The following is a 288,358-nucleotide window of genomic DNA, read 5'->3' on the forward strand; positions in this document are numbered from 1 at the left end:
GTGAAATGGTGTGGAATTGTGTAAGGAACAACACTTCACCACAAATCCGGCCACAAACAAAGAAATGTTTACTTTTATTTATATAGATTGTACTAAATTGTAAATTAATAGAGGGTATGGTGTTGTTTGATTTTAACTTTGTGTAAGATTTATTTGATCGAAACCAATATCACAATGAATAAAGAAATGCATGTGTTTTTGCGCTAGGCAATTTTTTGACTTAGTTCTATCACTCTTGCACTGGTTTAAAGTTTTGGTATTGCCGACCCGTAGTCGGTTGTCGAGAGAGCAATAAACAGAAGAAGGGCTCCCCATCTGACCTTTTATGGTTTATAGCATCATGCCCATTGTGCTTACAATGATGCTGGTTGGTCTATGGTAGAACACCTTAGAAGAAAATGTTGCATAAATAAAACCAAAGAGCCCTAGACATCTCAGTAACCCCAGGAAAACTGAACTATATGAAAGCTCAAGTCCTGTGACATTTGTAGTCATTCATTCGTTTATTGTACGTCCCACAGTAAACTATGATAAAACAGGAACAAGATATCCCTATAGTCAGTACAGACATGGGCGTAATTCTAAGGGGGTTACAGGGGTGTTTGGCCCCCCAACTTAAATGGCACACCATTTTGTCCCCATTCATTTGGCTTGGGCACTTTTTCTTCAGATGTCATGTCCCCCCCAACATTTTCAGCAAAGTTACTCCACTGACTACAGAGACTTAGCATGAGCAGTGTAACTTTGTGCATATTAGTACAAGGGCAAAATTACGTGCAAAATTGCCATACGCCAAAACATATTGTTTGAATGTCCCTGGGCAATGCGTACCCTAGGGCTAATACAGGTTTGTGTTAGCACAAGGGAAAACAATACAATGGGGAAAATAAAGCATCTAAATAACATGTTTTTGCACCCGTTCAAAAACAATGGAACATTTTACTTGCACCAGTGTCAATGGTAATGTTTATTTGTATAGCGCCTATACATAGGCAAATGTTTCACAGCGCTCATGGAGGAAAGGAACATGGGGAAAAACAACAGTCGCTCAGAGCCCTTGAATTTCTGAGACGATAACGGTCTGCACAGGCAGATTAAGTGAATATTGTACATTTAACAGTTTAGATACAGCAAATAGGCCTGCTGGCCATTCTGCGGTCTATTCAATTGCACATTAAGGGGTGAAGACAAGGGAGAACAGACAGAATGATCTTCAGGCAGTGCTGTATACAGATTGTGCAAGTGCGTCAGGGCAAGGGAGGGGCAGGCGACCAAGTGCGTCCAGTCAGTGGAGACTGTTGAAGTGTGGAGAGAGAAGCTCTCAAGGTTTTATTACAAGTGCAGTGGGGTGTAGTCACTACAATGCACAGTTTCTGTAATACAACCGTTGATTTCAAAACAGAACATTAAGAGAGATTCAAACCAATAATACATATTACTTAATTTCTGCTAAATGGTGTAGATGAACAAGTAAATACCAACAATACAAGTGAAAAATAAAAAAAAATAGTTATGCTGTAAATACCATTCACATAAACACAGCCACCTCAGCAGCATCCAAGAAGTCTAGCATATTCATGACATCCCAGCCTAGGAGGCAGATTGCACAGCAGCATCCAAGAGGTTTAACATGTTCCTACTATCCCAGCTACATATCATGATAACTGAAGGGGCTAATGTGGTGTTTCTGACAGGTGAACTGTTGTTGCCACATTGTCTTCATTCATTTTGTGCCTGTATCATATGACAAGTGTTATCATTTTCTGACTGGCCACTGTTAATACAAGTAGGCGTTCTTAATGGGGCAGAATATTAAAGCTACCCATTTTATTTGCCAGCATCTGAACATTTCAAATTCATCTCCCCAACTCCGAGAATGCTAAATTGACTGCATACAGCAGACGCTTCATCTTTAAAGCAGTTTAATGCATACAAGCTTGCTTTGTCAACTCAAGACCCTCTTTCCTAGCTGAGAAGTTCCCCATCTAATAAAGCCAGCGAATTACCAGAAGCAACTACATTCTGGCAACAAAAAAATGCCTGAGGAAAACCCAGGAAACAGACCATCTCCTATTCCGTGCATGCACTGTGCAATAACAACCCACCAAATATCTGTTCCGCTCAAACGCTCTTGCAGTTCAGGAAAGAATTGATTGAGGACCTTATTGTAGCAGCCAGCGATGGCAGTCTGACTGAGCACCAGCCCTGTTATTTAAAACAAAAGAACTGTGAGTGGTGAGCCGACGTGTGCGGCCGAGTGTGCCACTCTGTCGTTTGGTATGGGAACCAGTGCTGGACTGGCCTATAGGGAACTCTGGAAATTTCCCGATAGGAATCTGCAGCCTGGGCATTTATAGTGTGGCATTTAAAAAAAAAATCCCATAAGAAAATGGTTGGGCATGCTGAAAATGTGTAACATGGGGCCACTTTGTAAACTATTTCTAGGGCCTCTTTTGGTTCAAAGTCCAACCATGATGGTAAGCACATTGGCCTTGCTGCACGCACAGGGGGCCGGCACACCCTGGAGATTCAAGACCTTCTGGGGTATTCTGGCACAGCATAACACTCCTGAATTCTTCTAGGTCACTGCATGGCCATGCCTGTGCCCCTGTGAAGTGTGTTTTTTGTGATTGTGTTGTTTATGTATGCATGCTTCCATGAGTGTTTAAATGTAATGCAACGCTTGTGTGTGTGTGAGTGTGTGTAAGACTGGTTGAGTGAGTCTGTAGCTGCAGTGCATGCCATGCATGTGTATGTTAGGATCAGAGTGTGCCAGCACATGTGCCTGTGAATGAGTGTGTGCACATGTGTGTGCATGTGTTTTTATGGTTGGTAAATCCTTCGCAGAGAGTGCTGCCATAGAAAGGTTGAACGCCAGCAGCTTCATGCATGTTATTTACAGTGACCATTTCTGCCACAGATAGGTTGTGGCTGCAGCTTCATGCATGTGATTGAAAGTGACCATTACTGGACAATCTATCTATGCATGTCTTTGCTTATGGATTATATTATATTCCCAGGATGATTGATGTCTTGATTGTCTAGGAATAGGCACACACCTCAGATATCTGCCTGAGCTGCACAGCTTGTGATCCTTGGAATCGGAGCTAGCTAGCCATGTTTCTATCCCCTTGCTTTATCTCGGGTGTTCCATACCACAGAACCTCTGCTGTTGTAGACGGCTTGAGAAAGGAGTTCATAAATATCCACTGATGGTTTTATATATGTCAAGTGACCCACCATTCTTTAAAGTGTGGTGTTTCAGGATGCCTCCATTCTGGAAAGGATCCAGGATTGGTGTTAGGAAAGATTTCATAATTGTATGTAATTTTGCCTCCATGTGTCAACCCCCAAACTTGTTGCTGCTGTTTAGACACAATTGACTGACTTTGCCAGAGAAGCACAGCCTTCAGCTGCACTCCTCTGGGCTTTCGCTCACTTTTTATGGGGAAACTGACATGCCCTTAAGACAGTCAGTACTGGGAGACTTTGTTTCCCTTAGTCCTTTCCTCATGTTGCGACTTTTGTGCAACATGTAACAAGTGTGCAGTGTATCTTACCATACAGCACACTTGGGTCTATAGTCATTTCCAAAGGCCCTAGATACTCTCACTGGACATTTTATGAACTGTGCAGATGTGTCATGGACAGGACTGGTGGCAGCTATCTTTTCGCATTATTTTGAAACCTTTCCTGCCATGTTAACTGCGTTAACTGCGCTTGGCACGAATAGGTGGCCTGGCTCCAAAATGGCCATGCCACGAGGTTCTTTGTCCTGTCCTTTGGCCATCTTGCCCTTTCACCTTCCCCAGGTCGAGTCAACCCGGGTCATTCCTTATTTGGTCCTGCACTTTCACTTTCCCACAAATCCCAATGCTTTTGCGGGCTTCTGCATGCCTTGTGTGTGTGCCTCCAGGATGTGGGCTGGAACGTCTGGTTCCAATACACATCCTGGGTGCCAGAGAGTCTGGAATGCCATGAATACCTAGGACCACCTTGGTCTGTGATTGGTCCACATATGGAGTGTGTGTTTGTGAACAGATCTCCCATTGGGTCCTCTCCGTTTTGGCGCGAAGGGAACTTTGGATAAGAGGAGGCTGAAAACACCATTACCATGTCGATCTCCTGAATTCTCACAGAACAAAGGAAAGATGCTTCGACCCATTGGAATAGTGGGAACAACTATTCTCTGCACCTTCACCAAACCCTACAAGTAAGCTTTCTCGGAGGTGTCCCTGGGCCAACCAGTGGACTGACCAGCTTACCCAGTTGCTTTGCTCTGTCACCGCCGCCATTTCGAGGAGGCTCTCAAAACTTGGTATACTGCTAGCTCTCTGTCCCCAGCACCTTCACACCAGATTTCGTACACTTGGCATTCCCAGGTCTGAAGTGAGATGAGTGCGCCAGGACCAGAGTGAACGCGGTTATCGTGTTGCCCTGCCAAAGCAACGTCCTTTGCAAGTCCACTGCATTTGTGACCCTCTTGCCCCTGAAGACTGCTGCAGTGAAACTGGGTCGATTCATCCACCCAGAGTGGAGAAATCGCCACTGTTTGGGAATCATCGCTGTATCTCAGGAACTGAAAGGTGCAAGACGTCCTTTTTGCCGCATTCAAACCTGCAAGCGAAGTGGACTGAACTGGCGAAGTTAGGGTCTGCTTGCATCGGGGACCGGTGAGTACTCCATACCCCAACTGGTGGCCCCTAGCGCAAGGGCCTATTTCTAGGCACAAGTGGCCCCTGGGGGTCCCTCTCCTTTCGACAGCTATTGCGAAATAGCGACTCCATCCCAAACTCTCAAACTGCCTCTGTCTTCAAGTGGAGGTCCTTCTTGAATAGTGGGAACTTGTTCTGCATCGCCTCATCCACCTTCCCAAGCTGCTAGAGACCCCTGAAGAGACCCTATTCTGCCCATTGGCACAACCGCGTGCACTGGCATTGCATGTACTATTGAGCGCAAGTCTCCTCTCTTCGTAGGGCTTGGACTGCCTCTTAGTTAGGTGTATTTATGATGTTCAACTGGGCCTAATGACTTTCTGGCTGCCTGTTTTCTTCTCCTCTAGGTTGTCGACATATTTTGTGCATTTAACCCTTTAGACCCCAATGGTCTTGTATATACATTGTATTGATAGTGATGTGTTGGTTTACTTGGTGTTAGTGTGATTCTTTTGCTATGGTCTATGTTACAAAGACCTTGCAATAAATGTGTATATTTTATTTCATGTATATTTTATTTGATGTAAATTAATGTATTGAAGTGTAAATGAAATTGTTGTACATATTGAAAAAGTTGAGTTTTCCCAGCTATATTCAATAAAGAAAAAAAAAAGAAATTTGTCTATATTTTTGATATAACACCTGTCTGGAGTAATTTGTGAGTGCCCTTGCTTTGTGTGCTCATTGAGGTCCTTCAATCCCCCTCACCCCTCCTGAGACTTTGGGCCTCATTACACAGATGGCGGTAAGGGTTAACGGTCACAGTTAATGGTGCCGTTGACCGTTAACCCTTACCGCCTTACTACGAGGTCCCTTTGCGGGTTGGAGAATTTAACGCCTGCTTTTTGCAGGTGTTAAAAACCAACCCACAAAGGGACCAGGGAGCTAATTACGGTACCGCAATTTGCGGTGCTGTAATTAGCACCTTCCCCATTCCCATTATGCCCTATGGGGCAAAAATGGGAATGGGGAAGGGCAATGGGGGAAGGGGGAATTACCGCCCCACCAACCTTGGAATAGGGCGGTAATTCCCATTTCCACCAAGGTGGTGCCGTATTTTACCGGCATGGACCAAGGTGCTAGTAGCTAGTAGCACCTTGGTCCACCGCCGTCCGTGTAATGAGGCCCTCAGTCTTGACCGCCTGCCATAGCTACCCTGATTGATGTGACTTGTCCAGAGGTTACCCTGTTCCAAGAAACTAGGCTGGCCTTTTGAACCTCTGCCCACCAGGTCAGAGTTCAGAAATCCATCTTAACAAATTGGTGTACAGCGGTGGGATAGGACTGAAGGTATCCAGTGTTGCATACTAGTGAAGGCATTTTGAGTTATTCCTACCAGGACACATAGTGAATTGTTGTAGTATAACTGTAAAAGGCCATAGTCCTATCTAACAATATGGAAACAAGTACCTTGTAAACTTTAAATGCTTCTAAATATGAAACATTGAGAAAGATTTGTGCTGAGAGAGGTATCTCTGCTCAAGGCACAAAAATGGAAATGATCCAAAGAATCATAGACTGGAAAGAAACTCAGCTTAGTGCCATACCTTCTGATGACAGTGCACAAGGAGGTGGGGCTGCTCCCACTGGCAGAACTGGTAGTTCTGCCGCTGCACTGATTCACAGAGACCATGAGGATTTGGAGGATGTAATGTCTAATGTTTCCTCTGCCAGTGCAGAAGGTGAGGCCATACTTGAATTCAAGAAGCAAGAACTGCTGTTTAGGCAGAAGGAGCTTGAATTTAACATGGCCAAGCTAAAGATAGAGCAGGCAGAAAAACAGAAAGACGGGGATCGGGGTTCTAGAATGGATGGCAGCGGAGTAGCAGCTTAACTCAACTGCTCTGGACCTCTCCCTGAAGATATTTATAGAGAAATTGTAAATGAGTTCTAAGAAAAAGATTGGTGAAGCTGATAACCCTGCTTCAAAGAAACCCAAGCAGGTTCCTGGGATGGAGGAAACCCCAAGCCTTGGAGATGTTTACAAGACCATTCTTCTGGTGGCTCAAGATGTTACTGAGATTAAGCTGACTATGGCTGAGCTCAATTTGAAAACCGGACAACTAGATGGCAGGGTCACAGAGCTGGAGAAATCTTCCACATCAATGAGCTCTGAGATTGCTGGCAGCTTCCAAGCCTACAAGAGCCTGAAGTCTGATTTTAAAAAAGAAAGAGACCAACGTCTGGATTTGGAGCTGAGGATTAGAGCAAGAAATATCAGATTGGTCGGTTTGGAAGACTCTGGAGATGATGAGGACTTGCCTTCCCTGGTGTTTCAGGTTTTTAGAGACTGTTTTCATTGTGATACCATCAAGATTGAAGACATTGACAATATCTTCAGGATTGGTAAACATCTGGGGGGCAAGGCTAGGCATATTTTGGTTTCTTTTGTGAACCTAAGATCAAAAGAAAGCTTGATGAGAGCTGCAAGATTGATTGGAAATGCCTCCTACAAAGGTAAATCCGTCTTTGTTTATCCTGACTATCCTAAGGAAGTCTTACTCATGAGGAGATCATTTAAGGGTGCCAAAGACTTGGCTAAACAGCTCTCTCTGAAGTCCTTTCTCAGCAGAAATTGTGTCCTGACTATTGTGTTTCCTGATGGGGAGAAGTCTACATCTGATCCTGCTCAGGCACTGGAATGGTTGGATACATTTAAAAGGGGTCATCCTATGCCTGCGGTAGTCAGTGCATGATTTGGTTGCTTTCCACCCCCCACCATGACTTAACTTTATTTTTCACTGTTTTAATTACTTTTATTACTACATATGGATTTTCACAAGATGGCGCGGACTGGACATGGCAGTTTACGTTTTTTGAAAAGGCTTGGAATTTGGAGCATACTTTGGTGTTCTGAGTGACTTACTTCGGATTCCATTGCTATGATCCGCGCTTCGTGCTGTGTTTATGGAGCTGTGGTCTTATTAGAGGAAGGCACCTAGCGGCGTGTGTGCGCGACGTGCTGTCAGCTGACTAGTCTGCGTTCAGTTACTGGAAGGGGGCGGTTTCGCTCGATTAATGATGCGGTGGCCTGCGGTGGGATGCGACGTCTGTTCAGAGCTGATCATCTGCTTCTATGGAACTGAGCGGTATCTGGTGGACTGGGGGGAATGCTGGATAATGGAGAGAGCGGGATTTCATTTGAGTAACCCTCCCCTTGCTCTCATTGCCTTCGTGGGATGTCGTCTTCCTGCAGGTAGAGAGTGATGTTGGGGTGCCTGACACCGAGGCGGGTGACATGGCGGGGCTACTGTAATGCGTGCGACATTCAGGTTGAGCTAGCATAACCTATCCTGACTAATGGAGAAACATATAAGTGTTGCACATGCCCATACTCTATCTTGGTTGCATCCGTGGTTCCTTCAGTACTTTACCACCTAAATGCAGATACATTGGTTATCCATCTACGGATCGTATTAATACATTTGGCTATGTGCTTGTTTCTACCCTCACGCCAGGACTATTGAAAGGTTCATACTAGGTGGTTCCGCATGAAACTTATGAGTGTACATACATCATGGCTCATATAAACCATTTTGTTGTCTCATCCTAACTATTAAGTTAGATTGTGTGTAATCGCTGACCTGCAAGATCTGCTTCCTCTGCACATTGGAACGAACCGATATTATTATCTGTGTGCAAAATATGACATTACATGTTTTAATATTTTTTTTTAATGCAGAAAGACTTGTTACCTTGGCCATTTAGCACACAGTTTTGGCCTCTTTTGATATGGTTCTACGCATGGTTGAAATGTATTTACAATGCATATATATAAGAGTGTATTCTGTTATGAAGGCAGGTAGGCGTAAACGTTTTCTTCATGACAGGTAATTTCATGCTGGTCTTCTTGTTCACTCTGGTTATGTGGTTGATTAGTTCCCAGACATGACACCATACACCTTGGCCTTTATTTACTCATTTCGCAGTTCTGAGTTCTGTTTTCGAAGGTGACATTATGGTGGTTGCTGGGGGGTGGGTTGTTTGATTATGGCTTCTGGTTTTTGTCTGGCGCTATAATTCTCTTAACACATTTGTGTTTTGTCATTGGTGGCTGGGTTTGGGGGTGCATTAATGTTAGTTTTCTGGATTTCACTTATGCACTGTTTTGTTTTATTATTGTTAGTTGACTTATTTTTAATATTTAAGAAGGTTTTATTGGATATTGGGAGGGGTCCTGGGATTGGTTCCGAATGTGGATTCATTTGTTTTTTGAGTTGAACAGACTTCACAGTCTTATCTGTTCTTTTGGTTTGTTATTTTGTGTTTTTGGCTCATTTTCATGTTTGTATTCTTTTTCTGGTTTCTTTTCATTTTCTTTTTACTTTCTTTTTGCTCTGGATGTTCCTGACTTTCAGGTTATAATGACTTCTTGCACAGGTGGGACCTCAAATGACCTGTGTGTTGTCTCTTGGAATGTGAAAGGGGTCAATAATATGTTAAAGAAGAAGAAGGTTTTTCAAATGTTACAAGACATGCATGCTGACATATGTTTTTTACAGGAGACTCATATTTTGGAGGATGAGATTTCTAAGTTGGAAAAGGAGTGGGTGGGATCAGCTTATGGATCCTCCTTCTCGTCAAGGTCGAGGGGAGTAGCCATTTTATTGCGTAAGAAACTGCCTGTTAAAGTTTTGAAGGAATGTGCGGATAAGGATGGCAGGATGATTGCATTGCTGGTTGAGATTCAAGGGGAGTTGTTGACCCTCTGCAATGTGTATGCTCCCACAGTGGACGATGGCTCCTTCTTTAGAATGGTGGCACAGACCCTGTTAGATTTGAATAATCCTAATATTCTGCTTGGGGGTGACTTCAATACGGTAGTTGATCCTGATCTGGACAGAAGTCAGGTCAGGCGTGTGTTACGTTGTGATTATCATCATCAGGCGCTTCATTCACTTTTGGAAGAATACGATTTGAAAGATACATGGCGTCTGGAGAACCTAGACAAGCGACAATACAGTTTCTTTTCTAGTGCGCATGGTGTGTTCTCTAGATTGGATATGATGTTTACTGGTGGGAATGTTTCGGAGAGTGTTGTCTCAAGTGGTATTGGTAATATTTTATTGAGTGATCATGCCCCTGTTGAGATGAAGTTGAGACATAAGTTTCAGTGTAAAAGAAGTTTCTCATGGAAGATGAACACGTCTATCCTGTTAGATGATGACATTTTAGAACGGATTGTTTCAGAGGCGAATTACTTTGTTATGGAGGATCGCGCGGAGGAGATCAGTGTTGAGAACACGTGGGAAGCCTTTAAATGCTGTATGCGTGGTGTCTGTTTAGGGCTGTCGTGTGGTAAACGGAAAAAGGAGGAGTGTAAGAGGCGTGATCTAGATCTATGTATTAGTGGGATCTCGAGGGATCTGATGTTTGATCCGACTAATTTCCGTTTCTTTGGCAACTTTGAAGAAACTTAAAAAAGAAATGGAGGACTTTTTGACGATGAGGGCTGAACGAGGCTTGTTCTATTCTAAATGTACATATTTTGAGAAGGGGGAGCGTTGTGACAGATGGTTGGCATACAGGTTGAAGAAAAGGATTTCGGAGTCTGCAATTACGTCTATTATTGACAAGGATGGTAGAATTACATTTGATCCAAATAAACTTAACTTGACATTTCGTGACTTCTATGAGAATCTGTATAGCAATGAGGCGGGTATTACCGGTGAGGGTGAGAACTTCTTTGGTAATTTGCCGATGCAGAAGGTTTTAGATAACGATCGTGATCTACTTGGTGTTGAGATTACGGTGGATGAGATCAAAGGGGTGATTTCTGCGCTGAATACAGGCAAATCCCCGGGTCCTGATGGCCTCCCTTGTGAGGAGTTTTATAGGATTCTTCCAAACTCAGCCTTGGAGCTCTTGAGAGATGTGTTTGTTTCTAGCAAACAGACTGGGACGCTGCCTAAAAGTACTAATCATGCGTCTATTTCGGTATTTTTGAAAAAAGGTAGAGATTGTAATCTCCCGGCCAGTTACCGTCCGATTAGCCTAATCAATACAGATAATAAGATTCTTGCTAAGGTCCTAGCTATGCCCCTGGTGCAATTATTGCCTACTTTGATTGGAGAGGAACAATCAGGTTTCATGAAAAATAGGCATACATCTAGTAACATCATTGCTTACTATGGAAATGGCGAATAGGACGAACTGTGATGCCGCTGTCCTGTCGCTTGATGCAGAAAAAGCGTTCGACAGAGTGAGTTGGGATTATTTATATTCTGTACTGAGGAGGATGAATTTGGGTGAGGAGTTCATCTCTTGGGTTGCTCTTCTATATTCCAGACCGACTGCTGCCGTTAGGACTAATGGAGTAATTTCAGAACCTTTCAGTTTGGAGCGCGGCACGCGTCAAGGTTGTCCTTTCTCGCCTCTGTTGTTCATTCTGGCAATTGAGCCTCTAGCTGTTAGCATCAAACATGACCCAGATTTGCGCGGAGTGAGTTGTTGGGGTGTGACTCAAAAGGCTTGGCTTTATGCGGACGACCTTTTATTGGTACTGGAGAATTTGCAAGTGTCCATACCCAGTTTGATGAGGCTTTTGTCTGAATTTCATGATTGTTCAGGCTATAAAATTAACCGTTTGAAATCTGAAGTGTTGCCTCTGACGAACAGATGTGATAAGACCCTGGTTACGGGGCAGGGGTTTACGTGGTGTGAGGTTCGCTTGCGTTATTTGAGGGTATGGCTGACGTATCCTCTTTCCAAGATGGTAGATGAGAATATGAGTGTGGTTATTCGAGAATGTAAATCGGAATTAGAAAGGTGGTCTTTGCTTAATCTTTCTTTGTGGGGTAAAGTTAATGCCCTGAAGATGAATACAACTCCTAAGATCAACTTTATATCTAGTATGCTTCCTCTGAAAATTAAGAGCTGTTACTGGAATGATTTGGACCGCCTAGTTCAGGAATTTTTGTGGGACAAAAAGCCACCAAGACTTAGTCTATGGAAGTTGCAGCTTCCAGTTCATTTAGGTGGACTGGGGGTACCGAATTTTCGGGCCTACCATTTGGCCTTTTCTGCTCATTCTTTTGTTCCATTTTTAACTAGTGAATTGGACAACTGGGCGGTGGCAGAATCGAGTGCCTATGGGCCGCTGGGACCGACAGCCTTGTTGACCACTAATACCAAGATTCAGGGTGGTGATTTGTTGGCAACGTCATTTTTGCGCAAGTCTTGGATTGCAGTTTTATCATGGCTTGGTCGGGATGCATTCAAGTGTAAGAGTGCCTCTATTTGGTTGAATCCTAAGATTAGGGACAATTTGAGGACAGTTTTTTGGCCTGAATGGTTTTTGATGGATATTAAACAGGTTTCTGATTTGGGGAATGATGATCGATGGTTGACTGCAGCGGAGCTGAGAGAGAGATGGAACTTTGAGGGTTTATCGGACTCTGCATATAGACGGCTTAAGAGGGCGGTTGGTGAGGTCGACTGGTCTGACTCTTTGGATGTGTGCGCTTTGCTGACAGATTCTAGTGGGAAGTGTGGCGGTCTGGCCAGTCGGCTTTACAAGCTAATGGTGTCAAATTTTCGGAGTAATGACAATTTGCGGAGAGTATGGAGTGAGAAAATAGGATCAGAGATTGATTTGGATGATTGGCAGAATATGTGTAGTAATGTATCTTTGTGCTCTCTGAATCTAGGTGAACGGTCTCGACAGATCAAGATCCTGAACCGGGTATATTGGTGCCCTGAAACATTTCATAAAAGAGGCATGTCTAACAATTCTAACTGTTGGGGGTGCGTCCAGGCAGTCGGGTCATTGGAACACATGTGGTGGGATTGTGTGAGAGTCAGAGATTTTTGGAGTGAAGTTTGTAATGTGTGTGACAGGATTCCATGAGGTGGGCTGGTCCTTGATTTTAGGACGGTAATCCTAGGTGATGTTTCCGGGTTGGGTGATGTCAGCTCAGCTCACAAGAAGTGGATTTTTCGTGCATTCATTGTGGCCAAGAGGCTGATTCTCCGTGGGTGGAAAGGGCAGGTCTCACCTTCCTATGAGGAGTGGATACAGGAAATGCATAACCTGTCACGGACGGAGAAATTGATTTACAAATTGAAATGTAAATGTTCTACATATGAGAAGATCTGGAATGTGTTTAATGTTTTCTTTTAGGTTATTTCTTGATAGTTTATATTTTTTTATTAACTCTTTTTGTGTACTTCCTGTTTTTGGTTTTTGTTAATATTGCTGTTGCTGATATGTTGTATATATTGTATATAATATAAATAAATAATAAAAAAAAAAAAGAAAAAAAAAAAAGAAAGACGGGGATCACCAGTTGGAACTGGCCAAGCTTCAGGTTGCCAATGGATCCAAGGGTCCTGGACATAGGTCTGGGTCCTCCTCTCATCCAAGGGTTCCTAAGGATCTGCTCTGTGTGTATGAGTAAAATAATGACATTATGCGCTGGCTGAATATATTTGAGCATGCATGTGAAGTTCAAAAAGTTGAAAATGCAGATAAAATTGCCTGGTTACTTAGCAGACTGCCCCGTTCTGGCTGCAGTGCCATTATGGAAATGTCAAAAGCTGAGAGAGCAGATTTTGCAATGTTTAAGCAAACTCTCATCTTAAAGTTTGGAAATACTCCTGGCCAATACTTAAAAAAGATTCAAAGAGTACAAGAAGACAGAAGGTGGCACTTGGGTATCATATGTAACTGAATCCTTAAAAATCTTGACTGGCTGGGTTGAAGGTTATAAGGTCTCTACTTTTGAAAGTATGATATGTCTTGTCATGCTTGAACATCTTTTTGCATCTTCTTCCTCTGAACCTAAGCAGCACTTGGCAGATTCAAAGGAGATAGATCCTAAGAAACTTGCCATAGCAGCAGATTTGTGGGTGTCACATAGTGTCCCATAAGGACAAGACTGATCCTGGTAAGCAGGAGGAGGGGAACAAGTCCAAAGATAAGGAGGGTGGAGAATCTGATAAAACGTCCTCCCATAAGGGCCACAAAAGGAAAAATAAGGGTAAGACACAAGAGAACTCACAGGGTAGTGGAGGTCAGCCTCCAAAACAGGACTCTGGTTATAGTAAGCTTCCCTATGTAAACAGACCCAGTGGATCTTGTTTTGCTTGTGGAGCAACTGACTATGTGAAGGGGGACCCGAGATGTAAGATCAAAACCTTGGGAGTCTACTCTGCTAATCTGGCCTTCTCCTCCTATGAGGAGGAAGAGATTACAGGGGCATCCTTCTCCTCAGACTCCTTCCCCAGTGGGATAGAAGCTGAGGTAGTTTTAGTTTCCCTGGGTTTCTGGGAGCCCAAAGTCTCAGAGGCTTATGCTAGGATTCCAGATAATACCAAGCACTACTTTAAAGACAGTGTGCTGATCAATGGAGTAGATACTCAAGCTCTTAGGGATAGTGGGTGTAGTCGAACTGTAGTGGATTCTACCTTGGTAGACCCAGAGGAAGTTGCAAGAGCTCCCCTGGTACCCACTAAGTTGGCTGATGGCCCACCTCTCATGTTCCCAGTAATACTGTTAACTCTTACTTTTTTATTTCTATTTATTTGTTTGGATGAATTGCTTTAACCTTTCAAATTTAATCCATCATTACAAAAATCATATATATTCAACTATTTCATGTCTTCCTATTTACATAAAAACACAAAACTTTACATATGTTTACACTTAGAACTTATTAAATGACAAACTTACATACAGTTCATTTCATATTTTCCTATCTCATACTTTCATAAAACTTAAAACTAACCTGGCAGTACCTGATTTAAAAAATTAACAATTGCTTTCCGCATGGCAAACTTTGTGCTACAAAAGACACGCCGCCAAATGCCCTTATGATCAGTTGGTATGAATATGCATAATATATTTGAGAAAAACAAATTTCGCTGTACTTCTAAATTAGGACAAGAGATAATAATGTACTCTGACGTCTCTTTGTGGATAAGATTCTTACAGAAACGACAGAAATTTTAACTCTTTGGAATTTGTTTCCTCCTGGCCAAGATGTCATTGGTAGGCCATAAGTTTAATCTAAATCTTAAATAGTTATTTCGTATATATACAGAGGGACATTTAACCAACTAATCTGACATCTGGTGGTACTCTTGTGTCCAAATAATGCAATTGAAAAGTCCTTATAAGCAATGCACCTTTCTGTATTCATGATCCAATTAAACTGGTATAATTTTCTTTTTGCTAAGATTGGGTTTTCTAGTAAGAGTTGAAGAGTGATACTAGCATCTGACATGATCTTGAATACCTCTTGTTGCCACTTTTGCGGAAATACATGCATTGAAGAAGTTAAATAATGTGCCACTACCCCCAAGATGTTATCTAGTTGTAAACTCAGCAAACATTTGTGAAAAAAGGCACATTTCTTCCACATTACATGGGCTGCTAAAGGAACTAAGCCCAATTCATGCCGCAGAATGGGCATAGGTGTACACGAGGGTAATCTCAAAACCTTCCTCCAAAATCTAGCTCAAGAACATGCCACACAGGTTGTTGATTATTCGTCAATATCTCCATGCCATAAGCCAAAACAGACACAACTTTCTGCTCGTAAAAAAACATATGTTTGTATGAAAATGTGCCAAATTTGTGTGCCAAGATTTTCGCTTGAGAAATCAACGTGGTTGTTTTGTTATCGAAATTATGCAGATGTGTCGCGTATGATAAAGAATTTTGAACATATATACCCAAATATTTGTACTCAGGAACAGAACGTAGAACATCATGTTGAAAATGCCAGATGTACTTAGTGAATCTATTTGAAGTCCTTCTTTTGAATACCAGTATCTGCGTTTTTTTCTTGATTTACAGATAGATGATTTGACTCAGTATACTGTGCTAAACCATCTAATAGTTTTTGTAGACCTGTCGGAGTGCGAGACAACAACACCAGGTCATCCACGTACAGCAACCATGGTATTCGCTGAATTCCTAATTTTGGTGGATCTGCTGCAAAAGAAAGAAAAACTTCACCAATATCTAATATGAAGAAAATAAGAAGTGTGGACGCCGAAATGCAGCCTTGTTTTAGACCACGGTTCGTTTTGATCGGAGATGTTAATTGACCCTTCGTATTCACTCGACCTTGCAGTTGTGTGTTAGTGTGTAGATGCTTTATGAGCGCAATTAAAGAGGGAGGGCATCCATAACAGTGCAATTTTGAGTATAGCAAATTCCGATCTATGGAATCGAAGGCCATCTTGAAGTCAACAAAGGCCATATATAACGACTGATATTCTGTTGCACTTTGGGATTTGAGCATGTTTAAAGCCATCATATTTGGGGTGGTGCCTATACCTGCCACAAAACCAGACTGCAAAGGATCACAATTAAAGGTCTTTAGGGACCAGTTGTTAAATTCACGTAAGACAATCCGCGCAAATATTTTACCAGGAGCATCCAACAAAGATATCGGATGATAATTTGCTGGATTGTTTTGGTCCCCTTTTTTATAAATCGGAATAATGTGAGCACATTTCCATGACTCAGGTATCCTTTGCGTTTGATTGATGTTATCGAACATGTCAAATAAGATATTAGACCATACCTCTGGATTTTGTTTCAACATGAAATTTGAAAGCCGATCTGGCCCATGGGCTTTGGATTTAGTGGCATTGTGTATGAAGTATAAAATATTCCCAGTCAAAATGTAAATTAAAGGACCCAATCAAAGTGGGACTAGAATCAATATTTAAGTCTGCTTGTTGTGTATAGATCTTAGAAAAATATTCAACTCACGTTTGTTCACTAATACAGTTTGACTGTATGGCCACTTGATTTCCCGCTGATGAGTGGTTTAACAAAGACCAAATTTGTTTGGTATTTTTACTGCTTAGAGTTCGTAACATGGTAGCACCATCAGTTTGAAATAGGTTGTGCTTCCTCGTCCTCAACCAATTTTTATATTTGGTTTTAATCTGTGTTAAGGCCTTAGTTTGTGAAGCTAATGATAGTTGTAATGACTGACGTTTTTCATGTCTGAATTGAATTTTCCTATCTTTTACTTCCTCACTAAACTTGTGAAAGTGTGGGACTTACTTCTGCGTGTGTGATCTTGAACTGGGTTGGAACTTCTGTATGGCATCAGCATAAGTTACTACCTCCAACTTTTGATTTAAATTTTCTTGGCCAAGTAACCATGCATAGTATTCCCCAAACGCTTTGAGCGAGTTGTTGTTCCACGAAAGTCTATTTCGGCCCGTATTCACAATTACATTGCCTTGCATATATTCAGCAGGAACTTTATTTGCCAGATTTTTGACTACCCATTCCATACACAACATGTTATGATCACTCAGAATATGTTGGCACACTTGAAAAGACCTAATTTGTGACATGATGTTCTCGTCCACATAAATATAGTCCCGGGAGGATAGCATAGCAGCAACGTGTGCTCCTTGGAAGCAAGATGACAGGAAGCAACACAGGTTCGATGCCCGGGTCCGCGCTTAGAAACCTCTTGGTGTTTAAGCGTGTTATAAATAAGCAACTAAGACGAAAAAAAAAAAACAAAAACAATTACATGACAAAAAAAAAAAGAACAATTCCTGTAACAGCGCCTCGATGCCCACGGGCTGTGTGAGCGCTTTAAAAATGCAAAATAAAAAAAATAGTCAATTATACCGGCGCTATTTCCTCGCTGCCAGGTTGCTTTAGGAGGATTGTTAGAAGGAAAGGAGCCATTCCAAACTAATCGATTTCTTGATCTTGCCAAATACAGCCATTTCGACAGCCGCCTGCTATGATGAATTTGTTGCTGAGAGAAACAGTGTAGATTGAAGTCACCTGCAATAATGGTGTAGCATATGCAGGATCGAGCAAAGTCATGTCCAGTACACCCATAAAGTACTCCAAGAATTGATCATCTGACATAGCCTCAGGGTTCCAGTACAAGTTGATCAGAGCAAAGAATTTTGAATTGTGTTGAGCTCTGACCAACTGAATGTATGGATTTGGTGAAACCCAAAGCTCAATTTGTATGAGTGAGCTCTGTTTAACAGCAACCAGCAAGCCTGACGTAGGCCTGCCCCGCATTGACTTGTTAGCTGGAATTACTTGGAGGTCAAAGCCATTCCACACAGGAGGCTCTACGAGCCATGTCTCTTGGAGCATTATTATGTCATGTGTGGATAGCTCTGTGGGTTTATTCAAAAGATGTCTGAAACCTCTCGAATTCCAGCTAACCAATGACAGGAGTTTATCTTTCTGGGGTAAGCTCTAATGAGAATTGCCTTGCTGCTTGCAAACACAGGCTACGTTCTTTCCTTGATTTTTTCCCATGTCCGAGTGGAAGTTGTTAAAGATTGGAGAGACCGAGTCCCCCTTCAACTGTTGTGGAGAGTGCACTTCTTTCAAGAGTATAAACCCCAGATTAAACAAGTGAGCTTTTTCTGCCCAAATCATGATCCAGATTACTTTGGAATTTATCCATAGTTTTACCTCTGTCCCGTCTCCCCTCAAAAGAAATTCCACCTGTTCGATTTCAACTGATTTTATGTCATCCAAAGCTGGAATTTCCGAGAGAATCTCTAAAACAGATTTTCGATTAAGTATGTATTGGGGGGCCAGACGAGGACAGCATTTTAATTTTAAGCAAAAGGAAGCTGGTTGCTTCATTTTCAAAGCACTTTTATTGGGATCTCTATCCGGTACCACCTGTGAGTTGAGTACTTGTCGTGACTCCACTGGTCTATTTTGTAAAACCTCTGAGATGGTAGAGGTAATTATCTGTTTAATTTCAGAGTGAGATAATCCGAGGCCTACCTTTGGCAATGATACAGTCTGTAAATGTTCTTTATTAGATAATTTTAGGTTGTCAGCCGCGCACAGTGTTGCGGAAACAACGCCCATAGTGGCCATCAGATTTTCACTCTCCGGTAAGGAATCTTGTTCTAAGTTTCCTTTACTTGAATTTGAGTTTCGTTCAGAAACGTGTTTTAGAGGTAATGCTTGGTGTGATTGTGCACCCATGTATTCATCAACTGCACGCTGAATTTCCTGTAAGTGGATGTCACTTTCCAAAATGGATTTAGACTTCTGTGGGGTTTGGGGTTTCAGCATCTTCTTAGATTTACTTTTATTCCTTTGAGGTGCGTCCTTACATGGGATGGGGGCTGAAACCGCATCAATTAGATCATCCAGCGGTTTATACGAGGGAATGGAAATCGTCCTCTTTAAAAGTCAAATCATTTGTTCTGCGCTAGTTGGGCATGGGCTTGATACTTCTTTGTGATTTCTTTAATCTTTTTATTAGTTTCTGGACAAGGTTAGCAAATTAGCATTAGCAAATTGCTTTGTCCGAGATATAGAATTGGACTTTGCATTTTTTTGATTTTTGTCTTTTTTCTGGGTCAAAAGTTACCTTTTTGTCCGTTTTAGGGACTTGAATTTGTAGACTAGCTACTACGAACATGGGGTATAGTGGTTTAGGTAAAGCTGGAGATTTACTAATCGCAGATTTAATGTTACCACTACCTCCCACCATTCCATTTTCATTTCCGGATCCCAACTCATTTTCCCCCTGTGGGACATCAGTTTTCTCGGTTATAACTTCTGCAAAGTGAGGAAGAACAGATTTACTCAAAACCCGTCCTGACTCCTCACATGCTGAGCCAGAGGTTTGATTAAATGTGTTTATTTGAGATTTCAGATCTACCTTAACCACAGCCTTTGTCAACCTCTCCCTGTTTCCCTCCAGATTTAAAGTTACAGAATCTTGCCACAACAATAGCTGTTCAATTTGTTTATGTTGAGCAGCAATTTTAAGTTCCATAGTTTCAAAGAGTTTGGCCATTGATTGGATGGCCAAATTCATTGAATTTAAAGTAATCTCCAACAGCCTATTTGGAGATTGCACCTGACTTGAGTTTTCCCTAGGAACATGTTGGGAGATTTTCCCTGGGGTTGGCATAGTAAACGATATATTTGAAACAACAGACTGAGAGGTGCTTGAGTATAACACCGGGGAAGCTGACAGATTATTGTTCAATGTTTGTGATGAGAAACTAGACTCATTTAAATCAATATTGAGTATCGCTGGATCTTTTAACTGGTGACCATGGGATTCTTTTGTCTGACTGAGTATGGAAGTTGGTGCAGTCATAACATGGCACTGCTGGAATTCATCAGCAACAATTCGTACTTTAGATACAAAGATAATTACTACCTACAGGTGGCTGGCACAGCTATGGGGGCCACCATGGCCCCTTCGTACGCAAACTCATTCAAGCACAAATTTGAATCTGAATATGTTTTACTTAACCAACGGTAGCAACAACATCTAGGTATCTGGATAAGATACATTGATGATATTTTTGGGGTATGGAAAGGCAGTGAACCAGAACTACTTGAATTCTTTGATTACCTGAACAGTAAAGACACAAGAATACAGTTTACACATGAATACTCTCATGAAAGTATACACTTCCTAGATGTACAAATCAGAATAACCAACACAGGATACCAGACCACCATCTTCCGAAAGCCTACAGATAGGAATAATCTACTCCAATGACTAAGCTTTCACCAACCAAGCCTCATCAAAAATGTACCATATAGCCAGATGCTTTGTGTGAAAAGACTAGTGAGTGACCCTGTAGAGTACGAAAAAGAAGTCAAAGAAATGGGCAAGAAATTTCTGGACCGTGGATACATGAAAGAAGAAGTGACAGCAGCAGAAATACGCATAGCAACTCAGAAAAGGAAAGATCTATTGAGAACTAAAACCAAGAAGGATGATGAACCCCCCCTAGTATTCGTATCCAAGTACTCAAGACTTAGTAACTGCATTAAAACTATCATTAAAAAACACTGGAACACAGTCACCTGCGACCAACGGGTAGAACATTTATTCAAAGAGGTCCCTACATTCACTTATCTGCGGAGCCATAATCTGAAAGATAAACTTGTAAAGACCAGACCAGCACAAAGGAAGAAAGCCACTCAGAGAATAGGTACTTTTCCTTGCCTAAATTGTAGCAATTGCGGCTACATCATGAAAGGTGATTATTTGAAACATCTGTATACAGGAGAAAATATAAAACTAAAAAGCTTTGGAACATGTGACTCCCAAAACGTGATATACACCATAAAATGTCCCTGTGGCTTGCATTATGTCGGACAAACTGTAAGGACGGCTAAAACAAGATGGAATGAACACAGATCCTGTATACGTAACAACAACAAAACCTCAGCTGTGGCAAGACATTGGCATGACAAAAAACATAACTTGGCACAGATTCAATTCGCTATCCTAGAAATAGTGGAAAAGAGAGATCCACATGAAAACTTTCAGAAAACAATGGATCAATGAGAAACTTTCTGGATAGATCGTTTGAGTTCCCTGATTCCTAAAGGAATGAACGAGGAGATTAACTTCATGTGTTTTTTGTAATCAAGCATTCCTGATTCTGTATGAACACCCACAGCAGCCACCATAATGGACAACCTGGTCTGGAGTCCAGACATTAACAGATGAGACAGACGTAATTTGACACTTGGAATGGCATTTATTTCTAATTTAACTAACACCATGTGCTAGATTGTCTAAGACATTGTTTGGGTGAAGGTTTTCTGCTTGTCTTTTTTAGACGAAAAAATCTTACGTGAATTTTTATTGTAAACGTTACATTTTTTAAACTTGTGCCTGTTGAATCAAGACCTATCATTTGAAACCCGTAAATGAAGAATATAAATACAACACATATAGTAAGCTAATGATAGTTAGCTTTGTACATAACCAGTATGCATTTGCTAGTAGACGCCAAAGAGGTAGGTATACCTTGTTATCCGCGATAATGAGAAATTTAGAACAGCACAAATAATACAACACTTATAACACTAATTTTACAGATCCCTGCAATCACGCTACAATGCACTCGCATTCACAGTAACAGACCGAAACTAATGTTAATCACACGAGAACGGCACTGACAGCTTGGCTACACATAGCGTTTCAGGAGTTGTCATGTAGACATTCCCGCCCCAGGGTAAACACCCGGGGGTGGGGCACGAGACGTACGTGCTCCGGCATTCCTGTCGGACCACGGCGCCTCACTGCCGTCTCCAAGGCAACATTTAAATAGAACTAAGAGGAATGCGCGAGCATGTCTCTCTGCAGAAGGCAGAACAACGCAGGAACTGAAGGTAAGCGTCAGAGAACATTCGCCGCTTTGATCTATACAATCGCAAAAGACATGTTAGAACGGCTGTCTAATAGCCTGTTTCTTCCACAGAGACACGATTGACATATGCGTTTCGCCACGCATCTGCAACACACGTGTCTGTAGCCGTGAGTGTTGCAAAACGAATTAGATGAATAAAAGCCTTTGGGGCTTATTATATTTGACAGAAATAGCACATTGAAAGCGATCAGGTAGGACACTTTTCTGTCCTTAAACTGTGTACATAGAGTTTGTAATGCTGATACTAAATGGCAATTTCTGTTTTTCATTCATTTTTTCTGGCGTACCAATTGAATACTCGTGGGACGAACAAAATGGTATGTGTGAATTTGTTTATGTATTGTATATAAACCATTTAACGTACTTGTATTGACAAATGTATTACTATGCTCAGCTTGATGATGTAATCAAGAGCCTTTATACAGCCCTGATGAAGGTTCTCACCGAAATGCATTGGCTAAATGTATATTGATGGCAAAATATGATCGCCCAACAGATTACATTAAGAATAAATCTTATTACATAAACAGGAATGTGAATAAAACATTCCTGGCCAAAACTGCACGGATTTAACTGATGCTTTGATTTTATTAGAACATTGGACATAAATATTCTGGGAACTTGCAGCCCTCTCTAGGGGCCAACTGAGAAGCGCCAGTTATAATAAGGCAAAGTTGCCTTGTTTTCATTTTTTTATAACATTGCACAATAACACCCTGTCAGACAATGAAACATTCTGTTCAGATGCAGACAACGGAGCATGAGTACATTGACTTAACCGAGACAAAAATTTCGGGCCCCCCAACCCCAAAACAGTACTTCCTGGTAGTTCTGTTGACATCATTGCCGCTATGTCAGATTTACCATGGTCAATAATTGTCCGTGGTGCCAAGCAAATAGCTCTTTGTAACGTAGGTGTCCTTTTGCTAAATACAGGTGAGGAAACCTGCGGCAAGCTGGCGTAAAATGAACGAATGTCCATGTGTCTCACGGGGGTCTCCATTTGTTTTGAATATAATTTAGCAGTCTTGGGGAAGGGAGTGGACACACTCCATGAACGCTCCTTTCTCTGCAGAGGCTTTGTAAGTCCAGCAGTGGGTTCCCATATTCCGGCTATAAGGGACCCAGGGGGCATGCCTGAATTTAGCGTAAGCATGGTCAGATGTAAGAACCCTTTCTAAATTTCCCAGACACCCGGACAAAGCAATTATCAGAAAGTTAAGATACCTAGTAAGTACAGCAGGCCGCTTCACCCGTGAGAAACACAGCAAAGCGGCCAAGCGGTACTTAGAAAGGTACACGCGCGTTCAGGATTATATGCACGCCTTCCACTGGGCATGTCAGCAAGGCAACAGCAAGGAGCCTATCAATGAGAAAAACACAGAAAAATAGCATAAGCTGAAGCTGAAAGCTGAAAGCAATCAAAAGCAATGGAAGTTTCCTCCTGTTGCTGAGTGAAACCCAGTTCACCTGCTGGTTTTTGAAGTCCTACACGGCTGCAAGTCCAAAAAGTGGCTAAGATAACAGAATCCAAACTGAAGAGCAGAGTAGAGCGGCCAAGCGGCACTTAGAAAGGTACTTGCAATGGTGCGTGCACGTGGTGTGCGCGCGTTCAGGATTATATGCACGCCTTCCACTTGGCGTGTCAGCAAGGCAACAGCACAGAGCCTGCTGGTTATTGAAGCCCTGCACGGCTGCAAGTCCAAAAAGTGGCAAAGTTAACAGAATCCAAACTGGAGAGCAGAGTAGAGCGGCCAAGCGGTACTTAGAAAGGTACTTGCAACGGTGCGCACGTTAACTCTTACTATCAATAGTACAGCAGTCAGAATTCCAGTGAGCATACAGAGGAGTGTCCCAGGAAAGGTCATGCTGGGAAATGATCTCAGAGCTCTAAGGCTTGCGGGAGATACAGCTGAAAGACCCTGCACAAGGTCTCAAACAAAGGCAGCACGGGCCAAGACCAATGCAATGCTCCAGCCAAAGGGGAAACCCAAGGCTAAAGGAGTAAGAAAATCCAAAAGAGGGAAAGAAAACATTCCCCCTAACTCACCTACCACTGAGGTGGAGGTAGTTGGTCAATCACCAGGACCTGATGAGGACCTGAAGTAATTGACCCCCATGACATCCTAAACTAAATGATTTGTTAGTAGACGGTGGTCCCGACAGTGAAGAATTTAGTAAGGGCCAACATGAGTGCCCATCTCTGGAAGGCCTAAGGAGGCAGGCTTGCTCCCAGCTTGAGGGTGAACCTCCTGTGAAGCACAGGATTTATTGGGAAGGTGGGCTCCTGTATAGTGAGCCTACAGAGTCTACAGAAGGAGACCATAGGAGGTTGGTGGTTACCCTTGCTGTAAGACCCTTCCTCCTGCAGCTGGCGCATGAAGTGTCCCTTGCTGGTCACCTTGGAATCAAGAGAACCAAGCAAAGGTTATTCATGCACGTCTACTGTCCCAAGATGGGGGTGCAAGTAGAAAGTCACTGCAGGAGTTGTGCCTCCTGCCAGTTATCTGGTAAGAGTGGCTCAACAATCCAAGCTCCATTGGTACCACTCCCAGTCATGGGGGTACCATTTGAGAGGGTAGGGTTCGATATTGTTGGTCCACTTGACTCCCAAACATCCTCAGGCAATAGGTTTATCCTAGCACTGGTCAACCATGCCACCAGGTATCCTGAGGCCATCCCATTGAAAACTTTGACTGCCAAGTCAGTTGCAAAAGCTTTGCTTGGCATATTTACTAGGATTGGCTTCCCTAAAGAAGTTGTGTCTGATAGGGGCAGCAAATGTATGTCAAAGTATATGCAGGCCATGTGGACGGAATGTGGTGTCACCTATAGGTTTTCGTCCGCATACCACCCACAGAGCAATGGTCGGGTTGAAAGGTTTAACAGGACCTTGAAGAGCATGATTGGGGCTCTGGAAGAACTTCAAAGAAGAAAATGGGATCTTCTGTTACCATGCTTACTGCTTGCCTACAGAGAAGTACCACAAGAGGGTGTTGGCTTCAGTGCCTTTGAACTTCTGTCTGGTCACCTTTTAAGGGGACTCTTAGCCATAGTCAAGGAGGGATGGGAGATTCCCACTCCCCCAATTACTAACAATGTAGTGGACTATGTGCTAGGGCTCAGAAAAATAACGGTATTCCTGATGAGTCTGGCTAGTGAAAAGTTGAAGGCAGGGCAAACTCTGGTGAAACATTGGTATGACCAGAAGGCTTCCCTCATCAATTTCACACCTGGTCAGCAAGTCCTGATCATGAATCCTATAAGGCCTAGAGCTTTTCAGGCCCTTACACAGTGGTGGAGTCACTGGGTGAGGTCAACTATTTAGTGGGGGGGCGTGGCTTGGTAGCCATGTGAAAGGACGTGCCTGAACGGGAGCTCCCGTTGATCCGTACATAATCCGACTGATACCGCGCAAGGACCGCTGTGATTTGACGAAAATTGGAAGACTGTGTACATGAAGTCCGGCTGCACGCGAGGACACATTTTTATATGGGTTCGTAGTGCGCACGGATACTTAAGAGCCGAATGAAGCACTGGCGGCCAGACCTCGACGGATGACAAAATGGCCGCCGCCGCTTGACGAGGAGACAAAGGAGCGGTAGATTGGGACCACAACATACGTGCGCCCTCTCAGCGGCACGAAGGGGGCAGCGCGACCCTGCCCATCTGGGGGGAGCGCCGGACAACAGCGGTGCCTGAGACTGCTGGGCGAACTGAGACTCTTATCAGAGTCGTGGCGTATGGGCATAGTGCCTCCCTGGCTTGGACCGGAGCGCGACCGGAGGGACGCTTCTGACTGGAAATATGTCGAACAAGCCTCTGAGGGCGAAGAATAAACAGCCCACGCTCGACGAATACGCCAAGACGTCGCCCGGCCTGGAGGGTGCCAGGAGCAAGGATAAGGCTCAGACCAAGGAGATGGCCGCCGGTGGTGCGAACCAGGAGGTTCTCGCTGCGATCGCGGATCTGAAGGCGACGTGGGAGACCAGGCTCCAACTTGCCGTGGCCGAATTGAAAACCGCGTTGGAACTACAGGTTGGGGCGGTGCAGGAGGACGTAAACCTCCTGAGGCAGGATGTGCGGGCCCTGGCTGAGCGCGCGGAAACTTTGGAAAAGGAGATGGGCCCTACTGTGGCGGACTGCACTGCACATAAGCGCGATATCCATGCCCTGGTGCAGCGGGTGGGCAACTTGGAAAGTAGGGCTGAAGAGGCGGAAGGACGTGCCCGGAGAAACAACGTTCGCATCATGGGCCTGCCGGAGGGGGCTGAGGGCCAGAATCCCACGGAGTTTATTGAGAACTTGCTGCTGCAGGAGATCACTGGGGGAGCCCTGTCGCAGGGGTTTGCGGTGGAGAGGGCGCATAGGGCCTTGAGTAGAAGACCACCGCCGGGGAACCCACCTAGGCCTGTGATCGCCAAGATCCTCAATTATCGGGATCGGGAAAGGATCCTTGAGCACCTTCGTAAAGGGGGCACCATACGGCGAGGAGAGGCGACCATTACTGCTTACCCCGATTACACCTTGCAAGTGCAGCGCAGTCGCATGAACTTTGGGGCGGTCAAGAGGCGATTGCGGGCAGCAGGGTACAAGTATATGTTGCTCTACCCGGCCAGATTGAAGGTTTTCTTCAAGACTAAGATGCTGTTCTTTGACACTCCGGAGGAGGCCATGGGATGGCTCGATGCACAAAACTGTCCTCAGGAGCCAGATGAGCGGACGGCGGATGGAACGGGAAGAGATAAGTGATGCTGCGGGCCCGGTTGGGCGATGAACATTGGGACTGGAATATAGTCGGTATGACTCTGTTTGGTAGTGTATGCGTTAGGACTTTGAAACATGGTCCGTGTGCGCGGATACGGAAGTGCGGGAGGGGAGCCTCCGGGGGCTGGTCTTTGTACCCCAGTTTGAGTTTAGTTTAGTCACTGTGTGTAGGGTGACACCCTGTCGGGTTCTCTACTTGGGTTCCAGAGAGAACCGAACACAGGGATGCCTGAGATCTAGGGATGGAGCTGGGCAGTTGGTTGGGTTAAGGGGGTTAGGGGGGTGGGGCGGGTCAGTTTTTATATGAGCCTGGGGGAGAAACTGGGGATGGGGGCCCTGGCGGTAGGAGGGAGGCGAGGGGTCCTGGGAGAGGGATGGGAGCTACTGATGCGTCATGGGGGACCTTAGGATACTAACGTGGAACGTTAGAGGTCTTAACAGTTACCTTAAGCGCAACAAGGTCATGTTGTACCTAAAAAGACAAAGGATAGACATCGCCCTGTTACAGGAGACACATCTGACACGGGATAAGCTGGAACTGGTGGGGAGAAAGTGGAGAGGGACTGTAGTTGGATCCACATATTCTGCCTATGCTAGAGGTGTGCTGATTTGGGTTGCACCACATGTCCCGTTTAAGCTACTTGGGGAGGTTGTGGAGTCTGATGGGAGGCTGGTCATGGTAAGGGGGCTTGTGGAAAATAAAGTAGTGTGCGTTATAAATACCTATGCCCCCAACCGTGACACGGCGACATACTTCAGGACACTGACCACTAGACTGGGTGAGGGGATGGGGGGTCCTGTGATTTGGGGAGGGGACTTTAATTGTGTACTAGACCCCAAGGAGGACAGGTCAGACGACAGGGTGGACAGGCCCAGCCCGGCGGCTAGGGTACTGCAGGCGTTGCTGGTAGACCTTGGCCTGGCAGACGTGTGGAGGACGAGACACCCTGGCGTGAGGCAATATTCACACTACTCGGCCCCACACCAGTTACACACAAGGCTGGATTACTTTTTCGCCACTCCGGACATTGTCGCGGAGTGTGACCAGATAGACTACAGGGCGAGAGTCCTGTCGGACCACTCGCCCCTGGTCATGCGTTGGCAGCTTTGTCCCCCACGTGCGCGTATTCCAACATGGCGCCTCAGGGCGGAAGCGCTCAGGGATCCAGTCTTCAGAGAAGAAGTGAGGGAGGAGATTGTTGCTTATTTTGAAACGAACACAGGCAGCGTCAAGTCGGCTGGTACTTTGTGGGAGGCCTTTAAGGTTGTAATGAGGGGGGTTGCCATTGCTAAATCCAAAGGATTAATGGGAGGAGTCCTGGCAGATCTGCGTAGAGCCGAGACTGAGTTGGAGAGAGAGCTGGGGGAGGGGGGGACGGACATGGAGGAGGTCATTAAACTGCAACAGAGGTGCGCAGAACATTGGGACAGGCTTTGTAACCTGAATTACAGGAAGTACATTGAGAGGTTGCATGCCGGGGGAGACAAGACGGGCAGACTTCTTGCTTGGCTGTATAAGAGCGAGACCCCAAGATCCCCGATCCGATCAGTTATCACTGAAAAGGGAGTGGAGCAGAACACCCAGGAAGGGGTGAATGGAGCATTCGCAGAATATTATCAAGCATTATATGAGGATCGAGAGGGGGGAAGCCGGGAGGATATAGAGGTAGTACTTGAAGACATAGGCCTGCCCAAGATAAGTGACGAAGAGCGAGAGGAAATGGATGCTAAGATCACTTTGGATGAGCTGCAGGAGATTGTGCGGCAGCTGCCCACTTGTAAGGCCCCAGGTGCAGACGGGTTCCCCAGTGAATTTTATAAAGCGTATGGGGAGGAGGTGCTCCCGCCCATGCTGGAGATGTTTAACGAAGCGTTCGAGGTGGGGCGGCTACCAGAGTCGCTCAGGGAGGCGATTATAGTACCGCTCCCCAAACCCAACAAACCGGGGCACGACTGTGGCTCCTACCGGCCCCTGTCGATGTTGAACCAGGACAGTAAGATCCTGACAGCGGTCCTGGCGGCCAGAATGCGGAGGGTAATAGGCAAGCTGATCCATCCTGACCAGACGGGCTATGTCCCGAACAGGAATATTACCCACAATCATAGACGCCTTCACAGGGTGGTGGAAAAGGGGGGCAGTGATGACAGCGAAATGGCAATAGTGGTGCTGGACGCGGTTAAAGCGTTCGACTCCGTCCGATGGCCATGGCTCCTGGCGGCTTTGGGGCAGTTCGGACTGGGACCATGCTACATGAGGTGGGCCAAGCTATTATATAGTGCGCCTCTGGCTAGGGTCCGTACGGGTGCAGTAGTGTCAGACAGATGGCAGTTAGGCAGAGGTACCAGGCAGGGATGTCCTTGGTCCCCAATGTTGTACATACTGGCCCTCGAACCTTTAGCAGTTTACCTCCGGCAGCAGTATGATCCGGTGGGCATAGAGGTGGGAGGAGAGTGCCATCTTATATCCCTGTATGCAGACGATATGCTGTTATACCTGAAACACCCGGAAGAGAACTTGCAGCATATCTTGGAGGTATTGGAGAGGTATGCCTGGTTGTCCGGCATAGCGGTTAACCCTCAGAAATCCGTATTATTCCCGCTGGGCAGTTATGTGGGGATACCGGCGGAGAGGTTGCCGGTGCTGCGGATTCCGTTGGCAACAAGCTCCTTCCGGTACTTGGGCATTGACGTGTATCACACGACTGAGGAAGAACACAAGTATAATACTGAACTAGCGGTGGGAAAGATTGAGAGGTGTATGAGGTTCTGGGAAAGATTGCCTTTAGCAATGATGGGTCGCGGAGCCATGCTTAAAATGGTGGTGTTGCCCAGGCTCCTGCATTACTTTAATAACATCCCGTATATGATACCTAGGAGGTTTTTCGCCAGGTTGCATAGCGTGTGTAGGAATTTCCTGTGGCACGGCACGCGCAACAGGGTCGCATTATGGAAATTGCAGAACTCTTACGAGAAAGGTGGCGTGAAGCTGCCGAACTTTGAGGCCTATTATATCGCGGCGCAACTGCAATATGTGGCCAGGTGGCTTTCAGATGAGGAGACCCCCGAACATAGGCTGCTAGGGGAAGACTGTTCCCCCTTCTATCTGCGGGAGGTGATTTGGGTGACTGGCTCATGGATGAGAGAGCGTCCTAAGATGCTGGCCCTTGGCAGGAACATATGGCGGCGTGCCTGTCGGATGATGGGTGACCCCGCGCCGTGTATGTCGCAGTTCCCTCTGATCGCCCTGGCAAAGGAGGACGTGCAGCTGAGAACTATTATCCGGACGTATTGGGAGTCAGTGGGATTGATTACAATGGGCGACATCTGGCAGGAGGGGACCCTGATGGAGTTCGATGAACTGGAGGTAGGGTCGGGACTACACAGGGGTCAATATGTAACATATCACAGGGTGGTCCGGGAGGTCCGGAGCACGTGGCCCGAAACTACTTTGGCCGATGAACCGGATGCCACGCTGGAGACGATGTATGACGCATCAGAGGGCGGACACGAGGTCTCTAGGTTGTACGAGATGTTGATGACAAAGGTTGGGAAGGATTTAGGGCACCTGAGACTGGAGTGGGATGCAGAGGTGGGGGCCCCGATGTCGGATGGGATGTGGGAGCGCGCCCTGGGGTACCATAAAAAGGTATCGAGGAACGCCAGGTTCAAGCAGATACAGCTCTATATTACGCACAGGGCATATATGACCCCCCTTAGAATTTCCAAATTCCTAGGTAGTGGGCGCCAGGCGTGCCCCAAGTGTAACGAAGAGAAAGCGGACATGATACATATGTTCTGGGCGTGCCCAGTGATTGCAACTTACTGGGGTGAAGTGGCGCAGAGGCTGGCAGAAAGGGGTATCACACTTAAGGTGGATTCGGCGTGGGCTTGTCTGCTGGGAGGGTATCCCAGGGCGCGTAAGCTTCGACCTGTGGATAAACTTAAAGATCTGGCCTATGTGCTTGCCAAACGTAGGATAGCCATGGAGTGGAAGAAATGTCACAAGCCGCGAGTGGAGGTCTGGTGGCGGGATCTCCAAAAATGGGCGGATGCTGAAACGACAGTGTGGCAAGATGGCAGTATGGCAGGCGATGGGGAAGAAATAGGCTCTCTCATGGCATGGAAGTTGTTGGTAGCTGAGCTGTTTTGTGCGGGATCGGCCTCGGCTGGACTTGAGAGCGATGAGGCCCCACCGCACGGAACGGACACTGATGGCGAACACTCTACAGGCTCATAGGGGGGAGGGATGGGGATTGCAGTGCCTTACCTTTTGTTCGTTTGGTTTTGTTGTTTGAAGTGTTTTATTTATGTTTCGTTGTAATGTTGTTTGGTTGAGATAAAATAAAAATATATTTAAAAAAAAAAAACTATTTAGTGGACCTTGGAAGGGCTGGACAGGCTCCAGAGGAGTTCCATGTAAATAGACTGAAGGCTTTCATCCCAAGAGTTGAAATCGCTGCACTGCTGCTGGCTTCAGAGATTGAGGAAGAGGAGTCAGAACCTCTCTCTGACCTGCTCCAAAGCAGTCCTTCAGACAGGTCCATTGAGGGTTTCCAAGTAGCCTCTCACCTGACTTCTGATCAACAGGCTGAGGTGAAATGTTTGCTTAGGCAATTTTCCCCCTTGTTTTCACAGTCCCCTGTTTGACACCTTGGTGCAAACATAACATTGACACAGGAGACAGTGTACCTACCACAAGTAGGGGACACAGAATGTCAGACAAAGTAAGGTCTTACATTAAGACAGAGGTCAACAAAATGTTGGATATAGGGGTGATTGAACCCCCCAGTAGTCTTTGGTCCAGCCCAGTGGTTTTGGTTCCAAAGGCAGGTACTTCTGAATTGAGGTTCTGTGTGGATTACAGGGCTCTGAATCCTGTCACCAAGACAGATGCACAACCCTTGCCTAGAACAGATGAGCTGGTGGATACTTTGAGTCCCTCCAAGTACCTCAGCACGTTTGACCTCACTGCAGGCTATTGGAAATAGCCATTGCAGAACATGACAAGGAGAAGACAGCTTTCTCAACACCAGAGGGTCTTAACCAGTTTAGGGTAATGCCTTTTGAGTTGAAGAATGCCCTGCCACTTTCCAGAGGCTTGTGACTCATGTGTGGAATGGGTTGGATGAATTCTGTCTTGCTTATCTGGATGATACAGCAGTTTTCACTGTCACCTGGGAAGACCACATGACACACCGTGGGATTGTGTTACAGGCTCTCCAGAAGGCCCTCTTGACCATAAAGGCCATTAAGTGCCAGATTGGACAAGGAGCAGTGGTCTACCTTGGACATGAAGTAGGTGGAGGGAGGATACAGCCTCTACCAAGAAAGTACAAGCAGTACAAGACTGGCCTACCCCCACTACACAGACCCAAGTGCAAGCCTTTTTGGGACTCACTGGGTACTACAGAAATTTAATAGCAGACTATGGTACCATAGCTGCCCCTCTGACTGCTCTCACTACTCCAAAAAAAACCAAGAAGGTAACTTGGTCTGAAGAGTGTGGGAAGGCCTTCAATGCCTTAAAAGACTCCTTATGCCAGGCCCCTGTTCTCAGACCTTTTATTGTGCAGACTGATGCCTCTGACACTGGGATAGGAGCTGTATTATCACAACTAGATAAGAAGGGTAAGGAACACCCTTGGCTTCATTAGTCACCAGCTTAAGGACAGAGAGCTCAGATGGTCCACAGTAGAGAAAGAATGTTTCTCTGTTGTGTGGGCCCTAAGGAAGTTGGGGCCCTACCTCTATGGGGCCCACTTCACTGTGCAAACTGACCATAAGCCCTTAAAGTGGCTACTGAACATGAAGGGAGAGAATCCAAAGTTGCTTAGGTGGTCCATACGTCTGCAAGGCTTTGACTTCACTATTGAGCATAGACCAGATGTCCAACATAGCAATGCTGATGGGTTGTGCAGAATGTTTAACCGACCTGATCAAGAAACTCATCCAGGGGTGGATTAGTTCCCACCTGTCCTTAGCCTGGGAGGGGTGAGTGTTAGGAAAGATTTCATAACTGTATGTAATTTTCCCTCCATGTGTTAACCCCCAAAGTTTTTGCTGCTGTTTAGAGACCATTGCCTGACTTTGCCAGAGAAGCACAGCCTTCAGCTGCACATCTCTGGGCTTTTGCTCACTTTTTTATGGGGAAACTGACATGCCCTTAAGACAGTTAGTACTGGGAGACTTTGTTTCCCTTAGTCCCTTCCTCATGTTGCGACTTTTGTGCAACATACAACAAATGTGCAATGTATTTTACCAGACAGAGCACTTGGGTCTATAGTCATTTCGAAAGGTCCTAGATACTCTCGATGGACTTTTTATGAACTGTGCAGATGTGTCATGGACAGGACTGGTGGCAGCTATCTTTTCTCATTATTTTTAACCCTTTCCTGCCATGTTAACTGTGTTAACCGCGTTTGGCACAAATAGGTGGCCTAGCTCCAAAATGGCCATGCCACAAGGTTCTTTGTCCTGTCCTTTGGCCATCTTGCCCCTTCACCTTCCCCAGGTCAAGTCGACCCAGGTCAGTCCTTATTTGGTCATGCACTTTCCCGCAAATTCCAATGCTTTCGCGGGCTTCTGCATGCCTTGTGTGTGTGCCTCCAGGGTGTGGGCTGGAACGTCTGGTTCCAATACACATCCTGGGTGCCAGAGAGTCTGGAGTGCCATGAATGCCTGGGACCACTGTGGTCAATGATTGGTCCACGTATGGAGTGTGTGTTTGTGAGCAGATCTCCCATTGGGTCCTTTCCGTTTTGGCACGAAGGGAACTTTGGATAAGAGGAGGCTGAAAACACCATTACCATGTCGATCTCCTGAGTTCTCACTGAACAAAGTATAGGATCCAAGTATCCTGCAACGCGAAGCTGAGTTGAGGAACCGCTGGTGACCCGCTGGAAGGTTTGGCACCCTGAGCCCGCTGTCGTCCCGTGGGACCCCTCTGCATCTGGTCGTCCTAGAAGGTCTGCGAAGATGCTTCAACCCATTGGAATAGTGTGACCAACTACACTCGGCACCTTCACCAAACCCTGCAAGTAAGCTTTCTCGGAAGTGTCCCTGGGCCAACCAGTGGACTGACCACCTTACCCAGTTGTTTTGCACTGTCACCGCTACTGTTTCGAGGAGGCCCTCGAAACTTTGTATATTGCTAGCTCTCTGTCTCCGGCACCCTCACACCAGATTTCGTACACTTTGTATTCCTAGGTCTGAAGTGAGACGAGTGCGCCACGACTGAAGTGAATGCGGTTACCGTGTTGCCCTGCCGTGGCAACGTCCTTTGCAAGACCACTGCATTTGTGACTCTCTTGCCCCTGAAGCCTGCTGCAGTGAAATTGGGTCGATTCATCCACCCGGAGCGCAGAAATCACCACTGTCCCGTTTGGGAATCATCGCTGTATCTCTGGAACTGAAAGGTGCCGAGACGTCCTTTTTGCTGCATTCAAACCTGCAAGCGAAATAGCGACTCCATCCCAACTCTCAAACTGCCTCTACCTTCAATGAATAGTGGGAACTTGTTCTGCATCGACTCATCCACCTTCCCGAGCTGCTAAAGACCCCTGAAGAGACCCTATTCTGCCCATTGGCACAACCGCATGCACTGGCATTGCATGTACTATTGAGCACAAGGCTCCTCTCTTCTTTGGACTTGGACTGCCTCTTAGTTAGGTGTATTTTCGATGTTGAACTGGGCCTAAAGACTATCTGCACTGCCTGTTTTCTTCCCCTCTAGGTTGTTGACATATTTTGTGCATTTAACCATTTAGACCTCAATGGTCTTGTATATACATTGTATTGATAGTGATGTGTTGGTTTACTTGGTGATACTGTGATTCTTTTGCTATGGTCTATGTTACAAAGGCCTTGTAATAAATGTGTCTATATTTTTTATATAACACCTGTCTGGAGTAATTTGTAAGTGCCCTTGCTTTGTGTGCTTATTGTGGTCCTTCAGTCACCCTCATCCCTCCTGAGACTTAGGGCCTCATTCTGACCCTGGCGGTAGGGGGGTTAACAGCACCGGTAAGGATGCCAGTGTCGTTAACCCCCTACCACCACATTCCGAGGTCCCTTAGCGGGTCCCTCTAAGAGCGGCTGGTTTTACCGGGGTCCTCCTAGTTTGGAATGACCCGGTAAGTCCCCATTCAAGGAACCCAGAATAGTACCATGGCTACCTCCAAACTCGGAATGACCCCCTTAGTCTTCACCGCCTGCCATAGATACCCTGATTGGTCTGGCTTGTCCAGAGGTTACACTGTTCCAAGAAACTAGGCTGGCCTTCCGAACCTTTGCCCACCAGGTCAGAATTCAGAAATCCTTCTTAACAAGAGGTTCTTCACTACACCCAAAAACGTGTCCCCCTTTGATCCAAAAAACGGGCTCACACTAATATTTTGTGTTTTGATTCAGGCATTGCCCTATTGCCCTAAAAGCCAGTCCGAGCCTGGGTAGGGGTGAGGCAGTGTGATCTTTTATTCAACTGCTGGAGTGTCACTGACATCATTGCGGCATTGTGGGATAACGCATGAGGGGCGTGTTACTGACATATATTGCTGCAGACAGCATTGCGTTGTTCTCATGGCATTGTGGCACTTGGGGTTTGATTCTGAGCTCGTAAAGCGGGAATAGTGTCATTACATGATGGAACAACTCTTTTCGTATTTGTTCTTTATTATGTGACATTATTTATATAGATTTGGAATATGGAGCAATTTAGAAAAGTTTCAATCCATCGCACAATAATACTTTTTATTTTATTTTAGACAGTGTTTAGAATCAGGCCTTGAGCACATCCTGGGACTACTGGGATATATTAGCCTAGGCAGCCTGTGCATGTTTAGTTACAGGTGTATGATGGGCAAAACTTATGCGAGATTGATGGCATATGTTGACACAGTTCGCCTGTTTCATTGCACTGGTATAAGCACGTATTTTCTTATCTCAAGGGGTGGTTCCCCCTAATACTCTTCCCTTCGTTGATTTTCTCCCCCTCGCTAATTTCGGTCACTCACCCACATCCCTGCACGATATTTAGGCCAACCCTCCCATTGAAATAATGCTCACTCTTCCACTGCACCATTCCAAGTAAATCATATTAGCAGTGTGTTGCTTAATCTTAGAAACGGCTGTGCTCTGTGTGTGGCAGGCTTAGGGACAGTGATGTGTGTGTATCATTTGTGTGCAAAGTGGTCAGACGCATTTATTGAGAGTCAGGGTTTGCACAACAAAAGAGGCCCAGCAATTCTTGTTGGTAACATACTCAAGCATGTCCTGCTGTTATGTAACTAGGTGATTTAAGAAAGTTTGATGACAAACCATGTCAAATGAATGGGTTGGTGTAGACTGTTGGTAATATGAGAATATGTCTAAATATCAACCCTTTACTGTTTTATGTCAATAGCTTTGCCCTGCCAATTGAAGAATACTTCACATCCAAACCTCCCAACATCATCAACCGTCCTAGCAAGTTATTCTAAATCATCTCCGAGATACTAAAACCTACCACTTGAAACGCACAATTGAAGATATACACACAAGTCTGCAACAAACTACCATACCCATTTTTGTCGTTGCACACCATGCAAATGAATAGCAATGACCTTACCTAAAATACACCTAAAGCAAGGCATTTAAAAACCAGCAAAAAAATCCCATGTCTTTCATATGCATCCCCATAACTACAAACAAATACATATTGCCCACTAGAATCCCTGAAGAGGGCACAGACAGTATACCCACGATCATAGGTCATTGGGCCTCATTAGGACCCTGGCGGAGAGGGTTTTACGCCAGCGTAGTGCATGGCGTACCTCTCCGCCATACTACGAGTTCCCGTAGCGCCATGGAGGTTTTCTCCGCCTGGTTTTACCAGGCGGAGAAAACCATGGCGCTACGGGACCTCGTTGTTAATTACGCCACCGTATTTTACGGTGGCGTAATTAACTCCTTCCCCACTCCCATTATACCCTATGGGGCAAGAATGGGAATGGGGAAGGGCAGAATGGGGATTGGGGATTTACCGCTCCGCCGAGGTCGGAATGGGGCGGTAAATCCGCCAACCCCATGGCGCTATCGACGGCTTTCCGCCGTGCTTCGCGGTGCATTTAGCACCGCGAAATCCGCCTGGGTCCTAATGAGGCCCATTGTGTTTACCAGTCCTTTAAAGATGGAACAGTTCCAAATATCCTCTGAGCAATGCACGCCTGGTGAGGAAAGTCATACTAATCCAGCACAAAAAAATGCTGGCCCATCACTACCATCCACACAGAATGCAAGGCCCTTAAGAGCAAAGGTGTTGCGCAACTCCGCTGTGCACTGCAATAAATGCAGCGTTTTGGGCCCATCACAGTGGGATTGCACAGAAACGGCTTCATGCAGGACTAGAAGACACACATGTCTGGCATCCCTGCCTCTATTTATAGAGGTACGCATGGCTCTCAGCACAGGACATTGCTCAGACATAACAGGAGCCTCTGAGTCCTGACTTCCCTGGGCATCACCCTTCTTCTCCAAACAACGCTAATGACTCAATCTTGGCCCATTTCTATGCATGTGCAGTTAGGTCTTGTGGTGTCAGGTTCCTGCAACCTCCTCTGCTACTAGTACACTGAAAACTCATCTCTACTCACTCATCACCAGCAACCAAAATCAGTACCAGGCCCTAGAAATATTCCTAACTTACCGAACTATCATACCCAAAATGAACCTTTGATCTCTGATCTGTCCTGGGTTTGATTACCAAACATCAAGAGTTTATGTTGATTTATGATAGACAGTTGTAGCTATACCTCCCCCCAGGGCTTCAGTGTGAGATCAAGAAAATCGACCTTCGACTTACTGAAATTGAAATTCATGGATACGGCTTACAGGAAAGAGAATACGCATAGTCTTTAGTTCAAATGCTTTGAGCGTATCTTGAGCGCTGCTTTAGCAGGTGCCATATGCAGAATGCTGAATTAAGAGAGCTCAATATCTCGAATAACTCATTCCACCAAATCGACAGTAAATGCACCAATCCCTGACTGAAATATGACAGGCACCATGAAGGAGGTGTGTTGCATCTAAAGGAGACTGGTCAATACAGAAGTGCTAGTGGTCTGAAGCATAGCATGTATATGAAGCCCTATACTTGAGAACCATTCCAAGACGCAAACACCCACATGATCCCCAGTGATAGATTTGGAATACAAGATGGATACTTTATATGAGAGAGAGTCACACAGGCTACTGTGTAGCAGCCCCAGTAAATGGATCATGTGCCAGATGCGTCTCAGATACTGAAAGAAGAAAGGTAAGGCTATACATGAGCGAATTTGCTGTAATGCAATTATAGAAAAAACGAAGTTTTAAATGTCTCCATTCAACTATTAGCAGTAAATTAATAGCTATATACATTCATTATATCATAGAAAGACGACGATACTGCACAGTGAGCCAGCGGTATAGGGACAAAGACATCCCACCCCTGTAGCCTACCTCAAGAGGGTTGTACCGTGCTATAGGTGGGTACAACCTGTAGCATTTTTATGGATTTAGTAGAAATATTGTAGTATAGCAACCATGGCATTGAAACAAGACTATGGCCCTTATTACGAGTTTGCCGACCGGAAACAATGGTGCCGGTAAACTTACCAGCACCGTTGGTTCCAGACCAGCAAATTATGAGTCTGTGGGGCAGATTGCCTTCCCAGCTGCCAGGTCTGCCCCGTTGGGCGGAACAGCACCCGCCCTCAGACTTTCACTGTAACACCGGCACCGTCATTGATGTTGCCGGTGTTACAGTGGTCCCCATTCCCATAGAATCCCATGGGACTCTATGGGAATGGGGAACAACACAGTTACCGGCGCCTGACTTACCGACAACCGGGGTTGTAGTACCCGGGTGTTACCGGCAAGCCAGGTGCTGGTAACTGTTTTCGACTCGTAATGAGCCCCTATAATGTGCCACCATTTATTCTAGGGCAATCAGATGGTGGCGAAACTCAGTGCAGCTGCCTATTGCATTCAAGCAAATACCAACAACCGGATGGTGAGTTACCACCTTTTGTCAGTACCAGTGTCCAGTAAGAGTGACACACACACACACATTTGAGTGTGTGACTAGATCTCCACTCTTTCCCCTTCCCTGCAGGCCTTCCACATGTGACCTTGGATACACACTTGACCGTATACATGTCTGGTCAAGTGTGTCTGGCATGATTGTGACTCTTGGCACAAGAAGGTATTTCACATGCTTGGGTCCTGAGGAAAGTGGGATAGAAGCAATTGAGACCCCACTGAAACCGGTCAACCTTTTAAGTTTTGGAATGTCTGACTGGTAATCAGATATCCATGGAGAATTTCTTTTGGTGTTTTTAACGATGTTACAAGTGAACAGATGAGTTGGGGGTATTAAAGTAGCCCAAGCCCCCTCCCACACCTATGCTCCTTGTTCTGGCATGTCCAGATTTTATAAATCTCGTTAAAAATCCCCAATGCTTCTGTTGTTGCACTTTCATGAAGATTTTGGTCCAGAACAGTTGGGGGCTAGTCTTCTCTATCTATCTCCTACCCATATATAGGCGGCACAGCAGCTCCCACTAGGGCTGGTCACTTCATGGGGCATAGTTACTTGTGTTGGAGGGAAGATTTTTGCTTAATTAGATGGCTCTCAGATGGAATCTTTATCAAAACATTGATATCTGGACTCCTCTGTGTATTCAGCCTACAGGCTTTTGGTCCATATAGAATGGCCAATGTGGTCCTATTTTGGATTGTGTACCCTTGTTCCAGATCCTCGGATAGTCAAACCTATCAAGACCAGGTAGAAGAGCCTCGCAAAGGCACAGGCCACATGTACTCTAGAGATGCTGCCACTCTTCATGATCACCAAGTACGTTTTGGGAAATGTTAACATTAACTTAAAAATCTGTTCATCAGATGCTAAAGTCAGAGCTTGTTGTGCCACAGTAGTAATGCAACACCTGCATACAGCATTATGGAGTTGTCTATGCCCCTCAATAGCCATGTGCAGGCCGAAGATATTCATCAACATCATTCGAAAACATAGCTTGAATATAATGGAGGAAAGAAACCTCTTTGTCAGGCACCACTGTTCCCGCCAATAGGTGATGTCATTTCTTCACAGTAACCCAATCCAACCATTGCCCCTTTCACTAGGTGGGGCCTCTTTTGCAGTGGTATTACCCCACAATCAATCCCTGCAGACTTTGCAGTTTGGAACAGTTGATTGAGCCAAATGCCAGAAGCACATTTAAAACTGCCAAGGAAAGGCTGCCCTTTTTAGTGTGACATATTTGCTCATGAACAATTGTAACCTAAATGATTGTTCAATGTTGCTTACTTATTTCCACAAACTAGTCTGGGCTGGGAAATTAATGAGATTGAATTCACCATTTGCATTTGGATTTGTGCACTGTGCAAGCATTAGATAGAGCAAGATGGGTACACTTACACGCCATTCCCAGATAGGTAGTAATTCAGGCACACTGGATCCTAAGCCACAACTAGGAATTCCCTTAACAGCCGGTGTTAAGTTTGCATCTGAACTGCAAGAGCATTGGAGCAGCCCTAATCACACTGATATGGTATTCCAGTGTGCTGGTGCATAGCAAGAGAAGGACTGTTTCCTGGCCTCTGTGCCAGTTTCATTTCAAGCCATACCGTGGTCTGGTCCTTGGAGAGGTGTGTTCACCAGAAGGTGTAAGTTTTGGCAGCAAAGTAGGCAGGTGTTGAGGTGGATTTTCCCTTGTATGTGATCAAATTGATTTTGAAGAGAACCCTGGTGGGAATAGGTAGCCAGTGTAGATTACGAAAAATGGGGTTGAGGTGGTCGAATTCCATGAAACCATTTATGAGGATGCCTATGGATCCTGGACTGCCTTGAGGAGCCCGGGTGTATGTCAGGGAGCACAGCATAGAGAGTGCTTCCCCATCAATCTGAGCACTCACAAAGTCCAATGGTGGTAGGAATGAAGAGCATTCCGAGCTGATACCAATCATTCAGGCCCCTTTTGTTGATATGCTGCTGGTAAGAGATGTTACTGTCTATGTTGAACTTGAGGGATTTAGCAGAGTGGATGAGTTGAGGAGTGAACCCATCCAAGTGCATGTCATTCAGCCATCCGTGGATGGTTTCCTGTTGGATGGGTGACTGAGGAGAACCCATTCCGTTTTGGTTGTGTTGATCTTTAGGTTTGTGCTTGTTATCGGCAGGACATTTCTGGAGGTGTTTGATGTTTTGAGTGCAATTTACTCTGAGGTACTTCTGGGAATTGGCCCTCTATTGTTGCTGGAAACTGTTTGGATCATTGTGGAGTGATTGTAGCAGTTCCATATACAGGTTGGTAAGCACTTAGGTGAGTATTGATCCCTATGAAACTCTGCCAGTGACAGGGCGGCAGTGGGATCCAAAGGTGCCCATCTGAACAGCTTGTGCCTGAGATGCCCATTCTTTGTGCAGATAGGCTGGTCCGAGTGCAGTGGTTGACCATATCGAAGATACTTATAGATACAGAAGAACCAGGAGGCAAGAGTCCCCGTCATCCATGATCTGGAGAGCATCATCAATCACCTGGATAGTAGCTGTTTCTGTGCTGCATTTAGCGTGGATCCCAGATTAATAAACCTAGAGCAGGACATGGCAGCTTCTCTGCTCATGGGGCTGATTGACTACTGCCTTCGCAATGATTTTACCGATAAATGGGAGCCTGGAGACTGGCCGGTAGTTGGCATGGTTCTCTGCATTCACGGTGGGTATTTTAAGTAGTGAGCAGATCAGTACTGTTTTTAGGCTTGGGTAAGAGGCCCTGACTGTGCAATTCAATAACTATTTGGAGGGGTGCGTTGCAGGGCGCTTCCCTATCATCTTAGTTAGTATGGCACACGATAGGCTGTTCTCACTGTAAGAGGTTGGCTTTAGTGAGGCGAGAGATTGTGGGGTGAGGCAGTGCATGGTTGGGATATGGGAGGTGGGATTGTTATCTATGGTGTAACTGATGCAGATGAATCAATGTGATGTCTAATTGTGTTGATTTTAGTGATTATGACATTTTTAATGGAGTTGCATGTCTCCACAGAATCTGGTGTTTCTAGGTCTGGTAGAGGGTTGGAGCAGTGTTTGAAGCAGGAAAGAGGGCTTTGGCCCTGTTAGAGGCTGCCATATTTGTTGTGGAGTAATTAGATTCTCTGGCTTCTGTGATGTGTGCCGGATATGTAGTACATTGTGACTTAAAGGTGAGGAAGTAATTAGGCTGATGAGAATTGGGTCAGCATTGTTCATGTGCTCAGTTGGTGCGTTTGTTGGCGGACTGGTCCTGGGTGTACCAGGTGATGGAGGGTGTAACTCTGGCATGATGTAGTTTTAAGGGGGCTGTGCATTCATAGTAAACTTTTACCACAGTGTTTGTATGACATGCATTATTTCAGTTTATAGTTGGCAGGTTGGTTCTTACCTCTTTTGGACAATATGGCATTAGAAAAACAAGGATAGGACAAAAACCCTCTTTTCTGTTGACGGGGGGCCTGGCTCTAGAGGGTAATTATATGTAGAACAGAAAAAAGCAGAGTGCAGGCTTCCCCTCCCTTAATGCACAGGGGGTGCTTGGAAAGACCTGCTATAAGATAGTAATTATTTGGACTAGCTCTGGATGTTCACACTGACAACATAGAAACATACTGATTAAACAAAGTTTAATTAAGAAAAATACAGCATGTTAAAAAATAAAAGGGCACAGGTACACTTTTGTCAAGCAATATCAACATCTGTGTGCTTAAAGCATTGTGGGTACCAAATACAAAGTTAGTAAATGTGCTGTAACAAATTCCAACCACATTTTTACTGCTGTATATTTCTTAATTAAACTTTGTTTTACCTGTATGTTTCTATGTTGTGAGTGTGAAAGTAGATCTTTTCAAGCACCCCCTGTGAGTTTAAGAGAGGGGGAGCCTGCACTCTGCACTTTCTGTTCTACAATATGGCATTAGACCACGTGGCGGGAATTACTCATGTTAATGCAACTGAACTGATAGTCTTGAGCAAGAAAGGGGTCCAGAGCCTTAAGTCAGACTTGAAATAGTCCAGGGGGGATTAAATCACTGCCCGATGATTTTTTGCTTTCTAGGCTCTGATGGCTATCAATAACTCTTGGAGGTCATTATAGGTTTGCTGGTATCCCACCAGTAATTATGGCGGGATACTGGCAAACTGTATAACCGTTTCCACCGCCTGATATCCCAGTATTACCGGGATACTACAGGCGGTAGGAATACAAGTAATTCCCCATTTCATGGAGTCCCACAGAACTGCATGGGGGAAATTGATGCCATTTCCGGTACCGGTCAAACCGCTGCTGGAAATACCAGCTTCTTTTTTACAGTGGGGGCCTGATTTACCGCTAGCTCTTGGCTCAAGATAGGTCAGTTAACCCACACCAGCAAACTTGTAGTTTACCGTTCTGCAAAAGTGCCAGTAAATGTTACTGCCAGCACTTTCTTTCCGGCCCGACAAACCTATAATGAGCTTATTTGAGTGTGAAAACTATCAAATTGCTCCTCGTAAAAGGGGAGCAATTTCTGGGGTTGTATGCCCTTTATACACACTTGAATGTTGGTACACCGGTGTAAAGTGTGCAACCTCATGTCTTTCCAGTTACAGTTGTGTCAATGGAAAGCGCATAGCATCATACCCCTCCAAAGCCACGAATCTCCAAAATGGCGCTGTAACCCCATGCTCTATTCAGTGTTTTCTTTCTTTGCCTCTGCACCATGATCAAAATTTGGCCTTCAGCGATTGCATTTTCTAGGAATTGTCCTTACAATTTACCTCTTAAAGATCTATTGATGATAGTGTGTATCTCCCTGCACTCGGTATTGAACCCAGGATACCTCTCTTAGCTTTGCAATCCTTCACACTGGTACTGAGGTGAGAGGTGCCGTCACTTCTGAAAACAGGATCCCTAATAGACCTTCAAACACAGTCAGGTTAGCGAGGTGGTTCCGTCCAAGAGGATTTCAATCTGCGATTGACTATATTGAATAACAGGGTTGATAGACTCAAATGAAAACACAAAGAATAGAAAAATAAAATTGTAAAAGAAATGGCAGATCTCTGATAGAACATCCACTTGATCCTCTTTGCCATCGAAGAATGAAATATTGAAGTAAAAAGTGAGCTTTTCCTCCAAATAGGCAAACATCACTTTTTACTTCAAAATCATGAAACTGGACAAATATAATACCATAGACTCTGAACATCTTGGACCTTTTCCAGAATGTAGCACCCATGCCTAATGCCTTGTGCGCACATACTGTTATTAGACAGTGAGCATGAATTTATTGTTCTCAAAAACCCACGTGTGATTCTCTTTTTTTCATGGCAACATGAGATATGATATGAGAGGTTATTTATAACGCACTTAATACGCAGAGGTTTTTAAGCACAGACATGGGGATCAAACCTGTGGTGCTCCTTGTTGTTTTGATTCCAGGGCGTGTGTGATGCCCCTAAGCTAGCCTCTAGATCCCACAACCATCTGACATGCATCCAACTGATCCAATGCAAACCAAAAGGATACGTGGAGACCCCTTCCAGTTGCCCATTAACCACCCCCTCGGCCACCCTCAGACATTTGTAACCTCATACATTCCCTGTGTCGTTGTAAGCAGGATGCTATCATCTCCAAACACTAGCACCGACTCAAATGAAATCATTGAAACATTGAGAGGGAAAAGACAATAATATGGGCAAGAACATATGATCAGAGTCACGTGGCCCCCAATGAAGGGTGGCGCGTCCACACACCTACCTGGGCCTGCTGGTCTCAGGTTCCCAGCGCCCTTGGCGTGTTGTGACTTCTATGGTTGTGCATGTTTGCGTAGCTCGCACTTCAAAATGAATTACATCTTGAGGTGACAAGCATTAAGACCTTATTCATATGCAAGGTTTACCTTTATCTGTACTTCGTGCCACTGCAATGTCTAGACGACTGGAATAACAGAGGCACTTGTGATCTTAGCGTTGTGTTTTCAAGATGTGTTAGAAAAAGTGTGTTATCAGTTTCCCTCTAAAGTGCATATGTTCGATGGAGTTGCACATCTCCTGCAGCAGCGCACTCCTTATTCTTGGGCCATTGCTAAGAATCTCCAGTCTCCATTGTGTTTGCATTGTGTCCTCAGAACTACCAGCTGGTTGTATTATTATTATTATTATTATTTTAGGTCATGTATTGAGAGCAGGCTTGCTTCGGTAAGCTACAGAGAGCTGTGTATGTGAAAGGTGTAAGGACACGGCGAGGAAAGCAGATATACAAGGGCGTGGGAAGCTAACAATTGAAGAGGGGCGGTTACTTGACAGAAAGGGATCTACAAGCAACAAGGGGAGGAAACAAGGGGACCAGATCACCCAGTCTGAGGTTATGCTGTTGTTCTGCTGATGTTCACAGTGGGTGAGGTGTGTGAATGCCATATTGTAGACAGCTCCGAGCAGATGCATGGAGCCATTTGTGCTCTATGCATAAGAAGCCAAATGTATTCCCTGCTCCACTGTGAGCCAGTGCAACTGCAAGGTTGGCCGGAGAGGGCTGTCTTTCTAAGAATCCAAAAATCAGTGGACCCGGCAACTTCAGTACTTTTGTGTCTGTGTCACCTCGCATACAGTGTGTTGGATTAGTGCAGGTATAAGGCGACCAACACCCCCACTGTCATTTCATCTTTTTTTGCTTAAAATGAATGTATGGATGTTTACATCAATTTTCTCTCTAGGAATGAAGACTGTACTCCCCGCGCCCTGTGTTTGCCTTTAAAAAATGAGCCTGAGCGCCAGGGTGTTTGACTGGATCGGCGTTACAGGCAACAAACAGTGGCACAGTCACATGTACTGACTTGTAACAGTGCTGCGTCCTCAGTAATGGCCCTTACTTTGATTGCCACTGTGCCCTTGGACTAGCGAGCCATTACTGGAGGGTACAGCCCACCAGCTTTGGCTTGACCACAAGACTACAACATTGACATGTTGGCAATGCATTCGGAGGGCCCATTTTAATTCACCAAACCTTCTGCATCAAATAGGGAGAAAGCCTGTGTTCGGCTGGCTGAAAAGGGTGCTAACGGCCCACCACCTTGGAGAAAAGGCGCTGACAAAGCGGGGAACTCTCAGCGCTAAAGCGCAGGTCTGTGCGTGGCTTTAATGATTCCTTATGTAAATCGGTCCTGAATTTTATGCCCACCTCACAAAGGGTCAATGAAGGCGATGGATTTTGCCACATGGCAGTCCCTGCCAAATGGGCGTATTGCCATGAGAACCTTCTGGGTGTGAAAATCTAATCCTGGGATGGAAGGGGTCAGAGCACTTTGGAGGAAGAAGTGGTGGAAAAGAAGTGAAGGGCAGGGACACCATGAAAATGAGGACCTGTAGAAGAAGGGCGCATAGAACATTGAGGAAAATGGAGGACTGTTGGGGGTGGGGTGAAAACTCACTGGGCGAGAATGGGTGGAAAGGCAGGCAGATGGGGAATGACACAACATGGTGGAGAACTTGGGGGGGGGGGAAGGGAGACTATAAAGACTACAAGGCATACAATAATAAATAGGTTGATAGGTATTTATAACGCGCTTAATACCCAAAAGTTTCTAAGCGCGGACCAGTGAATCGAACCTGTGTCGCTCTTCCTCGTCTTGCTTTCAAGGTGAGAACTTTGCCACTGAGCTATCCTCCAGAGATGAGGGGGAAATTGAGAAGAAAGAGAGAGTGGCAGGAAGAACCTACGTTGGATTTCGAGGAAAGGTGGAGGGGTAGAGTGTGAGACCAGTGGTGAGAGGAGGATGCATGGGTAGAGAGCTGGCAGAGGGCGGCCCCTGCAACAGAGCACGGCTCGGATGACTACAGCAGGCACAAAGAGGAGCAGCGGTGAGTTAGTTGCGGCCAACTCAGCTGGACTTTCATCAATGGATAATGCCTGCGTTCTGTGCAACATGATTGGCTGAGGAGCGAAACGAGGGTGTCTCTTTTCAGCCAACTTTCATTATTGACAATGCTCTCTCCGAGGTGTCAATCACCCGTGCCAATGGTTTTCTTTCTCTTAACCATTGTGTGTTCTTTTGTCATGTTTTTATGGGATTAATGCCCAGTGGTGAGGGCTGTAACTAATATTAACAACCATTTCAATCGTTATGCTCTGCCACGGGCCAATAGGTTAAGTGTGGAAAGATAAGCACAGGTTACAGGCCTCTCTTTGGGGCTGTAAGGCTATGGGCATTCAGGCCACCTCTCGCAGAGCTCTCAGATTCCCCTTATAAAAATGGTATAGTCATACATGCCCCTTCTAATAAACATGTGTAGTGCAGCTGCTGAGTAGCTAAACACATGTACTGCCTTACAGTGAATTCTCTACAGCAAGCTGTGCTCTGTTGTAGATAAACTAATTGCTTAAGAAAATGCACACCCAATCCTACTTGGGCGTAGTGCTTTAAAAGTAGCAGACATGGTACGTATCCCCTCTCACAGTCCTCGGTGACCTCTGTGAAACTGCTCGACCTTCCCCATAGACCCCAACTATAGTAATTTGAGAAAGTTCTCTGAAATGATGCTTCAGGAAGAAGCAAAACACTGCGTGAGATCTGCTCACTGCTTTGTATCTTTGCATGAACCCCTCGCGAGTGGCCATCAAACAAGCGCCTTTGTGTGGCAGGGATGGATTGGCCCCCACTGGCAGCGATGAAGTCGGAGCCGGCTCTCCAATGGGGGAGCGGCGCTGCCAGCGAGGGGGGCTGGGACTGGGAGGTGGCTCCGCGGGGGCCGTCTCTTTAAGGGCTTTGCCTATCCGGCACAGGGCTCTTTTCTTGGCTGCAGAAGAGGAGGGCGACGTGCAGGCAGGAAAAGTGGAGGACTCCAGGCGAGAGCAGGCGGCGGAGGAGAGCGCAGCGCGGATTGTGGCCGAGGAGCAGACGCACAGGAAAAGCCAGCCAGGTTTGACAGCCAGAGCCAGAGCCATGGGTGAGTTGGAAAAAAGACAAAATATGTTGAAGACAACTACAATCATATTTATCTCAAACATAGGATAAAACGGAGCGCCGGGTTCAGGGAACTGTTAGCTCGGTGCAAAGTGATTTTTCACTGGTGCACAGTGGTGCACTGCCAGCAAACACCCTGATTCATGGAGCAGTGCAACGTGTATTTTTGCAGTGAAATGTCACTTTGCACCAGTGAAAAGCACTTTGCACCGTGCTAAAAATTCCATGAATCAGATGTTTTACTTACACTGAAAAACCTTTAGAGTATGCCATTTGTAAAACGTGTCTACTTAAGATCCAAGCAGGTCATATCAAATAAAAACAGAAATGGAACTTTGGTGAAGCTGGGCCCCTGATCCAGTGTATCCAGCACATGTTACACATGATTCATGTGACAGTGTGCTCACCAAACGCAAGCTACACAAGGCTGGGATTGAAAGAACCCTGCCTGGCAACTGAGAGGTTTTGAAAAGTTGAGGTTTAAGTCCACAGCAGGCGCAGAATGGTTTGGGGTTCGTGCCACAGTCTGTTTATTTGTTTAGGCATTGCGGGACATTGTGAGCAAGCCACATGTCATGCATTGGTTGCTTTGGGGGTTCTTGTAAAATGAGATGGGAAAACAGAGGCCATCCGCATAGAAAATGCACAGGCGAGCAGGAGGCTCCTGCCAAACGAGGCTGACACTTAGTAGATTGGGATGGAGATCTGAGGAAGACAGGGGAACAGGGACCGGGGAGCCTCCTATGCCGCATCACACTCCATCACACCACATAGCACCCCATCCTCCTTCATTTGGAGGTCTCGGGGATGCTGTAGTGAAAAGACGCCGATGCATTTTGCTTGGACCATCGCAAACCACATACATGTGATGGAGTCAGTTTCATGGCATTTGAAGGTCCTTTATCATGTGGGATAAAAGAACTGAAGCAGTGTTCACCTTATCAGAGGTGCACTATGTACCGCTGAATCGAAAGAGTGGGCTATGTGTTCTCATACAATATCTACAAAGAGCAAACCTTTCTCCCTGATCTTAAAGCAATGTACACAAGGACAGTAAAACACGATCTGCCACAAAGTATGACAGCAAAACCAGGATATTATCTGGTTGCAATTAAAAAACATGACCACCCCAAGCAAGTCCCTTCATACTCCATGAACAACTCAGTCATATGTTTGCTGAATTTGGATACAAAACATGTGCCTATTATCACCAGTTGAAGAAACTATCATTCCAATGTTCAGTGTGAGTGGCGGTTGTATGGGCAGTTTAGTGATGGACTAACAGCATCCTTTTGGCAACACGTCATTGCTGTTTGTGGAGTGGCCACCTGACATACTGACACTTGGGGCCTGACTCACAAAGATTTAGATGGCAGAAATGTGTAGAAGTCCGAGAACACCTCAGTTGTGCACTTTCTACCTGATTTGCAAGCCTAGGGCTCAAGCACATCTGGAGACACCTGGAGCACCTCTCATATGGCCCACAGCAAATCTCTGCGGGTCGCATTTGCGCATGCGCATCTCAGCGATGCTACTGGCGATTTCATGTATGCACCCGCGTCAATCATCGTGAGCCAGGCAAAGGGGGCAGAGGTCCATACGAAGGTGCCCCATGCCACCTCCTCATTTTCTCCCGGGCAAAGCTTTGTGGGTGAGTCCCATGCTTTAGGCTCTTCTCAGGGTACAGGGTCCGCCGTGTCAGGGCTGAGAGTGGAAGAACCCGTCTGAGTGGTGAGGTTGCTGTTCACTAGTATGTCTTGTCACAATGGCCCAATTGTCCTGTTTTTTTGCATTTCTTTTAGACTGCCTTAGATTTAATCTTTGAGTTGGTGTAAGTACGCTCTGAGATGATAGACTGCCTATTGTACCCCCACCCAACACACTGTGCAGACACAAAAGCTTTGTTAGAGTAAAATAAAGTATTTGTCTATTTCTCTGTTCATGTTCAGTTTTAATGAAGGCAAATAGACAGTCAAGGGTCACTCATGTGTAGGTTGCAGACTCAATAGATTCGTGTTGTGAATTTCTTATGCTAATGATATCGTGGTCATGTGAGCTAGAGATTGGACGTTGGGAATCTCGCTGCAGCTGAGTGATGCTTACTAACTGGGTACAAAGCTCCAGTCTCTAAGACCATTGCATTGTGGCCTGCACCCTGCCCAGGACAGCATCTCCTGGCATGCAACAGCAGCTTGCGGGATGTAACATTTACGCATGTTTGTATGATTGCTATGCGGTATATGCAGCAGCAGTTTGACCTCATTCATAGAAGTAGGGGAAAAATATAAACAAGTGGGAGACCTAAACAAATGAATAATGCCACAGAACGCATCAAGACTAGAAGTGTTGTAAACAACTAAATATCTTCTCTCCATTTGCCCCCTAGAGATCTTATTATAAACTAACGCGTTTATTCTTGCTTCATAATGAGGCCACCACCACTATAGTTGCAATATGTTAGTTTATAAATGGGTCATGAAATAAACACAGAAGTGCACAAAATGACTGTTGACTCTTTTCCCCAAACCGAACATAGCTATTCAAATTTTTGTTCCACTGTTACTCCAAATTCTCCAGAGTGGCACGTGTTTGCCACAAGCAAAGCCATCCAGTGTTTATAGCACATGGGAAATAGAATTGGGGCACAAATCTAATAACATTTCTAAACATCCCGTACAAATGTGAGTGTTCCACCCTTCTTTTATCAGCAATGTAACAACTGAGATTTTCCCAAAAACAACAAATGCAAGACTGCCCCCTCCACTTCATGGACCTTACAAAGAAGTCCCACTTCAGGCCCCACCTCCTCAGAGGCATTCCTCCTTTCCTCACCTTCCCCCAGAAGCTCAATGTCTCCAGAGCTCTAGTCCGCTCCAGGCTGGACTACTGCAACAGCCAATTTCTCAATCTCCCTCTTTCCTCCCTGTGCCCCCTCCTACTAATACAGACTAGGACTGCAAAATGTATCATTGGCCTCAAACCCAGGGACAGTATTTCTCCAGCCCTAACATCTCTCCACTGGCTCCTTGTGGCTGCAAGGATTACATTTAAGACCCTCTGAATCATCTGCAAGGCCTTCTGGGGCCTCGGACCATGCTATCTCCAACTTTCCCCTCTTTAAATACTCCCCTGCTAGAGCCCTATGCTCCTCGAACTCCAACTCTTTGACTTTCAAACGCGTCTCCAAGCAGAGAGTGGGAGGCAGGTCTCTCTTGTCGGCTGGTGCCTCCCTTTGGAACAGCCTCCCTGCCCATCTCAGACTTGTGCTTTCCATTCCCTGTTAATCACCCCACTGCTGCTGTTAGTGGTGGTCTGATCCTCATAAATCTCATAGGATGCCAGGCCCTTCCTCAATGTCGATACCAGCACCCTCCCCCCATTGCAATTCCCTTGCGGGCCCTTGCTTGGCAACTCTGCATCCCAACTTTGGGAGTCACCTGCACCAGCACTTAGCCTGAGGTTCTCCTCCTTGGCTCCCCATAGCACTTCACTCCTGGGCCCTGTACTAGCACTTTTCCACTTCTGTGTCCCTTCCGCCCCCCCGCTTCCTTCCTTATCTCCTGTACTTTTCCTCACTGCACTTGCATGCCCGAATGCCACAACGCCTAGTAGGACCACATCTGTATATCTACTGTTTTTGCCAATGGTATTATGTCCTCTGTTCCCTTCACATTTAGCCTTGTGGCGCTTTGAAACACAATTCTGTTTTATAAGCACCTAACAAATTCTCAATAAAATAAACAATTCAAATTGGGCAAAGGTTATAATTTCTGCAGAAGGGGATTAAAGTACAAATGCATGAGCTCTGTCAGTTTATTCATGAGCATAATACAGCACCTCTAGGCACCGTCTATAACAGAATGAACTTGAAACATTGTTTGATGTTGAAGATCAATTTCGATTTTTTTGAAATATCTAAAAAACCTGAACATATTGCTTCTTTTGGACCATATTAAAAGAAATGGCCCAGGATGTGTAAATATGACTGGCGCTTATGGAGTTCTTGGCTAAACATGCAAACATAGTCTATGCAAATGCAATACATTTGTAGTGCTTGGTGAAAACAATAGTATAAGACATCAGAGTCAGTTGACATATTGAGTGCCCACCCCTCCCTCTCTCTCTCTCTCTCTCTCTCTCTCTCTCTCTCTCTCTCTCTCTCACTCTGTCTCTAAATAATACACGTATATTTGTATATGTATATGGAAAGTGTGATCCAGGCCCTGAAGGTTCTTTTAAACATTGTACAAGTACATGTTTAGGTGTGTTTGACCAAAACAAATTGAACCTTTCCATTTTGGCCTAATTTATTTTGGTTGTTTTTTTGTTCGAAATTGCACAGGGAGACCGCCCGCACCCTCCCACTTCTCCTCAATTTAACCTATTCCCTTACCCCACCCCACATATATATTTATTTTGTTTTGACCGAATTGCAAACAAAAAAAAGATCAAAAAATGTGGTCAAATAGGAAAGGTCAATTTGACTTTCGATCAAGTATGCTAATACCGAAGTACACGTCCCGGGTGGATCAGAATCATTGCTTTATGATAATAAGATTAGCGAATCTATCAAACAGGGTTTGGTCTTCAAATGAGTAAAAACCAGAGATGTCCGGTGTGATGATGAGTTGGAACCACAGGGCAGTATGTAAAGTTAATGGCCTGCAATACAATCCTGTCACACTGAAATGTGCCTAGGCAGAAGAAAGACTTAGCATGACCTATCAAGTCTTGACATTTGAATGTTGAGAAGCAAAATGTTCTAATACTTCTCACCAAACTAGATTGTACCCATGGCTGAATTCATACAATTCAGGATTATCCAACAATGGAGAGGGACACATGGTGAATGAGTGGTTCTGTGGTAATGGGGTTCCTTTTAGGGGTTACAGAGTAATGAAAGATGATCATGGCAGGGCTTGAGAGTATAGCAAGACCGCATCCCGCTAGAGGAGGCGTTTGCGTGATCACTGGCATAGATGTGAAGAATTTCTTAAATTGAAGGGTTATGAGTTCTTTCCAGGTCATATTAACAGAGAGAATTGGCATGCTTTGCAAGGAGATCGCACAATAGCTTTGATCCGTAGTGCACACGCAATGGATGGTGGCTTAGCCTGGCACAGAGTGTTCATGAACAATTGTATATTCTTTAGAGAGGGGGCACACACCCCTCAACACCCTCCAACCTAAGAATACTCACTGTATGATTTTAAATGAATATAAGAGTTACCCATCGTCGAAACATTGATTCCACTTTTTGGGCACTAACGCCAGCCTGGCATCCACACCTGAGCCCTACGCTGAATCCCATCCATCTACACAGGATAGAGAGCAGGTCTGTGCTTATGTCAAGGCATCAAGATGCAATACAAAGCATGATCTAGAGAATTAATATGCGCAACCGGGGCAACTCCTCCCTCAACGACCAGAGACTTGAAGGGCAGGAGGGTTACTTCACTGTCCTTTTGTAAGTCTCTTTATGTGATTAGGGAGTAATCTGACCTCCTTTTATTACAGCTGTGATGTTGCCTTGAGTCTCTACGTCATCGTTGCCATTGGTTAAGCAGACACTTAAAACATATATTCACAGAATACCAGGATATGGGTGATCTATCACGAAGGCTACTTTCATGTGCCAAGATGTGGTCACCGGTAGCTAGATATAGATATGAAAAAGGTATTTGGTTCTTTCAAGTGTGACCATACAAGATCATACTAAATATTCTAACATGGTAACGCTGCATTGAAATAAGAGGCATGCAATTATGGTGATTAGTGTCCAGAGTGGAATGTTGAGTTGCAGATAGTCAATCACGAAGAATGTGTAAAATGCAAAGGATCCTTTTAGCTATGTGGAGCCAAGCAGCCCCTCTGAGATCCTGTCTGTCTTACCCCAGCTCGAGTACCTGTCTCGTTTTCTGTAACTTTGGCTGCCTCTTGTGACTATCTTTGACTATCTGGTCCTAAATGCTAGGGTCCAAGCCCTCCTCCTTCTTCTCATGTATCAGCCACTGAGATTCCATCATACTAATTCTCTGGCCAGGGCCCCAATAGTGCTAAAACCTTCAGTGTTGGACAATGAAGGCATGTATAGTACCTTAGGCCCCCTCAGCCACTCTGGCCTCATTCGTGCCAATATGTTCATCCTGCAATGCCCTACGTGCTGGTATTTACTGCCTTTTGGAGCATTAGGATTTTAAAAGAATGTTGACAATCATTTTTTAAAGGAATTATACAGGGACTGCACGTGAGTTTGCCATATCTGAAAGGGTTGTAAAGTGAGGTTCAGATGATCACTTTGCCAATGCAGGTCTGGGTCTGAGGAGAAAAGGGTGATTTCCCACATCTCAGAAAGGTGTAGATTTGCATTCTTGGACTCAAATGCAATAAACTTGACAAATATATACAAATATGACAGACCTTGTTTTGTAATTGTAATAATGTGATGGAGATGTGTCACCAGCTGGCAGCCTCTGAATTCCAGACGCTGTCACTAAATATCAGCAGATTACAATGATGCAATGTAGGGCGACACCAGTTGCTTGAAAGCACTTATCTGGCTATTACTGCAAACCGAGTGAGGCAGGCCTAGTCATCTGATGCCTGCCTGAAGACCAATGTCTGCAGTGGGGAAGGGCACCTAGTGGGTACCCCAATACACTGTAAATGCATCAGGTCACATGGGATGCCATCACAATATTTATTTAGTGCTTTTCCATGAACAATGACTTGCTATGGAAATATATTTACATTCTATATATAATTCTGTAAAGATGTCTGTGTGCTGGGAATTGAATACATGCATAGTGGTTTTTATTCTGAAACTGGGCCAGGTAGCCATGCGCCCCCAATGAAAGACTGATGTCACAGCCATGGTATCATTATATCCATGTATTGAAGCTTCTGAATCAGTATATGTGCTTCAATGTTACAGACATGTTAATGTGAGTGTTGTGAAATGTTAACTGAAGGCCAAGCTAAGTCTGCCAAATATACTTAGACATGCAAACATACAACTCATTTACCACAGACATACTTTTCAAATGCAGGAATCTGTGGTCTTTTTTGTGTTCACAAAATACTCTTGGATTGTGTGCAAAGCAGGCTGGAGCCCTCACTGTTGTTGTTTGTCCCCTTTCCCTGTCACATAGGGGTACACTAGGAGGCTAGAAGACTGTCCATCTTGTAAAGATAGCCTTCTATCAGGAAATACATTTGAAGGGTATTCTAGGTTTAAGAAAGTAGTTTTGGTCAGTAAGACAAGCGTAGTGTTCTTATTATATCTAGGGCACACACCAAAAGTGATTATTCGAAATAAATAATGTACCATTTTAACAAGATCCAGTTTACAATGTTTGTGTAATGACATGCCACTATTGCGAAACATCCCAGCCACCGACCCCATCTCACCATATCTGTTTTTGCCAGTAACAGCTGTTGTGGCTCTTACCTGACTACTTGACTGTCTCCCACATAGACAAGGAAAATGATGTGGAGTGAGACTGAAAGACAGACTGAGCTAGAAGGAGAGAGAGAGAGAGAGCGGGAAAGAGAGAGAGAGAGAGAGAGCAGTAGAGTGAGTTATGATACACCGGGTACAGCTAGTATAGCCTAGATTTCGCAGGACAATATTTCCGTGGTTTTTACATGTCGTATGATTTCTGTGTATTCTCAATGTTCATGCTTATTTAGCCTGCAGCTTGTATTCCTCAAGTTTGCACCTCAGTATCAGGAGTGCAGCTCTTATACACTGAGGGCTCTGCTGGTGTACCTGAGCATTCCACCCACACCTTTGGTGACTGTGCCAGGAGCCGTTAGCCAGGGGTGGTCTCTTGTTATGAACTAAAAACAATGGAGGGTGGATTCTGCAAGGTGGGTAGATCGGCCCATGATGCACTAACTCGCAGGCAACAGACCAAGCTCAGGCTCCTGACCTGCGTCACAGGAACGTCAGAGGGGCTGATTGAAAAACATCTGATCCTGATGCTCGTCCACACTGGTCTTTGCGTATTTTGTGTTGTCTTCTCCCTTGTTAAGGAGAGCGGATTGTTGTTGTCCACAAAGATAACATTCAAACCTTCATCCATTGCCTTATTTTAAGAAAACGGCACAAATGAGCAGTTTTTAATTGTGATTTGGTTTTAATTAATCCTTACACAAATGAGCAAGATAAAAACATAGCATTTTTCAAATTTCGAGACAACAGACTTAAAATACACTCAATACCATTCAACTAACAACAAAACATTAATGAGCAGTTAGGTGTATGCTGCTCACTCCATGAAATCATGAACTTTTGATTTTGTTTTACCTAGGGACGTCATTTGAATGTGGCCAGGGGTCACAACTGCGACCCCTGAGGTTTCCCTTGCTACCCCTCAAAAAATGTAAAGATGTTTTCTTTTTTTCTTTTTTTTCCATTGAAGCTCCTAGGCTGTGGCCTTGTAGATCTTTGTTTCTGGAGTGGCTAAAATGTGTTGAGGCCTCTTAAAAAAGACAGAGGGTTTCACAAGTGTAACACTTTGAGCAGTGACCCTAAATAAGAAAGAAGAGGAATGACAAGCAATTTATCTTTCTGGAATTCTATACAATAATTGCTAGACTCATTATAGGGGTGAACAGTCATGATCTATAGCTTCCCATGCTGCCACTTCAGGGTCGGGTCAAATGACATCACTTTCTGTGATGTCATCAGAGGTCAAGGGTCATGTGATCTCACTACCGCTACCGGTGGCATTTTGGTGAAATGACATCCCTGGTTTTACCCTAGTGTAAATCCAGTCCTGAAATCAATGCAGACTCGGGTTTCCATGCTTCTTTACACCCCACCACAAATAGCATCAGTAATGCCACCCGCAACGTCCATGCATTGCAGGTGTTATTTGCATAAATCCAACTATTCCATCTGGTTTTTGGAGGTGCAACAACCAGCTGGAATTCCTTGTAGATTCCAGCCTCTTGACCCGCATTAAAATCACTGTAGGCGGAGATTCCTGTGTATTTTCTGCATGAGTAGGTCGTGGAGGTAGATGCCAGCCTTGTGTGTGCTCTGCCATCCAGCTATGTGCAGAAAATGCACAGACATGACTCAGATCCGCATTTACAGGTGGAGACCACGTCCCCACCAGTACATTACAATCCATGTGGCCTCTTATTGTCATACCCTAGTATACCCAACTCTAGTGGCTTCATATGGGCCATACAGCCAGATGTCTCTTTTCTTATGTTCGTCTTTAATGCTCAGTTATGTTAGTTATGTTCTATTAGGCGCATTATTACAAGATGTTCTATATAGAAATGTGTATTATTTAGATAAGTGCACAAACTTTCCATCAAAGCTACTCTGTTCACCTCATCAACCACATACATGATGTATTTAGAATTGTGTTAATTTGCTGTTAGATAAGAAGCACATTTGAAGAAAACAAAGGATTAAAATAGCAATAAGATTTATACACTGTTTACCAGACTGATCTACTGTTTGCCAGACTGACTTGCAGGGTAGGCAAAACTCACCCAAACAATCAGAAACTTTGTTAAAAAAAAGAATCTATAAAACCACACAAAATCTGAGCAAAGCATGGAAAGGCATGCTCACTCACAGGTGCTCCCCTGAGGAGCTGTACACCTCCTCCTGCATCCGTTAGCCTGGCAGCTCTGCTTTCGCGTGTTACACTGCCCAGCCATGCCAGCACATCCCATTTGGATTCTCTTGCTATTGCCTTTGACATAGAAACACTAAGAGGAGATACGTGCAGCTGGCTATTCAGCGCAGACAGTTAAGTGCTCACCTCTGATCTGTGTTTGTGAACTGCAGAAACAGGTTTCAACCTGGATGTGCCGACTCAGCCCTTTGTTCTTCTGAGCTCAATACATTGACCTGCAGACACGTTTCAACCAAGCAGGGCTGACTCCGCCTTTTATCCTTCTGACGTCAGTACACTGAGTGCTATTAAATTGGGTGAGTCTACTGGAACATGGATCATCGGTGTCCGCAGGCAATCACTTTGCTATTAGGCATGCCCCTCTTGTTTTTAGAGAGGGAATTAAGACCATGCGTGTCCTTTGTGGGTAGCTAGTGATATCAGTTGTGTGCAGGCCATCGTTTGTCTTGCTTGCAGCTCATGTGAAGTGCCCAATATTAAAATAAGAATGGGCCTGTTCGCAACCTTGTTGATTTACATGCTTCAGCTGCGAATTTGCAAAATAGATTATTAAAAACTTGCAATGACATGTAATAGGGGTCAAAGATCAAGTTATGTCAGTTGAAGTTGACTTTTTTTCCCTTCCACGAACCCCAAACTTTAGGATAACTTCAGAACAGAGGTGAAACCCCAGCCAGTTCCTCCGTGTTTCCTCCCTCTCTCTCTCTCTATCCTAAACGACTGGCTTGCTCATTCTATTTGATCTCATCTGTCCTTATTTTGTACCGTTTTATTGTAAATTGTTTTCAGCGCATTGGCAAAAACGTTATATGGGGCTCATATGAGCAACACAAAAGTACAAAGCATGATTACGTACAGTAAGCACAGTTTATACTTAGATGCTGCTATAATATAACATGTGCTGCTACATACAACCTTCAAATAGATTTAAAACAAATATTTTTATTAGAACATAATACATTAAATGCAGCACATTCAAGGATGTCATATGGAATTAGTATAGTATAAACAAGTATAAACATATAACCTTAACAGCTGGGCAAATATGTATCTCAAATATACCTTTATGCGTAGTAGCCATCACATCATTGGGACACATGCATGAAATGAAGCAGAGCAGGGGAGGGCACATGAGGAACACACACCATATAACACAATGTAGTCATCTCAAACACTCCAGTAGGACAGCACTGCTTACTGATCCGCACATCATGACACAACAATATATAGCCATTGCCTTTGCCTCAGGGGAGTCTATCATCAGACCAACAGAACATCGCCTGCAAAAGGGCTTCCCATGCTTCCAAATTCGTTGAAGGTTCTCTAAGACCTCCTTTTAAGGACCTGTACCATTCCACTGATTCAGCCGTGAACCAATTCTCCATGTCATCCCGCCACACTTTATAAAGTTGGCCAGTGTCTGAATTCCTCGACTTAGCAATCCTCCTTTTAACTAGTATGCAAACTAGGTCCATGAGGCTCACCACATGTCTAACCTTCTCCGGGCGGGGATAAATGCCAAGCAAGCACTCACTAGGAGTCCAACTGTATCTACTAACGCCTTTCTCCTCCATTGTCTGTTACCAAAATGTTTGGACAACCGGACACAGCCAAAACATATGAAGGGTATCTGCAGGTTAATTGGCCAGTTCAAAATGCCCTCCCTTAAAAGTTTGCGATTCTATACAGGGTCATCTAAGTTCTATACAGTGCTTTTAATTGCAATAGTCGAAAGCTTGCATTTCTAGAAACCCGCTTCAGGAACACCAGTGCACTATCCCATTGTTTCTCTTCTAATTGATAACCCGGGTCCACTTCCCATGCTAACTTGACCCACAAAGCTCTGACGTTAGTTCCTGACAACAGATATTAATATATCCTGGACAATGGTTTCCAACCGGTTTGCTAATCATACAAGAGGGGCAGTGTGTCATTGCTCCTGGGTACTGTTGTATTGTTTATCCCTACGTGTGTGTATCTCCATCTCTGCGGGCTGGGGGTTCTGGAACCTGGGAGTGGAATGTTTAAGTTGGAACCGGAGTATGCTGAAGGCTGGGAGCTTAGCTTACTGGAGCTGGAGGTAGCTGTTTGGATATCTTGTCTCAAATAAACTGGCAAGAAAATCCTTACCTGAACCTCATTATTTCAGGTTCCTTAGGCCATACTGGCCATTTCTCCTTAGCAGTTTTAGTAAGCCCCATCTATCTAAAAAAATGCCACTTGTGTATCTCAAAATCGTCAACTATTTCTGAGAACTGCCAAAACACTCCATCTCTGAAGACATCTCCCCATGTAAGCAAGACCAAATTCTTCCCACTTTCTATACCCTTTCTATACCCTTTCTATACGCTTGAACATCCTGTGTGTCCAAACTCATACTCACAGACAAGGGGTTATGTAGGGAATATGCATCTCTTAACCAGAGAATCTTCAATAATCTGTCTCATATTTCTCTCCCTAGATTCAAAAAGTAGGGGCTATCCGGAAAGCACCTCATAAATACACAGGGTCTCCTTGAGTACAACCCGTTTTATAGCGTTGTGCATCATAGCAGAAACTAGCATCACATTATCTGCTGGCCGCCATGCTAGTTACTTAACTGGGCAGCTAAGTGATATATTTTGAACCATGGTAACTGTAATCCCCCATCTTCATATCTCAGGCACAGCACTGCCCGTGCAACTCTGTGGGCCTCATTACAACTTTGGAGGTAGCCATGGCTCTATTAGCGCCATGGCTGCCTCCAAAATCGTGTCTGGTTTCCCTGAATGGGGAATTACCGGGCCATTCCGAGTTCGGAGGGCCCGGTAATTCCTCCTTCAGGGAACCTGGGCCTGGTCCTTCCCCATTCCCATTCGAGCCCTCATAGGGTTCGATGGGAATGGGGAGGGGGCTAACAACGGGCCTGTCAATTACGGGCCTGTTGTTAGCTCCCTGGTTCCTCGAGGAACCCGCTATGGACGTCTGGAAGAACCAGACGTCCAGAGCGGGTCCCGCGAGGGGACCTTGTAAAAGTGCAGAGTGGGGTTAACGACGCCGGCACCATTACCGGCGCTGTTAAACCCATTCTGCACTACTGTCTCCTATGGCCCCAGAGAAACCCCTTAATAAGAGAATCCAGGGTCTTAAAAAAGGAACACAGAATAAGGAACATAAAATAGGTGAAATAAAATAATAGGCGAGGCAGTACCACCATTTTAATCAGTGCTGTCTCCCCATCACTGAGAGTGATAGCCGTAATATGGGTGTGCATGCACCCAGCTTGGTGCCATATGTTTACACCCAAGTATCTAAACGAATGGGCATTCCACCGAATGCCGAGGAGGTTATTGGTATGATACGTACGCGTCATTGCTAATGGGAAAAGACAACATTTGTCCCTACTAAAAGAGATGCCTGAGAGTCCAGTGAAGTTATCTAGTACTTCAAGGACCAAAGGAAGATTATACTCCGACTCCTGAGCATATAAGACACAGTCATCAGTGTAGAGGTAAACAAGATGGCACACCTCATCAACCATTATTCCTGCCCCTTCAAATGCCTTCCATAGGAATATGGTGAATGGTTCCAACGCTAAAAAGAACAACATCGCCAACAGTGGACATGCCTGTCTGGTGCCTCTCTGCATGTTTCATGGAGTGGAAACATGCCTACCAGCGCGGAATCTTGCCACTGGCTCATTCTAAATCCATTTCACCCACTTGGAAAACCCTTCACCAATGTCATCTGGGTGAACTTTGTTTGTGGCAGACACCCTCTTAGCAGGAAACTAAACACAGCGGTCAGACCTGAATTGTTCCATACAAGGTGAGAACAGAATCTGATACATACATGTGGAGCAATACAAGGCAATATTAGGTCCACACATTTGATATACATTTGTTTTAAATTATCAGGTTGGGCTGAACTTATAAAATACAGCCTTATGCAACAGTGTTTCTGAATACAACACACAGCTTGGACTGTGATAGTCAGACTGGCACCAGGTGAATATTGATGAAAAATAACATGATAGACATTAATTCTGAATGTTAATATTGAGAATTGATTTTGAATAGACTATCATACTAAATAGGTATTCTCTTTATCTTCTAGGTTTTATATATCAGTGTGCATCTGAGACACGAAAAACACAGAGAATTGCTCCTTATGAAGGGAATTGAATTCCCGAAACACGTAGAGCACATGATTCATGTTGATCTAGATGATTGTACAGTTGAAAAATTATTGGTGAAAATATAATTGTGGACAATCTAGTGTTTTTACTATAAAAAAACTCTACATAAAAAATTGAGATTGTTGATATAAAAACCATTGAGTAAAATAATTTTTTGAAGCGAAAACTTGGAACTATAACTAACTACATAGATGGTCTTAAAATGTTGATTGGATCTCAATAGAATTTGGTTTGCAGGTGACGGGCGTGTTCCATAAGCCCGTGGACACCCATTTGTATTCCTTCCGGTGTTTGGGGACACAATCACCCCTCGCAATTATTCTACAGTTATGGGTGCATCCACAATGGCTGCATGTTCGTCCGTCACTCTAGGTAATCCTACTTGGGACAATGTGAAATCAACTTCATTGATATCAACTGGCTCATGTGCCCCATATAGCAACTGATAGGCTGAAATTAATGAAAGCTGATACAGAGACCTCCAAATATCCCTGGACTCATCCCTTATCTCAGTTATCACACACCTGGGTCTCTCATTTTTGCATAACCACGCCAGCAGTCTGCCTGACTTATCCCCCTCCCTGTGTAGTCTAGAAATATACACTTCACAATCGAACTTCGTGAGTTGCTCCCATGTGGCAATGCTTTGCACTCAAAGCAACATCAAAAATAAATAAAATAAGGGTAGGATGGTGGGGGGTACTAAAGCCCTGTTGCTCCTAATCAGGATCTCCTCTGAATGGCGATCACTGGGAGCTCTTTCCCCTAATCCAGGAGCTTCCACCAATCATTCAGTCCCCTTTCAGCAAGTATAAATACAGCCCTCCCCCGGGGCTAGGAGTGATCACACTCTGCAGCACAAGAAATTCAGTGCACTCCAGGACCATCAAAGCCTCTCTCCACGGGCACTCAGCAAGAGTCCACGGATGAGCAGGAAACCACTGAGGATCAGCGGTCACATGACTCAGCAGGATACAAGGCAGTGCACCACTAGGTCCTACTACTGCACTCAGCCGGTTTCACAGCGGCTCCCTGAGCCCCGTGTTCTGGTGTCTTCAAAATACCACAAACAGTGCCGTGCAACACAAGTTACAGGCAATCTGTAGGTAGGCCTTCTGATACCGTTTATGTGAAAATCAGAGTTCTGATGTACCGCAAAGGATCGATATCAAGTTCTTGCTGTGGAGTTCCAGCAGCTCGCGTCTTCACGACATCGCAGCAGGCCACACCCTAAAAAAACCTTCAAATAGATAAGCACATGCGTAAGTTATGCAGGGAATCCTTGAGTAAACTGTGATCACACTAGTAATCTTGTCAAGGGAAATCAAGCGATGCACTTTATCCTGACAGTATCTTCACTTCAATTAACAACGCAATTTACTTTTTAAACCTTCCTTTTTCATAAAATAATATATTTTAACCTGGTTAGCCAAATGACAAACACATCTCCTTATTACCCACTGACCTACTAACTAAATTGCAAGTGTGTATTTGATGATCTTTTCACACAAAAGCAGCGGGTTCATACATATGTACCACGATGCAAGGAAAGTGGGGCGCTGAGTAGAAAGGAATAGAGGGGAAGGAGGGTGGAATATAGTGGAACTCACAGGGTGTTGGCACTTTCGTTATGTAGAGGGGGAGAGAGAGTATCACAGTGCACTAATGACACTTTTTTGATAGTTATTCGGGAGATGTTCAAAATACAAATGTAAGCAACTGCATCTAGGAGAAACCATCAGGAAATTATCAACTGGAATCTATAAAGGGGCATTGTTCCTTCATGCGAATAGCATGAGATATTTATAAATACAGCAACTCTGGGAAATCTTAAGTAGGTCTATTTCAGCTACCAAGAAACGCTTTTATGGCAGTTGGAGTTTGAGTCAGTAGATGTGTTGTCATATCACTTCTTTCTCAGGATCAAAGTGAGGAAGTGTGTTCTGGAGGAGAGGAAATCGCTGACGGGTCCATTGGTCAGCACTCACCCTCTAGAACTTGTAAGACAAGATAGCTGCACCATGTGAGGATAGGGGGTGCAGGATTCACTTACTCCGACATGACTCAATAACAAGGACTCAGTAATTTGGCAAAGGGAAGTCTGTTTAATGATACATACATCAAACAGGGAAAAAAATGGGAATCAGCTGTAGTGCGATCACCTGTCTCGCTCCGACTTCCTCGAAATTCAGTCGGACAGCACTTCTTATAGGCAGAAATCGTCATTACTGACGTCTAACTTTACAAAAATCACAATGCAATATAATTGGTTAGGAAAGGTAACTTAAGTATAGGTGCCATATCTGTATATAGAAATAAAGCATGTGGATTGGATAATTCTTGTCGGCTAGGCATCTACACCCATCCCTCTATATCACACGTGATTGACTTCACTACAAGTACAACGTATCATTGGCTACAGTGTCTATAGGACCCTAGATTACATGGTCCATTGTGATTGGGCAAGTTGCACCCCTAAACATAAATCTCCACTTTAATTAGCAGCATGCAGAATGGACACCCCTGTGCCTGGTGCCCCAATTTTCACCCTGCCTCCCTTCCATCAATCAGTGTTTTAGGGCGACGTGTCAATTAGTTGGCTAAGGATGGCCTCGAAAACTGTAGTCTCTTATCGGGAAAAGTTATGGCATCCTGGGGTCCTGGATGACATCAGGTGATGGTAATTCTTCGCGCCTGGCTGGTCACGTGTCGGCCTAGCCACCTGCATGGGCCCCCCTTATCTTGACCTTCATGAGACAGGCTGGTATGCTCTGAAGTTGGAGTCTTGTGAGCTGACGCTCTCCTCCCCTTCTCTGGTTGACCTCGATTTCCTAGGCATGAGCCGCTCTTTGTTGAGTTTCGATTCGGCTCCTTCTCTTGCCTTTGGCTGGGTTTTGAAACTTGGCCCATCAGGCCTCTGGCCGCCTGGGTACCTTTCTGCTTTTACAAAATGGAGTTGCACTTATATAATGTGCCTTATTGAGGTAGATATACGGTTGGCGCTTGCCGCTCTATCTTCTGCTAAGCATTGCAAGCAGTATCGATTTCTTAGCATCTTGCGTTTCAAGCCTATTTACACACGTTTAACAAGGCAGTTGCTTCCATCTTGTCTCGTAACACTATTTCCTCACGTTGCAACATTGTCTCTTCTCTGCGTACATTCCATGCAATTTCGTAGTTACTCGCACTGGTGTGTTATCTTCGATAGCTGCTCTTGTTCATTCTCGAATCTGTTCAGGCCCTTGTGTCATTTCCACTGGCCTTCCAATAAGGCTTTTGGGGTCTCTTCGTAGACCGTGTGTAGGTACTCCTCATTTCATATCAGCAGCTGGTATGGCTGTCTGATAGGGAACCGTGCTGCCCAGGGTTGTCTGGTTATGGGTGCTTCAACCAGTATGGATCTTCTGATGTATGCTGGGCAGAGTCCCACTGCAGCTCTTTGTAGGTTCATTTGCTCTTCATACGTCACATACCTTGGCGAGTACGCTCCTGGTACCTCGAGATGTGGGGAAGGGGTGCAGGCCGTGTCTGGGACCTCCTCTACACTCCCCCCTCTGGGCGGTTCATCGACCACTTCTCAATCTCCTCTGCATTCATTTCTTTTGTTTCTTCAGTGTCATGCTCATCGTCCTCTGCGTTGGTACATGATGGTGTGAATGTGTGAGTCTTTGGAGTCCATATTTTTATCACTCCCTTCAAACTCCCTGCTGTCTTCACATGTTCATCTTTGTTCCACGTCATTAGCTGACATTGTCTATTTGGGCTGCAGTAGATCCATTTTCCCTCATACCGTCTTCGTTTCTTAGGGTATGTGAACTTTGTTCCTTCTGGCGCAAATTTGCTGCTTTCACAAAGTCTCTTATTTCTCCATCTGTTAGGTCTCTGGGCTTCCATCCTGGTTCGACATCAAACATTATTTTCATCTTTATGGCCTTTTTCACAGTTTTCTGGCATTGTATAATGATTATCTTGATTACTCAGAATCCTAGCAATACCATTGCTAGTAGAGCTCCCAGGAACTTGAATATATCTGCCATCTATTGCGGGACCCACGAGAATAGGTCTCCAAACCAGCTGTCATCGTCTACTTTGTCACTTTCATCAATCATCTGTTTTTTTAGGCTTGTCAGCATGCTTATGGCCTCTGTTAGGGTTCCGTTTTCTTCATCGTGTGATGGTACAAATGTGCAACATGATTCTTCGATTTTTGCACAAACACCTCCATCCATCGCAGTGATCATGTCAAGCACATATCTGTTTTGGAGGGTCATCAGTCTGATTGCTCTCAGTTCTTCTTTGATCGCGTTGAATCCTTTTATAGTGGTATTGATGCTCTGCGATAACTCCCATCTGTTTATCTGTAACCATTTAGCATTCACTCCAACTTGGATGTGGGGCAGGAGTAGTGTTGTGAATACTGTTGAGGTGAGGCTGAACAGCCTATGTTCGTATGGGATTGCATGGAATGCCTCTTCTGATTTGGGAGAAAAGTAATTTTCCCTCTTCATCCTGGATACCAGTTCCACAGATCTTCTTCTTCTTAGATGAGCATCTGCTTTCAGAAAATTGTCCAACTTAAGTCATTCTTAGGGATCACTAGTGAGGGAATGTGGACGTTCACTAGTGTGCATATGCCTCCCCAGTTTTTCGGCAGCCTTATGTATGCTTTGGATCCACATGCCAAGTAATGGTCCATAATAACTGCGGTTCCTTGTGTCATTCCTGGAGCTTCAAAGATTCGTCCGTCCGCAGTTTTGATTCTCTCCCATCTTCCTTGTGCCATTGTTTCTGAAGCATAGTTTCGGGCTCTCCAGTGGCACTATCTGCAGGGGTCCCCCTCTATCTTCGACCCATGTTAGTAACTTTACTAGCTTTGGCCACAGAGGTTTGCATAACCTCTGTGAATTCTCTATTGCTTCCTTGCAGGCTCCAAGGACCATCCACGCTCGGCAGATTACTACTCCGTCTTCCCATTCATCTGGGGAGACCACTGAACCCCAGATCTGCATTTGGCCTCTGTTATTCCAGATTTGAGCCTCTTCTGTAGTCTTCCCTTGAACGTTCAGTCTCGGGTTAACTTCCCATCTTATCCCCGATCCTTTGACGCCAGGGTTCTCGTACCTGATCACATGATTTCTGGTGTGCGCTCGGTTTCTTGTTTTAATGTCTTGGACGTAGCCAGCTTCATCTGGGTAATCCTTTTCGTTGGCCCTTGTCAACGAGGCGTCTCTTCCCATAAATTGTCCTCTGGTGTTGCACATAGCTACATGTGACATACAGTGTGCTGTAGGGACATCAATTTCTACAGCCACGAAGATCTTGGACTTTCCCATGCTGTATGGTAGGAGTGCACAGACGAAGCATTCTCCTTCTGACTGCCTTCGTCCTACGTCCTTCATGTGCTGGTACCATATGTTGTTTCCCAGATGGGCTGTGCTGTCCAGGTAGTCATTAAGCTCATTCATATCTTCATGAGGGCTTTTCTTGATTCTCAGCGTCCTTCTGTAGTTTGCTATGACTACGTCTCTGAATGCATCTGTGCTGCTTTTCCACTTCGGGTATCTCGATGGAGCAGGCTGCCTTGACTGCATCGCTGTGGTAGGAGGAGGATTTGTGCTTCCTTTCCTTCCCTTTTGCAGTCTGCCATAAACTTCCCGTAACCACCATTGGTTCATCAACCTCCCAACTTGTAGCTGTGCTGTATACTGCGTTGCACTCTCAGGCAAGGTTTTGGTTACAGTCTATCAGGGTCTTGATTCTTGTATCACTTTGGGCATTTCGTGCTTTCAACAGTTCATCTTATCAATGTTGTTGTGGCTTTTATTGTGCTTCCCTTTAACCTGCAACTGGGATGTACAGAGTGTTCATTATGTCCTTATCCCCCTTTGCTTGGGGAACCTGTACAATTTTATGCCACACTTGCATTCGGGTTTTTTGTCTTGGTTTTCTGCTCATGCATCCTTCTTCCTCACCATGGATCTTGTCTGCATGTGCTGAGGTTCTTCCCTGTTGTCTGTTGCTTCTTTGCAGTTGGATGCAGCAGGAGGGGTCTCTCCTATGAAGGGTTTAATGTCATTTAGGAAGATCCATGCCCTTCTGCCCTGGAGCTTGACGGCGGAGGAGGTGCAGTCTTCTACAATGAAAGGGCCATTAAATCTTGGCTCGTCCCACCTTTTCCTGGTAAAGTTCTTCACCAAAACGCTGTCACCAGGGAAGACGAGGGACGCATGTACACCTTGTTCGGTGTCTGCTTCAGCACTTCCTGCTGCGTTTTGTGCTGCGCCACCCCCTTTTCGCCATCGCTGCAGTTAGCCTGAAATGACAGAGGTACTGGATGTCAAACAGTTCAGGTACTTTTGCATCTCGGTTCCCAGAACCTCCCTAGTCGGCTTGGCATCACAACTAGCTCTATCTCTGGGGGTAAGAGGGGCACTCATCCTTCTGCCTGTAACTATCTTGTGCGGCGTGAGGTGATGGTCGGAGCCTGGTTGGTTCCGAAGTGCATACAATGCCAGTGGTAGGCAGTGCAGCCATCTCTTTTTTAATGTGAGCTTCAACTTGGCTATCCTCTCTTTAAGCAAGCCGTTGATCCGTTCACATATCCCATTCCCCTCTGGATGATACACCGACGAGAACTTGTGCTTTATACCAAGCAATTAACTAATCTGTTCGAACACTGAATTTACAAAGTGGGCCCCATTATCTGATCTCATTACCTCGCACAACCCCCATCTAGGGAACACTTCCCTCACCAGGAACTTAGCAGCACAGGCAGCGTCAGGGTGTGTACAGGGGCCTGCTTCTATCCATCTAGAGAAGGGACACACCACCACAATTAAATACATGTACCCGTTACACACTTGAATCATGTCGACATAGTCGATATGTAAGTGCTGGAATGGTCCGTTCGGTCTGGGAATGATTCTTCTCACTACTTTTAATGTGTGCCCAGCGGTGAATTGCTGGCAAAAGTTCACCATAAAAAATGCAACATTCTCCGCTAAATTTGGCGTGAACCAGTCTTCTGCGAGCGTTGCAGCAAGATTTTCTTTTGTCATGTGGATGGGGTAGTGCAGTTGTTCTAATGCTACCTTCAGGAGGGTGACAGGCATTACTGGTTTACCAGTGCTGTCTTGCCTCCACAGCCCGTCAGAGCGGTTTAAAGAACACCCTTGACGCTTCCACAAGTTCTTCTACTCATGAGGTGTCTCCCCTTGGAGCTCCATTAGCTTTGTCTGCCCCATGTTACTATAGGCCATTGGATTGGCTTGTGCTACCATCATTCTTTCGTGGGTACATGCCACCTCAACGTCCATGACTGTTTCATTCTTGGATGCCATGCTTTTGGCTTCCGTGTCCGCTTCATGGTTTCCACGTGACACGAAATCTGTCCGCTTGGTATGAGCGGTGCATTTCACGACCGCTATGCCCACTGGGAGCTGCAGTGCTTTAATCAGCCTGTCCAATAAGGCTGCGTGTTGCACTGGCGTGCCGTTTGCTCGGAGGTAGCCCCTCCTTTTCCAGCGCGCTAGTCCTGCGTGAACTGTAGACGTCACATAGGCGGAGTCACTGTACACCGTTACTTCCTGGTCTGCATGATTCTCAATGGCGATTATCAATGCCAATAGTTCTGCAGCTTGTGCTGAATAGTGAGATGGTATTCGCGCACTAACAAGTACTTGAAACTCTCCATTCGCTATGTGTTTTACCACGGCCACGCCTGTATACCTTTGTCCGTCTTCTTTGTCAATTCTCGAAGACCGTCAATAAAGACGATCTCCCCACTTGCCAGGGCATTTTCCTTTATCCTGGGGATCTCATCATAGAATTGCTCATAGTTCGCACAGTCGTGCACAGGTTCTCCCTCAGTGACTGGCTCTGCTATGAACGTAGCAGGGTTCACAGTTTTACATCGCACTATTTTGATCAATGGGTTGGCGATAATCACCTCATCGGCAGATGCAGTCTGTGACGTCAATGTGCCCTTTGGTTTTTCTAGTATGGCGAATAGTGAGTGCTCAACATACAATGTCATGGAGCACCCCATCACAATGGATGACGCCTTCTCGATGGCGAACGCAGTGGCAGCTAGATTTTGTTCGCATGGGAAGTGGCCCTTCATGACCGGGTTCAGACTCCCGCTGTAATATGCTAGGGGCTTGTGCCCCAGTGAGGTTCGTTGTATGAGCACTGCCGTCATAAAATTACCAACAGTATGAGAGAACAGATAGAATTCTTCTGCATAATTAGGAATCCCAAGAACTGGGGCCTTACAAATTGCCCCCTTGAGTTCTGTAAACCCCTTCTCCATTGCTTTGTTCCATTCAATTTCTTCTCTTTTTGCCTGGGCCTTTTTAAGGGCCTTTAGAAAGGGCTTTCTATACGAGCTGTAGTCAAAGACCCATGCTCGGACATAATTGCACAGGCCTAAGAAGCTTTGCATTTGTTTTATCATGCGCGGCTTGGCCGTGTTCATGATGACTTCAGCTCTTTCTAGGGATACCTTCTTTCCCTCATGTGAGATCAGTTGCCCTATGTACAACACCTCCTGTTGGCAGTACTGCAACTTTTCCTTATCAACCTTGTATCCCTTCTCAGCCAGTATAGTCAATAGTTGGACAGAATCGCGCCTGCATTGCTCTCCAGTAGTGCAGCAGATCAGAATGTCTTCTACATACTGCAAAACAACACTGTCCACCGCAATATTGCTTAAGTCCATCTGCAGGACTCTGTTGAAAATGGATGGAGACTCACAGTACCCCTGTGGCAACCTCGTACTTTTCAGGCACATTTGTCTGAAAGTAAATAACGTCAGGTCTTGGGAGTGACGGTGCAACTGGATTGAGAAGAATGGATTTTTCAGATCGATCACCGTGAAATATATTGCCTCGGTGGGTATGTTGCACAGAATTGTGGAGGGGTTCGGGACTAGAGGGATCTCGGCTTCAACTATATCGTTTAGTGCTCGCAAATCTTGGATTAAACGCCAAGACCGTCCCTTTGATTTTTTGACAGGGTAAATCACTGTGTTGCAAGGTGATTCTGACGTTACTAGGATGCCCTGCTCCATCATGGCGGAGATTGTTTTCGTGATTCCTTCATCTGCCTCTCTGGACATGGGATATTGTTGAGCTCGTGGTTAAATTGCTCCTGGTTTCAATTTGATTTTCACTTCACCCGCCCCTTTCAGGAGACCTACATCATAGGGCCCTGTAGTCCATACTATGGCAGGCACTTGGGCCATGTCATCAACAAAGTATTCTGGACGTATTAGTGCCAACATCATTCTCTGTGGTACCTCCCTTCTGATCATTTTGACCCAAAATATGAGACTCACTTCCACTCTTCTAGGTCAGGGTGTTCTTCGAACAGATCGTCATTGGTGACGTCAGTCACTCGATACCCTTCTTCAATGGCAATAATCGTACACCATTGTTTGCCTTCATCGTCATATCCTTCAACCAATACCACTTTTCCTCGCACTGCGACAGATTGTATTACCAAGGAAAATATTTGTCCCTCCTCTTCGCGCATGGGTATTCTAGGTCTGAATAGAAGGGGTTCTCATAGTTTTGTCTGCAAGGCCTGGCAATCCCGCCATGACACCCGTATGCCATATGCAAAGACTTCTGGTTCCAACGGTATAGCTCTCATAGCTATACGTCCTGAGTATGCTCTGATCATTTCACACACGTTTGAATACTGCATTCCTGGGGTGGAGCATACTATACCATCCTCGGTGAACGAGATGGTCATGTTTAGTTTAGTCATCAGGTCCCGACCCAGAATATTTACTGGGGTCTGGCGTGAATATAATAGAGGTACATTCATTTCGCGCTCTCCCACTGAGACTGGGAGTACATCTGTAAAGGGAACTCTACTATGAGCTCCAGTGAAACTCTGGGTATCTATGGCCTCGCCGGACAAGGAAAATTTGCCTTCTCATATGCACGAACGCGTTGCACCCGTGTCAACTCGGAAGGAATATTCTTTACCCTCTATGGTGACATTCACCCTAGGTTCCCTATTAGGGTCTGGTGTCACTGATAGGATAGAACACATAAGGGTCTCCCGTGAGCTGTCCTATTTTATAAATAGGTTCGACCACTGTACACTTGAGAGTTTCCCCCATTTCCAGGGTTAATTCCCCCTCCAGGATTATTGCCCTGAGCCATCTGCGGCGGTGCCTGCTGGAGTTGTCCTTGTGGCATATTCTCCATGTTCGGTGGTTGACCTCAGACCCTCTGACCGCAGGGTGTTTCTTCATGTCGGCTGGATTGTCCAGCGGACTTCGGTGTCCTACTTGCGGACCCGTTATCATCTGACCATCATACCTCTCGGTCCCTTGGCGAGTATGCTCCTGGTACCTCGAGATGAGGGGAAGGGGTGCAGGCCATGTCTGGGACCGCCTCTACAAGTGTATCACGTGACAATGATTAAACGAGCAGCATGGCCAAATAAACTAGCCATTATTATGCATTGCATTACTCAGTGTGCATTCATTGTTCTATACAAAAGTCCCTGAAATAAATACAATCTTCACAAGGATTTACCAAACAAAATCAACACCTGTTGGTGACGGATTTCACATTTTAAGCTTCCCACGCTTCCCTATGATGTAACTGATCAAAACCTGATTCTAGTCTTTTTAATGAACTACTTTCACAATCAATAATAGTATTGTGCAATCATTTCATATTAACACCGGGGGCTCTCAAACACTTTTCAAGTTCATTGTGTAATTGTCAATAAACACCTAATGCTGTCTCCATAAGCATGTTTGTCTACTAACTGCTAGCAGATGTCACACAGGGCGATGCTTATAAGCAATGAAAACACGTATGTATTATGTCTCTGTGGCATCAAAGTCAACGAGCAAAATTTCTCTGGCCGATTAGTGTGACAAACATTATAATAAGACAGGTCTGTTATGCAAACAAAACACATTTCAGAAACAATGCTGCCTTCAAACCCCCACCTTTTGTTAATCTGAAGGACAGCATAACAGATGGTCTGGCATGTCCTGCATTGATAGGGGCCACCAATGCCTGCATCAGGGTGGAGTATGTGGGAACATGGCTAAACCACTGGGGTTTAAGCACCCCTCAGAGAAGGCCAACCTTCTCTTTAGCCACGAGGTTTAAGCTACACTAGTTGTAGGTACAACCTAGTTAGAAACCGTGTCCTAGCAACCGAGCAGCTTTAATTCGCGGATGTTGTTCATTGTTTTGCAGTCAGGGGGAAAGCAGATGTTTGTGTCACTCTGAGTGATGTTTTTCACTCAGAAGTTAGCTAGAGTAATAATAAAATCGTATTTTACAACACTTGATGTAACGTGCTAATTATTATTATTGGTTATTTATAATGTGAGGTTTCTGAGCACGGAGCCGGAATTCGAACCTGTGCTGCGTTGCGTCGTCTTGGTTGAAAGACTAGCACGTTGCCACTGCGCTATAGTACCGCGACAGAAGACGCTTTATGAAATCCAACTGCAATATATTGAATGCATTGCTTCAGGGCCTATATACAAGCTTTGTGATTGTGTTTGTTTGTTGTCCCAAACACATGGCTTCTAAGCACTTTACATAACATGTGCTAACATTGCCACCTCAATGCTATGGCATGAAGGGGTGATGGGATGGTGTGTCAGCCCTGACAGCAAAGTATCCTAACGTATGATTGCAAATGCGGTGAAGTGCCAAACCACTGTATCTCACCACTCCTTGACCATTTAGCCTAATAGTGCATTAGAATCTTGCAGCACCGGGCCACACTCACTGTCAAGATACGGTTAACAATAGAGCGTGCTTCTAGTGGATGGAAGCCGTGCACCATGCGTTCTTGCCACTGCTCTGGAATCCTCACACTGGTGGATTATGGGCTGGGGATAGACAGATGTATTATCTGCCCCTGTCCACAACAGTGCTATTGTTTATGCCCTGTACCAGCATGGCTGATTCTGACATAGAGGCCTTGTTTAATGGTTAAGAACCACTATTGTGCTTGATCATGTGTCCAGCTCAGGACGAGAGATGGAGTGAGAAGGCACGGACTGGCACTGGGAGGAAGTTGCAAATGGCATGGGGATGTCACCGCTCTCGCCTCACAGCTACACAACCGTTTGTTGCATTGTTTAGTCGTGTGTTCATTTGTTCTCTCCGGCCTCCCCTCACTGGCCAAGCTGAAATACAAAGTCAAGAACTGTACTCCTACAAGATGCCTCTTATTCAAATCTCCCCGCCCCCCCACCTTTGCTGGCAATTGCCTGCCAGATGCCAGCTGTATTATCATGTCCACACCATTCTGTTACTGGCACACTCTTGCCAATCAGAGGCAGGGTGCAAATTCCTTCAGGGACAGGGGCAAAGAGGCTGCCTCACACAAAGAGCAGACTCATTCAAGAGAATGAGCATTCATGCGTTCACAGATTCCTAAATTAAAAAAAGCACAAAAACAATCATTTGAAATCTTACAAATTCTCTCTGTTCTTCCAGCTTTCCTTAGCAACCAAGGTGGGCAATACAGCCCTATATAAACTAAGAGCTAACCCATACCTTTTATTTCAAGTTTGTATATGTATATATGTATGTATGTATATATCAGAAGAAAATCTTTTTCATGGTGCACTGAGATCGCATTTATTGAAGATTCATTAATGGCATGCTTGTTTCATTTTACCATTTGCAGTCTGCAGAAAGTATCTTGTACTTATAGAGTTGTGCCTTAACTGTGTTTTTGGTCAAACGCCATTGTAGTCCAATAACACATTATTCCTTATAATTCAGCCTAAACACTGCTAAATATCCTTCTGCTCTTGACTCACAGCTGACCTACAAGCCCAGTGTGTCTTCAGAAGGCTTTGTCATCCAGACCTGATAAAAAACACCAAAGGAACCCCGAGCTGTGCTGTGACTGTGCTCTCTGACAATATATTACAATGCATTTTCAGAATATTACACTATTTTTCCCACTGCACCCATCACTCAATGTGTGGCCAGGCTAGAATCATCCTCTCAGGTACGGCCCACACACCTGAATTCTGTCCCACTGTGTGGCCACCTCATTCACTCTGGGCTCTGTCACTCCTGCCGACTGTCAAGAGAACCTGTCGGGTCTGTCCAATTATCTGTATGGAGTCTGTCTGATTATGGTAACCCCTAATGGAAATAAAAGCCACCACGCTTCAAGGGTACACTGAACCACATTGCATGCCCATCACAACACTGCTTACTGAGTATTTTCAGTACGTCCCTCTAAGTACTAGAAATCGACCACACAGGTGTCCCTCGTTTGCTGGAGCATTAAGCATTTGCCCTTTTCTGATAAACACTATCCTTTTGATCCTTCTACACTGACTCTGTAGTCATGCAAACCCTCAAAAACTCCATTCTGAGTTCTCATTCACTTTCCTCTCTATACACATCTTTCTGTGCATTTGTAACTTTCTTCCCCTTTACATTTTACTCTCCTTTTCTTCCCTTTTCTAGTGTCTTCCAGGCCAAAGTTTGGATACTCCTGGCAGGGGTGCAATACGCCACTGTCCAGAAAAGCTGCAGTTCTGGTAGACCATTACAACCATATGACCATACTTCCCTATGCATTCTATATTCAACTTAATGTATTGCAGTCCAGAAGACCCACTCAATTTGATGGCATAAAACACTTCATACTAATAGGGTGCCAAGGCTTACATAGTTTTCTGAGTGTTGGACCTCTTTTCACCCATCTCCTCCAAGTTTCCATTCACATTCATATATCACATATATCTCCCCCACTTGGTAATCCCAGTATTATTATGCTGGTGTTTTTTGTTTGCTGGATACACTGTTTGCATTCTCAGACAACGTAAGGCGCTACGCTTCAAGGGGTCTTTTGAGGAATTTTCAAATCCATCACACAGCCATAAGCTACAATTTATAATAGCTCATGTTAAACTGCTCTCAAGTAAACTCTGCCCTAACAACAGACACCTTAGAATTATCTTTCAATACAATTTGTTTGCATCCCATGCTTATTGGACTTTCACGCATCCAAGCTTCCACAATCAGTATTTCACTCCCGCTCCTCTTTACCGCATTAGTTTGTCTTACCCTATTCCTCATTTATTTGGTACCAATTTCTCCCTAGCATTTCCCTTTATTCCTAGACCATGATCTGGATATCCCTGGCGGGGCTCTTTTTGTACACGTCTAGGAGCATTGATACTACTCCGAGGGTGATTTGAAGTATCAGGTGGCTGAAACAGCGTGCAAGAATACACATTCTCAGCCCGCTGCTTCCAGCCAGCCGAGGCCCTTGCATGGGTGGCCCAATTTTTTAAAAAGTGATTGTGAGGAGGCAACACGGAACCCCTCCCAGTTGCCTCCCCACTCCCTCCCGCTTACCTGCTGGACCTGAGCCTTGTCCTCCTCTCCTGTCTCTCCTCCCTTCTCACTGCCGCTGTAGACATGGAAAAGGGACTGAATCCCTTTTCCATATGGCGGTGGCCATCATTTTTTCTTCTTTTTTTAACATCCCTCTGGAGATTGGCAGCGCAAGCAGCGAATCTCCTGAGGGAAGAAAAAATAAACATTTGCACTCGGGGTGTGAATGACTTTCACGACCGAGTCCGGCAGGGCCGGACATAGCCACAGTCTAAGCTGAGGCTCTCACTTCGCTTGGGCCTACCTTAACTCAGGATGGTGGCCCGTTACCGGCCATGTCCACCGCCCTGGGGTGTCATAAAGACATATTAAAAAAACCGTGGCAGCATAGTATCAGAAACATGCCTGATGTTATATATGCAAGTGCAAGATAATGGATGTTGGCGCCAATGAGGATGTCTGCAAATGAGAAGGGGGGATTTCGTATTGTCTGTGTGGTCATATGTTGATGGCATCACAGTGATACTTCTTCCCATGTAAATGGGCAAGAGGCAGTCTATATTTTCTTCTATCATCACTGATCTACATCTTTTGTCAACATTGGATGTTTTCTCAAGCCACACATGTTTTGTATACCTGAAAAACACAAAAAGGGAAAGCAGATTGAAAGCTGCTGATAAGTATTTATATTTGTAATTATTGACATTTACTAAGCACTTTCACCAAAGGGCTGACAGTATTAGTAATGAAAAGAAAATGGTACAATTCAAAATGCAAAAGTCGTTAAGTTAGATCAACAGAGATGTTCAAGATTAGTAAGAGTAGAGAGAAGATGAGCTTTAGGCCGAGTTTGGAAAATGTGGTAAGAAGAAGAGGAGCGGACATACAGAGGATTGGCGTTCCAGAATTTGGGTGCTAGAAGAGAGATGGACCTCAACCGGGTGGAGGCAAATAGAGGCTTTGATACAGTGAGTAAGAAGATTGTGGGAGGGTCAATAGAATTAAAGTAAGCATGAGAGATAGGTGGGAGCAAGACCATGAAGACATATTTAGACTATGCAGAGGATATGGAAGTCAGGCTTGAATCGAGGGGAAGAAGAGTAATAGAGAGATGAGAAGGTAGCACAAAAGAGTGAGGGGCGAGTTGGGAAAAGGGACAATCGAAAAGGGGTAAGAATGGAGTGTGGAAGACCAACTAGGAGTGAAAAACAATAATCAAGCTGGGAGAAAATAAGGGAAAATATGAGGGGTGTGTGGCATGAAAAGAAAGGAATAGACAAATAGAAGATTAAAGAGCTAGAAGTGGCTAGCAAAGGAGCGAGATGAGACAAAGATAACTCCAAGTTTGCGAGCTGACAGAGAGAAGGGAAGAAGAGTAATGGGAAACAGAAGGCCAGTGGGAGGAGAAGGGGAGGAGATGTGGAAAGGAAGTACACAACAAGGGCCCTCAGTTGTAGAGGGATTCAAGTGAAGAAAGTGAGAGCTCATATATGATTGTATGGTGGTAAGGTAGAGAATAATTTGCATAGAACTGGTGTGAGAGGTTAAAGGAGTTAATTAAAGATGAAAGTGGGAGACTATAGAAATTAAAAAGTAAAAGGCTGAGGACCAATCCCTAAGGTACTCCAAAGAGAAGGAGCAGAGGAGAAAAGTGATCAGCCCGTGAAATAGAATAGGGACGGCTGGAAAGATAAGAACAGAACCCAAGAACCGGAGAGGGGCCAGAGAAGGCCAGAGAGGATAGAAGAGAAGGGTGATCCCACTGTGTGCAAAGCAGTGGAGAGATTAACGCGTATGAGGATAGAGATTGTGTCATGCAGTGAGGACTGAGTTTGAAACATGTATTAGAGCAGTTTCTGTAGAATGCGATTGCCCAAAATCAGAGAATGAGACGGTCCAAAATCACATTGAAAAATGGGAACAATAGAACGCTGAGTGCACTATCCTAGATTTTACTTCCTAAGGCGTGCCACATATTTAACAGGGGCAATCTTTCCAAATAGTTTGATTGCATTTTGGAGGTGACTGAGATGGGGACCTGCTAACATAACATATATGTTTATATTTTTCAAAATGAGGGTTCTTCATACATTTTGCTACATAAACAGGAAATGATTTGACATACACTTGACTATCTTTTAATAGACAACATAAAGGAGTGTGCATTTTGAAGGCAACCTGGCAGAATTTGGTTTAGCAAAATAGGCTTTTGCCAAAACATGTTTATCGAATTGTTTTCTTTTTTCATCACACAAACAAACTTTAACCGAAAAAATGTTACTCGGGAGGATAGCTCAGGGGCAATGTGCTTGCCTTGGAAGCAAGATGACACAGAGCAACACAGACTCGATCCCCAGGTCCGTGCTTAGAAACCTCAGGGTATGGGCCGGGTCATTCTTTGGCCAGTGTGAGATAACATGCACACCAGACGCCAGTTCTAGGGCACATAAATAACCTATCATATCATACTACGGCATCAGGAATATACAGGTAGGGGTCCTAAAAAAGGTGGGGCAACACATTAGCATACCAATTGAATGTGGCATCACCAGAAATTAGCAAGCCACGGTGCCCTCTGAAAAAGGTGGGGAGACCTGCGTGTAGCTCATATAGATTCCAGTTTCCAGTACATATCACCTATTTATTATGCCCCAAGCAGCCATATTTTCCTGCAAGCACAGTATGGATCGTGTCGTGTCATTGTGCTATAATACGCTATTGTGCTTGCTGGCAACATTGACTTCCCTTTGGGTGTTTATATACTTCAGAGGAAGAGGGAGAGAGAGAGGGAGATAGAGGAAGGCAGAGAGAGAGTCTGCTGCACTCACACCGAGAAAGCCACCTGTATATATTGAATATTTTCGGATGAGCTGAGTGTCTGGTTCCTTAACTCATGTTTAAATATTGTTACTATAGGGTTATGCATATGCAAATTTAAGCTACTTAGCAGGACATGTTCAGCTGTGAAGGCGTGGAAATGCATGGTGACACGCTCTGCCCCATCGCTTATTGCAGACGTGCAAGTTTACATGGATCTTAGAATAAGGATTGTCACTACTAATGCATGGATGTAAAGTGATTGAGGTATCCCCCGTTCGGCCGCTAGACCACATCTTCAAACCAGGTGCCTGTGGGCACTTCAATAATGGGAACAAGGCAATTCCGATGGCGGGCTGTTGAGAACCACTGTAGCGCAGGAGACAACTAGGTGGCAACAGTGGTTGCAGGATTGACCCTCAAAAATGGCAATGATTACCCTGATATTAGGGTGGATACAGAAGGTGTGAGTGACAAAAAATCACTTCAAACGTAGACACATTCTGCGCAATAGCCATTGAGTGTACCTCGTTTCGAAGTGTGCATGACTTCAACAATGAGCTGGCCACAACCATGATCTATCCTGCACTATTCATGAGATCTTCTGCACCCATCTGAAACCAATTTACCTTAGTCAATGAGCTCCAGGCATTGAAGTACATTTGCCCCCTCCTCTTGCTCATTAACAGACAAAGCCGTCCCAGATCTTCTTAATCCCATGACCCAGATCGAGGTTCACATTTAATGGTCTACCAAAGGCTCTTATATCCCATTATCTCAGGTTCCAGTCTGATCGCAGAGAAAAAAGAAAAGAATATGATGCATTGATGGTTCATTCCCATGCTGCCTTTTCCTACACAAGCATTCCATTCTCTTAATCTAGGAACGGATGTATAAGGAACAAGCCAGCTGATTGCAAATGTGAAATCCACTGAATCAGCCCCCCTGATTTTCTGCAGGCCAGCTGATTGCAAATGTGAAATCCACTGAATCAGTACCACTGATTTTCTGCAGGCCAGCTGATTGCAAATGTGAAATCCACTGAATCAGTACCACTGATTTTCACATAGTTTTCAGAAAACTCTCTGTATCTGTGCACATGTTCAAGCTCTCAAATAATTAGATATTGCTGGGTTTTAAAGTAAAATAACATCCCCTAGCATGTGTGCTTTCTTGATATTCAGTAATGAAGGGATGTTTTGTTTTTGCTCATATGTGGTACCACCTTTGCCAAAACTATTGATGTTAACCGTAGAGAGGAAAAGCTGGGATTCTATATGCCATTCCACAGTCTTTGCATTGTCAGTACTTGCTAACTGTGTCTGTGGGACTGTATTTTTTGTCTTTCTTTGCAATAACCCTACTAGAAGGAGCTAATTTAGCCTTTTTGGAGGATTTTGTTAAAGCTTCACAAGAGTGTTATCTCATTCCTTGTCACAGAACGATTTGTGGCAAACTTTGATAAGAAATACCTTCGTCCAAAACAATCAGACAAATATGTACATATTTATTAACTTTCTCAGTGCAGTTGCAGCATGTTGCAAATTGCACTTCCAGAGACCTAAGTCTAGTCACTCACTGCTGGAGTCGGGGAGTTTAAAATATAAAGTCTTTCTTCTATTAAATATAAAAAAAATTGTGATCCCAAATTCTGTGGGCCAGAGAGTCCGGCAGCTTCACGCGTTTCACTGCGATCCAGTAGCTTGTTCACAATATCCACCCACACGTGAATGCCATGAACTTATACACACATGATAATGGAGAGTGAAAAGGGATTCTGAAGTACAACAAACTTGGCAGCCATTTTACATTGGGAAATGAGTAATGCAACAAGGCTCCCTGTTCATCAGTTATATATGGAACTGCCGGGATGTATTGCTATCTCAAACTCTGTGCATATTGTGTCATTTATGATTGTAGACATAATTATAGACTTGGACGCAAATGCAGTGCCCACTAGAATTCTAGCAGTGCAATTATAGCATATAGGTATCTTTAAATAAAGTGCCTGGTGCAATTATAGCAGCACAATTATAGCAGCGTATTTAATAAATACAGATTATTATAAAAATGGGCAAAACACCCAGTGCCGGGTAGGAAAACATCAGTCACAATGTTCCAACCTTAGCACTATGTATATCCATGGGTATAAGTGCAGTTTTGACTAAATAAAGTCTCTAGTGCTAAAGAAAATGATGGCTGTTCTGGCCACACAATTACAGCAGCAATAGATACAGTGTCTAGTGCAATGTGTAAAGTGCCCAGTGCAATTCCAGCAGCAAAGTTATAACAGCATCGATGTTAATAAATAAATTACCCAATGCAGATATAGCAGCACATTTGTCGCGGCCGAGATGGTAATGGGCAAAATACCCAATGCTCGGTAGATGACAATAAATACCAGCATATATATAACACCTATGTTTCCATACTCAGCTGATGCAATTTATCAGTGTTAGGTTGCCCTCAGCTGTCCAAATAGCAAACGGCACCTCTGTGTGCCCTTCCGCTTCAACAACAGCTCAGATATGTTTCCGTACTCAGCTGATTTATTTATTTATTTGAATTTGTAAAGCGCACAACTGCCCTCAGGCATCGCAGCACTGTTAGGGTTGCCCACTGCTGTTCAAATGGGAAACTGCACCTCTGGCTGCCCTTCCATTTCAACTTACAGCTATCATTTTAACAAACAGAATGAGCACTGTTCTACACGGTCACATTCACCTTCCACTAATGCAAACATTCAGAATAATTTCAAGTTCATTCTTTCCAACCCCACTTCACTTCGCATAGGGCACGGCAGTTCCAGTGTCAATTAACAGTTAATTGCTGGCTCAACATTTCAGTCTCTAAAGAGCAAAACAATGTAAGACGAATGCCTCTTCACAAGCTAAAAGTGAAAGTAGGTGCTGTAATTATGCAACTATATGATCTTAAGCCATCACGGGGACTCTACAATGGAACAAGGTTGACGATTATGCACCTGCAAAGACACGTTATAGAGGCCGCTGTAACCAATGGATTAAAATTAGATACTGTTCTTATACTGTGCATACCCCTCTGTCCATCTGATACAAATATGCCTTTCAAATTCAAAAGAAGACACTTTCTATATGTTTAGCCTTTTCAATTAACATTAATAAGTCACAGGTATAGACTTTTGAAAGAATCTGCCTATACCTTCCGAAATCTGATCGTTCGGATCATTAAGTGTTGTATCTGAGAATAACGAGATTGTTAATTGTGTTTACAATGAAATATATGAGTGAACACATAAATAAAAGTGCAATGATATTTAATTAGTAATATTTAAGATTTGCTAGAATGGTGTATGTTGCACCGGGTACAGCTAATACAGGATACATGCTTATTGTGGAATGGAAAATAAGCATTGACAAACAAACAATTCTACCTTTAGTATAGACACATGTGGCTGTATTTCTGTTAAGAATAGTCAATGGTTAATTATGTTTTAATTAAGAAAACCTCTTGCTGTAAAACATGTGACAAAGGATATTAGCAATCACAGTTTAACTATGGTACAAAGGCAACACATTTTAGATAGAAAAACTTAATGTATATTAATTTATGGGAATGACTGGCAAAATGAATCAGACCAAGGACGCCAGAAATACATGAATACATTAAAACTGGCAATCCCCCATTCCTCTTCACACCAAAATTCATCTCCTATGCACATTACTTGGATTTATTGCATTTTGTTTACCACTTGTTTTAACTTGGATGTACTTCTCTATCACTTCAATTAATTTTCCTTATGTACAGGAGATGTTAACAGAAAGGTTCTGGGTTGGCCATCTCTTCACGCTCTTCCGTATGTATCATATTTTATTAATTCACCCCTTAACTTCCTTTTCAAATCCTGATCTGGTCTGCCTCAGACTTTCCCAAAACCTGTTTCTTTTTAGTCTAAAATAATGTTTCTTTTGGAAGCATGTCTATAAAAACTCATTAATAAAAACAATCAAAAGATTCTATCAGAAGGCTATAGAGATATTGTTTAGAAATGCTACAAAGTCATTCTACGAATACACATCTCTCACTTTTTCCTCACACTACAACAGCTCTAGTGATGCTGCCCATAATTCTACCCCTTTAGTTATCTTCAGTAGGATTTCTTAACATGCAGTACAACACCATTAAAGTAATAGGCAAAAGTAAAAATGAGTACCATACAAAAATATAATTAAAACAGAATATAAAATCTAATATGAACCACATTAACAGGAAATCAGTTGTCTTTAGCTCAAATTCTTAGCTTCCGTATGAAAAGGCAATAACTCGCCCATACTGTTGCTTCCGCAGGGACTCACATAGGGTACATAATAGCCGTTAGGTTGTCCAACTCCTAGCCTCGATGGTTGGATACATTATTGGTTTTCAGGATATATCTCATTAATATTGATGAGATAAATTTGCATACATTTCTAAATTTATGACACATTTTTCCTCATGAATATTATTGAGAGATATCCTGAAAACCTGTCAGTATCCCCGCCCTCGAGGCCCAGCTGGACAGCCGTACGTAGTGGGATACAAACAATTTTTGTGCAGGGCCTAACTTGAAGACAGAACTGCTTATATTATATATTAAAATCTTTCTACATGGCTTCATGCTAATTCTACATGGCTTCATGCCACATGCTAATTTATTTCATAGTAATTTACGTAGTTTGTTTCTTTATGTTCTAATGGAGGTTCCACCCAAACACTACCACTCCCTAAACACCCCCACCTTTACAATTTGACCACCCCTCCAGGGCTCTCTATTCCCCGTACATATACCTATCTATTTGACATGCCAGAGGTAAATTATGACATAGAAATTCCCCCTAAGAAGGCCAGCCCCCCAGTTTGTAGACTACTGGTGTTAACTCTCGCGATTTTAGCAATGTCATCAATGTCAAAGCAACACATATTTTGGAGAGAATAACATAAAGGGCATAATCATCTCCCCTGTGTTCGAACCGTGGGGACATACACTCAATGCTCTGCCAATAGGCAGTGCATACATTCTAATTCGTGCTCCAACACCTTCTCTCCCATAACTCTGTAGTGTATAACAGTTTATTTTGCAGAGTCCCAGAACATTTTATGATGTGGTGCTATCTATTTTTCTTTTTCTTAAGCTTAAACTGTTCTCTTAAATTCCTAATCTCAATTAATACAAAGTAAACACACTCATACTGTATACTGCCTAGTTATAGTTGCAGGGTGGGCTCTGTATATTCAGATATTCAGACGTGTTATCAGTCAGCAGCCTACTGCATGGACATTATGTCACCTCCATAATCTTCCCCTCAATTTGGATGATCACTTTCTTGAGGCAGGCCTCTATGTTGTTAGTGTCCAACAGCCTTTTTGTGTTACCATTTTGCTCAAATGAACTGATCATTTTGCATTTGGCCATTAGAGTAGATAAAATGTAGGCCTCCTTGTTCAAGCAGTACTTTGTTGTGTTCTTGAAATCGTGTGAGTAATGTAAAAATAAGGAGAATATTACAAGCTCCCACAGACAAGTGGTAGTTAAGTAGAATCAATCCTGAAGGCTTAGGGTTTAAATTAACTGGGCAATATCAAAAGAGTAACAAATGTATAGGGTCCGAGGCCCACAGTCACATCTGTACTGTAGGACAGTGTGCTGGCTGATGAACATCAATGGAAAACATTCTAGCATCCTGATGTCCACTAGGCGCGTTGTGCATATATCCAGAGTAAAAACATCAGGGGCCCCACGTCACCTCTGATATATGCAGTACCAGCTGGTGACTTTGAAAGGTGGTGGGGCGTAACCCACATCCAGCCCACATCAAGGTGAGTGCGAGGGTCCCCCTCCCACGTGAAAATATTTCAAAAATGGCTTCCAAAATGTGCAATTTACTGTCCAAACGCACAGAAATATAACATAAAAAGCATTAGGATTTACATACTAATGGTGGTATATTATTCTTACGTGTGCAAGTGTGATGGTGTATTTTAAAGCAGCTGGTATTGAGAATAGCTGGTACTATGGTCTATGCATATCCAGTAATGATAGAAAAATATCATGTTGTCACTTTGTTACTGGCATTCATATGCAGCAAAAGACATTCTTAAGAAGTCAATGCACTGCGCATGAATAGAAAACTCCATGTGTCTACAGCACCCATTCCAAACATAAAGCCTGCAATCCACAGCCTTAAATATAAATACGGTATTTGTATTTAAGGCTGTGGATTGCTAGTTATTTGAAATACCTAACCCTAGATTAAGTCTTAATGGATGCCACCTAAGCAATGGGTCTGAGATAAACGCACACAATCAGCGTAAAATAATGTTACAATTACTTTAGCCCACTGTAAAACCATTGTCAATATGGTGTTGAGCCTGACAAATACGCGCATCCCACATTGTGTCATACAATACCGGAAAGCGTCACCAAGTGAGGATGATGTGACAGGGGGGCAATTCAATATATGCTTGCCATGTTAGGCTCCTTCACACATGTTCTATTCCACCTCTGCATACGATGGAGACAGATTCATGAAGAGACTGCATGCTGCAGTGAAAGGCGTGGGAACCTAAAACACGGACAGGTTTCTGTGCCGTTCACAGAGCGTGCAATGAGTCTGATGGTATCTCTGTCATTCTCCCATTTGCACAGCAGAAATGTGCAATGGTAGCCATCAGTGCACTGCTGATTTCAATGGAATGTGTCTGCTTTTATCTTGTGCAGGAAAAACATGCCCAATCTGCTGAAATGAAGCTGGTAGGCAGGGATCAGAATGCTGCACCCCGACAAGGGATGCCAGCCACCTGTTAGGCCTGCAATGTGCCTCACTCATGCACATACCACAGTAAAGAGACAGAGCCTAATATGCTACGAACTTGCTTTATTCCATCTCTCACACTTACTGCCTTCCTTCTCTCTGTCCCCTCCCCTTCCGCTTTCCTCCCGCTCCTTCTGCCTTGGTCCTCTTAAAGGGGCCATGTCCTTTTCCATGTACAACACCTCCCCCGTGCTTAACATGAAAGTCCAGTTACATCTGTTCGATGAGTCTCATTGGCTTCTTTATTGTCCAAGGGGGTCTCCCTGGTGATTCGCGGCTCTCGCCGGTTGATTCCACTGGGGGCTCTGTTTCTTCTTCCTCACTAATGTTCTCATTAGGTGTTTCTTGTGTTTCGGGTTCCTCTAGATACAATTTCTTAAAGAATGAGGAGTTGCGGGTGGTGTCTCCTAGGTCTCCGGTCGCTGTGACCATGGGTCCCTTAATGGCCGTGATGATTCACGGTTCGGGACTGTACCGGGTGTCTGTTTTCTTGCGCTGCGTTTGCCGCACTAGGACAGTTTGTCCGATCTCTAGCTGTTGTTCTTTCGCTCTCCTTCTCGTATCGGCCCATTGCTTTGCTTTCCTCTTCTTTTCGGAGTCTCGTTCTCTGATGGCTAGGTCTTCTTCAGTTGTATAATCATCCCATCGGGGAATGCACGTTCTGGGTTGGTATCTCACCATGAGTTCGGCTGGTGGCTTTCCTGTCGTGTCATGTTGGGTATTCCGATAGCTCCGGAGCATGCTGCAGATGGCCTTCGGAAGGGGCGTCTGCTCCGCCACTGCCTTTTGTCTTGTCAGTTTGATGGTAGCCATAAATCGTTCCACCATCCCGTTGGCTTGGGGCCACAGTGGTGTGATCTTTTGGTGGTGGAATCCTAGGTGGCTTGCAAAGTTTGCGAATTCCCTTCCTTGGAATGGAGATCCGTTGTCGGTTTTGGCAACGTTGGGGATGCCCCATTCGCTGAACAGTTCGTCCACTATGGGTGCGGTCTCCTCGAATGATGTTGACATTGTTTGTTTGACAAAGGGGAATCTCGAATACTCATCTATTATTACTAATAGATAACCCCCTTCTTCTAGAGGTCCATAGAAGTCCATTGTGACTTTTTGCCAAGGTCTTGTCGGGAGCGTTGTTAGCTGCAGAGGGTTTGGGTTCGGTCCTTGCGCTGCTAGTTGGCAGGGTCTGCAGTGTTTGAGCATGTCCTCCACTATCACGTCCATATACGGGAACCAGGCGTAGTTCCTGAGGAATCGTTTCTTGTTGTCTATGCCTCTGTGGCCTTCATGAGCTAGCGTTGCCAGGGTCTTTCTCAGGTCTCTTGGTGCTACTAATCTCTTCCCCCGTAGTAGGAGTCCTTGGTCTGTGGCTATGAGTTTGTCGTGTATCTTGGTCAGCCGGTCAAGTTCTTCTGGTCTACCTCCTCCATTTCCATTTCTCTTGTGCGACGCTCTCTCCATTTGTTGGAGCGGGTGAGAGAGACAGCGGCTCTGATTGTCGGGTCCGCTTTGCTTCTTTCCTCAAATGTTGTTATGGAGATGGTGGGTGGCGTGGCATTGCTGACAGGTATGAGATATATTCAGTGGCTTCATGTTCTAGTGTGTCATTTTTGTCCCTTAGGGGGTGCCTGGATAGGTAGTCCGCTGGGTTGGCGTCACCCCCTGGTTTGTGGATAATGGAGTAATCGTACTCTTGCAGTCTTATTCCCCACCGTTCAATGCGGGGTGGCATTTTCGTCCTGGGGTTTCCAAAGATTGATAGCAGGGCTTGGTGGTCCGTGACCAGGGTAAATTTCCGACCGATGATGAAATGGTGGTATTTTTCGCATGCCCAAACAGCGGCTAGGCTTTCTCTCTCCGCTTGAGAGTAAGCTTTTTCAGTGTGTGACAGGGCACGGCTAGCGTATGCAACTATTGCGTGATGAGTACTGTCCGAGGGGTCGGTCTGGGCTAGGATGGCTCCTAGTCCTACCAGGCTTGCATCGACTGTAATAATGGTATGCCAGTCTGGACGAAAGTAGGCTAGTTGCTGGTTGTTGGAGAGGCCTTCCTTTATTGCCATGAACGCTTCCTGGCAAGGTGCGTCCCAAGTGAATGGTGTATTTTTCTTCAGGATGTTGCGGAGCGGGTCAGTTATTGAGGCATAGTTTGGGAGGTAACGCGCACAGTATCCGGCCATTCCTAACAGGGAGCGTAGTTCTGCAGTGGTCGTAGGTGCTTGGAGTTCGGTTATTGCCTTAATTTTGTCTGGGTCGGCTGTTATGCCCCTGTTCGAGAATGTGTGTCCGAAGAAATTTAAGCTTGTCTTGTTGATGTCGCACTTGGGCTCTTTGAGGGTCAGTCCCGCATCTTGAAGGATGGAGCAGATGGTTCTTAGGGCTCTGTCGTGTTGGTCCTGGTCTCTCCCGAATATCAAGATGTCGTCACTATAGTTTAATGCATTCATCTCCGATGCTATGAGCCGTCTGATGGTCTCTTGAAAGATCTCTGCGGCGGACGATATGCCGAAATATAACCTTTTATATCGGAATAGACCATCGTGCGTTGCAAATGTGGTGATGGGCCGTGATTCTGGGTCCAGGACAAGTTGATGGTATCCTTGGTTGAGGTCAAGCTTTGAAAAGAACCTGGCTTGGTTTAACCTGATCAGCATGTCTTCCAAGCATGTCAACGCATATGCGGAGACTACCATTGTCTTTGGGGACGATGACTATTGGCGATACCCACGGTGTTGGTCCATCTGCTTTCTCTATGATATCATTGAGGAGAAGAAGTTGTATTTCCTTTGATACTTGTTCCTGAAGGTGAAAACCCACTTTGCGCGGGTGTTGTGGGACCGGCCTGATGTTGTTGTCAATGTGCAGCTTGATGCATGAGTCTTTTAACATGCCCATCCCTTCAAATAGCCTGGGGAATTGGCGCTTGAGATCTTCTTTCGATAGGGGCCTGTCTGTTATTGACCCGATGAGTCCGTGTGGCAGTGGTAGCCATTCTATTTCCTCTGACTGGTCGTAGTGTAGGTCAATTAGGGCAAGGGCCTTTGCTGTTCGGTAGCTGAGGAGGCAGCGGCCGACGGACGGGCTCCTTATGACATGTATCGTGGCTGGTATTGTGATATTTCTATGCCGTAGATTACATTGAAACTTTCCTTTGGAAGACATGGGTTGGGTCGCTCCCCATTGAAAAATGTGTGTTTTGGATTCTTGCAGGGGGTATAAGGAGGCTATGTTACGGTAGATGTCTTCATTCATGACATTTACTGTCGCTCCTGTGTCAATGATGAATCTGTTTCTGATGTTGCCCATCTGGACCGTCACTCTGGGGGCCGAAGTGTCTTCATCTTCAACACTGAGGAGACATACGTACTCTCTGTCGTAGCCATCTTGCAAGTATTGAGTGTGGTCATTCCCTCCTGGGTGATGTTGGGGTGGGAAGCTGAGGTATGGGTCTCTGTCCTGCTCACACGAGCTTGTGGTTTCTCCCTTGTAGGTCACTTCATACTCCACGTTTTGCATGACGTTACTCCTGTGCGTGTCATATAGTTCATGATATTTTTTATCTGGCTCGATCTGGAGACCTTCAAGGGCTCTTACAGTGTTCGGGCATTGATAAGCATTCGCGGAGGTTGAAGTGTTTCTATCCGTCTGGCGAGGTTGGTCTGTGTGAGTTTCCATCATGCGAGTGGCAGGTCGCGGGCGTGATGATCCTCCTTCCGGTAGCAGTTCTTTACACATCACTTGGAAGTGATTTTCCATGCCGCATCTCATGCAGCGTTGGCCGATGGCAGGACACGGACCTCTGTGTGGATATTCAAATCCACAGCGATAGCATTGGCGGTCACTTTGTGTCCGTTGTGACGGGTACCTCGTGTTCATCCTTGTTTGTTGTGCTGTGTTTCGGGCATAGGGATGTACTACTGCTATTACCTCTCCCTTCTTGGGGATCTCAATGGCCGCTGCTTGGATGTCCACTCTCTCGTAAACTCTGGCTAGGTCTAATACTTCCTTTAGGGATAGGGGCTTCTTTAGGAGGTGTTTCCGGAACATCGACGATACGCAGCCTTCTATTATACGTAGCCTGATGGCTTCCTCATCATTAAAGTTGGCGAAGTCGCACTTCGATATTTTTCTTTGAAGGCGAATGACAAATTCCCCTATCGATTCGTGGGGTAGTTGACTACATTGGTTTAACGTGTATCTCTCGTAGTCGCGACTGGGTGAGATGACAATTTTTTCATTGATGGCTTGTCGGAGTTTTGCATACGTGGAACGGTCCTGTAGTGGGATCGTGCGTATGATGTTCTTAATTTCTCTTCCTGCTACGTTTGCGAAGATGCTTAGTATGTTGGGAGGTTGTTGTGTGCCTATGGCACCTACAAAGTCCTCAAATTCTTCCATCCACTCTTCCCATCGTTGGCCCTGGTCATGGTGTGGGTTTAGAGTGAACGGGGCGGGTCTCCTCATTAGGCTGGCGTATGAGGATGGTATCTCTAGTGGTGCTGGCTGTGCATTGGGGTCTGCGGCGTCTGGAGCCGACATAATGGTGCCACTGGAGTTCCTTTTGTTGGCTAGGTGGCACTTAGGTGCATATAGTGGTTAGCTATGGTGTTATGGTCCCTTGTGCAGCTTTCACGTGGGGCGCAGACTTTCCTTTCTCCAGTGTGGTGTGGTGATAGTGTTTTTCTTTTTGTTCACATGTGTGGAGGCACAGGGTTTCCCTCCTGTATCGTTATTCTCCCTTAGTGATTGCAAATGTCACGTGGGAAGACACGGGGATTCCTTTTCTGTGTTAGCTTTCTCGTATAAATTGCAAATGTCACGTGGGGAGACACGGGGTTACTTTTGTGTTAGCTTTCTTGTATAAATTGCAAATGTCACGTGGTGAGACACGGGGTTTCTTTTGTGTTAGCTTTCTCGTATGAATTGCAAATGTCACGTGAGGAGACACAGGGATTTCTTTTCTGTGTTAGCTTTCTCCTGTAAATCGTAAATGTCATGTGGGGAGACACGGGGGTTCTTATTCTCCCGTAATATTTGCAAGTGTCAAGTGGGGGGACACGGGGATTCCTTTCCGTGTTATGGTTCTTCCAGATTGTTTTAAACTGTCACAATCGGGAGACGCGAGGTTTCCTTTTCCCCCCCACCTTACTTGAAGCGGTCGTTGTGGCGTGCCGTTCTCCTCGTTGGTGTCGATACTTCTTTTCTGGGCGCACGGGCTCTGGTCCTCCGGTGCTCTCTCTCGGCTCGCCGAGGCACACGAGCCTCGCTTCTCCAGGCACACGGGCCTCCGATAATCTATGGGCGCAGGGGCCCTCTAGCGGGATGCAGGGCGCACGGGCCACTGCTGGGCTACAGGGTCTCCAAGCCCACCTCTGATCCCCGGGCGTACGGGCCCCTCTTGTGGGTCTGCTGACGCACACAGACCTCTCCCTCTTGAGGTACACGGACCTCACCTTCACGCACTCAGCCACACCTTCCTGAGGCACACGGTCCTCTGATCAGCTGCGGGCCTTCGGGCCTTCTTAAACTGCTGGGCACACCGCCCTCCTGCTGTTGCTGCCGGCGCGCGGGATTCCGCATCGGCTTCGTCGCCAGTGTTAGGCCTGCAATGTGCCTCACTCATGCACATACCACAGTAAAGAGACGGAGCCTAATATTCTACGAACTTGCTTTATTCAATCTCTCACACTTACTGCCTTCCTTCCCTCTGTCCCCTCCCCTTCCGCTTTCCTCCCGCTCCTTCTACCTTGGTCCTCTTAAAGGAGCCATGTCCTTTTCCATGTACAACACCACCTTTGTCAACAAATGTCTCCCTAACACACACACGCCAAAATATCGCTTTGCCTTTTCCATCACAACTCCAGAACTACATGTCCCAGAATGCAAAGAGAACAGCCACGGAGGAACGTCTCTTGAACAACATGTGGCATCCTGGCATCATGTATGGGTGTATGTTTTCTCCCATTCCATTTTCATACACCGTAATGAGATTTTCGTCAGTGCAAGCAGTGAACACAGATTGCTAGCTTGCACGATGCACCAGGCCCACACACGCCCTCTCCCCACAAATTTAACCCACCACCATTTGCACGACCTCATCTGAAAGAGAGGGGGACTCCTATCCCCTCTCTTTCAGATCAGGCTGGAGGTGGTGCAAACGGCAGCAGTGTGCCTTAAATACATATAACAGCCCACTTAAAAGAAAGACAACACTTTGGACATGGGAGGAAAGGTGCCAGACCCTCGATGGCATCTACAGGACTCCAGGACCAGGACGGTCTGGGAGTGGTAGCACTGTCCTAGGGAATGGCAGGCCGCCCACAAGCAGAAACATTTGTAACTTAAACTAGCCCCGGGCCCTTCATTCCCCAGGGCTCCAGAGGAAGACCAGGATGGTCCTGGGCTGGGACCACTGTCTGGGGGAATGAAGGTTGGGTGGGCAGCAAGTTAAGTTCTCTGTCATTTTCACTTACCCGAGGCAGGCCGCAGGCCGTGTGACGTGGACCCTGCTCTTCTTTTCTCTGGTCTCGGTGGGCTGCCTTCAAGCCTTGTCGGATGGCGTCACCACACCCAGCCACACAATCATGAGCATTCCACGATTGCCAAGGAGTTCCTGACAGGTGCGCTGTTTGCGCACAGAATAATACTGCCGGGGCCATCCCTCTAGCGCCCCGCCAGCATCTTCATTGACATGGTGTTACGTCGAGTGCATGAAGCTATGAGCTCCACGCACTCTACAGTGGAAAAAGATGTGTAAAAGGGGACGCGCCCCTCTGCAGCAGGCCCAGTCAGCCATGAAGACGGCAAAGCTGGGCCTGCAGCAGCAGATTGTTTATTTATTTATTGCTTGGAAAATCCACAATAAGATAAATTATCACCTGCGCCAGTCTGACCACTTGAAGATGTCCTTGTATAATTAGATGTTCAATATAAAGACTGGTTGCTCAGTGAAAGACCTACACACATTTAAAATGAATTTGTTAATTCCATTTACAAATCCCACAGGCTAACAAGACGAGCAGCCACAGTCGTCTGCCTGCTTTTGCCACCTCGTGTCACTTCCCATGTACTCACCGTTTTCCTACTCCTTCCAAAATTATCTGTCACTGACCAGGCACACTTCAGCCACCAACCTCACATCTTGCCACAGCTGTCCAATGAGAAAACCCAGAGCAACTGCAGAAATAAGGGGGGGCAGGTATTGCGACAGAGAAACACTCATCACAAGAGAGAACCAGAACAAAACCCCAAGTCACATTCAAGGCTGAGTAAATCCAAGCCATTCAACCACCACCATTTCGAACAGAAGCCACATGCCAGAGCATACCAAGCATACCTGCACAATTATAGATCTTCTTGAGTTTATGGTAGCCCTAGCTTTCAAATAGGATTAGTACATGATAATGTGATGCCAATGTATGACAAATGGCTATAAAATTAATGCCTATTCAAAAGCCAACATTATTGCCTGTGTCAATCAGTGTTTTGTTCAGGCCAGCAGTCAAGTGCACGGTATCACTGCTGTGTATGTTCTCTCAAATGTATTTTCCCAGACCTTATTTTTACATTGGAATTTATTCAATCAGGGATTGATTTGATCAGTTTTTAGTCTTGCCTAAAGAGTATGTTTTGTCTCCACTCGGTGTGTACCAAAAACTAATGAAGAGGAGAGGATGGGATGCATGGATGGATAGAAATTCTCTGGTGCTTTTCCCATGTCCATGTCCTCTTCATTGGGTCTAAACAACTCCCCAAAGATGAACCCACTGTAACTGAAAAATCGTTTAGGGAAGATTTGTCGCTAGAGTGAGAATGGGAAGCGTTTATGGCAGCGACAAATTCCTGAAGAACTTTTAGCAGGCTTCTAGTACTCTCGCAATGATTCATCATCCAATCAGGAGCTGTGGAGTATTTGTCAGGTTGATCTAGCCAATCAAAGTAATCTTGGGTGATTTTTCGAGTTTGATCAGCCAAGCAGAGCACACACATCTCTTAAAGTAAGTTTGATTCCCTATACAAGGCCCAGATAACTTCCTGTTCCTTAGTGTGTTTAGGCTCTGAGAGGAGGTGGGCACAGGGCAGGCTCATCCTTGGAGGTTGTGTGGAGGGATTTTAGATATTTGGAGCAGTGTTTCAAGAAGGTTTGAGGAGCTTTCTCCGTTTGGCATTGGTGTTTTGTGTAGTTTCTTGGTGTTCAGTGTGTTTTTGTATCCATGTTTTGTATTCCTTTATTTTAGTGTCTGTTCAATGTGTGATAGATAGCCTGTTGGGTTAGAAAAAAGAACATTGTGTTTTCTATGTGTGGTTTATAATGTGCACCTGGCAGACACAACAGCATTTGGGCACTGATCTTAAAATAGCTTTCAAGGTAAAATCTGAACAATATGATATTGGGTAACTTATTTAAATATATTAGTTTTTAATGCTTGGGAAATAAAAATAATGAAGAGATTTCCCTTAGCTAAAAAGGCAAAGAGTTCAAAAGCCGCAGGCCATATACTGAGAAGCATATATCTCTGTAGCTCTTCTTCGGGCCTAACGGGATGGCGGTGGTACCGTTACAGATTTTTTGTCTTTTGTTCTGAGTGATCTTATGGCACATAGGCAGAGATCTTATTGCCAAGGTACAGTGGGACTAGTCCATGCACACATGTAAACACCGACAGAGGACCTTAAAATCAATCAGTTGACCGAATGCCAGCCAGCGTAAGGAGGTTCGGTTATGAGTCACAGGAGTACATTTTGATATTTTATAGATCAGTCTAACAGGTGCATTGTGAGCAAGCTGCAATCTCTGAAGATAATTCTTATGGATGCATATTAACATAGAGTTACATAGTCCAGCTTCGAGTTAGGCAGTGATCCCACAACTAACGGGACATCTTTGTTATCCAAAAATGGGACAGCTACCCAAAGTAGCCGTAGATTGTCAGCATGTGCCTTTCCTATTTTTTTTGTCCCCAAACATTTCACAATTGCTCAGTTCCGCTTTGTGTGCCTGTGTGTTTCTTGTGTACTGTTTTGTATAGTATTGTAGTAGTATTTTATTAGTATAGTATTGTAGGAGAGTATTGTTGTAGATGTAAAAGTAGTATAAGAAGTAGGATGGTTTGTTCACTTGTTTTTTTACTTGTTTGTTCACTTGGGGTTGTGCTCTGGCTCTCTCGGGTTCTCTTAGGGATACGTTTGATGCACTGTTTTGGTGTCTCAGGTTATACACATTGTTTTCAGCATTGTCATTTGTGCCACTTGTCATGGCGCTCCTTTGACGCTAGGGGGATGGAAGGGAAGCATGGGTGGGGGAAGGAAGAGAAGAAGCTGCATTTCTCTTTGCAGGATTGGGCTTCCCCATGATGGATGAGAAGAGGGGAACCTGTGGTGGTGGAGGAGTCTGAGGTATTGGGTGTTGGCTTGGGAGTGGGAGAGGTTAGCAGGACCATTGAAGGAGTCCCCCAGCTGCCACAAACAGCACAGATGTAGAAGAGGAAGGGCCCCATGGGGCCACCCCCATAGAGGCAGGGAAGGATGTGGAAATGGAGGTAGGGCCAGCTGTCAATGGCCCACAAAGGCAAATCCAGTGGAGAAGCAGGAGGGCATGTTCCTCTTAAGGGAGGTGATATACACAGCAAGCACCCTGTAGGAGGAGTTTGGGTTAACACGTGTTTGAGTGAGGGCATAGAGTAGGAAGTGCTCTCTAGTCAGCAGGGCTAGAGAACACTTCCTGTTGGTGCTGCAGATAGGTGGGGTTTTGATCAGGGGGAGGATCGAGGTGTGGGCCAGCCTGTGAAAATGATGCAGCAGACCTGTTGAGCTAATGCAGAAGGTGGTGGATCAATGTGTAGGGGAAGAGGATGAGGTGGCAGAGGAGGAAGTGGTGGGGGAAGAGTCTCTTACTCTTCCTGCCATGGTGGAAGGGGTAATTCAAACACAAGAGGAGCCCCAGGGAGCAGCAACCTCAACCTCCCCATGCAAAGCACACAGAGTAATCTTGGGTGTGGGGCTATTTTACCCTGATACATGGGAAAACGTTCAGCAGGGAAGAATGTAACATTTTCTGAATGGTGGATTTTCGTGGGCAGGGTGCAGAAGGGGCAGAAAGGAAGAGGCAAGGGCCACACTGCAGGGACAAAAGTCATGAGGAACTATGTGTGCAGATGGCCCACATATGTTTACCAGATGTATGCATCCTCTGCTTCCCAGGAGGCCACTCGTGACAATGCAGCCACCACTGCCCACTCCAGTCATGGTCAGAAGTGAGAGGGCCATAACACGACCCAGGGCCAGGGTGTAAGGTTGTGGAGTCATCGATCCTATCATGCCAACCCCTTCCAGCCTGCCCAATTTACCAGTGTCAGTTGCACAGACAGCTGTGCCTAGATAGTGGCAGGCTCTTTTTGCTGGTCTCACACAAACAAGTGTTTGAGGTTGATGGACTAAAGGCAGTACCCATCTTTTTGCAGGACCCCTTGTACTTCATATTTGGCATGAATGGGCTTATTGCTTTCCTTACCAGCAGTCTATTAGTCAGGGGAGCTGGACCATGTAGTGGTGGCAGCTAACTTGAAGGGGCATATGAGGCACCACCACACTTCCCTCCTCTAGGGCATTATGCATAGTAGACAAAATTAGTCAGTCATGCTGATGGCAATGGCCGCACAGCGAGACTCACTACGATGAGAGTAGAATCAGTCTGTGCAGAACCTTAAATACTCTCTCTGGGAGAGCTTGCAAATTTTAATGGGCCTTTGTCCCCTGCACCCTGTCAAAGAGCTCAAGAACCTGGGTGAGTGGCTATACCTTTTGGGAGAACATGAGAAGCATACTGGGTGGCTGTACGCTGTGCGAGAACCTGAATGCCTTGGATGAGATGTTCTGGCACCCTTTGAGCCTGAGAATGTTGGTGACTTCCCCCTATGGGAGAACCTTAGTGGGTTGCTGTGCCATGTGCAATATCCCAAGAAGCTTGATGGGTTACTGCACCCTCTGAAAGAGCATGAGTGCCTTGGTGGGTGGTGTGTTCTCTGGGAGAATCTGAGAGTCTTACTAGATGGCCGTGCTTGGTGAAAGAGGCTGAGAAACCTGTTGGGTAGCTGTACACAGCGTAGAACCTAAGAATCTTGGTGGGTTGCTGTGCCTTGCAGGAGAACCCAAAAATCGTTGTGGGTGGGACCAACGAGAAAACCTTAGAACATTGGTGAACCACAATGCACCACTCAACAACCCTGCTTCACGTTTCCGTGTCTGTCATGCACAAGGAAGACATCATAATCATCAACTGAGCTGGTTTGTTGGCTATGGAGAGATGTCTTTCCATAGTCTTGCTCAATATATTTATAGTTCCCTTTTACACATGTCAAAATTGTTCAACATGCGCAAGTGTGAGGCTTCTGCTGTGGTTGGAAACAATGGGGGTCATTACGAGTTTGGAGGCAGCCATGGTGCTATTAGCACTCCAAACTCGTGTCCGGATCCAGGTTCTCTGAATGGGGACTTACCAGGTCATTCCAACCTTGGAGGACCCGGTAAGTCCCCATTCAGAAAACCATTACCCATTCCCATTCGAGCTTCCATAGGGCTCAATGGGAATGGGGAGGGAGCTAATAACGGGCCCGTGAATAGCGGGCCCATTATTAGCTCCCTTGTCCCTTAGTGGGTCCCGCTAAGGCTGGCTGGTTTTACCAGCCAGCCTTAGCGGGACCCACTAAGGGACCTCGGAATGCAGAGCCCTTACCGGTGCCGTTAACCTCTCACTGCCACACTCGTAATTAGGCCCTCTCTGGCTGTACTAAAATATCTTTCATACTGGTAACTGGCGAGGAGGAGAGTTTAGAGATTCTTCAACAATCATCAAACAGACCGTTTAATGGATCATGTGGCGGGTCAGAGGAAGGACGAGGACACGTTATAGGCATGGTTCATTAGGTTTTTTATTAAAGACAGATAATGCTTAACTTTCTATATCTTTATGGGTGGCACCTACTTATATTTATAACTAAGGTGCTTGTCTATCAGTTGTGAATGTCCAAAAGGAAAAGCCTGCTGTCCAAAATGACCCTAACTGACCCTACTATTATGAAAACTAACTTATAGATCGAGAATGACTCCCTTCTCATTGGGTACTTCTAGTACCAGTCTGTAGGGTTCTTCACTAATAATAATCCTCAAATAGTTTCTTTTGATGTCTCGCATCAGTCTCAGTTGCTCTGAAATGGCAGTTTGGAGTTTTCACTTCTCCTTCAGAGTCCCTTTAGGGGCTCTTATGTCAGCTATACATTTCTGGTTATTGTCTCCAGTGTATCTGGGAAAGATATTCCTGTTTGAACAGTCTTTCTCTCTTGGGCAATTAATCCTCAGCTTAGTTTGGCCTACTTGATTCTTGAGTGGCTTCACTTGCCTAGTTTCTCGAAACTCTGGTTCAGCATAATCTCTACATTTGATATTATCTTCTTTTTGTACAAGTTGTCATGGGACTATCTCCTTTTCCTAGGGTATTGCTGGCCACAATTCCTGTCTCTGTATATTATCACTTTCTCTTATATCCCCATGGTTTAAGCTAATTAACTTCAAGGGGAACTGTATCTTGTGATGCCCGTTCTCCCTGTTATCTTCTATTATGTGGGGGAATATTCTGTGGAGACTTTTTCTTTGGTAACTCTCTTTCAGGTCTCTGACTGCCGTAAACTGTATTTTGTTGCAATACTCTTGAGTGCAGACACTCTCCTCTCTTCGGTGTCCTTGTCTTTGGATGAGGTATCGAACACCCGGCATCCTTCGATGTGTGATAGTGTCAATGAAGTTGGAGGGACCTGCTGACCGACCACAAGACCACCACCTTTCTCCTTTGAGCTTCAGCCCTGCAAACGTCTCATGCGGGGGTCACTCCATGGCTCTGGCATCCCATCTCTTCCTTCAGGCTTTCATCCTTGGTTTCTCATGCTAGGTGGGTGCTCTGACTCTGGTGTTCCATCCTCTCTCTTTGGGGGTCTTCTCTGTGGGTTTCTCATGTCAGGTGGGCACTGTGATTCGGGCGTTCCCATCTCTCTCTCTCTCTCTCTCTCTCTCTCTCTGGGATCTTTTTCTCTGGGTTTCTCTTGTCGGATTGATGCTGTGATTGATGTTGTGTCTCTGGCATCCCAGCATCCCTCTCTGAGTTCCTTCTTGGCCTTCCCGCCTGATGCTTCAGGCGAGATTTAAACTCGCAGGTATGTTAGCATGTGCAGACTCTGCCTCTCTCGTCTTGGTATGTCAAGTTCCGTTATTTGATCTACCGGTCCCAGTGGATTGGTGACTGGGATTTAAAGGGACATGTTCTTTCTCTATAAGATTTTGGTATCCACCAAGAGTTTCTTCCTCCCAGTCATGATATTCAAAAGCTTCTTATATTGTGCAACATTTCATTTAAGTCAAATATTGGAAGTCTCTAGGGAGTTCCTCACAGGAATGGTAGTCCTTGTCCCAGAAGGGAAAGTCTCTCCTGTTGAGGTCCCACTTGCCTCGACCCCTAGGGAGGTTGTTGAATAGAGAGGGCTCACCTCCCTAGCCTCAAAGGGGGGGGGGGGCTCTCCATTGGGGAGAAGAGGAAAATTTCCTCATTTTCATCACAGTCATCATTTCTTCCCATCGGTAAGTAGCCCATAGATAGGCATCAGGCAATTTTGTGGCTGATGGGCCACTGTCTGTTCTTGTTGATGGCAAGTCTGTATTCTAGATGCCCAAGTCACTAAAAAGAGCGTCCCACAGATGTTTTTCACTGTAGGCTGTGGCTGCACTGCTCACAAAACATTCAACAGGTGTTAGTCATTTACTACCCATTGATGCTGTGATTTGGGAGCTTGACAAGCTTGATATTCTTGGCAAAGTTTGTGCTGGTTTGAGATCATCCTCCTGCCTGCCTTCTGTCTCCAGTAAAGCATCCTTGCAAATGTGCACAGTGTTTCCTCTTTGTGAAGCTTGGTGTAACTCCTTCTCCGCTAAGACATGCAGATCAAGAGCATACACTCTTAATTTAAAATGAAGGTCCAAAAGGAAACCAGCAGTTACTCAATGTAATCTTTAAATGCATCTATGCATCAAGTACATCAGCTTAAACCATGAGGATAGCCGGTCAAATAGCACAGCGAGTAGAGTGCTTGCTTTGACATCTGTGCAGAGCCTTTTGATGCAGAGCCAAACTCAGCCTTTCATCCTTCCGACATCGATAAATGATCACATGAGCAGCGCTCAGATGCCTGAGGGTTCGTAGCACTATATAAATGTGAATTATTATTATCTAGCTATGTCTCGTAAGCGTGAAAGATGTTCCCTTACTAGCTGAGCTGTATAAAGTGTTAACACCAGAGGGGAACCTCCCTCAGTATTGTATTGTGACAATGAAAACCCTCTGTGGCCTCCTTGAAAGGCTGTGGCACAGAGCCACTGACAGAGTATTATTATACATGCCCCACCTAATGTTCTGCATTGAGTTTATAATAGTCTGTGATGACGTTCAAGAGATATGACAGGTGGACCCAAGGTGTTTAGGTTATACTGTGGCAACATGTGGCACACTAGCAATTGGAGCAGTACCTTTTTGGCATGACAAACCCCAATGAAATTGGTTCCGATGTTCTGGGCCACAGCAACAATTTCTTTCACAGGCTCACACATTTTATTTTTATATTTGCATTTTTAAATCGCTCACACAGCCCCGGGGCATCGAGGCGATGTTACAAGAATATGTCTTAGTCGCGTATTTATAACACGCTTCATACCCAGAGATTTCCAAGCACGGACCCGGGGATCAAACCTGTGTTGCTTTGTGTTGTTTTGTTTCCAAGGCGAGCACGTTGCTGCTGATTTGCAAAAAGCAGGACAAATGCATTGCATTGACAATTCGTAAGTCAGCAAAGACATTTAATTCATTGTTTTCTGCAATAAAGTCCAAGTGCAAATTAGGCACTGTGGCTACACCTCTTATCCTAAATGGAAACTACCCAGTGCCGTTATCTTCTGAAACCCCTGCATGCACATTGTTCCCCGTTGCCCAGTCGGAGTCATGCAAATTCTGTTCCATTGAATACCTCTGGGACCCCTTTTGGCTGGTAGAGGAAGGAAATTACGTCATATGTACTGTTATCGTACCACTGGTCCACTAATCCATGGTAATGTGGACTTTTCATCCCATAGACTGCTATGGTACCCTCTATACTTTAGCTATACCCTTATTGTACAATCCTGGGTTTATGAGAAAAAAAACATTGGTTGTGAACTTTCCATCTGTAATTGACTTTTCGAATAAGGTGCTGGAATACAGGGATTTCCACAAAAGAAAAGGACAAGGGATCTATTGCCAAAATTATGGTCAGATTAGCATCGAGCAGGGTCTGTCTATCATGGGACCTGGGCTATTTTTAGCCATGCCCAAGTGCCTTCATATCACTGCCTTGACCCAATGGGGGATCAAAGCTATGCACAGCTGGGTTAGAAGGGGTACAACTTTGTGTCCCATTATCAAGCACTGGCACACCTCCAGTGTCTTCAGGCATAATTGTGCAGACTGGTCAAAGTAAGCTGCTTCTCTAATGGTATGGGTCGGGATGCTGAGAGGAACCTGCGGGCTTACTTGCTTCTTTTCCCCCAGTATTCTCTTCTCAGGTGGCCAGGGAAAAGCTGTCACTTTTGGATCCCGAACCCTGGGGGGGGGGATATGTGAGGAAGGATCACCTGGGTGGGAAAGAAGTGGGGATAGGATATCCTTAGGTTAGACTTGGTATCCCCCATTGGGCTTTTACCATGAACCCTCCATTCCTCAAGCCTTTATGGGCTTTTGTCAGCCTTATTTATGTGACTCTAAAATATTTCCCAAATTGCATCAGTATGGACTTGGAAAAAGAAGAGGACACCAAGAGAAACACATCCTCACTTTGTGAACATGAACTATAAACCCCAGCCAAGTAATGGGAGGCGGAGGACAATAGCAACACAGGACTACTGCTTTGATGGTGAACGTTCTAGTACTTTTTGGCATTAAAATGGAGGTGTGATCTTTAAAAACTGCAAGCATGAAAGAAATGGTGTCAGCTGTGGAGATTGGGTGTCAGCTGTGGGAGAACGCCCACTACCTGCCGTGTGCAGACAGACCTCTACGGCGTGGCAGTGTAGCAGGTGAATTGCTTGAGACCCGTGGAAGTGTGCAGAGCGTATGCAGTGGGAAGCTAGGGCACATGAAGATGGAGGCTGGTGGCAAGCCGTAAGAAGGAGGCCGGCAGGACCAAGGGAACGGATGTGTGAGTCCTGCTTCACTACGGAAGCACTGCTAGGTGTGCGAGAGCCTCAAGAAGACCGCTGGGAGAAGACACAAGCGACCACGCAGAGAGAATGATATTTGTGACAGCAGAGGACCTCGCAAGAAGCCGTAAGACTGACTAGTGGGTTCAACCAGAAAGGGGCAACACCTGGCTGGCAGGCAGTGATCAAAATAAAGCCACGGACAATAGAACGATATGAAAGCAAAGCATTTTGAATGCCAAATTAAATTAAAATAAGACAAAACATATTTAGAAGCATTTTGAATACCAAACGAAATGAAAGCAAGGCCCTTTGAATGAAAGCCAAGCATGTTGAATGCCGAACTAAATGAAAGCAAGATAAAACATATTTAAAGACATTCTTGAATACCAAACAAAATGGAAGCACGTTGGGAACACTCTTGCATCTTAAGAGGAGTTGTGAATCTTACTGAAAGGAAGTTTTTAAAATGAAAAGAAATTATGAACTTCATTAAATGAAACGAGTGCCAGCAAAGCCAATGGAGCACAGAGAGTTTGATGCATGATAGTGTCAGGAGAGTGTCACAGAGGTGACTGGGTCAAACCTCACTGCTAAGGAGACGCAGTGCAATGGTGTTAAAGGAAAAGCACTAAAGGAATGGTATTGGTTGCATGACCTGTAATGGGTGACTCCATGTGGTCTGACAATTGAGCCTAGACCGATTGCCCCTGAATGTAACTACTGAAAACACCTATAAATAAGCTTGTGTTGTACATAGAACTGTTTGTGCCTTTGAGGTCAAGTGTTGTTTTGTTAGAAAGCTGAAAGATTTAGACTCCTAGGGAAGGTAACCCCTGTGTTTGATAAACTACTTTGAACTTGGGCAAAGGGGGCTGATTATAAGCAAAGCAGCTAGAAGACACTCTGAACTTTACTTTGAGCACTATTCATTTTTTATGCCTACATCTCTACACATTGTATGCAGTTTGTTGTGAGGGCAAGTATAGGTTTTTTGGACACAGACAGATGTTACTTTGGACTTTCTGACACAGACTATCCTTAGTTTTCTTTAGGTTGGGAAATCCCACATTAGATTAGGGCAAGTTAGGCCTTATTCCACCGTGCTTTCTAAGTTAATAAAACCTGGTTTGAAGAACTTGTACCTGCTGTCTGTGTCTGACTCATAATGCACATCAGATCTTTTGACTTCATCCCAGGTGTGGGCATGGTGTTGCAGTATAAGGGGACCCAGTGATGTGTTAACAAAGTTGGTTCATTCATTTCCCCCGCACGCTGTCTTCTGGCAGCGTGTGCATGTGGACACATTTGGATGCTGTTTAATCATTGTGAAATCTGCCACAGCTTTGTTTTTTGCAGTTGGCAATCGCACATGTTGGGATAATGCAGGCATGATAGTGCCGGTGGGGCTTGTGCTGGTGGTGTTCTGTATGTCAGGTAAAGCTGTTACATGATTTCTGATCTCTGACAGAAAGGATGTTTCTCCAAGAAGATGTACATTGGGGCAAGTTTCTACTAAAACTACTGTCTCTGCATATGTGCTGTCATTCTAATATTCCTCCTCAGTGTCACTGCTTTGCAGCAGCAATGATCCTTCCTGTCTAGGCTTTGATGGATCACAATATTTCTCTTTATTGCTATCCTAATCATCATCATCATTACTGCCTGTCCTATCAGTGGATAGTAGGTGGCCGAGATAGCGACTTGGGATTTTGTATTTCCTCCTTCTGTGTAACCACAACATTTGTGGATCTTCTGTGATATTTTGCAGGCAAGATCTGAACACTCCCCTTGTGCACCTTTTAGACAGACTGTCAGTCTCAGTGGGTGTTCATCATCATCATGGTGTGAAACCAGTTAATTGTATTGTCTCGGTGCATATACCACAGAGTGTCATCAGACAGGGGTGCACAATGTGAGGTGGATAATACCTTCAACACATCTCCCCTGTCTTTGATTCACATGGGTGCTGACTTGTTCCAAATGTGGGTTGCCCACCTCCCCACATCTCTGCTACTCTCTGCCAATAAAATCATTTGATTGTGGCTCCCCCACAAGCTGCCCACAGGGATTACCAGCTCCTCCTGCTCCTCCTCCCTGGTGTCACCTGATGACACATGTTTTGTGGTCTCACTTCAAGAGACAAACTTACTGGATTGGTACCCACTTCCACAAATCTCTGCTGCTCTCTCTCAGAAAAATCCAGTGTGCACATGAAATAGCCTGAAATTGAACAGGTGCTCCATCCATGTATATCTCTTGTCAATGAACTTCTGACACACTTTTGAAATTTGTGGTGGGTGTGTTTACATCTTTAAAATACATCGGAAAAACCCAGATGAAATCTTCCTTCACCGTGCTCTTCCCCTCATGATTGTAAAGCGATCTGTTGCTTCCCGTTGTTAGGTGTGCGCTCAATAATTACCCTAATAATTATAATAAATATAATAATAATAATAATACAAAATAATAATAATAATATAAAGCATAGTGCTCTTCCAATCTGAGTCTATTTTAGCATACATTCACCTTTCTAGTAGCTTCTAATTTATATCCACTATTCAATTCAATGCATAGCTTTTTATTGCGTCTAATCTGTCTCCATGCTTGAGCACCTTTAAATTCATACAGCTACTGAGCTTTATCCTGCATCTAAGACTACACCCTCATTGTAGCAGCTATTTTAAAAATGTGTCCTGTTCCCTCGTCGTGGACTGCCAATGTTGCCCTTGAAATCCCACATGTTTATTAATCTGATTCCACGAAGTCTGAAGAGGATAAGTGGGCTAGAAGAGAGTAGCCATGCATATTTTGATTGCTACAAAGTAGCATATCAAGTTATGTATAATGATCATATTGTGGGGGAGCAGGACCAGAAACTCTGGATCCCTTAATTTCTTTGGTTTGGGAGGGATCATCAGGGGTGCATCAGGCCCAAAAGCATTTGTGTCCCGAACACCAACATTTCTTAAAATGGTGCTGCACATTGCACATGCGTGTAAACTCTACACATTCACACTTACAATATTGATATGCTGAAAGAATGCAAATGAAACTTCTGGCTGCTCATATTCCCCCACAATTATTCCTGCTCCTACTCAACCTGTTTCCCCTACTGATCACTCCTTTCTTTGTAGTGATCTTTGCACATTTGGCATATCTTCCTTTGTTTTTAATTGCACATCTTCACTTCCCTCATTGTGCAATGTTGCTTTGCTTTCAGCCGATGTTGCAGCTTCCTCTTTTTCTTCTTCTCTCTTAACTGTCTTAGGAGGATAGCTCAGGGGCAATGTTATCGCATGGAAGCAAGACAACACAGAGCAACACAGGTTCGATCCCCGGTTCCGTGCTTAGAAACCTCTGGGTTTTAAGCGCATTATAAATAACCAATCATATTATAACTACTCTTGATTATCTCTAACCAACATCATTCTTTTCCCCCACTCTTAAACCCCTGCAACCGCAGTTTTCTCCTCAGGTTCAGACCCAGCGGCGCATGCATTGCCAGGTCAAGCACCACTGGTGGAAGACCCATGCTCTCTCTGATCTTTCCACTCTTTCCCCTCCATTTTGCTTCTGATACTAATCTTATTTCTGCTAAGCGCTCCTACTTTTCTGATCTCCTGCACTGCTATGCTTTCCATCCTCAGCATCTTTACCAAACTCTGTGCTTCACTAAGTTTGGCAGTCCGGAAATATCTCTCCTCTGATCCATGACAAAATATCCTCTTGACTATTGGCCATCCAATCATGTATGGCCCATTCTTTTCTAGGCCTAAATTCTTCTAAAACTGAGGTTCTCTTCTTTCCTGCTCCTACAATGCCTTGTCTGCTTCCACCCACTTGGATTTCATTTCCTGCCTCTACTTTATCTATTTCCACAATGGTTCAAAATCTTGGAGTCTATCTGTATTCTTCAATCATCTCTTCTATTTCCTGCTCCTGTTGTGCAGATGTTTACAACATTTATAAAGCTTGGTGTTGTCTTTCTTTTCATGCCCCTAAACTGCTTGTATCTTCAGACAATTTTTCACACCTCTTTTACTGCTTTTCTTTCCTCTTGGTCATCCTGTCTTATGCTTTTGTCCTACTAAATCTATTTATGATGTTTCTATTCACCTACTTTTGTCTTCGTCTTCTCACAATTCTACCTCTCCTGCTCTCTCCTTTTTGCATTAGCTTCCCTTCCATTCCCGTCCTAAATTCAATTTACTTTGTTTAGTCTTCAAATCTCTTCTTAATCTTTCTCCACCATATCGCTCTTCCCTTGTGTCCTTCATTCCCCTGCTCGATCTCTTAATTCTAACCCCCAATTTCTTCTTACTGCCCCACCTCCTTGTGCTCAATCACCTTTCTGTTCCTTTACTCTGTTGGCCCAGCTGCCCCACAATGTGCTCCCGCTTCACATGCATTCCCTTTCCACTTACACTATCTTCCGGACTCATCTCAAACAACATATTTTTCTATTTAATTGGTTATTCTTTTTTTTCTTCATTCTTCGCATTTGATTTATCATATATTTAATTAGTTTGGTGCTTTGGTGTAAAGTGGGGTATAAATACAAATAAATTGGTAATACAAAAATACTAATACAAAAATACAAATCACACACACAGCACATGTACCCATTCACTGTATATACTGCTAGGCTGCAGAAATAGGAGACTAACACGCAGGGGGTATTATGATTGCTAAAGACTTTTATTTAGCCAAGAAAATAAAGAGAAAACCTAACTTTCCCCAACTCTAAGAGGGGCATCCCTGCCTCAACTAAAACACTAAGGATTTGTTGCGTGCACATCAATATTCCAATGTCCTGTGGCAAAAACCTACTTCTGTCCCTTACACTTAAAACTATAATAGAGATCAATTAGACCATCGTGGTCCAGGAAATGACTCCCCTCTTGTGGGCTCAGGGTATAATTTTGTTTCTGGGTGTCGACTTCTTTTTAGGGGAATGGCTCCCTTCCGTGGGTCAAAATTGTCCTTCAACACAAAAGGCAAAGTTCAAGCAATTCTCCTTAGCAGATAAACGGTCTATCTTCTAACACTCTGTATCAGAACGTCTTTACAACTTTGGTTACCAGGAAAATGAATCCCTAATAATTATTATTATTAAAAAATTTCAACCTGCACATATACACTCAAAATGCAAATGTACTCTCACAGTGCATACACACCATCATTGTGCACCAGAATCCACACAAAGCACATAGATGCCCACAATGCACATACATGCTCAAACTGATCTAATTTAGAAGGTCAATTTGGGTAATACCGCATGAATGAATGTGTATGTGCAGCGTAGAGTGTTCATCCATTATATGTGTATGGATGCATGGAGAGTCATGTGCAATGAGAAAGTATGTGAGTATGTGCATTGTGGGCATCTCTGTGCTTTGTGTGCATTCTGGCGCACAATGAGGGTGTGTATGCACTGTGAGAGTGCATTTGCATTTTGAGTGTGTATGTGCAGGTTGAGCATTTAGATAATAATAATAATAATAATAATAATAATAATAATATAATAATAATAATAATAATAATAATGATGTGCCATGTTTTTATTGGCATTATGGACAATGAAAGGATATGTGTATTGTGTCGATTAGCTAGGTCATTGACACTTTTCCCAAGGGGTGGAGGGGGATTTCCCTGAGGCTAGGGGTGCGTTAATGCAAGAAAATCTCATGGGGAAGCACTTCTCCTCTGGATATAGGGAAGGTTACTTGGGTCACATCATCACACCACCTTGCCAAACATGCCTCCACCTTCACACTCTTGCTTTGAAAATGCTCGTTTCCTATGTTACCACATGCACATGTAGGTGGGCTAAGCACTGACACACATACTGGGAAAATGTAAAGAAAGCATAGAGTTTCAGAAAGAGACAATGAGGGAGAAACTACTGTGCACTAAAATGCAGATTGGGACATAGGGCGTGATTCACAGTGATGTCGATAGTAGCAAATCAGTAGATATCTGTGAACTTATCAGATGTTCACTTACTTCCGTACACCAGATTCAAAAAGCCAAAAACTGGAGCACAGATGCCAGTTGCATCTCAGAGATGTGCTCATGAAAATCAAATTCACTAAAATGTGCTCAAGGTCATCTCAAGATGCCACAGGATTCCCCTTATTTTCTCCCATTTTAAGGCTTGTGAATAAGATATAAGGATATCTTCCCATTGAAAAACGCTTTGTGAATCAGTTCCATAGATATTGATTAGTTATGCCCTTGACTTCTGTTTGCTTGCGATTTCTCAGAATGCTTTTCTGCTTCTTTGGATTCTTGGTTGGTAAACCTATATGATAAAAATATTTTTTCCGCTTTCTGAAGGAGGAGGTTTGCAGGGGAGTCAACACACTTTATGTACCAAAATCACTGCATCCACCTGCAGACACCGTTCCTGAGTGAATCATTATGCAAATTCGCTCCACGTAAAATGCATTCTTGAAGTTGTCCAACTCCAGTCTTCAAGTGCTACAATCGATCTGGCCAGATGTTTAGGAAAGTCACTTAGCAAATAATTCCAATTTCTATTTCTATTAATTTTAAGGAAATGTATCGTGTGTAAATAGCTTAAAAACCTGAGATCAATTTCTATGTTAGTTACATAAGAAATATTTTCAAGTGTTTCCAATGTCGGTTACATGTTTACAAACAGCAACAATACTATAGTTAATAACAATGCTTATACTGAGCACTTTAATGCATGGTGTTGGTGACCATAATGACATGTTAACAATAACTGCATGTGGCAATACTGTTTACATCTTGATGGTTGAAACAATAGATTCAGTAAAAAGGTTGTATGTATGTTGTAAATGCTGTTAGAATTCAGTGCATTTTTGTAAACCAATGGCATGTGTTGTTATAATACAAGTGCAACCATTCATCACAGTATATTTAAAATAGAACTGACACAAATATTCTATACAATTCTATCAAAAGGAATTATCATCCAAGGAACATGTTTACGTTCAGTATGTCTGGTTTATACATGTATGTTATTTAAGTCCAATTGAATTTAATGAAATAATTTATTTCTAATCAATTAGTGACAACACTTATTCTACAGCATGACTAATTGAATCAGATAATCGTTCATAAAACAATGTTGATTGAATAATGTAATATATTTCAATAATTAATACATTTTGATAGAGTTGCCCTATTCAATCTAGCCTTGTGCAATATCCTTCCTCCTTTTGCTATCAGTTATTGGCCCCAATGAACCTACAACACTAGCTGAACATATTATCATTCCAAGATCATTCATGCAAGCGAATGTTCTTTTTGGATCACAATCATGAAACAGTTTTCAATAATGCTTAAAGTTATTATGGGCCCTGAAGACCGTGTTAAAGGACCACGCGTGTTCAGAGAATTTACAATCCCATAATTTCGAGTGCATCCCGAAGTCTGGTTCTATAAAGCTATTATAATCCGCTTTTTATATTAAAATTAGCTAGTATAAAGGGCTATGGTATATGAATCTGTATGGGCAGTCACAGGGAATTGGCCGCAGCTTGGCTCCGTGCTGCTGCTGGTTGAATTGGGGTGTGGCATACTGGGCAGTCTGCTGCCTACACGAGTCTCTGGGCTATCCCAGTTTATCTAGTCCTCAGATTGTGCAATGACAGCAATTAATGAACATTAAAACGTTCATAATTAGCCCGTGGGCTGTACAGTGAGTCATGGGCCATAAAGACCAAGTTAAAGGCCTGAGTGCTGCCAGGGTGTTTAACAAGGTCTTCAGGGTTCATAACTCCCGGTATGGCCTGAGGGCATGGTCTATAAAGCTACTATAGCCCTAAAATGAAAAATAAATGTTTGCTTTAAAAAAAAACTACCTAGTTCCCAGCAAACAAGTCCAAACATAATGAAAAGGAAAGGGCATGGCTTAATTAACAGCCGGGCCATGTCCACAAGGTGCAGCCTGGCAAAGGCTGCAGGCAGCAAGTGGGGTGAGGCATCTATTTGCCCCCAACCCTAACAATGCACGTCATGGGTGTGATTGATTTCACGTGCCGGACCATTTCTGTGGGGTGCAGCCCGGCAAGATGAGAGTGGTGCCTTTTCCCCCCACCCTAAGGAGGTAAGGAATGGGGGAGGGCCATTTGTTGTGCCTGAGTGGCGTCTGCCAGGTGCGGCTTGGGCAAGGTGGAGAACAGACTGATAGCTTAGCTGTCAGCATGGCACAATGAAGTGAGGGAGTGCTGCGCTGTTTGGAGGACCTGGAAAACAGCAGCAATAGCATGTCAATTCCACATATACTTGGATATATGAGAAGCATACCTGGAATATGGTGGGAGTATCTGGCCATTAGATGGCAATACCTGGCAAATGGTGTGAGTATCTGAATACATGATGCCAAAACCGGGCAAATGATGAGAGTATCTGTCTATCATGCCAATACCAGGAAAGTGGCATGTCTGCCTGGCATATAGTTGGTTACACCCGTCAAATAGACTCAGTATGATACTTAGGAGAAGATGTCAGCAGCTGGAATAGGGTTCTCGTAGATTCCATTTGTTGTTTAAACCTGCCATATGTGTCTGTACCTGGTCCTATGATGGAAATACCCAACATATGTTGTGAGTACCCGTGACATTTTGCTATGGCCTGTAAGCTGGTGTTATTATCCTGGCATATCATTCCAAAGATTAGACATATGATGACCGAAATATGTTGTGAGTACTTAGGCTTAAGATGTTAATAGCTCTCAGATGATGCAAGGCCCTAGACAAATGATGACAGCCAGTACTTGGCACACGTAATGCTAGGATTACCTGCCAAGTGATTGGAGTACCTATATATATATATATATATATATATATATATCATGGTATTATCTTGCAATCACTGTGGCTACCTGGGCATATGGCACATAATGCCCCCTCACCCATGGCAGTAATGCTTGGCAAATTATGATGGGTCCTGGCCACTCTATGATATGATCATTTCGTTAGGCGAGTGATAACGATATTTAAAATATGTAAATCCCTCGGCAAGTACTTGTGATTCATGACAACTGGTACAAATACTTGGGCATCTAATGGCACAACCTGGCAAAAGATGTAAGGGTCTAGGCAAATGATGGCAATATCTCTTGCTGGAGTACCTACATATGCTATTAATAATTACCTGGAACATGATGTGAGTCTCAGGTATCTGCTGGTAATATTGATGAAATGATGTAAGTACTGGTGAAGCTGATGCTAATACTTGTCAAAATGCGTGAATATCCAAGTGTTTCCTGCCATATCTGGCAAGCATCTAGGAATACCTGGGCAAACGATGGCACTACTTGTCAAATTGCTGTCAGTACCTGAACCTATGATTCCAGTAATTGGCACATGGTAGAGTGTGTGGGCAAGTTAGGAAAGTACCTGCTAAATGTTGTGCACACCTGGATGTTTGCTTGCATTTTTTTTGCCAAATTATGCAAATCACCAGGCAAATTACAGCAAAACCGATAAATGATTTGAGAATCTGGGCAAAAAACGTTTTTGTTCTCAAAGCCTGGCATTTGAGGTGCCAACTGTGCATATTATGTCACACAATATGAATTGTGTGAATACCTGTCATATAAGGACATTATTTTGCAAAACTTGTAAAAGAATGTTAGGATCTGGGCTGCTGGACATTCAATGTCAATACATGACAACTGGTGCTATAGAATCGATATATACTGGCAATACCTGTTAAATGGTGTCAGCACCTTGGGAAATGGAGGGTAACCCCTGGAAAATGTGACGTCATCACCTGGTATATGCTTTTAGTACCTAGCCCTTTTCAGGAAAACCTTTGCCTCTGGTGTGAAAACTTGGTCAATGACTGCATAAACTGGCATATTGTGTGATGGCTGGTCACAGGGTGTTAGTTCCTGCCACATGATGTGGTTACCTGGTTAAGGTTGTGTCACCTCCTCTGCACCCATATTAGTTTTAACTAATGAAAAGTGTTGGTGTACAGTGATTAGAATTGAAGGTGTGCACTCAGGCTCAGTTCTTCCATACCTGGTCATATGGTGCCAATCTCTCATCATGTTAGGCAAATGCCCATGAAATGATGTAAGTACTTAGGCTGAGGAAGTGTATCTTTGGCATAATAAGCAAATGCCTGGTCAAATGATAATAATACGCAGTGCATGCTTGTAGCAGCTAGCAAAGACCCAAATAGCTGGTCAAATCAAGGCGTTCCATGCATTACCCGTCAAACAAAAGGCGAAACGGGCACATGAAGACGGGGGAACACCTGCAATATGATGTTATTGCATGTCAAATAACAGGAAAGGCTGGCATGTGCTGCCTACGCCAGGGAACAAAGTGGCAAGATCTGGAAAATGGTACGAGTACCTGGGGAACAATAGAAATACACAGCAAATGTCATGAGTATTTGGGCATAGGATGCTGATAGCAGGGAAATAACCGGACTAACTGGTAAATAACTGATAAATGCTGTGAGTAGCTGTGGACATTTTGGTGTTCCCTAGAAAACAATTGGTGCACCTGGGCAAATAATGAATAATACCTGTCAAACGATGGCAATCCTTGTCAAATGAAGTGGGGGGATTGGACATTTGATGGCGCATCGACGTACAGCTGCTAGTGCTATGGCATATGTTGGCGCAAACATAGCATATTAGGGATGCATCTATGTGTGTGATGGCAATACCTGGTAGACAGTGGCAACGCATGCCACGTGATGACAGTACCTGAGCGTATCATTCGAGAACCTTTAAAAGTGTATTTGTTCCAATGCATAACATAGCAAATGCTGCCAAACTGTGTCAGCACCTGGGAAAATGAGGCCAATACGTGAGGACACGGTACAATGGTTCACTAAGGGTGCTCAAAGTGAGTGGCTTTACCACTGTTAATTAGGTGACAGAATTTATTTATTTTTTAATTAAGATTCATTATTGCCAGGCTCATTTCTATGGATGTTTAAAATGTTTCAGACCGAGCATGCATGTGTTTTGGTTGGCTATGGGCACTTAAAATTCTTTCTCCCTTTTTTCAGGTTGGCTAGAATGCTGTGTCAAGTGTGTGGCAGGGGTGCCCTTTGCCTCTATGGTAGCCACAGTGCTGTGTTTCTCAGGCGTGGCACTGTTCTGCGGATGTGGTCACGAGGCCCTCACGGGCACAGAAAAGCTCATTGAAACCTACTTTTCCAAAAACTTCCAAGACTATGAATACCTCATCAGTGTGTAAGTATGACCCATCCTATGGGTGTGGCGTAAACACACCACAATGTTCTTCCCAGGCTGCCATTAACGAAAATATACCTTTTAAGCACGTTCAGAAATAGGAGTTACTTTTAAAGATGAAATTACTGAACATTATAATGTGTTTATAATTAGTTATTTATAACACCGATAATACCAAAGAGGTTTCTAAACACAGACCGGGGATTCGAACCTGGGTTGCTTTATGTCGACTTGCTTCCAAGACCAGCGCGTTGCCACTAAGCTCTTACTACCAGTGAAAACATGGCTTTGATTTTGAATCAAATGTTCTGGTCCTGTGATTACTTATTTAGATCCCTTGTCAGTTCCATTATGTTTATGTTTGTTTTTTCATATATATAATGAAAGGTCAGCACTGTCACTTTACATACTGTGGGAGGGTGGAGGTGGCTTTAAAAGGTGTAATCAGCTCACTTCCAAGTAATGGGCCTAAGGTGAAGGCTTGGAGTGCATGAAAAGCTCAAGAATGATACAAAACACATCCGTTAGAGCCCCCCAATGTGACAAAAACACAAAGAACAAACCAATATAAAAAGTTGAAAGAGGTGTTTGAAAACTTGGCCTGAAAATTGCTGAGGTGAAATGCAGGCCTATGGAGGCACTGAGCATTGGTGGGGAATGCTGGGTTAGAAACGGGCGACCCTGATGCAGTGGTTAAGGACTTCTACTGAGCCATTATTTGCATCAGCCAACCAACTTTCCAAAGTTTATAGGGAAGTGAGCTTACAAGGCCAGTAATGGGCTGCTAGCCCTTAGCAGCCCTCACGGCTAGGGATGCAGGATTCTGTCGGTACAACGGGTGGGGGATTTCTGGCGGTCAAACATTCAGCTGAAAAAAAAATGGCAGACCATTGGGGGGAGATGGTGTGTGGGATGGAATGTGGGGTTTGATTATCAAATGCAATTTACGTGGCATTCCTAGACACCTATTTGGCTAAAGCTTCTCCCACCGGTGCAAATATGGTGATAACACATGAGGGATATGGACGATTATGGGCTACAGTTAGGTAGGGCTCGCTCTTGACCATCAGACATAAAAACAACGACAAATAGGATGGGTGCCTTGGAAATGTCAGCCAGGGCTCAAGGCAGAGCACTGCTTCCTTTTCTATGGAGGTGAGCCGAGCTGGGGAGGAGCAGGATCCCGGAGAGGTCCCGGAGTGGCAGTGGTAGCATCTTTGGAGTGAAATTGGTGGAAGCTTTATCTTTTAATATGATGATGGGGAGAGAAGAGCAGGCAGTGGGTTGCACCAGAGGTGATTGTGGAATGGGGATTAAGTCCAAGCAGCCAACAGCTTGTTTGGAACGCTCATTTATGCTGTTAGGTAAAGCCTGTCATCAAAGCAATCATTTCACTATTACCCACCAAGGTGCTGATGTACATGTCATGGCTGAACAGATGATGCTACTCCAGTTTATTTTATTCCCGGGCCTGCTTTCCTGTTTTTGGATCCTTTTTTCATTCTTTTGTTACCTGCACCTTGCGAGAAAGGGCGGGTTTCCTGTGAGCAGAAGCAATCTCTACATCTTACCTTCCTGCTGTCAACGCAATAATGGCAAAATCATCCTAAACTAATGAACCATGTATGATTGCTAAACATCTTGCATATATACCTTCCCCATGTATGGAAAGGATCTCTTGCAAAATAGAAGTTGTAAATTTCTCCATATGTGTTCTCTTGCTAGGCTCGGACTGGCTTATAGGGCAATAGGCCCAGAGCTGAACCAAAAATACAAAATGCTTATGTGGGGCAGTTTTTGGGGTCAAAGTGAGGCACTTTTCTGGCTAGTGTGGGCCAGTTTGATGAGTTACTTCACTATGCAGCTAATAATTTTGACCAGTGTTGCTGAATAAATATTCTTTAAAATGTACAATTTGCATCACATTTGATCAAAAACCTCTCCATTGGGTACTATTCAAACAGCGTCACAAAAGGAATGAATTCCTATTTGCAACTGTGGGCCACTGTTTTTTTTTGATGCCGAGACAATTTTATGCCCCAGTCCGACCCTGTCTCTTGCAATGATCTTTCATTAGAATGGATGCCAGCGGTACGTCTCCCATTATAGTTAAAGTGCTACACCACCTAGGCAGCTCAACCAATTTCCATCTTTGCACACTTTTCCATACCTTGTTGAACTAGTTTCTCAATGGCAAAACCTGATCTATAATTAGCTATTGAGGGACAGATTACAGAAACTTTACATTGGTGCAAGCACAATTTTGCACATTATTAGCACCTGAGCAAAAACGTCCCTTGTGGAAAACACTTCTCAATGCATTTTGCACCAGTGTGTATAATATGGTACGGTATTAGCACTATGCAAACTTTTCCCCGGTGCAAAAATGAACTGCAAGCATTTGTAATTTGCACCAGGGTAATGTTTAGCCACAATGCTAATACGTTGCAAAATTCTACTTGCACCTGTACAAAGTTTCTATAATAGGCCAGGCCCTGTGGTAAATTGACAACGTCAACCTAATCCCTGTAAAAGCTCTACATTAGTAGTCACCACAAAAAATACACTATTAAGAAATCAATCATAAAATATCGAAGTTGCATGCAAAACAAGATACTAATTGTACCAGTGAGGTACACAATGTTGAGCGTGGACATACATTGAATGTGAACATACGTAAAAAAAGATATGATGGATAGTCATACAATGAATCAAGAGTAATGAGGAAGACATTATTGCACAGAGAGAAAAGGCACTTTGGCAATTTCAGTTCAATTTACTTCTGACTAATGAAATAATCTGTACACAGGTGAAGTTACCAATCGCAAAGGCAATGTGCAGCTATTGTGCTATGAAGTTAGAACGCTTGAAACACCTGCTGATGCTATGTCCCGTTTGAAATAATTTGCACTTTGGAACCTTTGTTCATTATCCCTCATTCATCCTGAAGGTTCTTCTTTGGGAAAGGATCTCTAGTGGATATTCACATTCTTTGATGTTTGCTGTTCTACGCTTTTTTTCATAATATCAATTGAAGACACATCCAATCATAATAGAAATTATATATTTCAATGTATCAATGTTATCATTACTTGAAATTAAGAAATCATTTTTTGAATCCTTTTGTCGCTCTCTGAACTGACTTGTATAAGTATTTGTTAATTGTTATTCTGTAATAATCATGTCGATTTATGTGTCTTTTAAGATTTTTATGGTGTTGTGTAAGGATTTTTTAAACCATGATCACAATTAAAAAAAACTTGTACAGAGGAACTTGTACTTATCTTTAAAACATCAAGCCATATGATAGGACTAAATAAATAAATTGTACATCTTCGATTGACACAGTAAAGAGAAATATAATATATATCTCACTCCTATTTGATTTAAGAGGTAAGCCTGGAATGGTCAAACCAAAGTAAGTATAAAAAAAGTAGATCCAGCTGTGGAAGAAACAGCTAACCATACCTAAGAAAAAGAAGGGACGTACAGTAAATCTAATGAAGTAAATAGAAGAAAAAAAAGAAAGGTGATAGAATAAGATTCTGGAGCGATCAAATAGTTAAGAGAGAGTAAGAAAGCATTTAAAAAAGAAGCAGGGAGTCAATGATGATGTAAACGGCAAGAAACATGGAAGATCGATTCCATGAGTGCACAGTCAAGAACAAGTAGGACCTATTCCTAATTGGCCCTCATAAGTAATAAGTACAATTTATAAGGGTACAGCATTTTTAAATTAAAAAAAGAAAGAAGCCTCATTGGGCAAAAACAGTTGGACTTGTTGCTCTTCCACTTATATATGAAAGAGAATGATATTCCATTAGATAGGCATCAGGTTGTTAGCATGAACCTTTTTTCAGGAGCAAGAGAATTAAGGTAGAGGTTTGTGCAATCATCTGCCCGACACATTTTTATTTATAGAAAAGGTTACACACTTTAGCAAGTTTAACAAGCCACTGCAATATGTTATGTTCAGACAATCAACACAAAAAGAAAGAAACTAATGGGGTGGAACCAAATGTGGTAATATCTTTTTTCTAAATGTTCATTTTAAGAATAACCAATATGAAAATATACAAAGAGAAACTATGAATGAAAGACCAAAATATAAGGATCAATAAAAACAATAAACAAACTATAACATGACTTTTCCATACAGATATGCTGTGAATAAAACAAAGAACATTCCAAAAGAAAAGAGAAACCAAAAAGATTTACCCTTTTTTAAGGAACCAGCAACCAAACCTCTTGTCAAGATTCAAGGGTTATATGTTTGAGCCGTGAAAAGTATGAATCAAAAGGCATAATACGTGAAAATATAGCAACACACATGAAAACACAGAAGTACAAAGAAGAGGAAAGGAATACACACGTGAAGAGGGAAATTAATCAAATGTAGGCCACTAGAGAACAATAAAGTACATGGCAATTGCGTATCATTTAAATGATAATATAACACAATGGCAATTATAATAGAACAATTGTAAGAAATTGTATAATGAAAGTGAATGTACACATTTCAGGAGGTTTTCACATTTCTTCAGCTAAAACATGTGTTTTTTGAGAGTCAACAGGTTGATTAATCATGACAGGATTAGATAGGAAAGGTAGTTAATATATGCACAACATTTGGTCTTGTATTTTCATAACAAGTTGGGGGAATTGGCAAAGCATTTTTCTAATTTATGGATGTTGCAAATGTTATGCTACCAAGACTTAATATAAATGTTTTGAAATGTCTTACAGTTAGCACTAATAGTTTGAATAGCAACTAGTATAAAAAGATCAGAAATGAGAGTTGAATAATCCTTATCCAAGGAGTTGAAGGAAAGACTATATAAGAAGATGCTACCAAAGGTAAAATGAACTTTTACCTCAAAAGTTAGATGTACAATCTTCCAAATCTAAACCCAAAATGCTTATGTAAATGTGCAATATATTTCTTTTTTAAAAAGGTACCCTCCATGGTAAGCAAGACCAACAGATCTTGTAATTTATAATCTTAAAAGTAAACAGCTTTGAAGTTGTTGAAAAGGTTATGTGAATAAAAAAGATGTTGTTTTGAATAGCAATTGAAAATAGTTGTTCGACCTGTGCTCAGTTTTGAGAACATCCAGAAAGTGTCTGGTGTAAGCAGATGAGCCTGCCTGTTATTGATCAAGCAGGGAAGAAAATTGTCAATTCTATTCAGAATAACCTTTGCAAAATGTTTGCAGTCAGATTGAATCAGCGAAGTAGTATGAACATTTTTAGAAAGTTGCAATATTTTCTCAAATTTAGGAAACAGTACTAACAAAGCCTCTAAAAAGGAACCTGGTGAATGTCCTACCTTAGAAAATTAAGAGAACAATTTAAACAATGTAGGGTCTAAATATTTAGTGCAAAAACATCCAGACTTGATGTCTTGCACTTTTTGATATCTTTAAATGCTTTATAAAGTTCATCAATACACTCCTGCATGTCAACATATTTAAGACCACAGAGGGGATAAGAATTCTCATGGAATTTATTAAAGAAATATCAAAAATTGGGAGTGAACCTGGCATTCTCAGAAGTATACAGGTCCTTGTAAAATGTAATATGTACTTCTAAAGTAGACTGATCAGAATATCACTTTTTATTTCCTACAATACATTTAAAGTAAAATGAAAGAGCTTTTCTAGCCTTATTCAAACTTATGTTGGATTTATAGTTCAGTAAACCCCACACGCTTCCTCAGAAACAATTTAATAACCTCAACTGTCACAGCTACTATACCCTTGAGAAGATCATCACTTTTCAATTGCTTTGCTAAAAGAGTCAAACCCTTCCTGGAATATATTTCTTCTCAGAAACATAAAAATGTTGTGTCCCCCTAAGTGCACCTTTATAATGATTCCAATAATTAACTCAAGTGGTGGCATCCTCTTTGCTGGACCCAAACAATTGCTGATGAAATTACATTCAAACATTTCTCAAAATTCTCCTCATTGAGAGAGAATATTGAATCACCATCCACAGGGCAAATTAGCTCTATTCTGAAACTCAAGGCTTGTTATAACCTGAGTATGGTCAGAGATGGCAATACTTTCTATTCAAGAATCAACAACAAAAGCAGTAAGGGATTTAGTAATACATATATAGTTAATACGTGTAAGGGTATTTTGCGGTAATGAGTGAAAAGTAGATTTTCTGTCAGAGGGCTATGCCAATTGTCATCCGTTGACTAATCCTAAGGAATACAGTGTAAACATTCCTTTTGAGTTTTGTTACTTTTAAATATGAGTTTGAAAAATTCCCATCCATAGAGGGACCAACATTTTGACTACAAAGCAGAACATTGGGGAGATCAGATTGTAACAGAAATGGCTTTGATTATATTCAGGAATCAGGATTATTAGGGCCATACATTTGTGTCATGGAAATAGTGTCTGATCCAATCAGAAGTTTCACCAAAGCCCCTTATCCTTTATCATCAGATTCATTTAGCAAAATGTGGTACTTCAGAGTTTTGTTTATCATCAATAGAGAACAAATTACTTTTACATGAGCTTCACTGGAAATTATTTCACCAGCATACAGTCTCCTCAATTTCACAACTTCCTCTAAGAATAAACGTGTTTCTTGTAGACATCAGTAATTGACTTGATCTATTATGATATGCTAAAACATTTTGCCAATTAAAAGGATTTTTCAGACCTTTAACGGTCCATAAAATACATTTCAGCAACATTGGAGAAGAAAATAGATAAGATTAAATAACTATATGTTTTAAAATCTATGCAAAATAATTTCAGTATCATGTGAAGTAACTGCAAATCATTTAGCAATAATTGCAGTCTCTGTGTAGGAAACCATATCACTACCTAAACAAACATACAGAAGGGATAAAACAAAAGGGGAGAGAAGGGAGGACATGCAACACGATTACTTGGACTAGCAAAAGAAGTGGCTGAAGGAATGTGAGATCCACTCAAGCCAGAAGAGCACAAGAACGAGGGATATAAATAACAGGGAGTAGGAAAACAGAAGGTACCAGGCACAATCTCCACTCCACCACCCCATAAGGAATTGCTGAAGCTATTTGGTGCAACATAATGCCAAAGTCCAAATGTTGAAAAGCGTACATCTCTTCAATCTTGAATGAACAAATTAAGTTTTTAAAGTTCACTGTATCCTCAGATATGGATTTGTGGCATTTAAAAGTTATTTTTAAAGCATAGGCAATTGTGCTGCTTTGAATCGATTCAAAGCAGGATGAATTATAGGAATTATTTTCTGTGAATGGTTATGGCTTTTGAAAAATGTTTAGTAATACAAATGCTATGTCCATTCCATAACAATTACTCAACCTCTCTTTTCCTTCTACTTATCATCTGTAGATGGATATATTCTAGAAGCAAGAACATATACGTTCTTAGAAGAGAAATCTTCTGTTCTGAGCCAGACATCCGCCCCACCCTAGGAGTTTCATGAATATTGAAAGTAGTCGTTTTTGGTAGGGCTGAAGGATTAGGTAACATATCCTGAAAGAGGAAAAAGGGGTCCTCCCCATTAACTCCTTCAGGAAGGCTGATAAGTCAAAAATTATTGCATCGACTTCGATTTTCAAAGTCAGACTTTTGGAGGTCAGAGAGAGCCTTTTGCAACATCTCAACTCTATTGAAAACATTGTTGGCATCACAGATCCTTCGCTCGGTTCTGGAATACAAAGATGCTCCTCTGTCACCAAGTTGCTGCAGCTTAAGCTTTGTAGCCTTCATGAAGGGTTTAAGTGCTCCCAGTTCAGTTAAAAGGCTTTCTATGGTAGGATCCATCTTTTTTTAGTAGGAGGAGGGGAGAAACATTTAGATCTTTTGATAGCAGCAATGGGTGGGAGAGCTGACTCTCATCTGGGAATGCCTTTTTTAGATGCCATATAGACACAAGAACAATTAACAATGGGAGATTAATAGATTCATGAGGAGGACAAGCTCTGCATAGATAGAATTAATTCCCCTACAAATGCTATCAGCAACTCCTCATAGACAACGCAAGTCGAATTGACAAAGAGAATCAAACAAATCTGCTACTTTGCAACTGAAAACTGTTTGGGAAAACAACCAAATGTCACAAAAGTAATGCACAAGTTTATATAAAATATGTGGGAAAAACAATCAATATATCAGGAGCATATAAGCCACAGAAAGTTGGTGCAGGGACGGTGGAGAGGGGGCACAAATGAAGGCAACCATTTCCCTCAGCATCAGGCCATGCCCCAAGTGCTGAAATATCTTAACTAAAGTTTGGCACAACTAACATGAGTTCCTTCCATGAAAGAGGACAGTGAGAGTAAAAAATATCGGGCATGCATTAAGACCTATGGTAGCGCATAAATAGTAACATTACACACACACGCATTTGAATAAAGAGGATATTATAGGATATTATAGGATAATATAATGTACATTGTGGCGGGTCGGATGAAGGCGTCAGCTACATTGTAGACATTTGTATCTTCTTTTAATGAAATTATAAAGAAAATGCCTATCTCTCCCTTTCGCTATAAGGATTTCCCTACCTAACCAAAGAAACTAAAGGTGCTTGTCTGTCATCAGAAAGTCCCAAATAAATGTGCTGAGTCCAAACCTAAATCTAACTGACCCTACCACTAATATGAACTAAAGTAGGCCAAAAGAATGTATCTCGCTTTCTGTTCATTTTATCTTGCAGCTTTCTCTCAGGGTTTGTCTTGGCCCAGATATATCTTCAATATGCAAATGTCTTGCTTTTCAAATATATTTCTCATACTGATCTCCTCTGACAATCTCTTGTGGTTTTCTCCAGAAGCTCTTGTAGCTCCTCCCAACTGTTCTTAGCTCTCGGTTTCTCTACAATGTTATACTCATTACACGTCTCACTTGTTACACTTTCTTAGGGAGTGTTCTCCCCATTCTTCAACACTTATTTCTGGTGGCTTTTTCCCTCCTTGCCAAGGGATTTGTTTCCACTTTCCACTTTCTCTCAGTTTCCCATTCAACCTTATTGGTCATATTGTTTACCCATTCCTCATTCCTTATTTTCTTTCTGCGCTTATCAGACATACCTTGTCTGCTGCCTTAAACCCAACACTTGCCACTTGCTGGCTGCACTACCAGTGTTTGTTGCATTTATTGTTTATTTATTCATTACTATTTATCTGTTTTCTCCTTTGATCCGCACTTTCCACTCCCCCCCTCAAATGCATTTTTTCCCTCTCCCGCTCCCATCCACTTGCGCATTCACAACGTCAGTGGAACTAGTAAGATTGCTGTTTTGTTCTCCCTGTTCTCTTCCCTTGCCTTGTCGCGCTCTGATACACTTGCGTATGAGTGCGATATTAATAAAATATCAATATCAATATCACTATGTCCAGTGATATTGGTTCACTGTTTGAATGTCAACCTCATGGCTTTTACAAATTCCTCTCTTCATAACACATTGTTCCAGCGGCATCCCACTTTTCCCGGTCACCTGGGTACCTCTGTTGGTCAAAGGTAACGTTGCAGGGCTCGGCACTCACTCTGATAAGTTACTTTGCTTTCTGGCTTCCAGATCTCTGGCATCACATTCATCCTGCTCTTGGCCTTTCAGCAGGATGCTGCGGCCGGTGGACCCTGGCAGGTGGGAGCTTTCAGGGCTCCTGGCTGCACTGGTTTCAGTATTGTTTGGTGGGCACCTGGCCCACCATAGTACTGCCGTGGTCACGCCACCACACCAATGGTTCATCTCACCCCGTCCTTCCAATGGTTTCTCCATTGTCTGTCTTGCTGGGCCCCTGGCATTTCAGACTGGCATTCTCTGACCTTCAAATTGCTGCAGACTCTGTGGCTTCTCTAAGCTACGCCTCTCTAAGGCATAATATCATCGCCCTTGCGCACCATACTCTCTCTTGCTCTGTGAGTCACTCGTCCCACTTACATACAAATCTCTCCTTCAAGAGATAGTCCCTTTTACTGGCGATGGCATGTTTGATTTAACATTGCCTGAAGCTAAGTAGGAGGAGACACAGTATTTATTATGAAAGGCAGTCCCATACATGCAGATAAGGTGGTTAGCCTAGGGAGTTCCTCATCGGAATGAGAGTCCTCGTCCCTTAAGGGTAGTCACTCCCAGTGAGGTCCCACTTGCCTTAGGGAGGGTCTTGCGGAACGGACTCTTTTCCCTAGCAGCAAAGGAGGCGACTACCCCTAGGGTAGAAGGGGCGAATACCCTCGATTTTTCACAACATACTGTTTTTAGTTAGACAAGTAGTGGCATCAGAGACAAATAAGAACTGCCACCCGCATGGAATTAGGGCTACATGAGCACTGGATTAAAGTTGCTACACCACTGCACTAATCAACCTAACTATTAATAAGCTGAAATGGGGACTTTGCATGTATAAAACATTGAATGACTACTATGTATATACTTATTCTCCCATTAGAATCGAAAAAGGTTACATAAAAGAGTAGCAGAAAAGCATAACAGTTGACAGTTTTTCAAGTCACACCCACATCAAATGTATGTAAAGGGGAGCATCCTGAGGAATTCCTTAAAGAAGCCGAAATAAAAGAAACATGTCTATCTTCATGGGCGGTGCACAGGCAGCACAAATGGACCCATATCGCATATTAAAACTATGCTTTTCATGTTTCAAATATTTTTTATGTGTTTGAAAGCTAGCAAAAACTAAATGTTAATAATACGGTCAAAGGTATTTATAATGGTACACAACATAAAATAAGACACAAAAGAGAGTATGCATGTTTAATGAAGTGAGTGGTTTTACCATATATAAAGTAGAAAACATTTGTATTTTTTAAGAGATAACATCCGCAGCATTACAGAAATATTCACAGGTACATGTGTATTTAGCACTAGTGCACCAATTGCCTTATTTATTTTGTTTATATATTCTTTCAGTACATTTTTGTCGCAGGGAAATCCTTGCTCTAGTCCTACTCATTTGCCCTGGTGTAAAAATCCATTGAACGAATGTATTTAACTAAGGCGATTGTTTGCCCGGATGCCAATTGGACTTCGGCCAGTGTAAGCTTTCTGCAATAAAGCCACATATATGGGAAAGATGTGTATGTGAATTGTTGGAATGTAGTTCTCAGACATGCTAAGAATGTTCTTTTTTACTTAACAAACAGGTTGATTTCCGCCGCACCCTGCATCACTCTCTCCGACAGGTGACGAGTGTTCACAGTCGTCTTTATTTACTTGTAAAATAAACCAACAATCACACAACATCCCTGAAAATCACTGCTGAAATACGCACTCTTACCTCAGAACATCTTTTGGAGAGTTCGTTGAAATTGAGTTCAACTTGCCTTAAATACAGCTAACACAAAGGGCCTGATTTACAAAGAGAAAACGCTTTCTAAATCAGGCCCATAGAGTCAGATGATGACTGAAGAGCACCCCACTTGTACAGCTGTCTTTTGAACGAAGGGCCTTTCACAGCTTGATTCAATGGTGCAGGGATATGTATCCTTTGGCTGTCCAGATGTTTTGCACTACAACTCCCAGCAACCATAGCCGCAACAGTCAATGGTGAAGGATCATGGGAGTTGTAGTCCAAAACCTCTGGCAGGCAGCAGATTGCAGACGCTAAAGTAACCAATCATAACATGCTGTTATAGAGCTGAATATCCTGCCAATTTGGATCAGAATTCCCTTTGTCATGTCTCGTTTTTCATTTTAAGTATGTGGCAAGTATGTACTGTCTAGCTATGTCAGTGGCACAGCTTATATGTGCACAGGGCAACTTTCATAGAAGATCCATCTTTAAAATATCCGTTTTAAATAGATACGTGTGTTTCATTGTTTTTTGTGGATTGCATTTAATTCTTCTATTTCCGTTGTCATGTTTAGGATCAATGCATTTCAGTATGTGATCTATGGAACAGCCTCCTTCTTCTTCCTGTTTGGAGCTCTTCTGCTGGCCGAGGGCTTCTATACCACTACTGCTGTCAAACACATACTCGGAGACTTTAAGACCACTATCTGCGGCCAGGCTCTCACTGCAACGGTAACAGGGGGCCAGACGAAGGGGAGGGGTTCCAGACATCAACGGCCTTCCCATTCTTTGGAGCGGTTGTGTCAGTGTTTGGGAAAATGGCTAGGACATCCCGACAAGGTGATCTTAACCAGGGTTTATTCCTCACAGATTGAATGGAGCAGTGGAATATGCTGAGGTGGCAGAATGCAGCAGAATTGTCTGAACTGTGTCGGAGCAGGACAGTGACCCTTTGCAGAGCTTGAGAGTTGGAATGAATACAACTGATGTGCTGGCTTTATATGATCACATTTCACACTAGTCAGGCGAGACCCTTCTGTTATAATTTGCCCATTCAGGATATGCACTCTCTTACCTTTTCATTGTCCTTCCCATATCTGTGCCTTGGAGCGTTTGAACACAATATCAGTAAATTTGACCTTTTTGGGGAGGACTCACAGTCATAGTTAAGACAACTTTCAACAAGAACATATGTATTCGGGACTTTGTTTTTGGGGTCTGTCTTCCTCCACATACTTTCGGGACCTTATTTGGGAAGCTATTGCAAAAGGGGGAGGGCCCTCCCTCCCCAATAATTATTGACTAGGGCAGATTATCAATGCAGACATCAACTCAACACATACTGACCCTACTTCCTGCACAAGGCACTCATATCTTATTCCAAAAGTATTGCAAAGCTATGCACCTAAGCACACTGTTTGTGATCACCGTCCTTCAGCAGAAAATGGCACATGTTGTATTAAGTGGAATGTAGAAGGGGGAGAGTGTATGGGGATTATATGATATTGTTAGGAGGATGACTGTGTGTTTCACATTAAGAGACATTTCTTGAAAAAATGAATACATGGCCTTTTCCACCAATCCTGGATTGACTCCAACGACCATTACTACATTATTCCTCAATATTAGAGCTAAACAGACTGCAGTGCTTTATTTCCCTATCAGCAATGCCAAACAGGGCTGATTTTCTATGGTTAGCCAAATGAGATACTGTAAACCAATGTATCATAGATGTCACAGTTACCTGGTTTACCTTTAGGGATGCCTGAACACACGGCTGTCCCGGTCATCTGGCCTAATCGTAGGGCTAACATACAAAGCAAATCAATTCAATTTTGATTAAATTCGGATTTCTCCATTAATAATAGGTACAACACACGTGATAAATAAAATACAAAAACATGGCACACAAATGGCCGCCATTTTATGTTTTGGTGATTGGGAAGACAGTGGGGCAAAGAATGAACAGCCACTGCTAGAACATAACCCGCAGGACTATAAGCAAGCTTGTTGATCATAATTTGGGCCAGGACATGATGTTGACACGAGAATCCTCAATGGAAACTTCGAAACACAGACAGGAAAGCATTTGAATTGAATAACGGACAGATGTTTAGGTTCCTGCACTGATCATGAACTTCCAGGGTCGTGACTGCCCACCGCCTTCAGACAATTTCCAAAAACAACAGAGTCAGTCAAAACTTGGCCTCCCTCCAGCCCGCCAAGGGGAGAACTTAGCCTACTCCACAGGCTGAAGAACTGCACATAAGCATGATGTCTCCCTCCCTCTGCCAGCACAGGTCTGTTGATTAGTAAGCACCCCACTTCCCAATCTGACAACTTCCCATCACAGCTTGGTTGGTCATCAGATAATGAAACGTAACTCTGGCAAACCTGCGTTTTTCTGTGGCCCACTGTAAAATGAAAATAAAACGAGTAGGTAACAGAAATAGAACCCACAGAATATCTTTTCTTACCAAATCACACCCTAGAATACCATCAGGGGTGAAGCCAGAACACACGAGGGGTTTCTCCTCTCCGTCCCTGTGTTCCCTAGCACTTTTACCAGTGTGGGACCTGACTGCTCATCCCTGTAAATGAATGCTCCCATAGTTGATCAGTACCTGCCTGGGGAAGAATTGTATGTGCTCTTGAAAGCAAGCAGCAACACATATGAATTGACCAATTAACTCTGAAAGGTCTTGGGCTTTTTTTTTCTTTCTTTTTCTTTATAAAAAAACACACAGGGCCTGATTCACAATGGCACAATCACATTGAAAATATGATTTCTGAAGAGTTTGTGCTCTGTTTTGCTGTGGTGTGATCCTGGTAATGTTTAACTTGTGCCTAACTTTTAGTCTAATCATGAGCGGGTTTTCTTGTTTGCCTGATTTTGCAGTTTGTTGGCGTGACATATGCAGTGACCGTCCTCTGGCTCCTGGTCTTTGCCTGCTCTGCTGTGCCTGTCTACATTTATTTTAACACCTGGGTAACCTGCCAGTCCATTGCGTTTCCCAGTAAAACCACTGCCAGCATCAGCTCGCTCTGTGCTGATGCACGGATGTATGGTAAGCACTAAAAGCTGCATCGCATTCTAACTGACTGATTGCAGACCCTGCTCTCTATGAGGTCTTCACAGGGAGACTCTATATCCCAACTTGTTAAGCCTTGAAATAGTTTCTTTTTTGTAGAGTTCTTTTTCACAACAGCCTCAAAGAAGGGCGGATGGTATCAAAATGTATCGGTAGATTAATTTTGGATTATGCAGTTTTTAAGGAGTCTAACCCGCCTAATGAATCTGCAATGGTGAAGTGCAATTTGTGTGGACGTGCAACAAGGTTTTTATTTTAATGCATGTGTATTCCGGTGCAAGAACTGCACCACACTGGAGCAAAGTTTCTGTAACGTGGATCCAGATCTTCATGGCATTATGTGAGGAAATGTAGTCTATGATATGTCATAAAGGGCAAGGCAGGTGTCTGTAACGTTTGACTCTCCAGATGCTTTGGACTACAACTCCCATCAGCTCAAGCCAGCATATGCAAAGGTGAGTTATATTCCAGCACATCTGGAGACCCACAGATTTCATATCCCTGATGTAAGGAAATGAATTTATCAGAGTGAGATGGCATACAATCTCATGATCAAATATGAAGGAGGAGCAGCCCGATGTTTAATTTTAGGCAGGTGGCAGGCTCGGGCTGGCCTATAGGGCAATGCCCGAACTAGAAATGCAAAATGCTAGTGTGTGACAGTTTCTTGTGTCAAAGTGGGCCACTTTTTTGGACAAAGTGGGCCAGTTTGATGAGTTACTTCACTTTATGGCTAGTAGATTTGACAATTGTTGCTGATGTGTTGTAATGTGGTAGAGGCCGCCTGCTGGAGTCCAGAGTGCCACCCTCTATTACTGGCTTAATGTGATTCAGCGGTTCTCCAGAGGTGGGGTCGGTTCTCCATTTCTGAAAGCTGATTGGAGTTCTGCCATCATGAGCGCTAATTCACCTCTCTTTTGCAGGAGTCCTCCCATGGAACTCTTTCCCCGGGAAGGTGTGCGGATCAAGTCTACTCACCATTTGCAAGACAAGTGAGGTAAGGCAGGAACGAGAGCAGGACAGACACAGCTGGAATATAAAAACCAAGGAAACAAATATTTAATTAATTATCAATGCAAGACCAATGTAACCTATGTTACAGCATATTTTGGGGGCAATACAGAGTACTCATTTAAATGTTCTTAAAAATGAGTACCCGGTGGGGGCATGGCTGAGTCCTCCCAGCCAATGAGGAGGCTCGGAGGGGGTTATTACCATACGGTAATCCTGCCGCTGCGAGCCTCCTCAGTGCGGAAGGACTCATCTTCCTTGCCGGGTTACCAGGTATGTATTCCCCTTTGCCCTGCACTCTCTCTGACCTTCCCCCTTTTCCACAGCTTGTGCACCCTCCCACCCGATCCCACTTACCTTCTTTTTCATTCTCCTGTGTCAGGAACACTACTGTTCCAGAGCGTCCCACTGCATGACTCACCACCATTGACAGTGAGAAGGGACTACTTAGTCCCTTCTCAACCGATCCATGGCAGCCATCTTCTTTTTTTTTAAAGTGGTGAAACTTAAAAAACGATTAGTTTCCCGGTACAACGGGCTGGGATACTAATAGCAATACGTCCCTCGCTGGGGGGCATTGCCGCTTCAGGTTAATGTTAATGCCCTTACTTGGCTCATGCCTGTAACTATGGGCCCGAAGTATTACCTGAAGTGGTAATGCCCCCCCCCAGCGAGGGGCTTATTGCTTAATTATACACCACCAGTAACTGATGTACTACTAAGTTTAAATAGCTGTTGTGTGTACATTTAAATCCTCCCAGCACAGCATCTCCCTGCTTATCTTTGAGTGTTATGTTTCCCCTGTGCTGTGCACAGTTGCCTATCTGAATTTGTGTGAGTACCTCGGATGTGATATCAGTGACTCGAGAATAAAAATGGTGTGAATACCTTGGCTTTAAATTGAAGTACTTGACTGAAAGTAAGAACTGGTGTGAAAATATGGGATTTTTATGTCAAGACATGGGCCTCATTACAAGTCCAGCGGTAACATTGCCGGTTCTACCCGTGGGTTGCCCCCAGACCTGTAATATTTTACTGGTACATGACTTCCCGGTGCCACCAGGCTATTACAAGTCTGGTCGCTCGAGAAGTCAGGCGCCAGTAAAATCTAAGTCCCCATTCCCTTAGAGTTCCATAGGACTATATGGGAATGGGGACTCGGAAGCACAGGCACCGTTGATAACAATGCCGGTGCTTCCGTGAATGGTCTGCCTACCATGGCCGCAGCACCTGGCAGGATCGGACCAGTCGGGCACAGCAGCTACTGCAGGCAGACATGTAGTTTGCCGGTCCGGAAACAAGGGTGCCAGTCAGTTTACCGGCACCCTTGTTTCCGGACCGGCAAACTTATAATGAGGCCACTGGCATATGATAGAAATGGCTGCCATGTGATGTTTGTCTCAGAGCATAGCATGGCAATAGCTGGACATGTATTTGATTGCACACACCCGCATTCCCACACTCCCCAGAGTGGGTAACTTTGTGTTACCAGTTATAAAAGTATAGCATTTTCATTTGAACAGTGTAAGTGCAGTTGTATTGAATTCTAAAAAGATATTTGTAGAAAATTACGCTGCTAACTAACCTATTCAGAATGGGTGTTATATTAATAACGAGAATGATGGATTCCGCAATGCCATGTGCAATCATCAGCACACGCCAACGTTTTAATAAATCACACTTCTTCGATGCTGCTTTTTCTCCGTGACATATTCCTGGTCCTTCCTCCAAAATGCCTGGTACCATCTAATGATACTTTCCTAGGATTAGCCAATCATATAAAAACGTTGTCGAAAGCCTCAGTACTTGTCCCCTTGAAAAAGAACCTATGATCTAAACTCACCCGGACTTCCTCACATCTAACCTGGGGTCAGCACCAGTGTGTTATTATTGAGATCTCTTATCCCAAAATGTTATGCACGTTTTCACGTTGTACTTTTCTATTTCTTTTGTAGTTTCAGATGACCTTTCACCTGTTCATTGCTGCATTTCTTGGTGCCGCAGCCACACTTATTGCTCTGGTAAGTCAACGCAATGGATTTCTGCACTCCAGAGTATATGCAGAACATGCTATGTGGAAGGGAGGGCTTGTGTGGATAAGGTCCTGACTGGGCGATGAACAGGATTTCCTCCTAATCTGTCCCTTAAATGAATGCTTTCATACATTCCTACTTAATAGTGCAGATTATTAAACATGCCTCGCAGTTGTTCCTTCAATGTTGTGCTATTGAAAGCTCACCTCGTTAACATATGGCAAAAATAGGTATTCACTGTAAGGTTGTATTTCTCAGTGCATCCCATCTTGGCAGAATATCCAAAGTGTATTTGTGAATTGTGCATATAGGTCCTTTCTTCATCTTTATTAGATTTACTCAATTTGATTGACCTATTGTCCACCTTTTTTTTGCTATTCTCTCCCTCATTATGGGCCCCTCACATGCTCCCATGCCCAACACACAAACCCTCCCACTGCCTACCCCATCTACTGCCCCCACACATCTTCTGCCCTACCCAAAACATATAAATATTACAGCCCTACGGTTGAGTCAGACTCCCATTGGAACCCCTCAAAATTCTATCATTAACTTTTGATTCAAGTAACATATTTGACTTGAAACCCCCCAAACCTCCACTGCAACATTTTGTAAAGATGTGTTAAGAAATTAAAAGGTTATTAAGTGTCAACACATTTTTTTTGCCAAAAGTGCAGCATCCATTTTCCCCATAGACAAACAAGGCAAATTTTTAACAAAGCCCACAGCCCAAACCGCTAGACAGATTTGGACCAGGTCTGAGACAACTTGGGCATTAAGCGTTGACTTGTGATCCATGCATGGTTTGCGGTCATTCGTGCAGTAGTTATTTAAATATTTGATGGAGAAGGGGGTGCCCCTTCCCAAAAATAGATAGCTATATCTCAGGGATTATCCAGAAACCGTTTTTTTTAGAAATGAAAGGACCGCCATATTGTTTTTCTCTCGATGCAAAAGATATCTGCGGCTGTTGATGAGGATATGGAAAAATGAAATGCAGGAAAAAAGCTATCTGCAGGGCAGGTCAAAAAACATGCAAATGCCATCAGGCTAGAGGTGGGGGTGGCTAGAGGTCACCAAGTGAAATTTGGGTGGGAGTGGAGGGTGTCTAGGGACTGAGTTTGCAACACAAAGCTTTCTGTATCCTCGGTTATAGCCTCAAATAGCCGACATCTCAAAGCAAACTGCGTCACAGAAACAGCATCTACTGTGGGGGGAAAGGGAGAGAGTGGTGGAGGTGGGGAGCCCATCTGGGGAGTGGGGGGGGATGACAGAGATGATGTGGGCAGAGGAAAGCATTTTTTTGGCAATTTTTCCAACATTTGCAGCTATATATCCAAGGCTATAAAGGACTACAGATAGCCGTGAGTATGAGTAGTTCAGTACCATGGTTACAGTTTTTTAAAAAGATATTTTTACAGCTATAGTGACATTGGGGGTGAAAAATCACTGCCCATTGGCAATGGCCGCGGGCAGTGACTTGATTGTCATCCAGGTCTCCCATCCATGCATTACCCAGGACAGACCCTACTTAGTTTCAAATTAAAGAAGGGGCCAGACCCCTTAGGCCATGCTGCCCGATACAATGAGCCAACGTTACACTTAGAGGAACAGGCCGGCACTTTCCTTGCTTTGAAGCTAAGCAGAGTCATTCACGCTTTGAAGGTCATATGGGTAAGTCCCGGTTACTGAATGGATGGGCAACCGAATGAGCATCTGAATTATAATTTGTTTTTAACTGTACTACTGTCAGTTTTTGAAGGTTTTGCACTCAGAGACCATTTTTTGCCTTTGCTGAATTGCATTCTCGTATTTGTAGTCTCCCAGTCAATAATAAAAAGAAAATATAGATAGTTTTACAGTAACAGTGGGTTTCCAATCCCAGCAGTAACTGAGACGAACCCTGCTTAGCTTCAAAGCGAGGAAGGGGTCAGTCCTCTAAGGGCACGTTGCCTAATAAATGATGCCACCTTAGAAGACTACTTAGAGAAACATGGCCTAAGGTGGCTGGGTACTTCCTCGCTTTGAAACTAAGCCGAGTCGATCCCGGTTACTGCCTGGATGGGAGTCCACAGTCCCGAGTGGGTTTTCTTAGCTTTAAATATCTCATAACACACGCCATCTGCATTATTTTTTTTTAGACCGTGCTACTGTTAAACCTTGGAAGTTTTGCACTCTGAGACCACTTATTTGCCTTTGGCTGAATTGTATTCTGGTAGTTGTAGTCTCACAGTCAAGATGGGGGGAGTAATGCCACAATTGTACACTTTTTGCCAAACAAAGTTCTATAAGGATGTATATATGTGTGTACTTTCCAAGTTAGCTCTATAAAGCAGAGTATTGTTGAAAGGACATGGGGGTGAGGAGGGGAAATGATAAGAAGGCAAGTATGACATGAGTATTTGCCCACAATGAGGCAAGAGAGTTTGCAATCCTGGACACTGGTGCAGTTATTTAACCCTGATTGTGGCACATGTGGGTGGACAGCGTAACTTTTCTTCAAAGGCCAGGCACAACCCCTGGATTTTTTTGTGGTTGGTGGCTTGCTCAAGTATTTGGCGACCAGGATATTACCTAGGTTGTCATGTTCCTAGTGCAGAGGTATTGGGATGTAGTTTTCCAGGGAATATTTTAGGACAGATTGCTGGGTTTAAAAGGTGAGCACCTTTTATACTTTTCCAGCATATTTATTTAAAACATTTCCTCTCTTCGGTTATTTTTCTGGTGTTCATTCCTTTTTTTTAAAGTCCAATACTATTTTGCCTTGCGCACTTTCGTCTAAGGAGTCGGTCTATTGAACTACATGTGCATATATTTATGGGTACCAGCTTTTGATTTTCTGTATGGGGCAAAAGTACCTGGGCATATGTTATTTTTGCAGCTGGTCATTTTTTTCCCTTTTACGTGCTGCTTAAATGTGGTTAGTTGGGGTTGTGCAATGTATGACAACAGTCACCAAGAGACCGGCCATAAAACAAGGGGCTTGTAGCACGCTGCTTAACCAAAGTGTGTGATCTCAGCAAATAATTTAATTGCACAGGACATTAACTAAAAACATTGGGAGTTCTCAAAGCCTGCAATCTGTTATACATAATACAATAAATAGATATTTGTACAGCTACAGTGACAAAGGGGGTGAAACGTCACTGAAGACCCAAGTCTCCCATCCATACAGTAACCAGCACAAATCCTGTTTAGCTTCAAAGTGAGGAAAAGGCCAGCCCCCTCAGACCACGGTGCCTAATAAGCGAGGTAAAGTTACAAGACCACTTAGAGCAACATGGCCTGAGGGGGCTGGCTTCTTCCTCGCTTTGAAGCTAAGCAGTACTGTGCGTATATTAATGTGTTGCAGCTTTTGATTTTCGCTATGGGTGCAGAAAGTACCGGGTATATGTTATTCTTGCAGCCAATCATATTTTTCACATTTCCCTGCTGCTTAAATGTGGTTAGTAAGGGTTGTGCAATGTATCACAACAGTTACCAAGAGACCGGCCATAAAACAAGAGGCTTGGAGCACGGGACAGGACATTTTGGTGTGGCCAGTTAGGTGCACGCCGTTATGGCACGACTGTTTTGCTGCAGGTCCCATTTGGGTGCGCCCAGTTAGACGCAGCTAGTTGGACGCAGGGACCTCTCATGCAAGGATGTTTTGGTGCAAGAGATTTCAATTGGCACGGCATGAACCTGCAGGCACTTTGCATTTTGTAATATGGATTAAACATGAAAAAATGTATTTAATACAATATTATAAAACAGGATGGGACATGTATTACACCGTCGTTGAAGAATTGAACATGTATTAAACATGAAACACATTTATTTACTGCAACATTATAGAACACAACGGAACATGTATTACACAGTCTCTGGGCACCATTATAAAACTGAAAAAAGGAATCAGTGATGTGATCTGTGATGTCATCACTGTGGTAATAGGCTGCACAACTGAAGGTGCAAAGTTAAGGTGGCTTTAGCTGAATTTCAGGGGTGTTGTTGAGTTAATTGTTCACCTTAACATCCCTCCAACTAAAGTTTTTCTTTGAAGATTTATACATACACATATAAATGTGTATCTACATGTATTTGGTCGACTTAATGAATCTGAGTCGACCAAATTTGATTTAATATTTAGTCTGTGAAATCACTGCATACCTTAAAAAGGCATTTATAAATATTTGAGTATAACCTAGCATATTACAGTACAATCATTGATAATGCAATTGATTGAATATTTTCCCAAAGGAAGGACAATGAAAACCTGTGCACGACGTACCTCAATACAGTCAATATTTGCCTTTGCAAGTAGTATCTAAATTGTTCTTCAATTAACAATATCTAATATATGGAATTAAACAGTTTTGATGTATTTCACTATTACGTTTGAGAAAGTCCCTCCTTTGGACAAACATTATACTAATTTGAATTCCAAAGTGACAACCCTTTGTGAACCTAACTATTCCAAAGGGGGAATTGGCCCATTTTGTGTTCCAAGATGATTCTCAAGTGCATCTAATTAGCATACTTCTAGTGCTTCACAACCAATCAGAAAGATTAGAATGTGGACTATAGGTATTGATAAATCCCTGCATTCTAACCTTTCTGATCACCCAGACCTTTACCTTTCTTCTTGTTGTCTACATACTTCATCGATTTTCCTCCTCGGTGGTCATCACATGTGCTCCTTGTTCTCCCGCAATGTGCCCCTGTGGCAACGTAAAAGAACAGGGAGGTTTTTTGGGTGTGTTTCATCATCTGAAGAAAACAAATTCATGTGAGAGATTGCTTTTCCAAAATGTAAATGGAAGGGCTGCATGCTCGTGTGCTAGCAGCTATTAGAACTGCAGCGGTGAGCTGATAACGATGATTCAGCCTCGTTAAAGAGCCTCATTTCACTCAAGTCCATTAACTCTAGCTAGTGGGTTATTACCAGCCATTAAAGCCAACGATTGTGGGTGTTATAATTTGAACATCTCCTTTTGAATTAATAAGTGGTTTTGTAAGAAAATATACAATAGGCCTACATGTCCCACACGGATAACAAAGAGGGCCATGTCGCTGAATGAACTCTCCCACCCAGAGTGTTCTCCTAAGCCTGTCTGACGCGGTCAGAGATTGTGCAGCTGCACATCTATGAGGAAGAACAATGATACAATGGATGGTGCAAGTGGGACGCATGTCTTCTTGGTCCTTCAATGGAGGAGAAGGAAAGTATGCAGGCACCACAGACAACTATAATTCTGGGCTCAATCACGGAAATAGGAAATGGCAGGAGAATACCACCTGAAGTCATTTAAAAATACTCCCCTCAGTCTTAATCACCACATTAGTGAAGAAATGAACACCATCCAGTAAGTCAATCAGTGCTTGATCGTCAAAACATTGCCCTTCTGCCAAAAAAATTAGAAAATGAATGTAACTCTAAATGTGCTCCTTGGATAATATGTAATGGAGTAATACTTTATTTCGGCTTTTGCCATTTACAAACAGATAAAAACAGTCACTCACAAGCATATCCAAAACGTAACACTTAAATATACAAACATATAAAATCCGCTAGATACACAAATAATCTAATAAAACGGTCTTAAAAATGTCTTTCCAAGCGTTTAAAAGACATATTAACAAATCCACAAAGACCAGTTGCAACATTTCTGTCAGTACTGAACAAGATAAACATTGCCTCTGAAACCTATCTAATGTTATAACGTAGAAATTGACTAGGCAACCACTTCCTCCTGAGAACCACTGTTATCTTATAAATAAGCAGAAATTGTGGCAAGTCCTCAATGGCATCACTACCACAAATACAATAATTCTTCTTAAATAACCAGGACCTTTGGCCCCTTAATGACAATGTATTCAGTCAGACCATTGCCATAATACGCCTTAATGGAGCAAAGAGATTGAACCCCAATCTGTGATCTAGAAAGTAATGTATGGGGAAGAAATGAAGCATACAATTTTATTCATTACGTTTTGAAAAGCAATTGAGTAAACACATCTGTTATTATCTAAGCATTTGTTCAATTTTCAGCACCAGTGCAAATGTTAGATCATCTGGCCCCTGATCTCCAAATTACTGATGGCACAAAGGGCCTGATTTACCAAATACATTTTCAAAGGGACTTTCCATTTCCAAATCAGGCCCTAAGAGTATAACTGGCAGTTAACACATGGCATGACCAGCACTAGATGTATTACCATTGGTTATCTTTATAATGAGGTGCCATTTTGTGTATAAATGGTATATAGGGTCCCACCTCAACCTGCTGCTGCCACTAGACGTGTGTGTGTGTGTAGGTCTGCAAACACCCAATGAATGAGAGAGGAGTTGGGGGTGTTGCATAATTAATTCACTCTATTGCCATTGTGCTTAGATGCTATAACTGAGATTACATGAGAATAGCATGATGTTCTGCCATCTGCAAAGATTGCTCTGTTACTACAGTCAGATGCAGGATGGCTAAGGGCACTCATCGGTCCTTGACCAGAATTACTCCCAAATTCAAGCATCTATATTCATGCACAAAGAGAAAATAATTATTGTGTTTGCCCACACAAAAAATGCTTCTTTTAATGTTCAAAATGTGCTTTATTAAGGGAAATAAAACATACATGGCAATTAATAAACCTTAAATCGAGGCCCTCTTTAGAAATTATAGATTCAAAAAGCAAAATTCACATCACACTTGAAGCAGCTCAGAAATAAATTAAAGATTCCTCCTCTCACTCATAAATGAATAAGAAATATGTGAACACGACAAAAAAGCAAATGTTCTATAAACGGTTCTCCTTACAAACAGCCTGATTCATGGAATTATTTGCGTGAAAAACGCAGATTTGCGTGCCTTTCTGCCCGAAAATCCCTGTTTGAAGTATGGGGATTTTCGGGCACAAAGGGGCGCAAATCTGCGTTATTCACGCAAATAATTCCATGAATCAGGCAGATAAATTCAATAGGAAACTAAGCAGGATAAGATGCTGGTAAAATGTGGCATCATTGATTTCGAAATAGCCAATTGTGATTTAAGTTATGAATTGTCTTCCATTGTTAATTAGTCACTGGCTTGAGAAATCTTCTGCACAAGAGCTGGTTTCCTTCGCCCTTCTGCAAAATTAGAGCATATTTTCTTCTAAAATTCCTGAATGTGCAGCATTTTGAAAGAAAGACTTTCTGGCATTATTCTTTGGCATAGTGCTTGATTTGGGCGAGATCCATGCAGCACGTCTATAAAGGCAAGACAGCACGTTACTGCAGACATGCTGATACCCCAGTTCTACCGCAAATATTGTTAAAGATCTCCTTTTTTATACTCATATTTTATAGCTTCTTTGGATCTCTCAGCTGCCTTTGATTCTGTTAATAGAGGTTTGTTGTGAGAACGTGCTGAGGTTTCACAGGGGCGGGGGGGGGGGGTTGTTAAAATGTATTATTTCCAGGTGAGATTGAATAATGAGGTACTCCTGTCGAAAAAAAATGAAGATGGGTCCAAATGCATTTTGGCCCCCTGCTTCTTTAACCTGTACACGTGTGATTTGGAGGAACAGCTCTCACTGGTAGTTTTAACCCCACCTAGAATCCCCCTTTTAGTTTTTTTTGGGAAGGCGTATGCGGACAATATCGTGTTGTTTGATTGCACCCAACTGGGTTTGCGAAAACAAATTACTGCATTCACCATCTATTGACCGCATTGACCGGGAGGATAGCTCAGGGGAAACATGCTTACCGTGGAAGTGAAATAATTTGGAGCAACACAGGTTTGATTCCCAGGTCCGTGCTTAGACACTGCTGGGTATTAAGTGTGTTATAAATAACTAATTACAATTATTGTAGCAATAACTTTTTGGCTATTAACTCAGGCAAAATGAAGATCATGGATTTGACTAATTTCAAGAAATCTGTACATTATCTGTGGTTTTTAAATAAGCAAAAAATGCAAGTTTTGGACAGCTTTATTTATCTAGGCATCCCTGTTTTTAATAAGCATTCTATGGTGCGGCTACTGGATTATTTGAAAAAGAAGGTCCTTTGGCTCACACATGCGTTGGATCAATAGAAAATATGGGAAGTTTTCAGCTAAATCTTTGGTGCTTTTCTAAGTAGGCAAAGTGGCCCCGATCTACTATACGGTTTGGAAGTATTGCAATAATGGGTGTATGAGAAACTGGACCACCTGTAAACTATTGTTTGGAAGACACAATTGAACATTCCAAACAATGTACCGATTTATTGTTTAAGATAGGAACTGGGTTTAATTTGCCCACGAGCAAGGTTAGATAGGAAATACTTGTCGTTAATGTGGAAGCTTTTGGATCTGGTAGAAATTATTTTATGAGAATTTGGCCTTCTTTTTGGGGAAAGGTTGTAGTAGAACTGTGACCCAATTTAGAAATGTATGTACTGCATACATTTCTAAATTGGAGTGAAAATATTGAGAAGGGCCATAATTAATCCTCTATGGAAAATCTTAGATTTGAACACAAAAAGGTGGGTTATTGACTAAATATCTAAGCTTGTTTCTGAATCCAAAAGGGAAGGACTTGTTTTTAAGGTTTTGTTTAAATATCCTTTTAACAAGGGAAGTCCTAGTTACAAGGAAAAGGTTAAATGATTTTTTAAAGTGCGGGTTTTGTAGTAATTAATTGAATAATGTGGAAACACAAAAGCACCTTGTGGTTTACTATCCAAAGCTTCATTTTAAGCAAAATTTATATTTGAGACCTCTTATTTTTAGGCATAAATGTATAGATTGTGAGGTTTTATGATCTTACTTATTGTGTGGTCACCCAGATAATAGAATCGTTTGGCTTTTTCATTTTTTGAATTATATTAAATTAAGCAGAGATGGCTTTTGAATATATTTTATTAAGAATCTTATCGATGATGGTTTTTACTCAAGTCAATCACTAAACACAGATACAAGTATTACCTTGTATCTGTGTTTAGTGATTGATTGTTTTTTTTATGATGAATGTGTGCCTTCTCTGTGTTTTGTTTAATGAAATATTGTAAAGTTATATAATGCATCATAAACAATTCAATAAAAATAAAGGCACAGTTAAGAGATATACCCCCTTTGGCTTTTGTGGTAACGTGGGACAAGGGAAGACTATGCTCTCAAGAGGGGTGTTAATGTGGTTCAATTAAAGGAATGAACATTCAAGATTCTATACAAATATATAAACTTTAATAAGACATACTATGTAAAATATGAAATAAGAAAATGCTACAAAAAACCCAACTCTAAGGAAAGAATAGAGAATAAGCGAAGATAGCACAAAATTGTTTTTCTTAACACCGCAACATCATGTAGCGACCGCCAAGCCCCGCGGCCTAGCAGTCCTCAAAATCTGCTCCAAAGCCGTGCTCACCAACACACAGGCTTCTTTGCGGGAGCTCTCAACCTGGCAAGCAATCCTAATTTAAAACAAGCTTGGTGCAGAAACAACCACCTCACATCCTGTGGACATGTTGCCCAACTGGGTTCATATGTATGGGTATACACAGACCTGTTTATGTTAGGGTGAGTATTGGGACACATGAAAAGAGCGCAGAGACCAATTTACATCACCTGATCAGAACTGTTTCAAGCTAAATCACTGTCACAGGCATATTTAAAATGTAAAATCTTATGTTCCCAAAATGCTTTTTGCTTTTATGCAAATTGTTAGGATTGGGATTCCCTGAAGGGATGAGTTACTGCCAGGAGGTGACAGTTGACTTTAACAGCCTCGGAGGGACACACTTAAAGGTAATCCATAGAATTGTCTGCCATAGTTGAACACACCACAAAAGGAAAGGTCTAACATTCAACAGAGGAAAGGGTGCTCTGGCTGAAGAGGGACCACTGATGACTCTTGCCGAAGGCATCCCATCATATCAAAACAAGATCTGAGCCAGGAGCATAAAGAAGAACATTTAACTGTTTCCACACCACCACTGAATACCACACCACCGGCTTTAATTACCCTCATAGATTTTCTTCAGAAGGTCAGAGGCTACCTGCAACCTCTGCTAAAGGGGTGAGATGCCTTAATTCACAACCAAAAACATTCAGGGAAATGCAAAACATCATGTATGTGCTAAGGACAGCAATATGAGTGTTGTGGTTACTGTAAAATATCAGGGGCCTAATTTACAAAATCAGTTTACAATGACACAGTCCCATTGAAAAACGCTTTGTAAATCAGGCCCCTGGTATTTTAAACACCACTTGTTTTCAAGATACCTCCTAGATATGAGGTGCGATCTCATGGTTTATTTACCACATGGAGTACATTGAAAGTACTCCATGAGGGATATATATTTTATTTTCTTGGTACCCCATGGTAAACATATCCCGTATGATCCAACAACAGTGTTGGGGTTCAATTTTATTGTGTGTATAATAGGTCAGAGTGAAACTGTAGATACCCTTCGGCTTTTGATATTGATAAGATAGTATGACGTCAAACATTTTCATGTTTGCCACAAATCAGAAAAGGAGCATAGCTGTCTGCTTAAGGTGAGGGTAAAATGTGAGGAAAAATTGGCAACAACCTGATATTATCAACTGAATGTTCCCACATATGTCATGGGTGTTTCCAGTAGGTAAAAGAATAAAATAGAATCAGGTCTCACATTTTGTTGATGCCAATTCCATTAACCAGATCAAGTTGCACCGTTAACATTTGAGGGCTTGAAAACATTAATTGAAACCATAGTCTTTCAGAGAAAAGTTCCAGTTATTTTGCAAATTCCCAAACAACATTTTAAGGTTATGAAGGATAATTATAGAGACCACTTGATATGTTATGAGAATAGATTTTGAGTTGGACAAAGTAAAAACTTCCATGAAATGTGATTAAATGAAGGTTTCAAATGTAAAGGAAATACTAAAGTTTTAAATTTAAACAATTATTTTTGTCAATATGACATGATAAACTATGATGCACATATTTGTAAAGGTTGTAAAAGACATACACTGTTGCTTTATCACAATAGGTTACTGTGGTTATTTACTTTGTCATTGTTTTTCTCGTAAATAGTTAAGGTGAAGCCATTGTATATAGACTTTTCACAAAATTCTATTTCTAATAACTTTGGACTCGCTGCACAGATTTGGATAGATATTTTCTGAATAAAAATTGTCAGCCCCATCCTCTTCCCTCCCCACAACTAGAAATGTTGGGAAAGATTTGCCAAAAAATGAAAAAGTTCTTGAGAAAACAAAAACCGCTGAGTCAGTCAGAAATTACATTTTGAAATTTTCTACCGAACTTCAGTTGCTAATCACTTTTGACTTGCTGGATGTATTTAGATACAATTTTCTAAACAAAAGGTTTATCAAGGACCACCACAAACTGGAGTTTCTGGGAACAATTCATAAAAAAACTAAAATGTTATTAAGAAAACAAATAAAGCAGAATTTTCAGCCTGCTCCCATTAATTTCCTCAGTTTTGTGTAGCCACAGCGCAAAAACCGTTTGGCAGACTTAGACCAAATTAGAAACAACCTGAGCACAAGGAGTTGACTTAATTACCTTTGCTGGTTTGTGGTAAATCCATCCAATAGTTTTCAAAATATTCTACACAGAAGAGTGTGCCCTCTGCTTAATAAAACCTTTATATATAGGCATTGATGCTTTGCAGAAGAGAGGCTTAGAGGCTTTTCAGACACGAAAAGTCACAATGTTTTCTTTTGCTCGATGCAAGTAATTCCTGCAATAATACTGGGAGAAGCCAAAAATAAAAATAACTCAAAACTCTATTTGGTGGGAGAAAAGGGATGCCAGCAAGCTTTGGAATGAACTCCCCCATCACCTTAGAGAGTCTAATAAACTTCTTAGCTTCAGAAAGAGACTCAAAACTCTTCTGTTTATGTAGTCACTCCTAGGGGACCACTGATTGTTTTGAACGACAGCAGTTAGGTGGCCGGGCTGTAGGCGCTATATAAATACCAATAGCAATAGGAATAGCAATAACTTGAGGCTAGGGGTCGGGAGAGGGAAAGAAGACACCATGTGAAGTTAGGGATTTGGGGTGGATTTGGAAGCCAGCTACGGTTAGAAAATGTTCGGTTTATCTGGGGAAGACTGCCTGAATCTCAGGAGATTACTGTGGTCATGCCGCAAGACGTGCTGCAAAGCAAATGTGCATCACATGAAGTGATGAGTGAAGGGGTAGTGGGAGAGAGTTAGGGAGTGGAGAGAGGGGACCAGGAGAAAGAGAAGGGGGGACACATGTTGAGTGCCTGTGAGGATGGGGAAGACTTTTTTAATTCCAAGCATTTTTTTCCCAATATCGAAGGAAACTGCAAACCGTCACGCTACCGCAGGACTTTCTGTTATTGGAAATGATCACTGTGAAATTATCGTGGGAATTAGGAGTTAGAAAATAAAAGGTTAACCATCTGCAGCGCCTACATCTACTGGGCAGGGACCACTGGATGTTTGGTAACACATTCATGGTTTGAATAGTGAGCCCAAAAGAAAGCAAACAATGTCAGAGGCCACGGTCAAAGGCCATGGCTAGTGAGACCTCAAGACACTACAACATGTAAAAGACCACATGGTCACTAGACATTGCCCAAGGCCATGGCTAGTGGGCCCAAAAGAAAACTATTGGTGCAACATGCACGTTGGCCATTGCCGAAAGGCCATGGCTAGTGGGTCGAGAGGAAATTATAGTATAACAAAACCCTTGAAATTCAGTGAAAAAATAGGAGTTAAGAGAGAGTTAAAGTGATCAAATTTAATGCAACAAAATTCCCTGAAATTCAGCACACGCATTTCAAGAAAGTCCCTGTTGCACAGCCTATGCCCACATGACGACATCACAGATGACATCACAGATAAAATCATTGATGACATCACTGGTGACATCACCAATTACATCACACATGACATCACTGAATGTGCCACTATTTACATCATGCATGACATCACTGATGACATCAATAATTATATCACATATTAGATTATTATATAAATGAAACTATCTCTGTTCACCTCTTTTGATATGTATTTTTTTTACAGTTAACAATAATAACAACATGACATGGAAGAATTCACTGGTACCGAAGTACCATATGATTATGTCTTGAGCATTCATGTGTAGTACCTATCAATGTATAACATTTAAAATAATATGTAACGTTATACAAATGGTTTGAATTTCATGTATGTGTAAGCAATTGCAATACTTCATTGCAAGGAAAGTACCTGATTTATGTACATCTATTTCAGGTATTTCAAACATCATATGTTAAGCATATATAGTAGTTAAAAAAATAAGAATAGATCTAAGTACAAGCATGTTTATTAGTATGTGTTATGACAATAGTAAATGTACACATTTAAATGTACAATTCTCCTTACTTTAATAACATGAACACATTTTCTAAATGACAAGTTTTATAGAAAAATAATTAGACAGCTTACTGCATACCCCGCCTTCCGAGCTATCGCCTCCGACATATTTAACTATATGACTAAATATCATGCTACAGCCCTCAGTTTTGCACATCAATGTTTACACATAGAAACAAATCATCAGTTTTCTTCCTGTTCTAATAGGATTTTAAAATGATATGTATTTTCACGCAATTAAGGTGTCTGTTCCCGTTGACAAACTATTGTGTGAGAATCCTAAATACTGCAAGTATTTTGAGCCATAAAAATTGAGTTTTAAGGTAGAAGAGAATTGGGAAGAGACTTTGGAAAGAATGCGAGTGTCATTGTACATTTGATGGATGGTATTATTTGAAAAATCAGCTTCCTATAGCAAAAGCATTAGTCTTTATTATGTAAATACTATAGTATATAGTTCCATAGTAGCATCGGCACAAAACAATTTCTTATATGAATTGTTGTTAGTAGTGTTTTTGGCCAAACCATCTCAAGTACAATTTTATATTCACCGTTTTCTTTCTTTCTTCCCTTCCCTTTCTCTCTTGCTCATTTTTTCACAGCTCACTTACATGATAGCCGCAACATACAACTATGCTGTGCTCAAAGTCATGGGCCGAAGCACCTGCACAAAGTTCTAATCTCCAAGGGGAGCTGAGATACACACCATCTTCCTTCTCTAACAATGGAGCTTTAATATTTCAGCCATGAGACCAGGCCTCCTACATAACTCTACGCACGCATTACCAAGTCTCCCCCTACTTCCTCTTGGTACTGTGCCCAATGCAAGAAGTGTAATGATATAATAAGCAGCAACAATGGATATCTCCTTAAGCAGGTGTACAGTAGGGTATATTCCTCTGAGCATCATTATTTCTGTTCAAGGCAAGTCCTGCATCACAAGAAAACCTCAGTGGGGACAAAATGTTCTGAGTACTTCAAGACAAAAGAAAATTAAGGAAAATCTTAAATCTCTCAACTTTAGCTCTTAGAGACTGCTATGTTCTATGCATCTGGCAGGCAAATATTTGTGTTCCCGTTGTCCTATCAAGCACAATAAATTGAATACAAAAATCTTTTTCCATGTAATCAACAATGACGAGGGAGATGTTGGTTATTAGAAGATTAATTTGCACCTTCCTAAGTCTGAATACCAGGGAGGAAGCAGACACTATGACAAAGAAGCCTTGTTTATCCTAATCTGTGGATGACAGCATGTGTGAAAGGAGTTAGAGCAAGGACCTTCCTAATGAAGGAAGAGAGCACTGACACTTATCGTCCACCAAACAGTGAGTGAGCCCCTATGCTGAACCCGCTTGATCCTGCTTATGCCTAAAGGAAGCCTGGTGAACATCTAGAAGAAAGGACATTTTGGTCTAAATATACAACGTAAACAAACATTGTCTCCATTTTGTTCACTTGATACTCCTACCGTACAGCTTCATTGGGCATCTCTGCTCTCTGATTATGAGGAATATGGACACCAACATGAATGACTGAGCTGTCACTGACTGCATGAGGGTGTAACTCAATGACCTCTCTCTTAGTTAGAACATAAGCTTTTTGTCAGTTTATGTGTTGGCATATTTTTTTCCTTACCACCTATGTGCACTGCACACTGGTTATATTCGCAATGGTGCTCTATTTTACAGTAATATCTGCTTTCATGTCATTCTATAGACCGTGCATCTTAATATATCTCCTGCATAGTCGTGAAGGTTCATTAGAAAGTATCTTCCCATTGAAGACCACTCTTACAAAGATAAAATGTGCTTAATTTGCAAACGCCTTTTCAATTGGAAAATCCCATTGAAATCGCTTTGTAAGTCATGCCCAGAGTTTTCTTTAAATCCCCTTTTCTAGTCATTGGGGATGAAGCTATAAGCATGTGTGCTTGGCAGCAATTTTGACAAGCCGCTGTGCACTTTATGTGACACATTCTGTTAAGAATTGAAGAAAAAATGCCTTTCCCAAAGTGTGACATCTTTTATTTGTGCACATTTGGAAATCAGGTGTCTCCTTGATGTCATTGTGAAAGTAGGAACTGTGTAAAACAGTTCCCTCCCCATGCATTCAGTATACACTGAATAACGTACCCCTTGGCTCAAGTTCAAACTAAGTGTGAAGTTCAAAAAGGTAGACGTGTTGTCTATTAAGAAGAGCCTAGAAACAGATGAGAAGTAGTGTACTACACTGCATCGGTGCAGAAATACATGATGGCTTTTGAAATGTGTGAGAAAAAAACATAACTGTGTGACTCTTGCTTGTAACAGTGACTAAGTAGTGGTTTAGTTCAATGCAGTTGCATAAGTGAAAGGGAATGTCATTTTTTAAATGTTGTGCGGGATTAAGCAGGCTGTACATATAACAATCCCCTGTAATGTCACTAAGTCTCCACAGACATGTAGACTGTTTGTAAGAATAAAAAACAATAAACATGAACCAAACTATGGGGTATGGGTCTCCCGAGACTTGTTTTGATCAAAAGTGCTTAATTTGGTTTGGTGTCCATCGATTTGTTATTTACCAGGCATCTGTTTTTCTCACCATATCGACCAATTTCTTATGCTGTACTTATATTTTAGTAATGAAATGACATACTTTTAATGTCTACATCATTAGTAATGGAAATAATAGTAATGTCCCTAGAACAGGCACACTGCACTGGTAACACTGATTAAGTGGTTAAGTCTTTCGCCCACAGGAAATGTATAGGGAAACATTGTTTACTGAATTGTTTTTCTTCTAAACAAAAGTATTGGGCTCTTTAAGTTAGACTTGAATCGGATAGGTTCTCCCTCCCACTTCCAACTCCCCGGCAATGATTGGGCGGCAGAGTGTATTGAAATTTTAGATCTCGTCCCCATCCCCCAGTGCAGTATAGCACATGGATGCTGCCTTTGCTATATATTGAACATCCTGAGCCTCATAAAATAGAATTCTGTGGGATGATGGGAGTGCTGGCCGCAAAAGGGTGCTGCGTTGTTTTTTTTAACCCTTTGTGAGTAGTGAAGACTCATTGAGTGCAGGTAATCTAGAATGACATTTGGCACATTATTGACTACATAACAGCTGGAAAGCCAAAAGTCCAAGTGAGTGTGAGATATCCGGAGCGGACTACCAATATTTTTTACAGTACCACTACTTTTTATAAAAACGTTCACGATTCCTAAACTGTTTTTTAAGTTAAATCACACCTCTTTATTTTACCACACTATGGCAGCTACAGTCAAACTGAAATCTGCTTTACCATACATTTCCCAAGCCTGGGTGACATCTCAGCCTGGATGGACTCTCTCTAACTTCAGCTTAACCATCACAAGATTGAGGAGGGCCTGCTAACAATAAGAAATGTCCCTCACGACATCCCACCTGCCCTTGATTTTTAGAAAACGTGTTAAGTTGTCATCTGGTCTTTTCCAAGGGATTTCATTTTAAAATCAGATGGCTACATGGGAGTTTCTCCTTCATGCCACTGGGCAAGTGTGCAGTTGTAGTAGGAATCTTAGTGATTAGTCACTTGCACTAAAATGCACTCATGTGGGGGACGACAGGACCACAGACTATTCATCCCTAAGACTCTGTCAGATGAGAGAAGATAAAAGACTTTAAGCCTGGTTCACAGAGTGTTTTCCTGTGGCTTTACGGCATTATAAAACACTTCTGAGAATTAGGCCCTTTCAGTCTTGGGATCCAGGCTTTGTAAGAAATTGCCAAATTCTATTCATGGCAGCCCACATTTTTCTATTGGCAGGCACCAGTTGAAGCAGCTGCTGTTTAGGTAGGAGTTAAGTAGGGCTATATGCAGAGTTAAAATCAGTGAGTTGAGGTGATTGATTTCACAAAGGTCATATATAAATGCTTCAACCTACTGACCAACAGGGAGAAATGAATGAATAGCAATACTAGAGGACATTTTATCTGTTCCACACACTTGGGTGTCAACATGACCCATCCATAACACCATGAAACATGTGTTGCAACTTGCTCCCTCCTTCATCCCCCATGCCGTGCTAGAGCCGTACAGTTCCACTACTTTTATGGTGCATTACTACCAATAAGGAAAATCTGTGCAGCCATGCATGCCGAAATGGATCTCATTGCTGCATGTTTATCTTGGGTAGTGGTGGGAGCGCGGTGGTGCGGGGGTTGGAAACTACTCTAGTTCAAAGAAGGGGTTTTGTTTATGTTAGATTCTTTTAATTCTTGTGTTAACTTATCATAAAACAAAATCAAACACACAAAGATTATTGAAAACATCAAGCTGTTCAACTTTTAACATGAGCATGGGATTCTAAGCTTAATTGTCTCTGTAAAATGTACCTTAGGAAATTAAAGAAAATAAACACAATTATAGTCTGAAAATGATGGATCAAACTCAGTTTTTCGTTGTTGTATGTTTTGCAAAAAAATCTATTATATCAAAGAGAACAAGAGAGAGATGGATATCATTCTACCAATTATGCTGTCCATTTCTGTCCAATTAGGTTTGAAGGCTAAAACAAAAACTCCCAGCTGACAGGAAACAGGGGCCCAACCGTTATTATTTCATTATAAATGTATAGTTATTCCTCTTAGTGAGCTTCGAAGGTTTACATGCATCAGGTATAGAAATAGGACAGTTTCAATTATGGTATCTCAATGTCTTATTTTGGAGGATCTCTAGGAGGTTTATCAAAAAGCCTGGAGCTCCTGCACTCAGTACCTCACTTACGTCATTCTGTTGACCCCTACTACTTTGATTGTCAAGGCCGCGTAAAAACCAAGGTTGTATATGTTCGTCCAAATTACATAGGAAATCATTGTTAGCCCACCAATTCCTGCACTTATGTTTAAAGCACAAGACTTGCAAAGCAATCCAGGGAGCGAACATGGGCCAGCATCAGGGTAACGATAGCTAAACATTGCTACCCCTAATTGATGCCCCAGATTAAGGGTTCACTGTTGGGCATTGCCTGTACATTGGGTTTAATTGGAGTCTTGCAGGTCCAGTGTGAAACTATGGAGAGATGGAAACTGCGCTCCCTGTAGGAATCACACCATTCAAAGTTAGAAGCCAATTTGATGTGGGTTGAACAGTTTAGAAGACAAATGAAGACCTGCTTAGCAAGATCAAGAGCCAAACACGCCGGAAAAAGATTTCACAAGCTTATTTTATAAACAGGTCGTTTCAGCATTACACTTCATGCCTCTGCCCTATTGTCCTCTTGGGCACCTGCGGCCCAGCTTCGAGAGAATAGAAAACTGAAGCAGGTATTGTGAAAACCGGATGTATATTTTGTCAAGTACCGATCCTTGGAACCAGTTAAAAGGGCATTTTTTTGGGTCAAAGAGGGTACGTTTTTGGGGCCAAATTGTACAATTTTGATGACTTTCTTGACTGTGCAGCTGGTAGTTGTGACCAGTGTTGCTGATGATGTATGCTTTAAAATGCACAATCTGTGACACATTTTAAAAAAGAAACTTCCCTTTGGCTACTTCTTAAACATTCTGTCACTAACAGAATGCATTGCCATTTGCGATGGTGAGCCACTCTTTCACTGGTGCAAGATTCTATTCCCTAGTCCAGCCCTGCACAGCCAGGTTGAATATCCATGCCTTCGGAGTTTAGAATCAAGGCACTACATAATTGTCCCCTCTCTCACACAGAACAAAGTATCTGCACATTAAAAATGAACCTCTGCACTCGATGCCTTGTGAAACTTAACCAAATGAATGCGGACTGATAAAATGAAGTTGACCTAGGTATCCCATACACCAATGCACCAGGGTTAGTTTATGTAAATAATATATATGATCCAACCCATATACTGATGTACTTAATTACTGTACGGGATTTTAAATAATCAGTTAATTCTTGAGACATAAGTAGCAGTAGCTAAAGTGTATAGACAAACATGTTAGGGTGAATACAGCTAACACGTGTTTTAACCCAACCGGGTCTTTTTCAAGGCTGTTGACAATCCATTTAAACAAATTGCATCACAAAAAACATACCCAAAAAACCTGAAGAATTAAATAAATGCATGAAATAGACAACAGAAGAGGCCAAGGGAAGGAAGGGACAATAAGTAAAAGAAGAACATTCTTGGTAAGAATAATTGGTAAACAGATTCAATTAAATCTTCGTCAATTGGAAAGCCTATGCTCTTCGTCAAGTTCTAAGAGATCCTTAGAAACCACATTAAATTATAACTTAGTTGCTGAGGAATTTCTCCCATTAATCAATTATGTTAGGTTTAAGTAAAATACTTGCAATTGACAAAGATGTAATTTAACAAAGATGTAATTTAATCTGTTTTCCAATAATTCCAACCAAGATTGTTCTTCTTTTACTTCTTGGCCCTTCCTTCCCATGTCCTCCTCTATTGTCTGTGGCATGCATGGATTTAATTCTTCATGTTTTTTGGTTATGATTGTTGTGATCCAAATTGTCTAAATGGATTGTCAGCATCCTTGAGAAAGACCTGGTTTGGTTGAAACACGTGTTGTTTGTATTCTCCCTAAATTACAATTCAGTTGTCTATACAATTTAGCTACTACTACCTACGACTCAAGAATTATTAGATTATTTAAAATCTCACACAGTAACTAACTACATTAGTTATGTGTTCGATAATTTATATTGTTTACATATACTGTGACCCTGGTGCATTGGTGTATGGGGACCTTGGTTGAAGTTGAACTTTGGTGGATTAGAACAAACGTTCACCCTTTTCCCCCCAGACTAGCAGCCGGATCCCTCATTCACACTAGTGAACACATGCCTAGTGGACAGTTGTTGTTCTTTGTCCAGCCCTCTTCAGTGATAAAATGAAGTATCCACATTGTAAAGCCTAGGGACACAGGAGATATATGTCGTTACCTGCCCCCACCAAGACAGAGCTTTAACGCTGCAGATGAAGATCCCTAGTGTATACGTTAAGTGTCTGAAGATGCAGCATTACGCATATGCAGCAGGACTGGAGTGTTTGTGTAAAGGCTCACTGAGTCCACTGCCATCCATGGCATCTAGCAAAGACACCAGGGGAAAGATTATCAACACTTTTGTACCACGTTTGCTCCCTTATAGTAGGGAATGGAGCAAACAGGTTTTGTCCCAATCTTCATTATCTGAAAACATTTGTACTAGGCCAAAGTCGGATAAGACTGTTTGTTGTACTATGATTGCTGCATAATGTAAAATTAAATGGGTTTACTATATTTCTTTCTATGTTCGAGAGCAAACAAATTTAAAAAAGAGCTTTATTTTATCCCAAGGCCAAGATAAAGGAAACATTAGCATTACTCAATGAGACCAAATCGAATATCTGATGTGCTTGGAATGTTCTTTTTCCTAAATTCTTTCCCTCCCTCATTCTATATCTTACAGCACTTCTTAACTCCTCTCTCTCCTCTGCTACTTCCCCACCTTTAAACATGTTACCATTGTTACTATCCTGAAAAAACCTTCCTCTGACCCATCCCTTTCCTGTAGCTATATCCCTATCTCTCTTCTCCCTTTCCTCTCAAAACTGTTAGAGTGTGTTGTTTATTCCCTTGTTTCTGGTTTTCTTCATACTCTCTGCTTCCTCTCTACCAATCATGTTTTGCACCATGCATTCTGCTTTGCTTTACATCACTAACTCTTTACTTTCTGCATGTCATATCGAACAATTCTCTATTCTTGGTCTCCTCAATCTCTGTGCATCTTTCGATACCGTAGATCCCCCTAACCTATTATTTAAACTCTTCCATAGGTTCCTCGGGCATGGTCCTATATTGGTTTCTCTCTCATCTCTCTGATCGCTCTTTTTTAGTATCCTTGGCTGGTACTTCGTCATCTCCCCTTCCTCCACATTTTGGTGTTACTCAGGGGTCAGTCCTTGGACCTTCTCTTTTTTCCCTTTACACTTCCCCTCTTTCTGCTCTCATCGTTAAATCTGTTTCTCATACCACTTTTATGCAGATGACTCTGATTTTCTTATCCTTTTCTGACTTTTTTGATAATCTTATTTTTTTCCTTTTCTACTTGCTTACTTAACATCCAAAACTGGATGTATTTCCAGCACCTACACTTAAATCCTGCTAAAACTGAAGTCCTCTTCTTTCCTTCGTCTTGTACATTATCTTCCTCTCCTATTTCCTCTATGTCTTTCCCTTCCATCCATCTACCTTTTTCTGACACTGCATGCAATTTTGGTGTTACCTTTGATTCCTCTCTCACCTTTTCTTCTCATATTTATAATAACTCTCCAAGCTGTTGCTACCAACCCCTTAATATCTCCAAAATCAGACTTGTTCTTTTTATTTCTGCTGCTAAAATCCTTGTGTCTGAGCTTGCATTCTCTTGCCTGTTTTACTGTTCCTCCCTTCGTATGGGTTGCCCTGCTTTCCCATTAGCTCCATTTCATCCTATTTACAACTACTAAGACTTGTCATATCCTTCCCTCCCGGTCCTCTATGTCTGTTGCTCGCAACTCATTGTTCTGGCTCTCCTTTGAATCCAGCTTTCTTTGTTGTATATTGAAATGTCTACACAATCTTGCTCCATCCATCTGTCTTCACATATTTCCGTCTAACCCCCTTCTGTCCCTTCTTTTTCACTCTCTCTATCTCTTCTTCATGTCCAGAACACCATCTGCGCAGTCCTGTTTCTGTTCTTTCTCCCTTCTTACCCTACGTATATTGGAACTCTCTTCCCTTTTCTATTTGTTCTTTACCCTCCCTACTTCTGTTCCGCTCTTGCTTAAAAACTCATCTTATTGCGAGTCTGGCCTAATGCAATTTGGTAACCATTTTCACTGGTTATCTTACTGCTTATCTTATTTTACAGCTAGGCATAAACGCTTTCGAAATGAAAATGAAATACAAAAACATTTTATCCTCGTATCCAATTCGCAAGACTATTCAAATTGGTATATATGGTTCAATGTTACAAACATTTCAATGTAAGGACACATGTAGAGAATCAGACGAGTACGTCATTGACAGAACCCACCCCCTCACCTCCAACATACAGGATAAAGGACAAGAAGACACTGTGCATGACACTAGGTATCATTCAAATTACGCACAGGGTGAATGAGAGACGATATGCACTCAGACAATCGTATCGAATGTACTCTCGAACTGAAGTGGTAGCATGAGATTTGCAGACACCACTGAATATCTAAGAGCTGTAAATAAAATCTGACAGGTGAAAAGTGATGTCATAAGAAGAAGACACAATGATGCACTGAAATGATATGAGGATAATTAAAGAATGAAGATGTAACTGAAGAAGCAAAGTAAACATATATATGAGTAAAACAAAAACATACATTCAGAAGATAAGTAACCAGATGTGGAGTACATATATATACACAGAAATGCACAGAAACGCACAGAAACACAAGGTAGATGAGTCACATAAAAGCTTGTTGCAGTAGAAAATTTGACATGGGTAAATCAGCCATGCTGAAAAGATGGACTTCGGTCTCATGTTCAGTCTGCCTCAGAAACAGACCAGAGGTGCAGAGCTAAAAGGTACTGGGAAACAGCTTTGTGCAAAGAACAAATAATATCTGTTTGGCTGAGATAAAGGATAACACATCAAGAAAGAAGGTACAAAGGGAGTCAATGAAGATAAGCTATGAACAAAGGATACATTTCTCTTAGGTTAAGCAGAAGCAAAAACATTTGCAAGTGCCAAGTATTTGACAATTAAAGATGGAGAAAACATATGTGAAATGGAGCAACCAAGTCTGCAGAGGCCAAAGAAGGCTATGACACCTGATATAATTGAATTAAATAGCACTTAATATAGAAAGGCAGGATTGACAAAATCATGGTCTCTTCACACGTGGTGCGAGACCAGAAAACACGGCCTCAGACGAAGATTACTATATACCTTAACTCCCCTTAAAGTTCCAGGGAAGAGAACATTCGGCAAGGTCAAGTACAAAGAAGAAGCCTTGGCTGAAGGCTTGGCTGATGAGAGATGGTAGACTATTTGGGCAAGACAGCAGTAGTCTGACGCTGTTCTCTGCACCTGTGTTTTGTTTTGATTACCTGCTGCTAACAAGGGGAATGTACAGGTTGCGAGAGAATACCAACCAATTAGAGGGTGTATGCAATGGTGGACAATGCCTTGTTGCACAGGCCTATTTTACGTTATTAACTGCACTTTATGTAGTCAGAGGTTGTTCAAGACGTGCCTATTAGATAAGAGGCATCCAATGTGATACTAACACTTATACAAACTATAAGTAGATCTATTCCCCTAACCAAACCCTCCATCCGATAGGTTTCATAATTTTCCACATATGATGACATCATATTTGACACACATTGAAGTATATAGCCTTTTGTGTAACTAACATTTAACTGAGAGTGTGTGGACTACGAGTTGCTGTTCGCCAGGTTTCCCTACTTTATTGTACTGATAATAGTGTAGTTTTTTGCCATATTCTTTGAGTCTGTCTGTCTGGTTATTTCGGTCCAGTGATCATTTATTATTGCAATCCCATTCTGCGCTTAAGAACGCCCGAAGGTGCTACTGTGCACAAGTGCTATAAAAAATTAAATGAGCACCAAGCCAATGTGCATTATGTACTTCAGGGATACAAGCCTTTTATCATCAATGTGTGACTTCGAGAAGCTGACAATATTGAATTAAAGGCTGTCAAAAGATCTGGAAGAATGAGAATGGAGGGTTTGTTGGCTTGACCAAACTTCAGAATGTCATCTCAGATGAAAGGTAGAGCCGATTCAGTTTCTTTGGGTGGCCACACTGCAGATTTATAGTTATGTAGGAGGTTCTTCAATTTGTGCAACTGATGAGACATACTTTTGTCCATGATTGTTCCAATGGAATAAGTGTTGGCAACTGTGTGGGAGGAAGGCCATAATGTTTGGTCATCCTTAGATTGTGTTGATGGCTGGGCTTCTTTAAAAAGATGTTGGAAGGTGCCTGTATCCAAGTTTGTGTTCAGCAGGGTGGTAGGTCCAGGTGCAAGTGAGAGGATGCCATCATTGATGTAGATTGGCAGTCATGGGTGAACCTATTTGGAAGAGGCTCTCACTGACTTTACCATAGCAATTAGGTCAGTATGAGAGATGGGTAAGTAGGCAGGTAAGAAAGTGGATGTGCTGGCATCAGTAGTATGAGGGGCAAACAATCTACCAGGCATGAGGTGTACTGGTTTATGACACAATTGTTTGTGAAAAGGGAACAGAGGGAGTCAGCCATAATCTGAGAAGTAATCAGGAATGAGTCATATTCACTCTTGCCACTGTATCTGACTTGCTTTTTAGAAGGTCTGAGCAGGTATCTCAGGAGCTGCCTGGACAACTTGCATCTGGGTGCTCATCTGACCTGTGATACATGAAGAACCAGGAGACACAAAATAATCAAAAAATTCCATGTTCAGGTGACTCCTGTCGTGACACCGGCAGTGATACCTGTGCAGAGGAGCTTCGACACTCAAAAGGAGATGTGGGCATGGCAAGAAGCTTAGACTCCCTTATTTTGGAGCATAACACCCTTGTGAGCAAAGAAATGCTTCCAATCTCAGAGGTCTCATTTCCGATGCAGATCGAATTTAGGTGTGTGCACTGTTTTTGCGTTTACTAAAAAATCGAATTCAGGTGTATGCTCATCTTGCATTGTTTTATGCTATCTAAAATCGAATTTAGGTGTGTGCATTGTTTTTGCTGCTTACTAGAAAATCGAATTTAGGTGTATGCTCATTTTGCATTGTTTCTGCTATCTAAAATCAAATTTAGGTGTGTGCACTGTGTTTGCTGCTAACTAAAGTCGAATTTGGATGTATGCTCATCTTACAATTTTTTCTGCTATCTAATTTAGGTTCATGCACTGTTTTTGCTGCTAACTAAAACCGAATTTAGGTGTGTGCACTGCTTTTGTTGCTAACTAAAATCAAATTAGGTGTGTACTCTTCCAGAATTTTCTTGAACTGCGCTGATTGGTTACACCCATTGCTCCCTGTTCTGGTCTTTTTTCTGTTCCCCCACCCTCTTCAGTAACTAATGTTTCTGTCCAGTCCTGTTGTGTCTCCTTGTGCTCCTGCTCCCTCCTTGCCTACTTCCTCCCATCTACCTCACCTGCTCTGCTTGGGCTTAGGTTATCACACTCTGTGCCTAGCACTCTGGCACTTTCTATCCCTCCTATATTATCTAACTGCTTCTCTATTTCCTATCCTTCTACTCTCACTAAATCTGTCAGGAAGAAAATTTAAAAGGACATACTGGGCTCCAACCCAGGCCTGCCAATTGCAGACACTTACATTAGTGCTACCGCCAGAGAGACTCTCACAGACATCCTCTTTGTAGTTTCTTCTCCCGACCTACGCACTCTTCATGTGGTCACTCTGCTCTCACCTTACTGTTTCTCTCACATTAATGGTGGCACCTGCTGGGAGGTCCTTCTTGCCCTTTTCTCCTCAACCAGGGTCATCATAAATGTCTATCAAAATGGTACCATCCTGGTACAAGGGCCTCAACCCAACCTCTTACTTTTTGATGGGCTTCCTCCTTGCCAGATCAACTTTCCACTTTCCTCCTCGCAGGCTTCCTTGCCACCTGTTTCTACAGCCACCCGGGCTCCCTTGCCATCTACCGCTGTCCTAGCACCCTTGCCTACACTCCCCTCACCAACTTCCTTGGCTGCCTTGGCTCCTCTTTCCCCTCCTACCTCTATCCCTCTGGCACTCTCACCGTCTACTGGGAGGGCTACTATCCCTTGTACCCCCCGTTAGGCTTTCAGAAACAGCAATCTGCTCCACAATGCCACGCTTATATCTTGCTCTGCTGTCAAGCACTCCTCTAATATCTGCCACCTCCTTGAACACTTGCATCGTGATTTCCTAGCCCTCACTGAAACATGGTTCAAGGACAGCTCTATCATGAGTTTTGACACACTTCTCCCTGCAGGCTACAAGATCCTCTCTGTATCCAGGTCTAACAGACCTAGAGGAGGAGTAGCCCTGATCTTTCCCGATTGGATCCATGCTGCCATCATTCCCACTCAGGCCTACTCTTTTTTTGAATATCTGGCCTGCAGCTCTCTCTATCTCCTGTCTCCTGGCCACCTTCTATCAAATGCCGGGCCAGTCCACCTTCTTCCTCTCTGAATGGGCTGACATGGCCTCCTCTCCTTTCCTCCTTCTCCCAACTCCTCCTACTGGGGGATCTTAATATCCACCTTGATTTGCCTGACTCTTCAGGTCCTTTCCACAACCTTTGTGACTCTCTTTCTCTCTCCATTCTTCCTTCAGGCCGACCCAGATCGCTGGCCACACCTTAGATGATCTTATATCCACAGATATCCATCTCTCTTCCCCTCCCACTACCTCACACTCCTGGATTGACCATTCTCTTCTCTCTTCCCACATGAAGCTCTCTTCTCCTCTAGCACTGGCACACCCTTCCTTGCCTCCTGCCTTCAAGGTCACCCTCCAAACTGAATCTATTGGTTGTCTCCATGACCATCGGTCAGGCTGTAGAGCATCCAGAGGCATGGAAACTGCTCTTCTGAACCCCCGTGAAGACCTGCTCTCAAATCTTGACTCTAACTCTCCTTCTGTTCTCATTCTTCCCTGTCTCTCTTCTGTCTTTGACACAGCAAATGACAACATCCTGATCTGTCTCTGTGATAACCGGGGCATCACAGATCAGGCCCTGGTGTGGCTTGCCTCCTTTCTCTCTGACCATCCTTCCCAGGTGAAATTTGGGCCTTTTCTCTCCTCTATCACTCGCTCTACTTGCGGTGTCCCCCATGGATCTAACCTATCGCCATGATTCTTCAATGTCTACATGGCGCCCCTGGACCACAGAATCTCTAACTTCACCTCCAACTTTAAGTGTTATGCAGATGACATGCAGCTCTCTTTCAGACTACCCTCAGTCTCTTCTTCCTCCTCTCTCGTTCCTGACTGTCTTTCCGCAATTCAGACTTGATGTGCTGCTAATGATCTCTGCCTCAATGCTAGTGAGACAGAGATCATCCTCATTGGGACCCTTGATCCTGTTTTCCAATTTTTCACTGACTTGGCTCCCTTGGCCCTGCCTCTCCACCTACTAGTAAGGCAAAAAATCTGGGTGTCATCTTCAACTCCACTCTCTCCTTCTCTTCCCACATCTCAGGCATCTCCAAAACGTCCCACTGCCAGCTTCACCTCCTCAGAGGTTTTCTACCTTTTTTGACTTTCCCTCAAAGGCTCACTGTCTCCAGAGCCCTGGTTTTCTCTATGCTAGACTACTGCGACAGCCTCTTCCTCAATCTTCCTACTTCTACTCTCTGTCCGCTACAACTCATCCAGAACAGAGCCACAGGATTTATCCTTGGCCTCAAGCTCAGGGACCACATCTCTCCGGCACTGGAATCTCTTCACTGGCTCCCCATGGCTGCTAGTATAAAGTTCAAGACCCTCTGCATAGTCCAAAATGAATTCTGGGGCCAGGGCCCACTCTATCTTCAACGTTCTTTTCCTAAATATTCTACTACTAGAGCCCTCTGCTTGTCTTCCTCCAACTCCTTGCGGGTGAGCCGTTTTTCTAAGCAGAGATTTGGGGGTAGTTCTTTATCCTCTGCAGGTGCTTCCCTCTGGAACAGCCTCCCTGTCTCTCTCCAGCTTGAGCCAGAGCTCTTTAAGTTCCGGAAACTCCTCAAGACCTTTCTCTTCGCTTCCTCCTTCTCTCTCCCTCTCCACTGCTAACCTCCTCTCTTTTTCTCTCCTGCCTCACTCCTCCTTCCCTTCCTAACTCTGTTCAGTGTTTACTGACTGGTCACCTGGTTCACCTTCAGAGCCTCACAGGTCCCAGGTTCCCACACTAGTCTTTGCACTTGCCACTGGGCCTCTGCACTATGTACAGACTAGAGAACTTGCAACATAAGCACCATGAGAGGTGTAACCTCTCTGCACTTAACCCAGGTCCCTGCCGGACTGGGTGCACTTACCCCGCCTCCCTCCCACATCTGTCTGTACACTTGCATAACACGAATTTATTAGGACTAGTAAGTTCTGTCTTGTCCCACTGTGTCTTTCCTCCCCAGTTTGGTTTGCCTGAAACACTCATGCACTTGCACTAGAAGAAATGCCGTCAGGCCTAGTACGCTAGTTACCTTTTGTTAGATCATTCGGAAACTCAAGGCCTAAGAATGACTACTGTATTCTGTTGCTCATTTCCCGCCTTGAAGCGCTTTGAAGCACTTCACTTGTGTATAGGCGCTATACAAATACACAATAAACAAACATAAACAGAGTGAGATGACTCCACCAACTGAAAAAATCAATATCTCCCTCATTCAAATAGGAAACATCAACACCACAGCCAGACCTGCTCTGGAGAAACATGTAGGACTAGCCCTGATTAACATTCAATCTTCCCCTTCCTGTAATGGCATGACAGCTTAAACAATGGTCTGGAAGCTTGCCCAGATAACTGCCAATGCTTTTTGATTGCAGTCATCAATCTTAAGTCCCACAATAATCACACCAGTTGAGATGGGCATTCCCAGACATGTTGCTCGAGATTTCTGTGCCTCTGTGCCAAGAGACCCAAGTAACACCTTATTGATGACTTCCAATAAGGTTGAAAAATGCCTGCGGTTGCTTTGGGTCTTGTGACTTAGCAGTTTGGGCTGGACTGCTGCTTTTAAGGTGGACAAAGCTTGGTTTTCATGTGGTCTTCCCCGTTCTGTAATTGCATAGCAGGCTGAAAAAATGGTGGTCTGTAAGACTGCCCAGAAAAATGCCAGCCATCACTCTTCAGAATTGCGATAGTCATCCCAAGTGGGACAGGTGTGCCCAAACGTGTTCACCAAGCCTTCTGTGTTGATAGTCCATATCTTCACATCACTGACAGCATCCCGTTTGGGCTGGACCAAGCCCAATTTGCCTATGGTCTTATAATAATTATAATGTCAGGGCAGGCTAAAAAACAGTGGTCTGGAATGTATTCCAGGACAATACCATTGTGTTTGGATTCATTAAAAACCTTCCAAATATTATCTTTCAGGTTTTCAATAGCCACCCTGAGACGGGTATGCCAACACAGTGGTCCCAGGCCAGATGTGCCTTTAGGCCCAAGCTATACACCACTTATGATGCCCAAAGAGGCTGAAATATGTCTGGGGTGGCTTGTGGTCACATGCTGAAGAAGAATGTCCTTGCAATTTGGGTTAGACTACTCCTTTGTAGGTGTGACCAAGTTTGGTTTGAATATAGTCTTTCTGTAATAGCATTGCATGCTGCAAATCGGTGGTCTGGAAGGTTCCTCGCAGTAATTTCAGTGGTTTGTGATGAATAAGTGGAACACTGCATTGCCCAAATAATTCCAATACTGATATAATGCAACAAAACCAACAAAGCTAGACAATAGAATGTGTCCCAAAAAACATTATTATTACCAACAATGAATCACACCCATCAGGCTTTAACATCTTGAGCACTTAGATTTAACAATAGCTTTGGCTAAGACACTTCATTTTACAAATATGTGTTCTCTTGGCACAGCATCCCCTGCTTCTTGTTCACCAATCCGTTCTTAATATGTTATGCTAGTATCCCCTTCATTGTAACATTGGCACCTTGGAGTACAGGAAGATATTATGATCAGGTTTTTACCATTTCCTTTGATGTGCATGTCTCTTTCTCCTTTGTCCCCAGCAAATTGAGCAGCTGTGTTTCAAGCAAATGAAGCATAGATAAAATATCGACCATGAAACGGCACCTGTTTGGTGCAAAACACATCGTCCATATTATTACCAAAATGTTTAGTATCACTACAAAAGTTTAGTAATAACTGCCAGACTTTTCTGGATAATGGCAAACTTACCAAGCATGGTCATCCTTGGGAATTATCCAAGAATAATTATTAAAAATCATTGGGTAGAATGGTACATTTTACAGGACATTTCTTTGTGATAAATTGGGTAAAAAACCATACAATGTGTATTTGAGTCTAGAGTAGCACATGAAACATCCAATAGATGCCAGGTTCCCACTGATGCAAAGGAACATTTGCCACCACATTGTTCTGATGCCTGTGCCCACAATATAGGACAGAATTGTTCCTGAAAAACACACTTCATGTGCCCACAAAGATAGCATTGCCCTGTAAAATGCGTTTGCTTTCTAAATGTCTACCCTTGCCTGCCCCCCTCTCCATTTCCCCCATCTTGCATACATGCATACAAACATAAAGAAATGCTCTCGCACATTTGCACACCTGCACTCATATGCATGCGTGTATCTGTTCTCACATACAACCCACATAACATATCCGCACCTGCTCTCACGGGCAAGCACCCAGTCTCAGATACATGCACAGACTCTCAAATCATTTTTAATAAATGTGTGCCCCTCTGGTGGACTTCTCCCGCACCCAGCGCGCCTCCCTTTGACACCTCTGCGTTGCAGGGTGCATGGTAGCACTTATCCAGAAGGGAGCGACATGCTGCGTTAGGCATATCCCATTCTAGACAGTGCTAGAATACCGGCCTTGCCTGGAAAGGGGAGTGGCCAAGCACATGGTGTGTCCCTTCATCCTCCCTACCCCTGCTTCTGCAAAGACTGTTGTGCAGTTTTCTGACCCCACTGCGACCCTATGTGAGTTGGAAAGGGAACTAGACCTTAATTTATCAATGAGGGGTGGGGTCTTCAGTTTTAAAGCCCACAAACATGCGCTTGCCCCAAGCCTAGGGAGCATTGTTTCACAAACCTGGTAAAAACATATATTGTGCATGTGCGAAAGGGATGACAGAGCCAGCCATCTCTGGTCCTCACCCATAGAACAGAGAGACAATTCCCAGGATTTAGGAAGGCCCAATTAGGCCTCTTATCGCCAGTGGGCATGCCTCTGTGTGGGACATGGAAGATCCATAGTTGCCGCATCAAAACAGGACCACACTTTGTACCCCTACTGACACATTATTACTACTGACACATTTTTATTGTCTATTGTGTATATACTTATGATGAATAGAACAAAGGCTGGACAAGGGAATGTAGAATAGATTATTATTCAGTCACAACAGAAAGGAGGTATGGCACTGCCAGCTCTGTTCTGATGGGCACGCTACCACTGCCATTAAGACCCGTAACAACCACTAATTTATGCACCTACGAGGAGCTAAATTTCACTTCACTGAAGTGGCCTTTGTAGGGTAGACCACCAGCAACCAGACAGTACAAACAAAATGTGTATCTGTTATACAGAAAAGAAAAAGCATTTCAGTAGGGGCATTTGATATCGACTGACATGGCGTGCACTGGTTAGTTCAAAGCAAACAGCACTTTATAAAGGGTGATGTTGTCTCTCATAATGCAAACAGTATATGGTATCCACTGCCCACCCTCATTGGCTATCCACTATAGACATACCACCTGTCCACTACATAACTGTGATTGATTGACTAACATTATCCAGGGTCAGTCCCCTTCCATGTAGTCTTCAGTTTTGCCACCTTAGGTTCTATGAAGATGATTGGCGGGCCTTGTAGGGATGTTTGCCGCCCCATGGGAAACTCACTTGATGTGCACCTGGTAATTGGACATGACCTCAGTGGATACTCTCAAGGTCAAATTGGCCCTCTGAGATATGAGGCGCCTTCTCGGATCCCAGACACGCAGGCACTCCCACCATGTCTCCCTGGCAGAGAACCACATTTGTTAGAATCACCCAGTGCACCCTGTAGTACAAATCACTGGATAATGTGCTCTGTGCCTGCCACCACCGCCCCAGACACTGGCAGCGACCTCTCCCTGGGTCTTCACCTGGGCCTCTACAGAGTTACACTAATCAATTGAGTTGTGAGGGATTTAAAGGTGCTGGGTGTGGGGATGTGGGCACTTGGCAGTTCAATGGGATCCTTACCCTCCTGGGGGTCCTAATGCTTTAAATCTGTGTCAGACTGTTTTGGCAGCTCAATGTCTCTACCCTGGCTCCCAGGAGGTCATCCTTAGGCAAGGGGTGCAGCCCTACCCAGGCGTGGCTAGGCACATTCCTTTTTAATTTCACAGGCCTTCAACATGAGATTTGCTGATTTATTTTTCTGGCCTCAAGTCTTTGTTCGTTTAACACCTGGGTTAGGAATGGGGTTGGGAAAGTGCTTTAGACCTGGGTGCCATGATGTGCTACTTTGTTTATCGTGGCTTGTGCCGCCCTAGGCCTCCATCTTAATACGATGATGCTTCAAAGCTTTCCTGCTACGAGACACGGCTAGCTATTACCTTGATCATTCTTATCACCTTATAACTATATTATATAACCCCAGATGCACACCCAGCCCTGAAGCCTTCTCAAGTCGCATAATCCCCTACACCCTTGCCCCACACACTACCCTTATGTTGCTTATTGCTCACACCATGTACATCTGCGCCTCTGCGCCTCTTTGTTTCTTTGTGGTCTTAGTATATTTTCCTAAACCATTTTGGGGGCAGGGCAGTTGGACATGCATCTCAACATTCCCCACTTTAGTTAAACCCAATTAACTAACTGCCACTTCCCGTACTCTCCAGGTGTCTTCTCTAAGCAGCCATACTTTGCACATGTCACGCAAGCTTCCACTTGCTTGGGCATATTGTTCTGGGGTACAAGTAAGGTAAATACACCCCCATTACCTGACAGGTCGACCCAATGTTCTGTGCAATTCTCTGGGTCTGGTGGGGGTGTAGTTACCATCCCCCGGGGGTCTATGGCTCTCTCAATTCTCCCCATACAAGTTTTATTTAGGGTCATCTTTCTGAGCATGCCCATCTTTTGTACTATGAGGTGCACCATTTGCCCCACTCCCCACTGGAAACCATCATCAAAACACTATTTGGGAGAGTCTTTACGCAGCACCGAAGGATCATTTGCCATGTACAGAACATCATCAACAGAAGTAGCACTATGGGGACCAATATCTTCAAGAATACTCCAAGTCATGATGGTGCCCACAAGGACATTGTATCAAACCATCTACAGCTTCATCTCCTGCTTCGGTTTCCATGCCTGTCTTTACCATGTTCAGAGGTCCTATGATGTGTGATAGGCACCGATTCTCCACATGTTTTGCTTTAGCCCTTTTCTATGGCTGTCAACAAGTCTAACACATATTGGTTTTGAAGAGTCATCAACCGGATGGCCCGCATTTCGCTCTTGATCACGTTCAATCTTTGTCGTGCTCGATGTCTTTCGCTAACTGGATCATCTCCTACCTTATTATCTGGAGCCATTTCACATTAGCTGTGGCCTGGGCCACTGGTAGCATGATGGATGCAAAGAAGAGCTCTGTTTTGGTATACAATTAGTACTTGTCTGGGATTTCTTTCAGCAACTTGGAGGAGTCTTCAGACAAGTAGTTTGGTCGCCTCTTCTGTCTCTGCAGTAAGCGTGTCTTCCTTCTCCCTTGTGGGGGCTTTGGTGGGGGTTGTTTCGCCTGGGTTGTGACAATAGGTGGTGCTATCGTCAGGTGTGCCTCAGGGACCACAAAGCTGAATGCAATGTCACCAATGAACAGGTACATCTCCATGATGGCGGGAGATGCAAGTACGCCTTCGGGCCACACCCAGTAAATGTCCACGAGGGTCACAGTGCCATTATTTATCTCTGGAATGTGCAAAGTTGTGTCACATTTACTGTTGGCTCCCAATGGAATATTTCCAAGCACTTGAAAACACAGCTGGTTTTCTTCTGGTGCTTGCACTTTTACTGGTGTTTCTGCGTTTTTGATTCATGTCAATGTTGGAAAGTATGCAGCCTATATTACTTTTTTGTCAAACCCCACCAGTCCCCCTGCTGTACAGCTTACTACTGCCTCTTGCCATCTGTCTGATATGAATAGTACACCTTCCATTTTTAATAGTGGAAATGGATTGCATTGTGGGTCTTTGTTGTTCTTGTCATATTTTGCTTTGTCTTTGTCCATCAACACAAGTTGCACTCCATGCCCCTGGAACAAGCTGCAAACCCGACAGAGCACCAGATAAACTAAGTATTGAGCTACTAGAGATAGCATTTCCTGGTGCACTAACATTTTGGGCACTCCCAACACGCGGGCGATCAAGGAGCAGACATAGCAGCTGTCATTTGCCCTCTGTTTTCCCACCGAGTGCATGTGGCTGCACCACACATTGCTAAATTTCAGATGGTGCACATCAGCCATTGAATCTAATCCAATCCCTTTGTATTGGTCATATCCCCTTTATTCGCCCACCCCCTTTTCTCTGTGTGTGACCATTTCCATGTGACTGTGTTTATCACCTGTGCTTGCTGTACATTGATAAGGTTATCCACAAGGACATCAGTTCGCCCTGTACCAACCCCAGAAAGATCACCTCCCATTTTTACATACCCGCCCCTATCACACCCCCTTTATATGTCTCAACCATATAACTTGGACAAGGGTATAGATGCTGAACACTAGAATAAAACCAAAGAATTTACACATCAACATGTTCATTACTCAGTGACAGGGATGAGAAATGTGTAAAAATGCGACACCATGAAACATGTTTGTATTTTTAAAAGTGCAGGTTAACTTGGCAACATAATTGTATGCAAACATTCAACAAACATTGTAGCGGCTGATGATACTGTTGGATTGCTGAATGAGCTGAAGTAGTCTTGCAATGATGAGGTAGGATCGTTGACATGACTGTAAAAGATGTAGTTATAAAAGAGAAACAAACACAATGTCCACAGCTTAAGTCAGTGTAAAATCAACACATTTCTGTGTTCTTCTATAAATGCGTGGAACTAATGACAGTCATGGTATTGGGAGACATGGGGCCTCATTACGATTTTGGCGGTAGCCATGCCACTATTGGTGGCATGGCTGCTGCCAAGAACGGGTCCGGGTTCCCAGAATAGGGAATTACCAGGCCATTCCGAGTTCCGAGGGCCCTGTAATTCCTCCCTCCAGGAACCCGGGCCCGGACCTTCCCCATTCCCATTCAGCTCCCATAGGGCTGAATGGGAATAGGGGAGGGAGCAAACAATGGGTCGATTACGAGCGGCCCGTTGTTTTCTCCCTCTTCCCCTCGTGGGAACCAGTAGTCAAACCAGGCGTGCCTACCGGGTCCCACGAGGGGAGCTTGTAATGAGGCGGAACGGTTTAACGGGTCCGCCTCCTTTAGCAGGTCCCGTTAACCTGTTCCGCCTCACTTGAAATGAGGCCCATTGTGTTTCAGTTTCAGACACAGTAGGTGCTCTATGGGGCGACCACCAGACATCCAAGAGGTGTACCCAATACCGCAATTCCCTTACCATGACTGCAAATCGAGTGGCATACACAACAGTAAATGGGCCATTGTATCTCCGCTCACTCCACCTTAGGACAAAGTTCTATACATACACTGTGTCCCCTGAGGCCAGATGAGTGGGTGGAGAGCTTGCAGATTCTGGTGCTGCACTGTTGTCATTTTCTGATCGCCTTGGTGCTATCTGTCGAGAGATAAGTTTTGTTGACTTCATCAATGCAGAGAGGTACATTTTAAAATAATCCAAAATGGGCACAGCCCTGTGAGCATCAGAGATAATAGAACTGGCAACAATGGCATATACATGCACCTGCCCGTCACTAGTTTGTGTGTGGAGGGATGGTGATCCTTACTGGGCTGCGTGCGCATGCTGAAAAGGGTCAAGGGCAAACAGTGGGCCCAATTCTTTTTGAGGGTAACACACAGTTTAGACAGTTTTGCCTTTAAAAGGCCATTTATTCGCTCGACAACACCGTTGGTTTGGCAGTGATAAATGGAACACAGTTTGTGCTTAATGCCTAACAGAGCTGTTATCTCCTTAAATAGCTTGTTAAAGAAGTGTGTGCCATTATCTGATTTTAATACTTTGCACACTTCCCACTGTGGAAACACTTCTTGCACTAGAAATGTGGCCGCTCACTTGGCATCTGGATGTGCACATGGACCTGCCTCAACCCAACGGGAGAAGGGGCACACTACCAAAATTAGAAAAGGGAAGGTGTTGCATCGTTCTCCCATCTCGGCATAATCAATGTGAGGTTCACGGAACAGCCCGAAGGGCGAGGTAAGGAACCTCGTAACGTCCCTAGTGTTTGACCCGTATTGTATGTTTGGCATATTACACAGTTTGATATGAAAACATTTAACAATTCTTGCAGATTGGGCACATACCAGTCCTCCTGTATGTCCGCAGTGAGGTGCTTGTTCGACACATAGGATGGATAGTGCAATTATTCAAGCACGACCATGACCAATTCATGGGGCATTACCACATATTAATGCCCTGCCTCCATATGAGGTCTGTGGGGGATTCCTTACACCCTCTCTTTTGCCAGAACAATGTTTCCTCTTGTGGTGCTCGGCCTTGCCCTTCAAATATTTGGGTGATTGATAAAGAAGTTTGTGGCGTTGGCAGTTGTACTTGCATATTCACAATCTTGGGGTATTCTGAAATGTCTGGTACTGGGAGATAGGCTGCTAATTTTGCTGCTGTGTCCGCTACCTCATTCCTGAGGGAAATTACATTTGTGTTTTTCATATGGGTGGTGAATTTCACCACTGTTACTAAAGTGGGCTGCAACAGGGCATACATTAGTTTGTCCAACAAGGCAGTATGTTGCACTGGGGACCCATCTTCTCCTCTAAATCCCCTTCTTTTCCAATGAATCAACCAAGAGTGTACAACGGTTGTGACTTAAGCCAAGTAAGAATAGATTTTAACTCGGCAGCCCTGCAGTGCCTCCAGAGCTTCAATTAATGCAATAAGTTCAGCTGCTTGCGTTGAGTAGTGCATTGGTAACCTCCTTTGCAATGGTACTTTGTACTCTCCTCTCCAGATGAACCATTGCAGCCTCTGTGTACCTTTTGCCCATCTCCCGGTCAATAGTCACTGACCTGTCAACAAAGACTACTTCTCTGTCATCAAGAGCACAATCTTGTGCTTTTGGAATGTCATCATCAGGTCTCTCATATGTGGCACAGTCTTGAACATTGTCAGTGTCAGTAACTGCTTTTGTTAGAAAGGTGGCAGGATTGACTGTTTTACACCATACTATGTGAGTGTTAGGGTTGGACAGTATGACCTCAAAGGCCAATGCTTTATGTGTGGTCAGAGTGGATTTGGATCGTTCCAAGATGGCAGATTCTGCGTGTTCCATGTACAATGTCACTGAGAACCCTATCGTAATAGTGGCTGACTTCTCTGTAGCAAAAGTAGCTGCAGCTAGAGCTTGCTCACACAGGAATTGGCCCTGCATAATTGAATCTAACATGCCACTGTAGAATGCCAAGGGCTTATGGCCCATCGTACTCTTCTGGGGTAGCACTGCTGTCATCATCTGCACATCTGAATGTGAAAAGACATAGAAATCTTGTGTGTAGTCAGGAGTTGCTAGAACAGGGGCAGTGGAAATAAAACATTTCAGTTATTGGAAACTGGTGTGCATGTCCTCTGTCCATATAATTTTGATCTTTCTTTTCTGGGCATCTTTGAGTGCCTGCAGCAGTGGTTGTGTGTAAGTCATGTAATTGAAAATCCATGTCCTTCAATAAATACACAACCCCAGGAATTTCAGCATGTCTTTAACCATCAATGGTTGGGCTGTGCTGCATACTGCTGCAGCACGTTCTGGTGTTATTTTCTTACCATGTAGAGAAATAAGTTGTCCGAGGTATAGTATGTCCTGTTGACAGTACTGTAATTTTGCCCTGTCCACTTTGTACCCTTTATCAGCAAGCAATTGTAATAAGGTGTTTGAATCTTCCCTGCACTGTTGTTCATCAGTACTGCGCACCAACAAATCATCCACACATTGAATAATGGTGCTTGGCACATGTATATTCCCCAAATCTGCATGTTGTACCCCATTAAAGATACTGGCAGACTCACAGTACCCTTGGAGCAATCTTGGGTGCTGGAACGGCCTCCCGCCAGGCATAAACGCTGTGAGATATTGGGTAGTCTGGGTGCAATAGGACTGAGAAAAATGTTTTTTTCATGTCAACGACAGTAAAGTGGGTCGCTGTTGAGGGTATATTGCATAGTATTGTCGCAGGGTTGGGCTCTACCAGAAACTCAGCTTGCATCAGGTCATTCAGGGGCTGTAAATCCTGATCATCCTCCAACTATATCCCTTTGATTTCTTGATGGAGTATATAGCTGTGCTACAGGGAGAGTTAGAAGGTATGATAATGCCTTGGTGTAAAAGTGCAATTATGGTGTCGTTTAATCCCTCATCTGCTTCTTAGGACAGTTGGTATTGCTTGACTCGCTGCAATACTGCTACTGGCTTAAGGGTAATTTGGTCTGGAGCCACGCTCCGTAAGAGTCCTACGCCATGGGGATTGGTCATCCACAAAATGTCAGGTACGTGGGAGAGATCTTCTTGGGCAAAGCATGGGATACTTTCTGACACAAACATGGGATACAGGACCTGGCAAAACTGTATCATTATCTCGCAGGGAACACACAGGGCCTTTACTATCTCACCATCATTGTCCTTATCTTCAAACAAGTAGTGTCTGTCTCTTCTTCCAATGGTTGCGCTGGTTCTATGCAGAGTACCGTGTGACACTCACCTCCACCTGTTTCTGTCCCTATTAGGGCAATACTTTCCTTCGATACCACCACCCTTTCTATATCTAAAGTGAGAATGGTCCCTGCTACATGTTATTGAGGCTGGGTGGGTCTGAATAGGAAGTCTGAGCGTATTCGCCAACACTCATTACCCATTTAGCAACACTATGACCCCATAGATGAAAACATCTGGGTGGATTGGGATCCCCCAGGCTGCTGTATCACTCCCCAAGGCATGAATAACCACCATGGCTCTTATGACACATTCCTGGGGTTGAACACACCACTCCTCCCTCAGGAAACAAGATAGTCATGTTCAGCTTGCTCAGCATATCTCATCCTAACAGGTTGACGGGGGACGTCATCGAAAACAACAACCGACCTGTACTCCCTTGCCCACCACTTCATGGCCAATTCTTCTGTAAATGGAACTACTTTAACTGCCCCAGAGAAGACCTGCATGTCCATAACCTCGCCTGACAAAGGAAAGTGCACTTCGTTGATGCATGATTTGGTGGCACTTATGTCCACCATGAAAATAAAGGGTTTATCGCCTAACTCCCTGCCAACCAAGGGTTCCTCTTCTGGGTTGGCAGTGGCCGTCAGGAATGGGCACGCTAAGGTTCTCTGTGGGTGGTCCTAATCTGGTTAGATGTTTGGCCCCGGGAAGACGAAAGGATTCCCTCCCAGCACACTAGCAGTAATGCATAATGGTGCCATTGGGAACTGCATGACTATTGGATATTTGAGGCATTTTCTGTGGTGCAGAATGTGCTGAGTATGGACCAGGGCCATTGGGGACTGGTGCTTGCAGCTGCGAAAATTGTGGAGGGGAAGCAGGCAAGGGCCGTGCTGATGTGCTCCGTATGGGGCCAATGTGGGTCCAGGAGCATAGGGCGGTGTGATCGGGGCCGGCACTCCTGGGGTTATGGGGGCAACTGCTGGCCTGTTCCTATGCTCCAGCGAAAATATTTGTATCCTTCCCATGTCCAATACTGTCCTGTGTTTCTCCCCCCAAAGCCCATCCCTCCAAAGCCGCCTCTTCCCCCTGTGGACCTTGCAAACCCCCTTTCCCTCGTGGTACCCTCACTGGGCCCACCCCTAATATTGTGGTTGAAACCTGCCATTCCACTCGTATCCTCCTGCCAATGCAGATGCCATCCTCACGTCTACCCATACCGGCCTGTTCTCTGTCTGCAAGTCCTGTAATGCTGCTACTACCGCCCTTTCTACAGATATCTTTGCTAACTTTTTCTGAACCAGTTTTACTTCCTCTGTTTGTACTCATTGTGGCGTTTCCTTCTCCTTTTTCATTAACCATTTGTAATGGTGCATAATTATGGACTGTATCTCTGCCCACCTCCTTGCCTCGATCCCCACTATCTTGTTGAGGGCCTTTTGTTCCTCCATGGGGAGCCCTTTTTCGACCACAAAATAAAAGAATGGGATTGATTGATCCCACGATTTGCAGTCTCTGCCCTCCACATCTCTTGCGTCTGTAAAATATATTGTGCAGGATCTTCATTACCCACATCATGCATTGCATGATTGACTGGAGGTCTGGGTAGGCACGTCGCAAAGCCTCCCACACCTGCGCCTTAATGTTGTTAATATGGACCATCATGACTATCGGCCCCTAACCGCACTCCAAGGTACCCTGCTTTCACCTTTATGTTGTCTGCCTGATCCCCTAGTATTGCAACAAATAAGCTTTTCTAATCACTTACACCCAGACTAATACCAGCTGTTTGTTTTTTAAATGTGTAAATCCATTTACCATCGCCTGCCATGAGGGATGGCAGGGCCTTAAAGGAATAGTGCGCTCAAAAATATTATTGTCCCGAGATTTCGGGCATTTGTTTTTAAGCATACGTTGATCGATCATACAAACATTTCCTATGCACCCTACCGTAGTTTTCCTCATTTTTACACATGCAAAATAAGGCAGCAGGGCACGGCCATCTTGTACTAATCTTATCCGTTTCTACATCGCCCTAAAGTGAACTGCCCTGACATCACCAAACCTAGTGATATTCTCTGCCTATCTCCATGATGTTACTGGGCAGCGTAGCCAAAAGCGCCCAGTCATCACCTACATGTTAACATAGGTTGACGCAGAAACCGGAATATCAACACACATCATCTCTCAAAACAGTGTGTCCCAATTTTGAATATAAAACTATACTTTTAAAGGAAATAGCAAAACTCCACAATTTGTAAAGTACTTTTATTTCACAATAAATGCTCCGAGAACATCCGGCAATTGCCATATTCAAGGAAATGGGTAATCTTTTTCTTTGTTCTCGATCCACAAATGTTTATCGTAAGTAACACGGTTTTCCTTTTGGGTATAAGAAGCGTATTGGACACACCGTGAATCGCAAGGCTTCGGCATCAGCTTGGCGCTAGGCCACCGTAAAGGATGTGAGGTTGCTCCTTATCGCTGGTACCACGTAAGAGCATATCGGCCTGTGGCGATTGTCCCAAAACAGCATCATGGTGATCCAGCCATTTAAGTGTATCTGCAGCTGCCTGTTAAAAAAGCAGTCAATTGGTATCTGGAATCGATGACAATCGCAGAATGGCAGGATGCAGCTGTTTGAAAAACATAACAGAAATGTGTCTCAGTAGCCGTTCTTTATTATAATGTATCATTTTACCCATTAATTCTGCACCTTGTGAAAACTAAAAACATGAAACCATGTGAACCAGAGAAAACAACGTGGAAAGTAGTCTACAGAGGTTAGTGCTATGGAGAATGTTCCGCCCGAAATGGGATGCGGAAGCTGACGCTACAATTCGAAGAACACATAGACAGCATTTAAACTAAACATTAGCATAGAATTTGGCGTTTGTGAAACTTGGGGGAACCCAGATGTGGACTACATGCATTTAGATGCTGGACTGCCCATGTGCCCAGGACAAAGACAAGTACACACACAGGTTGTATTTGCGTGTCGTTGCAATATGCCACAAAGAACAACCCAGTACAATGTAAGCCAGCAATAATGGTCGGAGCTGCCGTACCCACTTCCCCGCAGCCCTTCCAACAGTCCCCCGAAGTTGCCGGGTACATCGTGTGCAGGCGGGCCGGAGGATAGTGCCAGCCAAAGATATATTTATACCAGGCTTCCTGCAGCTGAGCCGCTTTTGCCACCTTCGGAATCATCTTCCATAACCTCTCCCAATCTTCTCTTTCGATTCTAGCCCCCAATTGTTGCTCCCATCCCCTCATGTACGCCCAAGTAACCTTCGGGCCAGTGCTCTCTAGGATCCTGTATAGGTCCGAGATTAGACCTCTGGATCCCTTGTGTGTTAGGAGGAACCGTTCAAACTGCGTAAGTTCGCATGTAGCCGCCTTCCTTACCTCCGCCGACATGACCCAGTGTCCATTCTGGAAGTATCTGTGCCTTTCTCCCTCACCCACCCCGAATTCCTGCTTGCATTCCTCAAAGGTTTTCACCTTTTGGTTGTGAAACATGTCCCTCAGTGTCCTACATCCCCCCACTCCCACCCCCGGAACGCCCCCCTCTCCAACCCTGCCGTAAAATGCCCATTATTGAAGATGGGGGTAAACGGGGGTAGAAAGGACGTAATCCACCGCTTCTCCACCGCACTGTCCCAAATGTCCACAGCCATAATACCTCCCCCAGATGGTGTTGGGCTACTGCTCTATCCATTTTCACCCATTGCTTGTTGTAGTCCTCCGCGAACAATTCCCTAATTACCCAAAGTTGTGCGGCCTCATGGTATCGTCGGAAGTCGGGAAGAGCCAGGCCTCCCTCCCCTTTGGATGCTGTAAGAAGACGCCTGGACAAGGACGGCCTCTTACCCTCCCAGATAAACTCTTTGACCGCCCGATTTAATTCCTTAAAGAAGCTCACCGGTACGGAGAGCGGAATCACCTGAAATAGATAAAGTACACAGGGAAGAACCACCATTTTGAGGACTGACCCCCTCCCTAGACGAGCTATCCTAAGGGCATTCCACTTCCTCAGGTCTTTCTTAATTGCCGTTAACATGGGGGCATAGTTTGCTCCATACCATCCCGACAGAGAGGGGGTTATCTTGACCCCAAGTATCGTAGTCCACTGGGGCTTCACCTAAACGGGGAAATTAGCTTCAGCTCCTTCACCTAATTCTCCCCTAGGGACAAATTCATCAGTCCCGACTTCTGCCAGTTGACCCGCAAACCTGAAACCTCCCCAAATTTGATCAGCAGCTCTATGCTTGCCTTGATGGACTACTTCGGGTTCGTCAGCGTAAGCAACATATCATCAGCAAATGCCGCCACTTTGTGCTGGCATCCCCCGAATGGTATACCCTGAATATTGTCTGCCTCTCTTATGGCCAGAAGAAGGGGCTCCACATATATAGTGTAAAGCAATGGAGATAGGGGGCACCCCTGTTTCGTCCCCCGCTGGAGGATAATTGATGGGACATCTCTCCATTTACTAAGATGCACAACGTGGGATTCTTGTAATTTACCATGACCCTACTAATAAACTCTGTCCCCAAACCCATCTTTTCCTTAACTTGAAACAGGAACAACCACTCCACCCGATCAAATGCCTTTTTGGCGTCTACCGCTAAGAGGATAGCAGGAGTGGATGTATTCTGTGTTTTCTCCACCATGTGGGCCACCCGCCTGATATTGTCAGTGGTCTGCCTCTCTATCACAAACCCCATCTGGTCCTGGTGAATTAGCAAGGGTAAATACTTTTCCAGACGTTTCGCCAATATTTTAGTGTACATTTTTGCCTCCGTGTTTATAAGGGCAATAGGTCGATACGATGTGCATTCTTCCGGATCCTTGCTCGCTTTATGTATATGTTTTATTTTAGCCTCCTCCATCGAAGGGGTAATACTACCACTGGACCCAAACGAGTTAAATAATTGCGTTAAATGCGGAACCAGTAAGTGGGAGTAGGTTTTGTAAAAAGATGCTGGAAAGCCGTCCGGACCCGGGGCCTTTTTGAGGGGAAGTGCCATTATGATTGCTCTTACCTCATCCTCCGTAATAGCCTGACCCAGCTCCTTCCCCTGTTCCAGAGTGGGAGGGGAAGGGCCCCCAAGAATTCCCTCTGTGGCCTAGGGTGTGGGCACTGTGAAGAGTACAGAGTGAGTCTCTCTCCCCTCTCACCCCTCATGTCTGTTATAACTTTCCGTTCCCTGCTTCCCCTCAGAAGGTGAGCCAGGAGTGAGTCTGCCTTATTGGCCTTCGCATATAATTTTTGCCTAACCCTCAGCATTGCCTCTTCTGCCTTTTTAGTCCTTAGGATCCCCAGTTGGCCCTCTGCTAACCTGTATTCCCTGTACACCTTCCTTGCGGGGGCCTCCCTCACTCGCGCCCTTGCGGCCTCCACCTCTCTTTCCAACTAAGATTCCAGCCCTCTCACCAGTCTATTTCTCTCCGCCTTAAGAGCAATGAGTTCCCCCCTCAACGTAGCCTTAAAGGTGTCCCATCTAGTGCCGAGGCTCGTGTCTGAGCTATTATTCCTCTCGAAGAAGTCCCGAATCTTGCTTCCAATCTCCTCCCGCATCACCTGATCTCTCAGGAGTGCCTCAGAGAATTTCCAGCTCCACACCCCCGGCCTTCGCCTCCCCAGCTGCAGCTTCATCTGCACAACCTTGTGGTTTGCTATCCCCATGGGACCCACCTCGACAGACTCCACCCCCCCATCAGACTTGCGGACACCCAGATGTAGTCGATTCTTGATTGGGTTCTATGGACGTCAGAGATAAACGTGAACCCCTCCTCCCCTCCCCGTATCGCTCTCCATACATCTCGCAACCAAGCTTCCTCCCACCGCTCCTTCAGCTGGGGAGAGGCCATCGCTCCCCACTTCCCCCCTCATATTGCGTTTGGTCGCACCTCCTGTCCCAAGCCAAATTGAAATCCCCCATCAATATTACTTGCCCCCTCGCGAAGTCCTCCAGGGTACCCAGGGTCTCTCGCATGAACTGATCCTGACCAGCATTCAGGCCGTACACTGATACTATGGTGTAAGGCGAGCCCATATACTATCACCTCACCATAATGTATCTCCCATTTTTGTCCCTAATGATATCTTGGACCCCCTCCCGAATGCCTGGGCCACCCCATCTTTCTTTGTGGGGCCCGATGCGAACAGTATCTATGTGAATCCCCTCAGCCGCAGGCGATTCTGATCCTTCCTCAGTAAGTGGGTCTCTTGTAGCGCCAGCACATCTGGCTTATGGGACCTGGTAAATTGCTCCAGTTTAGTTCATTTGAGAGGGGAGTTCAGCCCCCTAACATTATGCGTTAGCCACCTGAAGACTGGGCTGGAGTAGAGTACGCCCCTCTTGGCCGTCCCACCATCTCCTCCCCGGGTCTGCCCTGGATCTCCCCCCACCCCCTACGGCGGGTGTACCGAGCCCCCTCCTCTCCTTCTTTCCCTCTGCCACCGTCCCCCTGTTCAACCAAGCCTGTGTTGCTCTACTGGTTGCTACGCCCCCACCCAAACACCCCACCCCCCACTGTAGACCATTCCCACAGTTTGCCTCTTTCCCTTTGCCTACCTCAGGTCAGTGGCCCCCCTTCCTGGCCTCTGCCCCTATCTTCCAGTTCCAAGCAAATTATACTAGCTGCCTCCTGAAGGGTAGTTGCTCGCCTCTGGCTCCCTTCCCACTCGAACACCAATCCGAAAGGAAAGGACCATTTGTATTTTATTCCTTTCTTGGCCAGCTCCTTCACTACGGGGCCCATACTTCTTCTCTTCATCAACCTGGTAGCGGCCAGGTCCTGGAACAGGGAGATTTCCAACCCTTTGTAGAGAACTGGTTCATTCAGATGGGCTGCTCTCAACACCGCCTCCTTTTGGCTATACCGAGCGAAGGCCACCAACACGTCTCGCGGCCTGGTGCTTGGACCTCCCGGGCCCCGGCCCACCCTGTGGAGCCTGTCCAGCTCGATCGCGCCTGGGGATTCCTCGCCCAGGAGCCCTGCAAAGACCCCCTGGATCTCTTCCTTCAATTGTCTATCCGTGACGGACTCTGGCAATGATGTAATCCTGATATTAACCCTTTGGGATCTGTTCTCCAGATCCTCCACCAATGCCTCCATATTCCTTGTCGAAATGTCCAGGCGGTCCATGGCCTCGCTGTTTGCCATTGTGTCCTTTTCACACTCCTGGAGGCCTCTTTCCAATAGATCTGTCCTTTCCCCCAGCTGGGCCGTTTCTTGCTGCAGTTTTACTAAGGCCACATTGAGGTCACTCCTCATCAATTGGAATTGTTCTTGGAATGTTTTAGCCTGGGAGTCCCTCAAGTTCTGCACTTCCCCCCTAAGGTATTGCCTCTTCATCTGCGATGTTTCCTCCAAGACGTCCTTGTCCCGTTGCTCTTTCGACTGACCACCCCTCGTTTGTCAGAGTCCCTGCTATCCATTGCGGCCCAGAGCGCAGACAATGTCCCCAGGGGCTCGCCCGCAAGATGCCCAGCCTTCCCCGTCCTCCCCTTGGACCTGGAAGACATCTATAGTAGCCTGGCCCCGCGACTCAACCACGTCGCTCTCCGACGACCGGGCCATCCTCTGTCTCCTCTATTGGTCTGGGGGGTTCTCCCTCCATGAACGCCGGGTCCTTTTTCCTGTGGGTGGCCGTCTCAGCTACCTTCTGAGCCCGTGGGCCCCTCCTTCCTTATCACCCATTCCTCTCCGTTCCAGCATCAGGGTGCCTCTAGGTAACTGTCAGCTGGGCTCAGTGTCCTTTAGTCTCCTGGCCCCCGGCCTGTGCAGGCCCTGGCATATGCTGCTCCCCCTGTCTATTGAGCCCAGATGAGGTTCAACACTGCTTGTGCACCCCCAACTGTCCTACGTTAAGAGAGAGGCCTTTGGGTCCTCTTCAATGCTGTGTATGATCTGCTGGAGCCCCTCCCCCATACAAGGGCCTCACTGTCCTCCAGGCCTCCGCTTTCTCACTCAGCGTGGGGGTCTATCGCTCGGCAGGGTTCCACCCGCTGCCACCCCTATCCTTCTCCGTGGCTACTGGGGCTCTTTGCTCACCTTACTCCTCACGGCCGCGCTCCTCACCTTTGCCGGTAATATACTAGCGCCAGGGGGGGTGCAGTTCCTTTGTCTCCTGTTCTCCTCCCTTGCCTGCTCCTCCGGGGCCTCCGCCAGCTGCCTCTAGTTCTCCCCGCAGCGTTGTGGGGAACCTCCCTGCAGCTCTCCTCGGGCTGCTCACTCCGATTCACGCCCTTCCTGGGGGTGGAGAACCCCAACCCCCCGACTCCACTGTCTTCCCTAGATGCCGCCGGGGTACCAGCACTGCCTCCACCGCCGGGCCTCCCCAGCTGTCCCGTCTCTCAAGTGCGCCCACTCGGGGGGAGGGGCTAGGTTCCTGCTCCCTCCGTTCGCGATCCGCTCCTCCGGTGGCGCCGGAGGGGGCCCGACGCACCTCCGCTGGTATTCCTGCTGGACTGCACCGGGCTAGAATCTTGCCACCCGGGCTCACGTCACACTCATCCAGTAGCCGGGGTGGGGCTGCCCGCTTCTCCGTTCTGCGTCTGCGCACCTGCTCCTCTGGTGCCGCGGGCTCCGCCGCTAGTGACTCCTGTACTGCCTTACTGTTTGCCCCAAGGAAACTGTGCGTTAGTAGTACGTCCCAGAGCTGCCATCGCCACTTCTACACAGTGCCGGCAGCCATCTTGGAATCCGTAATGTACTTTTTTAATGAAAACAGTTAAAGTTAGTTAACTTCTAAAAGCCTTATTTGTAATGTTCCTCTGGAGAACTTCGCACTCTCCCGGCGAATCCCGCAGCCAGCCCACACCACCTGTCAGCTCAGCCCGTCTCCTGTTCACACGAGAAATCACATAAATATTTTTCGCAAGGAGCGAGTCTCGAGCCCTGACAAAATGTGCATGTACGAGAATGTCTGAGCAAGCCCTGCTGCAACCCCCTCCTGCCAGGCCACAGTCCCTTGAACCCATGACCCCAGTTCTCGTTGAACGCATCTGGTTTCTAGACCCTAACCCCGCACCACCTCAACCTCACCCCCCATATACCTATTCTGTATTGGTCATATATTCTGGTAACGCTGACACCTACCCCCACTGCGTTTGAAATCCTAAGACACCGAGGGCTGCAAATCAAAGATTAGCCCCTGTGTTAAGACATCCGATAGTGAAGGCGCTCACTCTCCACACTGATCTACACACTTAGATATGCATTAAATAATGATCATCATTATACCTTTTAAGTATATATTAGAGGCCTATAAATTGCACACGTGTGTTTGTACTATCCCACTTGTGTCACTAGCAAGGTGAAGGGTGTGGGGTCTTGCCCCTGAGGTAACCTGCGGGGGTCGGGATTGATAGCTGACAGGTCTGGCACATCAGAGCAAGAAAGGGGGTGGAGTGACACATGTTAGTTTAGGACGGAATATACTGTGACTGTTGTATTAGGAGGCACTCTGCGGTGGTCAGCAAGGAAGGGTCACTCTTCTGGTACATCAAAACAATAGCTTTGGAGGGGCACAAGGCTGAACAAGCAGTAATTTTCCAGCAGCAGGGGTGAGAGGTGAAGGAGCACATTTGTTGAGATGGATGAACTACAAGTCATGGTTTGGCCCTATCACACACAGGACAGTGATCTCAGAGGAAGAATGAAATTAATACATTCTTTGTTCACAACATCTTGTCTCAGTGCATCCGTGAGAAAGGGACTTGGGAGGCACAGGCGCAGGAGGAAAATGGTGGGGGCTGTGAGTGCTTGCTGTACGCAGCGCTGCTGAGGGGAAACTTTGCAATGCCAGAATGCGGCCTAGACCAAAGTTGGAGTCGAGGGTACACAAAATGGAGTCCAAGTGTGTCTAGCAATAGCCCCACCTTTGCTTATGTCAGGGCCTTCTTCCCCATGGCTGCAGAAGGGCAAAGGAGGCACCCACCACGAGTGCAAGAGGAAGGTGTCACTTTCGCATAGAATATATGGGGGCTGGAGGCTCAACCGACCCACTCCTTCCTTACATTAGCAACGACCCAAACACATGCCCCATGAAAATATAGGTCAGAGTGCAGCTATTTCTCACCACCAACCCCCTTTGATGCACTGTTTTGTTCAGTAGTTCTTGCGTGCCGAGTATCTTATCTAGCCTAGGTCTCATTCCTTTAGTGGGAGGCGTAGTTATTCAGCTATTTGGGCAAGTGTTTGGTAAGGCAACTACAGAACCCCAAAGTTGCTTTCATGCTGTTATCCATCTGACCCTCCCACGATCAGTGAAGGGCCCACAATAGCTTGACGAAACTGGGAAGTGTGAATGCACAGCGTAACATTGTATGGCATTCTAAAAAAGGGAATTGTTGAAAAAAAAATTGACAAAGAGGATAGATTTCAAAAGACAAATTGGACGCTTTATTTGGACACTTTATATAAACATTGTTGAACAAAGAACTAGCTGCTAATCATTTGTACCGAGAAGTGAACTGTTCCACGAGCTCTGCTTTCGGTGTACAGGGCACGTTTGTAATGTTTTATGGCAATGTATGTTTCCTCGGAACAAAATCATGCACGATTCCGTGAGTATGTATGTCCAAGACAGTCATAATAAGATCTTTCACAAAATCAAATTCCATTTCCTGGGATATTGGCTTGACTACCCATTATTTGCTTCTTTTCGTAAAGGCCATTGTGTAACGAAGCATCCCAAAGTTTCCTTCAGTCCTCGATTGTTCACGCGCCATGTTCTCATTATGCGCTAATACCACTAGTAATGTCCTGTATTGCATCCCGTATATGCCGAAATACAATCTCTTGGGCCTGTACTTTAGGCACATACTGTGGAACACCTCCAAATCTCCTGTGTGACAGAATTCTGTGAGTCCCTTCAGATCTCTTCATAGAGTTTTATCAAACACGATCTTCTCAATAGCTTTAATGTGTGGAGGTGAAGATGGAATCAACCACTTCTTCTTGAGTTCCTACTCCGGCGACAAAGGTCCATGTGCACATTGGTGGAAATGTTGGTTTTCTGTCCAAGAGTGAACGTTGCAACAGTGGTGCATTAGTGACCGCCATTTCTCTAGTAGAATTTCCACAGACCCACCACAAGTTTTGGAGCTCCACCAAAGATGGTTGCTGATAGACTGCGACCACAGTAAAATATTTTCAGAACCTTTTATTTTCCGGCAGCTGAGATTTTTTTATTGATTGATTTGGCAACGTGCCATACGTCAAATTGATGGCGAATATTTGGAAACTACTCTCTCATGGTCTTGGCTATTGAAACATGTCTGTCCATGGCTATGAGGTCAATTTACATTCCCCTCAATTGAAGATCTTCCAGGGATTTGATGAAACCATGTTTCTCCATGGCCACTGAGGATTTACATTCAGACACCTGCGCGACCACCGAACTCACATTGTTTTTAGTATCCACGTCCTGAAAGTGGTATGTGCAGTACTGTGCTGAAAATCTGGGGCTGTCACACTGTCCATCGCCAGCTAGCCTGAACCGTTTGTCAGAGAATGTCCTTTCAATTGACATTTATTCCATTTTCCAAGCTTCACTAATGAGTCCCACAAATTGACAGAAACTATCCAACTTATTAAAAGTAGAGCCACTGAAAGGTAAAGCTGCTGCACACAGTAGATTTCTAGCTGCCACTTTCCCCAGCGTAGGTTGAGCAGACCATGAAAATATTGCATGGAGCAGATCGCAGGTGGCTTGTATTTTCAAGTTAGTGTCTTGTGATACATGAGTCACATTCAACAATGGCTTCCCGCATACTTCCCCCATCACTGGATGGACACATCTCAGCATCAGTATAATCTCCATCAGGCAGCTGTCAAATACAATGTATTTGGGCTTCTGTATTAGACTATCGTCCTGCATCAATGTGGTTTCTGACTCAACTGTGGTGGACATATCAGCCAAACAGGACGCGCTGTAGTCGAGATCTTTGGCAAGTTCCTCGGTCAATTGTGTTGAGGCTTCCATCTCTGTTAATTCAACTTGTGTTATTTGAACAGGAATCGGAGAAAACATCAATGTCGATTGTTTGTTGGGTGACCCTTTTTTTGCTGGGGTCGATTGTGTCAAGTGGTCTGCAAGTAATTCAAAAGCATCATCATTATTTTCAGTTTCGTCTTCATCTTGTGGAGTTCTCGCATTGTATCAATGGTCCAACAACACTTTGCTGGCTTCACCTGTCAGATTCAATTCATTTTCTAGCTATTGGGCATAAGCATCTCGAGTCTGCATATTGATTTGACCTAGTTGTGCCTCAAATAATAGTTGCTCCATGGTGAAATCAGTTTGGCAAGCAGCATCTCTGGCTTTAGTAGCTGTCTGTGTCATCAAAGTTTGTTTACTTCTGGGCCTCTAGGAGATGGGTTGTGAAAACATGTCCAGTGTAAAACCAACGTACAGCATATAGCACTTTAGATTTAAAAGAAAGCATGTTATAAAGACACCTGCCCAAAACACTTTCTGTAATCGCAATTGTTTGCTAGTTACCCTTGCTTTCTTGATTTTCTTTGAAACTGTGTTCTTTACTGTAACAACTGCACCAGCAAGTTGGTCGGCTACCTTGGATCCACGTGCCTCTTCTTCTATTTCCCAATCTTGTATACATTCTTAGAATACAATATTGATTAAAAAAAAGTAATTCGTATTTAAAATCAAATTATTTCCTTGCACACACGGCTTACATAGATACCCTCATACACTGTGTACGTCATTTAGTCAAAATATACATTTTGAATTGCACCTGATTGATGCCTAGTGTACTCGATCAGAGATCATCGTGCGAAACCCACTAATTTTAATGTTGCACTCAAGCAATTTTCAAAAGATGCTTGTTTATAATAATGTCACTGTCAGATGTACGATATACTTTCTTTCATTCAAGGGAACTGTCAGTACGCATCCCTCAGGCTCTGAATCAGCTTGAAAGGATGATGTCATTGTAGTCGAAGTACCAGCATCACCCTGTAACACAGTACTTGTTCTAGTATGGATGAAAAAAGTGAAATTGAACACACACAATGGGATGCAGACAATGGTGAATATGAATAAAACCCCATAAATGAAACATTGGGCCTCATTACACGGTAGGCGGTGAACCATGGCGCTATTAGCCGGTAAAATACCAGCACCGCCTTGGTGGAAAGGGGAATTACCGCCCCATTCCAAGGTTGGCGGGGCGGTAATTCCCCCTTCCACCATTGCCTTCCCCATTCCCATTTTTGCCCCATAGGGCTCTATGGGAATGGGGAAGGCGCTAATTACGGTACCTCAAATTGCGGTACCGTAATTAGCTCCACTGGTCCCTTTGCGGGTTGGTTTTTAACGCCTGCAAAAAGCAGGCGTTAAATTCCCCAACCCGCAAAGGGACCTCGTAGTAAGGCGGTAAGGATTAGATTCAGAACAGAACAGTTAGATTCAGCAAGCAGGGTAGTTAGTAGCAGGAGAACAGGGAGATGTTCACAGGTAGCACAATGACAAGCTGACACTCAGTGGTCATAGAAACTCTCAGGTAGCACTTTCACGAGTAGACTTGCAGTGCTCACAGATGTTCTCATGATAAATATCAAGGGGTTTATAAAGAATTAGAAAAGTGGGTGTGTATGTGAATGAGTGACATGTATATGGCGTGGTCTTATGTGGATAGCAGGGGCTCGGCCTGCTTCAGGAGAGCCTGCATGGAGACACAGGGTCTGGCTAGGCCATTTGTTCAATGGCCCCTGTGCGTAAGATACCTTTGAAGTGTACATGGTGTTTGGCACCTTGGCCGTTCCCACCCCTGCCAGCCCCCTTTGGCAGGGCACATCCACTGGTGCGAACTGCCGTTGATTCTGGTGGGGGGATGGAGGGGCATGAGGCATGCAGACAAGGCTCGGAACAGCGCTGAAGGGAAAGACACTCTTATGTGGATTGTAGGGGCGTGGCCTGCTTCAGGGGGGCCTGCATGGAGACACGGGGTCTGGCTAGGCCATGTGTACAATGGCCCCTGCGCGTAAGATACCTTTGAAGTGTACATGGTGTTTGGCACTTTGGCCATTCCCACCCCTGCCAGCCTCCCTTGGGAGGGCACGGCCACAGGTGCTAACAGTCATTTATAGGGTAGGAGGGTATGGACGGCCAAGAGGCATGCAGGAAAGGGCCGGAACACTGCTGAATGGAGACACCCTTGATTCACTGAAAAATTGAAACAACCATTCATAAAAGTTCAGTTGTATTTCATTTTGTTGCTGATTTTGATGGCACAAATGTACTACACATTATAAACTTCGGGTGGCAGCATAGTATGGGAAAATCCCCTGTACTGACCGTTGTCTCTGGGGAATGTGTCTCTAAAGGCACCAACGACACAGGCAGGTATTACTCGTCGAACGCGGTGTCCAAGCCTCCCATGAAGCCACCATGTAAATGAGCAATAGGCCACCAGCCTGTACCACCTGTGGAAGAGAAAGATACAAACTGTTTTTAAATGAACAAGATAAGTGTATTAAACCTTAGTTGAAAATGCAATATTGTATCCAATGGCATTGTTGCCAGTACAAATGTTACTTCACGGATCAATCAACTTGGGCTTTAAAGTGTAGACACATTACAATATTAAACGACTATGCGTTCCATTACATTTGGGACACAAAGAAATATTGCTTCATTGTTGTACATGAAATAAACATAAGAAGACGACTATGATTTCCCCAAATTGCGAGTGATGTATAGAATTGCAAGACTACATTAATTTGGCAGTGATAGATCAAAGTTACGACAATATAGGAGACAACCATGAAATGGTAGTGGCCTAAGTGACATCAGAACTAGAGTACACTTACTTGTTATTTGGATTGCGAGGGTGAACTGTTGCGTGAAGTTCGTGCATAAGCACCATCTTAATCCTCAACACGGACCGTGTGAGGCAGGCTGCCCTGAAGTCATGCAGCTCGGTAACGCATTGCGGACGTGTCTCGCCTTCGGATATGTAGGACAAGCATCCAGAGTTTTCTCGGCAGCAGCAGTTCTCCTCCTCGGTTGGCATTAGCGCATACCGATTGCAGGTACACCAGGTGGAAACTTCGTCCATGCGACTAGGCTCAGGCTCTTGATCTGTTGATTCGTCCTCCCGACTGTCATCCGAAGCCCCATCGTTTCTGCATCTTTCTCTTTCGAGTAATTCCGCCTCGGAATACTCCGGCTCGTACTGGTAGGGCTGTATTGTTGCCATTATGGGACAAAATAAAAATGGATAGTAATGGTACTAGTATCTGTTCTCACGGAATACGAGCAACAAAGGTAGCTGACCAGAGCACAGAAACGAGGCATAGAATACTCAAAAAAAGACAGTGAAACGATTGTAAAAGCAAATCTGATGTTGTCTGATGAGAAGCGGTCTGTTTATACTTATTGAGGAAAGAGGCGTCCTGCCATTTCCATGGAGACACATCATTAACTGAAGAGCAGAGAATGTTGAAACGAGACGTGCATTGGCGTTGTAAAATGGGCGGTACGCGTCTAGTGATCTCAGCCTCAGGGGCGGGGGATATGATTTAGTGCTGCCAGGGCAGTTAACCTAAGGGCAATGCAGAAACTGATAAGATTAGCACAAGATGGCCGCGCCCTGCTGCCTGATTTTGTATGTGTGAAAATGAGGAAAACTACCGTAAGGTGCATAGGAAATGTTTGTACGATCGATCAATGTATGCTTAAAAACACATGCCCGAACCCTCGGGACAATAATAGTTTTGAGCGCACTATTCCTTTAACCAGGTTAAATGTATCCATGTGTGGCTATGGCACAAACTGTGCTCTCCCTGGTCCTTTGGGTTGTGGGTGAACTGCGTCCCCATAACTTTTTTCACTGTGCTCTACTCCACCTGCTTGCCTTTTGCCACTGCCATACGCCCATACTGGTTCCTCAACCTAGGCCCCCACAAAATCACCACTCACTATGATATCACAGGTGCTGCCTTTCCTTCTTCTACCTCGTCCACCATGTCCATTCATCATCCCCTGAATCTCCTCCCATCGCATCCTCTGACCGCACCATCCCATACTCCAAGCATCCTGTCTGTGGTCTTCCTCTGACCCTGTCCTCTTTCTCAATGTGCATGTACCTAATAGCAGTACTATTGATATGTCCCCTGCCCTCCATTCATCCAACCCATTAGGTGCCTTTGGCCCATCCCTCCTATTCATTCTCAATCGTGCCAGCTCCTCCTGTGTCCTACTCAATGCATCTGCTAATTCCTTTTGCGTTTTCTGATCTTGGCCCCCCTGCTCTTGCCCCCATACAGCTGCCAATGCTACAGGGTTTGCAAGGTTTTGGTACTGTGCCTGTGACGACGAAGAGGGTGGTGCTATGTTGGGCAGAGGGACGTACACTGGGTTTGTGTACCCTGAGTCTGCGCGGGTAGGGTAGCATCCTAATGGGGTCTGTGATGTACCTGGTGACAACTGTACTGTTGACTCTGGTTCTGCCGGGGTGGGGATTCTTGAATGGACAGGGCGGTGGGCATGGTCCGAATACATGTCTCTGGCGGTCTTGCTTCTGTTTTCGCCTGACCCGGAAGGACATCCTCTAAATACTCTACCATCTTCCATAATTCTAACACTTCCTTTCTATTCTTTAACTTCTTTCCCTTATATGTTGATGCCAAGAATGTATACATATGAACATCCTTGTTATTTGCTCCCTGCTCTGGCCAAGGTCTGAACAGACCCCCATTGTCTCGGCCACCCACTTGCAGAGGTACTTCAAAATCTTCTCGTTATACGGTGGAAAAGTTGCACACATATATTCTAATGGGGTTCTCTGCTCCATTTTGGCCGCCCCTGTCGACTCATATCAAAATAACAAAAACCTTCTATTTATTCAGAGTCCGATCCAGCGGCACCTGTGTTGTCCTCTTGCCCCCACCCTCTCCCATTTCAATACCCTCCCTGGCACCACTTGTCACACCACATCACTTGTCCATGCCTCATTTCATGCCTGCACCCCCACACCCTTGCCTTCTCGCATACCAAACACTCACACCCTCACTCCACACAAATTCCACAAAATTCTATGCAACTAGCCTGGACCCCTCCTCAGTCCATACAAACACAATAATAAAGTCAACATAAAACCAAAAAATACTATGTTTTATTCCCACCCCCCGTTGTATCGGGTGGGGAGATCCCAGGCCCACTTACTATGCAGAGTCTCTACCCTTGTTCTTACTTTTTCCTTAAAGATACAGCACTGCCTTCTTAACCCAGTTGGGGACAATCCTGTTATTCCATCATTCTCTTACTCCATGTAATAATAAAATGTATAAAAAACCAACAAGCCACGTGGTTTTTCTACTAAACACATGCGCCTCAACCACAACTTCACCACTTTCTTCTGCGCTCCCCAGCATCCCGTTGATCCCCTTTTCCCTTCCCCATGTTGGTTTCTCCCGTAAAAGGTTCAATTACATCTACGTGCTCTCCAGAGTTCTTCCATCACGTGGTCCTGTTAATGGCCTGCACAATCCAGGAGCAGCAGCCCGCTACAAAGAACAGACAGTAATTCTGGCAACACGACTCCTGTAAGCCACTCCAGGTTGTACACGAAGGACTGGTCCCTGCACATGGGCCTGGCGCCTCTAGATGTGTGACCAGGAATCCTCCGTCCCTGTGGAGGGGTCTGGGATCACGTTGGGGTCACCAGATTTGTAGGGCAGACAACCAACAGCCAGACCATTAAAAACAATCCTGTAAGGAACGAAGATTGGTGCACCTCTTGCAAGGATAATAAAGTTGTATTTCTTATGCCGAAAAGAACAAGCATGTCAGTAGGGACATTTAATCCCAACTACCACAAAGCACACTGGTTAGTTCAAAGCAAACAGTGAATTATAAAGGGCGATGTTGTCACTCATGACGCAAACAGTATACAGTATTCAGACCCCACCCTCATTGGCTATCCCCTATATACATACCACCCATGCCCTACATAACTTCGATTGTTTGGCTACCATTATACTATGCCAGTCCCCTTACACGTGGTCTTCAGTTTTGCCACCTTGGGCTCTATTAACATGATTGTAGGGATGTTTCCTGCCCATGGGAAACGCACGTGATGTGCACCTGGTAATTGAACCTGAGCTCAGTGGATACTCTCGAGGTCAAATTGGCCCTCTGAGATGTGAGTCACTTGCTCGGATTCTAGACATGCAGTTGCCCCCAACATGCATCCCTGGAGAAGAACTAAATTTGTTGCCATCACCCTGTGCACCTTGTATTACAAATCACTGGACAAGGTGCTCTGTGCTCCCACCTTTACAGAGACCCCTCTGTGGCACTTTGCCTGGGCCTCTCCAGAGTTACACTAATCAGTCAAGTTGTGTGGTATTTAGGGGTGCTGTATTTGAGTACCTGGCAGTTCAACAGGACAGTTGCCACACTGGGGGACACTAATGTCCTCAATCTGTGTCGGACTGTTTTAGCAGCTCAAGGCATCTGTCCTGGTTCCCAGGAGATCATCCTTCGGGAATGGGCGCAGCGTTACCCGGGCTTGGGTACTCGCGTTCCTTTCTAATTTCACAGGCCTATAACATGAGACAATGGCTGTTTATCTCTCTAGCCTGAAGGTCTTGTTCGTTTAATGCCTGGGTTGGCAACAGGGATGGGAAAGTGCTTTGCAACTAGATGCCAGGATGTGCTACTGTCTTTACCACGGCCTGTGCCACGCTCGGCCTCGATCTTAATATGATGGTGCTTCAATGCTTTCCTACTGTGGGACGGGGCTAGCTCTTACCTTGATCATTCAAATCACCTTATTACTATATTAACCCCACATGCACCACCCACGCTTAATCCATCTCAAATCACTTAATCCCCTAAACCCTTGCCCCACACGCAGTTGCCTATTGATCACCTCCTCCCCCTACAGCCATCCCTCTTTGTTTCTTTGTGATCCTAGTATGTTTTCCTCAACCTGAACTGTTTTGGGGCTAGAGGAGTTCACACCTTTCTTAAAAGTAATTAATATGGGTATATGTGGATGAGTCTCCTGTAGAGGGGTTAAATCAATGTGGTGGGTCTCAGGTACATGAACTCCTTTTGCCATTTCAGTGTCCCATTCTTTGAAGTTGTGGAGCTCTATGGTCCTGCCATCCACTACACACCTCAATCACTTCTGGGGCTTGAACTTACTCATGGATGGTGGAGTCACCTGGGAGTGGATGACTCCACCAGTCATTTGAAGCTAGGCATGCAGATAGTGTGGGTACCTCTTGGCTACCCACACATTGGCACATGCAGGAGGCAGGGGTTTATCATGTTTACCCAATTGTAGCTTGTGTCCCTTTAAGAGAACAGTCTCCTCACATGGGTGCAGAGATCAGATCGAAAACCAGAGGACAGGAACTCAACTGAAAACAGAAACTTGAGTAGGTAATCATTCGTATCACAAGTCCCCATAGATATGCAACTAAGGCCTGTTGGTCTAATGGAGTCCATCCAAAGGACAGGTCAAGGTATGGCAAGCATGGATTGGACTGTCAAAACGGCAAGCCCTCAACAGTGACAGTCCCATTAACCAATCTCCACACTAATTGCCTAGGGAAACACATGTGAGTATCCTTGGGGCAGAGGGAGCCTGCAAAAGCAAGGTCAAGTTCCTAAACATGGAAATGTTTGTTGCAGAAGGCTGTAGCAGGTCAGGAAGGGTGCTCATTTGAAGAAGCTGGGGATGGATGCAGAGGATCTGGAGCAAGAGACAGGAGACCAGTGGAGAGACCAAGAGTCCCAGGAAGAGAAGTATCCAGCGGGAGAGGGAGAGAGAGACATAGGAGAGCGGGTGAGATGTTCCATGTGGGTGGGGAGAGGAAGAGCCAGGAAGACAGAGTTGGAGACTCAAGAGGTTTGGGACAGAGGGACCAAGAAGGCTGTGGAGAGAAAAATCAACAAGGCTTGGGGAGAGGCAGAAATCTGGGGATAGAGACACAAGGGGTTGGAAATGTATAGGCAATGCAGGTTAGGAAGACCAAAACCCAGGCTGCTGGGAAGAAAGGACACACGGGGGCTAAGGAGACTGAAAACAAGTTGGCTGGGAAGAGTGAAAATGATGGGTATGGGGAGAGAGAGAAAACCAGGAGGTTGGAGAGACAAGCATTCTCAGCAGGCAAGGGAGAGAGCAAGAGAGAGACATACAGGAGGCTGGGAAGAGGACGACCAAGAAAACCTAAGAGAGGGCGAGCAAGTCCAAAGAGGTTGGGAAGTTATCAGAAAGAGAGAAGCAGGAGGCAGTGGGTAGAAGGACCCAGAAAGTAGGAAGAAAGAGATTTTGTAGTTAGCTCTGGTTACAGGTGTTGTGTAAGGTGAGAGAAGTTCATGAGGTGGTGATGAGAGAAACTAAGGATAAAGTGGTGAGAGGAACCACACAGGATGGGTGAAGATACCCACGCTCAATCTAAAGGTACCTAATGATGAAGTGTCTAAAGAGGAGGTGCTGAACAGTATGGAAACAGTTAAAGAGGACCGTGATCAGAGTGGAACATCAATAGGAGTAGGAGAGAGGAAGAGGAGGAATGGAAGAACAGGTGGAGAATAGAGAAGCATGATAAGGAAAAGACTGAAACACGGTGTAAAGGGAAGAATAGGATGGCTGGAGGAACAAGCCTGACGGAAAGCATCATGGAAATGCAGTGGAAGTATAAGGATAACAAGGATCTATGCGCTCAACCCACAGCCTGAAATTGCGACGACTGAAATGTCGACTTCAAAAATCGCGCCACGCAGTGATCACATAGATACATTTTTTGCACATCCCCATACCCGCTACACCTTTATACCCCTACTTACCTTTCAGAGGCACACTTCTTTGTGTGCCACTAACTCCCCTCTATACCTCCAATGTCTGTTCCCTTCCACTAACGTGGGTCGGAACTGGCTAGAGGATTTATTTTTGTTTACGTTCTGCTTTATTGTCTCGCGCTATGCATGTAATAGAAGCAGGGGACACCCCCGCAACTTCGTAACCCATTATTCCAAACAAGGGGAGTGGGGACACCCCTGCAAATCCTCCTCCCCTTGTTCGGTACAAAGGGATTCATTATTTTGGTTGCAGCCGAATGTGCAGTAAATGCGTAATCAGCATTTTGTTTTTATATTTTCGGCCAATACTGGATAACAATAGAGATAAAAAAGAGATAATGAAAGGTCCTGTAAGTCTGTGCTTGTGGGGGTCATTTAGAAGTAAAAGCGATTGAGTTGGAGGTCCATTTAACCTATACCTCAGTAGAGGTAGGTGGTGAGAGGCCTAGAGAGGATCCCATGGGGCCCTTAGGATGGCTGCCTGTCTTCCTGTGGGTCGGGGACCTTACTTTAAGGTCAGCTCCACCACTAACTCAACTACAGAATCAAGCACAAGGATTCAGTGCAGAATTGAGACATGAGAGGGTGACTCTCCTCCATCCCCTAGCTGCACAAGAACATCATCAAGGAAGCTACGAACACCAGAAACTTGCTTTATGGAATTAAATGCCAATATTGTGAGAGACATGTTTCCTTGGAATTCGTTATGCTTTATTTGAGAACCTGAACACCTACCCCACATTTGGTTTTCATTGTTAAAGCTGTCAGGAAGGACCAGACCCTGCTCTAACAGGAAGTGAAAGAACTTTTGCTCTGGAACATTTTGAAACCTCCCGAAAAACCCTGACACATACTTTGATGCAGACCATGCTGATCAGGATTCAGTTACTTTTATGCACATTCTTGTCCCTAAGGCAACTGCTTTGATATGTCTTTATGAAAATCCTAACAAAAAGATGTTGGGAAGTTTACGTCACATCAGGCCTTTGTTTCATCCTTGTGTGCTTTGTGAAGGCCCCTGTTGTAAGCCTCTGCTTGCTATCACTACTCGGTCTCAAATAAACCACACACTTCGGCTGCCAGAGCCTCATAAACAACCACTTCTCATCTTTCATATGCTGCATACTAAATTGCGTGAAACATAGCACAAACCTACCCTTCTTGCTGTAGAGTCTTGTTCTTATCTGGAGCTCAGTCGTGGAGGTTCTACAGGACTCAACAGACAAGCCGTCTGTATGCTGTCAATTGACATTGCTCATTGTTTTAAATACAGCATGAGAGAAATGTAAGAGGAATGTGTTTTGGTCAGCTGGAACTTCACCCCAACTCTATATTCCCTTAAAGGCAAGGTCCCTTAAGTCATCTTGGACAGGCAGACAGTGGTTTCACTTTGTTAAAGACAGTTAAATGTTTATGTTTATTGGTTTATATTGCGCCAAAGCCCTCAGGCATCAGGGCGCAGACACATAACAAAAGAAACAAAATGACAAAAAACAACAGTCTAAGCAAACAGCAGTGTCTTGAGGCTTTTCCTGAAGACAGAGATATTATCTTCCCAGCACATCACCACAGGGAGTTTGTTTCACATTATACCTGCCTATGAGGCAAAAGGCAGTTTGTTGCCTAATGCTCGTTTGCATCTTGGATGTGTCAGACGCATCGAGTCCTTAGATCGAGTAACTTTGATTACTTTTTCCAGGGTCAGTCTTTCTTTTATGTATTGCAGTGCTTTTCCATATAAACACGTATGTACAATAGTGTTTATTTTAAAACATATTCTAGCTTGTACGGGAAGCCAGTGTAACTCTCTTCTATGTTTGGAGACTGGATCCCCTTAATGATTCGCACTGCATCATTCTGGAGTATCTGTAATCTTTTTACGCATCCCTTGCTTGCTCCGGCCAGAGGTGCATTGCAGTAGTCCAATCTTGGCATGACAACGGCTCCCACCAATATTATGCAATTCGCTGTAGATATAAAAGGCTTCACTAATCAAAGCAGCCTGAGATGATATTGGGGTTTCTGGACTACGCTACTAACATGGGCTGCAGAGCCCAGCGATGATTCCAAGGTTATTCCCAAGGTCTTTACTTTGGGTACTACTTTAATATAATGACTTTCTATGGAGAAGCCATCATACATATTGGAGAGTTTGGCACGCGTCTGCTTTGATAAAAAAATAATAAATTCTGTCTTGTTCGCATTTGGACAGAGACCATTTGCAATCATCCCGTCTTGTATAGAAAGCCTCATGCACTTTTCTATGCTCTCTAGATCTTATTCATAGACACCTCTCAGTTCAAGCATTAACTGGGTGTCATCTGCGTAGTTGGAAAATCGCACCACCCAGTGCATCCAGAACATCACATAACGTGCAGCAAAATATATTAAATAGAATTGGGAAGAGACATGCTCCCTGTGGGAACCTGCATTTGATGAACTCAGGCTAAGAGCATGCCTCACCCCAGACTATTCTAGATTTCCTCTCTGAAAGAAATGACCTGATCCAATCAATAGCTCCGTTAGAGCACCCTCCATAACGACATCAGCAGCCCTGCCTTACTCCTAACAATAATATTAAGCATTTCCAGGAAGGCAGTCTTTGTATTGTGGAATGATCTAAATCCCAATTGTTTGGGGTGAAGAACAATCATGGTGTAGGCTGAACTAAGCAGCCATTTTGTGGTCTGCAGGGTCAAGGAATGAATGCCTATCGTTCCCTATGCTAAGGGTTTTCCCTGCCTAACAAAACTAACTAAAGTGCTCGTTAGTCATCAGTGATAGTCCTAAATCAGAATCCGTCCACTGTCCCAACTAAGCTTCTCTAACCATGCCACTATTAGAACAATAAAAACCAGGAGAAATTCTCCCTTCTACTGTATGCTGGTTCTTCTGGGAGGTCAGTTCAGTAAACTATTCTGAAGTAGTTCTTTGCAACTACTTCTAATTCACACATTTATGATATTGGGTTCTTCAAGTTTTCAACCTTCTCTTTCATAAGTTGATTCTTTTGTTCCCTCTTGTTCTCCTTTTGTCTTATTTTGCTTTTATTTATGCTTTTCCTTTCACAGGGTAACTTTATCCAAGACGTAGGACTTTTCCCTTGGCTTCTTGAGTTCTCAAAACTTATTTCACAGTCTCTGGTTTCACTTTTTGCTTGGACCTTGTCTTTTGATTCAATCTGCTCTGCTAGTTTTCCTCTTTCACAAACTTTCTTATTGCGTAATATCTCAAGTATTTCTTCTTGACTACGTTGATTATAAATATTTAAGTAAGGATTTTATCCACACATCTTATGGGCATATTGTATTTTACATGTACAGATTTTAAAATGTTCTTCCCCTGCAAACTTTCGGATTCAATGTTTTGCTTCATTTCACACGCTTACCAATTTCATGAAACGCTTTGTTATATCCGTCCTGCGTCCCGCAACATGGTGACGCAGGGCGTCTTAATAAAAGCCCCACCCCTGCGCATGGGAGGCGGTTCCGGGCCAAGACTCTAACAACGTGTGGCGTGTTTCATTTCGCTCCGGCTTGAGCTGCGCCACTGCGCTCTACTTCAGAGCCCTTCAACGTTCTGTCTCCGCGTGGAGCCAGAACGTAACACTCTTTATCAGGCAATCCATTGTTTGTTTTGGATATCAATTGGAAAATGACCTAATGCTGATTGACAGAGTGTTGAAACTGGTCTTCCACTGAAAGATGTGATGTTTATGCTGAAAAATATAATCGCTCAGACAACACTTACAGTCAGTTCAGACTGCGCTTACAATCCTTTCGAACACTATGCAGGTGCTAAACATTTCACACGGCCTTACTTACAGCAAGCTCGCATTGTCCTGCTCACATTACACTGTACACACAGAACTGCACATATTAAATTGACTGCCTTACACTGTTTATGCTGCTTACTCTACCCACACAGCACCCACGCTGCAGTGCTACGGTTCGCTTGCTTAAACTACACTGACAACATTGCAATGTGCATTACCCATCTAGCACTGCACTAATATTGCCATGCTGAAGATGCTCTTTCATTTAGACATGTCAACCAACAATTGTAAATTTTTACAAACAGACACCACAATGAAAATTCAGATTAAAAGTATGTTAGAAGAGTGGCTTGGATGAAACCGTCATGAATCCCAAATATGTCTTACCCTTCCTGATACATCGCCCTATGCCCCTTTAAAACAGGTGCTATGTTTCAATTTCAATTTCTTTATTTGTAAAGCGCGCTTTGCCCTAGGGCATCTGGGCGCATACGTGTATGTTCCCTGTCTCACTCTCTGTTTTTGTATCGCTCCCTGCACCAGTCCCAGCTCTGTGGCGTTTCACATTCCCTGCTCCCAGCCATTATTCTGGGACATTCACCCTGCCACTCTCGCGCCTAGCATTGTGGTTGCATGGTATGAATGCCAAATACATGCGCCCAGGACGCTGCGCCCATGAAACCTGTTCCCAGCAAGCCACATCATATTTACTTGGTACCCATCTCGCTCTGAAGTGCATTGTCCACACTGCACTCACACCACACTATACAGTGCAGAGTTCACTCATATATCACCCTTCATGCTGTACTTTTTCACTTCGTCAGGCAATTGCCTGCATCTATCCTGTTGGAGGACTGAAAGGGTGGCAGCTTACTAATACAAAGGATGTTGTTTCCCTCTTGTCCACGATTTAAGTAATCATACCCGGTCCGGCATGCTGGAGAGGGTATGAATGCTAGTAGCACCCCAGGTTGCCAATCCGGTAAACCGGGGGACTGAGAACAATGCCTTTTGTTTGAATGAGCGGGATGCCTCATGGCATCCTGTTCATTCAAATAAAATACTTTAGCAAGGTGGCCACCACAGTGCTGAATGACGGGGCTCCATACGAAGCCCCTCTTCCATTTCCATGGTGGACAGCATGGACAACGCAGGGAGGCAGCAGCAGCAGGTGCCACCACTGCAGCAGAAATCAGGTAAGTGGGGGGGATTGAAAGAAAAAGGAAAGGGAGGGTGGAGGGAAGATGGCATGGTGGGGGAAGAAGCCATCAGGTTTCTCGGAACGTGGATTTAGATTGGTAGTTTCAGCCCATGTTCCGAACAACCTGTTCGGTTGCTGCCCCTGCCCCCAGGTGCTATACATTTATATATATTCTATTTTAAACTGAATAAACACTTATTAAAATGCATATTTTCCTTTAAAGCAGAGTGACCGGGTGTTCATCGCGCCTTGAAACTCTTGTGTATAGGCGCGTTATAAATGCCATATCATATCATTGGGAAATGGCATCTAGTTCACCAATTCACTAGCATAGTCTCCTAATTAAGGCATGCTGTGTGCCACTGCTCTATGCAGCAGAGGCAGAAGGTAGGGTCGATCCTTCTTGATATAGTGAGTCAGCTCAAAGTGGCTCGTTCAGCAGAGAGCAGCTCTGAGGGAGACCTCTTGATTGGTAGTCCAGGTAAATTCACAAGCCGAAGCAGGGACTCACGGTGTAGGAGGGAGGCAGGTGCATGAAGCCTCAGAGCTGCTTTAGCAATGGCTCATCAGGCTCAAAAGCGTGTAGAATAGATGACATTCTGAGGAACAGTAACTCCAAGAGGGCTCTTCCGTTGGTTTCAAAACCAGTGATGCTGGGAGAAGAATCCCCTCCATGTGGCTGTCCTCCATTCCTGATGGTTGCTAGGGCTGTTGTCAAGCCATAAATCAGGCACATGCAAAAGCCAAAGCTTTCATGTCCCTGCACCAAATTCTTTCTTCATCTGAATTTGGTGTTTACAAGTAAAGTGTTCCTCCTTCATGGAGGAACACTTTCTTACATTTGCACGCACCTCAAAATCAGCCCCCCAGTCTCTTGAGGAACCAAGGATCTGTTAGTGAATGTTTTCCTCTGGCCCATGTACTCCTTCATAGCAGGCTTCTATTGAGATGTTTATGGGTCAGCCGTCTCTTTAGAAATTAGCCCCTCACAGGGATTCTAGAATGGCTAGCAGTGGAGTAGCAGCTTAGCTCAATTGCTCTGGACCTCTCCCTGAAGACATTTACAAGATATTACTATGAATTCCAAGAAAAAGATTGGAGAAGCTGAAAACCCTGCTTCAAAGAAACCCAAGCAGATTCCAGAGATGGAGGATACCCCAAGCATTCAGGATGTCTACAAGATCATTCTTCAGGTGGCCCAAGATGTTTGTGATATCAAACTGACTATGGCTGAGCTCAACTTGAAAACTGGTCAGCTTGATGGCAGGATTACAGACTTGGAAAAATCTTCTTTAACTATGAGCTCTGAAATAGCTGGCAGCTTCCAGGCTTACAATAATCTGAAATCTGACTTACAGAAAGAAAAAGAACAGCGCTTGGAATTGGAGTTGAGGATTAGGGCTAAGAACATCAGATTGGTTGGAGTGGAGGACTCTGCTGGAAATGAAGAAGATTTACCTTCCTTGGTTATTCAAGTTTTCAAGGAGAGTTTTCGTTGTACTTCAAGGTGGGAGACATTGATAATGCTTTCATTAAACGCCTGGGGGTTAAAGCGAGACATATTTTGGATTCCTTTTTGAATCAAAGAACAAAGGAATGCTTGATGAGTGCTGCCAGACTAGTGGGGAATGTCTCTTTCAAAGGTAAATCTGTTTTTATTTACCCTGATTTCCCTAAAGAGATCCTCCTCCTGAGGAGGTCATTTAGAGGTGCTAAAGACTTGGCCAGGCAAGTTAACCTAAAGGCCTTTCTTAGCAGGAATAATGTCTTTACAATTATATTCCCTGATGGTGAAAAGAGCACTTCAGACCCGGTACAGGCATTAAGTTGGCTGGAGATATATAAGAGGGACCTTTCTGAGCCAACTCTCATCAATGAATGATCTTGGTTTTGCTTGTGCCTCCCCCCCTCATTCTTTTGATTATTTTATTATCACTTTTCCTTATTTTTGACATGTTTTTTGGCATACTTAAAATGGCGCTGGTATGTAATGACAGTTAACGTTGCTGAGTTTGAAAATCTACAATGGAACTTCTTTGCTTTGTGACTTTCTATATATTATGTATGGCTCCTGTGACTCACTCAGGATTCTAATCTGCGGCAATCGATCCTCCGTGTTGGTTCATGCTTTGTGCTTCCGTGTGCAAGTTTGAAAAAGGAACCCTCATGCTGTGACGCACAACGCAGGACGCGCCGATAAGCTGATCTGTTGCCGGCTGTGTTTATCGGTCGGCAAATCCTCATTGGATGCGCGGTGTCTGCGCTTTCGTTTTGAGGAGCTTGGACATGGCCGCTCCTACAGCTAATCTCGTCACGATTTTCGGAGACATCGAGGCCCGGACTGTGAGCTGTGTTGAGGTCTGTGATGTCTCTGTTATTGTATCGCTGTTCCCCCGCCTCATATGGGATCGGATGGAATTCTCCGTCACGGACATGTGATTCATGCCGGTGTCGTGTCCTGACTGTGCAAGACCGTGACATTTGCGGGGAAGGTTACGTGCTGTATTCAAGAAGTGTCTACTAGGTTTGTTATTCATCTGGATGTCCGGTAGGGTTGCGGAACTGAACCCGGCTCAGCTTACACATCTGGAAGGTGCTTGGAGTGTTATTCTAGGTAGAAATGATGCAGGGAATATGTCATCACTTGCAGTTTATCCCTCATGATAAACTGATTTTTACTCAACTGTTTTGAATGCCTAGGCTCTGTATTATAATGCAGGTTTTATGTTTTTTCAGGACATCCAAAGGGTGCCTAGACTATACTGTTTATGGGGTGATTCGGCTTTTGTATCTATCCCTGTGGGTGTTTTTCAGTTTTCGGCTGCAGTCCTGGGTCTCTTCACATATGTATTTTGTTACTGTAGTGGTTTTTATATATTGCTGTTATGGAGTGACATACTGCAGCGCTGTTGTTTTAGATAGGTGCCTATTTGTATTTAGGTTGTTTCATGTGGTTTATTGGGGGAGGGAGCTTTTTGGGGTCCTTGTGGGTTTCCTTTATTTGCTCTGGGTTGCAGTTATGCAAATTCATTGAAATGGAAAATTTGATGCATTCATGTTTGAATTACTATTGAGGCTTGCAAGAGGTCCTGGAGATGGTTCCAATGTTTTTTCAATCATTTTTTAGGCTGAATAGACTTCACAGTCTAGACTGTTCTCTTTGTTTTGTACACTTCGTTTTTTGGTGTTTCTTGTGTGTATTTTATTTTTCAGTTTTTTGTTTTTCTGTCTTTACTTTTCCTGTTTTTTGCTTTTCTGTTAATGGTGTAATGATGACTTCACGACCAGGTGGGACGGACAATGATCTCTGTGTTGTCTCTTGGAATGTGAATGGGGTCAATAACCTACTAAAAAAAAATAAAGTGTTTAACATGTTACATGACATGCATGTTGATATCTGCTTTTTACAAGAAACTCATATTTTGCCTGATGAAATTTCTAGGTTAGAAAAGGAATGGATTGGTTCCGCCTATGGCTCTTCCTTTTCATCAAGATCAAGGGGCGTTGCCATTTTGTTTCGGAAGAAACTGCCCATTAAAGTATTGAGAGAGCGTACTGATATGGATGGTAGAATGATTGCCTTGAGAATTGTTAACACTTTGTAATGTGTATGTGTATGCTCCAACAGTGGACGATGACTCCTTTTTTAGAATGGTTGCACAAACTCTTTTAGAATTGAACACATCTAATATTATTGTTGGGGGGACTTTAATACTGTTGTCGATCCTGTGCTTGACAGAAGTCAGGTCAGGCGGGTGTTACGGAGTGATCATCATCATCGGGCGCTTAGGTCGCTCTTGGAAGAACACAATTTGAAAGACAATTGGCGTCTTAAGAACCTTGACAAGCGTCAATACAGTTTCATTTCTAGTGCCCATGGAGTGTTTTCTAGACTTGACATGATTTTTACGGGAGGGACGGTGACGGAGGTATAGTCTCATGTAATATTGTTAATATTGTATTGAGTGACCATGCCCCAGTTACGATGTGTTTGAAACTTATATTTCGGTGTGATAGGACTTTTTCATGGAAATTGAACATGTCTATTTTGTTAGATGATGATATTTTGGAGCGAGTTGTTTCTGAAGCTAACTATTTTATTGTAGAGAACCGCTCAGATGAGATCAGTGTAGCGAACACGTGGGAAGCATTTAAATGTTATATGCGTGGAATCTGTCTAGGGCTGTCTAGTGGTAGATGGAAGAGAGAGGGAAAAAAAAGACCGGATCTTGACCTACGAATTGGTGTGATTTCTCTGGATTTGATGCTTGATCCGGCTGACTCTGTCAAGTTGGCGATTTTGAAAAAACTTAAAAAAGAAATGGAGGATTTTTTGTCGCTCAGCGCAGAACGTGGTTTATTCTTCTCTAAGTTTACATATTTTGAAAAAGGAGAACGCTGTGATAGATGGCTCGCATACAGGTCCAAAGGTATCAGAATCAGCAATTGCTTCTGTGATTGACCAGGTGGGTAGAATTACGTTTGATCCCATGAAAATTAACTTGGTTTTTCGTGACTTTTATGAGAATTTATATGACAATGAGGCTGGTATCTCTGGTAGAGGTGAGGACTTCTTTGGAAATTTAAATCTTCCTAGAATTCAGGATGCAGAGCGTGATCTCCTTGGTGCAATGATAACGGTTGATGAGATCAAATGTGTTATTTCAGAGCCGAATGTTGGTAAAGCCCTGGGCCCTGGATGGACTCCCTTGTGAATTTTATAGAATTCTCCCGAACCCGACCTTAGAGCTCTTGAGAGATATGTTAATTTCTAGTAGATTGGATGGGGCATTGCCTAAAAGTACGAGCCATGCTTCTATCTCAGTTTTTTTGAAAAAAGGAAAGGACAGCAATCTTCCTGCAAATTACCGTCCAATCAGTCTTATCAATACCGATAATAAGATTCTTGCCAAGGTCCTTGCCTTACGTTTGGTTAAGTTTTTGCCTACCTTAATTGATGAAGAACAATCTGGATTCATGAAAAATAGGCGTACGTCTAGCAACATTAGGAGATTGTTACTTACCATGGAAATCGCTAATAAGGGGGGCAGTGATGCCACTGTCCTTTCCCTTGATGCGGAGAAAGCTTTCAACAGGGTTAGTTGGGATTACTTGTATTCAGTTTTGAGGAAGATGAATCTAGGTGAAGAGTTTATTTCTTGGGTTGCTCTTTTATATGGCAGTCCAACGGCGGACGTTAAGACTATTGGGGTGGTCTCGGAGACTTTTTGTTTGAAATGGGTCACTCGTCAGGGGTGTCCTTTTTCACCTCTTTTATTCATTTTATCAATCGAACCTTATGCAGTTTGCATCAAAAATGAACCAGGTTTACAAGGTGTAAGTTTTTGGGGTTTTATGCAAAAGGCGTAGCTGTATGCAGATGATCTCTTGTTAGTGTTGCAGAATTTGGATGTGTCCCTGCCCTGTCTGATGTAGATTTTGTCTGGTTATCACGATTGTTCAGGTTACAAGATTAATTGCTTGAAGTCGGAAGTGTTGCCCCTGTCCCACAGGTGTGATAAGACTCTGGTCACGGGGCTGGGATTTACTTGGTGTGACGTGCGCTTGCGCTATTTGGGAGTATGGCTGACGTCTCCTGTCTCCCTTATGGTTGATGAAAATATTGGCAAGGTTATTCGGGATTGTAAAATGGACCTGGACAGGTGGTCGCTATTTAATCTGTCGTTGTGGGGTAAAGTTAATGCACTAAAAATGAATTTGACTCCCAGGATTAATTTTGTGACTCGCATGCTTCCACTGCAATTTAAAAATTGTTATTGGAAAGAGCTGGACCGTCTTGTTCAGGAATTTTTATGGGACAGAAAACCACCAAGACTTGGTCTCTGGAAATTGCAGCTTCCAGTCAACCTGGGTGGTTTGGGGGTTCCGAATTTTAAAGCCTATCACTTGGCCTTTTAAGTTCATTCTTTTGTTCCCTTCTTGAATGGTGATTTGGCAATTTGGGCGGTTGTGGAATCGAATGCCTATGGGCCGCTTGGCCCAGAATCCTTGTTGACCACTAATACAAAGATCACTGGGGGCGGTATGTTGGTGACGTCCTTTTTGCGCACCTCTTGGATTGAAGTGTTATCATTACTGGGCTTTGATGCTTTTAAATGTCAGAGAGCCTCTATCTGGCTGAAGCGTACGATTCGGGATAATTCCAGAACAGTTTTTTGGCCTGATTGGTTCCTTATGGGTATTAGACAGGTCTCTGATTTAGGGAAGGATGATCGGTGGTTGACTGCTGCTGAGCTGAGATAAAGATGGAATTTTGGTGATTTATCAGATTCTGCTTATAGACGCCTGAGGAGGTTTGTGGATGAGGTTGACTGGTCCTGCTCCGTGGATTTGAACATCTTTCTGGCGGAATATAATGGGAAGGAGGGTGGTTTGGCCAGTAGACTATATAAGTTAATCGTGTCACATTATCGAAATAATGACAAATTGAGGGAAGTTTGGAGTGAGAGGATTGGATCTGAGATTGATATTGGTACCTGGCAGAATATGTGTGGTAATGTCTCCTTGTGTTCACTGGACTTGAGTGAACGGTCTCGACAAATTAAGATTCTAAATCGTGTATAATGGTGTCCGGAAACGCTACATAAAAGGGGCATGACCGACTTTGATGAGTGTTGGGGTTGTGTTCAGGATGTTGGGTCTTTGGAGCACATGCTATGGAGCTGTGTGCGGGTCAGAGATTTTCGGAACAAAGTCTGTGATGTGTGTGACAGGATTACGGGTGGGGGGGTCTGTCCTGGATTTTAGGACAGTGATCCTACGTGATGATTCCGGGTTGGCTGATGTCAGCTCTGCCCTTAAAAAATATCTTTTTAGAGCTTCCATTGTGGCAAAGCGATTGATTCTTCAAGGATAGAATGGTCGGATCCCTCCTTCTTTTGAAGAATGGGTCCAGGAAATACACTGCCTGTCAAGAACAGAAAAATTGATTTACAAATTGAAATATAAATTGTCTTTGTATGAGAAGATCTGGAATGTGTTTAATCATTTCCTTTAGTTTTTTTTTTTTTTCATTCATCTATTTTCTTCTGTAATTGCCTGATTGTTGCTAGGTTATGGCTTCTGTAGATAATTGTAAATAAATAAATATAAAAATAAAAAAATAAAATAAATGAGCCCCTCACATGTCGCTGGGCTGTTTCTTTCTCACATGAGCGTAACAGAATACATTCCTGTCGAACTGAACCATATTATCGCAGACTGGTAAGAAATAAATGCATTCAAGCAGATGCCTCTTTCATCTGATCAGCCAGTAAGTGATAAGCCAGGAATTAGCAACTTTTCACAATAAAATCGGAATTGGCTGTAACATTTATTCGCTACACACCTCAATGCTCCTTTTGGCACAATATTGTGGCATTTTTACTTCCAGGCAGTATCCAATTTGTAAGATCAATGGACTCTGTCAGCAGGTGTGAAAGTAGATTAAAAAAGTCAATGTAAGTTAACATCAAGCAGTATAAATTGAAATCAAGTCACATGTCTGCAGACAAACGTATATTTTCATGACTCTATTAATATAAAACCATAACCCAACTATGGGCCTGATTCCCTGCGGCATTTTATAATGGTGCAATCCCACAGGAAAACGTTCTGTGAATCAGGCCCTAAATCTTTTAGGGGTGACATCAATAGATGTGTGAATAGTTATTTGCAGGGTATTAGCCAATCTCCCTAGGTTCCTCATGTTAACCTTTTTGAATGGAGTTAACATAAAAAATACCTTTCATATGTTTTATTTGCACATTTGAAATTGCGTAGCATTTTTATCTGACAAATCTCCTTTCAGTTGCTGATGTGTCTTTGGACTGTGCACAGCAGAAGTGTACATGTATCTAGGGGTGAGCATTGATTCATGTTAGGTACGCGACACGAGAAATTTTGTGTAGGTCTTTTTCGATCTGTACTAGTTTCGTGCAGCTGCATGAGAAACGTTGTGCACTTTTCCATGATCCATGCTGGTTTCCCGCAGCGACACTAGAAACTACATGCTGGCTTATTATAGATCCGTACTAGTTTTGCGTTGCGGCATACGAAAACTTCATACCGCTCTTTTTGATTTGCGCTAAAGTCGTGCAGTGGCACCAGAAACCTTGCCGCTTTTTATCTTCGATTCATGGTAGGTTTGCACAGTAGCAGGAGAAACTTATTGCCACTCTGTTCGATTCGTACTAGGTTCAAGCATTGGCACGAGAATCTTTGTGCCGCTCTTTTCAATTCATAGTAGGTTTGCACAGCAGCACGAGAAATGTTGTCCCGCTCTTGATTCATGCTAGGTTCGCGCAGCAGCACAAGAAACGTTGTGCCGCTCTTTTTGATCCATGCTAGGTTCGTGCAGCAGCATAAGAAACTTTGCACAGCTCTTTTCAGTTCGTGCTAGGTTTGAGCAGTGGTACGAGGAACTTTGTGCATCTTTTTTTTTCAACTCGTACTAGGTTCACACATTGGCACAAGAAACTTTGTGCTGCTTTTTTTGCTTTGTACAATGGTTTGCATCACAGCACAAGAAACTTTGTACCGCTCTCTTAAAATCATGCTAGGTTCAAGCAGTAGCATGAGAAACTTAATGCCGCCCTTTCAATCCGTACTAGGTTTGTGCAGCAGCATGAGAACATTTGTGGCACTCTTTTCGATTCATGCTAAGTTCGCACAATGGCACAAAAAACTATGTATGGCTCTTTTCAGGTCAGGAGAACGCATGAGAAACTTTGCACTATGCTCTTAAATATGCAGGGGTGGTGGAACGACGAATTTCAGTGAAACTGATCAAAATCTTTCAGAATTCGCTCCTGCGGCAGGCAGAATAGAATTTAACAATTTCGCATAGCCCTGCATGCATGCACTATATTTAGGGCAATGATTATATTATATACTCACTGAGCCAAAAGTCAGTTAAGAAGTAATCATGGGCATTACTATTTAGCAACAGAGCATATGTGGGAAATATGTCTGTTTATCACAGCACTATTTCCTGTAGTGAAAACACCTTCATCTTGCATCACAAAAATCAAAGAAACTCTGGACAGTACACCCTCACAAATGGCATTCCATCTCAGTCAACTACACAGCCTAGCCCTTGTTACTTTGTCCCAGCCACACCAAATACCAGAGCACTGGTAACTTGCCCCCATATGAACAAAACAGCATTTGTAACACTGCAATGTCTTTCAAGGAAGAACAGAGCTCTATGATCTCTGTGTGATGGTCTATGTATTCTTGTAGCATTGTTCAAGCTGGGCACCATATGTGCTTGGGTAGGGGAAAGGAGAAGGGTCAAGACATTCTTCGACACACGGGCCACGTCTGTCAGGTGTGGCTCGGGCGATACTCAATAATGAGGGTGGGCACCGGGGCTCCCAACGCAGCTCTCTTGTGATGAGAGGGAGCACCACACTGACAGACTTGCCACTTGCGGTGACCGAGGAGTGGCACAGATCCCCCTGTCATTGGCTAATTTCCAGGTCATGTGAAATTGACGAGCTATATAGGCTATGTCCCAGAAATTGGCCAATGGGGGAGTCCCAGGTCACTACCCAGGGACATAATATACATTACTGAACAAGCCATTCAAAATATGTGTAATGTGCAACACTTCACCGGCCAGGCCATGGGAATTAGAAATGTAAACTACAATTGACTGGACCGGCTCTTTAAAGAAAAATGCAAAAACACCCCTTCTTCGAAGAGGCCCATCAAAATGTGCAAGACATGACACTATAAACACTTCAAGGGACAGGCTGTTGAAAATAAAGTTACCATCAGTTGAAGTCAAGCATTTAAACTTATATCACATGCATTGGACGTGTAGTACCCAACTTCCCTTGCTGTTTGAAAAAGCAATATATAAATATATAAAATAAGTATCTGTACACAACAGAGGAAGGTTTTTCCTGTGTTTGTATTTGGGATTTATATAGTGTAAACCTAGAGAAGAAGCACCAGGGTGCTGTACATGTCATTGAGGGTAACATATGAGGTATGAGCAGGGTTACAAAATATGGCATGGGAGTTTCCGGCCATGGGGTGAGATTTTATCGAGTGGCACTTAGGTATTGACTGAAGACCTCTCCGCGGCGTTTGATCTAGTTGACCATAAAATCCTATGCAATCATTTAGACTCAGCTGCCCACTTCTCCCAAGAAGCCATCAGCTGGATTGAGTCATTCCTCAACAACAGATCCATGCGTGTCTTCTCCTCCTCTGCCGCTGCCGAGCTGGATTGAGTCATTCCTCAACAACAGATCCATGCGTGTCTTCTCCTCCTCTGCCGCTGCCGAGCCCATCCCCATCACATGTGGAGTCCCACAGGGCTCTTGCATCTCCTCCACGCTGTACAACGTGTTCACGAAGCCCCTGTTTGACGATCTAGATGGCCTGGGTATCACCTACACCAACTACGCCGATGATACACAGATCCTCATCCCGTTGACGGGAGATTACAATCAGGATTTGGCCTTGGTGAACAAGGTGTATCTCATCATCCAGGCATGGATGGCTTTGCACAGTCTATGCCTGAAGGATGGCAAAACTGAACTCATCATCCTTGGTTCCACCTCCAACCTAACCAAACTCGACCACAACTACACCATCTTCATCATAGACGGGAACCTAATCAAGGTTTCCAAAGAAGTGAAAACTCTAGGAATATACCTCGACCCCTCCCTAACCTTCCACAAACAGGTTAGCTCGATGGCATCCTCCACGGCCTACACATGTAAGCTTATAAGAGCAGCCAAACCCTTCTTATCCACCCAGAGTTGCATTACACTAGCCAGAGCCCTGGTATTATCCAAACTGGACTATTGTAATGCCCTCTAGATAGGAGCCAGCAAGCAAATCACCAACAAAATTCAGACGCTACAAAACAACGCTCTTAGGGCAGCGCTCAACATTCCCAGGAGGCAACACATTTCCAACATCAGGAAATCCCATAACTGGCTCAGCACATCAGACAAAATCCTGCTTAAAGTAGCATCGCTCACCCACAAATGCCTGAACAACGCTGCCCCACGCTACCTCGCAGACAGAATATGCAAACACACCCCCAACAGACCCACCAGAACCTCCAACGCTAACCTGCTCATTGTCCCCAGGTTTAAACGCACCAAAATGGGCGGCAACAGCTTCCAGGTAAAAGCACCTCAACACAGGAACTCCTTACCACCATCCCTCAGAACACCCCAATCTTACTCACACTTTAGACACAACTACATCCATTGGATAAAGAACACGAACCATTAACACCTCTAACACCACACTGCTGCTTTCCGCAATGTATGTTTATATGTGAATTTATAAAATATATGTAAATCTTTAAATATATGCACTGCATTATCTCCTTCCTGCCAAACTGTACACATGTCCTTCATTGTCACACTGTAATTATGTAATGCAATGTATAAGCAACCTGTAACCAAGCTTTGAATAACCATGCTGCTCATGCGCCCTCATACCCTCGGGTCTGGTGCGCAATACAAATGAATAAACTAAAATAAACTAAACTAAACTAAGAGTAAGGTATTGAGTTCCTGCCAAGACTGCAAGAGCATTGGCGTGGTCCAGATGGGAACCAAGATGATGTTGTAATATGCAGAGGAGTAGCACGAGAATACCTCTTTTCTCATTTGTTGCTGGCACACCAGTCTTTGCACAAACTAATGATGGCCTTGCTCCTGAAGGAGATCGTCTTACCTGAGCTACAGAGTTTTTCAGCTGGGCAGGCTGATGTCTGAGCGACGGTTGCCTTAAAGGTAATGCAGGGAGTTTTAACGAGTATTCTGTCTATAATGAATATTATGTATATCTATATTCAATGAAAAAACCTTGTTAAAGGGATGTTATGGTTACAAGTAAAACCAAAAAACCTCAGAAATTCGCCAGTTATGCTAAGCTAAGCAACCATAACTCACGTCACCACCGTGCACTGCTAAGACTAACACCCAGGACATCAAAGATTACATCACAATTGTCATTGATGACATCACTGATGAGATCACATGTGAAATTAATTTTGATGAAAAGTTCCTGCAAGGGGTTATGTTTATTATGTTGGTTACATGATGTCAGGGCTGATTGTGTAATGTTAAACATGTAATAACTATCTAACAATTCAATACTTAATAAACACTTGTGCTAGTACAAACGATACATATGAAGACCCACAATGCATACAATCAGAGGCACATGCAGGGAAACTAAAGTAAGGAAGAAAGAAACAGCATCATTAGAAAATGTTAATAGCATTAAAGTTTATCTTCATGTATACAAATGAATTGTGTGTTTGAGGCCTGCCTATGCCCCATGTACATGCACCATGAGCTGAGACCAAACCCTAAGGAAAGTACTTTAAGGACATATGGCAAGGTTAATGTCTAGATATACAGCACATTTTCAATTTTAAATAGTCTGACTGTCAGTGAACAAAACCAACTGGCCTAGATATTTCAGTGAACAAAAACAAGTGGGCCAGATTTGTGATGTCATCGTTCATCCCTCGCAGTCATGGCCAGTAACCAGATTGTCTGGGTCATGACCTTATAACATGACCTGGACAATCTGGCCACTGCCCATGCTTTACCTCAGTCACCAAAGATATATCACTATTTTTTGTACCTATATTAAGACACTTGTAAAAAAATAAAACACAGGCAAATTTGCAAAACCATGCTTTAAGGTCCTTGCCAATGCTCCTTACACGAGTTTGCTTGAAATCCGCCCATGTTTTATTTTTTCAAAAGTGTCAAAATGTATGTACATACAATAGTCATATAACTTAGTCCAGGGGCTGCACTTGGCAAAATCTATTCAGGTTTTAGACAAACATTAAAGGTTGTGTCTATAATCTTTCTCAATACCTTTGTTCACATTCGTCAACATTATAAGCCATCTAAAAATGTTGAGAGCCCCCTCTAATTTCGCCCCCTCTTGAGAAAATCCCAGCAAACATTTATATCTCAATCTAAAACCTTTTTGCAAAATGTTGTGTAGATTTGTCAAATAGCACCACATTTGATAATTCTTTACATTATTTTGGGACCCCCTCTAATTTTGCCCCTTCTTGACAGAATCCCACCAAACTTTTCAAAACCATTTATATCTAGGGGCAAAATCGTTTTGCCGACTGTTGTGCAGATTCGTCAAATGGCACCACTTTATAAGCCTTTACAATATTTTGGGATCCCCCTCTAATTTTGCCCCCTCTTGACAGAATCCCACCAAACTTTGCAAAGCCATTTATATCTAGAGCCAAAATCGTTTTAGCAACTGTTGTGCAGATTCGTCAAATGTCACCACATTTACAAGCCTTTACAATATTTTGGGACCCCCCCTTTAAAGTTGCCCCCTCTTGACAAAATCCCAACAAACTTTGCGAAACCATTCAGAATTAGGTCCATAATCAAATTCCAAAATTACAGTTTCATTGAGTGGCGCCAAAGTTATAAGTCATCCAAAAACTGCTTTTCACCAACCCTGTAATGCAGAAATAGGCACAGATGTCATAGGACATCTGAAGTCTCAGCGGACACCACAGGACTGTCCTGGGACATCTGGAGACTTTGGGGATGGAAAACACAAATGTTTTGGCTTCTTATGGCCATATCCGATCCCATCCTCATCAACCACACATCCCCAGAGATTGTTTGTTGAGTTTGACGAGTGCAATCTTGTGTTTTTTCCTGTTTTCTACTGCGGTGTCAGCGGACACCGGCAAAAGTCTGCAAATCCAACATGACGGGTGTTTTTAGAAAACAGACGCATTTCACGCTTTTCTCGATACAATCAGTGGGCGCGCCCGATGTCCGCAGACTTTACATCACCTGATAGGCCAATTAGATGACTGTCCGCTGACCAAACAGGGAAATGGCTCTGCGGACTGAACCAAGATATCACACATTTTTTTAAACTTATCTTTAGCCTGTTTTACAGAAAACTACTGGACGGATTTACAGCAAATTTACAAAAGCACACTTTCGGGACCAAGTCGCTGCTCCTGCCGCAAATTTGGTGAAAATCCGTCCAGTGGTTTGGGCTGTTGGCATGAGCAAAGTTTTTTTCCATTATGTCTATGGTAAAAAAAATAACATTTGGTACCCCCCTCTATAACTTTGCCCCCCCACCCTTGACAAAACCTCACCAGACTGGCCAGGAAAATTCAGAGTGGGCCATATACTTTTTCTGCAAAGTTTGGTGAGGATTCGTACAGGGGGAGCAAAGTTATGAGCCACCCAAAATGTGCTCTTCCTATATTAAGCAATTTAACCATAATTATACGGCCGCTACCGCAGCCCGAGTAATATAATGTATATATCTCTATAATGTAAAATAAAAACTAGTTTTTTCTACATTTCTTGCTACCGCAGATGTTTCAATTTTGGAGCGCTCCAACCAATAAGTGGGCGTGTTATTATTGTGGGGCCAACTGAGTTTTTCAAATACTTGTAAAAAAGAGCATTTATACAAGATTATTTAGGCTTTCATGAACTAATTATTACGGAAAGGAAGAACCATGACAACATGTGAGAAATATAGAACTCTGGGGAGTCAAGTGGGATTCATACGGAGAGCAACTCTGAAACGCCCTCCAACAGCGAAAGAAAGGCTAATTACACTGGGGTTTTTGATTGATATTAAAAGCTCGCTTAAAAAGTAGATTTTCTCTTCATCTGGCGCGTTGTTGCTAAACAACCGCTTGGGGAAAGGTAAAATAAGGCAATCATATATTATTCATTCTTTTTGAGGGATGTCCTTCCAAACCTCCATTAACGAAGATAATGGTTTTTGCTCATCAAGCATTTATGGCAGTGAAAATGACCTCAGTGCCGAAAGAAATCCTACATGTTCTTAGGTGCAGAAAGTCACACATTCATTATAAGCAGTGCACCACCCTTCCCATAGGGGCCTGGCGGGAGTGGGCCAATGTGCAGTGCCTTGTACAGGAGTATTTACAGCACCCATGCAGTGGTCCGCACACACTCTCTTGTTCAGCATAATTAGAATGTGCATGTACATCTCTACAAAGAAATGTCCACACATGTGGCGGATCCAAACCTGTCATGCTTGCCTAGAAAAACATGGCCTTTATTCTTTGCCTAAACATGTCTACAGTGATGGAGTAACAAACCTATATGTTACTTAAAGAAAGCAAGAGGATTTGTCATGTGGGCTTGCCATTCCTCATAGTATGAGAGTGTTGCAAAATAAGGGCATACAGTAATGATATGATCAATATCAGCCAACAGCATGTGTCCAACCTGGAACGATGCAGCCTAAGCGCCTCGAGAGTCAATGTGCTTTGAGGAGGACATCTTATGTTATGTTATGTTATGTTACTTTGCATTTATATAGCGCCTTATATACCATTGGTATGGTCTGAAGGGGCTGGTAGGTTGAACGCCCTTGGGAGCCAAAGTTCAGGTCAATAGAGAGAGTAGAGAGAGTCAAGGTGCATGTGAGCACCGGATATATGTGCAGCTGGTGCGGTATTCGTGTAATAGCTGCTTCTTAGCGGTAGGTGTGGTGGTTGAGAGGTCAGCAGTATGTGTTTGTTCTGGCAGGATTTATCCAGATCGATTGTGGCTGTGTTAGGCCTGAAGAGAACGCCTGGCTGGGGGGTGGGTAACCAGCGGTGATTATTTAGAGTGATGGGGAGTATGAGGCAGAATGTTGGTATGAGAACAGTTATACCGAATGGTGTCATAGTATCTCTGTGTTCTAGTTGAGTGGTGGTGTAAGGAGAGAGTAAGCGTGGTGGTGAGTTATGATGTGATATAAGCCCTTTTGAATGTTCTCTGCATTCCAGACCATACTATATACATCACGCATTTCTATACGCTCCAGTCAGTTCCATGCATTCCAATCCCCTTCGTGCACTCCAGTCGGCTCCACACCCTCCGGCTTGCTCGACGCGCTCATGCACTCGAGTCTGCCCCGCGTGTTCCAGTCCGCCCTGTGTGCTCCAGTCGGCCCCACGTACTCCAGTCAGCCCCACACACTCCAGCCTGCCCCACACATGCACTCTAATCTGCTCCATGCATGCACTCCTGTCTGTCCTATGCATGCACTCCTGTCTGTCCTATGCATGCACTCCTGTCAGCCCCAAGCATGCACTCCTGTCAGTCTCATGCATGCACTCCTTTCCGCCACACGCACTCCTGTCCGCCACACGCAGTCAAATGTGCTCTATTTAAACCAAACTGTTTTGTGTATTCCAAGTTGTTTTAAGCACTCCATCCATATATTTCATCCGTAGCATCTTCATATTTTATTCTTTCCATCCACCTATGTTATACGTTTCATCCATATACGTCACTTGCTTCGTCTGTATACGGCACCCGATCATCCACCTATGGCACCAAATCTGTCGGTATACGGCTCCGGTTCTATTCACATATGTCGGCCGTTCTATCAACGTGCATCACCCGTTCCATTCACATCCGGCACCCGTCAATCCGTATATGTGATCAATTCCATTTACATATATCATTTGTTCTATCCATATAGACTCCACCTACAATCTTCACTTATTCCGTCTGCTCTATGCATTCAGCATCTCTACGCACTCATCCCCTCTACGCACTCATCCCCTCTACGCACTCATCCCCTTTACGCACTTACCCCCATCTACGCACTTAGCCCCATCTACGCACTTAGCCCATCTACGCACTTACCCCCATCTACGCACTCAACCCCTCCTACGCACTCATCCTCTCCCCGCACTCATCCTCTCCCCGCACTCATCCTCTCCCCGCACTCATCCTCTCTCTGCACTCATCCTCTTTACGCACTCATCTGCTTTGTGTACTCATCTGCTATATGCACTCTTGCTTTCCACTCATTCAACAGCAATATGCAGCCATCAGCCCTATAAGGTAATTCGCTGATATGCAATAATCCTGTTCTATATATTCGTCTGCTCTCTACACACATCCGCCTTATACATTCATCCGTCTTATACACTCATTCATCCTATACACTCATCAGCCCTATACACTCATCCGCCCTATATATTCATCTGCATTGTACACTCATCTGCCCTGTACACTCATCCGCCCTGTACACTCATCCACTCTATACACTCATCCGCTCTATACACTCATCTGTTCTATACACTCATCCGCTCTGTACACTCATCCTTTCTATACACTCATCCGCTCTATACATTTGCCAGGTCTGTACATTCATCTGCATCAGCGATCTACACACTCTCCGCACTTCCGTCCACTATCCACACTCCTGTGCTCTGCATACTCATCCGCTCTGCATACTCATCTGTTCCACACATTAATTCGGTTTACGTACTTCTGTTCTGCACATTCATCTGTTCTACTCACTCCTGCGCTTTACTCGCTTCTCTGTTATTTATGCACTCATCCGCTCTACACGCTCGTCCGCTCTACATACCCAACTATTCTACACACTTATCCGCTCAGGTTGATCATCCATTCTATACATTCATCCGATCTATTCACTCATTCGATTCATGCACTAATTTGAACTATATAGTTATCTGTTCTTCCACTCATGCATTCTTCCACTCAGCGCATTCATCTGTTCCACACGCTTCATCAGTTTTAACTATTGCATCCACGCCATTCACTTTGTTCACTCCTTGTGCATTAAGTCAATTTCAGGAGTTTATATCTCTTTACTGTTTCCGTATGATTTATTCTTATTGGCCATTTCAGTGCTTTGATCTACTTTTATCGTTTAATTCTGTTTGTCCTTCTAGCTTTCGTTATGGGTTATTAGGTGTCCATTTCTCGCATCGGGTAGTTTGTTGGATTGGTGTCATTGAGATTCTGTTTGTCTGTTGGGTTAGCTTGGTACGGGTTGGTTTTCGTGGAAGAGCCAGGTTTTCAGCAGTTTGCGGAAAGACATTAAATGCTCAGTTAGGCGGATGTGGGGTGGGAGTGAGTTCCACAGCGTGGGGGCCAAGGATGAGAATGACGATCCGCCTAATATGACTGAATTTGTCTTAGGTATGACTAGTAGTCGTGACAGGGGAGATGAAGAGTGCTGAGAGATTGAGGGGGACCAGGTACGTTTCCTCTTTAGTTTTTTTGCTGAGATTGGAGTGTAAGAGAGGGTAGGGGAGTGAGAGGGGGAGAGGGATGCGATTTCGGTTCTTGCTAGGGCTAGGTGTGCAGTTTTTAGGGAGGGGAAAGGGTGCGGTCGCAGGGGAAAGTGCCAGGGGTTTGTGGGTAAGGCATGGGGTGGATGAATGCAGGGTAGGGTGTGCCCGGTATGATAGTGAGGGGTGCGGGCGTGGTTAACGTTGGCTGGTCGGTGGTGGGGTTCGGCGGAGGAGTGGCCTTGGGGTGGTTGGCTCGCCATCGAGCCCCTCTGGCTTGGTGTTTGGAGATGGGAATGGTAGGGAGTGCGAAGTAGGGTGGGATGGCAGGAGATCAGGAAGTGGGGGCGGTCCACGGTGGTTTTTTCCGACAGGCTCTGGTGGAGTGGGTGCACTCATTTTGGACTTTTAGGTGCAGTCTAGGAGGGTTTTCTAATTGTATTTCTAAATTCAGTGGGGGCACACCATCCAACTTCAGTTTGCACAGAGATGATATTAGACTATAAGGTGTACTTCTAGATTCAACTGTACACAGAGATGATATTAGGCTATTAGAAAATATTAGGTACACTTCTAAGTTCAACTGTACACAGGGATGATGTATAGGGATGATATTAGGTCTATCTCTAGATTCAGTTTTATATAGAGGGAGTATTAGGCTATTCGGCACAGTTCTGGATTCTACATTACACAGATATACTACTAGGTATACTTTTAACTTAGACTTTGCGCAGAAGGGGTATTTAGGCACGCTTCTAACCTTAATGCTGTCATGTACACTTCTAATTTGATCTAAGCACGGAGAGACTAATTTGGACACCAGTCAGTTCAATTAGGATACGCTAATAGGCATATTTCACTCAATTCGACTTTATACAGGGAGGGTATTAGGCTATTCGGCACAGTTCTGGATTCTAGAATCAACTTTGCACAGAGAGGTTATTAGGGAGATTAGTTGGTTCAACCAGGCATCGTATTAGACTATTTAGATATTGGGCACACTTCTAAATTCAACTTTCGCAGAGAGGCTATTGGTCACACTTTTAGATTCACCTTTCGCAGAGAGTCTATTGGGCACACTTCTAAATTCAACTTTCATCTATAGTCTAAATTCAACTTTCACAGAGAGTCTATTGGGCACGCTTTAAATTCAACTTCTAGGTGCACTTCTAAGTTCAGCTTTCTCAGAGGGGCTATTGGGACACTTTTAAATTCAAATTCTAAATGCCTTCTAAGTTCAACTTTCACATAGAGCCTATTGAGCACATGTCTAAGTTGGATTTTTTACAGAGAGGCTATTGGGCACATTTCTAATATCAACTTTCAATGAGCGGCTATTGGGCACACTTCTAAATTCAACTTTCAATGAGGGACTGTTGGGCACACTTCCAAATTCAACTTTCAATGGGCGGCTATTGGGCACACTTCTAAATTCAACTTTCAATGAGCGACTGTTGGGCACACTTCTAAGTTCAACATTCAGTGAGCGGCTTTTGGACACACTTCTAAATTCAAAGAGAGGCTATTGGGCACACTTCTAAATTCAACTTTCAATGAGGGGCTATTGGGCATACTTCTAAATTCAAAGAGAAGCTATTGGGTGCACTTCTAAATTCAATATTCAATGAGAGGATTTTAGAAACACTTCTAAATTCAAAGAGAAATTCATCTTTCAATGAGCGACTGTTGGGCACACTTCTAAATTCGACTTTCAATGAGCGGCTATTGGACACACTTCTAAATTCAGAGAGAGGCTATTGGGCGAACTTCTAAATTCAACTTTCAATGAGCTATTGGGCACACTTCTAAATTCAAAGAGAGGGTATTGGGCACACTTCTAAATTCAACTTTCAATGAGCGGCTATTGGGCACCCTTCTAAATTCAAAGAGAGGCTATTGGGTGCACTTCTAAATTCAAAATTCAATCAGCGGCTATTGGGCACATTTCTAAATTCAACTTTCAAAGATCGGCTATTGGGCACACTTCTAAATTCAACTTTCAATGAGCGGCTGTTGGGCACACTTCTAAATTCAAAGCGAGGCTATTGGGCACACTTCTAAATTCAACTTTCAAAGAGAAGCTATTGGGCACACTTCTAGATTCAACTTTCAATGAGCGGCTGCTGGGCACACTTCTAAATTCAAAGACAGGCTATTGGGCCCACTTCTAAATTCAACTTTCAAAGAGAGGCTATTGGGCGCACTTCTCAATTCAACTTTCAATGTGCGGCTGTTGGGCACACTTCTAAATTCAACTTTCGAAGAGAGGCTATTGGGCACACTTCTAGATTCAACTTCCAATGAGCGGCTATTGGGCACACATCTAAATTCAACTTTCAATGAGCGACTGTTGGGCACACTTCTAAATTCAAAGACAGGCTATTGGGCACACTTCTAAATTCAACTTTCAAAGAGAGGCTATTGGGCGCACTTCTCAATTCAACTTTCAATGAGTGGCTGTTGGGCACACTTCTAAATTCAAAGAGAGGCTATTGGGCACCTTCTAAATTCAACTTTCAATGAGCAACTGTTGGGCACAGTTCTAAATTCGACTTTCAGTGAGTGACTGTTAGGCACACTTCTAAATTCAGAAAGAGGCTATAGGGCGCACTTCTAAATTAAACTTTCAAAGAGAGGCTATTGGGTGCACTTTTAAATTCAACTTTCAATGAGCGGCTATTGGGCACACTTCTAAATTCAAAGAGAGGCTATTGGGCACACTTCTAAATTCAAAGAGAGGCTATTGGGCGCACTCGGGGTCATCTTCGACTCCACACTCTCCTTCTCTCCTCATATATCTGACGTCTCTAAGAAGTCACACTACCAGCTGCACCTCCTCAGAAGTATTCTTCCCTTCCTCTCCTTCCCCCAGAAGCTCACCGTCTCCCGAGCCCTGGTTCTCTCGAAGCTGGACTACTGTAACACCCTCTATCTTAATCTGCCTGCCTCCACTCTCCGCCCTCTGCAACTCATCCAGAACAGAACTGCGAGACTTGTCCTTGGCCTCAAGCCCAGGGACCGTATCTCTCCAGGACTGAAATCTCTACACCGGCTCCCAGTGGCTGCGAGGATTAAGTTCAAAACCCTCTGCATTGTCCACAAGGCCTTCTGGGGCCTAAAAACCTTCAACTCTCTCTTCCTAAATATCTTCCTTCCCGAGCCCTTCGCTCATCCGTCTCCAACTACCTCAGGGTCAGCCGCTTCTCGAAGCAATGAGCTGGGGGTAGATCTCTCTCCGCGGCAGGGGCCTCCCTCTGGAACAGCCTCCCTGCCTCCCTGAAACTTGAGGAGAACCATCTCCGGTTCCGGAAGCACCTCAAAACCTTCCTCTTTGCTTCTGCTTTCTCTCTCCCTCTCCCCTGCTAAATTCTTCACTGAAACTGCACTGAATCTGCAACTGGGCCACTCTCACCGACCTCGGTCCTGGGCCCAGCCACTCTCCACTTGCACTGCCTCCCTGGCAACCCCTGCACTGCAGGACTGTCTCTGTATCCCTACAGCCCCCCCTTCCCAGCACTTGTGTGCACTTACCTTGCACTTGCCACCAGCTGGCCCTATTTATTTATTTATTTTTATTCTACTTACTTTGTACTGCACTTCCCCCACCCCCTCCCCTTGCACTTTCTCCCTTCCTCCTACCCCTGCACTTGCACGATCTGAATGACACCTGGCCTAGTAGGATCGTTGTCTATCTTCCCCTTGTTCCCCCCTCCTTGCCTCGTCACGCCTTGAAACACTTGTGTATAGGCGCGTTACAAATGCCATATCATATCATATCACATATCATATCACTTCTAAATTCAACATTCAATGAGCGGCTATTGGGCGCACTTCTAAATTCAACTTTCAATGAGCGACTGTTGGGCACACTTCTAAATTCAACATTCAATGAGTGGCTATTGGGCACACTTCTAAATTCAACTTTCAATGAGCGACTGTTGGGCGCACTTCTAAATTCGACTTTCAGCGAGTGGCTATTGGGCACACTTCTAAATTCAAGTTTCAATGAGCGGTTATTGGGCACACTTCTAAATTCAAAGAGAGGCTATTGGGCACACTTCTAAATTCAACTTTCAAAGAGAAGCTATTGGGCATACTTCTAGATTCAACTTTCAATGAGCGGCTGTTGGGCACACTTCTAAATTCAAAGACAGGCTATTGGGCCCACTTCTAAATTCAACTTTCAAAGAGAGGCTATTGGGCGCACTTCTCAATTCAACTTTCAATGTGCGGCTGTTGGGCACACTTCTAAATTCAAAGAGAGGCTATTGGGCACCTTCTAAATTCAACTTTCAATGAGCAACTGTTGGGCACACTTCGAAATTCGACTTTCAGTGAGCGACTGTTAGGCACACTTCTAAATTCAGAAAGAGGCTATAGGGCGCACTTCTAAATTCAACTTTCAAAGAGAGGCTATTGGGTGCACTTTTAAATTCAACTTTCAATGAGCGGCTATTGGGCACACTTCTAAATTCAAAGAGAGGCTATTGGGCACACTTCTAAATTCAAAGAGAGGCTATTGGGCGCACTCGGGGTCATCTTCGACTCCACACTCTCCTTCTCTCCTCATATATCTGACGTCTCTAAGAAGTCACACTACCAGCTGCACCTCCTCAGAAGTATTCTTCCCTTCCTCTCCTTCCCCCAGAAGCTCATCGTCTCCCGAGCCCTGGTTCTCTCGAAGCTGGACTACTGTAACACCCTCTATCTTAATCTGCCTGCCTCCACTCTCCGCCCTCTGCAACTCATCCAGAACAGAACTGCGAGACTTGTCCTTGGCCTCAAGCCCAGGGACCGTATCTCTTCAGGACTGAAATCTCTACACTGGCTCCCAGTGGCTGCGAGGATTAAGTTCAAAACCCTCTGCATTGTCCACAAGGCCTTCTGGGGCCTAAAAACCTTCAACTCTCTCTTCCTAAATATCTTCCTTCCCGAGCCCTTCGCTCATCCGTCTCCAACTACCTCAGGGTCAGCCGCTTCTCGAAGCAACGAGCTGGGGGTAGATCTCTCTCCGCGGCAGGGGCCTCCCTCTGGAACAGCCTCCCTGCCTCCCTGAAACTTGAGGAGAACCATCTCCGGTTCAGCAAGCACCTCAAAACCTTCCTCTTTGCTTCTGCTTTCTCTCTCCCTCTCCCCTGCTAAATTCTTCACTGAAACTGCACTGAATCTGCAACTGGGCCACTCTCACCGACCTCGGTCCTGGGCCCAGCCACTCTCCACTTGCACTGCCTCCCTGGCAACCCCTGCACTGCGGGACTGTCTCTGTATCCCTACAGCCCCCCCTTCCCAGCACTTGTGTGCACTTACCTTGCACTTGCCACCAGCAGGCCCTATTTATTTATTTATTTTTATTCTACTTACTTTGTACTGCACTTCCCCCTCCCCCTCTCCTTGCACTTTCTCCCTTCCTCCTACCCCTGCACTTGCACGATCTGAATGACACCTGGACTAGTAGGATCGTTGTCTATCTTCCCCTTGTTCCCCCCTCCCTGCCTCGTCACGCCTTGAAACACTTGTGTATAGGCGCGTTACAAATGCCATATCATATCATATCATATATCATATCACTTCTAAATTCAACATTCAATGAGCGGCTATTGGGCGCACTTCTAAATTCAACTTTCAATGAGCGACTGTTGGGCACACTTCTAAATTCAACATTCAATGAGTGGCTATTGGGCACACTTCTAAATTCAACTTTCAATGAGCGACTGTTGGGCGCACTTCTAAATTCGACTTTCAGCGAGTGGCTATTGGGCACACTTCTAAATTCAAGTTTCAATGAGCGGTTATTGGGCACACTTCTAAATTCAAAGAGAGGTTATTGGGCACACTTCTAAATTCAACTTTCAAAGAGAAGCTATTGGGCACACTTCTAGATTCAACTTTCAATGAGCGGCTGTTGGGCACACTTCTAAATTCAAAGACAGGCTATTGGGACCACTTCTAAATTCAACTTTCAAAGAGAGGCTATTGGGCGCACTTCTCTATTCAACTTTCAATGTGCGGCTGTTGGGCACACTTCTAAATTCAACTTTCGAAGAGAGGCTATTGGGCACACTTCTAGATTCAACTTTCAATGAGCGGCTATTGGGCACACATCTAAATTCAACTTTCAATGAGCGGCTGTTGGGCACACTTCTTAATTCAAAGACAGGCTATTGGGCACACTTCTAAATTCAACTTTCAAAGAGAGGCTATTGGGCGCACTTCTCAATTCAACTTTCAATGAGTGGCTGTTGGGCACACTTCTAAATTCAAAGAGAGGCTATTGGGCACCTTCTAAATTCAACTTTCAATGAGCAACTGTTGGGCACACTTCTAAATTCGACTTTCAGTGAGCGACTGTTAGGCACACTTCTAAATTCAGAAAGAGGCTATAGGGCGCACTTCTAAATTCAACTTTCAAAGAGAGGCTATTGGGTGCACTTTTAAATTCAACTTTCAATGAGCGGCTATTGGGCACACTTCTAAATTCAAAGAGAGGCTATTGGGCACACTTCTAAATTCAAAGAGAGGCTATTGGGCGCACTCGGGGTCATCTTCGACTCCACACTCTCCTTCTCTCCTCATATATCTGACGTCTCTAAGAAGTCACACTACCAGCTGCACCTCCTCAGAAGTATTCTTCCCTTCCTCTCCTTCCCCCAGAAGCTCACCGTCTCCCGAGCCCTGGTTCTCTCGAAGCTGGACTACTGTAACACCCTCTATCTTAATCTGCCTGCCTCCACTCTCCGCCCTCTGCAACTCATCCAGAACAGAACTGCGAGACTTGTCCTTGGCCTCAAGCCCAGGGACCGTATCTCTCCAGGACTGAAATCTCTACACTGGCTCCCAGTGGCTGCGAGGATTAAGTTCAAAACCCTCTGCATTGTCCACAAGGCCTTCTGGGGCCTAAAAACCTTCAACTCTCTCTTCCTAAATATCTTCCTTCCCGAGCCCTTCACTCATCCGTCTCCAACTACCTCAGGGTCAGCCGCTTCTCGAAGCAACGAGCTGGGGGTAGATCTCTCTCCGCGGCAGGGGCCTCCCTCTGGAACAGCCTCCCTGCCTCCCTGAAACTTGAGGAGAACCATCTCCGGTTCAGCAAGCACCTCAAAACCTTCCTCTTTGCTTCTGCTTTCTCTCTCCCTCTCCTGCTAAATTCTTCACTGAAACTGCACTGAATCTGCAACTGGGCCACTCTCACCGACCTCGGTCCTGGGCCCAGCCACTCTCCACTTGCACTGCCTCCCTGGCAACCCCTGCACTGCGGGACTGTCTCTGTATCCATACAGCCCCCCCTTCCCAGCACTTGTGTGCACTTACCTTGCACTTGCCACCAGCTGGCCCTATTAATTTATTTATTTGTATTCTACTTACTTTATACTGCACTTCCCCCTCCCCCTCCCCTTGCACTTTCTCCCTTCCTCCTACCCCTGCACTTGCACGATCTGAATGACACCTGGCCTAGTAGGATCGTTGTCTATCTTCCCCTTGTTCCCCCCTCCCTGCCTCGTCACGCCTTGAAACACTTGTGTATAGGCGCGTTACAAATGCCATATCATATCATATCATATATCATATCACTTCTAAATTCAACATTCAATGAGCGGCTATTGGGCGCACTTCTAAATTCAACTTTCAATGAGCGTCTGTTGGGCACACTTCTAAATTCAACATTCAATGAGTGGCTATTGGGCACACTTCTAAATTCAACTTTCAATGAGCGACTGTTGGGCGCACTTCTAAATTCGACTTTCAGTGAGTGGCTATTGGGCACACTTCTAAATTCAAGTTTCAATGAGCGGTTATTGGGCACACTTCTAAATTCAAAGAGAGGCTATTGGGCACACTTCTAGATTCAGCTTTCAATGAGCGGCTATTGGGCACACATCTAAATTCAACTTTCAATGAGCGGCTGTTGGGCACACTTCTAAATTCAAAGACAGGCTATTGGGCACACTTCTAAATTCAACTTTCAAAAAGAGGCTATTGGGCGCACTTCTCAATTCAACTTTCAATGAGCGGCTGTTGGGCACACTTCTAAATTCAACTTTCAAAGAGAGGCTATTGGGCACACTTCTAGATTCAACTTTCAATGAGCGGCTATTGGGCACACATCTAAATTCAACTTTCAATGAGCGGCTGTTGGGCACACTTCTAAATTCAAAGACAGGCTATTGGGCACACTTCTAAATTCAACTTTCAAAGAGAGGCTATTGGGCGCACTTCTCAATTCAACTTTCAATGAGCGGCTGTTGGGCACACTTCTAAATTCAAAGAGAGGCTATTGGGCACACTTCTAAATTCAACTTTTAATGAGCAACTGTTGGGCACACTTCTAAATTCGACTTTCAGTGAGCGACTGTTGGGCACACTTCTAAATTCAGAAAGAGGCTATAGGGCGCACTTCTAAATTCAACTTTCAAGAGAGGCTATTGGGTGCACTTCTAAATTCAACTTTCAATGAGTGGCTATTGGGCACACTTCTAAATTCAAAGAGAGGCTATTGGGCACACTTCTAAATTCAACTTTTAATGAGCGGATATTGGGCACACTTCTAAATTCAAAGAGAGGCTATTGGGCACACTTCTAAATTCAGCTTTTAATGAGCGGATATTGGGCACACTTCTAAATTCAAAGAGAGGCTATTGGGCATACTTCTAAATTCAAAGAGAGGCTATGGGGCGCACTCGGGGTCATCTTCGACTCCACACTCTCCTTCTCTCCTCATATATCTGACGTCTCTAAGAAGTCACACTACCAGCTGCACCTCCTCAGAGGTATTCTTCCCTTCCTCTCCTTCCCCCAGAAGCTCACCGTCTCCCGAGCCCTGCTTCTCTCGAAGCTGGACTACTGTAACAGCCTCTATCTTAATCTGCCTGCCTCCACTCTCCGCCCTCTGCAACTCATCCAGAACAGAACTGCGAGACTTGTCCTTGGCCTCAAGCCCTCTCCAGGACTGAAATCTCTACACTGGCTCCCAGTGGCTGCGAGGATTAAGTTCAAAACCCTCTGCATTGTCCACAAGGCCTTCTGGGGCCTGGGGCCTAAATACCTTCAACTCTCTCTTCCTAAATATCTTCCTTCCCGAGCCCTTCGCTCATCCGTCTCCAACTCCCTCAGGGTCAGCCGCTTCTCGAAGCAACGAGCTGGGGGTAGATCTCTCTCCGCGGCAGGGGCCTCCCTCTGGAACAGCCTCCCTGCCTCCCTGAAACTTGAGGAGAACCATCTCCGGTTCCGGAAGCACCTCAAAACCTTCCTCTTTGCTTCTGCTTTCTCTCTCCCTCTCCCCTGCTAAATTCTTCACTGAAACTGCACTGAATCTGCAACTGGGCCACTCTCACCGACCTCGGTCCTGGGCCCAGCCACTCTCCACTTGCACTGCCTCCCTGGCAACCCCTGCACTGCGGGACTGTCTCTGTATCCCTACCGCCCCCCCTTCCCAGCACTTGTGTGCACTTAACTTGCACTTGCCACCAGCTGGCCCTATTTATTTATTTATTTTTATTCTACTTACTTTGTACTGCACTTCCCCCCTCCCCCCCTTGCACTTTCTCCCTTCCTCCTACCCCTGCACTTGCACGATCTGAATGACACCTGGCCTAGTAGGATCGTTGTCTATCTTCCCCTTGTTCCCCCCTCCCTGCCTCGTCACGCCTTGAAACACTTGTGTATAGGCGCGTTACAAATGCCATATCATATCATATCATATATCATATCACTTCTAAATTCAACATTCAATGAGCGGCTATTGGGCGCACTTCTAAATTCAACTTTCAATGAGCGACTGTTGGGCACACTTCTAAATTCAACATTCAATGAGTGGCTATTGGGCACACTTCTAAATTCAACTTTCAATGAGCGGCTATTGGGTACACTTCTAAATTCAAAGAGAGGCTATTGGGCACACTTCAAAATTCAACTTTTAATGAGCGGATATTGGGCACACTTCTATATTCAACTTTTACATGTATGGGACAGAGTTTCCAAATGCAAATATATTACAGATATGGGATTCTAGGTTGAGTGGTAGGGTAGCATGGAGAGAAGTAATTGCTTCGGTCCCCGCCCTTGCAACACTTACTTATTATCGCTTCTTGCTTCTCCTGCGGATACCTGCAGATACGAAGTGGAGCCGTCACTGTAGGAGCCGTCCTTTGCCTCGGGTCCTTAGCCGATGGGAGGCCGGGCAGAGGGCTGCCCCGGGAGGGTCAGTTTGACTGGGGCGTGTGGCCAATCAGGGTAGTGGGCAAGCCCAGGGGAGGGCTGATGGGACAAACCAGGAAGCAGAAAAGATGGCGAGGGGAGCGGGTTACAAGGACGCAGCTCACGATTTCCAGATAAATCTAATGAAAATGGGGCTCAGATGCACTCACCAGGCATGGATGCGCGCCTCAGGCACGGATGACAATGAAAGAGTTTGGGAGGCCGGCGGTTTGGTAGATTCAGGGACGAGCGATCAGGAGACAAATCAGGGTAGTGGGCGGGCTCAGGGGAGGGCTGATGGGACAAACCAGGAAGCAACAAAGATGGCGAGGGGAGCGGGTTACAAGGACGCAGCTCACGATTTCCGGCCAAATCTAATGAAAATGGGGCTCAGATGCACTCACCAGGCACGGGTGCACTCCTCAGGCACAGATGACAATGAAAGAGTTGGGGAGGCCAGCGGTTTGGTAGATTCAGGGACGAGCAAGCAGGAGATCAATCAGGGTAGTGGGCGGGCACAGGGGAGGGCTGATGGGACAAACCAGGAAGCAGCAAAGATGGTGAGGGGAGCGGGTTACAAGGACGCAGCTCACGATTTCCAGACAAATCAAATGAAAATGGGGCTCAGATGCACTCACCAGGCACGGATGCACTCCTCAGGCACGGATGACAATGAAAGAGTTGGGGAGGCCGGCGGTTTGGTAGATTCAGGGACGAGCGAGCAGGAGACCAATCAGGGTAGTGGGCGGGCACTGGGCAGGGCTGATGGGACAAACCAGGAAGCAGCAAAGATGGCGAGGGGAGCGGGTTACAAGGACACAGCTCACGATTTCCGTGCAAATCGAATGAAAATGGGGTTCAGATGCACTCACCAGGCACGGATGCGCTCCTCAGGCACGGATGACAATGCATTTAACACAAAGTATTTGGTGACCAGGCAATCTGGTTGGTCCCATAAACTGCCAAACACTGAAGCCCATCAACACAAAGTGAAGTGGTCTGCACAATGCCAGGAACTGGTCTAAACCAGTCCAAAACACTATGGAGGCAGCCATCGTCGGCTCACAAAAAGCCCATGTGGGCACAATGGCAATTTTAAGGCCTGCCTCATGGATTCCCTAAAAGAAAAATTTAAAAAAGAAGGCAGTCCCTGAAAACAGAATGGCTGAAAGTGGAACTTAAAAACCCATTCGTACTTATAATCGTAAATATTAGCTTTCCCCAGCCAAGCCCCTAAAACCAATATAGGTTGTTAGAACCACCCTAGTGCAAAGAAAGGGATACCGGAGAGGCACCCCAAAGACTGGGCGGCTTATGGGCCACCCAATATCATATACATTAAGGTGGACAGGGATGTAGTGGCATGGAGACTTCAACAGAAGTGTCTCTGATCACCAAAATAAATTTGAAATTCACCAAAATAGAGGGGGAGGGTGCAAAAACAGCAGGGGTCCCATGAAATGTAGAACCCCCGAAACTGGGATTCTGTCCTAACCAGAACCTCTCAAGCCAGAAGCAAAAGCAGCAGAAAAAAAGACCCTGGAGGGGTGCTAGCAAATCCAAACAAGATAGCAGCATCTAGGGGAAGCTTCACATCGTAAAGGTAGGCCCAACAAGAACGGTGCTGCAACGAGACTTGGTGCACCGATAGAACTTGCTCAGGGAGGAGAGCTAACCGCAGTGAGCTGGCAGCTGCGATACCGGAGCGAACACCTGCTTCAATCTGGAGATCTCTGCAGCATCATATGAGGCTGGACTTGGTGGCAGAGTATCAGTAATTCAAAAATCCAGAGGAGCTCCATTGTAAGAATAGGCTAGATAGTCTGGCCTGCAAGATCAGACATTACGGGTTTAGGAGTTAGACTCTGAGCCTGCCGGAGCTGGGCTCTGCCCAGGTCTATGTTCTTTTCCCGCCAGGTTTTTTCCCCGCTGGGTTTTATTGTGAACATTTTTCATCTAAAAAACGAATTGAATGTATTTGTTTATATTTGGAGGGGTTTAATCCCTATCCCTACCCCCTACCCCTTTTACACCCTTACCCTCCCCCCTTTGACGTAAATACACGGATCAAGGAAAAGATAGATATGCATGCTAGTGACTCTAGATATAACTGAGGAGAGAAGGAAAAACAAACAGAAATTCAGATAAACAAGTGAAACACAAAATTATTACTTTCACATGTCTATTTTAGATAGGGAATGGTGTCCTAACTGTGTCCCGGGCCCAACGTGTAAAGGTCAGGGGTTCAGAAACTAGAAAAGCTTTTTATGGGCTTCTAATCCGTTAATATGATAGTCGCTTGTTTTGTTCCTCCCCTACCTTTCTGCACCCCTCTCCCTCACCTCTTGTTTTTTTTTCCGGCTCTACCAGAAATGTCGTCAGGCCTAGTACGGTAGTCACTTGTCTGTTTCCATTTCCTTCCCACTCTCCCCCTCCCTTCCTTATCTATGTCTTAGCTCTTGCACTATCTGAAATGTCGTCGGGCCGAGTACGATAGTTAATTTCACATCCTTACTGTTCATGGCCTGTAAGAATGTAATTGTTTTTTCCCTTGTTCCCTCCCTTGCCTTGAAGCGCTTTGAAACACATTGTGTATAGGCGCTATATAAATAAACTATCATATCATATCATATCAATAACACTACTTTAGTATTTTGCAGTGGCTTTCTGAGCATCGTTTCAAACTTCTAACCGCTGCTTCAGTGGCATGAGTCATGGTTCAATGCAGGGGAGCAGCTCAATTTGATTCATGCACGGGTGCATGTATTGCTGTCAATGGGCAGCTCAAGAAATAAACTGTGTCTAGTTGCTGGCAGTTGTTGTTGCAGTTGTGGTAGCTCAATGCCTCAACGGGCGACTTGAATATGAAGAAGAAGGCAATTCAGCGCTGATGGAATGATGCAGGTATACATCATCGGGCATACAGGATCAGCAGTGATCATCATCGGGCATACAGGATCAGCAGTGATCATCATCGGGCATACAGGATCAGCAGTGATCATCATCGGGCATACAGGATCAGCAGTGACTGGCTTCTACTTCACATCTCAACTAGATTCTCTGGGCAGCTCAACACTCGGGTAACAGGCGATGGGGAAGTAGGCTATCATCTGCAGTGCAACAGTAGTCTGATGCCTGCTCACTTTCCCTCAAATCAAGGAATGCTGGCTACTGCAAGCAGCAATGCCAAGGGCAGAATCGTTGTGCTTGCAGCACAATCTGGGCCCTTTAACAGGTCCCTTGAAGAGAATTATGCTTTGTCTGTTTTTTCCCACTCCAAGGAAATACTTCAGAGGTGCTTACAGGTTCTTGTCCAGTCCTGGGTTGTGTTCCATGAGTACCAGCTGCCTTCAGCAGCAGGCAGGCTTTCTTCCAGTTGTCCCCACTCTTGTCCCCCAGAGGTGACTGAGGGCAGAGCCGCCACCACACCTGGAGATCGTGACTCCTCCCTATGCAAGGGAGTTTTTAGTAGCTTTAGCTCCAACATGAGTTTCATCATGATCCTTCTGCTATTCCATAGATAAATCCAAAGGATAATTCACCAAATGGTGGTTTCACACCCCGATGTAGTCTAATCCTAACAGTGGGGTTGGTCCTTTTTCAAGCCTTCTTTTAAAGGTCAATGCAGATGTTCATATTCAGAATCCTTGATTTGCAGGAGGTTGGGGAGAGGCGTGTGGCGTTATGAAGGAAGTGGGGCACAGTTTTACCCAAGATGGGCAAAATCTTCTTCCTTTGGGTTTCTGGCCTTTTGACTTCCCTGGACCTCCCCTCAACCCTTGGTGCCTTGGTTCAAAGGGTCTCCATATTAATTAGTTCCTCTTTGTCCCACAGCCTTCCTTCTTGAAGTGCCCGTTCCCAGCACTACCCCTTAAGGAAGCCAGCCCTCCTCCTGAGAGAGGTGTCAGAAGGCATGGTAGTAGCAACATATGTTACATGAGTGTAGCTGTACCCATGAGAGCATCTTCAAAGGCAGAAGCCTGCAGCAGATGTCTCTTATCTGCAGGAAAAAGTCGATAGCCAGAATGGGGAGAAAATGTATGTCAGAAAATTCCGTGTTGACTGTTCATTTAATTCCCTCATGAATCAGTATATCATGTTTTCTATTTAATTATTTAACAGTGTTGTAATGTCATTGTCTAACATCCTCTGTCCCCTCCCTTTTGACGTGTGGGCGCCTTGCTTCCTGATTAAACGCCTAACAATTGACCAATAAAAAATACATACATAATTCGATCATGGGGATAGAAAATAAATTTACTTTCACACTGTCCGTAATGTAAAACGGACAGCAAACCTACCTCTTGATACACGAGTTTAACAATTAATAATGTGTTTGGTTGGGGTATTTTTTAAGAACATACCCTCAATTCTGACCAAAATGATTTTAGCCTTAGCCACCTATTTGTATTTACATACCATAGTTTTCTCATAGTTTCTGTTTGGTTTAGAGGTTAAGAGTCATGGCATTCCCTTTGTATTAGCAAAGCTTTAAAAATGAAATCCATATAGGAGGCAGCGGCTCAGCTCCTGCAGGTGCACATTTGAATGATATGATACTTTTGTCTGAAAGGTGGCAATTCACTTCTCCGCTCCTTGGCTGTGTGGAGATGGTGCACAGCAGAAGTATACATGTGTCCACTAGAGTAAAGGCAGTGCTCATGTTATACACATGACAGTACATTTTTAGCAACAGACCTTATGTGGGAATTGTCTCTTTCTAACAGCCTGTAGAGGAACAGCTTTACTTTACATGGCAATAAACGAAAAACCTCAGGGTTGTCCACCCACACAAAAAGCATTCTATCACAGATGTTTTAAGTTTGGAAAAAAGTAAATCACCCAGCACTTCAAGAAGGCACTCCTGAGTCAAACTGTGATCCTTTATACCCACCATGGACTTGTGCAATGGCCTGTGCCTTCCATGTACTGGATGGCAAAAGGAACCATGAGACTTTCCTCATGGAAGTGAACTACTGTTTGTAAATAAAGGTGTATCCCTTGTGGTAGGTCAGAAGCAGGAAACAGACCAGTTTTTGGCATTCTTGAAATTCTTTTATTAAAATAATAGGTGAAAAATGCCTCACTATCCCTAATCTATGGATTTCACTGTCTAACCAAACTAAGTTGCTTGTCGACTGTTGTGAAGCTCAAAGTAATCAGTGTGTCCTCTGTACAAAACTACAAAACGAAGCTGTTCTGTCCCTACCATTAAGACACAAATAACAAAAGAGCAGGAGAATGACTTACTTCTCCTGGATAGGCTTCCTCATCCTTAGTGGACAATTCTGAGACTTTTGGCAATCTCTTGGATTAATATATTTAGTTCCTCTAGGGGACTTTCCCAAGTCTTTAGCTCCCTATTCATTACTTTTGTATACTTATTCGCCTCAGAAATATGGACTTTGGACCATGGGCCTCATTACGGGTCTGGCAGTAACCCTGTCAGTGCTACCGGCGGATTGCCGCCGGACCCGTAATATTTTAATGGCACCCGACTTGCCGTTGCCACCAGCTGATTACGAGTCCAGCGGCCCGGGAAGTCAGGCGCCAGTAAATTGTAAGTCCCCATTCCGGAAGCACCGGCACCATTTCTAACGGTGGAAGTGCTTCCATGATGGGTCTGCCTACCGTGGCCACTATGCCCAGCAGGGTCAGACCTGTCAGGCACAGCAGCCATGGCAGGCAGACTTGTAGTTCGCCGATCCAGAAACAAGGGTTTTGGTGAGCTTTCCGGCACCCTTATTTCTGGACTGGCAAACTCCTAATGATGCCAAATGTCTTTTTTAAGCATCTCTGAAAGTCTCTCCTTCTCTGAGTTTACTAGGGGTACTGAATCCCTCTTTTTTGTGGTTCTTCTTCTCTGTGTTTCTGTCATTCTTTAACTCCTTATGAATAAGACATTTGATATCATAATCGTCCTCTGAGTCACTGCTTTTCTCCTTGAGATAATTATAGCAGACCCAATAGTTATTCTTATTTTCTTGTCCAGTTCTAATATTACTGAGAATATAATAAAAAGTTTTGTACTGGTTCTCATTTGTCTTATTATCAGAACTCTCACTTGGACAAGTATGCAGAGTCGCAGAATATGTCTCACACTTCTTAGATTCGGGCCACTCACTTGGATGAGTAGGCTGAGTCCCACAGTGTTTCTCACTTTTCCCAGTTTCGGGCTACTCACTCGGATGAGTAGGATGATGGTACTCTTTATCCCTGTGTCCCTCCCGGGACTCCCACCGTCCCCATTATCTTGCTTCCAATGGGTTGCCGTTACCGGGCCTGTTTGCAGGATAGTGTAAGGGTAGGGACGTAGACGCAGCACACAGAGGTGGTGTGCTTGTGGGCATAAACCTTTATTTCATAGAAAGTAAGTAAAAACCCTGTCTGTCACTATAACTAAGAGGGTTTCTCTGCCTCAAATACAACTATGTAGAGTGTCAGAATGTCCATCAAAAGAAAAAAATAGTCCACTGTCCTTTGTACCACACTTATTTCCGCCCCTCACACTTCAAAAGAAAACTATATAACTACCTTCACCCTGATTCCAGAAAGGTGGTTCCTTCCTTCTGGGTGGCTTTAGGCAGTTTGTGACTGTTGGGGAACATGTCACTAGGCTTTCCAATGTAGTTACATGCAGATGGAGGGGGAGGTCTCCCTTCCGCAGGGCTTCTTAGTCAACTCTTCACAGTTCTACAAAGATGGCGGAAAATATCTTGCTTCCCCAAGTCTTCCCCAAGCTCTCTTTTTAAGATTCCCATTGATGTCTGTATTTTTGCCAGAAGATATCTCTCTCTCTTCCCCTGGGCTTCTCTTCCAGTTATGTGGATCCCAGTCCCCATTCTCAGGTTTATAATGTCTCTCACTCAGGCCTGCTGGTTCACTATTGTGCCAATCATTGTTTTGCACATACAAATGTTCAACCTTTCAGCATTCGGGTCCCTCACCCCTTTCTCTGGTTTATAAAGTCTCTTAATCTGGCCCGGTGACTAGCTTACCAGGCAGCCGCTGTTTGACACATAATGTCCTCTGGAATTCTTCCAAGTACTGGTACAAAGAACATGACGACTCTTGTACTATGCTGGATTGTTGTCAACAATTGGTTTTACCCTGAGGATCTCTCTTTTGCCCTGACTTGAATCAACTCCAACCTTCAGAGTCTCAACGGGGTTTTTGCTCTGTCCCCTGCTTCGTAGAGCAATTCCCCATTCATTAACACAGTTCTCTTCATACATTCTTTAAACTCCAAGGTCTTGCTCCATACCCCTGCTCTGCAGGTTGCTTCTCTCTCCAGCTCCCAGCTTCTCTGGGCTTCTCTCGTGGCGGTTCTCTAGCCCTGGGTTCTTCAGAGGTACAGCGGTATCTCCTTCCGCTCTCCAGCTCGCCGCTGCATATCTGTTTCTCCAGCTGTGGTCCCCATGTCTCAGCAGCATGCTTCACTGGGATGCATCTACTGCAAGCTTCTCCAGGCTTCTCACAGCCCTGGAAGTTGTGCAGCGGTTCACCAGCACTGGGTCCCTCTCAAGTACAGCAAGTCTTCCTACTGCTCTCCAGCTCACCGATGGATAAATGCTTCTCACCGCTGGATAAATGCTTCTCCCGCTGTGGTCCCCGTGTGGCGGTTCTCCAGCCCTGGGTTCTTTAGAGGTACAGCGGTATCTCCTTCCGCTCTCCAGCTCGCCGCTGCATATCTGTTTCTCCTGCTGTGGTCCACATGTCTCAGCAGCATGCTCCACTGGGATGCATCTGCTGCAAGCTTCTCTGGGCTTCTCTCAGCCCTGGAAGTTGTGCAGCGGTTCACCAGCACTGGGTTCCTCGCAGTTACAGTAGTTCCTCCTTCTGCTCTCCAGCTCACCCCTCAATAAATGCTTCTCCCGCTGTGGTCCCCTTGTCTCAGCAGCCTGCTCCGCTGTACTACCAGCTTCTCCAGCCTTCTCTCACCCCTGGAAGTCGTGCAGCGGTTCCCCAGCCCTGTGTCCCTCACAGGTACAGATGTTCCTCCTTCCACTTTCCAGTTTGCAACTGGATACCTGCTTCTCCCACTGTGGTACCTATGTCTCAGCGGCATGCTCCGCTGTGACACATCTGCTTTCTGTTCAGCATCTCTGTCTCCTTCGGTCCCTGTTCTCCACACGCCCACTCCCTGCAGCCAGTGGTCAAAATGTAAGAAAAAAAGTAGTGGAACTATGTTCCCTGCTAGCCTGCCCCGTCCCCACAAACCCCATTACCCTGCCCCCTCCGCACACAATACAAACCCCCAAACACATGTGCCTGCTGTTTAAGGGAATGTTCAGTGCAGTGCACTGAAAGTGCAAGTTTCAACTTCTTCCTGCACAGTTATTTTAAAAAGAAACCGTTCCGGAACGGTTTCTTTTTAAAATAAAAGTATAGGAGCTGTAAAACTTAATTTAAAAAAGTAGAGGAGCACCACTCCCAACCGCTCCCGCTCACTTCGACCACTGCCTGCAGCTTGTGGTTCCTCCAGGGAGGACCAGACCACAAGAGAAGTTCTCCCTCTCTTTTTATCTTTGTCCGGTTCGTGTGAGAGCTAGTATGTTTGTTTTAGTTCCGCAAAAGAGCTTTTCACTCCTCTTTTCTTCTTTCTCATATCATTGTCATTACTCTTCCTCGTCACAGTATGGTTTTTATTATACTCATAGACAGGTCTACTCTGCATAAAGTAACTATGAGTAAAAAGATGAGTTAAAGAGGATGGAACTGTTTTGGCCCTACCAGTTTGGGGTGATGTGATTTTGGGGATAGAGTGGTAATTGTTATACCACATTCTCCCTTAGTAGTCTTCCCTTTCTCCACAGATGGGGTTCCCTCCCATGGAATTGTCCCACTTAGTACCACCCCCAGAGGAACTATCGGGTAGCGGCCTCACCTCTCTGGCTCCATGAGAAGGGTCCGCCCCGGGGAGGAAGTTACGACATCCAGGGATTTGTCACAAAATAGGGACTTTCCTTGTAGTCAGCACAGCTTCAGGTCTCACTCTGACTCCTTGTGTTTCTTCTCCGTGGCTCTGCGGCACCAGTGCTCCAGCAGTCTCAGTGTTTTCAACAGACTGAACAGTGCACCTCTCCTGGGTCACACAACCTCCATCAACTGGTTCTCTCTCCCGAGGCTTTCTTCCGCCTCTCTCTTCTGCCTTCGGTTTCCTCTGTCCTTCTTGCCCACAGCACCTTGTGGCTTCCTCCTGATTGAGGATATCCTGGTCTTCCTAAGCACTCCCGACTCAGCTGATTTGAAACTGCCGGGTTTCACTTCTCACGGACAGTAGTCCATCTTCCCTTTTTATGATAGGTTGGTGGGTCCTCCTCCGGAATAGGATTATAGTCAGTTTTCTCTATAAGTTGGCCACTCTTCAATATTTGTTCATTCTTCTTCGTCACAGTAGTGTTGGTTCCCAACCATTGAGTTATCGATATAACTCGCTCAGCATTCCTTTTCTTCACAGTACTTTTACTATAGTGTTCCTTAGTTTGAATCTTGGGTCTTATGTCACAATAATAAACAGTGGCAGCATTGCAATTTATGTAATTGTGCAACTATTGCTCAGCTGTACACATAGCCCTAACACACTAAGGCCCGGATTCAGTTATTTGCGTGTAGAACAGGGATTTGCATGCCATTCGGCCCCCAAACCCCTTTTTAATAAATGGGGATTTGCGGACATAATGGCACGCAAATCCCTGTTTTACACGCAAATAACTCCATGAATCGAGTCTTTACTCCTCAAGATTCAGTTGAAGCTTAAGATGAGAACAAGTATTGGCAAAGTGTACAGTATTGGCTTGTGTGCAGGCATAAGGATAGGCATTTGCCTTGTACTTTCATAATGGTTGTACTTGGCGATAAGATGGAAAGAGCTGAAAATGGTCATATGATGGCAGCATCTGGGAAATGCCTATCTGATGCCTAAAATGGAGCCATAACTGGTATTTATTATTTTTCCACTGCTTGTTCTCAACATGAATTAAGTGCAAGTGACAGATTCAAGGAAGCACATCTTGCTTACACATCAGGTGGTTAAAAGCACACTTCCAGGAACTGATTTGTAGTTACATTTAAGCCATTACCTATCAGAAGATTGCTTAGAAATATCAAAGTCTGCACTATCAAATATCATAGTTTGATGTTACTGCTTGATAGAGTTGGCATAAAGAGATCCCAGGATAGTGTATTTTGGTTGGGGATGGGTAATTATTTAATGGAAATGGTGATAGGGATTGATACAGCCTTGGGCGGTCAAAGAGTGGGTAAAAAAGCCAACCAACACCCACATTCTGTGTCCTGTGACTCACATCCCACCTCTATGATATGTACACCCACACCAATAGTTTTGAAGTCCCACCAAATAGCTCAAAAACGTCAAATGAACATTAGATTGGTGCATTGTGTTTTCAGTAATGGTGCATGACTGTCTATCTTCTCTTATAGATACACGCGATGCTGTGCATGACCGCAAACACAGCTTACTGGAACTGTGCCTCAAGAACAGAAGAAACCACAGAACCAATGCCAAATGAGTCTGTCCCTCTCGAAGAGATTCCAGAGTCCAAAATGGGAGACCCGCTAGTTACGGCTTAGGATATTCAAGGGCAAGGGGACAGATGCAGACCCTTTTTCCGCATTTATGTGACATACAATTTTCAATTCATAAACAAGCTTCATCGACAATGGACTATAGGCCAAATAGCATAAATGGTACTGTACACTATGAAAGTCCATAGAAGACACCAACTAATTACTTTCAGAGCTATTTATGCAGTAGGACATACCAAGCGGTCAGAATCATTTTTCAAAGGCCCATTGGTGTGTGGAGTACATTTTATGTCACAGCTTGTGTTTTTCTCAACTCTTAAGTTCTTTGCTATTTATTGAGCAGTGTATTGTCTATGTGTTGTTCAGTCTGTTCTTATCCATATACTGTATCCATTGCATCGTTCAATCTGTCTCTAATGTTTGTTTTTCTTGGGGTGGGAGGGTTCGTCTTTCAGAGTAACCATGAAAACTACAATTGGGAGAGGATCAATGCTTTCTATACAACTTTATTCATGCAGAAGCAGCAAATAAATAATTTAAAATGCATGCGACTTTGCTTCATCTAAAGATTGTGTATAAATGCGCACAATATTGTTTGTTTATAAAGAAGATATGGTAACATTGTCAGGTATATATTTTGTTGTGTTCATTTCATTGTTGGGGAAGTATGTGGAGCTCGATGTTCCATACATGTGGAAATGGTGGAATCCTTCATATCAATAGAGCAGTCTTGAGCAAAGTGAATTTGAAATGACTACAGTATCCCTAACGTTCGGCCACAAAGAGTTTGCAAATTATAAAAAGCCCAGGTACAGACACAGGTGAAGTGAGAGAGGTAAAAAAATAATCTGAACCCAAAGTAAATACGTATCTTTGGCAAGTGGGGTCTTGAATGTAGCCACTTAATGATAGCTGGAATCATGCAGAATGTATCTGCCATATTTTATCAACCCAGATGTTTCCAAATGTACCAATACTAGGCTTTCACCTGATTATAACCAATGCATTTTTCCTATCGCACTCCAAGCTTTTGGAATTAGCCAATGGCGCGGCCACACTCCCGCACGTATCTGCTTACACATACAACTTGAATGACACTATGCACAGCACTTCTTCCGTGAGAATGTAGCTACATTTCACAACATCAAATCTGAACTGTAGCCATGCATATACCTGACTATCCTCTTACACACAGCCTGCAGCTTATTTCCCTAGTGCACATCTCTCCACCCATACACATGCCAATTAGACATGGGTGGCTAGCAGGGACTCAGTCACGCCATCATAGCCTTTAATAGCCCTTATTCACACACGCATACTAGCACCTGCTAACTTTCCCATACCTCGGACCCTCTGAGGGCTTTCAAACGACAGCGCGTTGGTAGCATACCCATTGTGAAAGGCGCTATACAAATGACAAAATGAAATGAAATGAAGACAGCTCAGTCGTCTAAGGGTTTTTCTCAGACATCTGTGTTCAGTCTGCAGATTCTACGTTTGAATCGCAAGTGGGCCAACTCAACTCTTCAAACGTCAGGGGTCAAGAAACAAAGAGTAGCATTAAAAAGGATAATAATGTCTCCAATTCTTGCAGTGCCTAGAAGTGGGTGAAGGTTTACATTACGCACTATATACAAACATGTTACTATAATCTTTGTCCCTTTTTCTCAAAACAGTGTGACACTGAGCTCTGTCAAACTTCACTGAAATAGTAGATTATTAAAATTGAAAAATGCAATCTTCTATTACTTTCCAATCGAATATTTTGGAGAAAATGCATTTGAATCTTATCAGGTATCACCATCTCTTCATGCTGCATTGATGACCTAAATCAGGGCACATATTCCTCCACAGAAGGAAATGGATATTGCACCATAAACATCAGTGCACTACAAAAAAAAGCAGCAACAAAAAGTCTTTAATCAGTGCCCTAATTCATGAATGCAAGCTGCTGGAATATCAGTATATCAGGAAAAGAGAACGTTCAGAACTCATGTTTTATCTATAGTTATAGGACCGCGTTATGAGCTAAATGATGGCTGTATCATCCTACACCGCCTGAGCCACATTACCGAAACTTTACACCGGAGCAAGTGTTCTATTTCTGGTTGTACAACAAAGTATTGCAATTCTCTGGCTGTAGGAAGAGATTACATTTAATCCACCATCTTTTTGTTTTCAGAAAAACATCTCATGCTTGTGAAGAAAAATATCTTGGATTTCTTTGGAGGCAGGAGTGCTTTCAGAGTCTGAAAATGGGCATAGTAATAGAGAAAAGGTCTCATAATTATTTGTGAAAAGGAGGGGATTATTTCAGTGCCTGTAAATTAATACAGCACCCTTTTGTGAGGAGACAAAATACTTGTGGTTGAATAGGAACAATCTGATAAGTATTTACCAGTGGAAGATTACATTGACTGGCGGTAAATTAGGGTGCCGTGTTTAGTGCCCAAACAAAATACTTGTTGCATGGAAACGTCTTTGGGTTCCTTGGCTAGAGAGGTGATTATATGTAATGTGCATACATCATTGTGCCTATTGTTTTCGGCAAGGCATGTTTTTTTTTATACAGAACAAGTTGTATCATTCTTTGCAGGTAGATGAATATTGCATTCAATGTCTGTAACTGAGTGTGCAACACACGACATCTTCTTACACCCAGTTTGGGAATGGACAAGTGAACATTTTCAACATCAACACGTGTGAATAGTTATAAAGTACCAAGGGGTGAAGGTTGTATGCTGAGTAACCTCAGCCCACTGAATTTGAGGGAGAAAGGGGAGAGAGGTTTCTGATTGCAGGAGAAACAAGGGACTGGGCAGAAGTGGGGATTGCAGGTTGTTCCTGTTCTCTCTTCAGCATCACACATATCCACTGACTGTGATCCTGCGGATAATAATGCTGGTATTGACCAAGATAACAGTGACCCATCCATGCCCAACCCACAATACATGAATTTGGAAACCAGTGAGATGAGAAGAGGAGGGCAATGTATTTCAATTGTATTTCATTTGTATAGAACTTTCAAGCAAAGCGCGTTTGTAAGATACAAATCGTACAAAATATTCACAAGGCATCGAAAGGATCAGGTAATAGAAAGAGATAGTAGACATTGCTCCAAGCAGGACCAGGAAAGAGCGATAGAGGAAACAGATCTAAAAGATAGCGGTAGATTTTACCAATGTTTTGATGCAAGAAGCGAGAAGGAACAGCAACGTGAAGGTGCGCAAGGAGTTTGAAGAACAGAAAGAAGTCACTGAGATTGGGATCGCAATGCACGAGGGGGAGAGTAAAAAGAGAAAACAGCAGAGAGATAGGATGGGCCAGTCCATGAAGAGATTTGAAGACAATGCAGAGAAAATCGAAAATTAGATGAACTGAGATTCAAAAGGAGGAGAGAGCAGCAGAAATGGAATTGCATGAAGGTATGCCAAGAAGAAGACAGACGGAAGAGTTATAAACAGAATGCAGGGGGGGGCAAGCGGATAGGTGGGAATACCCAATAAAAGGGAGGAACAGCTGTCCACTCTGGAGAAAACACAGGAGGAAATTAGGAGATTAGTCACATGAAAAGAAAGATAGAACTGTGCTTTCCAGATGTTAAAGGTTTGAAAGTGAAAAGAGTGAACAATAGCAGAGACATGAGCAGAAAAGGAGAGAAGGGATCAAAGATAACATTGGGATTTCTGGCTGATTTTGATAAATATAGTTAAGATAAAAGTGAAGGGCATAGAGGCAGGTTGAATGGGAGGGGGAACAGAGGAAGAAGGGAAAAAGAGAACCTCTGTTTTTATGGGATTAATATGAAGACAGCTGACATCTAGGATAGGAAGACAAGCGAGCAGCTGATGAGGGAGGTAAGAAAGGAATCAGAGAAGAAAAAGAGAAGATGTGTGTATTATTGACATAGACAATATGCAACTCATACAGATACAACAGGGACACTTCTAACTTTGTACAGGATCTATCAAAGACAGCCTGTTGGATCTGAAAGTGAAAAATATTGCCACGTGACAACAAAATCACCAACTCCACCACTACTGCCTTCATGCCCAGAGATGCCTAGAAATATATACCTCGTTAATGCCCCCACCGCATAAATAGTTTCTGGTCTGCTACCATCGGTATTGTGATAATAATCTTTAGGTATTGGACCAATGATGGGCTTAGCTTCATACATGGAACAATGTCTGGAATCAACAGCTAGTCCAAAGGATGTTGTAAATGTGGAAAAATGATACTTTGTGGATCATTATTATCAACTGATATTCGGATAGTATCATCTTTCAGATCTACTAATGGAGTTGGATGTAAGGACAGGCCCCATTGCACAGGAATATTATTTTAGTTAATAAAAGCTACTTCATTAAAGAAGGTCTGTCCCATTCTGATCTTTATTGTCAATGTGTATTGTCGAGTAGTCCTTGGAGTAGTGACTTCTTCTTTAATTTGAATTTTGGCAGCATAATACAGTAATCTACCTAGAAATAGAAATTACATAACAAACATTTTCTTTTGCTAAAAACGTTGCTGTCACACCAGTGACACCAGTGATTATCTCAAAAGTAACGTTTTTGATACTCTTAGAATTAATTAACAATTCCCATATTGGAAAAAAAAGTAGTCATGTGTTTTGTAGTTATACACGTGATTGTTACAGGAGAAGTACATTTATGTCGAGTCCGCATATTGGGTGGAGAAAGAAAGATGATAAAAGAAAGAGAGGGGGAAGGGAAAGAGTGGAGAGAAAATATAAAAGAAATTTAGTCACAAAATTTATCATAAATGGATGCTTCAGTTACCACATATTTCATTGAATTATCAGTGTGTTCACCTGTATACAATTAAAATATCCTCTTATGTGTTCCAAGGCAGCTGTGGAGCAGGTGTAAGTGGATCTAGGTCACCTGGCCTAAGCCGCACCCACCTGGTGCCTTCCTGGTTGCCTCCCTTTTTCACCACTTAGCAAGCCCTGCCCACCTGGTGCCTTCCTGCTTGCCGCCCTTTTTCACCACTTAGCAAGCCCCTCCCACCTGGTGCCTTCCTGCTTGCCGCCCTTTTTCACCACTAAGCAAGCCCCTACCACCAGGTGCCTTCCTGCTTGCCGCCCTTTTTCACCACGTAGCAAGCCCCTCCCACCTGGTGCCTTCCTGCTTGCCGCCCTTTTTCACCACTTAGCAAGCCCTGCCCACCTGTTGCCTTCCTGCTTGCCGCCCGTCCTCACCACTTAGCAAACCCCTCCCACCTGGTGCCTTCCTGCTTGCCGCCCTTTTTCACCACTTAGCAAGCCCCGCCCTCCTGGTGCCTTCCTACTTGCTGCCCTTTTTCACCACTTAGCAAGCCCCGCCCACCTGGTGCCTTCCGGCTTGCCGCTCTTTCCCCTACTTAAGGAGCCCTCCAGCCTCTTTTCCTTTGCAGCTGGGGAGCAGGTGTAAGTGGATCTAGGTCACCTGGCCTAAGCCCCGCCCACCTGGTTTTTTCCTGGTTGCCGCCCTTTTTCACCACTTAGGAAGCCCCGCCCACCTGGTGCCTTCCTGCTTGCCGCCCTTTTTCAACACTTAGCAAGCCCCACCCACCTGGTGCCTTCCTGCTTCCCGCCCTTTTTCACCACTTAGCAAGCCCCTCCCACCTGGTGCATTTCTGCTTGCCGCCCTTTTTCACCACTTAGCAAGCCCCACCCACCAGGTGCCTTCCTGCTTGCCACCCTTTTTCACCACTTAGCAAGCCCCACCCACCTGGTGCCTTCCGGCTTACCCCTCTTTTCCCTACTTAAGGAGCCCTCCAGCCTCTTTTCCTTTGCAGCTGGGGAGCAGGTGTGAGTGGCTCTAGGTCACCTGGCCTAAGACCACCCACCTTCTTAGCCCTGTCTCTTCGTTCCTGCTCTTAACTCTTAGGTCAAGGGCATCTCTCGCCTGGGCATCCAAAGGGAAGGGCAGTCAAAGAAAAGGGCAATTCCTGTTGGGACCTGGAGGACCAGGAGGATCCAGGGCCCGAACCCCTGCTAAGTCAGCAGGTAAGCATGCACCAACATGTGTTTACACCCTCTGTCCCCACAGGTCATCCCCACCGTATCTGGTCCCCCGTGTTGTTCCCTTGTGCCCACCCATCCCACACACAGGAGTCTGTCCTGATACATTCTGGTTTCACCATCACCGTTTTGTGGCCAATGCTGGATTTTACTTTTATGGACTTCATTGACTCACTGTGCGTCACCCTTTCTCAACTCTCATGCTGGACTTCCTTTGCATCTTGTACTCATGGTGGCCCTGAATCATGCTGTGCCTGTCTTCATCTTGTATCCTGGCTTGCAACATGATGTGTTACTACTGACTTCTGCAATTGTATTCGCTCTCCCCTCTTGCTTCTCCACTCTTTTTGACTGCTTACTCTCTGTTCTCCCCTCCTCTCCCTTCTCCTATCTCCTCCCCTCTTCCCCTTACTTCCTTCTATGCACTTACTCTATCAGAACTGTCCCTGGACCAAGTATGATAGCAACCTAATCTGTCGCTCCCCCATCCCCTTACTGTCCCCCCCCTCCCTTCAGCACTATCTGAAACATTGTCAGGCCTAGTACAATAGTCGCTTGTTTTGTCTCTCCTCTCCCTTTCTGCACCCCTTTGCCTCACCTTTTGTTTTTCTCTGGCTCTACCAGAAATGTTGTCAGGCCTAGTACGGTAGTCGCCTGTCTGTTTCCATTTCCTTCCCACTCTCCCCCTCCTTGCCTTATCTATGTCTCAGCTCTTGCACTTTCTGAAATGTCGTCAGGCCAAGTACGATAGTTAATTTCACATCCTTACCGTTCATGGCCTTTAAGAATTTAATTGTATTTACCCTTGTTCCCTCCCTTGCCTTGAAGCGCTTTGAAACACTTTGTGTATAGGCGCTATATAAATAAACAATCATATCATATCATAGTACGTTTCATCTGTATTTAGTTGACAACATGCAATTCTCCTACATCATTTTGAGAAAGTTCATGGAATGCTAAGACAAACTAAATCTAATATGATCAATCACTATGCATGCACTTCTTCATTAATATGTATTAATTTAAAATGCATGCAGTGACTTTTCTAATGATTGGTGGTCTTTTATTTCTAGTTATGTTCGCAGTGATGATTACTGTTAGTTATCCATTAATGCTGATTCATATTTAGCATTTATTTATTTATTTATTTATTCACATGTTTAAAGCACACAGCAGCCCTTAGGCATTGTGGCACTGTTACAAAAAGTCTTGCTGGTTACATAGGATTAGTTACATGGCAGTCATTGGTTGCAGTACATAGTAGAGCTTCGTTGATACATAGTAAGCAGAGGTTACACAGTAGAGTTTACACAGGAGGGTGGTTACATGGTCATCCTAGGAAACAAACTGTATGGAGACTCTACATGCATGCGGTGGGAGCGTAGGAGCTAGTTAAATAGAGGGGTCTTGAGGAATTTGCGAAAGATAGATAAGGAGGGTTCAGCTCTGAGAGCATTGGGAAGTGCGTTCCATAGTTTGGGTGCAATGTGCGGAAAGCCAATGCCTCCAGCGTTTGCTCTTTTGACAGAGGAAACTTGGAGTCGGTTGGCATGGTGACTTCTTTTAGGGCGTGTTGAGGTGTTCCTGAGTGTGGTTTCTGATAGGTATGAGAGGGCAGAGAGATTGATGCTTTTGTGTGTTAGGGTGAGGATCTTGAAGTTGATCCTTTCATTTACTGGGAGCCAATGGGCGTCTCGCCTAGTCTGGGAGATGTGATCTCTTTTGGGTATGGAGAGTGCTGCGCGGAGCGGGTTGTTTTGAACTTATTGAACTTATAGAACGTCGAGTTCTATGACAATACAGATTGTATGTATTGTATATGAATTATGTGTAATCAACGTAAACAATAATTGTAGGTTGATTTAATGTTTATTAAGTTTCATGTGTAGAGTAGGTGAACAACATTCTTTTAACCCTTGATAACCAGAATCTGTAATCATATGGGTGTAGGTGTTCCTGTAAATCAAGTCATGGACAACCATTAACTCAGTATTTCAGCAAGGCAAGATACTGCCTGGAGCATGTATAACACAGATATTGCTTACCATTCCCTTTGCTTTGCCTTTTATTTCAGTTCAAAGTGGCATTCCGCACAAGATCCGAGTTGCCTCCATTTGGTGTTATATTTATGTGTTTACGATGTAAAGTCATGACGTGGTGATGTTGTACGTCAATATCTGGGTGTATACTGTGTCATACGTGATGATGTCATATATATAAATATACAATACAAACTATGTGACAACCTGTAAATATATTTGTGGCTTGTGTTGTTAAAAGAAATGTAGGAACTTATTTTGGAAACTGGGTTTTCATGACAGTGAGAACTAATATATGATAAATTCGTATTTCTGTTGGCTTTTTCTGTAAAAGAGAGAGCATGAACCTATTTTGTTGAGTACAGACTGGAAACAGGTCAACAAATTAAATAGTTAGGGACTGATTTACAAATGCCATTTTCAATGGAAAACCCCTTTGAACAATGCTTTGTAAAGCAGGCCCTTATTTATTTATTTATTTATGCATTTATTTATTTATTATTTATGTATGTATTTATTTATTTATTAATAAAGCACCAACACCCTTAATTCCATAAACTAATTTGCCACTTGTCTTTCTGAATTTCTACACAACAATTTCTAGACTCATTAAAGGTTTATTTCAGGCTCACATCAGGGGTTGAGTCACTGATTTAGTCCGTTTTAAACACCTCAAATTCACAATACAGACAAAAACATCCAAAAAGCATTTAGAGTAGAATAAGCATCTGTTTCAGACTATGAGGCCGATTCATGGAATAATTAGCGCAGCGCAAGTGGGCAAAAACGTGCGAATCGCAGTGGAATAGCGAAAATCGCAGTGCAAGTGCGAAAATCGCACGAAAAGCAGCGCACATCGATTCATGGAAGGCCGTGCGCGAGAAAACCAGCGGATGTATGATAAAAAAGTGTGCGGCGCACGTTGGCGCACAGGCCATGTAACTGCGTGCGCCAGGTCACAGCGAAAATCACACAGGCCACAGCGAAAATCGCACATAGCGCGGCGCACGCAACAAAAGTAGGCGGAACACGGGCGTAACTAGCGGAATGGGGAACAACTTGCCAAAACGTGGGCGTCACGGGGGAAGTACAGGGCACAAGTGCACGGAACGCCCACACGCTCGCCTACAACACGTATTCATGGAATAGAATAGGGCAAAAAAGCGCACGCTCAAACCAGCGCACAGGCACAAACACGACCGCCACAAGAAAGCAGGCGGTAGCGTCTCTGCGGCTGTAAGAAATGTGCACCAAAAGGTGCGCCAACAAATAGCACCTATATACTGCCATGATGAATGTCCTATACTGTGGCCCTCCAGGACAAATGACGTGCAAAGGGGTACCCACAAACACGGACACCCGCTGACAAAAAATACGTGTGCGTGTATACCGGGGTGCGCGGGAAGTCTCACACACGATTTGGCCGGGTACGTGGATTTCAGGGGTGCGCGGGAAGTTCCACACGCGAATGGCCCCGTGCAAGCAGGGTACGTGTATTTCAGGGATGCGCGGGAAGTTCCACACGCGAATGGCCCCGTGCAAGCAGGGTATGTGTATTTCAGGGGTGCGCGGGAAGTTCCACACGCGATTTCATCAGGGTACGTGTATTTCAGGGGTGCGCGGGAAGTTCCACACGCGATTGGCCCAGTGCGAGCAGGGTACGTGTATTTAAGGGGTGCGCGGGAATTTCCACACGCGATTTCAGCAGGGTATGTGTATTTCAGGGGTGCGCGGGAAGTTCCACACGTGATTTCATCAGGGTACGTGTATTTCAGGGGTGCGCGGGAAGTTCCACACGCGATTGGCCCAGTACGAGCAGGGTACGTGTATTTCAGGGGTGCGCGGGAATTTCCACACGCGATTTCAGCAGGGTATGTGTATTTCAGGGGTGCGCGGGAAGTTCCACACGCGATTTCATCAGGGTACGTGGATTGCAGGGGTGCGCGGGAAGTTCCACACGCGATTGGCCCAGTGCGAGCAGGGTACGTGTATTTCAGGGGTGCGCGGGAAGTTCCACACGCGATTTCAGCAGGGTATGTGTATTTCAGGGGTTCTGGGGAGTACCACACGTGAATTGGCCGTGTGGGTCCTCCCAGGTGTACGCACCACAACCTCCACGGCCCCTGCAGGCAGCCCACACCACGGGGGACTACCCTGCACCCCTGCTCATGTCCCGCAGGCATGCCCCCCAGCCAACTCACATGTCACCTTGCACTACTGATCAACAATGCATGTCTCCCACCACCCCCACCCCCCAGCCACCAGGGGCACCCAACACCAGGCCCCCACTCATGTCTCCCACCACCCCCACCCCCCAGCAGTGCAGGGGCAGCCTCCACCAGGCCCCCACTCATGTCTCCCACCACTCCCACCCCCCAGCAGTGCAGGGGCACCCTCCACCAGGCCCCCACTCATGTCTACCACCCCCCCACCCCCCAGCAGTGCAGGGGCAGCCTCCACCAGGCCCCCACTCATGTCTCCCACCACCCCCACCCCCCAGCAGTGCAGGGGCAGCCTCCACCAGGCCCCCACTCATGTCTCCCACCACCCCCACCCCCCAGCAGTGCAGGGGCAGCCTCCACCAGGCCCCCAATCATGTCTCCCACCACCCCCACCCCCCAGCAGTGCAGGGGCAGCCTCCACCAGGCCCCCACTCATGTCTCCCACCACCCCCACCCCCCTGCCACCATGGGCAGCCCCCACCAGGCCCCCACTCATGTCTACCACCACCCCCACCCCCCAGCAGTGCAGGGGCAGCCTCCACCAGGCCCCAACTCATGTCTCCCACCACCCCCACCCCCCTGCCACCATGGGCAGCCCCCACCAGGCCCCCACTCATGTCTCCCACCCCCCCCAGCCCCCAGCAGTGCAGGGGCAGCCTCCACCAGGCCCCCACTCATGTCTCCCACCACCCCCACCCCCCAGCAGTGCAGGGGCAGCCTCCACCAGGCCCCCACTCATGTCTCCCACCACCCCCACCCCCCAGCAGTGCAGGGGCAGCCTCCACCAGGCCCCCACTCATGTCTCCCACCACCCCCACCCCCCTGCCACCATGGGCAGCCCCCACCAGGCCCCCACTCATGTCTACCACCACCCCCACCCCCCAGCAGTGCAGGGGCAGCCTCCACCAGGCCCCCACTCATGTCTCCCACCACCCCCACCCCCCAGCCACAAGGGGCACCCTCCACCAGGCCCCCACTCATGTCTCCCACCACCCCCACCCCCCTGCCACCATGGGCAGCCCCCACCAGGCCCCCACTCATGTCTACCACCACCCCCACCCCCCAGCAGTGCAGGGGCAGCCTCCACCAGGCCCCCACTCATGTCTCCCACCACCCCCACCCCCCAGCCACAAGGGGCACCCTCCACCAGGCCCCCACTCATGTCTCCCACCACCCCCACCCCGCTGCCACCATGGGCAGCCCCCACCAGGCCCCCACTCATGTCTACCACCACCCCCACCCCCCAGCAGTGCAGGGGCAGCCTCCACCAGGCCCCCACTCATGTCTACCACCACCCCCACCCCCCAGCAGTGCAGGGGCAGCCTCCACCAGGCCCCCACTCATGTCTCCCACCACCCCCACCCCCCAGCAGTGCAGGGGCACCCTCCACCAGGCCCCCACTCATGTCTACCACCCCCCACCCCCCAGCAGTGCAGGGGCAGCCTCCACCAGGCCCCCACTCATGTCTCCCACCACCGCCACCCCCCAGCAGTGTAGGGACAGCCTCCACCAGGCCCCCACTCATGTCTCCCACCACCCCCACCCCCCAGCAGTGCAGGGGCAGCCTCCACCAGGCCCCCACTCATGTCTCCCACCACCCCCACCCCCCTGCCACCATGGGCAGCCCCCACCAGGCCCCCACTCATGTCTCCCACCACCCCCACCCCCCAGCAGTGCAGGGGCAGCCTCCACCAGGCCCCCACTCATGTCTCCCACCACCCCCACCCCCTGCCACCATGGACAGCCCACACCAGGCCCCCACTCATGTCTCCCACCACCCCCACCCCCCAGCAGTGCAGGGGCAGCCTCCACCAGGCCCCCACTCATGTCTCCCACCACCCCCACCCCCCAGCAGTGCAGGGGCAGCCTCCACCAAGCCCCCACTCATGTCTCCCACCACCCCCACCCCCCAGCAGTGCAGGGGCAGCCTCCACCAGGCCCCCACTCATGTCTCCCACCACCCCCAACCCCCTGACACCATGGGCAGCCCCCACCAGGCCCCCACTCATGTCTCCCACCCCCCCACCCTCCAGCAGTGCAGGGGCAGCCTCCACCAGGCCCCCACTCATGTCTCCCACCACCCCACCCCCCTGCCACCATGGGCAGCCCCCACCAGGCCCCCACTCATGTCTCCCACCACCCCCACCCCCCAGCAGTGCAGGGGCAGCCTCCACCAGGCCCCCACTCATGTCTCCCACCACCCCCACCCTCCAGCAGTGCAGGGGCAGCCTCCACCAGGCCCCCACTCATGTCTCCCACCACCCCCACCTCCCAGCAGTGCAGGGGCAGCCTCCACCAGGCCCCCACTCATGTCTCCCACCACCCCCACCCCCCTGCCACCATGGGCAGCCCCCACCAGGCCCCCACTCATGTCTACCACCACCCCCACCCCCCAGCAGTGCAGGGGCAGCCTCCACCAGGCCCCAACTCATGTCTCCCACCACCCCCACCCCCCTGCCACCATGGGCAGCCTCCACCAGGCCCCCACTCATGTCTCCCACCACCCCCACCCCCCAGCAGTGCAGGGGCAGCCTCCACCAGGCCCCCACTCATGTCTCCCACCACCCCCACCTCCCAGCAGTGCAGGGGCAGCCTCCACCAGGCCCCCACTCATGTCTCCCACCACCCCCACCCCCCTGCCACCATGGGCAGCCCCCACCAGGCCCCCACTCATGTCTACCACCACCCCCACCCCCCAGCAGTGCAGGGGCAGCCTCCACCAGGCCCCAACTCATGTCTCCCACCACCCCCACCCCCCTGCCACCATGGGCAGCCTCCACCAGGCCCCCACTCATGTCTCCCACCACCCCCACCCCCCAGCAGTGCAGGGGCAGCCTCCACCAGGCCCCCACTCATGTCTCCCACCACCCCCACCCCCCAGCAGTGCAGGGGCAGCCTCCACCAGGCCCCCACTCATGTCTCCCACCACCCCCACCACCCTGCCACCATGGGCAGCCCCCACCAGGCCCCCACTCATGTCTACCACCACCCCCACCCCCCAGCAGTGCAGGGGCAGCCTCCACCAGGCCCCCACTCATGTCTCCCACCACCCCCACCCCCCAGCCACCAGGGGCACCCTCCACCAGGCCCCCACTCATGTCTCCCACCACCCCCACCCCGCTGCCACCATGGGCAGCCCCCACCAGGCCCCCACTCATGTCTACCACCACCCCCACCCCCCAGCAGTGCAGGGGCAGCCTCCACCAGGCCCCCACTCATGTCTACCATCACCCCCACCCCCCAGCAGTGCAGGGGCACCCTCCACCAGGCCCCCACTCATGTCTACCACCCCCCCACCCCCCAGCAGTGCAGGGGCAGCCTCCACCAGGCCCCCACTCATGTCTCCCACCACCCCCACCCCCCAGCAGTGCAGGGGCAGCCTCCACCAGGCCCCCACTCATGTCTCCCACCACCCCCACCCCCCAGCAGTGCAGGGGCAGCCTCCACCAGGCCCCCACTCATGTCTCCCACCACCCCCACCCCCCTGCCACCATGGGCAGCCCCCACCAGGCCCCCACTCATGTCTCCCACCACCCCCACCCCCCAGCAGTGCAGGGGCAGCCTCCACCAGGCCCCCAGTCATGTCTCCCACCACCCCCACCCCCCTACCACCATGGGCAGCCCCCACCAGGCCCCCACTCATGTCTCCCACCACCCCCACCCCCCAGCAGTGCAGGGGCAGCCTCCACCAGGCCCCCACTCATGTCTCCCACCACCCCCACCCCCCAGCAGTGCAGGGGCAGCCTCCACCAGGCCCCCACTCATGTCTCCCACCACCCCCACCCCCCAGCAGTGCAGGGGCAGCCTCCACCAGGCCCCCACTCATGTCTCCCACCACCCCCAACCCCCTGCCACCATGGGCAGCCCCCACCAGGCCCCCACTCATGTCTCCCACCACCCCCACCCCCCAGCAGTGCAGGGGCAGCCTCCACCAGGCCCCCACTCATGTCTCCCACCACCCCCACCCCCCTGCCACCATGGGCAGCCCCCACCAGGCCCCCACTCATGTCTCCCACCACCCCCACCCCCAGCAGTGCAGGGGCAGCCCCCACCAGGCCCCCACTCATGTCTCCCACCACCCCCACCCCCTGCCACCATGGGCAGCCCACACCAGGCCCCCACTCATGTCTCCCACCACCCCCACCCCCCAGCAGTGCAGGGGCAGCCTCCACCAGGCCCCCACTCATGTCTCCCACCACCCCCACCCCCCAGCAGTGCAGGGGCAGCCTCCACCAGGCCCCCACTCATGTCTCCCACCACCCCCACCCCCCAGCAGTGCAGGGGCAGCCTCCACCAGGCCCCCACTCATGTCTCCCACCACCCCCAACCCCCTGCCACCATGGGCAGCCCCCACCAGGCCCCCACTCATGTCTCCCACCCCCCCACCCCACAGCAGTGCAGGGGCAGCCTCCACCAGGCCCCCACTCATGTCTACCACCCCCCACCCCCCAGCAGTGCAGGGGCAGCCTCCACCAGGCCCCCACTCATGTCTCCCACCACCCCCACCCCGCAGCCACCATGGGCAGCCTCCACCAGGCCCCCACTCATGTCTCCCACCACCCCCACCCCCCAGCAGTGTAGGGACAGCCTCCACCAGGCCCCCACTCATGTCTCCCACCACCCCCACCCCCCAGCAGTGCAGGGGCAGCCTCCACCAGGCCCCCACTCATGTCTCCCACCACCCCCACCCCCCTGCCACCATGGGCAGCCCCCACCAGGCCCCCACTCATGTCTCCCACCACCCCCACCCCCCAGCAGTGCAGGGGCAGCCTCCACCAGGCCCCCACTCATGTCTCCCACCACCCCCACCCCCTGCCACCATGGACAGCCCACACCAGGCCCCCACTCATGTCTCCCACCACCCCCACCCCCCAGCAGTGCAGGGGCAGCCTCCACCAGGCCCCCACTCATGTCTCCCACCACCCCCACCCCCCAGCAGTGCAGGGGCAGCCTCCACCAAGCCCCCACTCATGTCTCCCACCACCCCCACCCCCCAGCAGTGCAGGGGCAGCCTCCACCAGGCCCCCACTCATGTCTCCCACCACCCCCAACCCCCTGACACCATGGGCAGCCCCCACCAGGCCCCCACTCATGTCTCCCACCCCCCCACCCTCCAGCAGTGCAGGGGCAGCCTCCACCAGGCCCCCACTCATGTCTCCCACCACCCCACCCCCCTGCCACCATGGGCAGCCCCCACCAGGCCCCCACTCATGTCTCCCACCACCCCCACCCCCCAGCAGTGCAGGGGCAGCCTCCACCAGGCCCCCACTCATGTCTCCCACCACCCCCACCCTCCAGCAGTGCAGGGGCAGCCTCCACCAGGCCCCCACTCATGTCTCCCACCACCCCCACCTCCCAGCAGTGCAGGGGCAGCCTCCACCAGGCCCCCACTCATGTCTCCCACCACCCCCACCCCCCTGCCACCATGGGCAGCCCCCACCAGGCCCCCACTCATGTCTACCACCACCCCCACCCCCCAGCAGTGCAGGGGCAGCCTCCACCAGGCCCCAACTCATGTCTCCCACCACCCCCACCCCCCTGCCACCATGGGCAGCCTCCACCAGGCCCCCACTCATGTCTCCCACCACCCCCACCCCCCAGCAGTGCAGGGGCAGCCTCCACCAGGCCCCCACTCATGTCTCCCACCACCCCCACCCCCCAGCAGTGCAGGGGCAGCCTCCACCAGGCCCCCACTCATGTCTCCCACCACCCCCACCACCCTGCCACCATGGGCAGCCCCCACCAGGCCCCCACTCATGTCTACCACCACCCCCACCCCCCAGCAGTGCAGGGGCAGCCTCCACCAGGCCCCCACTCATGTCTCCCACCACCCCCACCCCCCAGCCACCAGGGGCACCCTCCACCAGGCCCCCACTCATGTCTCCCACCACCCCCACCCCGCTGCCACCATGGGCAGCCCCCACCAGGCCCCCACTCATGTCTACCACCACCCCCACCCCCCAGCAGTGCAGGGGCAGCCTCCACCAGGCCCCCACTCATGTCTACCATCACCCCCACCCCCCAGCAGTGCAGGGGCACCCTCCACCAGGCCCCCACTCATGTCTACCACCCCCCCCCCACCCCCCAGCAGTGCAGGGGCAGCCTCCACCAGGCCCCCACTCATGTCTCCCACCACCCCCACCCCCCAGCAGTGCAGGGGCAGCCTCCACCAGGCCCCCACTCATGTCTCCCACCACCCCCACCCCCCAGCAGTGCAGGGGCAGCCTCCACCAGGCCCCCACTCATGTCTCCCACCACCCCCACCCCCCTGCCACCATGGGCAGCCCCCACCAGGCCCCCACTCATGTCTCCCACCACCCCCACCCCCCAGCAGTGCAGGGGCAGCCTCCACCAGGCCCCCAGTCATGTCTCCCACCACCCCCACCCCCCTACCACCATGGGCAGCCCCCACCAGGCCCCCACTCATGTCTCCCACCACCCCCACCCCCCAGCAGTGCAGGGGCAGCCTCCACCAGGCCCCCACTCATGTCTCCCACCACCCCCACCCCCCAGCAGTGCAGGGGCAGCCTCCACCAGGCCCCCACTCATGTCTCCCACCACCCCCACCCCCCAGCAGTGCAGGGGCAGCCTCCACCAGGCCCCCACTCATGTCTCCCACCACCCCCAACCCCCTGCCACCATGGGCAGCCCCCACCAGGCCCCCACTCATGTCTCCCACCACCCCCACCCCCCAGCAGTGCAGGGGCAGCCTCCACCAGGCCCCCACTCATGTCTCCCACCACCCCCACCCCCCTGCCACCATGGGCAGCCCCCACCAGGCCCCCACTCATGTCTCCCACCACCCCCACCCCCCAGCAGTGCAGGGGCATCCCCCACCAGGCCCCCACTCATGTCTCCCACCACCCCCACCCCCTGCCACCATGGGCAGCCCACACCAGGCCCCCACTCATGTCTCCCACCACCCCCACCCCCCAGCAGTGCAGGGGCAGCCTCCACCAGGCCCCCACTCATGTCTCCCACCACCCCCACCCCCCAGCAGTGCAGGGGCAGCCTCCACCAAGCCCCCACTCATGTCTCCCACCACCCCCACCCCCCAGCAGTGCAGGGGCAGCCTCCACCAGGCCCCCACTCATGTCTCCCACCACCCCCACCCCCCAGCAGTGCAGGGGCAGCCTCCACCAGGCCCCCACTCATGTCTCCCACCACCCCCACCCCCCAGCAGTGCAGGGGCAGCCTCCACCAGGCCCCCACTCATGTCTCCCACCACCCCCAACCCCCTGCCACCATGGGCAGCCCCCACCAGGCCCCCACTCATGTCTCCCACCCCCCCACCCCACAGCAGTGCAGGGGCAGCCTCCACCAGGCCCCCACTCATGTCTACCACCCCCCACCCCCCAGCAGTGCAGGGGCAGCCTCCACCAGGCCCCCACTCATGTCTCCCACCACCCCCACCCCGCAGCCACCATGGGTAGCCCCCACCAGGCCCCCACTCATGTCTCCCACCCACCCCCACCCCCCAGCCACCATGGGCATCCCCCACCAGGCCCCCACTCATGTCTCCCACCCACCCCCACCCCCCGGCCACCATGGGCAGCCTCCACCAGGCCCCCACTCATGGCCCCTATCACCCCCACCCCCCAGCCACCATGAGCAGCCCCCACCAGGCCCCCACTCATGTCTCCCACCACCCCCACCCCCCAGCAGTGCAGGGGCAGCCTCCACCAGGCCCCCACTCATGTCTCCCCCACCCCCACCCCCCAGCAGTGCAGGGGCAGCCTCCACCAGGCCCCCACTCATGTCTCCCACCACCCCCACCCCCATGCCACCATGGGCAGCCCCCACCAGGCCCCCACTCATGTCTCCCACCACCCGCACCCCCCAGCAGTGCAGGGGCAGCCTCCACCAGGCCCCCACTCATGTCTCCCACCACCCCCACCCCCCTGCCACCATGGGCAGCCTCCACCAGGCCCCCACTCATGTCTCCCACCACCCCCACCCCCCAGCAGTGCAGGGGCAGCCTCCACCAGGCCCCCACTCATGTCTCCCACCACCCCCACCCCCCAGCTGTGCAGGGGCAGCCTCCACCAGGCCCCCACTCATGTCTCCCACCACCCCCACCCCCCAGCAGTGCAGGGGCAGCCTCCACCAAGCCCCCACTCATGTCTCCCACCACCCCCACCCCCCTGCCACCATTGGCAGCCCCCACCAGGCCCCCACTCATGTCTCCCACCCCCCCCCACCCCCCAGCAGTGCAGGGGCAGCCTCCACCAGGCCCCCACTCATGTCTCCCACCACCCCCACCCCCCTGCCACCATGGGCAGCCCCCACCAGGCCCCCACTCATGTCTACCACCCCCCCCACCCGCCAGCAGTGCAGGGGCAGCTTCCACCAGGCCCCCACTCATGTCTCCCACCACCCCCACCCCCCAGACACCATGGGCAGCCCCCACCAGGCCCCCACTCATGTCTCCCACCACCCCCACCCCCCAGCAGTGCAGGGGCAGCCTCCACCAGGCCCCCACTCATGTCTCCCACCACCCCTACCCCCCAGCAGTGCAGGGGCAGCCTCCACCAGGCCCCCACTCATGTCTCCCACCACCCCCACCCCCCAGCAGTGCAGGGGCAGCCTCCACCAGGCCCCCACTCATGTCTCCCACCACCCCCACCCCCCTGCCACCATGGGCAGCCCCCACCAGGCCCCCACTCATGTCTCCCACCACCCCCACCCCCCAGCAGTGCAGGGGCAGCCTCCACCAGGCCCCCACTCATGTCTCCCACCACCCCCACCCCCCAGCAGTGCAGGGGCAGCCTCCACCAGGCCCCCACTCATGTCTCCCACCACCCCCACCCGCCAGCAGTGCAGGGGCAGCCTCCACCAGGCCCCCACTCATGTCTCCCACCACCCCCACCCCCCTGCCACCATGGGCAGCCCCCACCAGGCCCCCACTCATGTCTCCCACCCCCCCACCCCCCAGCAGTGCAGGGGCAGCCTCCACCAGGCCCCCACTCATGTCTACCACCCCCCCACCCCCCAGCAGTGCAGGGGCAGCCTCCACCAGGCCCCCACTCATGTCTCCCACCACCCCCACCCCCCAGCCACCATGGGCAGCCCCCACCAGGCCCCCACTCATGTCTCCCACCCACCCCCACCCCCCAGCCACCATGGGCATCCCCCACCAAGCCCCCACTCATGTCTCCCACCCACCCCCACCCCCCAGCCACCATGGGCAGCCTCCACCAGGCCCCCACTCATGGCCCCTATCACCCCCACCCCCCAGCCACCATGGGCAGCCCCCACCAGGCCCCCACTCATGTCTCCCACCACCCCCACCCCCCAGCAGTGCAGGGGCAGCCTCCACCAGGCCCCCACTCATGTCTCCCACCACCCCCACCCCCCTGCCACCATGGGCAGCCCCCACCAGGCCCCCACTCATGTCTCCCACCCCCCCACCCCCCAGCAGTGCAGGGGCAGCCTCCACCAGGCCCCCACTCATGTCTCCCACCACCCCCACCCCCCAGCAGTGCGGGGGCAGCCTCCACCAGGCCCCCACTCATGTCTCCCACCTCCCCCACCCCCCAGCAGTGCAGGGGCAGCCTCCACCAGGCCCCCAATCATGTCTCCCACCACCCCCACCCCCCTGCCACCATGGGCAGCCCCCACCAGGCCCCCACTCATGTCTCCCACCCCCCCAGCCCCCAGCAGTGCAGGGGCAGCCTCCACCAGGCCCCCACTCATGTCTCCCACCACCCCCACCCCCCAGCAGTGCAGGGGCAGCCTCCACCAGGCCCCCACTCATGTCTCCCACCACCCCCACCCCCCAGCAGTGCAGGGGCAGCCTCCACCAGGCCCCCACTCATGTCTCCCACCACCCCCACCCCCCTGCCACCATGGGCAGCCCCCACCAGGCCCCCACTCATGTCTACCACCACCCCCACCCCCCAGCAGTGCAGGGGCAGCCTCCACCAGGCCCCCACTCATGTCTCCCACCACCCCCACCCCCCAGCCACAAGGGGCACCCTCCACCAGGCCCCCACTCATGTCTCCCACCACCCCCACCCCCCTGCCACCATGGGCAGCCCCCACCAGGCCCCCACTCATGTCTACCACCACCCCCACCCCCCAGCAGTGCAGGGGCAGCCTCCACCAGGCCCCCACTCATGTCTCCCACCACCCCCACCCCCCAGCCACAAGGGGCACCCTCCACCAGGCCCCACTCATGTCTCCCACCACCCCCACCCCGCTGCCACCATGGGCAGCCCCCACCAGGCCCCCACTCATGTCTACCACCACCCCCACCCCCCAGCAGTGCAGGGGCAGCCTCCACCAGGCCCCCACTCATGTCTACCACCACCCCCACCCCCCAGCAGTGCAGGGGCAGCCTCCACCAGGCCCCCACTCATGTCTCCCACCACCCCCACCCCCCAGCAGTACAGGGGCACCCTCCACCAGGCCCCCACTCATGTGTACCACCCCCCACCCCCCAGCAGTGCAGGGGCAGCCTCCACCAGGCCCCCACTCATGTCTCCCACCACCCCCACCCCCCAGCAGTGTAGGGACAGCCTCCACCAGGCCCCCACTCATGTCTCCACCACCCCCACCCCCACCCCCAGCAGTGCAGGGGCAGCCTCCACCAGGCCCCCACTCATGTCTCCCACCACCCCCACCCCCCTGCCACCATGGGCAGCCCCCACCAGGCCCCCACTCATGTCTCCCACCACCCCCACCCCCCAGCAGTGCAGGGGCAGCCTCCACCAGGCCCCCACTCATGTCTCCCACCACCCCCACCCCCCAGCAGTGCAAGGGCAGCCTCCACCAAGCCCCCACTCATGTCTCCCACCACCCCCACCCCCCAGCAGTGCAGGGGCAGCCTCCACCAGGCCCCCACTCATGTCTCCCACCACCCCCAACCCCCTGACACCATGGGCAGCCCCCACCAGGCCCCCACTCATGTCTCCCACCCCCCCACCCTCCAGCAGTGCAGGGGCAGCCTCCACCAGGCCCCCACTCATGTCTCCCACCACCCCACCCCCCTGCCACCATGGGCAGCCCCCACCAGGCCCCCACTCATGTCTCCCACCACCCCCACCCCCCAGCAGTGCAGGGGCAGCCTCCACCAGGCCCCCACTCATGTCTCCCACCACCCCCACCCTCCAGCAGTGCAGGGGCAGCCCCCACCAGGCCCCCACTCATGTCTCCCACCCACCCCCACGCCACCATGGGCATCCCCCACCAGGCCCCCACTCATGTCTCCCACCCACCCCCACCCCCCAGCCACCATGGGCAGCCTCCACCAGGCCCCCACTCATGGCCCCTATCACCCCCACCCCCCAGCCACCATGGGCAGCCCCCACCAGGCCCCCACTCATGTCTCCCACCACCCCCACCCCCCAGCAGTGCAGGGGCAGCCTCCACCAGGCCCCCACTCATGTCTCCCACCACCCCCACCCCCCTGCCACCATGGGCAGCCCCCACCAGGCCCCCACTCATGTCTCCCACCCCCCCCACCCCCCAGCAGTGCAGGGGCAGCCTCCACCAGGCCCCCACTCATGTCTCCCACCACCCCCACCCCCCAGCAGTGCGGGGGCAGCCTCCACCAGGCCCCCACTCATGTCTCCCACCACCCCCACCCCCCAGCAGTGCAGGGGCAGCCTCCACCAGGCCCCCACTCATGTCTCCCACCCCCCCCAGCCCCCAGCAGTGCAGGGGCAGCCTCCACCAGGCCCCCACTCATGTCTCCCACCACCCCCACCCCCCAGCAGTGCAGGGGCAGCCTCCACCAGGCCCCCACTCATGTCTCCCACCACCCCCACCCCCCAGCAGTGCAGGGGCAGCCTCCACCAGGCCCCCACTCATGTCTCCCACCACCCCCACCCCCCAGCAGTGCAGGGGCAGCCTCCACCAGGCCCCCAATCATGTCTCCCACCACCCCCACCCCCCTGCCACCATGGGCAGCCCCCACCAGGCCCCCACTCATGTCTCCCACCCCCCCAGCCCCCAGCAGTGCAGGGGCAGCCTCCACCAGGCCCCCACTCATGTCTCCCACCACCCCCACCCCCCAGCAGTGCAGGGGCAGCCTCCACCAGGCCCCCACTCATGTCTCCCACCACCCCCACCCCCCAGCAGTGCAGGGGCAGCCTCCACCAGGCCCCCACTCATGTCTCCCACCACCCCCACCCCCCTGCCACCATGGGCAGCCCCCACCAGGCCCCCACTCATGTCTACCACCACCCCCACCCCCCAGCAGTGCAGGGGCAGCCTCCACCAGGCCCCCACTCATGTCTCCCACCACCCCCACCCCCCAGCCACAAGGGGCACCCTCCACCAGGCCCCCACTCATGTCTCCCACCACCCCCACCCCCCTGCCACCATGGGCAGCCCCCACCAGGCCCCCACTCATGTCTACCACCACCCCCACCCCCCAGCAGTGCAGGGGCAGCCTCCACCAGGCCCCCACTCATGTCTCCCACCACCCCCACCCCCCAGCCACAAGGGGCACCCTCCACCAGGCCCCACTCATGTCTCCCACCACCCCCACCCCGCTGCCACCATGGGCAGCCCCCACCAGGCCCCCACTCATGTCTACCACCACCCCCACCCCCCAGCAGTGCAGGGGCAGCCTCCACCAGGCCCCCACTCATGTCTACCACCACCCCCACCCCCCAGCAGTGCAGGGGCAGCCTCCACCAGGCCCCCACTCATGTCTCCCACCACCCCCACCCCCCAGCAGTACAGGGGCACCCTCCACCAGGCCCCCACTCATGTGTACCACCCCCCCACCCCCCAGCAGTGCAGGGGCAGCCTCCACCAGGCCCCCACTCATGTCTCCCACCACCCCCACCCCCCAGCAGTGTAGGGACAGCCTCCACCAGGCCCCCACTCATGTCTCCACCACCCCCACCCCCAGCAGTGCAGGGGCAGCCTCCACCAGGCCCCCACTCATGTCTCCCACCACCCCCACCCCCCTGCCACCATGGGCAGCCCCCACCAGGCCCCCACTCATGTCTCCCACCACCCCCACCCCCCAGCAGTGCAGGGGCAGCCTCCACCAGGCCCCCACTCATGTCTCCCACCACCCCCACCCCCTGCCACCATGGACAGCCCACACCAGGCCCCCACTCATGTCTCCCACCACCCCCACCCCCCAGCAGTGCAGGGGCAGCCTCCACCAGGCCCCCACTCATGTCTCCCACCACCCCCACCCCCCAGCAGTGCAGGGGCAGCCTCCACCAAGCCCCCACTCATGTCTCCCACCACCCCCACCCCCCAGCAGTGCAGGGGCAGCCTCCACCAGGCCCCCACTCATGTCTCCCACCACCCCCAACCCCCTGACACCATGGGCAGCCCCCACCAGGCCCCCACTCATGTCTCCCACCCCCCCACCCTCCAGCAGTGCAGGGGCAGCCTCCACCAGGCCCCCACTCATGTCTCCCAGCACCCCACCCCCCTGCCACCATGGGCAGCCCCCACCAGGCCCCCACTCATGTCTCCCACCACCCCCACCCCCCAGCAGTGCAGGGGCAGCCTCCACCAGGCCCCCACTCATGTCTCCCACCACCCCCACCCTCCAGCAGTGCAGGGGCAGCCCCCACCAGGCCCCCACTCATGTCTCCCACCCACCCCCACGCCACCATGGGCATCCCCCACCAGGCCCCCACTCATGTCTCCCACCCACCCCCACCCCCCAGCCACCATGGGCAGCCTCCACCAGGCCCCCACTCATGGCCCCTATCACCCCCACCCCCCAGCCACCATGGGCAGCCCCCACCAGGCCCCCACTCATGTCTCCCACCACCCCCACCCCCCAGCAGTGCAGGGGCAGCCTCCACCAGGCCCCCACTCATGTCTCCCACCACCCCCACCCCCCTGCCACCATGGGCAGCCCCCACCAGGCCCCCACTCATGTCTCCCACCCCCCCCACCCCCCAGCAGTGCAGGGGCAGCCTCCACCAGGCCCCCACTCATGTCTCCCACCACCCCCACCCCCCAGCAGTGCGGGGGCAGCCTCCACCAGGCCCCCACTCATGTCTCCCACCACCCCCACCCCCCAGCAGTGCAGGGGCAGCCTCCACCAGGCCCCCACTCATGTCTCCCACCCCCCCAGCCCCCAGCAGTGCAGGGGCAGCCTCCACCAGGCCCCCACTCATGTCTCCCACCACCCCCACCCCCCAGCAGTGCAGGGGCAGCCTCCACCAGGCCCCCACTCATGTCTCCCACCACCCCCACCCCCCAGCAGTGCAGGGGCAGCCTCCACCAGGCCCCCACTCATGTCTCCCACCACCCCCACCCCCCTGCCACCATGGGCAGCCCCCACCAGGCCCCCACTCATGTCTACCACCACCCCCACCCCCCAGCAGTGCAGGGGCAGCCTCCACCAGGCCCCCACTCATGTCTCCCACCACCCCCACCCCCCAGCCACAAGGGGCACCCTCCACCAGGCCCCCACTCATGTCTCCCACCACCCCCACCCCCCTGCCACCATGGGCAGCCCCCACCAGGCCCCCACTCATGTCTACCACCATCCCCACCCCCCAGCAGTGCAGGGGCAGCCTCCACCAGGCCCCCACTCATGTCTCCCACCACCCCCACCCCCCAGCCACAAGGGGCACCCTCCACCAGGCCCCCACTCATGTCTCCCACCACCCCCACCCCGCTGCCACCATGGGCAGCCCCCACCAGGCCCCCACTCATGTCTACCACCACCCCCACCCTCCAGCAGTGCAGGGGCAGCCTCCACCAGGCCCCCACTCATGTCTACCACCACCCCCACCCCCCAGCAGTGCAGGGGCAGCCTCCACCAGGCCCCCACTCATGTCTCCCACCACCCCCACCCCCCAGCAGTGCAGGGGCACCCTCCACCAGGCCCCCACTCATGTCTACCACCCCCCCACCCCCCAGCAGTGCAGGGGCAGCCTCCACCAGGCCCCCACTCATGTCTCCCACCACCCCCACCCCCCGGCAGTGTAGGGACAGCCTCCACCAGGCCCCCACTCATGTCTCCCACCACCCCCACCCCCCCAGCAGTGCAGGGCCAGCCTCCACCAGGCCCCCACTCATGTCTCCCACCACCCCCACCCCCCTGCCACCATGGGCAGCCCCCACCAGGCCCCCACTCATGTCTCCCACCACCCCCACCCCCCAGCAGTGCAGGGGCAGCCTCCACCAGGCCCCCACTCATGTCTCCCACCACCCCCACCCCCTGCCACCATGGACAGCCCACACCAGGCCCCCACTCATGTCTCCCACCACCCCCACCCCCCAGCAGTGCAGGGGCAGCCTCCACCAGGCCCCCACTCATGTCTCCCACCACCCCCACCCCCCAGCAGTGCAGGGGCAGCCTCCACCAAGCCCCCACTCATGTCTCCCACCACCCCCACCCCCCAGCAGTGCAGGGGCAGCCTCCACCAGGCCCCCACTCATGTCTCCCACCACCCCCAACCCCCTGACACCATGGGCAGCCCCCACCAGGCCCCCACTCATGTCTCCCACCCCCCACCCTCCAGCAGTGCAGGGGCAGCCTCCACCAGGCCCCCACTCATGTCTCCCACCACCCCACCCCCCTGCCACCATGGGCAGCCCCCACCAGGCCCCCACTCATGTCTCCCACCACCCCCACCCCCCAGCAGTGCAGGGGCAGCCTCCACCAGGCCCCCACTCATGTCTCCCACCACCCCCACCCTCCAGCAGTGCAGGGGCAGCCTCCACCAGGCCCCCACTCATGTCTCCCACCACCCCCACCTCCCAGCAGTGCAGGGGCAGCCTCCACCAGGCCCCCACTCATGGCTCCCACCACCCCCACCCCCCTGCCACCATGGGCAGCCCCCACCAGGCCCCCACTCATGTCTACCACCACCCCCACCCCCCAGCAGTGCAGGGGCAGCCTCCACCAGGCCCCAACTCATGTCTCCCACCACCCCCACCCCCCTGCCACCATGGGCAGCCTCCACCAGGCCCCCACTCATGTCTCCCACCACCCCCACCCCCCAGCAGTGCAGGGGCAGCCTCCACCAGGCCCCCACTCATGTCTCCCACCACCCCCACCCCCCAGCAGTGCAGGGGCAGCCTCCACCAGGCCCCCACTCATGTCTCCCACCACCCCCACCCCCCTGCCACCATGGGCAGCCCCCACCAGGCCCCCACTCATGTCTACCACCACCCCCACCCCCCAGCAGTGCAGGGGCAGCCTCCACCAGGCCCCCACTCATGTCTCCCACCACCCCCACCCCCCAGCCACCAGGGGCACCCTCCACCAGGCCCCCACTCATGTCTCCCACCACCCCCACCCCGCTGCCACCATGGGCAGCCCCCACCAGGCCCCCACTCATGTCTACCACCACCCCCACCCCCCAGCAGTGCAGGGGCAGCCTCCACCAGGCCCCCACTCATGTCTACCATCACCCCCACCCCCCAGCAGTGCAGGGGCACCCTCCACCAGGCCCCCACTCATGTCTACCACCCCCCCACCCCCAGCAGTGCAGGGGCAGCCTCCACCAGGCCCCCACTCATGTCTCCCACCACCCCCACCCCCCAGCAGTGCAGGGGCAGCCTCCACCAGGCCCCCACTCATGTCTCCCACCACCCCCACCCCCCAGCAGTGCAGGGGCAGCCTCCACCAGGCCCCCACTCATGTCTCCCACCACCCCCACCCCCCTGCCACCATGGGCAGCCCCCACCAGGCCCCCACTCATGTCTCCCACCACCCCCACCCCCCAGCAGTGCAGGGGCAGCCTCCACCAGGCCCCCAGTCATGTCTCCCACCACCCCCACCCCCCTACCACCATGGGCAGCCCCCATCAGGCCCCCACTCATGTCTCCCACCACCCCCACCCCCCAGCAGTGCAGGGGCAGCCTCCACCAGGCCCCCACTCATGTCTCCCACCACCCCCACCCCCCAGCAGTGCAGGGGCAGCCTCCACCAGGCCCCCACTCATGTCTCCCACCACCCCCACCCTCCAGCAGTGCAGGGGCAGCCTCCACCAGGCCCCCACTCATGTCTCCCACCACCCCCACCTCCCAGCAGTGCAGGGGCAGCCTCCACCAGGCCCCCACTCATGGCTCCCACCACCCCCACCCCCCTGCCACCATGGGCAGCCCCCACCAGGCCCCCACTCATGTCTACCACCACCCCCACCCCCCAGCAGTGCAGGGGCAGCCTCCACCAGGCCCCAACTCATGTCTCCCACCACCCCCACCCCCTGCCACCATGGGCAGCCTCCACCAGGCCCCCACTCATGTCTCCCACCACCCCCACCCCCCAGCAGTGCAGGGGCAGCCTCCACCAGGCCCCCACTCATGTCTCCCACCACCCCCACCCCCCAGCAGTGCAGGGGCAGCCTCCACCAGGCCCCCACTCATGTCTCCCACCACCCCCACCTCCCTGCCACCATGGGCAGCCCCCACCAGGCCCCCACTCATGTCTACCACCACCCCCACCCCCCAGCAGTGCAGGGGCAGCCTCCACCAAGCCCCCACTCATGTCTCCCACCACCCCCACCCCCCAGCCACCAGGGGCACCCTCCACCAGGCCCCCACTCATGTCTCCCACCACCCCCACCCCGCTGCCACCATGGGCAGCCCCCACCAGGCCCCCACTCATGTCTACCACCACCCCCACCCCCCAGCAGTGCAGGGGCAGCCTCCACCAGGCCCCCACTCATGTCTACCATCACCCCCACCCCCCAGCAGTGCAGGGGCACCCTCCACCAGGCCCCCACTCATGTCTACCACCCCCCCACCCCCAGCAGTGCAGGGGCAGCCTCCACCAGGCCCCCACTCATGTCTCCCACCACCCCCACCCCCCAGCAGTGCAGGGGCAGCCTCCACCAGGCCCCCACTCATGTCTCCCACCACCCCCACCCCCCAGCAGTGCAGGGGCAGCCTCCACCAGGCCCCCACTCATGTCTCCCACCACCCCCACCCCCCTGCCACCATGGGCAGCCCCCACCAGGCCCCCACTCATGTCTCCCACCACCCCCACCCCCCAGCAGTGCAGGGGCAGCCTCCACCAGGCCCCCAGTCATGTCTCCCACCACCCCCACCCCCCTACCACCATGGGCAGCCCCCACCAGGCCCCCACTCATGTCTCCCACCACCCCCACCCCCCAGCAGTGCAGGGGCAGCCTCCACCAGGCCCCCACTCATGTCTCCCACCACCCCCACCCCCCAGCAGTGCAGGGGCAGCCTCCACCAGGCCCCCACTCATGTCTCCCACCACCCCCACCCCCCAGCAGTGCAGGGGCAGCCTCCACCAGGCCCCCACTCATGTCTCCCACCACCCCCAACCCCCTGCCACCATGGGCAGCCCCCACCAGGCCCCCACTCATGTCTCCCACCACCCCCACCCCCCAGCAGTGCAGGGGCAGCCTCCACCAGGCCCCCACTCATGTCTCCCACCACCCCCACCCCCCTGCCACCATGGGCAGCCCCCACCAGGCCCCCACTCATGTCTCCCACCACCCCCACCCCCCAGCAGTGCAGGGGCAGCCCCCACCAGGCCCCCACTCATGTCTCCCACCACCCCCACCCCCTGCCACCATGGGCAGCCCACACCAGGCCCCCACTCATGTCTCCCACCACCCCCACCCCCCAGCAGTGCAGGGACAGCCTCCACCAGGCCCCCACTCATGTCTCCCACCACCCCCACCCCCCAGCAGTGCAGGGGCAGCCTCCACCAAGCCCCCACTCATGTCTCCCACCACCCCCACCCCCCAGCAGTGCAGGGGCAGCCTCCACCAGGCCCCCACTCATGTCTCCCACCACCCCCACCCCCCAGCAGTGCATGGGGCAGCCTCCACCAGGCCCCCACTCATGTCTCCCACCACCCCCACCCCCCAGCAGTGCAGGGGCAGCCTCCACCAGGCCCCCACTCATGTCTCCCACCACCCCCAACCCCCTGCCACCATGGGCAGCCCCCACCAGGCCCCCACTCATGTCTCCCACCCCCCCACCCCACAGCAGTGCAGGGGCAGCCTCCACCAGGCCCCCACTCATGTCTACCACCCCCACCCCCCAGCAGTGCAGGGGCAGCCTCCACCAGGCCCCCACTCATGTCTCCCACCACCCCCACCCCGCAGCCACCATGGGCAGCCCCCACCAGGCCTCCACTCATGTCTCCCACCCACCCCCACCCCCCAGCCACCATGGGCATCCCCCACCAGGCCCCCACTCATGTCTCCCACCCACCCCCACCCCCCAGCCACCATGGGCAGCCTCCACCAGGCCCCCACTCATGGCCCCTATCACCCCCACCCCCCAGCCACCATGAGCAGCCCCCACCAGGCCCCCACTCATGTCTCCCACCCCCCCCACCCCCCAGCAGTGCAGGGGCAGCCTCCACCAGGCCCCCACTCATGTCTCCCACCACCCCCACCCCCCAGCAGTGCAGGGGCAGCCTCCACCAGGCCCCCACTCATGTCTCCCACCACCCCCACCCCCCTGCCACCATGGGCAGCCCCCACCAGGCCCCCACTCATGTCTCCCACCACCCGCACCCCCCAGCAGTGCAGGGGCAGCCTCCACCAGGCCCCCACTCATGTCTCCCACCACCCCCACCCCCCTGCCACCATGGGCAGCCCCCACCAGGCCCCCACTCATGTCTCCCACCACCCCCACCCCCCAGCAGTGCAGGGGCAGCCTCCACCAGGCCCCCACTCATGTCTCCCACCACCCCCACCCCCCAGCTGTGCAGGGGCAGCCTCCACCAGGCCCCCACTCATGTCTCCCACCACCCCCACCCCCCAGCAGTGCAGGGGCAGCCTCCACCAAGCCCCCACTCATGTCTCCCACCACCCCCACCCCCCTGCCACCATTGGCAGCCCCCACCAGGCCCCCACTCATGTCTCCCACCCCCCCACCCCCCAGCAGTGCAGGGGCAGCCTCCACCAGGCCCCCACTCATGTCTCCCACCACCCCCACCCCCCTGCCACCATGGGCAGCCCCCACCAGGCCCCCACTCATGTCTACCACCCCCCCACCCGCCAGCAGTGCAGGGGCAGCTTCCACCAGGCCCCCACTCATGTCTCCCACCACCCCCACCCCCCAGACACCATGGGCAGCCCCCACCAGGCCCCCACTCATGTCTCCCACCACCCCCACCCCCCAGCAGTGCAGGGGCAGCCTCCACCAGGCCCCCACTCATGTCTCCCACCACCCCCACCCCCCAGCAGTGCAGGGGCAGCCTCCACCAGGCCCCCACTCATGTCTCCCACCACCCCCACCCCCCAGCAGTGCAGGGGCAGCCTCCACCAGGCCCCCACTCATGTCTCCCACCACCCCCACCCCCCTGCCACCATGGGCAGCCCCCACCAGGCCCCCACTCATGTCTCCCACCACCCCCACCCCCCAGCAGTGCAGGGGCAGCCTCCACCAGGCCCCCACTCATGTCTCCCACCACCCCCACCCCCCAGCAGTGCAGGGGCAGCCTCCACCAGGCCCCCACTCATGTCTCCCACCACCCCCACCCCCCAGCAGTGCAGGGGCAGCCTCCACCAGGCCCCCACTCATGTCTCCCACCACCCCCACCCCCCTGCCACCATGGGCAGCCCCCACCAGGCCCCCACTCATGTCTCCCACCCCCCCCACCCCCCAGCAGTGCAGGGGCAGCCTCCACCAGGCCCCCACTCATGTCTACCACCCCCCCACCCCCCAGCAGTGCAGGGGCAGCCTCCACCAGGCCCCCACTCATGTCTCCCACCACCCCCACCCCCCAGCCACCATGGGCAGCCCCCACCAGGCCCCCACTCATGTCTCCCACCCACCCCCACCCCCCAGCCACCATGGGCATCCCCCACCAGGCCCCCACTCATGTCTCCCACCCACCCCCACCCCCCAGCCACCATGGGCAGCCTCCACCAGGCCCCCACTCATGGCCCCTATCACCCCCACCCCCCAGCCACCATGGGCAGCCCCCACCAGGCCCCCACTCATGTCTCCCACCACCCCCACCCCCCAGCAGTGCAGGGGCAGCCTCCACCAGGCCCCCACTCATGTCTCCCACCACCCCCACCCCCCAGCAGTGCAGGGGCAGCCTCCACCAGGCCCCCACTCATGTCTCCCACCACCCCCACTCCCCTGCCACCATGGGCAGCCCCCACCAGGCCCCCACTCATGTCTCCCACCACCCCCACCCCCCAGCAGTGCAGGGGCAGCCTCCACCAGGCCCCCACTCATGTCTCCCACCACCCTCACCCCCCAGCAGTGCAGGGGCAGCCTCCACCAGGCCCCCACTCATGTCTCCCACCACCCCCACCCCCCAGCAGTGCAGGGGCAGCCTCCACCAGGCCCCCACTCATGTCTCCCACCACCCCCACCCCCCTGCCACCATGGGCAGCCCCCACCAGGCCCCCACTCATGTCTCCCATCCCCCCCACCCCCCAGCAGTGCAGGGGCAGCCTCCACCAGGCCCCCACTCATGTCTACCACCCCCCCACCCCCCAGCAGTGGGGGTGGTGGGAGACATGAGTGGGGGCCTGGTGGGGGCTGCCCATGGTGGCAGGGGGGTGGGGGTGGTGGGAGACATGAGTGGGGGCCTGGTGGGGGCTGCCCATGGTAGCTGGGGGGTGGGGGTGATAGGGGCCATGAGTGGGGGCCTGGTGGAGGCTGCCCATGGTGGCTGGGGGGTGGGGGTGGGTGGGAGACAGGAGTGGGGGCCTGGTGGGGGATGCCCATGGTGGCTGGGGGGTGGGGATGGGTGGGAGACATGAGTGGGGGCCTGGTGGGGGCTGCCCATGGTGGCTGGGGGGTGGGGGTGGTGGGAGACATGAGTGGGGGCCTGGTGGAGGCTGCCCCTGCACTGCTGGGGGGTGGGGGGGTGGTAGACATGAGTGGGTCCTGGTGGAGGCTGCCAATGCACTGCTGGGGGGAGAGGGGGTGGGAGACATGAGTGGGGGCCTGGTGGGGGCTGCCCATGGTGGCAGGGGGTGGGGGTGGTGGGAGACATGAGTTGGGGCCTGGTGGAGGCTGCCCCTGAACTGCAAGGGGGTTGGGGGTGGTGGGAGAATGAGTGGGGGCCTGGTGGGGGCTGCACATGGTGGCAGGGGGGTTGGGGTGGTGGGAGACATGAGTGGGGTCCTGGTGGAGGCTGCCCCTGCACTGCTGGGGGGTGGGGGCGGTGGGAGACATGAGTGGGGGCCTGGTGGAGGCTGCCCCTGCACTGCTGGGGGGTGGGGGTGGTGGGAGACATGAGTGGGGGCCTGGTGGGGGCTGCCCATGGTGGCAGGGGGGTTGGGGTGGTGGGAGACATGAGTGGGGGCCTGGTGGAGGCTGCCCCTGCACTGCTGGGGGGTGGGGGGGGTGGGAGACATGAGTGGGGGCCTGGTGGGGGCTGCCCATGGTGGCAGGGGGGTGGGGGTGGTGGGAGACATGAGTGGGGGCCTGGTGGAGGCTGCCCCTGCACTGCTGGGGGGTGGGGGTGGTTGGAGACATGAGTGGGGGCCTGGTGGAGGCTGCCCCTGCACTGCTGGGGGGTGGAGGTGGTGGGAGACATGAGTGGGGGCCTGGTGGGGGCTGCCCATGGTGGCTGGGGGGTGGGGGTGATAGGGGCCATGAGTGGGGGCCTGGTGGAGGCTGCCCATGGTGGCTGGGGGGTGGGGGTGGGTGGGAGACATGAGTGGGGGCCTGGTGGGGGATGCCCATGGTGGCTGGGGGTGGGGGTGGGTGGGAGACATGAGTGGGGGCCTGGTGGGGGCTGCCCATGGTGGCTGGGGGGTGGGGGTGGTGGGAGACATGAGTGGGGGCCTGGTGGAGGCTGCCCCTGCACTGCTGGGGGGTGGGGGGGTAGACATGAGTGGGGGCCTGGTGGAGGCTGCCCCTGCACTGCTGGGGGGTGGGGGGAGTGGGAGACATGAGTGGGGGCCTGGTGGGGGCTGCCCATGGTGGCAGGGGGGTGGGGGTGGTGGGAGACATGAGTGGGGGTCTGGTGGAGGCTGCCCCTGCACTGCTGGGGGGTGGGGGTGGTGGGAGACATGAGTGGGGGCCTGGTGGAGGCTGCCCCTGCACTGCTGGGGGGTGGGGGTGGGGGTGGTGGGAGACATGAGTGGGGGCCTGGTGGAGGCTGCCCCTGCACTGCTGGGGGGTGGGTGTGGTGGGAGACATGAGTGGGGGCCTGGTGGGGGCTGCCCATTGTGGCAGGGGGGTGGGGGTGGTGGGAGACATGAGTGGGGGCCTGGTGGAGGCTGCCCCTGCACTGCTGGGGGGTGGGGGTGGTGGGAGACATGAGTGGGGGCCTGGTGGGGGCTGCCCATGGTGGCAGGGGGGTGGGGGTGGTGGGAGACATGAGTAGGGGCCTGGTGGAGGCTGCCCCTGCAGTGCTGGGGGGTGGGGGTGGTGGGAGACATGAGTGGGGGCCTGGTGGAGGCTGCCCCTGCACTGCTGGGGGGTGGGGGTGGTGGGAGACATGAGTGGGGGCCTGGTGGGGGCTGCCCATGGTGGCTGGGGGGTGGGGGTGATAGGGGCCATGAGTGGGGGCCTGGTGGAGGCTGCCCATGGTGGCTGGGGGTGGAGGTGGGTGGGAGACATGAGTGGGGGCCTGGTGGGGGATGCCCATGGTGGCTGGGGGGTGGGGGTGGGTGGGAGACATGAGTGGGGGCCTGGTGGGGGCTGCCCATGGTGGCTGGGGGGTGGGGGTGGTGGGAGACATGAGTGGGGGCCTGGTGGAGGCTGCCCCTGCACTGCTGGGGGGTGGGAGGGGTGGTAGACATGAGTGGGGGCCTGGTGGAGGCTGCCCCTGCACTGCTGGGGGGTGGGGGGGTGGGAGACATGAGTGGGGGCCTGGTGGGGGCTGCCCATGGTGGCAGGGGGGTGGGGGTGGTGGGGGACATGAGAGGGGGCCTGGTGGAGGCTGCCCCTGCACTGCTGGGGGGTGGGGGTGGTGGGAGACATGAGTGGGGGCCTGGTGGAGGCTGCCCCTGCACTGCTGGGGGGTGGGGGTGGTGTCAGACATGAGTGGGGGCCTGGTGGAGGCTGCCCCTGCACTGCTGGGGAGTGGGGGTGGTGGGAGACATGAGTGGGGGCCTGGTGGAGGCTGTCCCCGCACTGCTGGGGGGTGGGGGTGGTGGGAGACATGAGTGGGGGCCTGGTGGAGGCTGCCCCCGCACTGCTGGGGGGTGGGGGTGGTGGGAGACATGAGTGGGGGCCTGGTGGAGGCTGCCCCTGCACTGCTGGGGGGTGGGGGGGGGGGTGGGAGACATGAGTGGGGGCCTGGTGGGGGCTGCCCATGGTGGCAGGGGGGTGGGGGTGGTGGGAGACATGAGTGGGGGCCTGGTGGAGGCTGCCCCTGCACTGCTGGGGGTGGGGGTGGTGGTAGACATGAGTGGGGGCCTGGTGGGGGCTGCCCATGGTAGCAGGGGGGTGGGGGTGGTGGGAGACATGAGTGGGGGCCTGGTGGAGGCTGCCCCTGCACTGCTGGGGGGTGGGGGTGGTGGGAGACATGAGTGGGGGCCTGGTGGAGGCTGCCCCTGCACTGCTGGGGGGTGGGGGTGGTGGGAGACATGAGTGGGGGCCTGGTGGAGGCTGCCCCTGCACTGCTGGGGGGTGGGGGTGGTGGTAGACATGAGTGGGGGCCTGGTGGGGGCTGCCCATGGTGGCAGGGGGGTGGGGGTGGTGGGAGACATGAGTGGGGGCCTGGTGGAGGGTGCCCCTGGTGGCTGGGGGGTGGGGGTGGTGGGAGACATGAGTGGGGGCCTGGTGGAGGCTGCCCCTGCACTGCTGGGGGGTGGGGGTGGTGGTAGACATGAGTGGGGGCCTGGTGGGGGCTGCCCATGGTGGCAGGGGGGTGGGGTGGTGGGAGACATGAGTGGGGGCCTGGTGGAGGCTGCCCCTGCACTGCTGGGGGGTGGGGGTGGTGGGAGACATGAGTGGGGGCCTGGTGGAGGCTGCCCCTGCACTGCTGGGGGGTGGGGGTGGTGGGAGACATGAGTGGGGGCCTGGTGGAGGCTGCCCCTGCACTGCTGGGGGGTGGGGGGGGTGGGGGGGGTGGGAGACATGAGTGGGGGCCTGGTGGGGGCTGCCCATGGTGGCAGGGGGGTGGGGGTGGTGGGAGACATGAGTGGGGGCCTGGTGGAGGCTGCCCCTGCACTGCTGGGGGGTGGGGGTGGTGGTAGACATGAGTGGGGGCCTGGTGGGGGCTGCCCATGGTGGCAGGGGGGTGGGGGTGGTGGGAGACATGAGTGGGGGCCTGGTGGAGGCTGCCCCTGCACTGCTGGGGGGTGGGGGTGGTGGGAGACATGAGTGGGGGCCTGGTGGAGGCTGCCCCTGCACTGCTGGGGGTTGGGGGTGGTGGGAGACATGAGTGGGGGCCTGGTGGAGGCTGCCCCTGCACTGCTGGGGGGTGGTGGTGGTGGGAGACATGAGTGGGGGCCTGGTGGAGGCTGCCCCTGCACTGCTGGGGGGTGGGGGGGGTGGTAGACATGAGTGGGGGCCTGGTGGAGGGTGCCCCTGCACTGCTGGGGGGTGGGGGTGGTGGGAGACATGAGTGGGGGCCTGGTGGAGGCTGCCCCTGCACTGCTGGGGGGTGGGGGTGGTGGGAGACATGAGTGGGGGCCTGGTGTTGGGTGCCCCTGGTGGCTGGGGGGTGGGGGTGGTGGGAGACATGCATTGTTGATCAGTAGTGCAAGGTGACATGTGAGTTGGCTGGGGGGCATGCCCATGGTGGATGGGCTGCCTGCGGGACATGAGCAGGGGTGCAGGGTAGTCCCCCGTGGTGTGGGCTGCCTGCAGGGGCCGTGGAGGTTGTGGTGCGTACACCTGGGAGGACCCACACGGCCAATTCACGTGTGGTACTCCCCAGAACCCCTGAAATACACATACCCTGCTGAAATCGCGTGTGGAACTTCCCGCGCACCCCTGAAATACACGTACCCTGCTCGCACTGGGCCAATCGCGTGTGGAACTTCCCGCGCACCCCTGCAATCCACGTACCCTGATGAAATCGCGTGTGGAACTTCCCGCGCACCCCTGAAATACACATACCCTGCTGAAATCGCGTGTGGAAATTCCCGCGCACCCCTGAAATACACGTACCCTGCTTGCACTGGGCCAATCGCGTGTGGAACTTCCCGCGCACCCCTGAAATACACGTACCCTGATGAAATCGCGTGTGGAACTTCCCGCGCACCCCGGAAATACACATACCCTGCTGAAATCGCGTGTGGAAATTCCCGCGCACCCCTGAAATACACGTACCCTGCTCGCAATGAGCCAATCGCGTGTGGAACTTCCCGCGCACCCCTGAAATACACGTACCCTGATGAAATCGCGTGTGGAACTTCCTGCGCACCCCTGAAATACACATACCCTGCTTGCACGGGGCCATTCGCGTGTGGAACTTCCCGCGCACCCCTGAAATACACGTACCCTGCTTGCGCGGGGCCATTCGCGTGTGGAACTTCCCGCGCACCCCTGAAATCCACGTACCCGGCCAAATCGCGTGTGAGACCTCCCGCGCACCCCGGTATACACGCACACGTATTTTTTGTCAGCGGGTGTCCGTGTTTGTGGGTACCCCTTTGCACGTCATTTGTCCTGGAGGGCCACTGTATAGGACATTCATCATGGCAGTATATAGGTGCTATTTGTTGGCGCACCTTTTGGCGCACATTTCTTACAGCCGCAGAGACGCTACCGCCTGCTTTCTTGTGGCGGTCGTGTTTGTGCCTGTGCGCTGGTTTGAGCGTGCGATTTTTTGCCCTATTCTATTCCATGAATACGTGTTGTAGGCGAGCGTGTGGGCGTTCCGCGCACTTGTGCCCTGTACTTCCCCCGTGACGCCCACGTTTTGGCAAGTTGTTCCCCATTCCGAGTGTTACGCCCGTGTTCCGCCTACTTTTGTTGCGTGCACCGCGCTATGTGCGATTTTCGCTGTGGCCTGTGCGATTTTCGCTGTGACCTGGCGCACGCAGTTACATGGCCTGTGCGCCAACGTGCGCCGCGCACTTTTTTATCGCACATCCGCTGGTTTTCTCGCGCACGGCCTTCCATGAATCGATGTGCGCTGCTTTTCGTGCGATTTTCGCACTTGCACTGCAATTTTCGCTATTCCACTTCGATTCGCACGTTTTTGCCCACTTGCGCCGCGCTAATTATTCCATGAATCGGCCTCATAGTATTTTGCTTTTCGCAAGTTACAGTTATAGCATGTTTTTTTATGCTATTGTCTCTGTTAAGATCATCGCAAGACATTCCATCTCGGTGTCCTCGGTCACTCGACAAAATCCTTGTGCCTACAAGCTTGTGTATAATATAAAAATGTTTCACCATAGCACATAAAGTGGCCCTTGATTTCATTGTGCCACAATTAATGCTTTGTTGTAATGTGCCCATCTTTCCTACCTCCCTGGCATGCTGGTCAGGATGTTTGTTTGTATGTATGAGATAACGAGTGCCCAGTGTATGGAATGACATGTGAGTGCGCTGCTTTCCCTGCGCTACTCCAAATTCATTAATACACAGTTTGAACACTCCCAATGGTATGTATGTTGCCAACCTCTGAAGCCTGAAAAGTAGATCCACGTAGGCTTGACATGTGGCCGACTTTGTACCAGACCTGCAGATGTACTGGCCTGCTGTTAAATCTCAGGTACCAGTTTAATGGTATCCACTACAGAGTGTAATTTGTTTCTGACTTTGGGAACATTCAGACATGTAGTTGCTCATTTAACTGTAGCAGGTAAAATATCTATAGCCAGTAAGATAGTTCAGTTGGTTGAGCGCTCGCTGCTGTGATGTGCGTGTGCTCTGCAGGTTGCAGGTTCAAATTTCGGCAAAGCCAACTCAGCCTTTCATCCTTCTGAGGTCTATAAATGAGTACCAACAAAGGTTGAGTGATATTGTATGTGTATTTGATCTTTATAAAGCGCTTAAGCATAAGTGATATATAATAGCACATCATTATCATTTGGCCTTGGACGTCTGCTTGCATTCACAGTATTTTTGTAATATGGACCTATACACACTGATATTAACAATACATATGGTGATCTATTCTTGTATGAAATGTATTTCACATTACAGCGATATTGAAAGCATATTTTTTGTACTGTACTTAGGAACAATGCTATGTGATGCCACTTCCTGTTTTGTCAAGGAGTGTAAGGTCATGTTCCATCACTTCCTGTTATGTCACTTCGGGGTGGGATCAGATCACTTCCGCTACCCCTGGCATTTTGGTGAAATGACGTCCCTTATTTTAACCCAATCTATAGTTTAGACATTTGAACACATAACCTTCAAGCTCAACTTTCTACAAATTTGTTAAATTTGGATTTCAAAGCGTACAATAATACTGCCTTATAGAGCAAAGTACTCAAGTTTCCCCTGGCCATGTGTGAGGAGGCAACCCAGTCCTGTTTATGCTTGTAATTGTGAAACATGTAGTTTTCCTATATTTCGAATGGGATAGAAAAAAATACAAGTACCAGAAATCAGAGGGGAGAAAAACAAGACTGGACGGCGGTCTTATGCCTGGCCACTGGAAACTTGAGAGTTCTGATAGTTTACTTGCAAAAACACATATCTCAAATTAAAGTAACCTTACAATATGTAAATCCTTAATGAAACATGTTATGCCAAAGGAATATTGTTGAGTTTTATTTTCCACATCCTGAAAAGAAAAATAGTAGTAGCAGAATGTCAAATAATGCAAGCCTGAAAAATGCCTTCCTTTTACACAACTGTACTTTTCTCACTTTAAGAATCACTAAAACAAGTGTGTATACCCACGTACTGGAAACAAATCCACAATGTCCTTTGTGTGCTTGATCAATGGCCTACTGGTCTAGTGACATGGGTAATAACATTTTGCAACTCTTTGTAATAATGTGATCATCTGTAGTGGTCAGCTCATTTTACACTAGTACTAGGCTGTTCACTTCATCCTGCACCTCCTTGCCTTTGTTCTTTGCCAAGACCTTAGCTTGCCTCATCTTCCCATTTGCTATACACTCAGTAATGACAGTGAGCGGCGGATTCTGTTCTGAGTCTTTTTGAAGAGTTGCCCACTCTATAGGGAATGGTTTAATTTGATGAATGATTTCATTTATGTAGGCAACTACAATTGATGGCTTCACTCTGGCTGACCCAATAGGGTGACGGGATAGGTTATCAGCTAGATTATGTTCCTTTCCAGGCCAGTGTCAGATTGTGAATTTATAATCCTGGAGACGTAAACCCCATCTCGCTGTTCCTGGCGGCATTCTCGCCTTCGGGTTGTCATATATGGTGAGAAGAGCTTTGTGGTCTGTGGTGATGATGAAAGCCTTTCCATACAGAAATAGATACAGGGATGTCATTTCACCAAAATGCCAGGGGTAGCGGAAGTGACATCACATGACCTTTGACCTCTTATGACATCATTTGACCCCACCCTGAAGTGACATCACGGGAAGCAATGGAACAAAACCTTTCATCCTTTGACAGAACAGAAGTGGCATCAGATAGCATTGTTTCTAAGTGCACTACGGAAAATATTGTTATGATAGCACTGTAAAGTGATATAGATTTCATACAAGAATGGATCACCATATGTATCGTTAATATCGGCGTATATAGGCCCATATTACCAAATTACTGTGAATGCAAGCAGATGTCCAAGGCCAAACGATAATGTTGTGTTATTATATAGCACTTACGCTTAAGCACTTCGTATAGAACAAATATACATACAATATCACACAACCGGTGTTGGCACTCATTTATCAACCTCGGCAGGATGAAAGGCTGAGTTGACTTTGACGGGAGTCGAACCTGCAGATCACACACACACATTGCAACAGCGAACGCTCAACCCACTGAGTTATCTTACTAGCTATAGCTATCAGAAAACCAGCCACTCCAGAAACAAAGATCCACATGCAGCTAGCCACAGCCCAGCAGCGTCAATTTAGAAGCAAGGGAGATGTCAGGGGTCACAGTTGCAACCCCTGATGACCCCTAAATGATGTCCCTGAATAGATGGAAGTCTTCACAGGCCCATACCATGGCCAGACTCTCCTTTTCCACCTGAGAATATGCCTGTTCCAGAGTGGATAGACTTCACTGGCATAGGTCACAATGATTTTGTTGTGTGCAGAGGAAATGTCATGTTGTGCCAGGAAGGCTCCAAGTCCCACTGGGCTAGCGTCCACTGTCACTTCCATCTCCCTGCTGGGATTGAAGTACGCTATGTCCTTCGATGATGTGATTTTCCATCTGATTTCTTCAATCGTGGAATGACACTCACTGCACCTGAACTCCATTTGGTTCTTCGTGAGTGCTCGTAATGGGGAACTGACTGTGTCATAATCTTTCAAATATTGAGAGCAGTAGCTCACCAGTCCAAGAAATGATGTCAGATCTGAGATGTTTTCTCATGGTGGGGCTCCATTTAGGGCTGCTGGTTTGTCTAGGTCGGGTCTTATTCCCTGCTCTGAGAAAATGTGTCCAAAGAATTTGACGTCCTCTTCCGGGATTCACACTTTTCCCTGTCGAGTGTCAAACCGGCTGCCTCTAATACCAGGTAGGAATAGTGTAACATGACATTGTGTTGTTCTATTGATTTTCCCAAGATGTCATCGTTATAATTCAAACAATTTGGCACAATTTGATCACGTGGTGGATTTCTTCATGGACATTTTTGGCTATCGATGAGACACCAAAACTCAACTGCTTCTATCTGAATAACCCCAAGTCTGCCACGACCGTGGTTATGTAGCGGGATTCTGAGGCCAGCTCCAGCTGATGGTGCCCTTTATTAAGGTCTAACTTTGAGAAAATTGCTGCTCCATTCAGTAGATGAATCATGTCTGTAATTTGCAGCACTTGGTGGTGTTCACGTGGGTCCTCTCATATCTACACACAGGCGTATGGAGCTATATACCAATTTCAAGGCGGAACTGGCATGATAGGTGACACCCAAGGGCTGGGTCCTGCTGCCGGTTTGATAATGTCTTGATCTAGGAGTTGCCTTATTTCCTCTTCCGCCTGACATTGAATGTTAATGGGTATGCCCTGATAATGTTCGGCCACCTGTCTCCTGGATGTGTTGATGCTTTACTTTGTAGTATAGCGCAGGAAATGCATTGTTCATGTTTCTATCCTGCACCATATATTTGTGTGCCATGAAGTGGTCTACTGCCGTCTTAAAACTCAGGATGCATCCACTGTCTGCTTCTGTCTTGAGTACATACAGTTGTATCCTGGCCAAATGGGATTTGTGTATGCATACTGTGAAAAATGTGCCTCTACTGAGTAATGAGACATTTGATCAGTATCGGTGTATGTCCATGTTGGATGGTCTCAGCTTCAGTGGTTGTGGCAGACTGTTGAACGCCTCTTAACTGAGCATGTTTACTGTTGCTCCTATGTCTATAAGAAATTATGTTGGGGTATTGTACATTTGCATCAGTAAGGTAGGGTTGTCTTCTTTTGCTGCAGCATTTCCCAGTGCCCACACATATCCCTTTTTCTGTTGATCATCCATGGACAAAGTTGACTTGCTTCCCGATGGTAATATTACTTCCATGTATCTGACCTTTATCCCCGGACGACAGAGTTCTCTTCTCTCTGAAGACCGGTATTCTCTCCTAGATTGGTATGTGTTATTCTCTCCCCCCTTGATATCTGTGTTTACTTTGTTCTCCACCATGTCTGGTTCCCCTGCTCTGATATTGCATGTAGCATTGCCCCATTCACTGGGGTGTACTCAGGTTGGCCACTATGGTGGCATTTCGGCATACTGACCTAAAATTGTTCTCTCCCCCACAGGCAGCACATTTTTGTCCCGTCGCCAGACAGGTACCTTTATGTGGGAATTCATAGCTGCATCTGAACTTTACCTGTCACTTCTTCTGGCAGAGGTGTGGTCGCCCTGTGCAGACATCAGTTTGTGAATGCTTTCTTGTTTCTTTGAATTTGGGTGTAGTTTTAACTTGTTCATGTTCTCCACCTGTTGTTCTATGGCTCATGCACTTGTGCGATTAGAATGACACCTGGCCTAGTAGGATCTCTGTTTGTTTTCCCTCTGTTCCTCCTCCCTGCATCGTCGTGCCTTGAACACTTGTGTATAGGCGCATTATAAATGCCATATCATATCATATGGCTGATTCGGTACGGGCAATCGCTAGTATTTCTTCCAACAATCTTTTCTTTTGTGGCAATGTCTTAAGAAATATCGGGGATTCACATCCTGCTATTACTTGAGATCTCAGCGCCTCTACATTTGAGAATTTGGGGAATTCACAGTGCTTGATTTTAATTCAGAGCTGCCTTACAAAATTGCCCAGCGATTCTCCCTTATCTTGTGTGGTGATATGAAAATGTATGCATTGCGTAATCGACGTTAGTGTGAGCAGCAAAGTATTGAAAGAGTGCGTCCTTCAACTCCCCCAATGATACTGTTTCATTATCCAACAGTTCATATAAAATGTCACATACTGCCATTCCCATAGTCAAGGTTTATAGGTTTTTTCATTGGTTAGATGGCCTAGTGCTCCTAGTGCATCCAGCCCACCCATCGTGGTCCCAAACTGCTGGTGTCTGCTAGGTCAAATGCAGTGGGTAATTATAGTAAGAATGACCCACCCTGTGTCAGCTGGAACATGCCTGATGATCTCACTAAGACTGTCGCCAGTATTTCTGGATCGGACACGCTGTTGTTCCTTGATTTGTTTCACAAACTTCTGGATATTAGCTCTTTTTCCTGCACTTCTTTATCCATCCACCAGGGTGTCAAAACCCAGTGTGTATCCTCATCCAGGCACGTGTGCTCCTGCACCTGTAATTTCTGGAAGCAAGCAGAGGATTCTGCCCCCAGACATGCTCATGAGCGCAAGTGGTGTACTCTGCTCCAGGCCCCTGCAGTGTGATCGCCACGGGCCCGTGTCTCACGTCATCACTGCGGGATGACAGTGCACCATGGGTCCCAGCCCTTAATTGACAATGTGGCAGCACCGCTGAGTGGGCATTCACAGATTTTGGGTGGGCCTTGCCCGCTCAGGCCCTACCCTGTCTACGCCTTTGTCCTGCAGACACGTCAAAGTTGACATCCATTCAGTCATCTTTACAGAAGCTGCTCAGTGCTAAGCAGGCAAATGGCATCCCTGCTTGGTTTATCATGTGTCTTTAATGTCATTCTGCTGCGGGCTCAGTACTACGAGGAGAATAAATTACAAAGTATGTCACACAATGCATAACTGTGATCATAATAAGTCATCTTTACATGAATTATAGTTTAAACACAAGGTAGGACTTGTACTGTGAAACAGCACTTCCAACAATGGAAGGACATCAATACATATACCCACACATCTCAAAATGTTACCATGTATTGTATACTCAAACCAACTCTATGGAGATAACAGACATTTTAAATTACCTTAAATGAAAGCTGACAAGAACCACACCACAAAGGTAATATTGGGCTGGAACCCAGGATCCATTGCTTAATTTTACTCCTGGAGTGCTGGGTATTTTGAACAATGGCACAAACAGCAATGATGTAAACAGTATGTACCTCTTCATTTGTGCTATAAAAACCCTGCATTATGCAGCTATGACGAATGCTGTTGCTTCTCACCAATGAATAGTCACCCTTATCCATTACTTAACTGTGAGAATGCACAGCCTAATGTTCCAAGAATCCTTATCCAACTGTTTTTACTCTACTGAGCTGCTTATGACCAGGAAGAGTTTACAAACTTCACTTGTGATTTTGCCACATTTGAATGGCGTTCCACACGAAAGGATTGGAGGTACAAAGCCTACAGCAGGTAGCAGGCTTCAGTGGAACCCATACTGCTTAATGGGTCCACTTTTAAAGTTGCCCTTTTGAACACTAGGTCATTAGGGAAGTCAGCCATAGACATCCATGATTTCTTCGTGGATAACGACATTGACATTCTAGCTATAACTGAAACCTGGCTTAAGTATTCCAGTGGCCCAATTATCGCGGCAGCCACTCCTTGGGGTTTTATGTTTCTTTGGACAGAATAGAGAGTCAGGTACTGGAGGAGGAGTAGCATGAATCGCTAGAGAGGAACTTCACTTCTTCCAGACACTCACAACCTGTGAGGGCTGTGAGCTGCTACACCCGAAAATTAACTCTGATCCAATCCATTGGACTAATTTTTTTGTGATTTACCGACCCCCAATTGAGATGCTCAATTTTAATGAGGACCTTACGGCCATATTAACACATTTTAACACTTCCAATACATCCATTTTGCTTATGGGAGATCTTAACAGGTGGACGGGAAATCACGCAGACAAAGAAGCGATTTCCCTTGGGCTTGATTTAAAAAACACTGACATTTTGAACCACAATAATGAAGGGACACATGTTAAAGGTAACATTTTGGGCTCGGTCGCAGCAAGAAATATGCAGGTTGACTCGATCTAGACTACCCATTGTGTCTGGTTTGACCACTTTACTGTGCTTTTTAAAATAACCCTTCCCGGGAAATCAACTCCTCAGGGGAAACCATTCAAAAAGGTGACTTATAGGTATGTAATTAAAACTGTACCGGCTGATCTTAACAAATGCTCTTCCAGCATCATGGTGCATACATTCGATCTTGACACCCCCCTCTTCTGGCATCAAGATACGATTCTGCAATGACAGATATGCTTAACAGCACAGCCCATGTTAAGAGATGGTTAGGGATAGGCAAAACCATCATAGCTGACTTTCCCCACAACTCCTCAAATTGAAAAAGGAAATAAGACTAGGAGAATGCAAATGGGAAAAATCCCAGATGGATGAAAATAAAACCAATTGTAAAAACATTGAAAATGAGTACAGGGAAAAAAGTCTTACTTTTAAAAATAAATATTATAATGCTGAAATTGAGGAATCCTCGAACAGTACCAGGACACTTTTTGAAATTCTGAAAACTTTGGAAAAATTTCATTTGAAATCAGATCTGCCCTCCCCCTACTATGGAAGATTTCTCCAAGGTCCACCAAACATTCATAGGTAAAATAACGATTTCTCATGAAATAATTATGACCAATCTGGCTTCAGCCTCTAAGCCAGACAACATTGATGCCCCCCCAAGTGAGGAGACCATGCTTTTTAATGTTTCCTGTTTCTGCTATTTCTGTGCAGACCACGGAGGAAGTCATGAAAATGATGCGCCCCACCTCCTGTAATAGTGATACTCTGGCGGTTAAATTTATTCTAAACAACGCCAAGCCAACCTTTCTTCACATTTTTTGACTCACTTTACTAATGCAACTTTCCGGCACAGTACCATTCCTAAAAAGGTCAAGAAGGTTGCAGTTTCACCATTGTTGAAAAAGGCAGGCTTAGCTCCTAAACATGTTAACAACTATAGACCTATCACAAATGTACCCTTTCTGTATGACCATATATGGAATAAAGGCACAATAACCATATACTAATGACATGCCAGCGTGAGGTTTGTTTCCCAAACAAGTCTGGTTTATTCATAGAGTATCTCAGTCAGCCGACCGGGTCTCAACGCCTCACCACGTGTATTCCCAGACACTGTGAGAGAAGAGTGAGCGAGCAGTGGTAAAGCAGTCATATATATACATAACAGATCATCATTCTACAATATTAGTCGGCCCACCCTTATACATGACATACAAGCTAGGGTTCGGTAATTGACAGTTATGAACGTAACTTACTTCTGTCTAAACGTTAATATTTTCTAGCAGAGGCTGCAGAGACAGTTTTCTATTATGGGAAACACAGGGCACTGGCACACGGAAGGATATCATGTTCTAGCAGAGAGACATTCCAACCAACGTTATCTGTTTGTTGCGCTCATGAGCTAAGGGCCAGACAGTTCTGAAGCAGAGAAAATGCAATCCTTCGTGAAAGAGCACCGTTAGTTGCATATACTTCACATTTAACTGCATTTTACAACAGCACTTGCAAGACAAAACCCCACCTGGGTTATTGATTAGTTGTGGCTCTTTCACAGCTTCAAGGCCTTTCTAAAGAGAAAAACAATGTATTTTTGCATGGTTTTACATTCCTATCTACGTTAGCATTTAGAGTACAAGCTGTGGCCTCTCACTGTGTGTGGATCCAAAGCACAGAATATATTTGCAAAGCGTTATAAAACAGAAAATGGCCGGCATTTACAAAATGGACTCGCAATGGTCACATTCAGGTTTCATGGTTTGCAATTTTTGTCACATGATGCGATTTGTTTCTGGCCAACATACCATTCATATGATTCAGGCTGTGTGATTGCATTTACGGTTTGACAAACCCTCCTTTTGGGCTTAAGTCAACAGCATCATCATCCGAACATTGGGTCCTCATCAGACCAAGTGTTACTTTCCGAACTACCCATGTCGCTATCATAATCATTATCAGAAATATTGATTGCCATAAACTCTTTGATTATTTCATTTTCATGTTTGAGATCACCATTTATCATATTATCATATATCATATGAGGTGTGGCTTCACAATCTTTGTACTAATTATCTTTACACATTTATTTGTAATTACGGAACAAGTGGCTGGCAAGCATTGTATGCAACAACAGCAGAATATGAGAATACTGAACATCATAACCAAAATTGCAAATAGCTTCCATCGTCATGATCATAACAGTTCCCAGACCATGTACTTAAATTTAGATTCCAGCCACCTGTGGGAACATGAATTTCAGAATTTAGGACTGGTAGCAGTATTTCTCTTTTTTGTTTGACAACTTTAAATATGTCCTTGTAGTCGTCTGTGCATTTAGCAAATGGGTGGAGGCCTATCCCCTGAGGGATTGTTCAGCTATGTCAACAGCAAAATCCATGTTAAAGCAATATTCTAAAATGTATCTAAAAGATACCACTGCTTACTACAGAGCATACAACATAGAATGTATATGCCAACCATTGGGTAGGATCATTGCCAGTTGGATGATTTAAAGCGCAACATCTCTTAATTTGAATATGCGGTGCAATTAGGATTAATTCATACCTTGTTAATCGGGCAGATGTGAAATGTCGTGTCTGTGTTCTATTTAAAAGAACGTCTACTGATTTGGGTACCATCATGGTTAAAGAGTGACATAAAACCATCCCTTCAGTTTGTTTTACTGATGTGGCAGCGGCAGCAACAGCTCGCAAGTAATGTGGCAAAGCACATGCAACAGGATCCAACGTGGAAGAAAATAACCACATGGTCTATTTCTGCCCCGTGTTCCTGAGTCAGAACAGCTAAAGCACATCCATCATTTTCATGTACAAATAACATAAAAAAACTTCTCATAATTTGGCGTGCCTAAAACCGGAGCTGAGCATAACGCAGCTTTGACCAGGTCGAAAGCTTTTTGACACTCCATGTTCCATGGCAAAGGTAAGGTAACATCCTTCCTTGTCAATGCCACTATGGGTTTTGCAATCATAGAGAAAATGGGAATCCACTGCCTACAATATGAAGCCATGCCAATTAAAGCCATGGCTTCCTCTCGCGTATTTGGAATAGGCATATCAGAGATGCTTTCTATGCATTCTGGTGTCAATCTTCTTCCCTCTTTCGATAGGAGGTAACCCATAATAGGCCACCTCCTCTCGACAATACTGCAATTTCTTCAACAGAGCCTTATTACTGTGTGCCGCTAAATGTGTGAATAGTAAGTCAGTACTTTCTTTGCAAATTTCCTCTGAATCTGCTGCTACAAGCAGATTGTCAATATACTGCAATAATATACATCCTCTTGGTAATGCTAGCATATCTAACTGTTCCTTCAATGCTCTACTATAAATATTTGGACTTTTGGTTTAACCTTGTGGAATACGTGTGAATGTGAATGAGCGCCCTCCTGATTTAAATGCAAACAAATATTTACTGTCTGGATGAACGGGAATACTGAAAAACGCATTTTTCAAACCGATGACGCTGAAATGTGATGTAGAAGCTGGAATCATACTCAGAATTGTGGTGACATTGGGGACTAGTGGGAATTGGGAAGCAACAATTTTGTTCCCCGCCCGTAAATCAATTATAAAACGGTAAGGGATTTCATTACCCCCTTTCTTGTAAACCGGAAGAATCGGGCTGTTGCAAATACTACCAGAAATCTCGTCTATTACATTTCTGGAAATTAAATCAGACACAATACATTTCAAAGCGCTTTCACCTTCACTAGAGATTTTGTATTGCGGAATACGCGGTAATGTAATTCCTTCTTTCAAAAGAATTTTTATTGGTTCTACTTTCAAACATCAACCATCATTATCATTTACTGCCCACATACGAGTTGGTTCTTCACTCAATTCAGTCAATAATGGCAGAGATACAAATTACGATACAGGAGTTTGTTGTGACGAAATCATCAAGTACACTCCATCAGGAGAACAATAAATGACTTCATAAAATGTCTTCAGTAGATTCAATCCCAACAAATTTTCGTTGCAGTTTGTTGTCAAAAGAAATGGACAAGATTCAGTGAATGGACCTAATGTGATTGGCACTGGTTGTGAGACTGGACTAATTACTGGTGTACCTGAGAACCCTACTGAAACATTTCTATGCCCTGACAGTGGTATATTTGGAACCCGCTGATGGTCAATCGAACATTTCTGTGCACCTGTGTCCACTAGAAAAATGTGCTCCCTATTCCCAACCTTAATTTCTACGTAGGGCCCTTTCTGATCAACGGGAATAGGCACTGGTTCCAAACCCTGCTTCGCACTGTCCTATGGGAACAATACATAATCAGATGTAAAGTCTCCAGAGTAATATGCATTGGAGGGATTATCAAAAACATTCCCACCATTCATGGTGTTCTGTTGTTGATTCTGATTAACCTGATTATCCACGAATTGTGGCTGCATCTGATTTCTGTTCTGGCCCGCTATTCCTGGACAGCCTTTAAATGGTCTTCTCGAAATAGTCCCATTTATCCTCTGTAATTGCGGGCACTGTGCTCGCCAATGGCCTTCTTGTCTGCAATAGGCACATTGATTTATACCTATCGGGCCCCTTGCATGTTGGATGATAATGCAAATTGGACTCTAGATGGTGCATTTATGCCACCTCCATTACCTTTGGCTACCTGCTGCAGTAGCACTCTTGTTTTAAAATCTCCTTTCTTCCTTATTTCCTTATCCTTTTCTGAATTCACTTGGTTCTCATAATATTGAGCCATATGTAATACTTCACTTTGTGATTTTGCTTGCCATGCGCTTTCAGATGTCATTATTAATGTCTGAATTTCCAGTAACAATCTCGCACAAATTTATCAACAAATAATCTCTTCCCAGGTTCGGTACTTAGATCTTGCCCACTAAAATCTGTAAATACATCTTCAAACCGGTTAAAAAAATCTGTCGCTCCTTCCGTTTTGCCTTGTAGACAAGCTGTCAATTTATCCCAAACTATTCTCTTCTCAAGCACTAAAGTTTTCAATTTCTGTACTAGACGTGAGGGCAAAGTTAAAATTACTTGCAGAGGTTTCTCCTCAGCCTTTCTCTCACTATCAACTCTGATCAAAGTTTCCCATGTATCGCCTATCATCGGCGCATCATTTATACTTCTAATCTGCTTCCATATGTCAGCAGGAAGAATCGAAGGGAACAATAAATCAATATCACTCAGTGTAAAAACAGATGAATTTAAAACTGATTCAATTTCCTTATAAAAACCCGCAGGATTTTTCCTAATGTCAGGGACCGTCTACTTTATAGTGTTCACTTCTTGCCTAGAAAAGAGAACATGTACAAACTGTGCGATATAATGTGCTTCTATAATTCGCGTTGGAATCTGTCCTACGGCAGCAACTTCTACTTTCGGGACAAACGTGGGAGGCACCTCCCTCATCGGTAATTGCAAAGTAGGGGATTCTGCATCTGTGTGTCTATTAAGCAACAAAGCCAGATCAAGGGAAAATTAGAGGTTGACAACCTCCACCCTAGACAATCGGGATACAGAGAACACCATGGCACAGAAGCGCATTTCTCAATCTCCAGAGCCAGATGATGGACTGTATGGTCAGGAGTAAGGCAGGCCTACTGCTTCTCCTTGTCTTATCAGTGGCTCTTGACCTCCTAGAACATAAGAAACTATTAGCCACACTGTCCTCGGTAGGTCATTGCTGTGAAATGATTGAATTTCTTCCTGCCAAGCAGGCTGTCGAGAATGTGTTGGCGCCAAGCATCCTCAAGGCAAATACTGTGCACTTGTGGAGTGCCCAAGGGAGCATATCTGTTCCCCCGCACTCTTTAATATATATCTACACCTTCTATGCAATATCCTGGCTAAAGCAGGGGTTACATTTACAAACTATGCAAATGATACTCAGTTGCTAGTGGAACTGAGTGGAGACTACATTGATGACTCAAAGACTGTACAGAACATCTACCAAATAATAAAAGATTGGATGACTCAACACTAGCTTTGCCTTAATAGTGAAAACACTGAACTACTGGTCTTTGGATCCTCTCAAGCGAGAATGAAACTGGGGCCGGGAAACGTGTAATTTACCATTGATGGCCACTTTATTAAAACCTTAGACCAGGTCAAAACTCTAGGAGTGATAGTGGATGAGTCACTGGGTGCAAACACCCATGTAGGAAACATCATAAAAAATCTCAATATCACTTGAGCCTACTTAGATTGGTTAAATATACGTTACCAGCTGTCAAATGGGAAATTATATCGTGCCTCCTATTGTGATGAATATATGTATATTGGTCTACGCCAAGCTGCTTGTAAGCCACTTGCGAAGAAATCTGTGTTACAAGGTCCCGACCTTAGAATCAATGTAAGCCGCCATTTTAGGTCAAACCGCCATTTTAGGTTCTCTCTGCAAAGTCACCCTATGAGCCAAAATGGTGGACAGTGTCTTTCCGAAAATGTAACATGGCCGTCCTGACCTCTATGTATAAACTAATGTGTAACTTGCCTGCTGGCCACTTGTTAGGGTCATGAACTGAGACCTTGTCCTTCGTTGACCTGTATGTAAAGGATTACTCATGTCAATGAAGCTAATCCACGAGCATATGTTACGAACAATGTATTCAAATACTGAAATGTGAACACTTGTTTGACTACATTGTATAGATGTTTAAGAAGGCTCAACACGAGATCCTAAGATACACTGTTACTATTAAAGCTTGTTGGTGAATGTATTAAAAGTAAACCCTAAACGTATAGATGTGTGAACTCGGCACAAATCCTAGATCCGTCATGTATTCATGAATATTAACCCACAGTAGGATTGGACATCATGTTTTCAAAGGTATATAAGGTACGACTATTCTAATGTACAGTCCCACTCACTGAGCACACCGAACCACGCTGGAGTTCGCTGTGTTGTACTGAGGGCCGATAGCTATCTGTTGCTTTGTCCTTTGAAACTGTTCAGTATAAAATAAATATCCTTTTTATGTTCCTTTGTAACCCGTGTTCGGTGTATATCCTTTTAGGGGTACTCAGCCTCGATATTTTATCTTTGTTTTCACAGTTGGCGCCCGAATAGGGACCCTCAAGATTGATGCCGGATTGTCAAAGGTTGACACACACTATTGGACCGGGATCAGACAGTGTGACAAAATAAGGGGCCCTTCTGAAAGAGACGCGACACCTCAGAAGCGCTGCACGACCCGATCCCTGGATGATTAGCTTGTGGTCCGAGACGGCATCTTGACGAGGGTCCACTTATCGAGGCGGGCAGATTTGCTGAAATCACCAAACACGAGATAAGATTAATTAGGTAAGAATTTTGAAATCCGATCGGACCTCCTTAGGATTGATCAGGTGAGTCGTGACCCAATTCTTAAGTATCCTGATAATTTGTTTTGGAGCATTGTATCTGCAAATACAATTATTGACCAGGTAACACCAATATTTTGATATGCCTGGGAAATTGTCTACCTGCTTCAGGGCGTTATTCCGCAGTGATGGGCAATCTTTGGAATTTAGCCGTCCGGCACCACAGGAGGGGTCGCCCGCTTGTACTATGTACTGTAAGCATGGCATTGGAAGTATAGTGTTTAATGATATTTGGCACAGACAAACCAGACATGCCTCTGAACTTCAGTGGCCAATCAATGGTAGTTTTGAAATCCCTCATATTGAGTATTTGGAGTCAATTTTATTAAAGAAAAAGACTAGACCTGCAGCATTTGATGTTTTGCAGAATTGGAAAAAAGAAGTTTTACAGCAACTTAAGAGTAGAGAAAAACATGTGCGCCGTCATAAAATGAACGCCGAAAAAGCATTGTTGTATGACCAAGATAAAGACTCTGAGTCAGCTAGGAATATGAATAAGGCTTTCTCACTTGGCATTCAGAAAATCTATCCTTCTAAAGACTTCCATGTTTCTGATGAACTTATTGATAAATTGTTAAATGAACGAAGGCCTGGTGCCTCTGGGCCACCTCTGTATGTTCCTCTTCCTGCTGCTTTGCCTATTCCCGCTCTTATTCCTGCTCTTCCTGCTGTTGTTCCTGTTGTTCCTGCTCCTCCTAATGTTCCCCTTCCTCCAGTTGTTGTTCCTCCACCTGTTCCTCCACCTTTTCCTATTGCACCAGTAACAGTACCTCCATTGAATTTGCCTGCTCCCCCTCTTCCAAGTGGTCTTGAACCGCTTGTAGTTGATCAGGGTTCGGGGTCAAGGGTTGTTACTCACAATACTGTACCTCCAGAGAAGAAACGGGATTTGATTGCATTGGCTAAGCATTGTATGGAGAGAGATGATCGAGCTAATGTTTTTTCCACACTTCCTAATATGGATAATTTTCCTGAGAAACATGTTTTTATTGAAGGTTTAGGGATTCATTTATGTGTAATGTGGGGCAAATTAAATAATGCAGATCTCCCACAAAGGTTGAGAGATCTGAACACTTTAGCGTTTTCAAGAGACACTGTGGAGAAAGTACATGAGCATGTCGAGAGGATATTTGAGTATAGAAAGGAGTTGGAAAGGTTACAGAATGAGGATGACGATAAGGATAGTATGTATGTACAGAAACGGTTCCTTCCTTGTCGCAAATCGATATCCGAAGAAACACGAATTTGAACGAAAGATGCGATTACATGGATCTCAGATATGTCGATAACTCCAGTTGAGGTATATGACACATATAGTCAGAATATGCCAGAAATGCAGAGGAAAGGGATACAGGTAATGATAGAGTACCTGCAGGATGAATGTGTAAAGAGAAAGATTAGTTGTCCCACAGAGTTATTAAGTATTTATAAGAGAGCTTTTTCACTTGACACTTCTTCGACTGCTTTAGCGCTCGACTTGGCTCTGTTGCTTAGTAAGCGTTCGGAGTTGCCTACTTCTCAGTTGCCTATGAGAGAAGTTCCTCCGACATTTGTCCCAATGGTTGAAATTGCAGCCGATCCTGCAACAAATGTGGGTGCTGTGACCATTCCTGCACATTATGTATCACAGTTTGTTCATGCCCCGTTCTCGAGACAGGAAGTGAATACTATTAGACAATCTATTCCTGACATTAGGAAAAATCCGACAGGATTCTATAAAGAAATAGAGTCTGTCTTACTGTCCTCAGTATTAACCTTGAGTGATATTGATCTGTTATTTCCTGTACTCCTGCCCGTATATTTGTGGAAACAGGTTAGGACTATAGATGACGTACCAGGGTTGGGAGATACATGGGCTAACATAATTAGACTTGATGGAGAAAGGCCAGCTGGCGAGAGACCGCTTCAGGTGATAATAACTTTACCTGACAGGATTATTCTAAAATTGAAAACCACAATTCCCGAAAAGAGAATTATTTGGCACAAGCTTACGGCCTGTGTCCAAGGGAAGTCTTAGGGTGCTGACGAGTTCTTTAATAGGTTCGAACAGGTATTCTCGGATTTCAGTGGACAAGACTTAGGCACAGTGTCTGGGAAAAGATTATTTGTGGACAAATGTGTGTGTGGATTGCTGCCTGACATCCAGTCACAAATTACGTCTTCTGAGAGTGCTTGGCAGGTGGAGTCCCAATCAGAAGTACTGCACATGGCTCAGTACTACGAGAATCATGTAAATAATGAAAAGGAAAGAGTAGAGAAGAGAAAAGGTGATTTGAAGACTAAAGTATTATTACAGCAAATTGTTAGAGGCCCTAGATGAGGTAGTTCGCAGATTAGAGGTCAGTATCTTCCACAAGGGAATGTGCCCTTGGGTCCTGTGAACATTAACCAGTGTGCCTATTGTCCACAAGAGGGTCATTGGTGTGCACAATG

The 288,358-nt window shown here is 46.5% G+C and overlaps 1 protein-coding gene across 2 annotated transcripts; it reads left to right on the forward strand.

The window, feature by feature from the left end:
- Nucleotides 1-47,286: 47,286 nt before the first annotated feature.
- Nucleotides 47,287-234,502, forward strand: PLP1 (proteolipid protein 1). Of its 2 annotated transcripts, none has more exons than XM_069613040.1 (7): nt 47,287-47,643; nt 112,809-112,995; nt 124,858-125,122; nt 127,182-127,350; nt 128,298-128,371; nt 130,341-130,406; nt 233,852-234,502. In XM_069613040.1, exons 1-7 carry the CDS (start codon nt 47,292-47,294, stop codon nt 233,999-234,001), a joined length of 1,263 nt encoding a protein of 420 aa, XP_069469141.1. In that variant the 5' UTR covers nt 47,287-47,291; the 3' UTR covers nt 234,002-234,502. The 2 variants fall into 2 exon arrangements, with proteins under 2 accessions (XP_069469141.1, XP_069469142.1); XM_069613041.1 differs by lacking the exon at nt 233,852-234,502 and adding an exon at nt 144,371-146,262.
- Nucleotides 234,503-288,358: the final 53,856 nt, after the last annotated feature.

Source organism: Ambystoma mexicanum, chromosome 5p, assembly GCF_040938575.1.
Source record: "Ambystoma mexicanum isolate Mex_15411 chromosome 5p, UKY_AmexF1_1, whole genome shotgun sequence".
Lineage (NCBI taxonomy): Eukaryota > Metazoa > Chordata > Amphibia > Caudata > Ambystomatidae > Ambystoma > Ambystoma mexicanum.

Bases quoted from the DNA above. Each gene is read 5' to 3' on its own strand.
- PLP1 (XM_069613040.1), top strand. From the start codon at position 47,292: ATGAACCCCTCGCGAGTGGCCATCAAACAAGCGCCTTTGTGTGGCAGG. The intron at 128,372-130,340 runs GTAAGGCAGGAA...TTTCTTTTGTAG, and splicing joins CCATTTGCAAGACAAGTGAG to TTTCAGATGACCTTTCACCT. The intron at 130,407-233,851 runs GTAAGTCAACGC...CTTCTCTTATAG, and splicing joins CAGCCACACTTATTGCTCTG to ATACACGCGATGCTGTGCAT.